General features: G+C 45.2%; 2 protein-coding genes and 1 pseudogene across 2 annotated transcripts in view; 1 reads left to right on the top strand and 2 right to left on the bottom strand.

The window, feature by feature from the left end:
• Positions 1–6,054, bottom strand: part of YOD1 (YOD1 deubiquitinase) — a 7,578-nt gene extending 1,524 nt beyond the window's left edge. Inside the window, exons 1-2 of the mRNA XM_088465580.1 lie at positions 5,619–6,054; positions 1–993 (exon numbers count right to left, since the gene is read on the bottom strand). The exon at positions 1–993 is cut by the window's left edge and continues 1,524 nt beyond it. Of these exons, the coding sequence (XP_088321706.1) occupies positions 299–993; positions 5,619–5,826 (903 nt within the window). The 5' untranslated portion in view covers positions 5,827–6,054 and the 3' untranslated portion in view covers positions 1–298. The remainder of the gene's footprint in view (positions 994–5,618) is intronic.
• Positions 6,055–45,722: 39,668 nt separating this feature from the next.
• Positions 45,723–169,012, bottom strand: LOC148435724 (6-phosphofructo-2-kinase/fructose-2,6-bisphosphatase 2-like). Its single transcript, XM_088465581.1, has 17 exons — positions 168,884–169,012; positions 167,346–167,496; positions 164,487–164,612; positions 148,301–148,397; positions 141,433–141,499; positions 137,783–137,857; positions 135,906–135,962; positions 120,706–120,830; positions 117,521–117,728; positions 114,938–115,084; positions 80,454–80,558; positions 76,806–76,935; positions 76,536–76,598; positions 67,985–68,049; positions 49,104–49,283; positions 46,354–46,376; positions 45,723–46,092 (listed from the first exon to the last, which is right to left on the bottom strand). Exons 2-17 carry the CDS (start codon positions 167,428–167,430, stop codon positions 46,035–46,037), a joined length of 1,611 nt encoding a protein of 536 aa, XP_088321707.1. The 5' UTR covers positions 167,431–167,496; positions 168,884–169,012; the 3' UTR covers positions 45,723–46,034.
• Positions 112,880–112,999, top strand: LOC148435725 (5S ribosomal RNA; annotated as a pseudogene).
• Positions 169,013–288,358: the final 119,346 nt, after the last annotated feature.

Here is a 288,358-nt window from a genome sequence, read left to right as displayed (position 1 = left end):
TATGGAGCATACACACGGTCAGATAGTACTTAAGACTTGGGGCTTAAAACACTGATATTGGCCATTAATAATTTCACTGAATACCGATAAGGCCTAATTGCCAGAGTAGTGAGCGCAAACTACTCGTTACATCATTATAAGTTATCCTGCGATGTTTTAAGAGTTTTAATGCTCCTCTAACATAGGAACAAAAAAGAGAGAACTGGAAAAGCAGTTAATGATTTTGCTTTTCTTTAACCTGGCTTGATGTTTGAGGTAGTTTTCACCAATTCTGTCATGATTCGTTGTCCTTAGAATGTTACACCTCCCCAAAGTTGGTATGTCCCGTTTCCTTAGCATGATCCCTCGCTGCCGACTGGCCAGTTAAACCTTTTTGGCAAACTATACAACGTAGGGCAAACCTGTTGACATCTGTAAACTGCCTTTTCTTCCTGGCATCATCTGCAAGCTCTAGGGCCTGCACCAATGCATCATCATCGGATGTGGAAAAGATGGTCATGGGGGGCATATCCGAATCTGGAAACTGACGTTGTAAAGGGTCATAGTGAATACCATCATAAATCAGCAGAACACGTCTACTGTAGCCAGCATCTTCCCCAAAACGGTCTATCCTCACAGTCTGTGTATCCACAACACAAATCTCACATTGATAAAATTTTGAAAGTATAGAAACTTCTATAGCACCTCCCCATGTGTCCTCTCTACGAATCCAGGCACAATACTCTGCATTGTTTTTACCCAGCACAGCTTCACAGTAACTAGTTGGATCACTAGAAACAATTTCAGCAATAAGATTGCGCATTTCTGGTGCACAGTCTGGGTCATATACACCACCTTCCACTACATAATAGACACTTGTAAAGAGACATGAATTGTCAGCAGGAACTACCCTACGGGCTATTGTTGGCGTTTCTAATATGGTCCGATCATGGATAGTCTTCTTTGAGGAGGATGTAGGCCTACTTTTATCTTCTTCCACAATTAGCGTACCACCTGTTTAAAAGAAAAAAAAAAAAAAGGTAAAAACTATATTCTATTATATGTGACTTTCAAAAATGTAATGGCAACTTTTCTAGACACACAATTAAAACCATCTTAGTTAAGGTACATATTACTGGAATAGTACTATTAAACTAGAAACATTTGCTAAAGAAACAAATATAAAAAAAAAAACATTTTCTACTACGTAGTATTTTGGACCAGTCATTTGCTGGAGGAGAGGGAGGGGGGGTACCTTTTGAACCTGTCGACCTACATCCTTGTCGGCCCTTTGTGTGCCAACCTTTTGACTGTCGACCATTCGGTGTCGACCTACACACGTTGATGTTTTTATTGTCAATCTAATTAACCACACCCTTTGCTGGGTCGCAAGCACAATGTAAAATCTGCAATGCCAGGCTTCATTTTTCTTACGTAGTCACTCCCATTCTGTTTTTTTTTCATTTCATCTATGCCCCCAATTCTTTCTTGCTCGCTCTGTCCCATTTTAAATATCTTGTGTTCTTTGTTCCATACACGCTTTTAGCATCACCCCTGGGTTTTCTTTCCCTGTGTCTCTTTCCACATTTTCCATCATCTACAGATCATGTACCTTTTCATTTGTGCTCTCTTTGTTCAAATTTGTCTAGCTTCTGTTACAATGCTTTTGACTTCTGAGTGGCTTTTGACACCGCACTGGAGCAGAGATATTGGGGTGAGCCATGAGGGGAGGTGGGAGCGAAGATGGTTAATGTTGTTATTGTCCATTGACAGCAGTGAGTGGGAGCTGTATGTGAGGGGCATGCACTCGCCACCACTGCACATGTCCTAGATTTAACTGCTGTCCTGAGATTTCCATCTAAAGAAAAATTCCAGGATCAGACCCTCTCTCACCATAGATACTAATAAGACCCTCATCCACTTACTGGTCATCTCCAGGTTGGACTACTGTAACCTTCTCCTATCTGGCCTCCCTGACTCCCACCTCTCTCCACTCCAATCTTTACCAAATGCTGCTGCCCGGTTCATCTTCCTCTCCAAACGTTCTACATCAGCCTCCCCTCTCCTACAAGGCCTACACTGGCTCCCCTTCCACTTCCGAACCTAGGTCTTCCCACTAAGCTGTTTTAGCGGGGCACCGCGCCCTGCCCAATTTGAAACCAGTAAAATTTTCCCCAGCCCTACCTGCACCCTTCTGAAACAGCCTGCAGGTTGTCGTTCCCACCCGCGGGCCATAGCATCCCACGGTGGGAGGTAAAACTGTGATGTAGCAGTCACTGCCAGTGAGTAGATACTGTGCACATGGCTTCTATTCACAGTTAGGGGAGAGCTTGGGGACAGCCCAGCATGTCTGTAAGTGCTGGGCACGCCCCCAATAGTGACAAAAAGGGGGAGCGTCTTAAGTATACACCCTTTTTCTCATGACCACACTTCCTTTTCGGCCGCGCGCGCCTTCCACACATGCAACAGTACCTTTTTTATAGTCTGCTACCCAGGGCTGGATCTAGAATTAACACTAAGGGATATATTTACTATAGTGCAGGTTATTAGAAGGGGAGATGTTGCCCATACAACCAATCAGATTATAGATATTAACTTCTCGAAGGTGCTAGAGAAATCATAAGTAGAATCTGATTGGTTGCTATGGGCAACATCTCCACTTTTAAAAACCCGCACTTTAGTAAATATACCCCTAAGAACCCAATTCAAGCTTCTCACTCACTTACAAAGCCATCTCCCATTCCTCTACTGTTTTCATCTCTGACCTTATCTCCCATCACACTCTTCGTTCTGCTAATGAATGTCACCTCTCCTGCCAACTGATTACTTACCTCAACGACCACCTCCAAGACCAAGACTTTGCCCGGGCTGCTCCTTACCTCTGGAATTCCCTACCTCTCAGACTCTTCACCGCTCTACAAAACGACAAATGGGTTCTCAAGGCCCACTTCTTTATCAAAGCCATCCATCTCTCATCCTAACCCTCTGTCCCATGTTCACCGTCTATCCCATCTGTGTCATCCATCTATCCCTTCCCTTTAGAATGTAAGCTATCAAAAGCAGGACCCTCTACGCCCATGTGCTTTTCCTTCCCTTAATTATACTACTATCTACTCCCTTTTTCTTAAAACGGCACTTAACCCTTGACTTCGGTCACCCTGGTATTTGAGGAGTGTAATGACCACTGATGCAGCATTGTTTATATACCATGTACTTGTCTTGCACGGTAATACCCCTTTCACACCGCATTCCCGAGTCACACCCGGGATTTTGTACATGGGTTCATCCCGGGTGCGACCCCTTTTAGACTGGCGGCCGACCTGGCTTATTGCTGGGTTGATGACATCACCACCTTCCCAGCAGTATCACGTGGCAAGCCGGTACTTGGAAATAAGATCATCTCCAAGCACCGGCCTTCCTATGCTGCGAAGGAGACATGGGTCCTGTTCACATTGCACTGCAGCAAAGGGCGGTGCCGGGATTTTCCCACAGCTGCAAGGTTTTTCCTATTGAATTGCTGGTGAGAAAATCAGCCATGTTGATTTCAATAAGAATTAACTAGACTTTTTTTTCTTGCTAAAGTGCAAAGGTCAGGAAAATCCCCATTTTATGTAAAAAATGTTGGGACTTTCCTCAGAACCCCTAAAACAACCCCCATGACTAAATAACCAATTGGAAGTTTCCAATTAGCTTAATTAGTCCAATAATTAAACGTAATTCTTACATGTTAAAAAAAATGGCTTCAAATGACCCCATACAAGCCCTACACTTTTTCATTAATTTATGCACCCCAAAGTTAATTTATATGAACAAAACATTTTTTTTTTAAACTGCCAATAAAATTACCCCATAATCGCTTTTTTTTTTACTTTTTTTTTGCATTTTTCGTTTAATTAGTATGTAATTACTTAAAAATAAATTCACAAATCAGCCATTTAATGCATTTTTTAGAACAATGGGGGCGATTCAATTCAGCGCGATGCTGAATAGCCCCGAGAAGTAGTTAATGGAGCTAATTAATTCACCACTCTGTTAGCCTGACCAAAGGATTTCTTCTCGCACCTTCCTGAGGGTGCGAGCAGAAATCAGACTAATGTGCCGGGCGCGATGCTGTTTTTCAGCTTAACGTGGCGCTAACAACATCGCGACCGGGAAAGTCATAAAAAGCCGGTTAGCGCGCCTATACACCCGGCTTAAGGCACGCTAACTAGTATCTTCTGACTAGGTGCTGTACATAGGGGAAACAATTGAATAGCTCTGGGAACTAATTCCCGGCGCTATTCCCGACACTAATTCCCGGCGCTGTTCAATTCAATTGTTTCCAACATATTTTTCTTTGGGACAGTAATAAACATTATTACTGTTGCCCAATATTTTTTTTTTTTTTTTTTTTTCTTCAATTCTTTAAGATACATGATGTTCCCTTATTTTTAAAGTTTCCAGCGGGTTTTTGCAGTAAAAATTAGGTCATGAAAAAATAGTTGCAATTTACCGCAAAACTTGCACACCTAATTGAATTTACCCTTTATACCAGAAATTAAACCCAATTGGCCAGCTTCAGTGGCGCTTGGAGATGACGTCATCTTCAAGCGTCCACTTCAACGCCGAGTCACTGCAGACCAGGCTCCGGTGTGAACGGAGCCGACTCAGGAATATCCTAGGTCGGTGCACAGAAAATTCCAGGTCTGATACGGATTGGAACCCTGTTCCAACCTCTGGGTGAGACACGGAATTTAGGTAGAAAAGCAGTATTAGTTGTAATAGGCAAATTGAATATTAAAATCTAATTTTATGATATTTTAAAAGAAATGTACAGGCATCATTTCCCTAAATCAATGTTCTAATATTATGAATCCTAATACATTATATGAAAGTACATCAAAATATAAATGTACAATTAAGTGAAAAATGATAGTGCATCGTTTGAGCATTAAACAAAATGAAAGGAAAAATGATAAGTTAAAATTAAATATTTGTGGTGTGTACACACACACATAGGAACCGATTCAATTAAGCACGCCAGGAGGGAGCTCACGGAGCTATTAAATTCAACGAACTGTTAGGGAGACTAAAGGATTTATTCTCGCACCCTCCTGAGGATGCGAGAAATCGGACTAAAGTGCAGCCACGTGGCTGGCACGTTAGTCGGAAAATGCCGGTTCTCGCGACTAAACACCCTGCTATAGTCGTGAAAACCGTCATTCTCCAACTTAAGTCCAACTAGTCGAACTTAACAGCACGTTGAATTGAAAAGACTCTGGGAGCTCCCTCCCGGCGGCGCTAACAGTGAGCTTAATTGTATCGGTCCCATAGATAGATGATTTATTCTGTGCAAAGTAGCCAATTTCTCTACTAACTGGCTCTTTAAAGTCTGGGAGCTGCTGTATTGAACACTATGACTAGCAGCTGCCAAAACCAAAAGTGTATTTATTTTAGGTTTGTCCTGTAGTTTGTCCAGATAAAATATGTACAAATGGCAAACTACTATTACTATTAATGGTGCTATGTATTGTAGGCACTTTCTGGACCAATAAAACATCTCATGCAAACATAAGGCCTTCATGCAATTACTATACTGCAGCCTTTATAACATTTAACTCAATGGAGATCATCTCCGGTTACCCCATAGCCTTTCTCACCGGATTTGATGGGAAGGTCCCGCAGAGTGGCATCCCCATTACTCAGATCGAGACTGACAGGGGGATATCCTACCATAACACGCTGCGTGGGCCCGGAGATGCCAGTCACGCCGGCAATATGCTCCTGCAGCTCCCGGACACTGGAAGCGTCTGTCAGGCCCTGAAGTAAGTGGGTGCCCTCTCGGGTTTTACAGCGGAGACGCAGCATAGCGAGTCCTAACAGCAGCAGCAGAATGAACAACGAACAATGACTGACGGTGAGTGGACTATGCTAGATCATCATCCAAGTGAGCGGAAGGACCTCTGATGACGTAACAACCATGTGACCAGGTGTCATCAGAGGAGGAATCAGTGTGATCACTTTAATCGTGATGTCACTGAGCACGTGGCCGCGCTGTACTGCAGCAGCTACATATATTACACGTCACGGTGACGGGTGACAGCAGCAGCAGCCGGTACATACAGACAGCCGGTGCTGAGGGAACATTGGTCCGGGTGACTAATTCATTTTTGTCTTTTTGGTATAAAGACACGATGGTGGCGCCGGGTGATACTGAGGCGAAGCGCAGTCCTGGCGCGTTGTCAGCTCCTCTTTCCTGCCAGTGATGGTAAACGCGTTAATGTCTCTATATTGTGACGACATTGGAGTGTCCACACTGCTCAAAGGCTGCAGCTCCCTCCATCAGCCTTGACTACGGTGCTGTCCTGCCCGGGTGTCTCAGCCCTCTGCCTGTATACTGTAATCCATCCAAATAAACATAACAAGGATACTTTCTAACGTTTATTAGTGTATATGTTTAAGTAGCCAGTTTTCGTTAAAAAGTAGAAACATCGGTTCCAGATCCAATGTTTAGGACTAAACATTGTTTTATGACCAATGTTAAAACCATCGGTACTGGCAATGTTTTCTCTTGATTTCTCTCCCAAAGGGGCCCATTTATAATTGATCGCTTTTGCAATGCGATCAGGGCATGCCAGTAACACGGAAACAGTAAAGGGGGGTATCCACTAGACGATAAAGTTGAACGATAATGACAAAATCGTTCGATAATCGTTCAAACATCGTTTGCAAATCGTGCAGTAATTGTTTCTAACGATGTACGATGCGCGCTCCCGCTGGTCGTTTGATCGTCTCCTCCATCGACTCAACATGCAGGTCAATTTCACTTGATTGCTTACAAATCGTTTACACATCGTTTACACATAGTTCATGCTGAACGATCAAACGATGAACCACTGTCTGCCCACTATAGCTGAAAGCTCTCAATTACAGATTAAAACAACATAGTTTATTGTTAGATCTTTTGCAAATCGTTTGCAGATCTTTTGCAAATCCTTTGCAAATCTTTTGCAAATCCTTTGCAAATTGTTCAGAGTGGAAGATCATATTTCAAGGGAAACTTCAAGGGAAAATCGTTAAGAGGTTGGACAGGGATAAAATCGTCTAGTGGATGCCCCCCATTACAACCCTGATCGCACTGCAAAAAGCAATCTCTTCGGCCGGATGTATCATCCAGGACATGCAGGGACACGGGCTCTGAAAGGAGCCCTGCAATGTCTCCGGAGAGAGGCTGGCCACTATAGGGGGTGGTGCGCATGCGCAGTCCTGTGGACTGCACATCTGCCATACCCGGGGAGGGTTCCGGTGGATCCCTCCGCCGGCTAATAGAGCGCGGTGTAGCCCAGAGGCTACAGCGGCTAACGCCATCTTCAGATGGCGTTAGCTGCAGGAGCCAATATCTGGAATGCACCCGATTCTGGATATTGGTAAATTTGGCAGCAACGCTTCCCCCATAGAAACGGAAAGCCACGGGGGGGAGGGAGGGGGTAGGTTTAGGGTTCCCAGGGGGGGCTTAGGGTTAGGCACTTCGGGAGGTTAGGTTTAGGCTAGGAGACGGGGGGGGTGGGGGGGACTTAGGGTTAGGCACCCCCCGGGTGGGTTAGGTTTAGGCGGCGGGGAAGGGGGGGATTAAGGTTAGGCACTTGGGGTGGAGGTTAGGATTAGGCACCCCTAAGGGAGGGTTAGGGGGTAGAATAGGTTAGTGAGTACTTACCTTTCGACGATCGGGATTTTCACTGCTGCCGGGATGTCGCCGTCGGGATTTGAACCATGCGGCCGGCGGTAAATCATACTGAATCTGTTTTCGGGGATTTTACCTCAAATATATTTTGATAAATTGGCCCTATAGTGTGTACCCTGCTTAAGTCTGCAGTTACCATGACAATATCAGTGCCATATCAACTACAGTCTGTAGCAGCAAACAGACTCTAGCAGTTAAAAGGGGGAAGATGTATGAATAGCTGATATGGGGGAGGAGTGTCAGTGCACAATAAGCTGGGCAATGTATGAACGTTCAGTGGCACTAACCGTTCCGACAGCTGCCCCTGTCGTTGCCCTTCACCACAGTAGGGACAGCACTGTCCCTGCTGCAGTGGCTTTCATTGTGCACGTGAGATTTGCGTTGCTTGCGAGATCCTGTGTGTGCCCATTGGAGCCGGCTGGGAAGGCAGACACAGTGCATCAGCAGTAGGCTGATGCGCTGTGTGCTCAGGCAGGGATCACCAGAGAGGGGAGTTTTCACCCACCCCACTCTGGCAGATAAGATGTTAATAATTCTCTTTGGTAGTGCTTCCTCTTTTGCCTCGGTAAAGCAGGAAGAGTTATAGCAGCACGATGTATGCCGCTATAATACATCTACCCCAGAGTGTCCAGGGCTTGCAATTCAGTAACTACCAGACCACTTGTAATAGAAATCAATACAATTTGCATATTACAGAGTTTGCAGTGATGCCACACCCTCTTAATATCCAGCCAATTGTTTTGCTGCTGCACTTTGTGGGCAGAGGCCCTGATTCAGAGCCGCTCGCTCTGAATCTGGGCATTATTTTTTCTTTTTTTGTGCGGCCTCCTGGCCGCTCGTATAGCTGTGGGTGACCACCCACAGCTATAGCGAGCGGCCAGGATGATGGTCGCGATGGTCAAGACCATCGGGCTTGCGATGAGACCCTTGTGGTAGGATCTCGTGGCCGCAAGCCCTGGCTCTAATAGAGCTGGAAGCTCTCCCACTGACATCACTGGTGATGTCAGTGGGGCCACCCACAAACAGTAGGCGCTCGCTTGGGAACGCTTCCGTTTGTGTAGCCACCCCCCCCCCCCGGCCACATCTACCAAACGGGGCGAGCTGTCAATCACCATCGACAGCTCGCCCACTTTGGTGCGAGACCTAGAGTGCCCGTCGCTAGCCGGGTCTCGCGAAGGCGCACCACGTTGTGCGCATGCCCAGTGGGCAAACATCGACCCGCTTGCGAGCGCTCAGGTCTGAATCAGGCCCAGAGTTACCAGACAGAATTTGGAAACTATTATCATTATCAGTCAGCATTAGGGATGGCCATCGGGTGGGTGTTCATCGATGGGCCCATCTGTGATTACCAGGGGCGTATCTTCCTATTGGCCTGGATGGCCCTCGCCAGGGGCACTGCCTCTACAAAAAAAAAAAAATAATAATCGACTCCTGCTCATCCATCTATGGCAGAGAACCATTGGATCTCTGCCATCGATGACAAAAGTAGTTGACATCAGCCAGCAACCATTGATGTTTTGAAAACATTGATGGTCAATGGCCATCCCTAGTCACTGTGTTTTTAGCTACAAAGGAAATGGAAATGTGTGTTATATGTTAAAGGAAACTCTGCTGTTGTAGGACACAGCAGGCTTAGGCCCGTATTCATTTTGAGTCGAGCCTCGATAATTTAACGCGGCCCAGACTTAACGCTGCCTTCGCCTGCTTTGTAGGCGTTAAAGTATCGTGGGCGTGCCCGTGTATCCCCGTATTCAATTTGAAAGTAGGCAAAAACGGGACCCGGCAATACTTGGATCAGCGTTAAAAAAATTGGAATTTTTGGGAAATAATCTTAGGACCTCCCTAAAGATGTCCAGACATGGGGGATCACTATGGGTACCCCCATTTTTGGCTGCAAAAGAAAGTCGGGTTTTTAAATAGCCGCGCCAGGTGTTTTTTTTTTCCCGACTTTGAAGAAGTGATGCAGAAGAGCACTTAGCTTATTTTTTTAGTTTTTAAAAATGGTCCCATCAAATTTGGGGTACATGAAAATGGGTACTAGCATATTTTTAAGTCCCAAAACGCATTTTTTTTATTTTCTGCAAAAATGCACCTGCCACGGCTATTTGAAACCCCGACTTCCTTCAAGAGTTAAAAATGGGGGTACCCATAGTGATCCCCCATTTCTACACATCTTTAGGGGGGTCCCTAGAATTTTTCCCAAAAATTCCCATTGTGTTGTACCTGTAAAAAAAAAAAAAAGTAAAAATGTAAAAAAAAATGACATAAGGTTCCCCCCCAAAAGCCAAACCAGTCCCAGGCTTGCCAGCCAGTGGTGGTTTCTAAAAATATGGGGAACAAAAAGTGTAGGGTTCCACCGTATTTTAGAAACCAATTCAAGGCTGCAGGGACCAGTTCTGGTTTTAAATATAGGGGTAAAAAAAAAAAAACGTGGGGATCCCCCTATATTTAAGTCCAGCACCAGACCAAACAGACCGGGGTGTAATGCCACAGCCTGGAGACCCAATCACTGGGGCTCCAGGTCCAAAGCATTAGCACCCCAAATCGGTCAGCGCAAGCCGGTGATCTCAGGGGAGTCGGGGACCCCCCCAAAAAGGGTGTCCCCCCCTCTCGAGCACCACAGGCTTACGCTGAAGCCCGGGGCTCTTCCCCATACCCCTGGCTTGGTGGGTATGGAGGTAATGGGGGGGGGGGGGCAAATAATGTAAAACTATTGTGTTTTACAGTGGAACTACAAGTGCCAGCATGCCTGCCATTTTGCACTTGTGGAACAACAAGTGCCAGCAGACATGCGGCACCTGTAACTTCACTGTAAAATAAATAGTTAAAAAAAGACAAAACACACACACCGTGACAGTATAACTTTATTACACACACCTACCCATTCACACATACTTACCCTATACCAGATGTATCTGTCCCCTTGTCCAGTAGGATATCCTTAATACATGGCTCTGCAAAGAAAAATTCATACTCACCTATATCCTGGTGCTGGTCTCCGCAGTAATCCAGGTACAACCTATATCCTGGCGCTGGTCTCCGCAGTAATCCAGGTACTTGGCAAAACAAAAAAACGAGTATACACGACCCACGCAACAGTTATCAGTGTTGTCATGTCACACATACTCATAGCTCCCGAATGCCAGCTGACAGAACATACACAGAGCTGGCAGTCCCGAGAGCCAATCAACAGCTGCGCTGACTGTAGAGTGGCCGCTGATTGGCTCCGGCTACTGACAGTTCCCACGTGGGCGAGTCACACCAGACAGTCCCCCAAAGGTAATCTGTGTCAAAAAAACGTGGCACCCCAAAACCCCAATTCTGCACTTTTTACCGCCTGCCATTCATAGGCGATACTTTACCGCCTATTACATTGCATTGACTTTCCGCCTAGGCAGAAAGTCTTTGAAATTGAATACAGGGTAAAACTAAAACAGGCGATAATGACGTCATCGGCGCTAAATTACCGCGAATCCGAACTTAATGCCTCAAATTGAATACGGCCCTTAGCTGTATATGTGCAAAACAACTGGAGAGATGGGATGAATAGGGGGAAAAGAGAGATACGGGAGGGAGATAGAAGGAAGACAGGTGGGAAGGTAGGGGATACCGAGGAAAACCTCCTGCAACACTGACAATAGCTGGCAACCTGGTGAATGAGAGATCCAAAATACTGGTACAATATAATATTCTTTGCAAATTGATCTACATTTAGTTAGCAATAACTGCTCCCACACTGTGTGCATGGAGCTAAATGCATATTTTCACCTGTATTCAGAGTTGCATGCATCTCAGTGGCCGGACTCCCCCATCCGTATGCTATCACAGTTGTCATCATCATCAGAACACTCTTTCACTAGCCCGATTCTTAGTGAAACTATCCATATGAAATCAGGTGTAATTATGTGTATACACAACTCTGCAGAGCCTGCAGTTCTGTCTTCATTTTCTCTCTGAATTACGCTTATCTGAATATACTCAGTTATAGTCTTTTGTAGGGAAACAACAGAGATGCGTATGCTTGGCTCAGGAGCCTGCGCCATGTGAAAAGATGAAAGATACATTCCGTAATTGGTTTTGCATTCAATTTTTAACTTCTCCCTTGCACACTTTTTTCTGTGCTCATAATGCTAGTGCATGCCAACCCTTGTGTTAGACACATGAAATTGTATGGGTTAAAATAACACATGGAGTCTGGTATTCATAGTCAGTTTTTCATCATATATATACTCAAGTGTCAATCATGCAATTGTATTAATGTGTATTCATCAGTGCATTGAACTTTATTTAAGAAGACATCTACAGTACAGTACTGTGTGACAGAGTGGGTCTCTCCCACATGCTGAGGAAAGGGTTAACCTCTTCACTGTTCTCCCCAGGCTGTTTTCTGCAGGCGCATCGCCCGTCAGAAACAGCCTACCGCCTGGCACTTCCCCCCGCCCCAATGCACCACATTCCCGGTCACCCTCAATGTGTCCTTGTTGCCACGGATGTCACACCGAACTGCAACGACGTTGCGTTCTTCACATTGGAAGCTCCGTGTCCGCCGGCAATAAGAACATGTTAGTGAAGGTTCCAGGTGACTGGACACGGCGTATTGGGGCGGGGGGATGTGCCAGGCAGGGGACACAGCATTTGGTCAGGGGAGAGTGCCGAGCAGGGGATGTGGCATTAGGGCGGGGGGGTAGTTGTCCATCACAGTGCAGGGGCGGTGTCAGGATGGAGGGCAAAGATCCGTCCTGTATAAAAGTTCAGACGGGAACAGTCACCTGAACTGTTTAAAGAGGGCCAGTATCTGTAGAGCTGTATAAAAATTATATTCTGGGTAGCCTGCAAGTGGAGACAGTATCTGGACCTCTAAGAAGAAGATAATTAATATATAAATTGTTATTTCAAGTTTAAATCATTATAAGGTCAGGATTTAAAACATTTTATTATTGCGAAGGCCCCCACCCGGCTACTTCTTGATGCCACCCGGCTGGAAAAAATTTCTTGGGTGAACAGTGCTCTTTTAGCTAGGGAGGAACCACACCCTTACCTCAGTTAAGACCAGCTAAGGTATAAAAATCTGGTAAATTGAGTCAAGGCTCCCATACATCTGAAGGGGGATTGCGCAATCCTGCTATTGGAACGGAAAAGCTGATCTGCTGGTCAGAAATGTCGACCGGCAGCCATCGATGTTCCGCGCTCCATCGCAGGATCGGTGAAATTCTACGTTAAATTTAACTGATCTGCCAATCACGATAATTTTTTGATCGTGATCGGCATATCTGTGAAATTCAACATGTTGGATTTCAGCGATCCTGCAATGCCGGGTTGCAGGATCGCAACATCGCGGCAATCCGTCGCTGATGTATGGAGGCCTTTAGTCAGTAGAAATGTGAGGGAGAGGTTGTACCTTCAGCAGCTCTCTCCATCTACCTTTCCTGTTTATTTATTGGCTCGATCTCAGATCTTGCCCCAGTATAATGCTACTTTATTCATGTCCGGTGACCTGTGATGGAAACAAGAAACAATAATAAATAATTACCCACATTGTTAAAGAAAGCACTGTAGAAATAGGTCTAATTGGGGACGTGGCCTGACAGCCAAGGAGTGTGGATGCACCTTTTTGGAGCTCCTGCATCACGCTCCATTCCCAGCTTCCAGGCGACTGACCCAGCGGGCTGCACAGCATTAATTCACCTGCGGGGCTCTTGTGTACTTTCGGTGACCAAGCGGAGCTGCCGCTGGTGATTGCCGGTGACCGCAACAACTCCCACGCAGTGGGGCCTGGCTGGCTCCAAGCATCCCTGGACTTGCCTGCGGCGCTGATCCGAGCCGCGAGTCACGTGACGCGGACCCGCCGGACGGAGCTACACTGGCCTGAGTTGGTCAGAAGAGGAGGTAGGCGAGTGCCTTATCAATCTCCCCATAGACTCTACTGCTATCCGGTATTCTCCCACATGGGGAGCTGCATCTGCATGTCTCCTAGACTTCAGAGAAGACGGGCGGACCATCTTTATTTTCACTTTTATCCTCTGCAATACTTTCCATAGCAAAGCTGTAAGAGGTGTGAGCTCCCTCTGGTGGTCTTAATGTATATTACATGGCTTGCTGATGCAGTTCTCTATGCCTGATAAATAAATTCTATGTCATCTGTCACCCTGATATCTCAATGGCCTAACACTTTTGTGAGATAAGTGGAACATACGTTCATGTGATACCCTCTTTTATTAATTTATTTTCACATCAAGAGAGATTACGCCGGATTTTACTATGGGCCCGAAAAAAGTTAAAGTATCTAAACCAGTCTCGAAAATAGCTTTTTTCAAACCCTCAACTCAATCTGTTAAAGCTACTGGGATGGAGACGCTGGCTTCCCAGAAAACTAAATTGGCTACTTCATCTATTGCCAGTTCCTCCCCCACTCATACCGATTCTGAACCATGTTCCCCTAAAGATTGTGACTCACGGTTGGCACCATGAAACTACTCCTCTCACAATTTAAAGTAGAGGTTGCGGCGGAATTCTGTGCCACTCTTCAAGCCTGTCAATAGTCAATTGATGATCTCGGTGATCGAACAAATAACCTAGAAAATAAAATGGAGGAGTAAGTCGGGTCTCACAATGACCTCATAGTTCAGCACGAGTCTCTCCAAACTGAAATTACTGCTCTTCGTGAGAAAATCGGAGATTTGGAGGACAGATCAAGACGCATCAATCAATATTTAACTCTGCGGAGTTCCCGAAACGGTTTCCCATAGTAATCTCCACGAATTTATGTTGAATGTATTTCGGAAGCTCCTGCCTGAAGCGCGATCAGATGACCTCCTTATGGATCGTATTCATCGACTCCCAAAAGCCAGAAGTGCTCCGGAGGGTGCATCCAGGGATGTATTAATGCGGATGCATTTCTTTCATATGAAGGAGGCATTATTGAAGGCTGCTAGACCTTCAGAGGAATCTGCAGAGGCTTTGAAAGGCCTTCAATTATTTGGTGCTCTCTCTCAAGCAACATTGGCAAAGAGACGCTCCTTATATCCACTTACTAGTGCCCTCAGGAGAGCTAATATACTTTATCGATGGTGTTTTCCTACCAAACTTCTAGTGTCACGTGATGGTTCCACTGTCATTATTACCAACCTGCATGAAGGGTGGAAAGCCCTCTCTAGGTGGAACATTGCTGGAAATTCTTTTGATTCTTCATCCAATCAAAACCTGCAGAAAGACTCATCTATGGCGGGATTTCAAGCATAAGTACACGTTATAATTTCCTTTATGCTGTATGCTACTACAGTATATATATTCTGAGAAAGTTATGTGAGTATTTTGAATGTCTCAGGTTATTCAGAATAGCAACAATACATCTTCACTGTATTATCTTACTCAATTTTTAGTATATGTTTCACATACAAGTAGGCCAGTTATTTAAATTCTTGTATGCATCTCTGGATAAGTTTTTTCATTTGTTACCAGGTTTTGTATGGTCATGTTCTCCTAGGTGGTTATATTCAGGTACAGTTCATTTATGGGTAGTGTTTTCTGCCCCTTCCCCGTAGATTCGGGGGGGAGGCTGAAGCTACGTGTTATCTTTTTCACATAGTTGCATTACCTGGGTACTTTTGTTTGTAAGTAGAGATATGGTTATATGCTTGGATTATTTATAGTGTTAACTAATTGATTAGTTTAAGGGTGACGGGGATAGGCTACTACCCCCCAATTACAAATTCCTAAGAGTCGTAGTTTTTACATGACTCTTGTTGGCTCCAAGTGGGGTCGTTTATTATTTCTTATACCCTTTTAATGTTTGTTGTTTTTTTTTTCTCTTTTCTTTTTTTATCTATGTTACCCCTTTATGTGTTTGTATTTTCCCCAGCCAGATTTGCAATCCCAGGATTGTTTTTATGATGTTGGTCACTGCACAATATTTTACACCCTGTTTAGATAGATATGGTTAATTTATTATCAATCAATGCGAAGGGATTGAACTCTCCCCAAAAAAGAAACCTAGCACTGCGGTATTTTTATAAGCTTAAAGCCCACATTGTTGCGATTCAGGAGACCCATTTTCAGCAGTCTGCTCCTCCAAGATTTAACAACGCTAGATTCCCTCATTGTTACACAGCTAATGGGCCTCAAAAGAAAGCAGGAGTAGCACTCCTTATTTCCCAACATTGCGCATTCACACTGACTTCAAAATATGCAGACCCACAGGGAAGGTATCTAATTCTAGTGGGAATGCTAGATAATGTTTCATGTTATCTTCCCAATACAGGGCAACTGGCCTTCTGTAGAAAATTTTGTTTGACTTTGCGATAATACTCTAAAGGAGCATTATTACTCCTCGGAGACTTTAATATGGTCCTGGATCCAACCATGGATAGATTCCATTCAACAACTTCCCGTGCACATAGACCACAGGAGTTTTCTAAGAGTTTTCAGCAGGTTTAGTAGAGCATGGGTTATTCAATGCCTGGAGAGCTAAACACCCTACAGTAAGAGATTATTCCTTTTATTCGAATATCCATAGAATGTATTCCCGGATAGACTTGGCCCTATGTGATAGATGGACTTTGTCCTCTATTAGCAGTATCAATATCCTTCCCATGACATGGTCAGACCACTCCCCCCTATTTGTGAAATGGGATACAGGGAATAGGAGAGTAGTCTCAGCCCCATGGAGACTAGGTAATCACCTGTTGACTCAACCGGAGGCTCATAAAGCAGTTCAGGAGGCTTTTTCCCTTTTTCTTAGTACCAATAAGCCGGAAGAGACTTCCATTTTTAACTTTTGGTGCTCATTGAAAGCAGTTACCAGAGGTTCAGCAATTCAAGTCGCGGCTCGGCTTAAGAGAGAATATAAACAGCAGTATGAGAAAGCGGAAGCTGCGGCAGTGCAATTAGAAGAAGCTCATAAAGCAGATCCCTCTAATAAAATACTGTATAAACAACTCCTCAATGCTCGAGAAAGGGTGAATGTCTTCTCACTTAGAGAAGTACAGCGTAATATTGCCAGGTTAAATAAAAAATTCTATGTATTTGGTAATCAAGCAAGTCGATTGTTGGCTTGTAAATTACGAGGATGAAGGGCTAGGGGTCAGATACAGAGAATCTACAATCATCATGGGGCTAAAGTATCGGACCCTATTGAGATAGCTAATGCTTTTGCAACCTATTATGCGCAACTTTATAACCTCAAAGATGACCCCAATACTGCCCAACCAACAGCAGCCCTTATTGAGCAATTCTTGAGTGGGCTTTCTCTCCCGCAATTGTCTTCTGAGGCCTGTCTATCCCTTAGCACCCCTTAGACCCTGGAGGAAATAGATGTAGCCATTAGTAAAATGCAATCAGATAAGGCTCCAGGTCCGGATGGCTATTCTGCCAATTTTTACTAAACATTTAAAGCTGAACTGGCTCCGGTTTTGTTGTCTGTGTTCAGTGAAGCAACGGAATTTAAGCAGTTCCCTGAAGAAAATCTGGAGGCACGCATAATTGCCATACCAAAACCCGGCAAAGACCCTAACGCTGTAGCTAATTACCGACCTATTGCTTTGCTGAACACAGATGTCAAATTGTTTGCCAAATTGATTACTGGTCGCCTATCTCAATTGTTGCCAGTTCTCATTAAACCGGATCAGGTCGGATTTGTGATGCATAGGCAGGCCCCAGACAATATACGTAGAGTTATCAATATTATAGATTATTATGACTACCATAGGGAGCCTTTGTTGATACTATCGCTTGATGGCGAATAGGCATTTGAACGCCTGCACTGGGGTTATCTGATGAAGGTTTTGCACCGTTTCGGTTTCCAGGGAAGAATTTTAGATTCCATTTTGGCCCTATATACTTGCCCTTCTGCGAAGGTATTTGTAAACGGTTGTCTATCAGACAAATTTGACATAACCAATGGCACACGCCAGGGGTGCCCACTTTTGCCACTCATATTTGGGCTTGCCATTGAGCCTTTGGCGGAGATGATCAGAACCCTGAAAACTATACATGGTACCTTGCTCAGAGGCATAAAATAAACTTATTTGCGGATGACATTTTACTGTGTTTACTCCATCCGGAAGAGTCTCTCCCAGCATTGCATGCCATCTTAGATCAATACGCAGCAGTGTCCTATTATAAACTCAACACTGCAAAGACGGAAGCCCTCCCTCTTAACATCCCAACTGTACTTTTGGAGAAATTACAGGAGACTTATAGATATACATGGAAATCTAGGTCCGTCAAATATCTGGGGGTGCATTTAGCTAGAGACCATGATCTTATTGAATGTAATTTTGGGCCCCTCTTGAAAGCTTATGAAACTTTAACAAAAGAATGATATGCTACATGAGGTGTCCTGGCTAGGAAGGATTGCAGCTGCAAAAATGGTGCTGCTCCCGAAACGAATGTATTTATTTCTGACCATTACTAGACCCCTATCCAAATCCATATGTAACAAATTTTACGAAATTCTCACTAAATATATTTGGAAAGGGAATTGACCCAGAATAGCAAGGAATACTCTCTCACTCTCTAAGGAGTCAGGTGGAGTGGCCTTCCCAGACTTGGAGAGCTACCATTCAGCGTGTATACTCAGCCAGGCAAGTGACTGGTTTATAATAGACTCTCCTAAACCCTGGGTAATTATTGAAAGGGAACTTATGCGCCCCTTTCCCCTTCCTGATCTATTTTGGCTGCCCTCTTCTGAAATCTCCTTCAGACCGGGAGTCTGTAAAGCAGTCCAAACTGCAATAGTATGTTGGCATGCCTGTGTTTCCTTAGATGAAGAAATTTCCCTGCCTTCTCCTAATCTATCTCTCTGATCAATAGCCAATTTGATCCCTGATATGCACTTAGGTTCAGGGGCAACGGCGGGCCTCTCTTATTTGGGGAATGTATTCACAAGGGGGGGATTTTGCTTCTTTTGTGTCCCTTCAAACTCAATTTGGTTTAATGAGCAAGGACTTTCAGAAATATTTACAGCTGAGACATTGGTTGCACAGTCACCTCCCTTTCCACTTAAAAAACCCGCCTTCTGACTCCAGTGTGACCTCGGCCCGATAAATATTAAACAGCACATTCTACCACCCGATCCCTGCCATTGCAGGAGCGTTATAAGCCATTTTTTGGCTAACACTCCTGCATCCGGACAGCGTACACAACTATACAACCCAGCTGCCGTTCTCTTGATAATGAAAGAACAGCCTGGCGATTGTATAGGTGTGCACCCAGAGCAAATAACTGTGCATCTTGATAAAACCTGCAGTAGGTGGGGCAGACTTAAAATGTGCAGATACATTTAGCTGTGGGACTGGTGTGTCCAAACTGAAATTTTAATTCCAGTTTAAAAATAAAGCTATCTAGCATTTGTAGGCTACATGCAAAAGCAGGCAGTATTTGCCCACATGCAAAAAAAAAAGGTATGTATTTGCACTCCTTGCATTGCAACATGGTTTGTCCAGGTACAGAGTTACTTGCTCTATCTTACTCTATTCAATACTATCTTACTTTTGAAAAAGCATTTCAGGGAGATTGTGAAAGCAGCACCTATGAGAGTGGACGTGTACATGTAAATGTAAATAAGCCTACTTGTTGATGAAAACACACTGATACTTTTCACAAAATGCATGTAGCTATAGGGATCATTGTGCAATTTTAATGTATACATCTGTTTTTTAATATATATAAGCTTCATAATGGGGGTAGGGTGCAATCAGGGATATTACTACTATTTCAGGGAGTCTCCCTGACAATCAGGGAGAGTTGGCAAGCATGCTCTACTCCCAAAGCTGAATCAGGCCCAGAGAGTGAGAGACAGCCTCCAATGAACCCCTAAGGATGCCGTGATGCAGTCAAAGTAGCGCCGAGGGGGGGAGCGGGTACAAATTACCCGGGCCCGGGCTTGCTGAGGGGCCCAGGTCCAACGCCATCCCCCCTCCCTCACAACAGCCCAGCACACAGCGTGTGCTGAGCAGCAGCCACAGCAATCGCCTATGCCTGCGGTGGGGAGCAATCACACTGATCGCACCCCCCCTGGCTTTGTGCCGGGCTGAGCGCGCCCACTCGCCAGCGCCGCTGAAAATCTTATTTATTTTTTTTTCAAATGGGGCGTGGCCATGACTCCCACAATTAGGCCATGCCCCCTGTTACCCGGGCCCGCCGTGGCTCTTGGAGGGCCTGACAGTAGCCAGGGGATGCATAGCTATCAGGAATTTAATAAAAACAACCATGGGAACACCATGCTGCTGATAATGCTTACGCTAGCTGCAATACAAGGGATTGTGGAGACACTGATGAGATGCAGAGGGCTGTGGTAAGAAGCAGGAGTGAGAAGCAGGGGGCTGTGGTGAAATATAGGATGCTGTGGTGAAATGCAGAGGGCTGTTGTGAGATGCAGGGGGTTGTGGGGGGATGCAAGGGACAGTGGAGACATGGTGTATATTGTTATGAGATGCAGGGGGCTGTGGCGAGCTGAAATGGCTCCCGTGCATCAAATGTTAAAAACTACCACCAGAACAAAAAGTCAAAGGTTAGTAACCATCAGATTCTGATGTCCATCCTTACGCTGAACCTGCAGACGGACTCCAGCCATCACTCCTCTACGTGAAATGCTCCCTCTCCAGCGTGATGTTCAGCGCAGTGGAATTTGCTGCGCTATAAAAAACTGTAAATAAATGTTCCTGCTCTTGCCCTCGGTGAACAGGAGTCACCTCCCATGGAAGTCAGCACTGTTCTCGTACAGGGGCACCATGGTGAGGAAGCCAGCTGGGTAGGGGTGTACATGAAGGCTGCAGAAATATGCACAGGTGCCGGAGCACCTGAAATTGCTCTCGTGAGAAGACGGGGTGGGTCGCTAGTGAGATGATATAGTAAAGAAAACCACATACAGTATGGTGTGATAATGTACAGACAAAATCTATCTATGTAATAAGAATCACAGATATATTAGAGTAGAATTGCCTAAAGTCATTTCTCTTGATGGTCTCTCCTTTATCCAAGATGCCATTAGCTGGATGTCCGTTCTCTGGTGAACCAGACTGGCACTTTTACATGATAATCTGGGACCACAATGATATGTGCATATTGGGCAGCTTGTCCTTTCCAGTCCCAGGCTGTCTAGGTGTCAGTCCTTGCTAGATGTGACAAGCGTGATGAGGCTAGAAAGTGTGAAGTCTCAAGGTAAAGGATATCACTGTAGACAGGCGTTTCTATAATAGGTGTGGGGTCTAAAGGGACCCCGCCCCGCACATCCTTTACCCATATTATCTAAAACTCACCTGTCCGAGGTCCCGCAGTCGGGTGTCAGCGCTGCATAGAACACCGGAAAAGGGCCGCTGAGGCCATTTTTCCGGCAATCTGCGCATGCGCAGTAGACTCTGGGCACACTCTAGTGCCCAGTGTCTACTGATTCTGCTGTGCTGGCCAGCCGCGACAATCGACTGCTGGGGAGAAAGGAGGGGGCACATGGACCCCCTCTTCTCTTAAGATACCCCTGACTGTAGAGCAACATTCATATTTTATATTACACTGTAGTACTGCATACTATATGCAGCAAAACAACAAGGCTCATTGTGCATTGCCAATTGCCTTTCACTTTCATAAATTAGTAGATGCACAGTGGTTGGGGATGTTATCTTTAAACAAATTCAATAAAAGTACATGCCCCTCAATGAGATGCCTCCCCAAACGTACTTTCAATGGATGTTTTGGAAGAGATTTGATAGAGAAAAGGGAATGTTTACTGAATGACTTCCTAGAGAGCCTCTTTAGTGCTACTGAAGCTCCATGTATAAAAATAACTGCACTCTCTTTTCCTTTTGGGTGTGTTTTTTATTCTGAACTTTGGGCCTGATTCAAATCTGCACGCAAATGTCATTGCAGCTGCGGTTTCCCACCGATTGCAATAGGGAAAATATGCTAATTTTAAAAGCTTACCCAAGGATAGCGGCACCCACTGCTGCCTCCTCAATTCCATCCGACAACGTGCAACAGCGTCACCATCGGGAACATTGACGCATCTAGCAGCCACACGGCTCCGAGTAAGTCTGACCTGTCTCAAACACCGCTGCCACAGAGAGTTCTCATACTCGCCCATTAAACTGATTTTAAATGGTCCCAACACGCCTGCATTTGCTTAGCCACCTCTCGTTACCTCACCCAAACGCTGACTGTCACTCACTTTGTGAGCAAATCCTGTGTGAGCGTCAGCGCAAATAAATCGCAGAGCAGGTGCACATATGCACAATGGTTAGCAATCACTCAATCTCTGTAAACTTCTGCATTTCCGTGCAGATCTTAATGAGGCCTTTTGTCTTTTGAAAGTCATGATAGAGATTGATTGGACTGTGCATTCTCATTTTTGTATGCTTTTCATGGTCTTATTTTGTCCTGCCGAGTAAAAAGTGCAAACAAATGGCGCTCAATGAAGCTCCGAATAGGAATATAAATAGATGTTCACCAGTCCAAATGGAAAATGTTCATCATATGATCCCAATGAAAAACCTTCTTTGGTGTTATGATAAGTAAGGGGGGAGAAGCTGGTGCACACTATAAGCACTAAAATGTGTAGTGATCAGAAAGTCTATAATAAACTGCAACAATTAACATGGTTTTAAAAGTAAGGTTTCTTAGTACAAGTTTGGCCAAATATGTTTGCCCACCTACCACGTCACAGTGAACCTTATACAGGTGGGTCCTTAACATCTCTAATACGGTGAAGGGGCTGGGCTGCACATCCTAATATTAAACATGATAATAGGTGCTACCATGCTGAGACCTGTAGTTCTGCAGCAGAAAAGAAAGGGGGGAGAAGCAGGTGCACACTATAAGCATTAAGAATTCTAGTGATAAGTCCCTGTTATTTGCTTCCATGGGTCCACTGGATGAAATGTATTGTCCTCTGAGTAAAAAGATAACATACATCATAGCATAGTCTGTCTGAATTAGGGATGAGCTGATTCGGATTTCCGAAATTGAAGCCAAACCCCCCAATGAGAGCAGGGATCAGAGTCAGGCTCGGGTTTTCCCGCCTGCCTCGGATCTGAAAACGAGGCAAAACGTCATCATCCCGCTGTCGGATTCTCGCGGGCTTTGGATTCTATAAAAAGTCCAGCAATCGCGACCATTTTTCTTTCCGGCTGTGGAGTGTGCACAGGGAGGGAGCTGGGATTTGTGTCTTGGTTGCTGCTGACTGACGCTGACCATAGGTGCTGGCTGGCTACTGTTGTCTAGTGCTGTGCTGCTGTCCGTCAAAGGCTGCTGCCCAAGAAAAAAAAAAAAAACACCTATCACTGTCATCGGTGTAGCTGTCACTGTCATCAGCATAGCTGTCGCCATCACTGTCATAATAAAAACACGTGTCAATGTCATAAAAAAACGCCTCGGTGTCGGTGTCATCGGTGTAGCTTTCGCTGTCATTGGCATAGCTATCACTGTAAAAAAAAACACCTATCATCGGTGTAGCTGTCACGATCAGCGTAGCTGTCGCCAGCACTGTAAAAAAAAAAACACCTGTCACTGTCATCGGTGTAGCGGTCGTTGTCACAGTCATAAAAAAAAAGAAAACACACCTGTGAGTGTCCTTGGTGTAGCTATCGCTGCAAAAAAAAAACCCCACCTGTCACTGTCATCGGTATACAGTCAGGTGCATAAATATTGGGACATTGACAGAATTTTAATATTTTGGCCTCTATTCACCACCACAATGGCTTTGAAATGAAACAAACAAGATGTGCTTTAACTGCAGACTTTCAGATTTAATTTGAGGATAATTACATCCAAATCAGGTGATCAGTGTAGGAATTACAACGGTTTCTATATGTGCCTCTCACTTTTTAAGGGGCCAAAAGTAATGGGACAAACTAAACAATCCTAAGTCTAACTTTCACTTTTTAATACTTTGTTGCAAATCCTTTGCAGGCAATTACAGCCTGAAGTCTGGAACGCATAGACATCACCAGACGCTGGGTTTCATCCCTGGTGATGCTCTGCCAGGCCTCTACTGCAAATGTCTTCAGTTCCTGCTTGTTCTTGGGTCATTTTCCCTTCAGTTTTGTCTTCATCAAGTGAAATGCATGCTCAATCGGATTCAGGTCAGGGGATTGACTTGGCCATTGCATAACATTCCACTTTTTAGCCTTAAAAAACTCTTTGGTTGTTTTTGCAGTATGCTTCGGGTCATTGTCCATCTGCACTGTGAAGCACCGTCCAATGAGTTCTGAAGCATTTGACTGAATATGAGCATATAATATTGCCCGAAACACTTCAGAATTCATTCTGCTGCTTTTGTCAGCAGTCACATCATCAATAAATACAAGGGAACCAGTTCCATTGGCAGCCATACATGCCCACGCCATGACACGACCACCACCATGCTTCACTGATGAGGTGGTATGTTTTGGATCATGAGCAGTTCCTTTCCTTCTCCATACTCTTCTCTTCCCATCACTCTGGTACAAGTTGATCTTTGTCTCATCGGTCCATATGATGTTGTTCCAGAACTGTAATGGCTTTTTTAGATGTTGTTTGGCAAACTCTAATCTGGTCTTCCTGTTTTTGAGGGTCACCAATGGTTTACATCTTGTGGTGAACCCTCTATATTCACTCTTGTGAAGTCTTCTCTTGATTGTTGACTTTGACACATATAAACCTACCTCCTGGAGTGTTCTTGATTTGGCCAACTGTTGTGAAGGGGTTTTTCTTCACCAGGGAAATAATTCTTCTGTCATCCACCACAGTTGTTTTCCGTTGTCTTCGGGTCTTTTGGTGTTGCTGAGCTCTCCGGAGCGTTTTCTTTTTTTAAATTTTTCTTTTTATTAGAATTATTTGACACAGATATACAGTGTTGCATTGTTACAGAATGTTTTAGAACAATTTGAAATTATTACATAACAAAAACAATTTCCCTCTCCTCTCTCCCTCCCAACCTGATGTTTAATAAGCCATTACATACCCTTGGATCAGGTTACTTGACTGTTAAATTATGAATAAATTGCTCCAACTAACATCCAAGTGTGGCGTCGGTTGTGATGCCTGACCGTCTCAACACTGGATGTGAAGAGGTGGCTCCTTCCACCATTTGCACGCCCTATGCAAGTGCTGGAAGGAGCATGCACAGTCCAGTTGCTGATATTCAAATTCAAGATGTCACTGTTGAAGTACAACAGGATGAGGATATTGGTGTAGCTGGCGCAGAGGAGGAAGTTGATGAGGAGGATTCTGATGGTGGTGGTTTGTTTAAATCAAGCACCAAGGGAGACAGTTGTCTGTGGGATGAAAAAGCCCATCACGGTCATGTTTGGGCAGAAAACCAAACATTCCACCTCTTTGGTCTGGAAATATTTGTATCCAAACCCGGACAACTGTCTTGCCATATGTACCGTATGTAAAAGGTGGAATAAGTAGGGGTAGGGACGTTAACCACCTAGGAACATCCTCACTTATACGTCACCTACAGCACGTTCATAAAAAGTTACAGTCATGTTCAGAAACTGTGGCTAAGACCGTAAGGAGTCCAGGGACACTTAAATCCCTTTGTCCTGTTGTCTCCAAGCACCTGCAAACCACACAGTCAACTCCCTCCTTGTCAATTTCCTCCTCAGTCAGGATCAGAAGTAGTCCTGCAGGCCATGTAACTGGCATGACTGACTCTCCTATCCGGGATTCCACTGGAGGATCCTGCATTGCTACGCCTACTGCTGCTGGGAATTGTTCATCATCCCAGAGAGGAAGTTGGAACACCACTACTTCTTTTACTAAGCAATTGACCCTCCAACAGTCCTTAGCGAGGAGGATGAAGTACGACAGCAGTCATTGTGTTTCAAAGCGGATAACTGAGGCCTTGACAGCTATGTTGGTGTTAGACATGCATCTGGTATCCGCCATTAGTGCAGTGGGATTTAGCCAATTGATGGGAGGTAGTGTGTCCCTGGTACCAAATCCCATCTCGATTCCACTTCACTAGGCAGGCGATACCGAGAATGTGCAGATCGTCAGAAAAAGTGTGCTAAAAAATGCAGTTGTACCCAATGTCCACTTAACCATGGACATGTAGACAAATGGAACAGGGCAGACTAAGGACTATATGACTGACAGCCCACTGGGTAGATGTATCGTCTTATGCAGCAACAACAGCAGCGTCACCAGTTTCAGCATCTCAGAAATGCCAGCTCGTTCCAAGGCAGGCTACGTTATGTATCACGGTTTCAGTAAGAGGCACACCGCCGACAACCTCTTAGAGAAACTGAGGGAAATCATCGACCAATGGCTTACCCCACTTAGACTCTCCTGGGGATTTGTTATATCTGACAATGCCACCAAGTTTATACGGGCATTACATCTGGGCAAATTCCAGCACGTTCCATGTTTTGCTCACACAATAAATGTGGTGGTGCAGTATTTTCTGAAAAACGACAGGGGCGTGCAGGAGACGCTTTGGGTGGCCTGAAAAATTTATGCCCACTTTCGCCATTCAGCGACTGTGTGCCAAAGACTGGAGCACCAGAAAACACTTTTGAACCTGCCCTGCCATCACCTGAAGCAAGAGGTTGTGACACAGAGGAACTCAACCCTCTATCTGCTTCAGAGGATGGAGGAGCAGCAAAAGGTCATTCAAGCCTATACATCCACCTATGACATAGGCAAAGGAAGGGGGTATGCAACTGACTCAAGCACAGTGGAGAATGATTTCCGTGTTGTGCAAGGTTCTCCAGTCCTTCAAACTTGCCACACATGAAGTCAGTTCAGACACTGCCAGCTTGAGTCAGGTCATTCCCCTCATCAGGATTCTGCAGAAGCAGGTAGAGAAAGTGAAGGTGCTAAGACAGAGCGATTCCGCTCGGTATGTGGGACTTCTGGATGAAGCCCCTCATTCGCTTTGCCAGGATTCGAGGGTGGTCAATCGGTTGTAATCAGAGCACTACATTTTGCCCACCGTGCTCCATCCTAGGTTTAAAGCCTACGTGATGTCTCTCTTTCCGGCGTACACAAGCCTGCAGAGGTACAAAGACCTGCTGGTGAAAACAGTCAGCAGAGGCGGAACTTGACATGTCAACAGCTCCTTCATTTTCTCCCGCAACTGGGGCTGCCAGGAAACAACTTAGGTATCCTAAGCAACCAGCTGGCAGTGATGCAGGGCAGACAGGACCAAGTTTGGACATCTGATCCGGACTGAAGGACCTGCCAACCATTTCTGACATGTCTACTGTCACTGAATATGGTACTGTCACCATTGACAGAATGGTGGAGGATTGCATCAGTGAAAGCATCCAAGTAGGCATGTCAGACGGTCCGTATCTGTACTGGCAGGAAAAAAAGGCAATTTGTAGGCCCCTGTACAAACTGGCTCTATGTTACCCAAGTTGCCCCCCCCCCCCCATCCAGTGTGTACTCCAACAGTTTTTAGTGCAGACGGGAACCTTGTTAGCGAAAGGCATAGGAGGTTGCTTCCACAAAATGTGGAGATGATGTTCATCAAAATTAATTATCAATTCTTCCAGGAAGACAAGCTTCCAGAAAGTACAGAGGAACCTGTGGTGGTGGATTCCAGCGGGGACGAATTAATACTCTGTGAGGATGAGGACAACACTGAAGAGGGTGAGGAATCGGTGGATGAGGAGGACATCTTGCCTCTGTAGAGCCAGTTTGTGCGGGGACAGATTAATTGCCAGCTTGTTTTGTGGGGGCCCAAACAAACCAATCATTTCAGCCACAGTCGTGTGGCAGACCCTGGCGCTGAAATGATTGGTTTGTTGAAGTGTGCATGTCCTGTTTATACAACATAAGGGTGGGTGGGAGGGCCCAAGGACAATTCCATCTTGCACCTCTTTTTTTTTTTTTCTCTTTGGAGTATGTACTCTTTGGTGCCTAGTTTTTCAAACTGCCATCCTGTCTGCGACTACCGTGCCACGTGTTTGCGCCGCCCACTTGTGTCGCTTAGCATAGTCATCCAACTACCTCGGTGCAACCTTTTTGCTTAAAAACAATAGTGAGTTGTTCAGAATAGACTGGAAATGAATGTTATTGAGGTTAATAATAGCGTAGGAACACTCCTAGATAGGCCACGTGTTTGTGTCGCCCCCCCCCCCCCCCCCCCAAAGTTCTGTGATTTTAGCTGTTTTTGCGCTTTTTTTTCCCCCAAAAAAATACAGATCCACAGCTCAAAACACAGAAGGGTGGTTTGGCAAAACCAATCTAGATCCAAACCCAAAACACGAAAAGTGGCCAGTGCACATCCCTAGTCTGAAGAAATGTTGTTTAAGTCAGTTGTAAGTCAGTGATATGTCCTAAAAGACCAATAATAGGAATAAACTAGATGATGGTAAATAGTATATAGGGATTTCATCTGATTACTAGAACAAAGCTTGTACAGGGTGTTTCACTCGCTATTGGCCCCAAAGTTTCGCTTATAAATTTTATAGTAATTGACTTAATTTCGTGAAATGTGACACAGACATACTTTGGTCTAAGAGAAATATGAGGAAGTCATAGCAAGTGTTGAAAGTGTTCACCTTTAACATCCAGACCAGCTGTTTACGCATGGGCAGAGTGAAGGCCAGCTGTTCACCACCCTAGTCAGCAGCGCAAGCCAAAATTCAAATAGGGGAGCCACACCAACTGCCAGTGAGGAAGGCAGTTGGTGTGGTTCCCCAATTTAAATTTTGGAATGTGCTGCAGCCCCACCTCTGTAAATGCCACTGCTAGACAGTAAGTATTCCTGCTTCTGACAGTGGTGTTGTGTACTGAGGCGTCCACATTCATCATGTCTGTGTGTTATGTGCCGATATGAACCTACGTCTGGACAATAAATACGCATTGTTCAGCTGTGTACCAGTTCATATAGATACGTAACACACAGACACGAGATGGGGTGGTGTCAAATTTCACTAAATTACGTCAATTACTGAAAAAAGTTGTAAGAAAAAAAAAAAAAAACAACTTTTGGGCCAATAGTGAGTGACTATTTAAGCACGTAGCAGTTTCTATTTCCCTCCAGATACAGCATGTAGGGAGTCGATTTACTAAGCTGTGTTAGGAGATAAAGTGAACGGTGTTAAGGTTCCAGCCAATCAGCTCCTAACTGCCATGTCACAGGCTGTTAGAAAAATGCAGTTAGGAGCTGATTGGCTGGTACCTTATCACCATTCACTTTATCTCCTAACACAGCGTAGTAAATAGACCCCTCAAGATGCTAAAATTATGTGTCAGAGCCATATAATCACTGGGCATAGATGGATTTAACACACAGATACAGCCATCAACTTAGTAAAACCCAGGTATAAAGTCTATGGGTCCCCCTGGCATATCGTGGCGGAGTATATAAATGACTCTCTCTCCCACCACTTCCATCGCACTTCAACTGCCACTGCAGTCTTTTTGAAGGATAAGTGGGAGTAAATAATGGAACTACTAAATACTTTTAATGACAAAAGAACCGGCGTCTCCTACCGTTGTCAGACCCTACCGGAAATTGGTAATGATGTTTCGCTCCCAATTGGGACCTGTAATATGTATCTAGCTGTTTAGTACAATAAAGTTAGTATAGTACAACCTGGATGGAATCTGTAATATGTAGCTAGCTGTATAGCAGTAATAAAGTTGAGTGAACCAGGATGGATATGAAATTCCATTACAATGTAACCTAGAGTATTTAAATGACCATACTATAAACATTAAGTATATTTAAAATCCAAGGTGGCTGGTATCAATGTGGAAAGTCCAGAAAAAGGAGTTCCATAAATATAAATAAAAAAGGTATGTACAAAATATAGATGAAAATAGGTACATTACTCTGCCCTAATCTAATAAAAAAATCTGAAATGTACACAAAATATATTCCATGAAAAAAAAATCACCTATAGCTAATCTAAATATTAACTGTTTGCCATGGTGATGATGATGCTTCAAATAGGCACAATATAAAGACCCATATATCTTATAGTTACTGTTTTTTTTTATGTCGTCTTTGTAAAGTAAAATACTACTTAAAAAACTTCTTGATAAAAGCTTACTTTGCAATACATTTAAGCTCAAAATTATAATGCAGACCCTACGCAGTGGTTCCCAAACTGTGCGCCGCGGCACCCTGGGGTGCCTTGGGACACTTGCAGGGGTGACTCAGATTGGTGGCCCAGCACCAAATGAAATTATTTATGGTCAATGTAATGTAAATATGTGCACAAACAGAAGCGCAAAACTGTCCCCAACATATAATTGACCCTAAGGATGACAGGTCAGCACAATTTACTTCACTTTACATTTTTTTCTGAATTTCTCAATAACAAACTTAAACTTAGGGGTGCCGTGAAAACAATGCTGATGCTCTAGGGCGCCATGATTCAAAAAAAGTTTGGGAACCACTGCCCTACAGTATTAAAGTTTTTAAGTTGTATATCCACCTCATTATCTTTTCGGATAATCTAGTGTCCCTATCATTTATCCTCCAATCATCGTTTACTGTGCAAATATCCCAAAATGTCTTAATACCTGCGATTGAGCGGTTATCATGTGTTTTAAAAAAAATGAAGTGGAAAGGAATGGTTCTCATAACCCCTTTTGATATTCTAGACACGCTAAGACCATCAAATGTTTAAGGTTCTAGTGGTTTTGCCCACATAAATTTTATGACATGTACATTGAATCGCATATATGACATATTTTGACATAAATTATTAAATTGCAGAGTGATTGACAGGAAGTGGCGTTTGTGGGAGGTGACAGGGGGGGTGGTCTGGCAAATGCAGGCGTGTCAGTGCATTTCAACGTCGTTGCATGAGCATGCATAAAATTATCCACTGCAATACCATATGCAGCCTGAGGCCTCATAGCGAGCGTCAAAGTAAGCAATTCCTGAGTGAGGTCTGATCTGCCTTAACTAGGTTCGATGTTACAGATTTTTTTCACTATTTTGCCCAAGTATACGGATGTGAGTAAGGGGATGTGGGCGTCCTTATGTTGGGCTGCAATTACAATGCGAATGCAAACAATTTAATATCACCGCTGATATTAGCAACTGCATTGCGTGCATGCAAGCAGAATAGCGAACCATGCTGAATCAGGCCCTATGTCACTACAGTTCCACACAAGATAGACACATAGAGGAGACTTAAATTAGCCGTGGGGTTTACACCAAACCTAATTGAATGGGCTGCCCGATTCAATTAGCTGTGGGAACCCCACACGCTAAGGGCCTGATTCATACGATACAATACGAGGGTATTTCCATGAGGGAAGAGATCCGGGTCTGCAGATTCTATCGGTCGCAATGGTGATCCCTGGCTGCGACCTTGGTCCCAGCGCTTGGATCACAGATGTAGCAAGAGGTGTCTGTTTCCTACAAACACCTCCTGCTGCATTTGAAATGGACTGAATTGAACAATCGTTTGTGTGCGGCTCTACAATTCAGTCCAACTCTGAATCAGACCCTAAGCCTCAGGAGCTACATGGTAATATCGGTGTTAAAATGCAGACGCTGGGGTCTATTCGGCAAGAGTGACGATGTTGTCCAGAATATTATCGGGCAACATCGTCACAAGTTTTTATCAATTATAATTATTTATTGCTGCTATTCAGCAATATTTTGTTCAGGGACAATGGTTGCGGTAACACGCTGTCCCTGCGATGTTATAGAAGGCATTGTTTTCGGGATTCCAAAAAAATACCTTCAGGTTTGTTCTTCTGCACATACTCAGTTATGCGCTCCGGAATAGTCTCCGTCCCTACTTGCGGTGACCGCCGATGGGGTAAGTACATCTCCAGCCTGTCCAAATTGATTGACATTTGTATACAGGCTTTATACTAGCCTGTATACATGTATATTTATGTGCTTTTATATTTAACATTTATATATAAATGTTAAATATAAATTGCACATTGGGCACTGTGTGATACATCTGTCAAGGAGTGCCAGCATCAGTGGCAGTAAAACAGAGGGTGTTTCTGACAAGTATTGTTGCAGACAGCTGACACTTATGCTGGGTACACACTGGCAGATATATTGGCAAATATATCTTGTGTGCCTTGGCCAGTGTGAACGACATTCACCTCATATCGCGATGCCTAATATATCTGCAGATATATTTGGGTATCATGCTGTGTGTATGGGCAGTCAGTCAACCTTGCAGCAGAAGCCATGGGGAGGGGGCAGGACCTGCAGCCAGATGACAGCCATTCAGTGTGTATGAACAACCATCATCTGCAGATATATCTGTTAGGCGTGTACCCCGGCTTTACTGCATAGAGCGCCCTGCATCAGGGAACACAGGCACAAAGTCTTGACCTCACATAATCAGAAGGTCACAGCCTTCTCCCACTGAGCCATGCACTAAGGCAGAGGTTCCCAAATTCAGTCCTCAAGGCACCTTAACAGTCCAGGTTTTAAGGATATCCATGCTTAACAGGTGACTAAATTAGTACCTCAGTCAATTTGATTTAACCACCAGTGATAAAACCTGAACTGGTTGGGAACCTCTGCACTAAGGCATTGGTTCCCAAACTTTTAAGTTATTATATCCTGGAGTATCAGCATAATTTTGAAGGCACCCCTAGTCCAAATGTTTTTTTGAGAAATTCAGCAAAAATCATTAAAATTAAGTAAACTGTGCTTATACTGGTCGCAAGGGATGGACTGGGTTGCACTTCAGTTTGTCCACATATTTTATGAAATGCAAAACCAGTGCCAATCACATTTACAAGCCAAGGCACCCAATTTGGGAACCCCTGCACTAAGGAAATACAGCACTGGTCGGGATGAACATTCTCCATGTTGGTGACATATTGCTTAGTGACCCACTGTGTGACAGAGGCAGGCGGAATCCCATGGACAGGATGGGTATGAAAATATGATTTTTACTCACAGTTAAAATATCTTCCTTGGAGTCCATCTGGGGGATGCCTTACAGCTGGGTTATGTATAGTGGTGGGTGGAGTCTAACATTAGCTAATTGAAAACTGTCTCTCACCACCTATTTAACCCCTACTCTTCCACCATAAAGCAGTCTAATGTTTAACAAAGCTGGAGGAGAGCCACGGAAAGAACTGGGAAACCAAAAACCAATCCTTCAAATGGGCTCTCAAGACCCACTACTTCAAAGCCTTCCATCTCTCATCTTAACTTGCTACATGCTCCCTTGTCTACCCATCTGTGTCACACCTGTTTGTCTGCCCCTCCCCTTTAGAATGTAAGCTTTTACGAGCAGGGCCCTTTACCCTCTTGTGCTTCTCCATACTTTCATCTACTTCTTACTCCCAACTAAGGCACCTAACACTTGGTTGTTTATCTGGGTGTTAAGGTCGCTAATGTAGCAATGTATGGTATCCTTGTCCTCATCCTGTATTGTAATGTACTGTAAGTCACTGGTCAACCTATTTATGTACTTTGTAATGCACTGCGGAACACTGGCACCAAATAAATAAATGATAAAAACCAACAGGTATCTAGTATGAAAAACCAAACAAGGGAGGGTCCTTGACATCCCATAGATGGACTCCAAGGAAGAGTTTTTATGGTGAGTAAAAATCGTATTTACTTTAACATCCATCTGGGGATGATACCTTACATCTAGGTGATATACCAAAGCAAGCCAATTAAAAGAGGGGGGGGGGGGGGGTATCAGGGAAGAACATTGGAATCAACTGCTGCAAGAATTTTCCCCCCAACCTGGCATCCCTTGTGCCGAATGTATGGAAGCAATAACATTTTGTGAAAGTATGTACGGTTGACCAGGTAGCTGCTTTGCGGAGCTGCTCAACCAAGGCACAATGCCATCCATCCCAAGAGGCTCCGACAGCACGAGTTAAGTGAGACAGAATTGAGGCTGGAACAGTCACATTAGACGTCAAATATGCCTGCCTAATGGCAGAGGTGACTTATCGTGAGATTGACCCTTTTGAGGAAAGCCAGCCTCTTTTTGGTGCCTCAAAGATGCAGTACAATCCAGGTAAATACGTAACGCACATACCACATCCAAGGAAGAAGCTTCACTAGTCACTGAATTCTGGCAAAAAGCCAGAAGGACAATATCTTTGTTAATTTGGCAAGTCAATACCACCTTTGGAAGAAAGGGAGGTTTAGTGCGTAACACTACCCTATCCTCATGAAAAATAATAATCGGAACTTTACAGGAAAAAGCCCACTAATTCAGATACCCTTCTGGCCGAGGCAATGGGCAAAAGGAAACAACTTTCAGATGCCTTTTGGAGAGCCTCTAAAAATAAATTCAAGTTCCAAGGAGGAACCGGTGGGACATAAGGAGGCTGTATGCAAAGAACCCCCTGCAAGAAGGTCTGAACTTCAGAATGGTGGCCAGTTTCCTTTAAAACAGGATCGATAAGGCCGAAATTTGGCCCTTAAGAGAGGACAATCTCACACCCTTAACCAACCCCTCTTGCAGAAAAGACAAGAGGCGAGACACTCGGAACTTATCTGGTTTGAACTTGTGTTGTTCACACCAAGAAATCTGGGAAGTAACTGGTTTTTGAGCCAGTATTATGGTTTTCACCACAGACTCTGAAAACCCCTTTGCCCTCAGAATTTTGGCTTCAAGAACCATGCCATCAAAGACAAGCGATGCAAATTGGGGTGACGGCATGGACCCTGAAGCAACAGATCTGGACGCAGCCTATGTAGAACGTCTGCCAACATATTCTGAAAAACTGCGTACCAATGACTGCGTGGCCAATCTGGAGCCACCAGAATGACCGGCCGTGCCACCTGTCGAATCTGCTGAATTAACCTTGGTAACATTACCAGCGGAGGAAAGATGTACCCCAACTGGAACACCCAAGGTGATGTCATGGCATCCACCAGATATTCCTGAGAATCCCGGGGCAGAGATCCGTACCTTGGAAGCTTCTTGTTGAGAAAAGAAGCCATTAGATTTAGGTATAGAGATCCACATCTGGCAACTATTTCTGCAAAACATCTCCTGGTGCAATTCCCATTCTCCTGGGTGCACACTGTGGCGACATAAGAAGTCCGCTTCCCAGTTGTCCAACCATGGAATGTAATCTGCTGAAATAGCCGGAACCCAATTTTCTGCCCATTGAAGGATGTGGGAAACCTTCCTCATTGCTAGCAAACTGTGTGTGCCACCCTGCTTGTTTATGTAAGCAGCTGCTGTGGCATTGTCTGATTGGATTCATACTGGTTAATTCTTTAGATAGCATGGAGCCTGAATTAATGTATATCAAATTGCCGTAGTTTCAGTATATTGCTAGAAAGAGTGGCCTCCTGGACAGACCAAGGCCCTTGTGTCTGTCCAGAACCACCGCCAACCCCAGCCTGTTAGGCTGGTATCTGTGGTGACAATGGTCCAGTCCTTTACTGACAATTGGCAACCTTGTTCAGATTTGCATCCTGCAGCCACCACCGAAGAGACCACCGGGTCTGCAGTGATAATCTGACGGTTTAATCGAGGGTCTGGTTTCACCCATCGATGAAGCAATTGCTTCTGTAGAGGTTGGGCGTGAAATCTGGCAAAAAGAACAGATTCGAATGAAACTGCCATTTTCCCCAATATCTGCATAGCCCTTGGAACAGAGATGAGAAATTTGTAAAATGGTCTTTATTTGGGATTGAAGATCCTGGATCTTTGCCTGCGGAAGAAACACAGACACTGGGTGTCGAAGAGAAGACCCAAAAATACCATCTTCTGAGATGGAATTAAATTTGATTTGGGCAAGTTGATGATCCAGCCGAATCTCTGGAGCATGCCTATTGTAATCTGAAGAGGTTATAGTAATAGAGCTATTGAGGGAGCCCTTAGCAACAAATCGTCCAGATAAGCCAACATATTTATCCCCCTCTACTGAGTAGGGATATCACGTGTGCCATAACCTTTGTAAATAGTCTGGGGCTGGTGGCCAAACTGAATGGCAGGGCCTGAAATGGCAAATACCATTGCCCACTGCAAACCGCAGAAGAGGTTGATGATGACCTTTCCATATAGGAATATGGAGGTAGGCATCCTTGATATCTATGGAGGCCAGCAAATCTTATTCCTCCTTAGAACAAATGACTGACCTTATTGAATCATCTTGAATTTCTCCAAATGAAGATAAGCATTTAATCCCGAGGTTGAGAATGGGTCTGGGTTTGTCTACTAGGAAAAGATTGGAGTAGAACCTCAGGACTTCCAGTAATACTGGAACCGGAATAATTACTCCGGAATCGGAAAGCGCAGAAATTGCCTGCAAGAGAGCCGCCTTTCTGCAACCATCCACAGAGACAGGAGTGGAACATTTTTTTTTTGGAACAGGCCCCCCAAATCCTGGTGACTATTCGACTTTGTTTTACGTGTATTTACAGGAAGGTAAGGACTTTTTCCTCCTGTAGCCCGAGATATAATTTTGGTCAACTCTGGACTAAACAAAGAACTTCCTTCAAAAGGCACTGCCTCTAAAGCATGTTTTGATTCCATGTCTGCCTTTCATGTTTTAAGCCATAGCGAACGCCTGGCAGAAACAGCTAAGGCTGAGATATGAGTATATCTGAATAGTATCTAATAAAGAGTCACCTACATGGGTGACATAGCTTCTGAAATCTGATCAGCTAAGGAGTTAGCTTCAGATTCATCCCCTGATGGATAAATCAGAAGATTACTGGTTTTCAAAGGACTGATGGCCTTTACCACCCAGGCGCTGGCCAGAATTGGCAGCAGCGATACTCCTGACAAGGTGAATAAAGATTTTAGAACAGCCTCATTCTTTCTATCCATAGGATCTTTAAGAGTTACAGACTGGAGTTGTGGGAATAACCATATTCTTGACCAACCTAACAATAGGAGCATCCACCATGGGTGGAACTTCACTATTGTTGGTATCCTCTTCTGAAAAAGGATAAATACCCTTATATTTTTTCAGAATATGACATTTTTAATCATATTTTAACCAGGCTTCTCTTAATATGTCCTCAAAACGAGAAAATTCTAGGAAAACCAAAACATGTTTCTTATTACATTTAAAGAATTAAACTGTACTAGTCTCTGGCATAGCTGCCTCTTGTAACTGCAGAGTTTCTATCAACATAGAAACTCCTGAATCTGACTGGGAATCACCCTCCCAGTTTCAGGTGTGTCCCCCCCAGTCATAATCCAATTCCCCCTTCTTCCTGTGAAGAAGTAGCTGAAGCCTCTTCAAGGAAAGTCTAGAGAGGAATGTGACCGCTTTTTAACGGCTTCTACCCCTACAGATGTGGCCATTTTAGAGACTTCGCCACCTGAGCAAGACATCATCCCATATTTTGGGGCCATCTGGCCCAAAGGAGGGATCAGCCAAATGAGGAGCTTGAGCACAGGGCATCACCATTTTCCTAAAAGTGACATAATTCACCTATGTAGTCTGCCATAGCTCTAGCCAAATCAGGCATCACTGACTATTCAGCTGAACATCCAGATAAGGAAACGCCCCTGTAAACAACCAGCACAGAGCGACCCTTGATCTGTATCTTTTGGCAATTTTTTCTCACATTTTGTACAAATATAAACAGGGACTTGTTTCTTAGAACCCTTTTCTGGCTTATCCATACTGAGAAAGACAGGCAAGTCTACTCCAAACAAATAGCCACCTAAATTCTCATAGAAAAGAAAGAGGTTAATGGAGACTTCTATTCATCCATTTGTTTAAAAACAAGAAACCCCATAACTGCTTAGCTTGTCAGGCTTCTATTCCCCAGAACCTGCCGTGACTTCCAACGGACCTCAGCTGCTGTGGCTTTGCAGCAGCCTGTACTTAAAACAAACTAAATACCTGGGGGAGTGGAGGCGTGGCCAGCAACTGGGTCCTGCTAATTCAGGACACTTGTAATCATAGCCTCCGGCGTCCGTGGCCCAATGATGTCACAGCTGCGAGTCTACTCACTGCTGTCACATAGCCTCTTGCGCTCTCAATGACGTCACCCACCGTGCGCTCAGTGCACCATGCTGCTCTATTGATTCTGGCCATCTGTCTTAATCTCTGGCCTGGAAACTACTTGTGGTCCCACCTGATGAAGTCACTACTGTGCAACCGGGGAATGTGCAGCGGTGTCCTGGAACCAGCAGAGCCCCTCTCTCCTTTAAAAGCAGCAGCATGTTGCAGCTTCTGTAACTGAGGATTGAAGCAGTGTTGTGCTGAACAGCCCATGGAGGTGTGAGACAAACTGGCTCTACTGGAACAGTGAGTAATTACAAGCCTCGGCCAATCTGCTCAAAAGCAGTGTGTCGGGAAGCAGTATATTGGCAACATGATTTTTATACCGACGCCTATCTTAAGTCCCGGGTCAGGCTTCAGACGCCGGGATTTCGATAGCCGGCATACTAACTACATCCCCTTACGGACATGGTGGTGGGAGACATTTACTCATTAGTGGTTATCAGACTCGGACAGCCTCCATCTCTGAATAGCAGACCTATATATTGTAGAAAATTTCAATATCACTGGTAAAAAAATATATACAAAGAACAAGGAGGGGTGCTCCATAGTGCATGAAAGTTTATTAGACAATAAGCGTATGCTAAAAATATGTATACTTGAGCATATGCGTAATATTAAGAATGGTGTCACGAACCATAGTGTCTCAAAACACTTTTAATTTTCATACCACAGGGATTACAGGAATGACACAATTTAGAGGATTGAGATTGTCCCCATAAATAGGAGAGGTGGTGACAGGGAAAAAACATTATTAAAAAGAGAAACTTCTTGGATTCTAACATTAAATACCCTATCACCCTTTGGTTTAAGTGAGGGATATGAGATCACTCCCTTTATTACCTAGAATTGCTGGTTTTGTACATACCCTTTTATTATTCATTCATGTCTTTTTTGGTTTTATTCTCAATATATTTTTTTATTACAACTGGTTTCTTTGTACTATGTATTAACTATAGGGACATTGATGCGGTCTCCCATGTTATATGATGTTTTGATTAAGTAATGTAATGTTTAGTAAGTCCACTTGAAATTGAATGGCTGTTAATGGTACGTAGGAGCGTACTAATGATTATAAGAAGTATTCCATACATGCGCCAAATTGGTGGGCGTGTATTGTTGATGTATGTAAGACAGCCCAGTGATTGGCTGCACACCTGGTTAAGTTTGATGTCCAGCGTCACTGGGGCCATCTGACGAAACACATTAGGGCGTGGCCTCAGTGACGCTACTACACTGCCCGGCTTCCCCTCCAGCCACATCCGTCCCCGTGGCATCGACACGTTCCTGCTTCCTCCGGCGGCTTGGAGCGTGGGGTGTCCCGGATGGTCTCTTGGATGACGGTTGGTGTATGCCTGGGTTTTATTTCATGCCATGTGGTAATCAGCCCACAGAATTTTGCTCTTTGGTATGAGTACATCTGCTACTGCGACTTACCATCTGTGCTAGATTTATTGTCTAAAACTTTCATGCACTATGGAGCGCCCCTCCTTGTTTATAAAAAAAAAAATATTTATAAAAACTCTCTCTGATAGGCACTCAGCATTCAGTAAAAAGCTGATATTTTACTCATAGAATTTCCATAACAAAGTCGACGTTTCGGACCACGGAGGTCCTTTGTCAAAACAGTACAACCATGGCAAAGCTACCACCAAAAGCACCCATAACACACATCAGCTGTAGCCGACTGAAATAGCCTATCTAATTAGAAAAACCACGCCCACCAATAATCCATTAATGGCCAGAAACTGCATCAAAAAAGGATTAAAACTCCTCCTATACTTTACACTCCATAAACGATCTATAATTTATACATAACAGTACTAACCAGTACATCTGTAACATGAATACAAGAACACAAGGTGTATTGGATCCATCTAGACCTCACACGCCAACCGGATGTAGCAAGCGCTCCAGCACATGGAACGCAAACATCCCGGATGGACGTAAACACGGACACACCACCCGGAAGTGTCATGCGCTCCAACACATGGAGCGCACTATATCGGGAAGCGGCGATGACCAACCAACCCAAAGGCGATAATCAGATACAAGTCTCTAATGGAGCACCCCAATTATTCATCTGGATTTATTATTGAGTGCAGTCTTATTGTATTTCTATATATCTCTATATCTATATGAAAATGTTCCACATTTTGATAAATGGATAGCAGCAACTTTGTGATGATGATGGGGAAGAAATAAAGAGATTATGATTAAAGCTTGGTACACATTATTTGATTTATTGTACGATATATTGGATCGGGAGTACACACTATACAATCTGTACATCGTTCAGCACATCATCCCATCTGATGTTCGGCATGGCTGATGGGAAGATGCAATGTAACAACGTAATGTTGTTAAATGCAGCATTTAACTATATATTGCACCTTCATACGGCAGATTGCGCAGTGTGTGTAACCTGCGCTTGATGTATCATCACATCGATTGTCGCATCACTGGGTCGCACCATTGTATGGTGTGTACACAGCTTGAGGCATTGTCGGATAAGAATTGGGTGGCACAAGACATGCTCCTGTGTCACATGTATCTTTTTCCCCATTGTGACAGTAGGAAGGAATGGAAACCTTGATGCTAGCCTGGTAAACCCAGATGTCTACAGTTCAGACCGGTCATAAACTAAAGGTATAACGTAAAGTAAGGTTCAAAAGTCATATTCCATGAAAACATTAGTCAGGTGCAAAGACATCACACAGTCTGCCTAACATGGAAGCTGCGGTTATGTAATCGACCTTCATTTTTTTTTTTTTTTTTTTAATGTTATGTTATTTAAAGCTCTATTGCATCTAAAATGTGTCATGGAAAAATGGGTATTTAAAAAAAAAAAAAAAAAACTAGAGAAATAATTTCAGCTACACATTTTATTTAGATAAATCACATTGCAATGGTCCAAAGATTAATATTTCAGATATGGACATTTGAAAATCCCACTGCTAACCCTTTCAATAGGAGAACACCTCTGGGCATTTTCTATGAATTGAGCACTTTCAGCAAAACTGGAAATTTGGTTCATGCAATTTTCAAGGTGTTATCCATTGTTATAACTAATTTATATCCTCAAACCAAATTGCTAGCTACAATAAAATGCCTCACTGCTGAAAGGGTTAACAAATCAGATCCACGTGTGTGTAAATTTTACAGTTACATTGTTTTGTCTTTTTTTTTTTTTTTTACAGTTTTCACTTGATGTGTTGGGTGGACAGTTTACAATAAAGAAATACAATCTGATTTCAGTTAACAGATATGACAATTTAAAAAAATAACTAACATACTCTGTAAGCAGATGTACAACAGTGATGCCTTAGCAGCTGAGATTCAAGGAGCTGCTTGCTGTCAGCTACTTATGAAAAAACTTAGAAAAAAACAGAGGCCGTATTTTTCCTTAACTTGATCTACAAACCCACACATCAATACAATACCAAGGGCATGGCATGTTAACAGCATGTCACCTACATACAGCAGTAGCAGCCATGTTAGGGATTGCACCAATATTTTAGACTTAAGTCTATACATTTCCTAGTAACCAGTGACATCATAACATACGAGATGTTCACCAGTGAATTGTATGTAGGCAACTATTGATCTTTAAATTACTAGGGAGATGAGCATAACCTACTTCTAAATGCTACAAAACAAAAAACATACACTGACTTTATCGTAGATACATAGAACATTAACAGAATTGATAATGGACTATTGTATTGGACATACTGTTAACTTCCATTTAACATAAAGAAGCTAAAAATCATTGAATCAATATACAGTAGACATACCCTTTCATATTTAAATGTTAGAAGCACGTGCCTCTACTCACTGATAAATGTAACAGACACAGGCTCACTACCATAAAAAACACATGCAGTGTTAAATGGCACTGGTCCCCGTCAAACAATAGGTACACGGGATATGTGCAACTTCTATGTAAAACAGAACAGGAACTCACTTCTTGTTGTATTTAAATAAAATAGGGAATCAAAGTGATTAAACTGTGTAATTGTACTACCCATAAAAAAATATTAAATAAATTAAAACAAAATTTAAAAAAAAAAAAAAAATATTCAAAACATTCACTATGCATAAATTAACAATTTGGATTTGTTACATGATGTTTGAATGCAAAACAAAAAGGTGTTCTACTTAACATTTAAAAATAAATAAATCTAGCCAAAAAAACTCCAGAATGGTTTTCTCAAATAATCAAGGCCACGAATGAACATTAAATTAGACATAATAAAATGTAATACAATACAAGAAAAAAAATTGAGAACTAAAATCCTTTAGACAGTAACTACACTGAAAACTCTGCAATATAGACACACAAAGAAAAAAAATGCAATTAAGTCAGTTGTAACCAGTAGCAGGACCATGAATGGACATGGCCCTTAGGAACCTAACAATCTACATTATTGTAACCAGTAGGGTTTTTGTCATACAAACAGCCATCAGTGTTAAAATTCATGCTAATTAGGTAATCTGTGAAATTACCCAGATTTTTTCATTTAGGAAATACCCCTTGAAGTTATGTGGAGGTTAATAAAAACTTAAAAAAAACAAAAAACAAACAGAAAATCAATGATTACATTACAAATGTAGCAGCTTCAATTGGATGGCTTAAAACAGGGAAAGCCAACCCTGGTCCTCAAGAGCTACCAACAGTGAATGTTTTCCATGTCTCCTCACAGAATCACCAGAGAAATAATTAACTCCATCTGTGGATCTTTTCAAATGTATTAGGGGCATATGTATCAAAGCTTGATGTGAGATAAAATTGTGAGATATACTGTATATCACCAAAAAATCAGCTTCTAAATTACAGGCTGTGTTTAAAAAATGATAGTGAGAAGCCTGACTGGTCGGTGAAATACAGTCAGGTGCATAAATATTGGGACATTGACAGCATTTTCATATTTTGGCCTCTATTCACCACCAAAATGGCTTTGAAATGAAACAAAGAAGATGTGCTTTAACTGTAGAATTTCAGATTTAATTTGAGGGTAATTACATCCAAATCAAGTGAACGGTGTAGGAATTACAACGGTTTCTATATGTGCCTCCCACTTTTTAAGGGGAAAAAAGTAATGGGACTATCAACTCAAAAGCTATTTCATGGACAGGTGTGGGCTATTCCCTCGTTATTTCATTATCAATTAAGCAGGTAAAAAGGTCTAGAGTTGATTCTAGGTGTGACATTTGCATTTGGAATCAGTGACAGCTATTTGGCTCTCATATTGAGAGTCGACAGCAACTATCAGTGAAGAAAGCCATCATTAGGCTGAAAAATCAAAACAAACCCATCAGAGAGATAGCAAAAACATTAGGTGTGGCCAAATCACCTGTTTGGAACATTCTTAAAAAGAAAGAACGCACCGGAGAGCTCAGCAACACCAAAAGACCCGGAAGACCACAGAAAAAAAAAAACTGTGGTTGATGACACAATGATTAATTCCCTGGTGAAGAAAAACCCCTTCACAACAGTTGGCCAAATCAAGAACACTTTCCAGGAGGTAGGTGTATGTGTGTCAAATATGCAAATAGTTGATACCAGCGCTATACAAAGTTGTTGTATTTAAAACTCAGATACAGATGTGTGTTCATTAATATCACATTTAATGCATATGAATAGATAAAAATAATGAAAATAAAAAATCTTAAAAATGCACAACCAAGTGCTATATAGTATATCATACGCAGTCGCTACTAGGGGAACTGATTAGTCCATATGGATGGACACTAGCTGTAGGACAAGATACTTCCGTGTGTATGGTACAGCAAATATTTACCAAGTGGAATGTCAATTTATTCTCAGCCCAGATGAGTTTATCATGTGTCCAAATCCTGTTGGTATTGTCACAGAGTATAGACTGGATCAGATCCACTTGTAGCTGTATATCCTATGGAATAGGTGCGGATGTCCCAACAGCAAACAATGTGTCCAAATGTCCAAGATAGATGAATACAATGGTTCCCCAAAGGTTGTAGCAATTGTGGAGAGGCTTAACGCGTTTCGCTGGTAAATCGATATCCAGCTTCTTTAGTGGTGGATGACAGAATGATTATTTCCCTGGTGAAGAAAAACCCCTTCACAACAGTTGGCCGAATCAAGAACACTCTCCAGGAGGTAGGTGCATATGTGTCAAAGTCAACAATCAAGAGAAGACTTCACAAGAGTGAATATAGAGGGTTCACCACAAGATGTAAACCATTGGTGAGCCACAAAAACAGGAAGACCAGATTAGAGTTTGCCAAACAACATCTAAAAAAGCCATTACAGTTCTGGAACAACATCCTATGGACAGATGAGACAAAGATCAACTTGTACCAGAGTGATGGGAAGAGTATGGAGATGGAAAGGAACTGCTCAGGATCCAAAACATACCACCTCATCAGTGAAGCATGGTGGTGGTAGTGTCATGGCGTGGGCATGTATGGCTGCTAATGGAACTGGTTCCCTTGTATTTATTGATGATGTGACTGCTGACAAAAGCAGCAGAATGAATTCTGAAGTATTTCGGGCAATATTATATGCTCTTATTCAGTCAAATGCTTCAGAACTCATTGGACGGCGCTTCACAGTGCAGATGGACAATGACCCGAAGCATACTGCAAAAGCAGCCAAAGAGTTTTTTAAGGCTAAAAAGTGGAATGTTATGCAATGGCCAAGTCAATCCCCTGACCTGAATCCTATTGAGCATGCATTTCACTTGTTGAAGACAAAACTGAAGGGAAAATGCCCCAAGAACAAGCAGGAACTGAAGACATTTGCAGTAGACGCCTGGCAGAGCACCACCAGGTATGAAACCCAGCGTTTGGTGAGGTCTATGCATTCCAGACTTCAGGCTGTAATTGCCTGCAAAGGATTTGCAACAAAGTATTAAAAAGTGAAAGTTAGATTTAGGATTGTTTAGTTTGTCCCATTACTTTTGGCCCCTTAAAAAGTGGGAGGCACATATAGAAACCGTTGTAATTCCTACACCGTTCACCTGATTGGATGTAATTACCCTCAAATTAAATCTGAAAGTCTGCAGTTAAAGCACATCTTATTTGTTTTATTTCAAAGCCATTGTGGTGGTGAATAGAGGCCAAAATATGAAAATTCTGTTAATGTCCCAATATTTATGCACTTGACTGTATATCTCACATCAAGCTTTGATACATATGCCCCTTAGTGAGTAATGAATACACCTGTGCACCAGCTAGGTGGTCTGGAAAACGTGAACTGTTAGTAGCTCTCAAGGACAGAGGTTGGCTACCCCTGGCTTAAAAGATATATGCCTTAATCAAGAGCCTCACCATGCATTGTCATGAGTGACGCAGTTTCCATTCTGTACAATTGTGGATTACTATTGTGTGGTCTCACAAACAGGGCAGTTCAGCCAGTGGCAGATGTTAAGAGATACACTAAGAACTAAAGCAGGACAAATTATATACATAGAGGAGGATCTTTTAAACCTATCAATGTAGGCATTACATTTTTCGGTTATTTAACACTGTCTGCCTTTATTATCATATTGCTGTTATTTGCCAGAAATAGTTGGGGACTTGCATTTTTAATACTAAGTACAAAGTTTAATATCTCAGCCTTAAGATATTTAGAAGTAATCATTGCATGGCTGGGTATGTATTTTAGTTTGGGACATAGCCGACCCAATATTTGCTTCTATTATATCTTGAAAATACAGTCAGTAGGGTAGTTATGGAGGTCTTTATATAAAAGACAAATAATTAAAAATTTCCCATCAAACTTTTAGTCTATTATGGATAGAGGCAGACTAATTATTTCCAGCATGTACAATACTAAGCTTAATGTACAACTTTGTTTTATTTAGTTTATTTTGGGAATACTTCTTGATAGTCAATAGTGTTCTCAGTTAGTAAATGAACATACTTCAAGAGCAACACTGCCATCATAAACTACAGAAATACAATACATGTTGCTCATTAATCACAATATCCTCTGGGGATTGTGCTGCTGTTGAAAAAAAAAAAATATGCAAAAAAATAAAACTGACCTACTATATTGCTAGGTGAGGGATTAGACAAAGGCACATTTTCTGTCAGGATGAAAAAAATGAATTGCCAAATAAAATGCAATTTTTAAAAAAAACAAACATTAAAATATTATTTTGTACTCTTTATTACACCTATTTTACCACTGGTCCCTTCACAAGAGATGCAGAACAAAACAATTTATCTGGTTGGAGGGATTGCATTTGGCAAAAATGTATTACAAAGCCAATGAGGACACTTGCAGTCTTCTGTAAATTAAGTTAGGGATTTCTTGTGCATTGTCGTTAGTATCACACTTTAAGCTTTTAAAAGGCAGAGGATTGTGCTACATGCCTGTTTTATCATGGAAATATCTGTACCGAGTATGGATCAACTATCTAATTGATGGACCAGAAAAACTTGTTGAGGACTCTGCTGCCATTTAGATCAAAGCAGACAAAGACTGAAAGACATCACAACCATTGGTATCCGCTGCCGCCCTAAGAAAAAGTAAAAAAACAAAAAAAAGAAAAAAAGAAAAGAAAAAAGGAATTCAAATTTGTATTTATTCATTACATTCAGTCTTAATAAAAAGTCTCTTTTTTTTTTAAAAGTTGTAAGGCAATATGAGATGTTCAAAAAGTTGTAGAGTAAGATCACATTAAATAATGCTGAATTACAGTTTACATCAAAAATACAAAAGGAATGAATAGGGGTGGGGTCAATAAATTATTAAAAATAGAAAATCAACTTATACTCACATGCAAGCACTCTCCAAGGAACGCTGTTGGACACAAATAAAATATATTATAGACAGTTCTGAATGTGGAAATGTACACATTTTAAAATTAATCCTAGAAAGAAAGAATTATGAGGCGCAGACTTATAGCCAAATTCAATTAGCCAGGAATTCAGTATTGTGTAATCCCAGGTTACATTAAAGTGCACTTCACATGAAACCAGGCAATTCTATTACAAATGGCAAGTTGCTGGCATTACATCAATGTCGTGTGTTAAGCTGGGTACACACTAGGTCGACGGGTCGGCCATATAGCCGATCCGACGTCTTGACAATTGGTAAGTGTATACACACTTACCACTTTGTCTGTCCGATGTGCCGGGCTTGAGCGCCCGACTAGTTGAGCTGTCAATCACCGCCTGGTTCCGTAGCATGTGTATGGGCGATCATAGAGTCCCCTGTACAAATCAGCAGATCGGATGTCTTAACATCGTTGTTCAGACATATGTGCTGTACACACCCGGCAATGCACTATAGATATATCGCCCATTCGTTTGAGCAGGCGATATATCTATCAGTGTGCATCCAGCTTAGTTCTGCAGTGTGCAACCTAAGCAAAGTATATGAAAGATTGAGCATAATCATTCTGAATCCCCCCCCCCCCCCCAAAAAAAAAAAAACGGGAGAAAGAGGGGGCCACGAGAGCGCGCGCGAGAGAGAAAGAGGGGAGGACAGGAGAGAGAACGCGAGAGCACGACAGAAGAAAGCGATTACGTTGCTTATGGCCACTATTGGAGGCAATGTAATGGTAATGGAGGTTATAATGGTGTACAATGGTTGATTTTTTAAACTTATCCTATAGAGAATTATTTGCTGGGAGACACTTACTGGCTATCACTTTTCTATAATTTTATATTAGAATACATTAAAATGTTTCTATAGTGATTAAGTATGTATATACAAGTTTGTAAAAAGCTAAGATATGAAGACTTGCAAGTTCAAAATCCCCCTTTCCTTCATCAATACAACTCCTCAACCTTCATGTCCATTACATCATTTAACCTGTTCCTTGTACATTTAGAGAAAATAACCTGCCCATATTTTCCTATTAAAAAAACCTCGAAATACATTATTCATTTGGAGTGGGGTCCGAGGGCTACTGCACTGTGTGCTGACATTTACATTGAAATATAAGAAAAAAAAAATTCCCCTGCTCTGGAGATGCAAACTAAAAAAGCTGTGTTACCTCCTATTAAAACCCATGTGTACTTAACACAGCTTTCTAATTGAATAGCAGAAAGTTACTACAGTTTCACCAGCTATGAAAAGTTGGGCGGCTAATTGTATCTGTCCCTATGTGATAATGCAAATAATAAAAATGGAGAATTATCACACAGTGATTTTGCCATTGATCCTACCATGAAAGCGCAGAGTTCTATGGGACACAGTTGGAGGGGGTCAGGTGATAGCCTGATTGGAAAACTGCTCGTGCGCAAGACCAATTCTGTACATGTGCAGAACGAGTCTGCGGTCCCGCAGGCAGTCCGGGAGAAGACTGTCATTGATTGACAGTCTGCTGTAGTTCTAGAATGGGAGGGGGGACCCAAAACAGAGGTGTGTTGCCACTGATGGGAAGGGGGGGGGAGGAGATTTCCAGGTCTTTTACAGCCGATAGATACACAGATGGCCTGATGTTGTGTCCCAGGATGCAGCTCGGATCAGTAATGCATATAGGAGGTATAACGCCTCCTGCTGCATTACCATCTTCGTGCTACCGCAGCTGCTACCATGTTAGCAGCTGCAATAGCTACTCAGTCTGCAGCTGAATCAGGCCCTCCATGCACTACAAACTGGAGGGTTTTCAAGGCTGCACAAGCCCAGCTGCAAGTCATTACCGAAGACAGGAAGAGTTTAAAACTTTTCACCCAATGCCCTGATGCCCAATAGCGGCCAGCAAGTAGGCCCAAATGCGATTAGTGCTAGGAATCGACTGAAGAACTGTGATGGGAAGCATGGCAGGAGGTGGCTGCATTCCAAGGCAGCAGACTGAACTCTCGAGACTTGTGTATTTGTTATATATATGAAAAATAACAGATTTTGGGGTGTAATTAACCTAGGTTCATGTAAAGTTATAGGGTGATGATATTGTGATAAAAACAATAAAAAAAAAAAAATCAAGACTATAACTAAATGCTGTTAGACTGAGCCCTCAATTTCTCCTCAGTTCGCATAATGGGTCAACTTCTTAAGATAACTTTTTATTAAAAATATTTCACTGTGGAATGCAAAGCAGAACCTGGGTTATGGTGCATACATACGGTCAGATTTGCTAGAAGAATGATTTAATCAAAGTTTTGAACGGTTTTATGAACGATGAAAGATTTCTGACAGTATTAAAATGAATTAAATTGTCCAAATCTTACTGCAAACACAGTCGATGTCATATAGTTATCTGACATGCAGCAACATGCATCGTTGGTCGATGCATGCCCCATATGTCAAAGACATGAACGATTTTTACAATAGTTATCGTTCAGATCGTTAACAAAATCTGACCTTGTGTATGCAGCATTATAGTAAAACACAGGCAATTAGGAGAATTGGCATAACACATTTACCAATCTAATGTTTGGAACATTAACCTTCATAAATAAAATTTCAGAGTGCATGCGAGTGACTAACATCTTATTGACTTCTAATACTGTAAACAAGTAGCCTCTTGATTAAGTGAATCATTTGTGAACATATCAATACACAAAAAAGTACACTAACTTGTCTCAAGGGGCGGTCTAACCCATCCGAGGACAGCCTGACCTTTTCCAACCCCACTGGGTTATGTGGTCGGCTCCCAACACTGTAATTTCGTGGCCGTCTGACTGTATCAGAGCTGGACAGAGGAGTAAAGCTGTTTCTTCTAATCCGCATCTGCGTTTGGCTCACATCAAAGGTACCCTGATAGCATTTGAAAATAATGGAATATATTGAAGGACATCATAGGAAATTTTGTTTGTACATCCTCATGGTTGCTACTTATCTGTAGGAGAATGTTAATCACAAGCAAGGTTGCATTATTATAAACAGACATTTAAAAAAAGAATAAGGCAAAAAAACAAGAGATATGGTAAGAACTTCCCTTTGTTATCTCTGTTTCTACGAGGTCCCTAGGGTTCACCTTGCTGACATTGGGGTATAGCTGGATCTGGATCCACGGGCACCACGCAGTTAAAGCTGTTGCTGCTCCAAGGATGCACTGGGTCCATCCTCCTCTATACCCTGTCCCAGCCACAGGCACCTCAGTTGGCAAGTAGCCAAGGCCAGAGGAGGAAAAAACAGAGGAGGAAGACTGGGACACACAAGAACCATACTCACAGAGAGGGAGACTGAAAACCGTTGACCAGCCACATATCGCACTGATGCACCTGGCTTCATATGGGCTAACAAAAAGGTAAGTTCTTACCATATCTCTGGTTTTCTACTTCAGGTTCCATAGGGGGTCCACAGGGTTGACCTTTGGGATGTCCCAAAGCAGTACAACTAAGGACGGGGACGCTCCTGCACTGAAAGGAGAATCCGGCGCCCAAAGGATGCATCCTGAGAGGCGAAGGTGTCAAACGCATAGAACCTTAGAAAAGTCTGTAAGGCGGCCACATGGAAGACCAGGTGGCCGCCTTACACAGCTGAACAGCCAGCAGCCCACGAGGTATCTACAGACCGAGTGGAATGAGCCTTAACAGAGGCCGGAATAGGTAAAGCCTTCTGTGAATAAGCCTCACAAAATAACTAAACGAAGCCAACGGGCCAAAGTTTGTTTGTTGGCAGGCAAACTCCTCTTATGAAAACGAAAGAGGACGAACAAAGAATCAGACTTCCGAATGGAACTAGTCCGCTCCACAAACTTTGAGAGCAGGGACGGACAACATCTAAGGAAGACTCACCAGCCGAGAGATCAGGTGACTGAAATGCCGGCACAACTATTTCCTGATTAATGTGAATCTTAGAAACCACCTTAGGAAGAATACCCGGATGGGTGCGAAGCACTGCCCTGTCCTGGTGAAATATCAGAAAAGAACGGCAAGAAAGCACGCCTAATTCTGACACTTCTGGCCAAAGCAATTGCCAGGGAGAAAAACAGTATTAACTGTCATCCACTTGAGTTCCACCGACTCAAAGAGGTTCAAATGGAGGACCCGAAGCACCACTGCCAAATCCCAAGGAGCCACTGGTAGAACAAAGGGAGGCTGAATCCTGAGAGCACCCTGGAAAAAGGTGCGGACATCAGGCAGAGTAACGATCCTAAGCTGGAACCACACAGAAAGTGCAGACACATGAACTTTCAAAGGAGCGAGGCATAAGCCCAGGTCCAACCCAGACTGAAGGAAAGCCAAAATCCTAGAAACACGAAACGCTTGAGGACCTTATTTTCAATGGTGTGAGTCCAGATATTAAGTATGCCACACTGTGGTAAATCCTGGCGGAAGCAGGCTTGCGCACCTGTAGCATTGTGCTGATGACTGAGCTGGAAAAACCCCGGGGCCTTAAGACGGATGTCTCAAGAGTCACGCCGTCAGAGAGACGACAGACGACCCAGATCCGGGTAAAGGCAGAGCCCTGAGACAACAGGTCCCGACGCTGAGGCAGAAGAAACGGAACATCGATGGAGAGGCCCCGAAGATGGGGGTACCAGGGACGCATGGGCCAAGCCAGAGCCACCAGCAGAAGCGTGCCACCATAGTGTTTGAATTTCCGAAGGACCCGAGGCAGCAGGGATATCGGAGGGAATAGAGACGCCAGCTGAAATGTCCATTTCACTGACAGTATGTCCACCAGGATTGCGCCAGCGTCTCTTGTCCTGGACCCGTACACAGGCATGAGGTCCACCTTCGGCAGTCCCCACCTGTCCATGAGTAGTTGAAATACCTCTGGGTGAAGGAACCATTCCCCGGGATGCACGTCGTGACGGCTGAGGAAGTCAGCTTCCCAGTTCAGAACTCCTGAAATGAAGACTCCCGAGATGGCCGGAAGGTGGCACTCTGCCCAAGATAGGATGCGCGACACCTCAGACATTGCTGCTAGACTGAGAGTTCCCCCTTGACGGTTGATGTACGCTACCGTGGTGGCGTTGTTGGACTGAACTTCTGAACTTGCGCTGCCCTTCCGTGAAGAGCGCGACCGGACAACTGGAAGGCCCTGTACACGGGCCGAAGTTCCATAATATTGATGGGAAGAACCGCTTCCTCCGCCGTACAACGGCCCTGAAGTGAAAGTGGACCAGACACTGCCCCCCAACCACGGAGACTGGCATCTGTCGTGAGCAGTACCCAGTCCAGGATCCAAAAGGGGTGACCCTTGGTGAGATGAGATGTCTGAAGCCACAAAGCCAGCGACAGGCGCACCTCCGGAGACAACACCAGCATCTGAGTCCTGATCCGGTGTGGTAACCCGTTCCATTTGGATAGAATCTGCCCCTGCAGGGGCCTGGAATGAAACTAGGCATATTCCACCATGTCGAATGTCGACACCATGGACCCCAGAACTCATTTCCGCGTGATCAGACACCTGGAAACTCTTCAGACAACTGCTCACTCGTAGATGTAGAGAGGAAATCTTTTCCGGAGTCAGAAAGATCCTTTGCTGACGAGAGTCCAGAAGGGCTCCCAAATGAAACATCTTCTGTGACAGAATGAGGGAGGACTTCTTCCAGTTTGTCAGCCACCCGTGCGCTTACAGACAAGCGATCATCAGGTGCAGATGTTGCAAAAGTACCTCCGGAGAGCCTGCCAGCAATAGGAGGTTGTCCACATACGGCAGAAGCAGTATACCCTGGCTGCGCAGATGGGCAGCCATGACAGCCATAACGTTGGTGAACACCCTTGGAGCCGTGGAAAGACCAAAGGGCAGAGCCTGAAACTGGAAGTGAAGCTGGCGTATAGCAAACCTTAGATACCGCTGGTGTGAAGGGGCTATAGGAACATGGAGGCAGGCGTCCTGGATGTCCAGGGAGACCATATAATCCCCCGGTTCCATAGCCAGAATGATGGAACGCAAAGTTTCCATCCTGAAAGTGGGCACTGTGAGGAACTTGTGCAACGATTCAGGTTGAGACCTATTGGGTTTCGGAACCAGAAATAGAGAAGAGTAGTTACCCGTCCCGCGTTGAGAAAGCGGAACGGGAACAACCCCTGCTTTCAGCAAGGTCTCTATGGCTTCCTGAATCTGCAAGGCCTTTGTCTTGTCCTGAGAAAGACTTGGGCAGAAGAACTGTTGGGGGGGGGGGGGGGGGCTGTGACGGAAGGACAGGGCATACCCCTGAGAGACCACTTCTCGTACCCAAGCATCCATGGTGGTATTGCACCAACACTGGGCGAATTTAAGATGTCGGCCCCCCACTCTGAGATTTACCAGAGAGGTCCGTCCCATCAGGCTGAAGGCTCTTCTTCTGGCTTGGAAGCAGGGCATCTAGTGCTCCAGGCCTGCTTCTTTGGTTTAGGGGCAGCCTTGGTTGACAACTGCCTCGGGAAGGACTGACCCTTGGACTTACCCTGAGTACGAAAGGACCGAAAGGCTGAGGTCCTAGCTTTAGAAGGCGCCACTGCTGATGGCAGAAACGCTGACTTAGACTTCGCCAAGGTAACAATTTTGTCCAGGTCAGGACCGAACAAAATCTCCCCATTAAAGGGTAAGGCCTCCAGGCCCTTCTTGGAATCCGCATCTGCTCTCCAAGAACGAAGCCACAAAGACCGGTGAGCAGAGACCGCTGCCGCCTAAACCCTGGAAGTCAGAAGACTAGCATTCAAAGACGCTTCTCCAATAGAGGAAGCGGCATCCCTCATCTGTCCAACTAAAGCTCTCTGTACCTCCAAAGCTTCCTCAGGAAAAGTATCCTCCAGTACATTGGCCCAGCTTTCAATGGCTTTAGCCACCCAAGAGATGGCCATGGACAGACGGGCCACCGTGGGATCCATTAGGGATGAAATGGACGGCATAGGCAAGGTGGCACTCTTAATTAAGCGAGTAACGTGAGAATCCACGGCAGGCGGGATTTCCCACTATTTGCAATGACTTGCAGGAAACAGATAAACCAGATGCTAAACATTTCTGCGGCTGGAACCTCTTACTAGGAGACTGCCAGGCCTCAGCCATATGATCAGTCAGCTGGTCAGAGAGGAAAAACAGCCGAAGTCACTTTTGCCTGTTTAAAATTTGGATACTTGGACTTAGGGGCCTGGGCATCATCCTCTATATCAAGAATGGACCGCACCAATGCCGGCACATTAATGGAAGATTTCGTCTCCAGTTCCGGGGCATCCGAATCAGAGTCCTCATGCAATTCCCCCTCATCCGAGGACGCCTCAGTCTGACAGCTGCGCAGACTGGGATGATATAAGTGCGTTTTGAAGCTTTGTGAGGCTTCTCAGTACGCAACATGGTTTGAAAGGCCAAAGATGAGGCCACCAAACTTTGGACTGAATTGGAGAACACAGCCACCCAAGGTGGTTGACTCGTTTGCAGGAGACCCTGGAAGGGAATGACTGACTGCAATGGAAGCCAGCACCTGAGAAAACACCGCCCAAGGAGGATCCTGTCCCAAAGTTGGGGGGTTAGAGGGACCAGGTAACTGACGGCATCTCATAAACAGCCCATCCTGTGATAAATCCTCCATATTCACCCCTGCAGCACAGCATCTGCAGGAGAGCAGAGTGGGGGCCGTAGAGCGTTCAACTTCCTCATCAAACATGATAAAATATATATATCCCCAAATATATATAGCAACACAACAGGGAAGCTCAGAATGTACTCTTGGCGCACCCACAATGCCACAAATATGGCACAGTGTAGCACACCACAGTATGTGACCAACCTCACAAATACATGAATTTATATAAGTGAGATCCAAGAAAAGCCTTTCCCCCACACAGCTCTCAGGGCTGTAGGAGAAGGAAAGGGATAGTCAGACTGACAGTAAGGAGAAATAAAGCACAGTCAGCACTAGCAAAAGTCACATACAATGCAGAAAGTTAATACTCACTGCACCTTGTCACTACAATCAACCGCTCAGATTCAGTGTTTGGGAGGGCTATAGCGCTGTGTACACTGACCTTCAGCCGGGGAGAGGTAAACAGGGGTACCGACAGCACACTTCCTGCGAAATCTGCGCTGCCACTGGAGAAAAGATGGCCGCCGGAGACCTCAGAGGAGGAGGAGTGGCCGCAGGAGGAAGCAGCTCAGCGTCACCAGACCTAAGCGGAAAGGTGCGCTGAGCTAAGGGGAGGAGCCGCTAAACAGGGAAGGCTGTCTCCCCTGGCTAGCGATTAACTCCAGGGACGCTGGCTCCCGCTGCCGCATAATACCCTGGTGGTCTAGTGGTCCCGCGGGGTATGCCTCCGGAGAGGTGGAGCCCGCCGCCACTGCTAGCGCCTCCGGTCCGTCCCCAGAGATCGGAGGCATGCGACTGCATTTGTACATGCGGGTCACCGCAAGCAGTGACCCGCGGCTTACCTTGCCCCCGGCGCTCCAGCAGCAGTCGTGGGAGAGCCCGTGCTAGTACAGACTCTGGGGTCCCGCTGAGATCCCCAGATCTGTACAGGCGTTGCGGCGCCAGTGGGGTGTAGGAGCGGCAGCTTGAACGTCCAATGCTGTCGCTCTGAAGAGTCACTAAAAAAAGAAAGTAATAAACTCTAAAAAAGGCAGACTCCGGCCGGGCACCAACTAAAACTGATGTGGCTGTGGCTGGGGCAGGGTATAGAGGAGGATGGACCCAGTGCATCCTGAGAGCAGCAACAGCTTTAACTGGGTGGTGCCTGTGGGTTCCTGATCCAGCTATACCCCAAGGTCAACCCTGTGGACCCCTAGTAGAAAGTGTAAGTTAATTGTGTAAAACTAGAGTGTTATGGATACAATGAGCTAAATAATTCTTGCCACTAGAACAAAGAGGCTCCTTACTACAAGTTTCGTTAGTGGTTGAAAGGAAAGAAAATAAAAATTATGTAAATATGAAACAACAATAGTTAGGAGATCAGAATGCTTACATTTGCTTTTTAATAAATCTTAATTTAAGTATTGCCACCTGCAGCCAACAACTATACTAACAAAGATATGTCCACAATCACCTGCTGAAAGGACAGGGTTTATGTACATAATGCACTGCTCCTTAGGTGTAAGTGACTGAAGGGAGTTAGTCATATTTCTGTGATGTGTGAGGAGGGTTGGGGCCTTCTTAAAGTTGTAGCTGGGAGTGTGTGTGTTGAACAAATATGTGACTGAACAAAAACGGAGAAACAAAGTATTTTCAGCTCTATTTTATCCCTTCAACTCCTACTTGCCTGTGTGAAGTAGAATGCTAACCTATCCTGCATTTCAGTCAAGTGCTGTGAGCATGGGTTCTTGTTGTGAAAGGCACCTCAGGAGCTTCTAGAATGGATATGATAGAGCCCCGAAGTGCAGCCATGGACAAACTAAGGTGAAGCTAGTACCTGGAAGCATGAGAGTACGCTGGTGTGACCTTATCTACAGCAAGTCAAAGCAGAATAGTGAAAGAATTATCGCAGAAACCAAAAAAATCAGAGTTATGGTATAACATGCCTTAAATAACTTTTTTCTTCGAGGTCCATAGGATCCACAGGATCTACTTTGGGGTATATAGTTGGAGTAATCCAGTGCACCAAACAGCTAGTTTTAAAGCTCCCAGCATGCACTGGTCCTCCTCCCTATATACCCTGCCTCCAGCCACAGGCATTCAGTTTGTAAACAAGCCTAACGGCAAGAGACGGAAAAAGTGGAGAAGAAAGTACAATGTACCCAAGAAACTCAAAATACAAAGAGGGAATCAGTGATACAAAAAAGCAAAGAAAAGATCCCAACTGAGGCCAGGTGCGTCAGGGAGGGTGCTCTGTGGACCCAAATGGACCTCAAAGAAAAAGTTATCTAAGGCAGAGGTTTCCAATCACGGTCCTCAAGGCTCCCCAACAGTTCATGTTTTAGAGATATCCATGGTTGAGCACAGGTGACTTAATTAGTACCTCAGTCAATTTGATTTAATCAACTGTGCTTAACCATGGATATCTCTAAAACATGAGCTGTTGGGGAGCCTTGAGGACAGTGTTTCGGAAACTCTGATCTAAAAAGGTATGTTATACCATAACTCTGATTTTCTTCTTCAGGGTCCAAAGGGTCCACAGAATCTACCTTGGGGACGTCTTAAAGCAGTTCCCTTAAGGGTGGGGATGCTCCTGAGCAGAGAGGAGAATCCACCACCCAAAGGAAGCATCCTGGGAGGCAAAAGTATCAAATGCAAAGAATTTAAAAAGGTATGGACGGAAGACCAAGTGGCTGCCTTGCACAGCTGCTCAGCCGAGGCGCCATGTCTAACCGCCCACAACGGTCCGACTGAGTAGACTGTGCTGTCACCTTGTTAGGAACAGGGAGATCAGCCTGTATATAGACTTGAGCAATAGTCATACGCAGCCAGCGAGCCAAAGTCTGTTTGTTAGCTGGTCACCCTAGTTTGTGAAACCCATATAACACAAAGAGCGAATCTCATTTCCTGATGGAGATGGTACGAACGACGTAGATACAAAGGGCTCGAACCACATTCAGGGAAGCTTCACCTGTACACAAGTTTGAAGACTGAAAAGCCGGAACTACAATTTCTTCATTTATATGGAAAGTGGGATACTACCTTCAGAAGGTAACCGGCCTTAGTGCAAAGGACAGCTCTATTTTGATGAAATATCAAATATGGAGAACGACATGACAGTGCTGACAAGAAAAAAGTGTCTTCGCTGTCAACCATTACTCCACTTTCATCCTGTTCTACCACCCCTTTGTCCTACTACCCCACCACTAATCCCTCCTCCTACTCTCCTCTCCCTGTCACTTTACCCCACTGCCAACCACTTATCCCTCCCTGCCTACCTCCTACAGGTTCCCTTTCCAGCTCAGGTGCCAGCACCATCACTAAACTCTATTCATATCGGTCCCCCAAATTAATCTCACCTCCACGTTACAGCAACCCGGATAATCTTATTCACATCTCCCTCACAATCACTCTCTCTCTATCCTGTGCCCTCTGGAATGGCAGGTCAGTCTAATAAACTGGTCCCCACCCATGACCTATTCATCTCCAACTCCTTACATCTCATAGCCTAACCTTCTCCCAAACCACCCGGCCTGGGGGTCGCCATGGTGGTGGTGTTGGGGTCGTTCTATCCGCCAATTACTCCTACCAGCTAATACCCTCTGAACCATCCCTTACATTCCCTACATTTGAAGTTCATGCTATACACCTCTGCCAACCAGTAAACCTCAGAGTAGCTGTCATTTACCATCCTCCTGGCTCTCCCTCCAAATTCCTTGACAACGTCGCTTCCTGGCTCCCTCACTTTCTCTCCTCAGATCTTCCCTCCATTATCCTAGGTGATTTTAATATTCCTATTGACATTCCCACAGAATCCTCTGCCGCTGAACTCCTTACCCTCACCTCTTCATTTGGTCTCACCCAATGGACCTCCTCACCCTCACATGTGAGTGGGCACTCACTTAACCTGGTCTTTACTCTCCATTGTGATATCTGATTACTCCAATTCCCCCTCTCTTTTAACTTATCCCTCTCTCCTTCCGCTCCTTTACCTCCTAAGGCTACCATTACTAAGCGTAACATTGAGGCTATAGACACGGTTGCTTTTTCCTCCCTGCTGGACTCTCTTCTTTCACCTATCCCTTCTCTCTCCTGTCCTGAACAAGCCACTTCCCTGTACAAAGCCTCCCTTACTTCTGCTCTTGACTCTGTTGTTCCGGCAATAACTACTCACCCTCGCAGATCCACACCACAACCCTGACAAATGCACCAGATGCCTACAAAAATGTTCAAGAATTGCCGAGCATCAGTGGAGGAAGTCACGCTCTATGGCTGACTTCCTCCATTTCAAATGTATTCTCTTATCCTACAGTGCTGCCCTGTCCATCTCCAAACAAACATTTCAAGAACCTCATCTCCCTCCCAGTCCTCAAACCCCCGACGTCTCTTTGCCACTTTCAACTCCCTCCTCCTCGCTCTCTGCCCTTGACTTTGCCACCTACTTTACATCCAAAATTGACTCCATACGTGAGGAAATTTTATCCCATCAGACTCTCAGCATTCCTGCCCCTCCATTCCCTGACCACCCCTCCCCTTCTGTCTCTCCAACTCTGACATCCTTCTCCCCTGTTTCTGGTTCTCCCCTCCTTCCACCTCCCCCCTTGATCTTATCCCTTCCTGACTCCTCTGTTACCAGTCTCCCTCTGCCTGTTCCCATTTTGCCCACCTCCTCAATCTCTCCCTATCATCTGGCACTGTCCCTTCTGCATTCAAACATGCCCTTGTCTCCCCCATTCTTAAAAAAAACCTACCCTTGATCCTAACATACTCTCCAACTACCAACCCATCTCTCTCCTCCCTTTTGCCTCCAAACTCCTTGAGCAGATCATCTACAACCACCTTACTGCCTTTCTCTCCTCCCACTCCCTGTTTGACCTATTTCAGTCTGGCTTCCATCCTCTCCACTCCACTGAATCTGCCCTCACGAATGTCAGCAATGACCTCCTTGCTGCCAAATCCAAGGGCCACTACTCTCTGCTTATTCTCCTTGACCTCTCTGCTGCATTTGACACTGTAGACCACCCTATCCTCCTGCAAATCCTTCACTCTTGGTTTACGTGGCATTGCCCTCTCCTGGCTGTCTTCCTACCTCTCTGATCGTTCCTTCTCTGTCTCCTCTCATGACTACTCTTCCCCTCCCCACTTCCATGAACAGTAGGTGTTCCCCAAGGTTCTGTTCTTGGACCTCTCCTTTTCTCCCTATATACACGTCCTCTCTAGGTGAACTCAGTAACTCTTTTGACCTCCAATTTCATCTCTACACTGATGATACTCAAATTTACGATTCCACCCCTGACCTCTCCCCCTCGCTCCTTACCCATATCTCCAACTGTCTCTATCTCTTCATGGATGTCCCAGCGGTTTCTTAAACTTAACATGTCTAAGACTGAGCTGATCATCTTCCCACCCTCTTCCATCACCTCACTTCCCACAATTTCATTATCTATTGATGGCACAACTATCTCCTCTATCCCCAAAATGTGCGGTCTTGGAGTTATCCTAGACTCCTCCCTCTCCTTTAAACTACACATTCAGCACCTCACAATCATGCCGCTTCCACCTAAAAAATCATAGACCCTTCCTCACCCAGGATGCCACTAAAACCCTCATCCACTCACTGATCATCTCCAGATTGGACTACTGTAACCTTCTCCTAGCTGGCCTCCCAGTCTCCCACCTCTCCACTACAGTCGGTCCTCAATGCTGCGGCTCGGCTCATCTTCCTCTCCAGACGTTCTACATCTGCATCCCCTCTCCTTCAAGCCCTACACTGGCTCCCCTTCAGATGCCAATTCAAGGTTCTTACACTCGCCTACAAAGCCCTCACTAAATCCTCCTCCGCATACATTTCTGATCACTCCCTTCACACTCCCTCCTGTCCACTTGGCTCAACAAATGCATGCCGCCTCTCTTGCCAACTGATTACTTCCTCCCACTCCCGCCTCCAAGATTTTGCACGCGCTGCTCCCTACCTTTGGAACTCTCTCCCTATCAGACTCTCCACCTCACTGCATATCTTGAAGCGGGCTCTCAAGACCCACTACTTCATCAAGGCCTTCCAGCTCTCATCCTAACCCACATAATACTCTCTCCTCCCCATCTTTCCCTTTTGTGTCACGCCTGTCTGTCTGCCACTCCCCTTTAGAATGTAAGCTCTCACGGGCAGGGACTTCTTCCCTCATGTGCTTCTCCTTACACTTTCTTCTACTCCTTACTCCTCATAAGGACACCTAACACGTCTCTGCCAACTCCCTGCTGCTTATTGTGACAATGGACCTCATTCAGAGTCGGTCGTTGCGGCCGCACGGTCGTACGCCACCGATGTTAGCTATACTGCGCATACGTAAAGTTCGCAATGCGCGTGCGCAAACTAGCCGGTACGATCAGAAATTTCTCTCTCCTTGAACACAGCCAGGTCGGTAGTTTGAGTGACAGATGGAGGCATTTGTGGGTGGTAACAGGGGAAGGTGCTTGAAAATGGGGGAGTGGAGATCCGAACGCAGGCGTGCCTCATTATGCGAACGGCGTTTTATGGGAGTGCATAATTAACAAAGTAGCGTCATGGCACATGTGACCTGGGAGGTTTTTACACTGACATGATCGTAGAGCTTAAGAGAGGGTATGGTCAACCTTAAGCTCTACGACCAGTTCCGATGGTTCCCGATGGTCTCGATTAATCCTTATATGCCCAAAGATGACGTGCAATGCGTACGAGAAGGGGGTATATTTTTTTGTCTTCCGACCGCTTCCTCCCCTTGGTCGGCCAACTACCGATCCGAACTTAGGGACGCAACTTGCGAGGGAATCATTTGCATATCCGGCCCCTTTTTCCGTACGACCGTGCGGCCGCTTCGACCGACTCTGAATGAGGTCCAATGTCCTTCACTGTAATGTTACTTTTTTTTTGTTCACTTATTAGTTTTATGTACTATGTAAGGCGCTGCAGAACACTTGTGGCGCCATATAAATAAAGGATGATAATAAAATAATTTATAATAAAGTCCACCTTATCCAAAGGTTCAAAGGAGGGAGCTTGCTGCGCCCTGAGAACCAAGGATAAATCACATGGTGCTACCGGAGGGACAAATGGAGGCTGCAGTTGGAGAACCCCTGCAAAAATGTTCTTACATCTGCCAGGGGCACAATTCTGCGCTGGAACAAAACTGACAAAGCAGAAACCTGAACCCTCAAGGTAGCCAGGCGCAGATCTAAGTCTAAGCCAGCCTGCAGAAAAGCAAGTACTCTTGAAAACTTTAGGGTCATATTTTGCTTGGGCACACACGAATATATGAATGCCAAACCCTGTGATAGATGCGGGCTGAAGCAGGTTTCCTTGCCCTCATCATCGTCTGGATCATAAAAGCAGAGAAACGTTTGGCCTTTAAGAAGGAAGTCTCAATAGCCATGCTGTCAAAGCCAGCCGAGGTAAATCCGGATATAGGCAGGGACCCTGCACTAGTAAATCTGGTTGTAGAGGCAGTGGAAGTGGCCTGTCTATGGATAGACATGTCAGATCGGTGAACCAATGTCTCCTGGGGCAGGCAGGAGCTATTGGTATTAACCTGCCAACTTCCTGCTTGAACTTTGACTCTTGGGAGGAGGGATATCGGAGGAAACAGGTATGTCAACCTGAAATTTCACCTCACTGCCACAGCGTCCACGAAGGCAGCTGAGGGGTCCCTCGTTCTGGAGCCGTACCTGGGAACCTTGTGGTTGTGGCGTGACACCATGAGGTCTACGTCTGGTAGCCTCCACTTGTCCACCAGGAGCTGAAATATGTCCGGACGAAGAGCCCATTTTCCAGATTGTATGTCCTGACGACTTAGGATGAATATTGCAGAGATTGCTGGAAGATGGCATTCTGCCCACAGCAGAATGTTCGCCACTTCCCTCATGGCTGCTGGACTGTGTGCCTTCCTGATGATTGATGTAGGCCACTGTGGTCGCGTTGTCGGACTGAATCTGGACAGGCCTGCCGTGAAGAAGGTCCTACGCCAAACTGAGCGCTCTGTGCACTGTACGAAGCTCCAAGATATTCATCAGTAGGTGAATTTCCAGTGGCGTCCACCTTCCCTGAAAAGGTGTGACACCCTGTCACCGCTCCCCATCCTCACAGACTTGCATCTGTGGTGAGGAGCACCCAATCTATGACCCATAACGGACGACCCTCGTCTAAATGAGCCACCAAGTGAGGGAGAGCCGGACCTCTGGCAAAATGCGGATCATTTGAGACTTTTTCCGATGATACGGACCATACCAATGAGACAATCCATTGCTGAAGGGACCTGGAGTGGAACTGCGCATACGCCACCATATCAAATGTGGATACCATGGAGCCCAGCACCTGCATTGCAAGGTGAACTGACACTGTTTGCAGAGTAGACTGCGCACACAAGAGTGTAGTGTCGCAATCTTGTCCTCTGGTAGGAGAATCCTCTGGCCCAGAGAGTCCAGCAGCACCCCCCAAGTGCACCATCCGCTGAGTTGGAGAAAGAGGACTCTTTCCAATTTATTATCCAGCGGTGCTCTTGTAAGACGACAATGGTCATCTGAAGATGACATTGTAACAACTCCTGCGATTGTGCCAATATCAGAAGGTTGTCCAAATATGGCAGTATCCCGACCCCTTGCTGTCTGAGATGAGCAGTCATCACTGCCATTATCTTGATAAATACCCAAGCGGCTGTGGCCTGAAATTGGTAATGTTGCTGATCTACCGCTAATCCTAGAACTCTTTGGTGGAATTGTGCAATTGGAACATGCAGATATGCATCCTGTATGTTCAGGGAGACAAATTCTCCAGGCTCCATTGCCAGCATAAATTGACTGTAGGGTTTCCATGCGGAATTTGGGCACATGGATGAATCTGTTGAGAGATTTCAGATTCAGGATAGGGCTATGTGACCCATTTGAACAACCACCCCATCCCTGTTGCATCACAGGAATAGGGATTATGACTCCTGACCTCAGGAAAGCTCCAATATAATCCCGGAAGGCCGAGGACCTGACCAGGTCTAAAAGGCAGGGTTGTACCAACAAACCTTTGAGGTGGATGCCTCAGGAACGTGATGGCGTAACCTTGAGAAGCCACCTCTTGAAGCCAGGCATCCGTCGTGGTCTGATGCAAAGCCAGAGAAAACTGTAGGAGTTTTGGCCTCTAACCCTGAGTCGTCGTCCCTAGTGGAAGGCCCGCCCTATCCGACAGTGGGCTTACTGTCCGGCTTGGAAGCAGGACTCTTGGTTGACCAGGAGTTCTTGGTCTGCCATCTCCTGTGGGAATTATCCTGTCTAGAGGAGGACTGTCCCTTTGCCCTACCCTGTGGGCAAAAGGACCAAGCTGACGACTGCCTATACTTAGGAGTCGTCGTAGATGGGAACCCCGTAGATTTAGATATCGCCAGAGAAGACACTGTCATCCAGCTCTGGTCCAACAGTACCATTCCCACAAAAGGCAAGGATTCCAGGGATTTCTTGGAACCTGTATCCACCTTCCAGGTTTTTAGCCAAAGGGTTCTTCGAGCTGCCAACCATAGCTGGTCTGGTAATAGGTCCAGATAATGAAAACACTGATTATTTTAAATAGAAAACTTGATAAACTGTCTGTAACCTTCTTCAAAGAGAATGCCGCAGTAATGGGTAACGTAGAGCTCTTGATCAATCTAGTCACATGGAGCATCTACTGATGGAGGAACTTCCCATTTGCTACAGTCACCCTGAGGAAATGGATATCGAGAGGTTAAATTCCTTGTAGTATGGAAATGCTTATTTGGAGTAGACCATGCTTCAGACATGAGATTTGTCAGTTGCTCAGACTGAGGGAAAATCTCTAGCCACCTTCTGACGCCTAAAGACCAGAATCTTAGCTTTAGGCGGCTCCTCCTCCTTATCTATACAGAGAACAGATCTAACCACGCTCACCAGAGAGGGGACATCCACAGAAGATTGATGGTCTTCTTCCACTGCGTAAGACCCAGAATTTGATGAGGATGGTGGGTCAGAATCCTGAGGTAATGTCTGAAGAGAACCTCTTATGCCCCTTCTTTATTTGCATTGGTCTATTCATTCACCTGTACCACCTGCTGAGAGGCTATAGATGGCAGCATACTTTGCTGGTTTGATTCTTATAGAGTGATTCTCACTCTAGTCAAAGATTCATAGGGGACATGTACATAGAAGAACGCAACTGCTGTGGGTATCCCACCGTAGGAGGCAATATCATGGTAGGAGCACGCAATGCTGTGACCTTATTCACCATATGTGACAAATCCTGGTTCTTGTGTAGGTGCAGGTGTACCAGATAGAAAAGGTGGCTGTTTACAACAGGCACTAGCACTACGCAATCAATCTTACACTAAATTCTGTTCAGACAGGCCTGCCAAACAGGATTTACATGACTTGAGAACCAGAGGCTCACCCTTATAACGACCACACATTTGTCATGTCTGAGAGTATAGGTGATAAGGTGTACAGTATGAATGCAATGTGACCCACTTCATATATGAAAAACCCCACACACCTTTTCAGAGGGATGACGAGAAACAGTGATGGATATTACTGACAGTTTGAAAAGACAGTCTATATACAGCAGCTAGCATGAACAAGTCACATACAATGCATAAATACAAACATTGATATTGCAATTTGACTCTGAATCAACTGACCAGCCCCGATGAGGTGGGGATCGGTATGAATGAGGCGTGAATCTGCTAACTAGTGCGTCTACTACCCATCCCCGGTGACAGACGATATGGCCCTGGCCGCCTTAGTGAGTACATGTTACATGAGGCCTTCACCCGCAGCTGCCTCTGGTGCGTCTCCTACACCGGTTGCCTGGACTGCGTCACGCATGATTCCCCTCACGAGGAATCGCATACCTGCCATCTCCGTGAATGAGATCGCAGTCCGGACACAAGCGGCGCCGCTAGCTAAGCCTTGCTGAGGCCCCCCAAAATCCCAAGGGCATATAGCGGTACTGGCGTTTCGGCAGCAGCGGAGGTAGATTGAGTCGCTGTACCTGCGTCCTATTTGGCGATTAGTACCACTCAACTCAGAAGTTAAAAAAAACAGGTTAACCATAAAAGAAAAAGCCTGGGACTGCCTAGGCAGTCCCACTGTTAAAACAGATGCATCTGGATACTTCCCTGCACCAAACAAAAAAAACTAATGCCTGTGGCTGGAGGCGGGGTTTATAGGGAGGAGGACCAGGGTATGCTGGGAGCTTTAAAGCTGTAGCTGTTTGGTGCAATGAATCTCTCCAACTACATACCCCAAGGTAGATTCTGTGGACCCTATGGACCCTGAAGAAGAAAGGCCAGTCGTTTTTTCAATTGAAGCTACTGGCAGATGTACTCTCCAGCACATATTTTGTTACATCTAAAAAATTCACATAAAAGGATTGAATTAGACCAAATTTATTTAAACCAACTGAGATGGAATGGCATCCATGTATTTCATTTTTGTAATTGTATAGTGCTATGGCTTCCTCCTTTCACAGCTACCAGACATGCATGCGCTAAGATGTGAGCCAAATGAACCTGAGATGAGACTCGGCTACAGCTGGGTGGCTGATCAAAGGGTACTGCAAAATAGTAGTTAAGGAAAACACAAAAAAAACCAGCCACTAGACAAACATGGGTTATGTTAATGTAGACGTAAACGCCAGCTATATCCTACAAGCAATGGATTAGATTGAATTCTCAATAAATAACTTGTGTGTAGAGACATGAAATCATTCTGTAATATACCCAGAACCAAATTAATGTTCAAATATCTTCCCAAGAGGTGAGAAAGATGTGGCACCTGAGCCAATACTGTAATGTACCTCACAATAAACGTATTCTGAGAGTCCACCAACTTGTATAGATATAAAAATCCTAACTATACTCATTACTACAAGATTTCAGATTATATTCCCCACTTTACTACACCCATCTTAAACAGGTTTTAAGAAAGCCAGACACTAGAAGTAGAACAGTGGAAATCTTTCCCAATTGGCTTTCTCACATTTTATTAATTAATTCCAATACAGGCTCTACTATTTTCAGCTACAATCACAGCTTATGTCATTTATCAACAGGTAACAGAGCATTTTCACTACAATCAGTAATTATTTTGAACTATTACATTACTATTGTTCGGTTTATCAGCATATTATTGAATATTTACCTACTTCGATTTTTTAGTGTGACCCTGTATAATATCAAATCAGTCATATACAATCTAAAGAGTATATACTGTACTACAGGTTTATAATCTTGCTATTGGAGCATATAAATTATTAAACAAGGTTAACTGTTTAAAGTGTTTTTAATTTGTAGAATATGTTACAACTTTAGTATTAAATCATTATTGCCACACTTATTTAGGTAATTTTTTATTCCTTTTAAGATTTTGCTTTTTAGATTGTTTACTAACTGGGATACCTGGCGTTGCCCGGGTTGAAGACTGGAACCTGAAGTACACCTGCAGCTTTAAAAAAAATATTTTTTTTTATACATTGTCCTTACCTATAACCTGGTTAACTATGCAAATTAGGTGTAAATGACAGTGCAGGCAGGCGCATTCCAGGGTATATCAGGAGCAGACTGACTTACAGAACAGAAATCAGTATAGCTTCCAAAATCATTTGAGGGTCAGAAATCACTGCAGAACAGAGGGGGTGATTCAACTGCGGATGGACATACCAACCAACCAACATGTTAGCAGCTGTGATAGCCATAATATGGTAATGCAGCAGGAGGCAATGCCACCCGCTCCCCGACCAGAAATGGCAGAAAACTGTCAATCAACTGCGTGCGGGATTGCAGACCCGTACTGTACATGTGCAGCATGGGTCAGGCACATGCACAAATTACCAATAATCCGGAATCTGCGTGATCCATGTCACTGCGTCCGCAGCTGAATCACTCCCTGAAATCACTCTGCAGACCAACATTGAAGACCATGTCTAGTAGGGCTACCAACAGATGGGGGGGATGCCAGGACTTTAATCTTGTTCCAGCACAGAAGGGGGCCCATCTGCAGTGGCACTGTGTGGCCGCGATCAATCTCCATATGCTAAACTTTGCCAGGATGAGAGATTGTGGATTGACTAGGCTGACTGCCACAGTCTGAACGCATTGAGTGCAGAGCTGCTCATGAGCCTGCCAGGCTGAGATGAGAGTGTGAGTGCGTGTAGCCAGAACCTGTGCACTGTAAGAATGTCTTAGTTTTAGGGGATTGTGTGACAGTGTGTGGCCTGACAAAATTCAAACCTAGGCAAAAACCTAATCCTGGTCAAACTACACCACCATGCCAAAATTTGGTGGAGCTATGTCCAAATTCTGGCCATGCATAAAGGATAGACACACACTTTCTCGTTTATTATATAGATTTCAGTGTCAGTATTTAAAGTTTAATATTTTATCTACCATTAATATTTCAATGACAGAGGGCCCTATATGGAATTTGTTTTGGAACTTTTACAATCAGTTGCAGTTCAATTATTATTCCGTGACCACCTTCTGACTATAGAATGTACTATTAGCTCATAATATTAAAAATATTTTATTACACCTGTAGTCAGGATTTGATGGTCAATTGATGGTGTGAGACATCTATTATACCCAAATTATTTGGTGCGGTTAAAAACTCCCTTTTGCGTTCAAAGAAATGTAGGCCGTTCTGTAGCAAATGGGGAAGTCCTACCCAGTACTAGAAAGGTACACCTAATAAAGTGGTCACTCAGTGTACATATATTAATTTAAAAAGCAAAACTTATAGCTATATTGTATATCTACATATACATACTGTATGTATATTTGTATGCTGCATGTGGTTTACAATGCATTACCAAAAATACTACTGGATGAGTGAAATTTAAAAAAAACAAAAAAACAAAACAAAAAACTTACTTTTCCTAAAACTTCATACTGTTGATAAATTGAGTGAAATCATCGTAACACTGAATCTCTTGAGTAGCTTTACTGCTCTATCATTGTGATAGTGTGCCCATAAGACAGTTTCAAAGCTTAGAACTTACAGCTGGTTTGTCTCGGTGCGTATCCACAGCATCAACACTTAGCTTGATCATTTCAACTTTACAGCCTTAAAAAAAACAAACAAAAAAAAAAAAACAGCATCATAATGATGTTAAAATGATAACATTACCTGTATAGAAAATCATTACATTAATTAGTTTGTGGAAGCAATCGCCTAACTACGTAGTCTTTATTACCAAATACAATCGAAACAGCTACAGGACATGGCAGGAAGAAAGACCGCTAAGAAGTCATTATTCTGAACACTAGTGCATATGCATACATGACAATCATAAATGCAGAGCCTTAATAAAATGAGCAAATAAACATAGCAGTAAATGAGAATGTAGTCAAAAGGTCGACATTCATGTTTAGTTATGTCGATAGTTAAAATGTCAAGAGGCTCATTTTTTACATTCTCAGAATGACGACACGTGAAATGTCAACATTGTGGGTGGGAAGGAAAGCTAGAGGTGGGAATAGTATCCAGACTATAGATACAGTGCATCTGGAAAGTATTCACAAAGCTTCACTTTTTCCACATTTTGTTATGTTACAGCCTTATTCCAAAATGGAATAAATTAATTTTTATCCTCAAAATTCTACACACAATACCCAATAATGACAATGTATAAAAAGTTTTGAGATTTTTGCAAATTGAATTAAAAAAACAAAAAACAAACAAACCACACACTAAGAAATCACATGTATATAAGTATTCACGGCCTTTGCCATAAAGCACAAAATTGAGCTCAGGTTGAGCTCAGGTGCATCCCGTTTCCACTGATCATCCTTGAGATGTTCCTACAGCTTAATTGGAGACTACCTGTGGTAAATTCAGTTGATTGGACATGATTTTGAAAGTCATACACCTGTCTATATAGTCATACACCTAGAGCCAAATGTAATCGGGTGACAGTTTCGAAAATGTGTGAGTTTAGCTATAAACTCACTTTTTAAACTAGCCCAATGTAATAGAGTCCGAGAACATGCAAACTTGCATGTTTTTAGACTCACAAAATTAACGATTTAAACTCATCCAGATGTTTTCCCATTTTGAAGTTAAAACTTGACCAATGTGAGAGTTTACTGCTAAACGCTCACATTTTCTAAATTCTCACCCTATTACATTTGGCCCCAAATAGGTCGACAGGGATAAAAGGTAGACATGGAGAAAAGGTCGACAGGTACAAATGGTCAATACGAAGATTGTCACACTTTTTGTTAAAGTTAGACACTTACCGACAGTTAGGGTAAGGCACCAGACGGTTGGGGTTAGGCACCAGCAGGGAGGGTTAGGCGCCAAGGTGAGGGTTAGGGTGAAGATTAGGGTTAGAAAAACAAAAAAAGTGTAGACCATTTGTTGACCTTTTACCCAGTCGACTTTCCATGTCGACATTTAGTGTGTAGTCCTTTTGTCCCAATCAACCTATTGCCTTTCTAACATCTGGTGTCTAGACATTGTTGATCTTTTAACGGTCTATTTTTTACACCGCACTCATTGGGCACTAGAGGGAGGGTTAGGATTTAGACGAGAAATACTCATGGGAACACTGCAGCATCGGAGGGCTCACCCGGAATGCGACGGTCACATGACAGCCATACCCTGGAAGCCACAATGAGAGCCACTGTAGCTGCCAGCATGTTAGTGACTGCTGTGCCACTAGGGACGATTTGTTGACAGTTTAACACGTTGACATTTAATCAATGTCCACATGGTGAGTGCCAACGTCGACATTAGGACCATGTCGACATATCATATACAAGCCCCAGATTTATACACAAATCCTAGGCGTTACTTGGCAATTCAACTACACATAATTTAGGCATAAATTGTGTGTATCCATTTATACTATAAGTGTGGTTAGCTGTATATTCTATATTTCCTAACACCATATATATTAAAAATGGATAACTATTCGTATAACATCTAAAAATCCGTATTACCCATAATTCAAACAAGTGCCACTTGATAGCTTTTGCTCATTAAATGTATCCATTGAGATTACTAGGTAAAAAGTTAGACAATTAGACTGCTTAGGACCGTCAACATAACATACCACAGCCCAGTAAATGCATTTAAGTTTAACCAAGCCCAAGTAGAGAGAGGAGGGAGGAAAGTTGACAGAGGAAAAGATCCCCACAACAAGTGAATGAACACGTTACAATAACAGTCGGCAATCAACAGCCAAACATAACAAGAGAACAAGCAAACATCTGCCAATCACCAAAAACAGCAGCGAAAGTAGTGTGTTAAGTGTCCCACAAGGAATCTGAGAAATGAATTTTAATGGAAAGTAAAAAAATCCTGTTTTCTCCTTCTTCCACTGGGGGGCACTGGAGTTGTGCTAGGGACGCCCCAAAACAGTCCTCACGGGAGGGATTGTACTGCAGCTGAATGAAGCACCTTGTGCCCAAAACTGGCCTCCTTAGACAGAAATGTGTAAAAGTTATAGAATTTTACTTAAGAATACACTCTAAACCAGGTGGCAGCCTGACATAGCTGAGCAGCCAAGGCCCCATAATGTGCAGCCCACGAGGCACCACCGAGTGAGTCAAAACTTTAGCTGACAGCGGGTGAACCCAGGTGGTGTAAGCCTGTCTGATAACAGTTTGCTTTGTAGCCTGTCAGCCCAACTTGTGAAAATCATGGATGACAAACAAGATCAGTCTTAAGTCCTCTCTTCCCATACGTCAAAATTACGTGTCCCTTACCTGGTTTAGTCCTTTTCTTCAAAATCCATATAGGACACAGGCTTAGATCATGGGTATAGGGCGAGCAGGAGAAGTCCGGGCACCAAATAGTTAAAATTCTCCCAGCAGCCCCGGCTCCTCCACCCCCTATACCCCGCCCCCATCCAGGCCAGTTAAGTTAGCAAGCACAGAGGAGAAGGAAGACAGAACTACACATACTGGTCCAAACACCCAGAAATGCCAAAAGGAGGACTGGAAGCAGAGTAAAAACCCCTGCCAGCCTGCTGCGTCAGGGTGGGCGGCCTGTGTCAGCTTTGGAATTCGAAGAAAAGGACTTAACCAGGTATGACATAAGTTCTCTTTTCCTGTTCACGAATCATAGGGGACACAGGCTTAGACCATGGGACATCTCAAAGCTATCTTATTACGGGAGGGGACTAGCCGGAGCTGTGCTGAGAACCCCTTCGGCCAAAAGCAGTGACCATGGCAGCAAAGGTGGCAAATTAACAGAACCAGAATAAAAAGCATGAGCGGAGGACCATAAGGCCTCTCTTCAGAAGCTGCCCAGCCGAGGCAACGCAGGTGAACCACCCAAGAAGCACAATCCGGTGAAAAGAATCCGACTGTAAAGACGGAACACAAAGGACCACCATCGCAAAAGGATAACGGAACATCAAACAGAGCCAACTGGCTAAATCCGGTGTGGAATCCAGCCAGTCCCATTTACGAATTTCGTATAGGACTAAAGTAGGGCCTTCCCACTGAAAACTTAATTCTGAACCCCAAAGATCCGGAGGGCTGGCATAATCCAAAGAGGCCTCCTTCATAGAAATGTAGGTGCCTGAGCACAGAAACCAAACAGTCCTGGTGATGAGAAAGAGGGACCACTGAAGGAAGGTAGCCTAGGCAAAAGGACAGCCTGGTCTCAGTGAAAAATAACCCCATGGGGAGGGACAGGACAACATGCCCCAGAGAAACACTCGGTGGGAACAGGAAAGCGGTCATCCATGTAAGCCAACAAATGTCTGCAGAGCCCAAGGGCTCTAAGGACGACAACTGAAGAGCTTGAAGCACCAAAAACAAAGTCCAAGGAACAACACCGTCCAAGAAGGAAAGATCATACATCAAGTATAAGAGCAAACTGCTTCTGAAGAGGACAGAAAGTGTAGGAACCTGCAACTTCCAAGAAGAGACAGAGGGACAAATCCGGCTCCACTAGCTGAAAGGAGAGGATCCAAGAGAGGGAAACCCACTGGATATAAAAATTTCAGAGGGAACCCCAAGCAAAGTAAATCTTCCGAACAGTGACAAAGGCTTGCAGAGGAGACCTTACAGGCATAAAGCATAGTACGGATGACCAACCTGGAGAACCCGGAAGTGCTCAAGACTGAGTCAAGAGCAACAAGACAGGCCAGATTAGGATAGAAGCACGGGCCCCGAGACAGAAGATCTGGCCACAAGGAAGATACAGCAGAGTGTTGATATAAGTTCTGTATACAAAGCTTACCAAGGCCCATAGGAGGCAACCAGGATTGCCATGCCTCCCTCCCACTGCAGCTTGCGGAGGACCCGCGGATCAACGAAATCTGAGGGAAGGCATATGAGAGAAGGAACGGACCAGCAAGACGTCCACCCGAAGGGCTCCAGGTATGGGTAAGTAAAATTAGCTCAACCCGGACTCGAACCCAGGTACCTGGTATACTATATGCTGTCACTTAGCCCTATGAGTCACAGCAACTTCATAACAGTACCATAATAGTATGTGTTCGTGCAAAATGCCACCAAGGCAATGTCTGGCCGCCCCCAGCAAAGAACTAGGATCCAAAAGAAGTGTGGACAAAGCCCCCATTTGCCTGGGTAGATTCTCCTGAGAGCTCTCTTCCCCAACCCGACAGAGCCAGAAGCTGACACACTGTCCAGGTGAGAACTTGACTCACCTTCTTCAATGCGCCGTCACTAGTTTATATAGGCAATGGCAGTCACGTATTCAGATTGAACCTGGATCGGACCAGGCTGCAGGAGCAGCCGAGCCAGACAGAGGTCTCTGAAGATTGTTCGGAGATCTACAAAGTTGATTGGCACCTGGAGGCTGTTCACTCATCCTGGAAGGTTGTTGACATTGGTGGTGAGGACCATGTGGGAAATCCCAAAGGGGGCGGCCCCAGTGTAAGCAGGACGCCTGGACCACCAGAGGAAGAGCTAGACCTCCCAGGAAGGTGGGAGCTATTGGTGGGTACTGTTCCACAGGGAAAATCCTTTAGCCGAAGAGGCAATGAAACTGGGCATGCTCCGCCATGACGAATGTGGAGACAAACAAGCCGAGGATTTGATTGAAAGAAGTCAGGACACTAGTAGTTATGGTCGCCTCTTCAATTTAAGAAGCCGCCCTCTGGTGTTCTCACCTAACGCAGATGAGGCTCTCCTAAAGAGCATCCGTCCAACTACTAATGGCTTTAGCTACATAAGCATAAGTCAGGACAAGATGAGCGATAGCGTCTGCAGAATATAAGACGTTTCTGAGGAAAGATACTTTGTCCTGTCCGATGTATCCCAATTGATGCCATATTTGGACTAGGAAGGGCAGCATTCTTGACTAGGCAGGCCTGAGCTTTCCACGTGACCTACAAAGTTAGCAATTTGTGAGTAAGGTCTGACCTGCCGCAATGCTGTGTGTGGGTTCGATGTCCATCGAAGTGTCCGATGTTTGGGCGGTTTAATGAATGTGAGTGTAGGCAGAGAGCGTGTGTATGTTAGCCGTGCGACGACATTGCGAAAGCAGCATTTGCATGTATGCGCCAAAGACCTGCCTACAGAATTGCACACAAGTTAGCAACTGCGATCCAAGGTGAATCAGGCCCATAGTGTTCCAATGAGCTGAGGAACTTCCAATTACCGGAAAGGAATGCAACACTACTTAAGACTGGGATGCAGCACTATCTAGACTGGTGTGGGAGGGAACCCCTGCTGGGAGAAGACGTTTAACTATTTGGTACCCGGACTCCTCCTACTCACCCTATACCCATGGTCTAAGCCTGTGTCCCCTATGGTTCGTGAAGAAATATAACTGGGAGAACTCAGACTACATCCAAAGAATGCACAGCAAAATCGTTGCGGCGAGGAAGGAAGAGTAACAAGCTATTTTTGTTTCCTCTTAAAAACCTAAATCCTCCGGAGACTGGAGTCCGCATCAGAGATGTTTAGAACCTGGCCCACTGACTTACAGTACACCCTACACCCTGAGCGTCAGTTGTATCATTATCTGGTAAAGCAGATAGATCCAGGTCGCTCATCTTGTCTTGAGATGAGCCATTCGAGTTATATTCTTCCCTAGACTGCAGAATAGCTGGGAGACTCCTCTTCTGAGGAGCATTTCATCTGGTTAATTTCTTTGGAGGAGGAAGGAAGTCAGTCTATCTCTCTGTGGTCTATTCATGGAGCAGAGAAAAGTCCTGTTTTGCTGTAAACAGGGCTTATTTTCTGCTTGGTGCTATTCAGAGTGGGTTACCATGGAGAGGTTCATAACTTCTCCAGCAACACCCCCTCTCCATGGATGAATTGCATCATCATACTTCTGTATTGTGAGTGCAATTCATAGAAGCACGGACAGCTCTGCTTTCAGTTTCGCTTCGCCTACTCCATTCCCCATCCCAGGATGTTGAATAAATTCTTGTTAGAGGAGAAGAGCAGTGAAGATGGCTGTCTCCCTGCCTTCTCCAAGAGTCCCTTCTGTGCCAGCAGCCAAATCAGAGGAGCCCAAGGCATATGCATATGCCGGGTCACCTCCTGACGACTGCCCCAATGCCCCTGCTCTGTCCCTACATCGGCCTGCCGCCAACGCTTTAGTAAATCCCACAGAGACCCGTGCACCCACTGCCGCAGGGCCCCCTCACCCGCAACTAAAGTGACTTGGCATATGCCAGGTCACCTCGCGTACTGACTGCCCGCTGCCCCATTTCCTTACTACCCCCTGCCACCGCTAGGGTGACCCAGCATATGCCAGGTCATCTCCTTATTGCCCAGTGCCCCCGTCCTCTGCATTTACACCCCCTCCCACGCGCTGATGCCGCCTCCTTTACACAGATGCCAGCACACTGAAGATTCAGGGGACAGGAGCCACCAGTGCACAGAGAAGACCGGAATGCAGAACCTGCATTTACCGCATCGTATATCAGGTAAGTCTACATTAATTGCTACTTATCAAAACTAAAGATTGCATCAAACTGATGCGATCTATAGTGATCAGTAACAATTCTTTAACACGGATCTACATGAATAGACCCTTCTCTGTCTGCTCAAAAGCTGTGCAAAAAACAAAAAAAAGACCCCAAAAAAACAACTTGTGCCGCACAAAACCAAACATCTCAATTGAACACCGAAAACCGTGCGCCTGTGAAAACACCGATGTGCAAGGTTTTTTGAAAATCTCATGGGCAATTAAATATGCCCCCATAGTTTTTTTTTTTTATTAATTTTTTTTTTGAGAGAGAAGAAAGCGGCCAGCCTGGTAGACAGCAGTGTTTTGTTAGGTGATTAGTTGTATTTTAGTATACAGTGAATAGGCAGTAAGTATTTTATGCACAGTAGTTTCTAGCAGAGGTAAATATGATGAAGCAAGGAAGAGGGCAAACTATTTTTAAACAAAAGTGTGAAATAGTGTTAGGTTTATTACTCGTTGGCATTGATGTGGTTATGTGTTAACACAGAAATTGTATTGAAATAAAGTCATATTTGAGAACTAGTTAGGTCAAATATTTATAATCAAAGGGTTCTCTAATAGTGGTTTATACAGTCACACCACTTGTATTATTAACCACTTCGCATCAGATGAGACCACAGCAGGCTCGGATTTTGGCGCATCTGAATCTTCCTATAGCAGCCAGTCTCAGGAGGTACCTCCTGCCCCCTCTGCAGCTTTAGAATTTCCCCCAGTGTCTGCTGATCATTGCTGGTAGAGTGATCAGCCAGCCCAGTGACCCGCCCCATCCCCCGGCGGCTGCAGATAGAAGCAGCTGCTGGCGAATGTCAGTTATACATCGATTGTTCACTACCGATGGCTGATAGTTTTGCCATTGATAGAGAGCGAATGATTATCCGCCATCGATGGCAAAGTGGACCGTGAGGTTGTTTGTTTTTACTGCTCCCAGTCCGCTAAGCTCCGCACCCTGGTTTTTATCGGCCCACGGCCAGCCGTGCACCCAGCAGCGGTGACCATCGAGTGGTGCAAACCATCGATGGTATAAATAACCATCTATGGTGGACTATTGATGGTTAACACAGGTGGCACCATCAATGGCGATCACTTTTGGCCATCCCTACCACCCTCTCTGGGATTACAATATACTAGGGATGGCCATTGACCATGGTTAACCGACGATGGTTGATGGCTTTGCAGTCGATGGCAGAGAGCCAATGGTTCCCCACCATTGATTGATGGAGTGGGAGCCGATGGACATTTTTTTTCCCTATGAGGGTACGAGCTTAACCCCACCCCACCCCCACTAAGCCCCGCCTGTTTTTGATGAGCCACGTCCCACCATGCCCCCAGCAGAGGTAGCCATTGAGGGGTGCAAACCATTGATGGTTCACCATAGGATTGTTTCTGTACTATCTATAGTAATCACTGATGGACCCATCGATGTCCAGCCCACCAATGGCCATCTCTACTATGAAATACGATTGTTTTCTAGTGATAACCTTATTCAATAAAAAAAAAAAAACCTGACAATTTCTGAGCGGTTTTTGGAAAGAATATTAGCCAGTCAAGTTGTTAAAGCATCTTGTCTACTTTGATGCATTTTAGGATTTCTTCTTAATTAAAATGTTACAGTATAAATATGTGCATTCCGGTGGAGTACTTACCATACGCCACAGGTGTCAATTTCAGCACTGTATGCAGGGGACAACGAAGGTATGGCAAGTCATCTGAAGTATAGAAAAACATGTGGATTACACAGTAAGGTCGAAAACTGATGAAAAGAAACCTCTCAGTCTATACTAATCAAGAGAATTTAACCACAGGCATAAATGGAATAATAAATTACAATTAAGCTACGTCTAATATAATTTCAGGGAAAGCAACGTGTTCTCATTTAATTTTATCATGTTCTCAAATGCTGGAATGACTTGTACCTGCACTTTTGTCCAGGAAGTATGCCAGAAGACACCTCATGACCGCTTGGTGACAGATGACAAGAATATTTCCCTGGCGCTCCAATTCCATGATGACTGGTTCTAGACGCTGAACTAGATCTTGATAAGACTAGAGAAAAGCATAGCATAATTCCAAATTATAATATTTAAAAGAAATACCTCTTCAAAATTCATATATCTTATAGTGAAATGTGGATGCAGACCACGCATCTGTCTTCAGGTCAGCTCGCCAGACACAGGTACAGTGTTCTCCCCAGGCTGTTTTCTGCTAGCGCATCGCCCGGCAGAAAGAGCCTGCAGCCCAGCACTTTTCCCCGCTGACCCCCGCCATGGAACGCTGGCCTCTAAAGTGACCGGAGGCTAAAAAAGCCTCCGATCACTTCAGAGGCCAGTGTTCCCAGTGCTGCACTGCGCGCCTGTTGGATCTAGTAAGATCGAGCTAGCGGCGAGCGGTAGAGCATCCAGCAAGTAAAGGTAAGTGCTGGGGCTGGGCCGGGGTCAGGACCAGGACCGGCCAGCCTGGGGGCACTGCATAAGGGGCCAGCCTGGGGGCACTGCATAAGGGCAAAGCTAAACTACAGGGGGCAATGCATAAAGGGGAAAACTACAGGGGGTACTGCATAATGGGCACTTTTGACTGAAAGCCAGTGGGGTAGCAGCCTGAGACATGTCGGGCTGGATTGGTCTGGAGATACCACTTTTCCCGGCGCGCGCATAATTGCGAAGGCCCCCACCCGGCTACTTTTGGATGCCACCCAGCTGGAACAAATTTCTGGGGAGAACACTGAGGTAGCATGGGTTGGGTATGAAATACCGGCGGCTGACGCAGAAAGCCCGAAGGACCAGAATCCCGACAGCGACGGCAAGTAACCTAACCCTCTCCCCCCCTCTAACTCTCCCTTAGTGGTGCCTAACCCTATCCTCCCTGGGGGTAGGGGGGGGGGGTGCCTAACCCTAACCTACCCCTGGTGGTGCCTAACCTCCCCCCCCACACAGCCTAAACCTGCCGGGGGGTGCCTAACCCTAATTTCCTCCCGGGTGTCCCTAAACCTAACCTCCTCTTCCCCGGGCTATCGTGCATACTTACCCCTTCGTTCGGGATTCCGGCGGTTGGAATGCAGACGCAGATATCCTGATCCCCTTTGGGATAGCAGCATCTGTATTTTGCCGGGCAGCAGGAATCCGGTGTCTGTATGTCGACGGCTGGCATCCAGTCTGCCAGCATATTCACTACATCCTGGTGGCATGGCCATAGTCATAATCTAGCTTTAATATGCATTATCCCATCTGACAAGAGTCACAATGTCCTGTGCACCTTTGCTAGCGCCGGGTGTCTTTCATCCAATAATGTGTCTTAAGGTGCCTATCCACTAGAAGACAGGCAAAAGACTGCATGATTACGACATTGTAATCGTGCAGTCGTTTGCTCGTTCAGTGTAGGCACATCACAGACTGACAGACGTTCAGTGTAGGCATATCAATCTGCAAATGTTATCGTCAGGTTGTCCAGCATGTTTGACCGATGACAGATGTCTAAACGACCAGCGGGAGCGCACATTGCTGGTCGTTTTAGACATTTTTGCAAACTATTTACAAACGATTCAAATATCGCTCAACTTAAATAGTCTAGTAGACTGACACCTTTAGTCGCAATATGCTGATTTGACATGTGACATTGGCATATTTTGGCCTCTATTCACCACCACAATGGCTTTGAAATGAAACAAACAAGATGTGCTTTAACTGCAGACTTTCAGACTTAATTTGAGGGTAATTACATCCAAATCAGGTGAATGGTGTAGGAATTACAACGGTTTCTATATGTGCCTCCCACTTTTTAAGGGGCCAAAAGTAATGGGACAAACTAAATCCTAAATCTAACTCACTAATTAATACTTTGTTGCAAATTCTTTGCAGGCAATTACAGCCTGAAGTCTGGAACGCATAGACATCACCAGACGCTGGGTTTCATCCCTGGTGATGCTCTGCCAGGCCTCTACTGCAAATATCTTCAGTTCCTGCTTGTTCTTGGGGCATTTTCCCTTCGGTTTTGTCTTCATCAAGTGAAATGTATGCTCAATCGGATTCAGGTCAGGGGATTGACTTGGCCATTGCATAACATTCCACTTTTTAGCCTTAAAAAACTCTTTGGTTGCTTTTGCAGTATGCTTTGGGTCATTGTCCATCTGCACTGTGAAGCGCCGTCCAATGAGTTCTGAAGCATTTGACTGAATAGTAGCATATAATATTGCCCGAAACACTTCAGAATTCATTCTGCTGCTTTTGTCAGCAGTCACATCAATAAATACAAGGAAACCAGTTCCATTGGCAGCCATACATGCCCACGCCATGACACTGCCACCACCATGCTTCACTGATGAGGTGGTATGTTTTGGATAATGAGCAGTAGCTTTCCTTCTCCATACTCTTCTCTTCCCATCACTCTGGTACAAGTTGATCTTTGTCTCATCTGTCCATAGGATGTTGTTCCAGAACTGTAATGGCTTTTTTAGATGTTGTTTGGCAAACTCTAATCTGGTCTTCCTGTTTTTGGGGCTCACCAATGGTTTACATCTTGTGGTGAACACTCTATATTCACTCTTGTGAAGTCTTCTCTTGATTGTTGACTGACACATATACACCTACCTCCTGGAGAGTGTTCTTGATTTGGCCAACTGTTGCGAAGGGGTTTTTCTTCACCAGGGAAATAATTCTTCTGTCATCCACCACAGTTGTTTTACGTGGTCTTCCGGGTCTTTTGGTGTTGCTGAGATCTCCGATGCGTTCTTTCTTTTTAAGAATGTTCCAAACAGTTGATTTGGCCACACCAAATGTTTTTGCTATCTGATGGTTTTTTTTGATTTTTCAGCCTAATGATGGCTTGCTTCCCCGATAGTGACAGCTCTTTGGATCTCATATTGAGAGTCGACAGCAACTGATTCCAAATGCAAATGTTACACCTAGAATCAACTCCAGACCTTTTACCTGCTTAATTGATAATGAAATAACGAGGGAATAGCCCACACCTGTCCATGAAATAGCTTTTGAGTTGATAGTCCCATTACTTTTGGCCCCTTAAAAAGTGGGAGGCAAATATAGAAACCATTGTAATTCCTACACCGTTCACTTGATTTGGATGTAATTACCCTCAAGTTAAATCTGAAAGTCTGCAGTTAAAGCACATCTTGTTTGTTTCATTTCAAAACCATTGTGGTGGTGAAGAGAGGCCAAAATATGTCAATGTCCCAATATTTATGCACCTGACTGTGTGTCGCATATCAAATTAAATCAGCACAATCTCCGGGTACATCCTAATTGCACCACACTATGACTAGGATGCATTTTTCGGGCGAAATAGAGTGGATTCACACGAGACCTGGCGAACCAAGAGGGGTTGTTTGGCACAACTGCAGCAAAGGTGTATGAGGACACTTCCGTAAGTGTTGTGTGTTCTAGGTTTTGGCAGGACACCCAATAACCCTTACCTAATTGCTTGGAGGCTACTGTAAGCGCAAAAAAACATTCTTTGTTGCCTGGTGACCATTGTCGTTTTTTGTAACATGGCACTAAAGAAAAAAAAGTTTGTTTTTTACTGTCCGGGGCATCCAAACAAATACATGTAGTCACCTCTCCTCCGGGATATCGATAAAGATATTTATCCTGATCCCTCATTGAAAACTCTTCTGGATATTTCTCTTCAATCTCTTTATAGGTCATCTCCTCACACACCCCCTGGGTGAAAAAAAAAACAAAAACACAATTTTGTTGTTGGGGAATAAATAAGCAATGAAAGTCACCAAATAAATCTTAACAAATAATCTCGCTATAATTGTTCGAGACCAACAAGCTCAAAAATAGAGTTTTAGGTTTGTCCTCTGTACATTTACCAATTTTTCTATATTTGCCATGTAACTTGTTTTGCTAATTGCATGCATTTATTAAACTGCTAATTTGTGTTCATTGCAGTTTTCATGTATGTTATTTATTTCAGGTGCTGCAGAATCTGTGGTGCCATATAAAATGAGGATGATGATGATAATTATTGCACAAGCAAGTTTATCCCACTTACAAAACCAGGTAGAGAAAAAAAGAAAAGATTATTTTAAGCTTTCCGGTTTCTCTTTGCCCAGATAGTGAGAGACAGCAATAGTGACATTTTGTGTGTTTTGGTCTAGCGTGTGATACTAGTTTGTTTCTTACACAAATAGAAAGACAGAGGTCAGAAGCCCTCAATTGGCTCGCAGGAATGGAGGCTTCCACTCTCACCTCCAGTTACCCCAGGGACACTTAAACCAGCTCTTAAGGTGCCTATCCACTAGACGATTAAAATAAGCGATTGAACGATATCGTCAGGTTTAGCATGTTTGCAGATGATTGATAGTGCCTGCACTGAACAACATATCGTTCAGTGTGGGCACCCTGCAGTGTAGTGAACGACTGAACGATAACTATATTGTTAAGTCTTTTCACTGTCAGGTGAGAGAGAACTTGCCTGTAAAGGCGGGTATCCACTACCCATCGTTTTTTTCGCCACATCATGTAGACTGCATACATACGGGAAAAAGTATTGAACATTTCAACATTTTTCTCAGTAAATAGATTTGTAATGGGGCTATTGTAATAAAACTTTCACCAAATGTCAGCAACAACCCATGCAATCCACACTTGCAAAGCAATCTAACCATAGATGTCCAAAATTTAAAGTTATGTGTAATAATGTGAAATGACACAGGGAAAAAGTATTGAATACGCTTACTGAAATGTATTTAATACTTCGTACAAAAGCCTTTGTTGGTAATGACCGCTTCAAGAAATCTCCTGTATGGAGTAACTAGTCGCATGCATTGCTCAGATGTGAATTTGGCCCATTCTTCCACACAAACAATCTTCAAATATTGAAGGTTCCGTGGGCCTCTTCTATGAACTCCGATCTATAGTTCTTTCCATAGATTTTCAATTGGTTTCAAGTTCGGTGATTGGCTAGGCCATTCTAGCAGCTTTATTTTCTCTTTCTCTGAAACCAATTGAGAGCGTACTTGGCTTTGTGTTTGGGATCATTGTCTTACTGAAATGTCCACCCTCGTTTCATCTTCAGCATCCTGGTAGATGGCAGCAGATTTTTATCAAGAATGTCTCTACATTTTTCCATTCATCCTTCCTTCATTCATATAAATTATGCTGGTACCGTATGCTGAAATACAGTCCCACACCATGATGTTCCCACCTCCAAACTTCACTGTTGGTATGGTGTTTTTGGGTGATGTGCAGTGCCAAACATGGTGTGTATTATGGCATCCAGAGTCCAATTTTGGTCTCATCTGACCAGATTGTATTCTCCCAGTATTTCACAGGCTTGTCCAAATGTTGTGCAGCAAACTTTAAACGAGCTTCAACATGCTTTTTCTTCAGCAATGGAATCTTGCATGGTGAGCGTCATACAGGCCATGGCAGTTGAGTGCATTACTATTTTCTTTGAAACAATTGTACCTGCTAATTCCAGGTCTTATTGAAGATCTCCACAAGTGGTCCTTGGCTCTTTAACTCTGATAATTCTTTTCACTCCTCTGTCACAAATCTTATGAGGAGCACCTGGTCGTGGCCGGTTTATGGTGAAACTATGTTCTTTCCACTTCCGGATTATGGCCCTAACAATGTTCACTGGAACATTCAGAAGTTTAGAAATCCTTCTGTAACCAATGTCATCAGTATGTTTTGCAACAATAAGGTTGCGAAGGTCTTGAGAGAGCTCTTTGCTTTTACCCCTCATGAGAGGTTTGTGGAAGAGCTTGGTAATGATACACCTTTTTATATGCCAGCGTTGGCTAACCTTCACACTCCAGCTGTTGTGGAACTATATATCCCAGCATGCCCTGTCACAGTTTTAGCATGCCCTAATAGCAAAACTGTAGCAGTGCATGCTGGGTTATGTAGTTCCATAACAGCTGGAGTGTCAAGGTTAGCCAACACTGTTATAGGCCATCAGTTGGGACTGAACCATCTTATATTAATTTGCACTGACAAGGGACAGGATTGCTGTCTAATTACCGATAGATTACAGCTGGTGGACTTGACTTTCCATGCCTTTTTGCACCTCCCTTTCTTCATGTGTTCAATACTTTTTCCCTGTTTCATTACACACACACACACACACTGCAAGGTGTTGTTCTAATACCAGTTGTAGCCAGTTTGTGCTACAGTAGCTCTTCTACATATCAATGAGCCTTGGGTGCCCATAGCCCTGTCGCCAGTTCCCCAGTTGTCCTTTTTTGGACCATATTGGTGGGTATTAACCACTACATACCAGGAACAGCCCACTTAACCTGCCGTTTTCCGGGCCTGCAACATAGTATGGACCATAGAAGGTGAAAACCCCTGAGCCTTTAAGAGCTCGGTCTCAAAAGCCAGACCGTTAAAGTCAATCGAGGAAGGTCCTCGTGCTAAAAAGGACCCTGTGGAAGGCGCCACCCTGGACCTACGGCTAGCTCGAGAATGGCGGTGTACCATGACCTGCACGGCCAGTTCGGAGTCGCAAGGATCACTGGAACCTGTTGCTCCTTGATCCGCCGGTGTATCCGAGGTAATATGGGAATTGGAGGAAAAAGATGCGCCAGTCAAAAACACCACGGGATTGTCATGGCATCCACTGCGAATGCCAGTGGATCCCTGGACCTCGCACAAAATCTGGCCACCTGGCAGTTGTGCCAAGACCACTCCCCCAGCAGGAGGGTGTGTCTGCTGAGGAAGTTCGCCTCCCAATTCTCCACTCCTGGAAATAAACACTGCCGAGTGCTGGAACAAAGGTCTCCGCCCAAGTGAGAATATGGGTCGCCTCCGCCATTGCTGCCTCCCTGGTGATTCACACATGCCATCGATGTGCCACTATCAGACTGGATACGCACCGGCCTGCCAGCTAGGATAGACTGGGCTCCCAACAGAGCCAGATAGATGGCACGGAGCTCCAGCGACAAGATATACAAATCTCTGAATTTTTAGGTTACTGTATATTATAGGTCAATAACCAAGAGGATTTTTGGTACTTACCGTTGAATCCTTTTCTCTGAGTCAGGCTGGGGGGACACTGGAACATGGGGGGGGGTTGTAGGTGGGAAGGTGAGGAGCTGGTACTTAACTAACTTTAAACTCAAGCTCCTCCCCTCTGCAACCCCATGACACCAGTACAACTTTAAAAAAGTGCCTGGTAAGGAGAGGCAGTACTCAATGACACCGTCACAGCGAGAAAAAAAGAAGACGAAACTGACGGTCCTTTAGGACTGAACTCGTAAACTAACATGCAACATGACTGAGCGTGAGGGAGGGAACGCAGTGTCCCCCCCAGCCTGACTCAGAGAAAAGGATTCAACAGTAAGTACCAAAAATTAACTTCTTTCTTCTGGGCTGGGGGATACTGGACCATGGGACGTTCAAAAACCGCCCCAGGGGAGGGAACGCTCAGTTTACCTGACCAAAGAACTGTACGCCTCAAAGGAGGCTACACCAGAGGCAAAAACATGAAACCTGTAAAACCGTGCAAACATGTGGACAAAGGACAAGGTAGCTGCGCGACAAACTTTTTCAGCTGGAATAAGCTTACACCTTAGCAAGTGCTGGATGCCCCACATCAGAATAAGCCCTTGAAATCACTGCACGGAGCCATCGTGCAATGGTCTGCTTCGTGGCTAGCCAGCCACGCTTGTGGACGTCGTAGAGGAGAGTCCGTCCAACGCAAGTCTGAAGTTCTGTCTAAGTAAATTCGCAGGGCCCGGACGACATCCAATAGCGACAGGTTGTCCTGGTACCGTGAACATTCTGAAGGTGAGAAAATAGGGAAAACAGTTTCCTGGTCCAGGTAGAAAGATAAAACAACTTTTGGTTGAAAAGGAGGAACTGTTTGGAGAACAGCCCTGTCGTCATGGAAAACAAGAAAAGGTGGCTTGCAAGACAAAGCCCCCAACTCAGAGACCACCGAGCAGAGGCAATGGCCATAAGAAAAAACAAACACTTTCTACATAACGAACCGAAGGTCCACGGAGTCCAATGGCTCAAACGGAGCCTGCTTGAGAGCCGACAGAACCAGGGGCAAATCCCACGGCGCTACAGATAGCTGAAACGGGGGTTGCACTCCCAAGACCCCCTGCAAAAAAGCTCGAACCTCTGGGAGAAGAGCAAGACGCTGCTGAAAATAGATGAACAGAGCCGAAACCCGTACCTTCAAAGACTGAAGACGTAACCCAGCTTCCAAACCACCCTGAAGAAACGCTAACAGCGTAGGAAGGCGGAAATGGGCAGTATGCACTCCTACATCATGTGGTGTGAGCAGTGCGGTCTTCCAAACCCTGTGGTGGTTTTGAGAGGAAACATGCTTCTGAGCCCGTAGCATGGTCCCGATGACTGAAGGGGAAAACCCCTTAGCCTTTAGGAGCTCTGTCTCAACAACCAGGCTGTTAAAACCAAATCGAGGAAGGTCCTCGTGACACAATGGCCCTTGCAGAAGATCTGGTCGCAGTGGAAGATGCCAACCGGGACATGCGGCCAGTTTGAGGACTGCGGTGAACCACGAGCGGCGTGGCCAGTTTGGAGCCACTAGGATGACTGGAACCTGTTGCTCCCTGACTCGACAAAGTACCACCGGGAAAATGGGAATCGGAGGAGAGATGTAGGCCAGACGGAAGTTCCAGAGAACTGTCATGGCATCCACTGCAAAGGCCAAAGGATCTCGGGACCTCGCACAAAATTGAGGGACCATGCAATTGTGGAGAGACGCCATCAGGTCCACCTCCGTAAGTCTCCACTTTCGGACCAACTGCTCGAAGACCTCCGGGTGGAGAGACCGCTCCAATTGCAGGAAGGTAGTCCGGCTCCCAATTCTCCACCCCCGGTAAGAAGACCGCTGATCGTGCCAGGACAAACATCTCCGCCCAAGTGAGAATGCGACTTGCCTCTGCTATGGCAAGCGCGCTTTTGGTTCCGCCCTGGTGGTTTACATACGACACGGTTGTGGTGTTGTCTGATTGAATTCTCACTGGCCGGCCAGCCAGGAGGGACTGGGCTATGCACAGAGCCAGATGTGCTGGAGCTTCGGGCCATCTAATTATCGGGAAAACAGTCTCAGACAATGACCAAAGCCCCTGAAGTCAGAGGTTCTCAGTCACCGCTCCCCAATCCCTGAGACTTGAGTCTGTAGTGACAATGACCCAGTTGGGAGTGACCAGGGACCAGCCCTGGAGAAGGTGATAGGATATCAGCCACCAGTGAAGTGACTGATGAGTGCTGTCTGACAGAAACAGCAACTGAGAGGGGTGGTCGTCCGAACGGCCCGTCCAATTCCGGAGAATCTCCCACTGGAGGATCTGAGAGTGGAAGCAGGCGTACTGGATGGTCTCAAAGGTAGAGACCATTGTACCGAGTAACTTCATGCCCAGCCAGATGGATGGGCGAGGGACAGATAGCACTTTCCTTACTAAGTCCTGGAGGGCCCGGGCTTTGGGCTCAGGCAGGAAGACTCTCTGTAGTGATGTATTGAAGATCACTTCCAGAAACATCAGGCGTTGACAAGGCATGGAGGTGAGACTTCTCAAAGTTCAGTATCCAGCCATGATACCGAAGCTGCTGAACTGAGCGATCCAGGTGGGCCTTTAGTTGAGCAGCCGAATCCGCTTTCACTAGCAAATCGTCCAAGTAGGGCACGATCGTTATGCACTCGGAATGTAGCAGACTCGCCATAGCAGCCATGATATTTGTGAAGACTCGTGGTGCTGTTGCCAATCCGAAAGGCAGGGCCTGGAACTGGTATTGAGCTCGTTCCGGCTGTGAACCTGAGCAGGGAATGATGCCCTGCCCAAATCGGCACGTGGAGATACGCATCTCTGATGTAGAGAGCAGCCAAAAATGTGTTTGCCGACATACACTGGATCACAGATTGGAGTGATTCCATGCAGGAACAATCCACCCACAGTCTGGCATTCAAGACGCGCAGATTTTAAAATTGGCCGATAAGTGCCGTTGGGCTATCGGACCAGGAACAGGAGGGAGCAAAAACCCTGTTTCTGTTGGGACACCGGAAGTGGAACTATAACTCCCTCGGAACAGAGAGCTGATGGCCTGTTCAAGGACACTCTCTTTTCCGGGTCCCAGGGCAATGCCGTGGCGAAGAAACGTTGCAGCGGTGGACCCCTGAGGTAGATTACATAACCTCGGGAGACAACGCCCCTCACCCAGGCATCGGCCCCCGATGTCACCCACTGGTCCCGAAAAAGGAGGCGGCGGCCGCCCACTCCTTTCGGGACTGGGTGGGCCGAGACCACGTCAGGGGCTTCTCAGGCGCCTTAGCCCCCGGGCTCCTGAAAGCACCAGAGAACCGACCTGTGGAGTAGCGCTTCCGCGGGCCGTCTGACCTCTAAGCAGTCCTCCCCCTCGAAAAGAAGAACGGAAAACCCGGAAGTGTGAGCCCCGTTGCTTCTGGAGCACTACAGGAGGGAGAGTGCTCTTTCCACCTGTCTGGGCTATGATGGTATCTAGCTCAGAGCCAAACAAGACCCCTCCGCAAAAAGGGAGAGATTCTAAGGAGCTTTTAGATTCGGCGTCCGCCTCCCAGGGGCGGTGCCAGAGTGCTCTGCGAGCCGCGACTGCCGTAGCTGAGACTCTGGAGGAAACCTGCGCACCATCCTGGACGGCCTCAGACACATTCTACTGCCGCACGAATCTATTCTACAAATTCCAGCAACTCCTCTCTGGGTAAGTCACCGTGAAGGCCTGCAACTAATTTGTCAGCCCACTTCTCCATGGCTCGAGAGACCCATGCAGATTACATCAACGGGCGAATAACTACTCCAGAGCCAATAAAAATGTTCCGAAGGCATCTTTACAACTTTTTGTCCAATGGATCCTTAAAGGAAGCCCCCCCCCCCGGACCGGAAGAGCAGTGTGCTTGGCCAAACGAGCCAACGCCGCATCCATCTTCGGAGGTAGTTCCCACTTGGCGACCTGCTCCGGCGGGAGCGGGTAAAGGGCTGCAAACTTACGAGGAGTGGTGTACTTCTTATGAGAAAGGAGAAAGCAGCCCCTCTACAACGTGCCTTCCTTCCTCAGGCACTTAAATTACACTGGTGTCATGGGGTTGCAGAGGGGAGGAGCTTGAGTTTAAAGTTACAGTTAAGTGCCAGCTCCTCACCTTCCCACCTACAACCCCCACATGATCCAGTGTCCTCCAGCCCAGACTAAATAATTATTTCAACCCTAGTGCTTCAGATCAGTATATCTTTAAATGTCTGTTCAGTGTGTGTGTCTCAGTTTCATGGAGGTACACACATTAGCGTTCCCTTAAAGCAGTGATTCCCAACCTCGGTCCTCAAGGCACACTAACAGTCCTGGTTTTAATGATTTCCATGATTGAGTACAGATGGTTAAATCAAAATAACTGAGGTACTAATTAAGTCACTTCTGCTCAAGTATGGCTATCCCCAACACCTGGACTGTTAGTGTGCCTTGAGGACTGCGGTGGGGTACCCCTGCATTAAAGATTAGTAAGTATTGAGAATAATGAATTGTCATTTGACACTATGGGCCAAATGTAATAGGGTGAGAGTTTAGAAAAAGAGTTTAGCAGTAAACTCACATTGGTCAAATTTTATCTTCAAAATGGGAAATCAACAGAGAGATTTTAAAATCGTGAGTTTTTATAGTCTGAAAAACATGCGAGTTAGCTCTGTTGCGTTCTCGGATTATTACATTGGCAGAGTTTAAAAAGTGTGGAGAAAACTCATTTTCTGAACTCTCACCCTATTACATTTGGCCCAATATGTTTGGCTAATTTGCAACAGACGAAGCCTGGTTTCCCCTCATGGGAATTTTACCATAGCGTTGTTACATTATTACGGTTTACATCAAGGAGTCTGAAAACTCTGTTGCAGAGCTGCAGGTTATTGTTCTAAATTATACACAGGTTCCTATGTTAAGTATTGCAGCTTAGCCTATGTTATAACTAATTTCACTGGATTCAAACTACATGTGAGGAATTACAGACTGCGTTAATTGCAATTAAGTCACTACAGCATATACTCATATCACTGCAACATATATTCAATGTGTATAGGGTATGTTGCTAGCACAAATAATTAGGCAGTCTAACTCCCGCGAGTGGAAACGGGTGTACTGGATGGTCACGAAGGTGGAGACCATTGTGCCCAACAGCTTCATGCACATCCGGATGGACGGGCACAGTCATGACCAAATCCTGGAGGGTGTGGGCTTTCGACTCGGGCAGGAAGACTCGTTGGAGGGGTGTCGAAGATGACTCCCAGGAACATCAGGCGCTGACAAGGTGTGAGGTGAGACTTCCCGACGTTCAGGATCCAGCCGTGATCCTGAAGCTCCCACACTGTGTGGTGCAGATGGGCCTGCAACTGGGAAGCTGAATCTGCTTTTACCAGCAGATTGTCCAAATATGCAACTGAAGTTATCCAGTCCTTGTGCAGCAGGCTCGTCATAACCGCCATGATCTTTGTGAAGACGCGTGGGGCTGTTGCCAGGCCGAAAGGCAGAGCCTGGAACTGATAGTGTGCCGGGCTGACTGCAAACCTGAGGAGAGAATGATGATCTGACCAAATAGGAACGTGGAGGTACGCGTCCCGGACGTAGAGCGAGGCCAAAAGCTAATTGACAGATATTCCCTGGATAACCAAGTGGAGAGCTTCCACGCGGTACCAGTCCACCCAAAGTCTGGAGTTCAAGGCCTGTAGATTCAAGATCGGGCGATAGGTGCCGTTGGTCTTCCGAACATGGAAGAGGTGCGAGTAGAATCCCCATTTCCGTTCGACGCCGTAAATGGAACTCCTCCTCCAACCGCAAGCAAAGAACTGATGAACAGGTCCAATGTCACTTCTTCGTGTCCCGGGGAAGGGCCGTAGTGAAAAAACGTTGCAGCGACGGATCCCTGGAGGTCGATGACACATCCTCGGGAGATGATGCCCTGCACCCAAGCATCAGTCGTCGATGCCACCCGCCGGTCCCTGAACTGGAACAGACGTCCGCCCACCCCCAACTGGACTTGGTGGGCAGAGACCAGTCAGGCACTAGGCTTCTCCAGAGCCTTGACTCCCAAGCGCCTGCAAGTACCCGAGAACCTGCTCCAAGTAATGGAACCCCTACTAGGGAAAAACTGGCCTCGGGCAGACTGACCTCTAATATGTGCCCTTCCTTGAAAGGAGGAGCGAAAAGCACGGGAACTGTGGTGCCTGCTGTCTTTGGGCCATTACAGGCAGGAAAGTGCTTTTTACCCTGGTAGCTTGGGCAATAATTGTGTCTAACTCAGCACCAAACAGAACCCCCCACCAAAGGGGAGAAATTCTAAGTAATGCTTGGAGTCTGCGTCCGCCTCCCAGGCGCAGAGCCAGAGTACCCTTAGAGCCGAGATGCTCGTAGCAGAAACCCTGGATGCTACCTGAGCACCATCCTGGACGGCTTCGCACACATATTAAGCTGCCCCACGAAGCTGTTCTGCCAAATCCTTTAAAGCTTCTCTGGACAAGTCAACCTGAATTCCAGCAACGAGCTTGTCGGCACATATCTCCGTGACCCATGCGGAGGCCAGCAAAGTTCAGACGACCCCAGAGCCAATACAAAAAAAACTTCCAATGGGTCTTTGAAGGACGCTGAACACTGCACTTAGCCAAATGTGTCATTGCTGCATCGACCTTGGGAAGCTGCTCCCACTTGGTGATATGGTCGGAGGAAAAGGGTACAGCGACGTAAACTTGCGAGAAAGAATTTCTTGTCCGGGTCCTTCCAAGAGATCTGAGGAAGCAGGGAAAAAAACAATCCTCTTGCGTCAATGCTTGAACGGGCCCACCACTTATGCATAGGTATCAAAGTCTAGGCAATCCAGCAACTGCCACACCGCAGTAAGAGGTCTTCCACACCTTGGCCCAACGAGAGCTCTGGATTCTCCCCCTCAAGGGAGGACTTCCTCTTCTAGTAGTTCACCTCCTCCTCGGATTCCGAAACATCTAACGTCCCCCTGGAATGAGTAGGACACTTATGCGCCTCGCTCAGCTTAGGATCCTCAAAGAAGCGTCCCATACAAGAGGAAACTTCCTTGAATCCGCAGTGCGCTCCATTGTACGAAGCCAAGGTGGGTCGGGCACTGGATGTGGTACCGCACAGGCGGCCGCTGGCGATGCAGCATATATGGCAGAAACAGACACAGCAGCGTTCCTACCACTGAAGCGTCATAAGCAACACCAAGTCGGAAAGTGACAGACCCATAGCCCGAGCCCAAGATGGCTCTTCTGAGGCGGACGTTGTGCCTCATGACGCCTGTGCGCCACCTGGTGACAGTCTGCACACAGTGCCCCAGAGTCAGACTTTCCACATGGCAATTTCACGTGACACTGGGCACACACAAAAAAAAACACCATAGTAGCATTGTTTGCCCTGATGGCCTTCAGTTTGTCCGCCATCACTGCCAAACGGTCCCACTGAATTTCAGTGGACGCAGTCAGATAGTACAGATAAACAAGTCACTGCACTCCAAAATTCAGACAAAAAAAAAAAACAGACAGACATAGTCAGGTCCATAAATATTGGGACATTGCCAGAATTTTCAGATTTTGGCCTCTATTCACCACCACAATGGTTTTGAAATGAAACAAACAAGATGTGCTTTAACTGCAGACTTTCAGATTTAATTTGAGGGTAATTACATCCAAATCGGGTGAACGGTGTAGGAATTACAACAGTTTCAATATGTGCCTCCCACTTTTTAAGGGGCCAAAAGTAATGGGACTATCAACTCAAAAGTTATTTCATGGACAGGTGTGGGCTATTCCCTCGTTATTTCATTATCAATTAAGCAGGTAAAAGGTCTGGAGTTGATTCTAGGTGTAACATTTGCATTTGGAATCAGTTGCTGTCGACTCTCAATATGAGATCCAAAGAGCTGTCACTATCAGTGAAGAAAGCCATCATTAGGCTGAAAAATCAAAACAAACCCATCAGAGAGATAGCAAAAACATTAGGTGTGGCCAAATCAACTGTTTGGAACATTCTTAAAAAGAAAGAACGCACCGGAGAGCTCAGCAACACCAAAAGACCCGGAAGACCACGGAAAACAACTGTGGTGGATAACAAAAGAATTATTTCCCTGGTGAAGAAAAACCCCTTCACAACAGTTGGCCAAATCAAGAACACTCTCCAGGAGGTAGGTGTATGTGTGTCAAAGTCAAGAGTGAATATAGAGGGTTCACCACAAGATGCAAACCATTGGTGAGCCCCAAAAACAGGAAGACCAGATTAGAGTTTGCCAAACAACATCTAAAAAAGCCATTACAGTTCTGGAACAACATCCTTGGGACAGAGGAGACAAAGATCAACTTGTACCAGAGTGATGGGAAGAGAAGGAAAGGAACTGCTCATGATCCAAAACATACCACCTCATCAGTGAAGCATGGTGGTGGTAGTGTCATGGCGTGGGCATGTATGGTTGCCAATGGAACTGGTTCCCTTGTATTTATTGATGATGTGACTGCTGACAAAAGCAGCAGAATGAATTCTGAAGTATTTCGGGCAATATTATATGCTCATATTCAGTCAAATGCTTCAGAACTCATTGAACAGCGCTTCACAGTGCAAATGGACAATGACCCGAAGCATACTGCAAAAGCAACCAAAGAGTTTTTTAAGGCTAAAAAACAGGATTTTGGTACTTACCGATAAATCCCTTTCTCCGATTCCACAGGGGACACTGGAGGACTTCAAGACAGTGGGGTATAGACGGTGCTGAGTGGAGCTGGCACTTTAAATTTAAATGAAGTGTGACTAGCTCCTCTATACCCCCCCTATAGGCCAGTATTAGAACCGAGCCCGAGGGGAGCAGAGAAAAAAAGATTGACAGAAGAGGAGGCGAAAGTACACATAACTGAAAGGTGAAAACAAAGCAAAATAGAATGAAACAAGAGACGACAAACATGTCTCTAACATTCATAACATCACCCTAGACAACAAACATGTTGCTAACAGGCATAACAGGTGGCAGGAAGAACAGCGCGGGGTGGGCGTCCAGTGTCCCCTGTGGAATTGGAGAAAGGGATTTATCGGTAAGTACCAAAATCCTGTTTTCTCCTTCATCCACTAGGGGACACTGGAGGACTTCAAGACAGTGGGGACGTCCGAGAGCTCCCATCACGGGTGGGAAAAGCGCTGAGAACCCTGCAAAACAGACCGACCATATTGCACTGCAGAAGTCGCAAAGTCAAATCTGTAAAACCGAACAAAAGAATGCAGTCCTGACCAAGTAGCTACCCGGCATAGAGATTCCATAGAAACGTCTCGAGCAGCCGCCCACGAGGCACCCACTGAACGAGTGGAATGTGCGGTAATGGAAGATGGAGGTTCTCTAGACGAGGCCAAATATGCCTGTCGTATGGTCAGACGAATCCATCGAGCCAGTGTCTGTTTGGAAGCTGGCCAACCCGGACGAGCAGCATCATACAAAACAGAGTATCTGTCTTGCGAACGGCTGCCGTCCTCTCTACATATATGCAAAGAGCTCTAATCACATCCAAGGATCTAGAAGAAGGAGAATCCTCTGGAAGAACCGGAACCACAATAGGTTGATTGATGTGGAAGGCCGAAACCACCTTAGGCAGAAAATCCATTCTGGTGCGTAGCTCAGCTCTATCCTCATGAAATACCAAATATGGTGGACGACATGATAAAGCTCCCAGCTCCGACATCCTCCTGGCAGAAGCCAGAGCCAGCAGAAGTATCACCTTCCATGAAAGATACTTCAATTCCACCGACTCCAAAGGTTCGAACAACGAAGACTGCAAGAAAGACAGGACAAAGTCCAAGTCCCAGGGAGCTGTAGGAGGAACAAAGGGTGGTTGTAATCTAACCACACCCTGCAGAAAAGTTTGCACATCCGGTAATAAAGGCCAAAATTTCTTTTGGAAGAAAACAGTGCTGAAATTTGTACTTTCAGAGATCCCAACCGAAAGCCTGCTGAGAGACCTGCTTGCAGAAAAAGCAGAAATCTGGGAAGACTGAACTCCGTAGAAGGCAGAACTCTACGTTCGCACCAGGTTACATATGCCCTCCAAATACGATGGTAATGCTTGGAAGTAACTTCCTTCCTGGCTCTTAGCATCGTAGGAATCACCTTGGAAGGTATCCCTTTACGTCTTACGATGGCCCTTTCAACAACCAGGCCGTCAAACGTAGCTGCTTTAAGTTTGGATAGAGTAAAGGACCCTGAAGGAGCAGATCCTCTCTGAGTGGTAAGGGCCACGGATTGTCTACCAACAGGAGCTGAATGTTGGAGTACCAAGCTCTGCGAGGCCAGTCCGGAGCCATCAGCAGGACCCTGGCCTGTTCCCTCTTGATGCGTTGAAGGATTCGAGGGAGAAGGGGAAATGGAGGAAACAGATAAATGAATTGGAACCGCCATGGTGTTGACAGTGCATCCACAGCCACCGCTTGTGGATCCCTTGTTCGAGAGCAGTAAAGAGGCAGTTGATGGTTCTGCCTGGATGCCATGAGGTCGACCTGCGGAAGACCCCACCGTTGGACCAGCTGCTGAAACACCTGTGGATGTAGAGCCCATTCTCCTGGATGTACATCCTGACGACTGAGGTAATCTGCCTCCCAATTTTCGACACCCGGAATGAAGATTGTCGAAATCGACCTTGCGTAGCTTTCCGCCCAGATCAGAATCCTGCTGACTTCCTTCATGGCCGCACGACTTCTGGTGCCCGACGTCGAAGGACCAACCTCACCATCTCCTGAATGGAAGTTATTTTGTCCTGGGGAAGGAACACCCGTTGAGACACTGTGTCCATGATCATTCCTAAAAACTGCAATCTCTGTCAGTTGCAGATGCGATTTGGGAAAATTCAGGATCCATCCATAACAAATGAGGAGGTTGTGCATCACGGTGATGTCCTCTAATAGTTGATCCTTGGAATTCGCCTTCAGGAGTAGGTCATCCAGGTACGGAATAATAGTGATTCCTCGTTTCCGAAGGAGACTCATCATCACAGCCATAACCTTTGTGAATACCCGTGGGGCTGAAGAGAAGCTGAAGGGCAAGGCCTGAAACTGGGAGATGTGAATCCTGAACTGCGAATCTCAGGAAAGCCTGGTGAAGTGGCCAAATGTGCAGATAGGCGTCCTTGATATCTAGAGATACCATGAACTCGCCCTCCTCCAAGCCTGCAATTACCGACTGAAGAGACTCCATCTTGAATCTGAAGATCTGTAAGTATGGATTGAGAGCATTTAAGTTTAGAATGGGTCTGACCGAACCGTCCGGCTTCGGAACGACAAAAAGACTGGAGTAAAATTCTTTTCCCTTCTGATGACTGGGGACTTGGATTACCACTTTCATGGACAGAAGCCTGTCTATTGCTTTCTGTAAGACCACGCTTCTGTTGTTGGAAACTGGCAAACCTGTGGTAAAACAAGAGATATGGTAAGAACTTACCTTTGTTATCTCTGTTTCTACGAAGTCCATAGGGTCCACAGGGTTGACCTTGGGGGTATAGGTTGGGAACCAAATCCGGGCACCACGCAGTTAAAGCTTTTAGCTCCCAGGATGCACTTGGGTCCACTCTCCCTATAACCCCACCCCCAAGCCAGAGGCACCTCAGTTTGTAAGTAGCCAAAGGCCGGAGGAGGAGAGAAAAAGAGAGAGAAAACTGGAACACTCGATAACCATACTCACAGAAATGGGAGACGGAAAACCGGTGACCAGCCACACAGCCCATTCGAAGCCAGGTGCGTCAGGGCGGGCGCCCTGTGGACCCTATGGACTTCGTAGAAACAGAGATAACAAAGGTAAGTTCTTACCATATCTCTTGTTTTCTACTTCAGGGTCCATAGGGGGTCCACAGGGTTGACCTTGGGGATGTCCCAAAGCAGTTCAACCAAGGGAGGGGACGCTCCTGTGCTGAGAGGAGAATCCGCCGCCAAAAAGGAAGCATCCGGAGAGGCAAAGGAAACCAATGCCTAGAACCTTAAAAAGGTGTGGACAGAAGACCACGTGGCCATCTAGCAAGGCAAAACAGCCAAGGCGCCACAGCGAGCCACCCACGAGGGTTACATGGCCCGAGAAAAAAAAAAAACAAGCATCAACAACAGAAAGGCCTACCCATGGGTAGGCCCCTGAAGAAGACATACAAGGCCGTCCAGCCAACATTTGGCCATAGGCCGGCCATCCTTTCCTGTTAAAACCAGAAATTTCAGACCACCAATAAGGAGTCCGATTTCCGTCAGGAACCTGAACGGATCACATAAATCCACAGAGGCCGGACCACAGTCAATGAGGCCACACCAGCCGAGCGGACTGGGGACTGAATGGCCTCACCATAAGTTCCAGAATAATATGGAACCTAAAAATCACTAAGAAGAAACACAGGGTGAGAGCAACTTACACCCTGACAAGATGCCCTCCAGAAGAGGGAGCCACATGAGAACGCTCCCAATTCCGACACTCACCTTGGTGATATAAACTCCCTGAGAGAAAGAGAGAAAGCCAAAGCAATAGACCATGTAATGGCTATCACAACCAGCGGTTCCATTAACTTTCCCCGGAGTTAATGAAGAACCACTACTAACTCCCAAGGAGTCCCTAGGGAGGACAAATCGAGGCATAATCCAGAAAACACTCCAAAGGATGAACTGGATATCAGAGCGGAGCAATTCCATATCTTAATCATACTGACAGTGTAGAGATCCGCACTGTCAGGAAGGCCAGGCCGAGGGTGAAACCCAAGCCAGCCGGAAGGAATGCCAGAATATCTGGAAATCCTGGACCCCAGAGGATCATATCGACAGGTATAATACCATAAGAATTATGGCTGCCACAGTTTGTGGTAGGTCCCAGCAAAAGCTGATCCATGTGCTCTAATCATTCCAACGATGACAAAGCCAGGGAAGCCGTAAGACCACTGTAGGGACGCAGTCAAAGACAAACTACCCAGGTCCAAGGCAAACCCCAGGACCCTGAGACAACAGGTCTGGGCAGTGAAGCATCAGGAATGGAGTATCGATGGAGAGACTCCGAAAAACCAAGTACCCCTGACATCTGGGGCAATCAGGAGCCACCAGCAGGAAAGCATCGCCGTCTCGATTGAAACACTTCCCTCGAGGAAGAATGGAGACCGGAGAACACAGATACGCAAATTGGAAGAACCACTTCACCGACAAAGAGTCACTGAAGGTTGCTTCAGAATCCACAGAGTTGGACTGTAACACCATAGTGTGATAGAGTCAGAAGGCCATGAGGGTCACCTCAGGAGGACCCCCCCCCTGCTCACCAGGAGATGAAACCTCTCTTGGGGGAAGAGACTAGTCCCCTGGATGCACGTCGTGACGGCTGAGGACTCCAGCTTCCCAATGGAGAGCGCCTGAAATGAACACTGTCGAGATGGTCGGGAGGAGACCCTCAGACAATGTCCGAAGGTATGACATACATGACATTGCCACCCAACGAACAGTATTGCTAAAAAGGAAGCCACTGTTCTGACCCTGTCGGACTGAACTTTTTCAGGTTCACCGGGAAACAAGGGCTATGCCAGTGTGAAGGCCCAAGACAGGCTAAAGTTCCAAGTTAATTGACAGGGTGGAATCGACAGACATCCAACTGCACTGAAATGGATGCGAACCAGACACTGTCCTTAGCAAAGAATACCCTGGACGAGATGGCCATAGTCACCCGAAAAGGGACCGACTTGCCTCCGGGGAGAGCATCATCGTTTGAACAGTGATCAGACAGAAAAAACTTGTTCCATCTGGAGATAAGCCAATTATGGAAAGGCCTGGAATGGAACTAAGCCCATTCCACCCTTCCAAAGGCAGACACTGAATAGTGGACCATGCATCCCAGAGTGTAAAGACATATGTCGACTGCGCAGACATCCATGTACTCCTAATGGAAGAGTGGAGATGCCGTCTTACGCCAGAAGAATTCTCAGTTTCTGAGAATCCAGCAGGGCTCCTAGGTGAAGAATACCCAGAGAGGGATGCAGGGAGGACTTTTTCCCCATTGATTAAACGTCTGCACCCTGAAGAAGCCACAGTCAACCTGACCCGGCTGTAAAGTACCCCGGTGATCCTGCTAAGAGCAGGAGGCCATCAAGGTACAGGAGCATTGGGATATACTGAACAGAAGAACTGTCAGAAAATCCAAAACGCTGGTAAACCCCTGTGGGGCTGAGAGCAGTCCCAACAGGCAGAGCCCGAAAACTCGTAAGTGCTGTGATACAGCAAACCTCAGTCCATGCTGAGGTAAAGGTCTCTGTAAGTACCCGTAGGCACGCGTCCTGTATATCCAGTGATACCATAAAGTCCCCAGGTTCCACACATAGTATGATGGAGCATAGGGATTGCCTCCTGAGCCCAGGTAGCTTTAGGAACTGGTTCAGGGAAATGAGACAGAGAATAGGCCAAAGAGGACCATTCAGCCACCGCACCAGAAAGAAAGCAGAACAACCAGTCCCTCGCTGAGAAAGTGGGGATGGCCCAATTAGCTCCGCTTACCGCAACAACTGTATAGCTTTCTGGATTTGTAAGGCCCTGTTCCGAATAAGGGCCTGAGTACCATCACATGGAAATAGGCCGCCTGAGCAAAGAGAGTGCGTACCCTCCTACCCACGTAGCCGCGGCAACTAGACACTAGTACCGGGCAAACTGCGAAAATCGCCATCTCCCAGTGGTAGGCCTGTCTCGTCAGGCTGACGATATATCCGTAGGTTCAGAAGCAGGATCGGCTGGCAGTCCAGGCCTGCTCGGAACTGGATATGTCGGCCCTTGTAAAGGCCGACAGTCTATGAAGAAACAGACCTTTAGGCTGACCCAGAGGACAAAAAGACTTAATAGTCTGAGGCCCTATAGTGAGCATAGCTGACGGCGGGAAATTTGTACTGCCACTGTCAAGGTCAGGACCCAACAAGATATACCCTATAGATGGTATCTGCACCTCTGCATTCCCAGAGCGCAGCCATAGGGTATTACGGAGGATACCATCGCAGCCGGAACTCAAAGTTAGGAGCTGGTATCCAATATAGGCATGTCCACCTATGACAACTGCATATATTACGTGAGCGACCAAATACATTTGAACCCCAGACGTGTTGGAGGGGAAAAAACATTACAAATGCATCAGCTCAGTATGCAATAGTATTAACCAACCATGCTATAGCCATGGTCGGATGGGTAACAACCCCTGAAAGCGAGTATACTGATTTCAGGCAGAGTTACCACCTACGGATCAGAAGAATCCGACCACGCAGGAATGGGATGCGTAGTAACGTCTGTAATCCGACGAACAACACGCCCATCCACCCCAGGAGGGGCTCATGATCACCCTCAGGGAATTTGGGACAGGAGACCAAACACTGTTGTAATACCTCATATCTGGCAACAGCCAGAGTCCCGCCATGCGATCCACCCGCTAGTCAGCAACAGGGACCCAGAAGGCACGTAATACTGAGGGTGTATGATACAGGTGCAGGTCAACATTCACTCTAACCAGAATGGACCTGCTACCAGCCCTAAAACAGGGATAATAATACTTGAGATAGGCTTCCCCTGGTGTAAGAGGGAAAGAGCCCAAAACAGTATCCAGTTCACGGTAGAGCCAAGTGGGAAGTAACCACAGGGCGTCAACCACGCCAATTTGCGTTTCATAGAAAAACGACATCCACCCAGGGTGGCTGTTGTGGTAATCCCTGCAAGGGGCATGACAGACTATTGTGGCGCCAGGGGGAATTCATATACTCGAAAAACCCCTGTAGGGAGCGGTAGTCTGTGTCACAGGGGAAGAGTGCAAGAAACTGCGAGATACCCTGAGATGGAAAAGGGCAGTATGGTGAAGTAACCCCAAGTGAGGTACAACAATGGGGCCCGCCCGGCGATCCGCAATTAAGAGGATCCCGAGAAAACAAACCGCCCAAGGGGGTCGTGAAAGGGGCCGGCACCCGATGACGCCACATACAGAACCCTTTAAGAGTTAAATCCTCCGCACTAACACCTGCAGCACATGGCTTGCAGGATAGTAAAAATGGGTGCTGTATAACGCTCTATCTCCTGGTCAAACATATCTGACCAAGCCTTGTGATCAAGCAGCGCTATACTGGTCCTGACTGATACTAAAAAGTAGCTGCAGGGACCCATTTTCAGCGTATGCAACACACAGTTCCACTCAAAATATGGCAACGTGCAGCACGCAACAGTATGTGACAAACTTCACAAATATTAACAAGTATATAAATGTGAGTCTCAGAACCACCCCAAGTACAGCTGTATTAGGGCAGATAAGGAAAGGGATAGATATACACTGACAGGTGAGAGAATACAGACAGTCAGCACTAGCATAAGTCACATACAATGCAGATATATACATATATACATAAACATGTCATATAATATACTGCACTATTACACTGCATGCAACTTACCCAGATTCAGTGTCTGGGAAGGCTACAGCGCTGTGTACACTGACCTGATGGTGAGGTACGCAGGGGGACTGGGCTCACTGCCATCTCCGGAGATCTTTGCTGCACCACAGAGAAAATGGCCGCTGGAGACCTCAGAAGAAGCGTGGCCCGCGGAGGAAGCAGCTCAGCGACGCCAGACTATGGGTACTGAAAGGCGCACTGAGCTGAGGGGAGGAGCCGCTGTAACAGGGAAGGCTGTCTCCCCTGGCCGGCTATTAACCCCCGGGACGCCGGCTCCCTGCACCGAACACTAAGTCCCTGGTGGTCTAGTGGACACACGGGGTATGGGGGGCCCGCCGCCACTGCCGGCGCCTCCGGTCTGTCCCCAGAGACCGGAGGCACAGGACCTGCTCCCCGTGGATCCGGCAGCAGTCCTGGGCGCCCGCAGAGTCCGGCTAGTACAGACTCTGGGGTCCCGCTGAGATCCCCAGATCTGTACTGGCGTCTCAGCGCCAGCGGGGTGACGGAGCGGCAGCTTAGACGTCCTATGGACAGTCTGAAGCTGCCGCTCTGAAGAATCCAAAGGAAAAATAAAAAACTCTGTCCTTTAGAAAAAAATAAAGCTTAGGGGCTGCTAATCAGCTCCCCACTGCACTAAACGGTGACCCGATTCCGGCCGGGCACCAACTTAAACTGAGGTGCCTCTGGCTTGGGGGTGGGGTTATAGGGAGAGGGGACCCAAGTGCATCCTGGGAGCTAAAAGCTTGAACTGCGTGGTGCCCGGATTTGGTTCCCAACCTATACCCCCAAGGTCAACCCTGTGGACCCCCTATGGACCCTGAAGTAGAAAAAAACGATTTGGGGGTTGCAGTTGAAAATCTAGCTTGTAGCCCCAAATTATTAGATCTCGGACCCAAGCGTCCGCACAGGTTTCCGTCCAGACCTCGCTGAAGTCCCAAAGACGCGCTCCCACTCTGGGGTCCCCCAGGTGAGAGGGAAGCCCATCATGCACTGGGTTTAGAAGTGGACTTAACTTCCTGTAGACTCGAGCCTCTGCTGGCTGCGGTTCTACCCCGACCTCTGGTACCACGGGACGTTGATGATCCTCTGAAACGACCACGTGAACGACGCGGGGCCCGAAAGGACCGAAATGAAGGTCCTGAGTAAGATCGTCTAGGTGGAGGAGCTGCAGAAGGTAGAAAAGTGGATTTACCTCCAGTAGCCTGAGATATCCATTTATCTAGTTCTGCCCCGAATAGTACATGTCCAGTGAGAGGAAGTGCTTCCACAGCCTTTTTGGATTCCGCGTCAGCCTGCCAAGTTTTGAGCCACAGCGCCTGCCGTGCCGAAATTGCCAGAGCTGAAGTTCTGGAGGCAATAGAACAAACATCCTTAGACGCTTCTCCAAGGTAAACTGCCGCTTCACCTATATGTTCTGCTAATGGAATGAGTTCCTCCATTGGTAGTTGATCTTTCATTCCGTCCGCCAATTGCTTAACCCAAATTTCAATAGCCTTGTTAGTCCAGCAGCTAACGATTGCTGGACGAAGAGTCACCCCTGCAGCGATGTAAATGGACTTAAGAGTGCTCTCCAGTCTCTGATCGGACATGTCCTTTAAAGACGTGACTCCAGGAACAGGGAGCGTAGTCTTTTTTGACAATCGCGATACAGATGAATCTACCATAGGAGGAGTTTCACAAGCCTTTCTATTATCTGCTGGAAAAGGGTAAAAAGATAATAGACGCCGGGACATCTGAAATTTTTTATCTGGATATTCCGAGGCTGTCGTTAGAAGAGAATCCAGCTCTTCCGATATAGGGAAAGCCGTAGCTTGTCTTTGTTTCTTAAGAAAGAAAGAAAGACTGTTTTGCAGGACCTGAGTCCTCTTCCTGTATGTGCAATACCTGTCGTATTGCAGCAATCAAGGCTTCTATTCCCTCTGATACCTGTTCAAGATCAGACTCCAGAGGCTCTTTAGGCGAATCTGGGGCATATTCACCCTCTTCTAATCCGGGCGTATCCTACTCCTCCTCCTCCTCCTCCTCTGGGTCATCCCAATGGAGGACTGAGGGTAACAATCTCTTTTTAGAGACCTGCGGAGCGGACGCCATTGTCATAGCTTTGGAAATCCCCTCCATAGAAACAGCTAGGGGTCTCGCCCATGCTGGTTCCTCTGTAGCAGCTGACCTATAAACCTCTCTTTCTCTGCGAGAAGCCTCCAGTTCAGCCGAGAGAGAGGACATAACAGATGTAACCTGCGTCCAAGACGGTGGTTCTGACATCTCTGCAGATTGCTGATCCGTATAACAACCGTCACACAATCTGGAGGTAGAGGACCGTCCCTGTGTAAATTTTACTCAACACTTTTTGCAGGTAAATAACTTTTGTGAAGCCTTAGACCTGCCAGTCATGCTACATACAGACCCCACACAAAACACAAAGAGGTTAAGTGACAGGGTAAGAAAAACAGAATATACTGGGGTACAGAGAGTTTGGAGACAGTCTCACTTGCCCACAACGGTGCTCCTAGCAGTGCCAGAACGCCAGGCAAAGGATTAATTATTATTAAGCTCCAAATGCTCACTTTACATCAGCCTAAACCCCTGCTGTGATACATACAGGTCCATAGGCTGTCCAGCACTGCCTCTCCCTGTAATGGCCGCCAGCAGTCTGCAGAGAAACGCTGAGGCTGATGGGAGGCAGGAAAAGTCGGAGCTAAGCTCCGCCCCCTTCATTCTAGCGCCGTGTAAACGGGCGCCTGTACCCAGTACATTATTTATATATACTGCCTCTGCAGTATTCTGCTGAGCCGCCTAATGCAGGGACAATACCGGCTACCCTGCTTGTCAGGGAGCCGGAGCGCACAGGAAGCCGCCTCTATTAGCCATAAGCTGGCTTCCCTGCTAATCAGGGAGCCAGCTGAACATAGAGACGCGCTGGCGGCTGAGCTGCCGCCGGCGCGCTCTGTGGGGGGGTCTGAGAAGCCGCCTCTGACCGCTAAGCTGGCTTCCCTGCTTATCAGGGAGCCAGCTGTACTGACAGAGACGCGCTGGCTTTACTGCCGTCTGCGCGCTCTCTGGAATGTGAGCCCGCCTCTGTCAGCCCTAAGCTGGCTGCCCTGCTAATCAGGGAGCCAGCTGTACTTATAAATAACGCGCTGGTTGCTGTGCCACTGGCACGGATCTGACTGTGTGGGGCAGCTAATGTAATAAGCTGGCTGCCCTGCTAATCAGGGAGCCAGCTGTACTCACAGGGAGACGATGAGGAGGCTTCCTGCTGCCAATGCGGCTCTGACTGTGGGGGGTCCGCGATTCACGCAGCGGCATGTGGCCCCCCTGAAGACTGAGGTCTCAGGTGTCGGGGACCCCAGGCGAAGTGCATGCACTTGCGAGTGGGTCGCCTCCGGCAGCGTCCCACGTAGCAGACAGGCAGTTGCAGCTACTGCCCGTCTGTCCTCAGATTCTATTATTAAAAACTATCCTAGCCCTTAGAGTAGAAGTCTTTTTTGTGACCTGCTCCCACTCAGGCACAAACTAATACTGGCCTAAAGGCGGGTATAGAGGGGAGGAGCTAGTCACACTTCATTTAAATTTAAAGTGCCAGCTCCACTCAGCACAGTCTATACCCCACTGTCTTGAAGTCCTCCAGTGTCCCCTAGTGGATGAAGGAGAAAATATGAGATATGGTAAGAACTTACCCTTGTTATCTCTATTTCTACGAAGTCCATAGGGTTCCACAGGATACCTTGGGGTATAGGTGTGACGTCAGTCGCAGGGCACCAAAGAGTTAAGCTTTCAGCCTCCCAGGATGCACTAGGTCCCCCTCCTATACCCCGCCCCCGGGCCAAGGCACCTCAGTTAGTTACCAAGCCATAGGCCGGAGGAGGAGAAGGAAGAGAGAGAACAAAGATCTGGACACATACAAGAATCACATTCTCACCAGAGGGAGACGGAAAACCGGTGACCAGAGCAAAGCCCATCTGCAGCACAGGTGCGACAGGGCGGGAGTCCTGTGGAACCCTATGGACTTCGTAGAAATAGAGATAACAAGGGCAAGTTCTTACCATATCTCATATTTTCTACTTCAGGGTCCATAGGGTATCCACAGGATACCTTGGGGATGTCCCAAAGCAGTATCCTTTAAGGGTGGGGACGCTCCTGTGCAGAAAGGAGAATCCGCCGCCCGAAGGAAGCATCCTGAGAGGCGAAGGTGTCAAACCTGTAATACCTCACGAAGGTATGGACAGAAGACCACGTAGCAGCCTTGCAGATCTGAACTGCCGAGGCACCACGTCGAGCTGCCCACGAAGGACCCACAGACCTAGTGGAATGAGCCTTCAGAGAAGGAGGGACCGGTAGGCCTTCATGAAGATAAGCTTCAGAAATAGCCATACGGATCCAGGCTGCCAAAGTTTGCTTTGAAGCAGGCCAACCCTTTTTACGGAAGCCAAAGAGGACAAACAAAGCGTCCGACTTCCTAAACGAAGAAGTGCGGTCAACATAAGTCCTTAAGGCCCGCACAACATCCAAAGAGGCCTCACCCACGGAAAGACCCGGTGAGTTAAAGGCCGGAACAACTATTTCCTCGTTAATATGAAACTGGGAAACAACTTTGGGAAGAAACTCGGGCCGAGTGCGGAGCACTGCCCTGTTCCCATAAAAAACCAAGAAAGGGGGTCTACAAGAAAGAGCCCCTAACTCAGAAACACGTCTGGCCGAAGCAATGGCCAGAAGGAAAACAGTCTTAGCTGTTAGCCATTTAAGATCCACTGAGCCCAGTGGTTCAAACGGCGGTCCTTGGAGAGCCCTCAGGACCACAGCCAAATCCCAAGGCGCCACAGGTGGAACAAAGGGCGGCTGAATGCGGAGAACACCCTGCATAAAGGTGCGCACATCCGGGATTGTAGCAATCCTACGGTGAAACCAGACAGATAGGGCCGAAACCTGTACCTTCAAAGAAGCAAGGCGAAGCCCATGATCTAGTCCCGCTTGCAGGAAGGCAAGAATCCGAGACAGACGAAACTCCCGCGGTGCATAACCTCTCGGTCGACACCACTGGAAGAACGTATGCCACACGCGATGGTATATCCTCGCGGAAGACGGTTTCCGAGCTCGTAACATGGTACGCACCACAGAGCTGGAAAACCCCCGGGACCTCAGCATGGCCGTCTCAACAGCCACGCCGTCAAAGACAGCCGAGTCAGGTCCGGGTGAAGGCAAGGACCCTGAGACAGAAGGTCCGGTCGTAGCGGCAACCGCAGAGGAATGTCCACGGACAGACCCTGAAGGTCTGAGAACCAGTGCCGTCTGGGCCACGCGGGAGCTATCAACAGGAGCGTCCCTCCTTCCTGTTTGAATTTCCGGATTACCCGTGGAAGAAGGGAGACCGGAGGGAACAGGTATGCGAACCGGAACGTCCACCGGACGGACAGAGCATCCACCAGAGACGCCCCTTCGTCTCTTGTGCGAGACCCGTACACCGGCAACTTGTTGTTGTGCCGGGACGCCATGAGGTCGATTTCTGGAAGACCCCACCTGTCCACCAGTAGTTGAAAAACGTCCGGGTGCAGGGACCATTCCCCCGGATGAACGTCCTGGCGACTTAGAAAGTCCGCCTCCCAATTGAGCACTCCCGGGATGAAGACCGCTGATATGGCCGGAAGATTGCGCTCCGCCCAAACCAGGATCCGAGAGACCTCTACGAGAGCCGCCCGACTGCGAGTTCCTCCTTGCCTGTTTATGTAGGCCACGGTGGTAGCGTTGTCCGACTGGACCTGCACCGGGCGACCCTGGAGAAACCGCTGTGCCTGCTGGAGAGCATTGAAGACCGCACGGAGTTCCAAGATATTTATTGGAAGCTCCGCTTCTGTCGGCGTCCACCTGCCCTGGAACAAGTGTGGACCCGAAACTGCTCCCCAGCCCCGAAGACTGGCGTCCGTTGTCAACAGGACCCAATTTGGAACCCAGAACGGACGTCCCTTGTTGAGGTGGGTCGTCTGTAACCACCACGTAAGGGACAGGCGAACCTCCTGGGTGAGCACAATCGTCTGGGACTTCAGAGACTGAGTCAGCCCGTTCCACTTGGACAGGATCAGGTGCTGCAGAGGTCTGGAGTGAAACTGGGCGTATTCCACCATGTCGAACACCGACACCATGGAGCCCAGTAACCTCATCGCCGAGTGTAAGGACACCCGGCGGCTGTGCAGACAACTGCGCACCCTTGACTGTAAAGCAGAGATCTTGTCCTCCGTCACGAAGATCCTTTGCTGTCCCGAGTCCAATAAGGCTCCAAGATGCAGAATCCTCCAAGACGGGATTAGAGTGGACTTCTGCCAGTTGATTAGCCAGCCGTGCCGTTGCAGCAGTGCAATGGTCAGGTCCAAGTGGCGTAACAGGAGCTCTGGAGATCCTGCCACCAATAACAGGTCGTCCAAATACGGCAACATGCGGACTCCCTGCAGCCGCAGAGAAGCCGCCATGACCGCCATCACCTTGGTGAAAACACGTGGTGCTGTTGCCAGGCCAAAAGGTAACGCCCGAAACTGGAAGTGGTCGCTGCTGATTGCAAACCTGAGGAACTGTTGATGGCGCCAAAGAATAGGGACATGCAGGTAAGCGTCCTGTATGTCCAATGACACCAAGTAGTCCCCAGGTTCCAGCGCCAGAATGATGGACCGTAGGGTCTCCATCCGAAACTTCGGGACCCGCAAAGACTTGTTGAGTGCTTTGAGGTTGAGAATCGGACGATATGACCCATTGGGTTTCTGTACCAAAAATAGATTTGAATAGAAACCCTGGCCCCTCTGGGAGAATGGAACCGCCACTATAACTCCAGCCTGGAGCATAGTGTGCAATACCTTCCGCAGCTCCGTAGCCTTGTTCCGGTCTGATGGGAGACCCGTGGTGAAGAAGCGAGCCGGGGGTCTGTGCCGGAAGGAGAGGGCGTATCCGTGGGAAACCACCTCCAGAACCCAGGTGTCTGTCGTAGTGGTCGACCAACACTGGGCGAACTGTAGCAGGCGGCCTCCCACCCTGGGATCCCCCAAAGGGAGGCCCGGACCGTCAGGCCGCAGGCTTGTCATCTGGCTTGGGGGCCGGACGTCTGGTACTCCATGCCTGCTTCCGGGGCTTGACCGATTTCTTAGGGCCAGCCTGTCGAGGAAACGACTGTGGTTTGGGCCTGCCCTGGGCCCTAGATGACCGAAAGGACGATGGTCCCGAACCAGAAGGAGCAGCGGCCGACGGGAGACAGGCAGATTTGGCTGCCGCCAGCGTGGCCACAATCTTATCCAGATCCGGACCGAAGAGAACTTCTCCGGTAAACGGCAACGCTTCCAGACCTTTCTTGGAATCTGCGTCCGCCTTCCAGGATCGCAGCCACAAGGTGCGACGAGCAGCTACCGCTGCTGAAGAAATTCTAGACACCAGAGTACTAATGTCTAGAGCCGCCTCGTTGATGTAGGTGGCCGAATCACGGAGATTGCCAATCAACTCCGCCTGATCGGCCGGACAGTCGGATTCAAAAGAAGCCTCTAATGAATCCGCCCAGCGCTCCATCGCTCTGGCAACCCAGCAAATGGCCATAGCCGGCCGTGCTGCCCCCCCTGCAAGGGAATAAGCAGACTTCAAGCAGATTTCTACCTTGCGGTCCGTAGCATCCTTAAGGGAGGACATGGATGGCATCGGCAATGTGGCACTACGGACAAGACGGGTCACGTGAGAATCCACCTGTGGAGGGGATTCCCACTTCGCAAAATAATTATCCGCGAACGGATAAGCCACCGCCAGGTGTCTCTGCGGCTGGTATCTTTTGCCAGGTTGTTTCCACGCCTCCTCTAAATGGTCCACCAACTGACCCGAAAGAGGAAAGACTGTGGCATCGCCCTTCACATCTTTGAAAAAGGCATACTTAGATTTAGCCGCTGGGGGAACTTCGTCCTCAATCACCAAGGCTGTGCGGACCGCCCGAATAAGTCCAGGAATATATACTTTGGACTTAGCATCAGCGTCCTTAGTATGGAGAGGTTCCTGATCGTAAGGATCTAGAATCTCCCCATCATCAGACGTCCCTTCGTCATCCTCATAAGGAGCGGACAGAGACGCCACCGGCCTTTTATGAGACCGCATCACAGACTCCCCTTGCAACACATCCGACAAGTGCTGTACAGAACTCGTCAGGGAGTTAACCCACGCTGGCTCCTGAGAACCCGGGAGCGGGGAAATAGGGAGACTGTGGGGTACCACCAATTGTCGTGGGAACCCCTGCATGGGTGACGACACCACAGACTGCTGGGACAAACCCATCGGAGTAAACGCGGGCTGCGGAGCTAACTGGCCCACTAAAGCTGTTAACGCCTGAGCGAAACAAGCCCAGGGCGGCTCCTGTACCGGTGCTGTAACCGTAATAGGCCGCGCCATGGACAAACACTGCCGGCAAAGGCCCTCCGCGCTACCCTCCCCCTCCGCTAACGGTACTTTGCACGTGGTACACTGTAGCCGGAGGGGAAAATCACTTTCAGACATGATAGCACCACGTATGTGACCTCTCTCACCAATTAAGTATTAAATAGGCGAGAGACCACCCTGCAGCACCGCACCGCAAGGGCTTTAGCAGAAAGAACAGGGACAGTAATAAAGCTGACAGTTTAGAGAAGAAAAGATTACAGGCAGCAGCGCTAGCACAGTCACATACAATGCAGAAAAATAACAATTCCTGCACTAACAGCGCTGATCACTCAACTACACAGACACAGGGCCTGGTAGGACACAGCGCTGCATACACAGACCTGACCACAGCGGAGGAGAGGTATGCGGGGGGACCCAGACCACGATGCTTCCGTCCAGCGCTTCCAGCAGCGTTCACCATGCTTTCTGGAGAAGATGGCCGCCGAGGAGCAGAGAGGAGGCTGGCCTGGGGGAGGAGCGCTGCCACAGGACCAGTCGGCAGCATGCAGAGAGGGCTGTGTGCAGCGGGGGAGGCGCCGGCTGTGAGACAGGGAAGGCGCGCTCCCCTGGCATGCATTTAACCCCTGGGACGCCGCAGCGCTACCGCTCTGCTGCGGTCCGCTGTCCCAGGGGGTAGTGGAAGCGCAGGTTGGTCGCCTGGCTCCACGCTGCAGCCAGTCCCCAGGGAGCCCCCTGCCTGGGGACTTAGGACCATGTGATCAGCGGGGACCCACCGCGGGACCCCGCTGCTTACCTCTGTCCCCCTTGAATCCGGCCATGGTCCGGAGCATCTGGGGTCACCGCTAGCTGTGACCCCAGACGCCCACCAGCATCCCCGGATCAGTACCGGCGTTCTGGTACCGGCGGGGTGTAGGGAAGACAGCATGGACGTCAGGACTGACTGTCCATGCTGTTCATCCAGTTGTGCAGCCACAGCTGCATGAAGAATAAGCTTCAGGGGCTCTTCTAGCCCCCACTCCAACAGGTGCACCCGACTCCAGCCGGGCACCAAACTAAACTGAGGTGCCTTGGCCCGGGGGCGGGGTATAGGAGGGGGACCTAGTGCATCCTGGGAGGCTGAAAGCTTAACTCTTTGGTGCCCTGCGACTGACGTCACACCTATACCCCAAGGTATCCTGTGGATACCCTATGGACCCTGAAGTAGAAAGTGGAATGTTATGCAATGGCCAAGTCAATCCCCTGACCTGAATCCGATTGAGCATGCATTTCACTTGATGAAGACAAAACTGAAAGGAAAATGCCCCAAGAACAAGCAGGAACTGAAGACATTTGCAGTAGAGGCCTGGCAGAGCATCACCAGGGATGAAACCCAGCGTCTGGTGATGTCTATGCGTTCCAGACTTCAGGCTGTAATTGCCTGCAAAGAATTTGCAACAAAGTATTAAAAAGTGAAAGTTAGATTTAGGATTGTTTAGTTTGTCCCATTACTTTTGGCCCCTTAAAAAGTGGGAGGCACATATAGAAACCGTTGTAATTCCTACACCGTTCACCTGATTTGGATGTAATTACCCTCAAATTAAATCTGAAAGTCTGCAGTTAAAGCACATCTTGTTTGTTTCATTTCAAAGCCATTGTGGTGGTGAATAGTGGCCAAAATATGAAAATTCTGTCAATGTCCCAATATTTATGGACCTGACTGTATACAGTGTAAATTTTTTTTTATATATATATTTATATATCCCTACCGCCGCCGCTGTAAGCAGCCCTCCCGCCAGCAGCAGCACTCAGCCTGTGTACTGTCAAAGGCAGCGCACAGGCACCTCACTAGAAATTTATAAAAAAAAAAAAAGAAAAAAGGAAGAGCTTACAAAGAAAGCATAGGTTACTCACTACAAGGGGCAGCCCTCCCAAATTGTGCCCCTCTCCTCAGGCACTTTAACTCTAAGTTCCTCCCCTCCGCAACCCCATGACTTCAGTGTAGTTTGAGTTAATTAAGTTGAAACAAAAGAAAGCAGAGATTCAGCACACAACCTATTTAATTATATGTATACCAACCATATTGCATCTTATTAGAACATTGTTTCATAGGTTGTTGGTGGTGGTGCTCCCAAAGCCCAAAACGTAAAACACCAAACAAAAAGAGCAAGAAGGGCTTGTTGCTGAGCCACTCTTGACAAACATTCACATAAAAGTTATATTTTATATGGATTCTATTATGTATGATTAAAATTGGGGGACACCCACACCACAGATGAATATCAGACAAACAAAATAAATTAATACTTGAATAAATTTGCTTATCAGATGATACATTTAACACCTATGGGGAGAATTGCAACCCACACCCCACATGAATATCAGACAAATATATACAAAATATGTAAATTTATTCAAGTATTAATTTATCAGATGATACATTTAAAACGTATGGGGAGAATGGTGAAAATATTAGTAATCCTGGTAACACTCTATAATGGTAATATGCTAATGTTCTTATTCAATAACTGCATGGAAACAAATGATGCTGTGTTGTGTACCACTCTTAACCTACGAGTCTTAACCTACAGCACCTTGTATTCCCATCCGAGTACTAACCAGGCAAAATGCTGCGTAGCTTTCAAGATCAGATGAGACTGGGGCGTATACAGTATGGTATGGCTGTAGATGTAGTATTAGGGCAGGGCTCGACAAATCCCGGGCGCCAGGTCAACTAAGATTTTAGTCCTGGCGACCGGTATTTCCAAGCCCCCCTCTGCGAAGCTCCATTTGTCGGGCGCCCGCTAAAATTTTACCAGTAGGCACCCGACTCCCCGCGCTGCAGCTGAAGCTCCCTCCTGAGCTCCGGCGTCGGGCTTCCCCACGGGCACTATGGAAGAGAAGTCATGACGTCTCTCCCATAGTTCCGAAAAGCGGCAGACGGCAGCGGACGAGGGATCCTTGCCTAAAGTAAGTATTGTTTTTTTTGTGTGTGTGTGTGTGGCATACTTAGAGGGGGCTTAGTACTGGGGGCACTATTGCAGGGGGCTTACTACTGGGGGCACTAATACAGGGGGGTTACAACTGGGGTCACTAATACTGGGAGAACTATTAGAGGGGGCTTAGTACTGGGGGGCACTATTACAAGGGGCTTACTACAGAGGGGCACTATTTCAAAGGGCTTACTACTGGGTGCACTAATACTGGGGGTACTATTAGAGGGGGCACTATTTCAAGGGGCTTACTACTGGGGGCACTATTACAGGGGGCTTACTACTGGGAGCACTATTACAGGGGGCACACTACTGTGGGCACTATTACAAGGGGCTTACTACTAGGTTGAGGGGCACTGAAAGGGCATGTGTGGTGGTCTATACAAGCTTTCATAATTTTGGTAATGGACAATAGTCTGGCTCCTAAACTTTTAAGATGGCGTCTAGATTTTACAAAAGTTTGTCGAGTCCTGTATTAGGGGAATGAAAATGCCCAGGTACACAGACAAAGTAATAATGATTGTAGGACTAGGTCATATGAGGAGTCCACTTTATTCAATAAAACACAGTTCAAAGAAAGTAATGCATAAGCGCACTTTGTTTCACAAAAATCAATCCATAAACATCGGATTTATAATTAACTGTATGTGACACAATCAAAAATCATGCAGATTGTTCTAATATATGACACACTGATAACCATGGCATAAATTATACAATTTCTCTATGTTGGAACCATTCTGCCACTATTCATGTACGTCAGATAATTTACATAGTTCTGCACCCATCAATATCAACAATACTCCCTAACAGGTTTTTGAGCTGGAGAAATCTACCTATGTACAGAATGCACACAATGATGTGTATATTAAAACTCATCTGACATGAAATATGCTGTAATCGATCCGCAAAGTTGTGCTTGCTATAACATTGACACATGGATTAAGCCGTGAAATACGTACTGATCTAGTGTAATTTGATCACTGACTGCATAGAGAAATTGTATAATTTATGCCATGGTTATCAGTGTGTCATATTAGAACAATCTGCATGATTTTTGATGGTCACATTCCGTTAATTACAAATACGATGTTTATGGATTGATAATTTTTGTGAAACAAAGTGCGCTTATGCATTACTTTCTTTGAACTGTGTTTTATTTAATAAAGTGGACTCCTCATATGACCTAGTCCTACAATCATTATTGCTTTGTCTGTGTACCTGGGCATTTGCATTCCCCTAATACTACACCTACAGCCATACCATACTGGATACGCCCCAATCTCGTCTGGTCTTGAAAGCTACGCAGCATTGGGCCTGGTTAGTACTCGGATGGGAGACCACCTGGGAATACCAGGTGCTGTAGGTTAAGACGCGCAGGAGAATTTCTGGGACAGAGTGGTACACAACATAGCATTTGTATCATTTGTTTCCATGCAGTTATTGAATAAGAACATTAGCATCTCACCATTATAGAGTTACCAGGATTACTAATATTTTCACCATTCTCCCCATACGTTTTAAATGTATCATCTGATAAATACTTGAATAAATTTACATATTTTGTTTATATTTGTGTGATATTCATGTGGGGTGTGGGTGCCCCCCAATTTTAATCATACATAATAAAAGTTATATTTTATATGGATTCTATGTGAACGTTTGTGGAGAGTGCCCCAGCAACAAGCCCTTCTTGCTCTCTTTTGTTTGGAGTTTTAAAGTTAATTAAGGGCCAGCTCCTTGCAGTCCAGTGTCCCCCAGCATTGATGAAAGAGAAATTTCCTTTAATCATTTAACTGACAAATATTTTTGTTAGTAATTTAAAATTTATGTGCTATTAACATGTAGCCCAACAGTACACAATTATGATCCAAGGTGGGTGCATTTACAAGTAGCATAAGGGACCACCAGAACAGAGAAGACTGGACTTGGTCTGATGGCTTAAACATCTCTTTGCAAATATATACGAACAGAGATATCTGTATTTTTCTATTCAAGTCTTATTGCTTGTCCTTTACAGAGCGCTGGGGGAACATTTTTCCCTTTTATGGTCTAAATAATTTGTTCTCATAAATTGTATTTTTTTTAATGAATTAAAAGCATATTAGAATCATATGTTTGCTAAAATTACTCCCAGTGGGTGCTGGCACAACCTTGTGGCCATTTTAGCAACATCCCACCAAATCCTTTAGCATTTTTATAGAACATCCCCTCTCCCCTTGTAATGTTGATGGCTCCAGATATTATACCCCCACCTCTGACATATTTGTTTACTTTGACCTCCCTCAGTACTATAACTCCACCTCCCCCTCCCACAAGTGACCTAACCATTACCTAGACCCTTCCACTACATTGATTAAAAATTCCATTATTTGTCCACAACACCCCCCTCCCCCGGCCTATTCCACCTGCCATATACAGTATGCAAAATGCAGCAGAACATGTGACAGGCAACTCAGAGGGAACAGATCACTGAGCAGCAAGCAGCACTTGGAGGGGCTAATAATCATACATCAGCCCGCTCTGAGTGTGCCATGCAGTGATCCAGGGCTCTGAGAGGGGAACTTTAATTCCACTCCAAGAACTTTTACTGTTCTCAGAACCCCGCCAACAGAATGCTGGTTGCAAGGCACACAAACCACATGACGACAGTCACAGCCCACAGATATCACAGCCCAGCTAGTTACTGAAGTAGTAACGATTTCTTCTTGCACACAGGACGGAGTTCTGGAAGCTGGGAGAGCAGCAGAGCCTGCAGTGGCATGGGATTTGACCACAGCAGAACAAGCCCACCCGCCTGCAGGAGCATCCCATGCACTGTGCCAGGCAAGCGGCTAAAAGAACAAGTGTTCTCTTCTAAGAGTAGGAACGTACGCACCTCAGAGTCATCTGACCTGTGTTGTAAATCAAACAGCGTAAAAAGCGTTTTGTTTTGTTTTTTTAAAACCATGACATGGTATATAGGAAGTTGAAAACCAGGCTCTTTACAGTGAATCTATTAAAAAAAATTAAATAAAAAACCACACACACACCCTAATTTCATCTTACCCTATGCTCCATTTCTGTTCTAACATACCGTATGCCAAAAACATTATTTTGCCCCACTGCAAGCTTTAAAACTGTGGTAAATATACCCCTGGTTGTCTAAAATCACTTGAGTGGAGATAGCAACCAGATGCTAGCTATTATCTTATAGAAGGTGCTAGTTAGATGTTAAGTAGAATCCGATTGGTTGCTATGGGCAACATCTCCACTTCTAAAAACTCACTTTAGTAAATATACCCCCCAGTGTCTGTTATAAACTTACAGCATCAATCTCATTAAGAATTTTCCACTGTTCATACGAAACACCGAGAGCCTCTGCTGTTTGAATCGTTCTTTTCAGCTGACTAGTCCAAACTTTGAGGTCCACAATTTCCTGCAGCTCGATAAATTTTCGGAGGGCCTGGGAGAACTATAAAATAAAGACAGAACAAAAGTTAGATTTGTTTGATTTTATTCAACACTAAGAAAATGAACAGATTGTACTAATGTACTGTATGCTTCAGATATATGAAAAAAATATGAGATATGGTAAGAACTTACCTTTGTTATCTCTATTTCTACGAAGTCCATAGGGTTCCACAGGATACCTTGGGGTATAGGTGTGACGTCAGTCATCGGGCACCATAGAGTTAAGCTTTCAGCCTCCCAGGATGCACTAGGGTCCCCCTCCTATACCCTGCCCCCGAGCCAAGGCATCTCAGTTTTGTACAAAGCCATAGGCCGGAGGAGGAGAAGGAAGAGAGAAAAAAGATCTGGATACACACAAGAAGCACATTCTCACCAGAGGGAGACGGAAAAACCGGTGACCAGAGCAAAGCCCATCTGCAGCACAGGTGCGACAGGGCGGGAGTCCTGTGGAACCCTATGGACTTCGTAGAAATAGAGATAACAAAAGGCAAGTTCTTACCATATCATATTTTCTACTTCAGGGTCCATAGGGTATCCACAGGATACCTTGGGGATATCCCAAAGCAGTATCCTTTAAGGGTGGGGACGCTCCTGTGCTGAAAGGAGAATCCGCCGCCCGAAGGAAGCATCCTGAGAGGCGAAGGTGTCAAACCTGTAATACCTCACGAAGGTATGGACAGAGGACCACGTAGCAGCCTTGCAGATCTGGACTGCAGAGGCACCACGTCGAGCTGCCCACGAAGGACCCACAGACCTAGTGGAATGAGCCTTCACAGAAGGAGGAACCGGCAGGCCCTCATGAAGATAAGCTTCAGAAATAGCTATACGGATCCAGGCTGCCAAAGTTTGCTTTGAAGCAGGCCAACCCTTTTTACGGAAGCCATAGAGGACAAACAAGGCGTCCGACTTCCTAAACGAAGAAGTGCGGTCAACATAAGTCCTCAAGGCACGCACAACATCCAACGTGGCCTCACCCACTGAAAGGCCAGGTGAGTTAAAAGCCGGTACAACTATTTCCTCGTTAACATGAAACTGGGAAACAACTTTGGGAAGAAATTCAGGACGAGTGCGTAACACTGCCCTGTTCCCATGAAAAATCAAGAAAGGGGGTCTACAAGAATGAGCCCCTAAATCAGAAACACGTCTGGCCTAAGCTATGGCCAGAAGGAAAACAGTCTTAGCTGTTAGCCATTTAAGATCCACTGAGCCCAGTGGTTCAAACGGCGGTCCTTAGAGAGCCCTCAGGACCACAGTCAAGTCCCAGGTGGAACAAAAGGCGGCTGAATTCGCAGAACGCCCTGCATAAAGGTGCGCACATCAGGGATTGTAGCAATCCTACGGTGAAACCAGACAGACAGGGCCGAAACCTGTACCTTCAAAGAAGCAAGGCGAAGCCCATGGTCTAGTCCCGCTTGTAGGAAGGAGAGTATCCGAGACAGACGAAACTCCCGCGGTGCATAACCTCTCGGTCGACACGTAGTACACTGCAGCCGGAGAGAAAAGTCACTTTCAGACATGATGGTAGAAAGTATGTGACCCCTCTCACCAATTTTTAAAAAGGCGAGAGACCACCCTGCAGCACCGCACCGCAAGGGCTTTAGCAGAAAGAACAGGGACAGTAATAAGGCTGACAGTCAGAAAGGAAAGTACAGGCAGCAGCGCTAGCACAGTCACATACAATGCAAAGAAACTCAATTCCTGCACTAACAGCGCTGATAAATCAACTACACAGACACAGTCTGGTAGGACACAGGGCTGCATACACAGACCTGACCACAGCGGAGGAGAGGTATGCGGGGGGACCCAGACCACGATGCCTCCGTCCAGACTTCCAGCAGCGTTCACCATGCGTACTGAAGATGGCCGCCGGAGGAGCAGAGAGGAGGCTGGCCTGGGGGAGGAGCGCTGCCACAGGGCCAGTCGGCGTGTTGCAGAGAGGGCTGTGTGCAGCGGGGGAGGTGCAGTCTGAGACAGGGAAGGCGCGCTCCCCTGGCATGCATTTAACCCCTGGGACGCCGCAACGCTACCGCTCGCTGTGACCCCAGATGCTTACCAGCATCCCCGGATCGGTACCGGCGTTCTGGTACCGGCGGGGGTGTAGGGAAGACAGCATGGACGTCAAAACTGACTGTCCATGCTGTACTTCCAGATGTGCAGCCACAGCTGCAAAACGAAAACTTCAGGGCTCTTCATGGCCCCCCTCTAACAGGTGCCTCCGACTCCGGCCGGGCACCAAACTAAACTGAGATGCCTTGGCTCGGGGGCGGGGTATAGGAGGGGGACCCTAGTGCATCCTGGGAGGCTGAAAGCTTAACTCTACAGTGCCCGATGACTGACGTCACACCTATACCCCAAGGTATCCTGTGGATACCCTATGGACCCTGAAGTAGAAAAATACATGTACAAAGCATTCACTTTACTGAGCAGATGTACTCACTTGCTTTCCTCCTGCAGAGAGACCCGAATCTCCTCCAATCTTTCCTGCAAGATTACATTCACTTTCTCCATGTCGGCACAGGTAGATTGTACGCGGTTGTACATGAATGTTCATGAGGTAGTAGACAATTTTACTTTGGATGTAATCCTGTACTTTGTTCACCAGGAACCTCTGACCAACATTGATAACTTTTATAAGAGAATGGTCCCTACAGGATAAATCAATGAGTTAACATTACAGAAATGTTACACCAGTCTGCATGACAGAATGTAGTGAGTGAGTTTTAAGGGGGCGGGGGTTACACAGAATGTAAGCTCTCACGAGCAGGGCCCTCCACCGTCTTGTGCTTCTCCTTATTCTACTTTCATCTACTCCTTACCCCCCACACTACGACACCTAACACTTGGTTACTTTGCTCTGTTGCTTATCTGAGTGTTATGGTCACTAATGTAGCAATGTATATTATCCATGTCCTTGTCCTGTATTGTATTGTGCTGTGTTGTAAGTCACTGGACAACCTGTTTGTTTATGTACTTTGTAAGGCGCTGCGGAACACTTGTGGCCCCATATAAAATAATAAATATAACAGTTAATCTTCAACATACACATTTTGATTTGATCAGAGCAGCACTTCAAGAATTCATATACATTGGTCTTAAATACCTTTTACTTGTGGTATTAACAAGAACACAAAACATGTTATCAGCTCTGTCAACAGAACACAGTGAGACAGATGTATTATAGCGGCACGTGGAACGCTTCCTGTTTCGCAGGCGAAGCAGGATGCACTAACGATGAGGAGATGTATTAACATCTCATCTGCCGAGGAAGTGAAAACTCACCCCTCCGGCGATCCCCGCTAAAGCCCACAGCGCATTAGCCTAGTGCTCCCGGCTGTCTCCACTGATCATGCGCAGGATCGCCTACATATTGTTATTTTTAATTTTATTTTTTACGATTCATACTATGGAGAAAACCAGGAAATACCATCGGTGAATTGGAAAGCTATATATTTGCGACCGATTTATACATCTTCAGTGACATTCCACTAGGAACTCTATAGTGAACATCTTTAAGGACCTATTTGTAATATAAGCGCCCTACTCCAAGTTCCAATGATAATTGATTCTGTGACATTTTGGGTGTTGGATGATACTCAGGAGCTTATTGAGGGGAGCAGCTGTCCATTTGCGCAGAGGTGCGATTTGATTTTCACCATGCAATAATGCTTCCAGACTTTAGGATCCTTGTCTGAAGACAGTTTTTTTTTTTTTTTTTAGGTTTCAGTAATTTCAGAGTAATGCAAGAAAAAAAATCTAAGATTTTGGCGTAAAGATTCATGCCATTACATTTAACCAATGATATCCTGACATCGGACCCAGAGACAACAGGTCCTGTCGGAGTTCAAGTCCGCTTCATGGACCCACTGCCATGTTTAATACTTGGCCAGTCTGGTGCCACTAATATTACCAAATATTTTATTTAATATTTTCCTGAGAACTTGAGGAAGCCTGGGTATCGGTGGAAGAATAGTATGTCAAAAGAAATTCCAAGGAACAACGAAAGCATCCATTAGAAGGCTAATTAATCCCAGATTCTGTAACTTGGCCATCTAGTTGTAAACTGTGTCGCCACTAAGTCTATCTCTGGCTGATTCCACCTCATAACTAGACTGCTTCAAGTTCTGGCTGCATAGACCATTCCCATAGAAGAACAGACTGGCAACACAGCAGTCTGCCTTCAAATTCCTCAATTCTGGAATAAACACTTTGGATATTGTCGGAACGTGTTTAGTGACCATCAGGCAGGCATAACCCAGTAGGAAACTGAAGCAGCAAAATACGTTTTACGTGTTGATAATCAGTGTCACACTAATTCTAGACTCGACTCCCAGCGCCTCCACTTTGACTATGGCCTCTGCAGTTGTACCTCCCAGGCATCCTGCCCTGACCAGATATTTCCACAACACGTGTCCCATAGTGGGTCTGCTCCTAAGTGTGACCCTTAACTACCGGATGCTTAAATTCATTTCTCCAGGCCTCCCAGGTTGCGGACTCTTACTAGCCAACCTAGTGCTGAACTACTCATTGATCACTTATTTTAAAACGGAGAAAGGATCTGGAGGGTAGGAGCTTATTTACCCTAGAACAGTTACCCCATTATGTGTGTTAGCTCCTCAACACTCACTACAACCCCACGGTCAAGAGTCCCCCAGATGGAGGACGGAAAATACATTTTAGCTCTTGTGATTTTATAAAAGAAAAGTTTATAGTCTAGGGGTAATCTACATTTCATTAGAGGTGTGCATGTAAGAAATTTGAATTTCAAGTTGTATTTGTTTAACTGGGTGTGGAAGATCATCCGTTTAATATTTGAGGCTTTTTGTAGTTGTAGTGTCATTAAATACTACATTAGGCCTATATACCATTTTTTTTTTTTTTTTTTTAGATATCAGATTCCACATTTCTACATTGGTACTAATGTTTAACTTTATTACTCTTGTACCAGTTTCTTAGCAACTTGCATGGTTTGTGTTAGTTTAGTGTTGTGCTGAAGTTTTATTATTGGAGGAATATATTCATTCTCTAACAGCATGCCAATATAATTACTAGCTTCTAAGTTGTGAAATTCTGGAAGTTTGACACACAGGGCCTGATGCATAGCACTTGCAAGCGGGTCGATGGTCGGCCAGTGCACACGCGCGGCGTGCACAATACGCGTGCGAGGACTTCATTCACTCCAGGGCTCACTACAAAATGGGACAGCTGTCGATGTTGATCGACAGCTCGTCCCATTTTGAAGGCGGGGGGTGGGGGGTGGCTGGACAAACGGAGGCGTTCCCGAAGGAATGCCTGCCATTTGTGGGCAGCCCTACTGACATCATTTGTGATATCAGTATTGATCTTCCTGCTCTATTCGAGCAGGAAGTTCACTCGGGCGTTCGGGAACAGAGACCCTACCACAAGGGTCTTGTCGCAAGCCTGATGGTCGCGACCATCGCCAAGCTGCTCGCAAAAGCTGTGGGTGGTCACCCACAGCTAGGCGAGCGGATTTTTGTTTTTTACAAATCCGCCCTGATTCAGAGCGAGCGCTCGCAAATATCGAGCACCTCTGAATCAGGCCCACAGACCACAAATAGTAATTTAAAGTAACAAATATATATATATATATATTTTTTTTCATACTTGTCATAAGAATCTGGGTCCAGTGGCTCATAGGTAACTTTATAGCACTCAATTCTTTTTAGGAAATCATCCATGACATTCTCCCGGCCTCTTTCAGGATAATCAGGACTAGACACTTTCACTTCCTGAAATGACAGATATTTCATTCTTAAGATGGATACACACCTAACAGATATATCTGCAGATCGACTGAATTGCAGATATATCTGCAGACTGTGCAGAACATATGTTCTGCATACAGCCTGCATGATCAGTCGTGACAGACGTCACAAAGGGGCAGTCATTTACATGTGCCCGCCCAGATGAGCAGTTAATCACCGCTCCTACACACAGCACGATGCCCTAATATATCTGAAGATTTATTGGGCATCGGCTGTGCAGCACAGCCGACGTGATATGTCTGTGAATGATGTTGTTCAGACATACCGTCTGTACACACTGGCCGTTGCACACATTATTTATTAGGGGTTCAATTGAACGGCCAATTTGTTAGCCAGTGTACCCAGCATTACATGTAACATTTTTCTACATCTACTAAATTAGACAGCTTTTATAATTTCCAGCTACATAGTATTGGACTACCTACTAGGGTATTCCATTACCAGAAATGGTAAATTATGCAAAATAGAAGTGAAAATAAGCAAACATAAGACAAAATATGGGAATTTAACTACACCTATATCTACTTGATTTGACCTGAAACAGGTAGTTCCAAGCCTGCTTATACATTTGCATAACCTTTCTACCTATATTCTGTCATTCAAAGCATATTGCCCAATGTAAAATAAATTAAACATAATGAGAAAGTTGAGCAGGCCCAGGGACCCACTCTGGCACTGCCTCAGTCTAACCCAGCGACAAACTCCAATTATTAGCTTTTCTTAGTGCTTACCATCTTAAAAACTGGACTGTTTGACAGGAATATAAAGAGGTATGTTTTTTTGCAATAAGCAAACATCTTCCATGTATCCCATTTACTACCCCCTTATCCCATCCCATAACTAACACCGAAGTCCATAGGGTCCACAGGAGACCTTGGGTATAGGCGATGGCTCTGCCGTCGGGCACCACATAGTTAAAAAATCTGCTCCCAGGATGAATCATGGGCCCCCTCCTATACCCTGCCCCCAGGCCAAGGCACCTTCAGTTACGTAAAAAGCCCATAGCCGGAGGAGAAGAAAGACAGTCTGGAACACACACAGATCACATACTCACTGAAAAGAGACGGAAACTCGGTCCTGTGTACCCTATGGACTTCGTTGAAATAGAGATAATAAAAGGTAAGTTCTTACCATATCTCTTATTTTCAACTGCAGGGTCCATAGGGCTCCACAGGAGACCTTGGAGATGTCCCAAAGCAGTCCCTTCAAGGGTGGGGACGCTCCTGTGCAGAAAGGAGAATACGCAGCCCGAAGGAGGCATCCCGAGAGGCAAGAGGTGTCAAATGCGTAATACCGCACAAACGTTTGGACAGAGGACCATGTGGCCATCTTACAAAGCTGAACAGCCGAGGCGTCACGACGAGCTGTCCACAAAGGACCCACAGACCGAGTGGAATGAGCCTTAACAGATGATGGCACTGGAAGACCTGCATGAGCGTAAGCCTCAGAGATCGCCAAACGGATCCAACGAGCCAAAGTTTGCTTGTTGGCAGGCCAACCCTTTCTCTGGAACCCATAAAGGATGAATAAAGTCAGACTTCATAATGGAGCTGGTACGGTCCACAAATTCTGAGAGCTCGTACCACATCCAGCAAGGTCTCACAAGCCGAGAGGTCTGGTGAATTAAAAGGCCGGCACCACAATTTCCTCATTAATGTGGAAACTGGATACCACCTTTGGAAGGAACCCAGGGAGAGTCCGAAGCACTGCCTTGTCCCTGTGAAAGATCAGAAACGGAGGGCGACACGAGAGAGCCCCCAAATCTGACACCCTTCTGGCTGAAGCAATAGTCAGAAGGAAAACAGTCTTGACTGTAAGCTACTTGAAATCCACTGAGCCCAGTGGTTCAAATGGAGGTCCTTGGAGCACCCTCAGGACCACAGTCAAATCCCAAGGAGCCACCGCTGGAATGAAGGGAGGCTGAATACGAAGAACACCCTGCAATAAAGGTGCGGATATCAGGAAGCGGGGCAATCCTACACTGAAACCACACAGAAAGGGTAGAAACATGCACCTTCAGAGAGGCCAGGTGGAGACCAAGGTCTAAACCCGCCTGCAGGAAAGCCAACACTCTAGACACCCGAAAAACCTTGCACCACGAAGCTAGAAAAACCTTTGGACCTCAGGAGGGATGTCTCAAGAGCCACGCCGTCAAAGACAGACGACCCAGGTCCGGGTAAAGGCAAGGACCTCGGAACAACAGGTCCGGACGTTGAGGCAACAGCCACGGAGTGTCGATGGACAGACACTGAAGATCCAAGAACCTTTGACTACGGGGCCATGCTGGAGCCACGAGTAGAATTGTGCTGCCCTCTTCCTTGAACTTCCGAAGAACTCAAGGAAGTAGGGAGAACGGAGGAAAGAGGTAAGCAAACTGGAATGTCCACTTCACCGATAGAGCGTCCACTAGAAGAGCTGCTGCGTCTCTTGTTCTGGAACCAAACCTCGACAGCTTGCGATTGTGACGAGATGCCATGAGGTCTATTTCTGGAAGACCCCACTTGTCCACCAGGAGCTGAAACACGTCCTGGTGAAGAGACCACTCCCCTGGATGCACGTCGTAACGGCTGAGGAAGTCTGCTTCCCAGTTTAGGACACCTGGTATGAACACCGCTGATATGGCAGGAAGATTGTCCTCCGCTCATGCTAAAATGCGGGACACCTCCGCCAGAGCTGCTCGACTTAAGAGTTTCTCCTTGGCGGTTGATGTAAGCTACCGTCGTGGCATTGTCTGACTGAACCTGCACGGCATTTCCGTGTAGGATGCTTCTGGCTATTTGTAGAGCCTTGAAGACCGCTCGAAGTTCCAGTATGTTTATTGGAAGAGCAGACTGTTCGTCTGTCAATCATCCCTGAAAGAAGCATGGACCTATCACTCCGCCCCAACCCCTGAGACAGGCATCTGTCGTCAGAAGGACCCAGTCCGGAATCCAGAAAGGGCGCCCCTTGGTGAGGCAAGTCGTGTGAAGCAAGCAAGACAGAGACCGACGCACTGCTGAGGAGAGCATTAGCGTCTGCGTCCAAATCCGATGAGATGACCCATCCCACCTGGAGAGGATCAGAGTCTGTAGCAGCCGGGAATGAAACGGAGCATACTCCACCATGTCGAATGTCGACACCATGGAGTCCAGCAACTGCATTGCCGAGTGAACCGATACTCGGCGACTGTGCAAGCACTTGCGTACCCGCATCTGCAATGAGGAGATCTCTCCTCAGTTAGGAAGATCCTCTGCTGTTGAGAATCCAACAGCGCCCCAGATGGAGCATCCTCTGAGGGAACCAGGGAGGGCTTCTTCCAGTTGATTAGCCACCCGTGAGATTGAAGTACTGAAATTGACAATTGGAGGTGGTGGAAGAGTACCTCTGGGGACCTGGCCAGAAGCAAAAGGTCGTCCAGATAAGGCAACAGGCGGACCACTTACAGACGCAGATGGGCCGCCATCACTGCCATTATCTTGGTGAACACCCTCAGTGCCGTAGACAGGCCAAAAGGCAGGGCCTGAAACTGGTAGTGCTGTTGCAGCACAGCGAACCTGAGAAACTTCTGGTGAGCCAAGGCAATTGGGATATCAATCCTGAATATCCAGGGAAACCATAAAGTCCCCAGGTTCCATAGCCAGAATAATAGGGTGCAAAATGGAAACCCTGCGGTCTAAGAAACTTGTTCAGGGACTTTATGTTGAGGCTAGGCCGGTAAGAACCATTTGGTTTCGGAACCAGAAAGAGGTTTGAATAATAACCATTTCCCCTCTGAGGGTCCGGGACCGGCACTATGCCTTCCGATTTCAGCATAGAGTAAATGACCATCTGGATATCAAAGGCCTGCCAAGTCCCGCAGTGAAAAACCGATGAGGCCTGCTGCGGAAGGAGAAGGCGTACCCGCAAGAGACCACTTCTCTTACCCAAGTGTCTGTGGTGGTCTGGCACCAGCACTGGGCGAACTGAAGAAGTCTGCCCCCCACCTTGGGATGCCCCAAGGGGGGCCCGCAGAGTCAGGCTGAGGGCTTATCCTCAGGCATGGCAGCTGGATGTCTGGTGCTCCAAGCTTGCGTCTTAGGTTTGGTAACCTTCTTGGTTCCTGCAGGCCTAGGAAAGGACTGAACCTTAGATTTTCCTTAGTTCCTGAAGGAACTGGGGCTGAAGGGAGACAGGCAGACTTGAACAGATCCGGACCAAATAACACCTTCCCATTAAAGGGTAAACACTCCAGCCCTTTCTTGGACTCCACATCTGCCCTCCACGATCGCAGCCATAGAGAGCGCCATGACGAAATGGCTGCAGCTCAAATCCTGGATGTTAGGAAGCTAACATCTAAAGCAGCCTCATTCACATATTTAGCTGAATCCCTTAGATAACCTAACAGTTCAATCTGTTCACAGGTAGCATCCAGAAGGTAAGGATGACACCAGAGATTTCGCCCAACTTTCCATGGCCCTGGCCACCCAGCAGATGGCCATAGCTGGCCTTGAGGCCCCTTCCGAAAGAGAATAGATAGACTTCAAAACACACCTCCACCTTTCTATCCGTCACATCCTTTAAGGACGACATGGACGGCATAGGCAGTGTCGCACTTTTTACCACGCGTGTAATGTGAGAGTCCACCTGCAGAGAAGCTTCCATTTTGAAAAATACTTTTCTTCAAACGGATAAGCAAAAGTCAACCTCTCTTGAGGCTGAAACAGTTTACCTGGGGATTTCCAAGCTTCCTCCAAATGCTCCACTAACTGATCAGACAGAGGAAAAACTGTAGCAGTACTTTTTACCTCCTTGAAATAAGCATGTTTGGATTTGGCCGCCGGGGCGTCCTCATCCCCTATTTCCATGGCCACACATACCGCACGTATGAGGCCCTGTGCATATATCTTCGACTTCGTATCCCTCTGCGGGGGCTCAGAGACTGATAAGTTGTGTATCTCCCCATTGTCTGACGTCACATAATCATCCTCATAATGCGTGGACTGAGACAACAGAGTCTTCCTTGCAGGGCGCAAAGGAGATTCACCTTGCAACATGTCCATCAGGTTTTGCACCGTAGTGGAGAAAGAAAGAATGAACCCACATAGGCTCTGGCGATGGCGGAGTAGCCACTACCATCTGCCTATGTACACCCTGCACGGGAGATTGGAGCTACTGCCTGCTGCATAAACCCCATAGAAGGGTAAACAGTGGGAGGCGCCAAACGCCCTACCAGGGCATTAATTGCCTGTGCGAAGCATGCCCAGGGAGGCTCCTGCACAGCACTAGTGCCAGCAGACGACTCTGCCAGAGCAGAAGCAGCAGTACACAATCCTACAATAACAACCTCCCATTTCCTCAAGCCTGCCCTGCACCGAGAGCATGACTGCAAGAGAGGAGTATCAATCTGTCCAGACTCACTCCCAGACATATTGACCACAGGTGTATGTGACTCACCACACAGTAATTATACAAATATATTCAAATACTGAAGTGCACTTCCAAACTAACAGTACTGGTACCGAGAGGGCTGTGAGAAGGAAGGTTCAGGGACAGTAAAATGACTGAAAGTTAGAAGAAAAGTACAGGCAGACAGCGCTAGCAAAAGTCATACAATGCAAGAAAAACCTGCACTACAAAAGCACCACCCTCAACTACACAGACCTAAAGTCCAGTAGGAAACAGTGCTACATACTCTGACCTGTGTGGAGGAGAGGTATGCAGGGGGGACCCAGGCTCCGCACACTTTGAGAGACCAACGTCTGTGCTGAATAAAATGGCTGTCGGAGCTCAAGGGAGGCGGGCCTGGGGGAGGAGAGCTGCATGAGCGCGCCAGACCGTTGAGGAAAGGCGCCTAATGCAGCGGGGGAGGAGCCGGCTGTGCTCCTGGAATGCGTTTAACCGCCCCGGACGCAGTCGCCTATTTGAAAGCGCCGGTCCCAACATCCCTGGTGGTCCAGTGGCAGCGCGGCGTGGTGGCGGAACGGCAGCATGGTTGTCCGCTGGACAGTCCGTGCTGACCGCTCATCTCGTTTTCTGGCTGAGCAGCCCCCTTGCAGTGAACAGACTCTGGCCGGGCACCTACGAAAGTGAAGGTGCCTTGGCCTGGGGGCAGGGTATAGGAGGGGGCCATGATGCATCCAGGGAGCAGAGTTTTTAACTATGTGGTGCCCGACAGCAGAGCCATCGCCTATACCCAAGGTCTCCTGTGGAGCCCTATGGACCCTGCAGTTGAAAGGAGTACAGGTTGAATCTCCCATATCCAAAATGCTTGGGACCAGGGGTATTTTGGATAACTGAATACTCCGTATTTTGGAATATTTACATATCACAATGAGATATCTTGGGAATGGGGCCCAAATAACAAGAGATATGGTAAGAACTTACCTTTGTTATCTCTGTTTCTACGAAGTCCATAGGGTCCACAGGGTTGACCTTGGGGTATAGGTTGGGAACCAAATCCGGGCACCACGCAGTTAAAGCTTTTAGCTCCCAGGATGCACTGGGTCCACTCTCCCTATAACCCCACCCCCAAGCCAGAGGCACCTCAGTTTGTAAGTAGCCAAAGGCCGGAGGAGGAGAGAAAAAGAGAGAGAAAACTGGAACACTCAATAACCATACTCACAGAAATGGGAGACGGAAAACCGGTGACCAGCCACACAGCCCATATGAAGCCAGGTGCGTCAGGGCGGGCGCCCTGTGGACCCTATGGACTTCGTAGAAACAGAGATAACAAAGGTAAGTTCTTACCATATCTCTTGTTTTCTACTTCAGGGTCCATAGGGGGTCCACAGGGTTGACCTTGGGGATGTCCCAAAGCAGTTCAACCAAGGGTGGGGACGCTCCTGTGCTGAGAGGAGAATCCGTCGCCAAAAAGGAAGCATCCTGAGAGGCAAAGGAAACCAATGCCTAGAACCTTAAAAAGGTGTGGACAGAAGACCACGTGGCCACCTAGTAAGGCAAAACAGCCGAGGCGCCACAGCGAGCCGCACACGAGGGTCACATGGCCCGAGAAAAAACAAGCATCAACAACAGGAAGGCCTACCCATGGGTAGGCCCCTGAGGAAGACCTACGAGGCCATCCAGCCAACATTTGGTTATAGGCCGGCCATCCTTTCCTGTGAAAACCAGAAATCTCAGACCACCAATAAGGAGTCCGATTTCCGTAAGGAACCTGAACGGATCACATAAATCCAAAGAGGCCAGACCACAGTCAATGAGGCCACACCAGCCGAGAGGACTGGGGACAGAATGGCCGTACCATAAGTTCCAGAATAATATGGAACCTGAAAACCACTAAGAAGAAACACAGGGCGAGAGCAACTCACACCCTGACATGATGCCCTCCAGAAGAGGGAGCCACATGAGAACGCTCCCAATTCAGACACTCTCCTGGTTGATATAAACACCCTGAGAGAAAGAGAGAGCCTAAGCAATAGACCATGTAATGGCTATCACAACCAGCGGTTCCATTGACTGTCCCCGGAGGTAACGAAGAACCACTACTTACTCCCAAGGAGTCCCTAGGGAGGACAAATGGAGGCATAATCAAGAAAACACTCCAAAGGATGAACTGGATACCAGAGTGGAGCAATTCCATATCTTAACCATACTGACAGTGTAGAGATCCTCACTGTCAGGAAGACCAGGCCAAGTGTGAAACCCAAGCCAGCCGGAAGGAATGCCAGAATATCTGGAAATCCTGGACACCGGAGGATTGTATCGACAGGTACAATACCATAAGATTTATGGCTGCCACAGTTTGTGGTAGGTCCCAGCAAAAGCTGATCCATGTGCTCTAATCATTCCAACGATGACAAAGCCAGGGAAGCTGTAAGACCACTGTAAGGACACAGTCAAAGACAAACGACCCAGGTCCAAGGCAAAACCAAGGACCCTGAGACAACAGGTCCGGGCAGTGAAGCATCAGGGATGGAGTATCGATGTAGAGACTCCGAAGATCCAAGTACCCCTGACATCTGGGGCAATCAGGAGCCACCAGCAGGAAAGCATCTCCGTCTCGATTGAAAACACTTCCAAAGACCTCGAGGAAGAAGGGAGACCGGAGAACACAGGTACACAAAGTGGAAGGACCACTTCACCGACAAAGAGTCGCTGAAGGTTGCTTCAGAATCCCCAGAGCTGGACTGTAACACCATAGTGTGATAAAGTCAGAAGGCCATGAGGGTCACCTCAGGGGGGCCCCCCCTGCTCACCAGGAGATGAAACCTCTCTTGGGGAAGAGACTAGTCCCCGGGATGCACGTCGTGACGGCTGAGGACTCCCGCTTCCCAATGGAGAGCTCCTGAAATGAACGCTGCCGAGATGGTCGGGAGGAGACCCTCGGACTATGTCCGAATATGTGACATACCTGTCATTGCCACCCAACGAACAGTGTTGCTAAAAAGGAAGCCACTGTCCTGACCCTGTCGGACTGAACCTTTTCAGGTTCACCGGGAAACAAGAGTTATGCCAGAGTAAGTTAATTGACAGGGTGGAATCGACAGACATCCAACTGCACTGAAAAGGATTCGATCCAGACACTGTCCATAGCAAAGAAAACCCTGGACGAGATGGCCATAGCCACCCGGACAGGGACCGACTTGCCTCCGGAGAGAGCATCATCGTTTGAACAGTTATCCGACAGAAAAAACTCGTTCCATCTGGAGATGAGCCAATTATGGAAAGGCCTGGAATGGAACTGAGCCCATTCCACCATGCATCCCAGAGTGTAAAGACATCTGTCGACTGCGCAGACAACCATGTACTCCTAATGGAAGAGTGGAGATTCCGTCTTACGCCAGAAGAATTCTCAGATTCTGAGAATCCAGCAGGGATCCTAGATGAAGAATACCCAGAGAGGGATGCAGGGAGGACTTTTTCCCCGTTGATTAAACGTCTGCACCCTGAAGAAGCCACAGTCATCCTGACCTGGCCGTAAAGTACCCCGGTGATCCCGCTAAGAGCAGGAGGCCGTCCAGGTACAGGAGCATTGGGATATACTGAACAGAAGAACTGTCAGAAAATCCAAAACGCTGGTAAACCCCTGTGGGGCTGAGGACAGTCCCAACAGGCAGAGCCCGAAAAATTGTAAGTGTTGCTGTGATACAGCAAACCTCAGCCCATGCTGAGGAAAGGTCTCTGTAAGTACCCGTAGGCACGCGTCCTGTATATCCAGTGATACCATAAAGTCCCCAGGTTCCAAACATCGTATGATGGAGCATAGGGATTTCCTCCTGAGCCCAGGTAGCTTTAGGAACTGGTTCAGGGAATTGAGACAGAGAATAGGCCAAAGAGGACCATTCAGCCACCGCACCAGAAAGAAAGCAGAACAACCAGTCCCTCACTGAGATAGTGGGGATGGCCTAATTAGCTCCGCTTACCGCAACAACTGCATAGCTTTCTGGATCTGTAAGGCCCTTGTAAAGAGGCCGCCTGAGCAAAGAGGGCGTACCCTCCTACCCACGTAGCCGCGGCAACTTGACACTAGTACCGGGCGAACTGAGAAAATCGGTATCTCCCAGTTGTAGGCCTGTCCCGTCAGGCTGAAGAGATATCCGTAGGTTCAGAAGCAGGATCGGCTGGCAGTCCAGGCCTGCTCGGTACTGGATATGTCGGCCCTTGTAGATGCCGACAGTCTACGAAGTGGGCATAGCTGAAAGCGGTAAACTTGTCGTTAGTAATACTGCCAATGTTACTACAATCTTGTCAAGGTCAGGACCAAACAATATCAACCCTAAAGATGGTATCTGCACCTCTGCATTCCCAGAGCGCAGCCATAGGGTATTACGGAGGATACAGTCGCAGCCGGAACTCTGAAAGTTAGGAGACTGGTATCCAATATAGGCATTTCCACCTATGACAACTGCATATATTACGTGAGCGACCAAATACATTTGAACCCCCGACGTGTTGGAGGGGAAAAAACGTTACAAATGCATCAACCCAATATGCAATAGTATTAACCAACCATGCTATAGCCATGGTAGGATGGGTAACAACTCCTGAAAGCAAGTATACTGATTTCAGGCAGAGTTACCACCTACGGATCCAAAGAATCCGACCACGCAGGAATGGGAGGCGTAGTAACGTCTGTAATCAGACGAGTAACACGCCCATCCACCCCAGGAGGGGCTCGTGATGACCCTCAGGGAATTTGGGACAGGAGGCCAAACACTGTTGTAACACCTCCTATCTGGCAACAGCCAGAGTCCCGCTATGCGATCCACCCGCTAGTCAGCAACAGGGAACCCGAAGGCACGCAATACTGAGGGTGTATGATACAGGTGCAGGTCAACATTCACTCTAACCAGAATGGACCTGCTACCAGCCCTAAAGCAGGGATAATAATACCTGAAATAGGCTTCCCCCCGTGTAAGAGGGAAAGAGCCCCAAACAGTATCCAGTTCACGGCAGAGCCAACTGGGAAGTAACCACAGGGCGTCAACCACGCCAATTAGCGTTTCGTAGAAAACGACATCCACCCAGGGTGGCTGTTGTGGTAATCCCTGCAAGGGGAATGACAGACTATTGTGGCACCAGGGGGAATTCATATACTGCGAAAAACCCCTGCAGGGAGCGGTAGTCTGTGTCACAGGGGAAGAGTGCAAGAAGCTGCGAGATACCCTGAGATGAAAAGGGCAGTATGGTGAAGTAACCCCAAGTGAGGTACAACAATGGGGCCCGCCCGGCGATCCGCAATTGAGAGGATCCCGAGAAAACAAACCGCCCAAGGGGGTCGTGAAAGAGGCCAGCACCAGATGACGCCACATACAGAGCCCTTTATGAGTCAAATCCTCCGCACTAACACCTGCAGCACATGACTTGCAGGATAGTAAAAATGGGTGCAGTATAACGCTCTATCTCCTGGTCAGACATATCTGACCAATCTTGGTGGAAATATTAAGCAGCGCTATACTGGTCCTGACTGATGCCAAAAATTAGCTGCAGGGACCCATTTTCAGCGTATGCAACACACAGTTCCATCTAAAATATGGCAACGTGCAGCACGCAACAGTATGTGACAAACCACACAAATATTAACAAGTATATAAATGTGAGGTCTCAGAACCACCCTAAGTACAGCTGTATTAGGGCAGATAAAGAAAAGGGATAGATATACACTGACAGGTGAGAGAATAAAGTACAGTCAGCACTAGCACAAGTCACATACAATGCAGATATATACATATATACATAAACATGTCATATAATATACTGCACTATTACACTGCATTCAACTGCCCAGATTCAGTGTCTGGGAAGGCTACAGCGCTGTGTACACTGACCTGATGGTGAGGTACGCAGGGGGACTGGACCAACTGCCATCCTGAGAGATTTCTGCTGCACCACAGAGATAAAATGGCCGCTGGAGACCTCAGAGGAAGCGTGGCCCGCGGAGGAAGCAGCTCAGCGACGCCAGACTATGGATACTGAAAGGCGCGCTGAGCTGAGGGGAGGAGCCGCTGTAACAGGGAAGGCTGCCTCCCCTGGCCGGCTATTAACCCCCGGGACGCCGGCTCCCTGCACCGATCGTTAAGTCCCTGGTGGTCTAGTGGACACACGGGGTATGGGGGGCCCGCCGCCACTGCCGGCGCCTCCGGTCTGTCCCCTGAGACCGGAGGCACAGGACTGCATTTGAAATGCGCGGATCACCGCAAGCGGTGATCCGCGACCTTACCTGCTCCCCGTGGATCCGGCAGCAGTCCTGGGCACCCACAGAGTCCGGCTAGTACAGACTCTGGGGTCCCGCTGAGATCCCCAGATCTGTACTGGCGTCTCAGCGCCAGCGGGGTGACGGAGCAGCAGCTTAGACGTCCTATGGACAGTCCGACGCTGCCGCTCTGAAGAGTCCAAAGTCCATGGAAAAAACTTTGTCCCTAAAAAAATAAAATAAGCTTAGGGGCTGCTAATCAGCTCCCCCTGCGCTAACGGTGACCCGACTCCGGCCGGGCACCAACTGAAACTGAGGTGCCTCTGGCTTGGGGGTGGGGTTATAGGGAGAGTGGACCCAGTGCATCCTGGGAGCTAAAAGCTTTAACTGCGTGGTGCCCGGATTTGGTTCCCAACCTATACCCCAAGGTCAACCCTGTGGACCCCCTATGGACCCTGAAGTAGAAATACACACAGAATACATTTATGTGTTGTATACACCTTATACGCACAGCCTGCAGATAATTGTATAAAATATTTTCAATAATTTTGTGGCTCAAGCAAAGTTTGTGTACAGAACTGAAATTCATTTATGTTTCATATACAGCTTATACACACAGCCTGAAGGTAATTTTATACAATATTTGTAATAATTTGTGCCTTAGACAAAGTTTGTGTACATTGAACCATCAAAAATCAAAGGTTTCATTATCTCGGTCATGCCAAAATAATTCCATTTCGGAATAGTCCTTATTTCGGAATATTTGGATATGGGAGACTCAACCTGTAATAAAAACAAGTGTAATAAGCATGAACTTATTTATGGACTAATGCAGTACATTTGGGGACAATTCTGAGTGCCTAATAGATAATTAATCTCTAGCAATCACCTACATACAGGCCCAGAAACCCAGTTTTTCCTAGCGTTACTGGAACGCTCACTCACTAGAGATGAATTAGGACGGAGGCTACCATCTACAATTGTTGGGCTAAGCGATGAGGTCCAGTTGGCCCCATTGTATACCTCTGCGTTTGATTGGCATTAAGGAAGATTTTTTTGCAAAAAAAACCCCTCAAGTTTCATGTGGTTTATATTGATTTGCTTACGTTGTGGAGGATCTAGATCAGGGGTGGACATAAGCGGCCCTCAAGCTGCTTTAAAACTACACATCCCATCATTACCCTGATATAATTTTGCCATTTGGTCATGCTGAAACTGTCAGGCCATAATGTGATGTGTAGTTCAACAGCAAGTGGAAGGCCGCTTATGCCCACACCTGATCTAGAGTGCTATTTGTTTGAACTTGTTGATGAGTTATTGCCATTCTCAAATTTTTGTGAAATTCACCTTTCATTTAGTTCAATAAACAGAATTAATTTTAACAATGTTAACATCCTAGTTCACTGAATTTATTACGACCATATTTTCTAAATCTACAGATAGGAACACTACTATTATACAATAATTTTCATCATGAGCCTATAAAGGCTGGATTACCATTTTTTTAATTTATCAAGATTCAAAGCATTATAAGTGATCTGGAAGAGATACAGCTTCAGTTAGAGCTCATGATAGTAAAGTTTGTCGAGGGGGGAATATTTGGAATTGGATTTGAACAAAATCAAACATCAGGTTATGAACATTCCACTTCTTAAATGCTAAAAATAAAAAAAATAAAAAAATAAAAAAAAAGGAGAAAAATGTAACATATGATCTTGAAAGCTCTGCTAGTGCTTTGATCAATATAAATGTTAAACAATTGGGGCCCATCAAAGCCACAGAGCCTGGTTTACACCTATTAAAGCACTCGTGGCTTATGCTTCTGTAGGGGACAAAACATCACGATTTAGAGATTAAAAGTGATTTCACTACCTTAAAAACTAAAATGTGAAGGAAGTTTCCAAAGTAACACCAAATGAGGTTGTCTGGATGTCTCACCTGCTGATATTTAATTACAGGGGAAACAACTATCCATTTTTTGGTACAAATGTAAAACAAAACACAACTTTTAATGTCACTTGTAGCACTGAATGAAATATATATCACACATACCCATCATGCCCATGTGGCAAGATCTATGTGGGCAATAGAGCCCCAATTTTTTTTTATTTTTATTTTTTAAGAGCACATCGCGCTCCACAGATCATCCATATGCATGCAGCACACTAGCCCTGCATAGTCTTGTCACTTTAATATATAGGATAATAGAACATCCTTCCAGTCTTAGCACTCTCCTGGTTGCTCTAGCCACATTATTGGCTACTTGGTTGCTCTAGCCACATTATTGGCTACTATACCAAGGTATGCATTCCACTTGTTCCAATAGACTTCAAGAATTTTGTTTAGGTTCACTTTATTTCAGTGACTGTACAGGTATTTGTTTAGTTTGTTTCCAGTATGTATGTGAGGGGCTCAAATCTATGTCAGCTCCCTACAAGTGCAGGAAGCAGCGGGGCATTTTGTGCACATGTGATCATGTTTAAGGAAAGATGATTTTTTTTATATTCTCCCCAAAGAAAGAATCGGTAAAGTAAAGGTTTCCAACTTATCAAGTTTATTATTGACATTTTGCCTTTAGAGTGAAATGGAAAGTTCATGACAACTATGCAATGCGCATCAAGCTCCTTGCCAGCAGAGAGAATAGTAAGAAAAAAAAAAAAAAAAAACGGTGTTCGGAAATGGCAACCGGCAGCCATCAATGGTCGCCAAACCACCTGGGAATAGTTAAAATTCGACATGTTAAAAAATCCCAATTTACTGATCATGATCATACAGATGTGCCCACATACACCTATCCTTCGTGCGCTACAAGTTGTGTTACACATTACACAACACATTAGCACAGTGTGACTCTGTAGAGTCTTTCTGTACAAATTTTTCTGTTAAAATGAGTCTTATTCGCAAAACAAAATAGGATACACAAGCAGCTTATTCTTATTAAAATGATATTCGGCATGCCAATATTCTGTGTGTGACTGGTTATATCTGCATGCAAAATGCTGCGTTACAGTGTCAGTGGCTGAGACAGTGTAACATAACATTTCACATGCAAATATAACCACAGTCACACAGAGAATATAGGAATGCTGCATATCATTTTAATCAGCATAAGCAGTTTGTGCGTCATATTCACATCATTTTGTGAAGAAGATGCATTTTAAAAAAGGGAAAAAGTCACAAAAAGAGGCTCGGCACTACAGAGTCACACCACGGCATGGCGCGACTAGAAGGGCTGTTTAACATACAAGGAGGCTAGATGTATGACGACAACTGTATTTTGATTGCAATCGGCAAATCTGTGAAATCCAACATGTTGCATTTCACAGATGCCCCCAACCCCGGCGTCTGGGGATCGGTGAATTGGCCCAATACATCGCTGATGTATGGGGGCCTTTACTTTGGACTTGTAGTTCTATTACAGTCACACTTACCATGATGTTAGCAGCAATTACTTCCGGGTCATCACATTCAGACTCCACAAAAAATACCTTATTAAAAATGATAAAAAAATTAGATATTAGCAAAATATTTGCAACAATCAGCATAGGCTTATGGTTTGTGGTACAGAATAATATTTTGAATGAGGTTACTGAACTGCAGGTTTTCTACAGAGCAGAGGTATCACAATGATAATAGTGCCTAAAAACTTTGCCTATACTTAAAGTATACACAGTACTCCATTCTCCTAATTGACCCCATAACTAAAAAACAGTGGCATCTGCTATCAGGTGTCAGACATTCATCTCAGCAGTAATGGCTTCAGTCATTTCTCTTTGCAAAAAAAAAAAAAAGCTTGTCTAAAGGCCGACATTCCTATCCACATCTACATTACTGTGTTTATTTCCACAGAATGTATTTCCTCTAAAGATCTATGTTACTAAACAATTACCAAATTAACCAATACTTATATCAATATACCAAGAGGATCTTTAACCGCTTCATGATCAGCGGCATTGCATACCTTAACGTCCTGACAAGAACTCACATTTATGTGGCGTGCCTAGTTTTTTGGAAATAACTACTTAATATATTACCCTGGTTAATTTTATAATTTTGTATTATGAACGGATAAAGCTTTCCTCTCTAAACATAATTTTGAAAATATCTTTATATAATAATTACATTGATAAAACCTAAATTGGGAACACACCATACCCACAATAAGATCAACTTTAGAGCTATACCCCAAAATGAAACTAGTACAATCTTTCTATTATATAGCTGTCAATTAGGTTTTCATATCTAACATAGGGGCCAATTGAATTCATACTTTGTCGATAGCTTCAGGAGCTCCTTCCTGGCGCTATTCAATTCTGCGCGCTGTTAAGCCAGGTACACACTAGATATGTCGCCCAATCCATATCGTCCACATTGGCCAGTGTGTACCAGCTAGGTCGCTGACTGTGCGCGCTCCCAGGCGTTGTCAGCGACATAGCCTGTCGGACCTGCATCCAGATCCGATGGGCGATATCAGCGGAGGCCATGCTGCCGAATGCAGCATGACCCCTGCTGTCACGCAGTCGCTCCCGGAATCGGCAAGTGTACACGCACTTGCTGATGCCGCACAAAACATAGTGCTGGGTACACATAGTTTAGTCCGAGAATGCCGGTTCTCGCGACTAAACACCCTGCTTTAGTCGCGAGAACCGGCATTCTCCAACTTGAGAGTCAGACTAGTTGGATTTAACAGTGCACTGAATTAAATAGCTCAGTGAGCTCCCTCACGGCGCTATCAATAGCTCGTTTATTTGAATCGTCCCCATAGATATTATAAAGGCAAGAAACAAAAGTACATAGTAAAGAAAAAGAAAAAAAGTCTCAATATAAAAAAACTATGCTGTGACTTTACATGGATACAAAAGTCAATGCCAATCCTTAACCCCCTTTCAATACCATAGAAATAACTTGCAAGTTATGCTGGATATACACTATACAATTATCTGTCAGATATCTGACCAATCTGGCTGGTTGGAATGAAAACCTGGTAATGTATGGGAGAAATGACAGTTGATCATATGGTCTTAAACACTGGAAACGGACAAAAATAAATTGTTCAAATTAGTTAAATTCGTGTGTTTTAACCAATTTGTCTGAACGACCAATTTTGTCTCTTTTCCAGTGTTTGTGAGCAAATGGACGATAGTTATTTGCTCCCATACATTACCAGATTTTCATTCCAATCAGCCAGATTGGACAGTTAGATAATTGTATAGTGTATGCCCAGCATAAGTAACTGAATGTGAAAGTACAATCTTAAACCTGGGATAAATTCAGATTGAGGAATTAGACATATACACAGACATATTACCTTAAAGGCATTTTCCTTTGCAAAGTTTAGAAGAAGGTCTCTTCTTTCACGAGTAGTATTTGTGGCATCAAACACCTGTAGCAAGTTACAAAAATCAAAAAAATTTAAAAGCAAAAACTGAAGAAAAAAACAGTTTAGTTTCATTACAAAATACACTCAGTATCCACCTTATTAGGAACACCTGATCACTTGATCTTTCATACAAATATCAGAGTTGGAAAAAATAAATAAAAAAAATGTGATCATTTACAAAAATTATTATTTTTTTTGTTTAAACCAGTCTTTTTTGCATTAATGATTTCATGAAAAAAAAAACCCCCAAAAAACAAACAAACCATTGAATCCCTGCTAATTATATTAATACTGTGATGTATTAGAAACCTTGCTCAACCATGTTTTAAATACTTTCTAATGCCAGGTACACACTAGACCACAGGTTCTCAAACTCGGTCCTCAGGACCCCAAACTGTGCATGTTTTGCAGGTCTCCTCACTAAAGCTGGGCATACACGGCCAGATAAAATGTCAGTCAGACATTTTATCTGGCAGCCTGCCAGCCGCAGATGTCCGCGACATATACTTAGATTTCTCTCAAAGTGTATTAGCCCGACATCTGCGCTCCGCCCCCGGGGAAGGAGACACTTCCCTGTTCCTTCCATGGGAAGGAACACAGGAAATGTCTGTCGGCCGCGCATACACTGCCCGATAGCTTCCCGGTAAATATCACATCGGACGGGCATGCTGGACAATCCGGCATGCCCGACCATACACACACACACACAGTCACCGTGCTGCAAAAGAGCCGGCTCCCGACACTGGAGGAAGAAGACACCACTTCGGAAGGTAAGTAATTAAGGACTACTTAAGCATTGGAAACTTCCAATATCTTAGTCTTCATGGGGGTGCCGCCGGGGTCCCACAGTAAGTCCCGCTGATTTTTCCTAAAACGATTTTAGGAAAAAAAAAAAAATCAAAACTTGCTCTGGAGGCTCGAGAGAAAAAAAAAAAAAAAAATGACGCTGTCATTTCTATAGAACTCACTGCGTCCCTTTTTCAGGCACATTATTGAATAGAAATACCCTGCCTGCAATTGGATATGCCTATTAATCTTTCTTACTTCCAGTCATCTCAGTAGGACTGAAGGTTTTGAATTTAAATAAATTTGAAGGAGATTAAACAAAGAGGCGTTTCGCTGTGTACTGCCTCTTTATTGTATTCGAGTGGTTTACCCTTTAAGATTAAGAATGTTAAGATCCCCATACATCAGCAATTTATTGCAGCAATTGTGCAATTTTCAATCGATTGAAAAAAGGGAGAGATTTTTATACACAATAGATTGCAAATTGCTGCAATCAATTGCTGATGAGTGGGGGGCTTTAGTTGCGGTTCTCCTTTAGGATTGTTAGGGGAGGAGTTTGTAGATGCTAGGCAGATTTAGTACCTCTCTGATCTGGTTCAGCCTGCCACCCTCTATTTCTGTTGTGTGTGAATTTACTGTATTGGTTCAGCTCACTCAAATGAAGAGCACATGCAACAGCGCAGTGCCTGTAATCACAGCACAATAAAAACACCATGATATTTGTTTTATTTTAAAACATGGTTTTAACAAGCGTGGCTTAAACCAGCCAACCCTGACAAATATCTAAATCAGCTATCCATGTGGCAGCAACACAATGCATTAAAACATGCAGGCATGGTCTAGAGCAGTGGTTCTCAAATTCGGTTCTCAGGACCCCACACAGTTCGCATTTTTCAGGTCACCCAGCAGGTACACAGGTGTATTCATTACTCACTGGCACATTTTAAAAGATCCATAGATGGGAGTAAATTATTTCACTAGTGATTCTGTGAGGAGACATGGAAAAAGTGTACTGTTTGGGGTCCGGAGGACAGAGTTTGAGAACCTGTAGTCTAAAGGGAGGTCTGCTCTAGACCACATGTTCTCATTACCTACTTCTCATGTACACCAGCTACACTCTACAACTCCTCCTTGGGCTCGCTGCCCCTGGACTCCTCAGTTGTTTTAGTTTCTTCAGAAACCTAGAATCGTTATCTGCACAAACGCTAATCGGTACAGGTTTAGGCTTATGCAGAATATTTCAATTGCACCCCGTGCATCAGTGGCTGTATTGAGATTTGTAGTGCTATCCATTACTTGTCTGCTGAATGGTACTGTACTGCTTTACCCTGTACTGTCTTATCGTTTTGCCCTTTGTACGGCACTACAGAACACTTGTAGCGAACTATAAATAAAGTGATAATAATATTAGGTGTTCATTCTAGCACCCTATACCTGTCAGAACTCATGCAGTTCCTCTTTACTACCTGGGATGTTGCTCTGCTCTGGTGCTTCTAGCACACTAAGCTGGTGCAACAAACTGCTGAGATACAGACCAGAGTGTGCTAGAAGCACTAGAGCAGAGAGCGACATTCCAAGTCGGAAAGAGGAACTGCACAGGTTGTAACAGGTTCAGGGTGCCAGAATAAACACTAGTAATTATATTATTATTATTATTATTATAATATATCAATATGTGGCCATCCAGCTGCTGTGAAACTACACATTCCAGCATGTGTAGTTCTACAGAAGATGGAGGGGTGCATTTTGAATACCCCAGGTCTAGTTCTTCAGTTGATGTTCAGGCCAATCGCTAGAATGGGAATAAATGTGATCTAAGTGAATTTGACATGATTGTTGGTGACAGAAGATGGTTTGAATCTCTTAAAAACTGCTGATCTCCTAAGACTTCATGCACAACAACCACTTCAGTTTGTAGAGAAAGGAGTACAAATCATAACATTCAGTGAGCGTCAATTCAGGGGACAAAAATGCCTTGTAAAATTAGAGAGGACAGAAGAATGGCCACGCGTTACAACAGTGGCATGCAGAAAGCATCTCTGATGGCACAGCACATTGAATCTTGAAGTGGATGGGCTAAAACAGCAGAGAACCACATCATGTTACACACTCCTGTCAGCTAAGAATGACAACCAAGAGGCTACAGTAGGCAAAGGCTCACCAAAACTGGACAACTGAAAATTAGAAAAATGCTGCTTGACCTGCCAAATTGATTTCTGCTGCAACATTGCTATGGCAGGGTCAAAATTGAGTGTAAGCAACATGAGTCTATCCTGCCTTGAGTCAACAGTTCAGGCTGGCATTGCAATTGTGTAGACAACATTTTCTTTGTATAAGTCAGGCCCATTCATACCAACAGAGTATTTTTTAAAAGCCACAACTAACTGACTGAACTTGTGTATCCCTTTAATGGCAGTCTGCTCATCTTCAGTTGGCTATATCCAACAGGATAATGTGCCAGGTCACAAAGCTAATCATTAAGCAGTTTCCATGAACATGACAATAAGTTCAGTGTACTCCATTCACCTCCACAGTCACCAGATCATATACCAAAGAAGATTTCCTGCATGAATGCGCCGCCAAACAAATCTGCAGCAACTTTGTGATGCTATAATGTCACCACGGACCATCTATAAAAGGAACGTTTCCAGCATCAATTCATGCCATGAAGAACACAGGCTATTCTGGGGGCAAACTGTGGTTCCTGTACTGGAAAGGTGTACCTACAGTAATAAAGAGTCAACTTATTGTATAATAAATTTTAAATACAAGCTGTATATTTTATAGCTTACTGCTATTTGGCCTCCTTCCTCTGTTATATAGAACTTCACATCTTCCAAAGCAATCAAAGCACACTGTCTGCAACAAAAAATTTTGGAGGTTAGAAAAACACCATGTACTGGCCATAAAACATACAACAGGAAGCTACAGAATTCTTATAACTTAGGGGTTGATGTAGCAAGCAGTGACAAGAGTGGAGAAGTGGACCAGCTGAGTAATTGCCCATAGCAACCAATCAGCTTCTACCTATCATTTTATAGAATGTACTTGATAAATGCTACCTCAAAGCTGATTGGTTGCTAAAGGCAACTTCTCCACTGGTTTAATCCTCTACTCTTTACGGCTTGATACTGTACATCAACACCTTAGTTTCTATTAGTATGACAAACCATACATCATGAATCATATTTGTAAAGCAAAAAGTGCAAGGAATACAGGTGGCAATGGAAGGCAGTCGCCTCTGGGCACCAGCCCTGAAGGGGACACACTGACCGCCTGCATTACAGCAGGTCCTGCTTTATGCGCCCCGAATCAAGAATAAGCAGGGAGCTGTGATCTTCTCTCTCCCAGATCTCAGGCAAGGAAACCACACCAATGTACATAAAAGGGGCAGGGTAGAGCCTAGAGTGCATGGCCCCTCCCTACTTTGTTTTTTTTTTGTCCCCTCACACAGGTAGGACGTGCTTCCTCCGCTGTTGCTTTGGTAGCAGCAAATAGCAAGAATGGAAACCCCTGATCAGCAAGAGGTAGTGTTTGTGTGTTGGGAGTTAATTGGGGGGTGGAGTAGGTGTCTGGGTGCTGCTGGGTTGTTGGAAGAGATTGTGGAGAGGGGAGGGGGCTAGTTTGTGATTGGTTCTTTCTGGGGTGTTGGTCATGAAATCAGGGGTGACTGTGCCTGGCTGCTGCCGGCATGTTGGAAGTGTGTGTGTGTGTGTGTGTGTGTGTGTGTGTGTGTGTGTGTGGACAGGGGCGGCAAGTACCCTGACCCTACCCCTCTGTCACCCCACCCCTAACTCTGTTTATCGGCGGCATGCATCCTGTCCGCCGGCATATTAACTACATCCCATGTCTGGGTACTGCTGGGGTGTTGGATGAGAAAGCGTGTGTGAGACTGGGTGCTACTGGGATTTTGATAATTAATGTACTTTGGGGAGGGGTAGGGCGAGAGTGTTGCTGGGAGTGAATGCAAGGGAGGGGGGCACCAACAACTATCTTGCCTAAGGGGTCCTGGTATGAACTTACACCCCTGAAGGAAAACATTCAAGGAATAAGAGGATTTGTTATTGCAGGTAGGAAGTAGGGACCTGCACTTAGGGTGCCTTGAGAAGGAAAAAAAGTAATTTGTTATAACAAAGAATAACAGACAAATATGTAAAATATACTAAAATATTAACAATTTAAACTAAATTGCTATGAATCACTTAACAGTTTTCTCTTAAAAACAAAATGTTTTAAGATATGTACCATAAGAATATATTAATCAACTACTTTCTGTGTGAGCTCACTGAGGATTGACCCCATATTTTGGAATGCTCACTACTATTAGCCGCGATGATCTCGCTGGTGCGAGTCATCGCGCCCATGGCTGCACTCTACGGCAGCCCGGATTCGCTGAATTTTACTTGCAGCCCCATAGGGCTCAGAGCAAAATTCAGCGAATTCGGGCTCAGAGCAGGCCAGAAGGGTGCTGGTCTGTTGCCAGCATTTTAACGTCGTTGCAACAGCAACTTGCACATAATATGATTGACCCCTATGTATTGAAGGCTATTGGATACTTCTGGAGAGTTTGGGTATACGGCCTATTCAGATTTGGGAACAGAGGACCTGATTCAGACCCGCTGGCAAGCGGGTCGATGGTGCCCTAGTGCGCATGCGCACAACGGAGGGAGCTCCATCATGCACATGCGCGAGACCCAGATAGCGACAGCCAACCTGTCGCTCCAGGTCTCGCACCAAAGGGGGCGTGCTGTCGATGTTGAGTGACAGCACGCTCCCTTTGGTGAGCGTGCCGGGGGCGTGGCTGCCAGACGGAGGCGTTCCCATGGGAACGCCTACCGTCTGGGTCCAGCCCCACTGACATCACTAGTGATGTCAGTGGGAGTGATTTTGGCTCTGATAGAGCCAAAATCACTCCAGTTCTTGCTGTCACAGAGACCCTACCGCAGGGTCTCGTCGCAAGTCCGATGGTCTTAACCATCGCGACCATCATCATGGACGCTCGCATAAGCTGTGGGTGGTAACCAACAGCTCTGCGAGCGTCCAGGAGGACGCACCAAAAAAAACAAACAAAAAAAAAAACGCCCTGATTCAGAGCGGGCGCTCGTTCAGAGCGTCCGGCTCTGAATCAGGCCCAGAGTAAGATAGAGCAGGTAACTGTGTACCTGGACAAACCATGTTGCAATGCAAGGGGTCAAACACATTTTTTGCATGTGGAGTAAATATTGGCTGCTGTTGAATGTAGCCCACAACTGCTGTTACACTGCAATTTAGATTTCAGTTTGGACACACCCCTTCCAAATCCAAATCTATCTGCACATCCTACATCTGTCCCACCTGCAGTGCAGCATGGTTTTACCCAGATGCAAAGTTACTTGCCCTTTCTTACAGTCTATTACATAATCTGAATCAGGCCCATAGTCTACTCTCAATAGCTAGCACAGTCTAGCTATGATCTTCTAGAAGGTGCTAGCTAAATGTTAAGTAAAATCTGATTGGTAGCTACGGGCAACAGCTCTTCTAAAAACACACTTCTAATAAAACTCACTTTAGTAAATTTACCCCTTAGAATCAATGCAGGATATAATCCCAATGTCAGCTCCCTGAGACCTTGGATGATGTTGTATCCCTGTCACCAAATACTAGATTGCAAGATCAGTTGGGCAGGGTATTGGGCTGGAAAAAAAAAAAAAAAAAACCATATGCAGGAGACAGTCTCCATTAAGCAGAGAGAATATAAGAGTTTTGGTAATTTCTCAGAGTCCGTCTGGGGGACACTCTTGATTATGGGGATGTAGTGAAGGTTAAGGCGCTAGCACTTGATAGGTTAACTTTTTTTTTTTTTTTAGGGTACACAAGCTCCTCCATTCCAACCCCTTCCTCAGTTTTAACTTACTAAGCCCTAAGGATAGGTTGAAGAAACAAGGGAAGGTTTGCATCCTTCTCCCAGACACAATCCAATAAACGTGGGATCATAGTGACCCCTGGTGAACCAAAAATCTTATTTTCTTCTTCCTCCATCTGGGGGACACTCCTCACCATGGGAATGTACAAAATCTGCCCCTCGGGGAAGGTATGTTCAGCCCTGGCTGAAGTCTATACTTCCCGTCCAAAGGAAGCATTCCTGGACACAAGTCATGAAATAAAAAAAAAATCTGGTTTATGCATAAACCAAGGACCATGTAGCTGCTCTATATACTGTAATTGCTCCAGGGAAGCTCTATGCCATGTTACCCACAAAGTTGCAACTGAACGAGTGGAATGAGCGGAGATCCTAGCTGGGATAAGTCTTTCAGCCCTCTTATATGCATCCTGAATTTTGGCCCCAATATATCAGGCCATAGTCTGCTTGGATGCTGGATACTTCTCATGAAGCGCGAACAGAAATGTGTGTTAAGTAGAGTATTTTTTTTTATCTTATCCTGACTGCTCCCAACATGTTAACACACAGTTGTAGGGAGTTATCCCAGAATCTATGAGTTGACCCGCGTTAGCCGTAGATTTACAGCGCTAGGAATAGAGCTTCAAATTAAATAGCTCTGGGCAAAAAAGTCAGAGGCTACTAACCTTTTCCCTGCACGGTAAATTATCAAGGCTAATTGAATCCAGCCCTAGAACGTTATAAAATATAAAAAAGGAATATCAGTAAATGGCATACCACTGGGACACAATGGGCTCTATAGTGCAGATGATGTCCCAAATATTTTCGATCAACATCGACACGCTAAAATAAAAATAATTTTTTTTATCCCTGCTATTCAGCATGAAACTTTGCAAGGACATACACACACACACGTATAGACCAATTTAAAATATAAAGTCTATGGGGGTCATTCAGACCCACTCGCAAGCGGCAGTACGCTCGCAAGTGGGTCGATGTTCTCCACTGCGCATGCGCACGACGGAGGGAGCTCCGTCGTGCGCATGCGCGAGACCCGGACTGCGACAGCCAAGCTGTCGCTCCGGGTCTCGCACCAAAGGGGGCGTGCTGTCGATGTTGATTGACAGCACGCCCCCTTTGGTGGGCGTGCCGGGGGCGTGCTTGCCAGACGGAGGCGTTCCCATGGGAACGCCTACCGTCTGAAGCCGGCCCCACTGACATCACTAGTGATGTCAGTGGGAGTGATTTTGGCTCTGATAGAGCCAAAATCACTCCAGGGCTTGTGGCAGGGAGACCCAACCGCAGGGTGTCCGTCGCAAGTCCGATGGTCAAGACCATCGCGACCATCTTTTTGGACGCTCGTATATGCTGTGGGTGGTGACCCACAGCTATACGAGCGTCCAGGAGGACGCTCGATTTTAATGGAGGAGGGCCCTGATTCAGAGCGAGCGCTCTGGTCAGAGCATCCGGCTCTGAATCAGGCCCTATGTACACATTTATTTATTTTTAATCAATTGCAGTTTATCACACTGCAGGGAAGTAGACTGGGACAGAGTTTCAAGATCCTGCAGGGACTAATGGCAAAATTTCCTTCTGTCCCTGCAGTTTTCATGATAGTTAAGGATTTACTTATATATAAACACACACAACAACGCCATTCTGAGATAACGTTATATAAATGTATATACAGAAAATAAGTAACATTTGTGCTCTCTGTAAAAATGGATGGGAGACTGGATGAATAAAATCTCTATTTAATATCCAATGAATACACACATATAGACAAACATGATCATAAGCCAATAAATGATGGAATATCTGAGTGACACTAGATAATTGGAATATCAATATTTGTTGTAAGTGGTAAATCCAATAAACAAGGTGTCAACTTGATATATCACAATAAACATGTAAATAAAAAATTGTTGCTAAAAGTGCTGGCGTCCCAGCTGCAATAAGTAAAATGTATTGTATATACGTAGCTTGATCTATAAATGACCATCAGTGGGTTGTATGCGTGGCCACGCTAATAATAAACATACAGTCCCATGGAAATGGATAGTAATGTCAAGAAATTGCCAAATGGGTATAAGGTGAAACTCACGGGATGCGGTGATATCCGCTTGGTGGTAAGTCAAGTGCACTCCTGGAAATGCTCTTCTAATCCTCCAGCCTATGCTATAAACATAAACGGCAGTGGTCGCTGTGTATGCGGCTGGGAGGGCTTGCTGGGCAATAAGTCCTTCTGTGCTTGTAGAGCAGCAGCTCCAGCCGCTAGATGAGACGGCAAGTGGGGTATGCGCTGTGAATCAGCTGGTCAGCAGAACCCGCTGTACAAGTCTTGAAAAAGTCCTAATCCAGTATAGGACGAAAAGCGTTGATCAGAGCCACACAGTGCCTTCCAGGAGATCCAGGATATTTTACAACCCAAAGCCAATTTTATCCAGCTACCACTTTGGGATCAATCCCTACCAAAGACGCAGCCACAGCCATTGGATAATGGCCACAGCAGCTGCTGATCACTCAGCTAGAAGCCAGAGCCGCTTCTATACAGACGTGCTTGGGATAGGAGCCGCTGGAGGACTTATTGTCCAGCAAGCCCTTACCGCCGCTTGTACAGCGGGATCTGCTGACCAGCTGATTCACAGCGCATAACCCACTTGCCGTCTCATCTAGCGGCTGGAGCCGCTGCTCTGCAAGCTGTGTTCAGGTTAGGAGTCACAGAAGGACTTATTGCCCAGCAAGCCCTCCCAGCCGCATACACAGCGGCCACTGCCGTTTATGTTTATAGCATAGGCTGGAGGATTAGAAGAGCATTTCCAGGAGTGCACTTGACTTACCACCAAGCGGATATCACCGCATCCCGTGAGTTTCACCTTATACCCATTTGGCAATTTCTTGACATTACTATCCATTTCCATGGGACTGTATGTTTATTATTAGCGTGGCCACGCATACAACCCACTGATGGTCATTTATAGATCAAGCTACGTATATACAATACATTTTACTTATTGCAGCTGGGACGCCAGCACTTTTAGCAACAATTTTTTATTTACATGTTTATTGTGATATATCAAGTTGACACCTTGTTTATTGGATTTACCACTTACTAGATAATTGGAATATCAATATTTGTTGTGTCACTCAGATATTCCATCATTTATTGGCTTATGATCATGTTTGTCTATATGTGTGTATTCATTGGATATTAAATAGAGATTTTATTCATCCAGTCTCCCATCCATTTTTACAGAGAGCACAAATGTTACTTATTTTCTGTATATACATTTAGTATCAGTATCCACCTTGCATAGTAGCCACAAAGTTTTTTTCACTGCCAGGCATATACATTTTGGTCTTAACTAGATCAAAGATTGCTACTAGCTAGCAGGTGGATGATGAATATTATCTCTGTATTTACCCTGGAGCACCGAATATTGTAGTTTGTCAACTACATATATATCTTAACGTTATATAAAGTAAACTTTTACGAAGTAGTTTAATGTTTTTACGCTTGCTGAATAGCCAAATCACTGTGGAGAGCAATAGCTTGCTCTCTACACAGTACGATACGCATCTTTTCACAGCATAACCCTTTGTTAAACTAAATAGGGACACAATCACCAATTTCATTGCTGAATAGAGCCAATTAGGTTTACGGCAAATATGGCACAAGCACAAACATTCAATGTGATATCACTTATCTATTAAAAGTGTTTGAGAACAAATTTTTTTAAAATGGACCAAAATGAAAATTAAAGTTTTTTAATCCCACATACTTGCGAATTCTCATGGCTTCCGCATTGTCATGCCGAAAAAATTCATAAGACTTGTATGACCTGACCACTTCACGTCGATAGGCCCCTAGATTAAACACTGGAAAATAGTATTTGATTACAGATGAGAATATTACTACCTATTATACAGTACATCAATGTATATGAGAGACACATGTTTAAAATTCTGAAATATAAAAGCACAAAAGGAGTAATACAAGAGTACAAAGCAAGGTTCAATATCAGACCAAACAATATATTATACCTGCACAGATATCACAGATGTGTCCTTATACATCTTTGCTACAGTCACGCTAAAAAGCCCCTCTCAGCACGAGCAGCCTGTCAATCACCCAAAACATTAAGATAATATAAAAAAGGGGCGCTTGTGTTGGTGCTAAATATGAAGGAATTGTAAAAAAATAAGGAAATGGGAAATGTAAAAGACAATAAATTAGACCAAATAAAAACAACAACAACCATAAATAAAAAAATTAAAATAAATTGAAATGAAAAATTAAAATAGAGATAAAAAAATTAAACGTAATAATATAATTAAAATAAGAAAAGTACGCAATATCTGTAAAGGGAAAAGAAGGTTGGTATAAAAAAAGATTTATAGCCTTTATTGTGTATATAGTCGTGCTGGGAAGTACAGGGATTCCCAAAGTAATTGCACGGTCTGTGGCTTCCAACAGACCGTGCAATTACTTTGGGAATAACGTCATCATACTGCACCGCTGAGCAAAAGACCAAGACACTCACGGAGTGAACCTGCTGAGAACAGCAAACAAGACACATACGGAGGGAACCAGTCAGCACACGGTGAATAACGGCATAAAAAGGTAGGTAGATATAGGGACAGTTAGTTAATTCCAAATCTGCGGCTTTACATGCAAGGCCAGTACTGACACCATTGGAACCTCTGTACTTCCCAGCATGGACTATATACATAATAAAAGCAATAAACATTTGTATACTAACTTTTTTTCCCCCTTTACAGGTATTGCATACTTTTCTTATTATAATATTATTGTTTCTTTTTTTTTTATTAAATTTTTACTTTTTCATTCATTTTTTTATTAAGATTATTTTTATTTATTTGGTCTAATTTATAGTCTTTTACATTTCCCATTATTTACCTAATTTTGTACAATTCCTTAATATTTATTTAGCACCAACACAAGCATCCTTTTTTATATTATTATCTTAATACTTTTGTAAGAGGAGTTGCTATTTAATAACAAACCTTTAGCGCGGTGTAATTTTCAACTTCCAAATCACCTAAAAACGTCAGCAGACTGTCAATCACTGACAGTCTGCTGCCGCTCTGCGTGCGAACACGCAGGACCCATACTGCACGTGCAGTACGGGTCTTGCGCTGGCTGGCACAATTAGAGATGTGCGCTAACCATCAAGTTACCGCACATCTCTGAATTAACCTCTATGTCTGGCATTATGAATATGTGATATGTTTTTCAAAGTACAAAGATAACCAGCTTGTAGCATAAATATTTAACACGCTAAACTAATTTTTAAAATAGAGAGTTACCAAAGGTAAGTTTTACCATAACTCTGCATCTTTGAAGTCCATAGGGTCCACAGGGAGGCAATCGAGTGTAGGTGGAATCTTGGAGGACCGGACACAAACAGCAAAGCTTTTCAGTCCCAGGATGCTCCGGTTCTTCCCCCTATACCCTGCCCACAGCCTGATGGCAACTCTGTTTTGTTAACAAGCACATTGTTAACAAGCACAAAGTAGGAGCAGGAGAGGAGAGAAGGAAAACTGGTAACAATGAAGAATCACACTCTCACACAGAGAGGGAAACAAGTGACCAAGAGAGGAAACCCATAGTAGCTAGGAGCATCATGGTGCGTGCCCTGTGGACCCTATGGACTTCAAAGAAAGTTAACAAAAAAAGGCAAGTTTTACAAGAACTCCTTTTCTTCTTCAGGATCCATAGGGCTCCACAGGGAGACAATGGGGATTCCCAAAGCAGTTCAAGGGCGGGAACACTGCTGAGTAAATAGGAGAACCCCACGCCCGAAGGAAGCATCCTGAGAGGTAAATGTATCAAAGGCAAAAAAAACAAAGAAAGGTGTGGACAGACGGCCAGGTGGCCGCACTGCATAACTGTTCAGCTGAGGCGCCACGCCGGGCTGCCCATAAAGCGAGCAGAATGAGCATATACTGTAGTTGGCAGGAAGGCCAGACTGATTGGAAGCCTGTGAGATAGTCATGCAAATCCATCTGGCCAGAGTCTGTTAGCTGGCCATCCCTTCTTGTGGAATCCATATAGGACAAAAGAGGGAGCCAGATTTCCTGATGGAAGTAGTACAGTCCACGTAGATCTTTAGAGCACGGACCACATCCAAAGAGGTCTCACCTGCCGAGAGGTCTGGTGATTGAAAGGCCGGAAGCACAATTTCTTCATTGAGGTGGAAACTAGAGACCACCTTGGGAAGGAAGCCCGGGTGTGTTCTAAGAACTGCCTTGTCCAGATGAAAGGGGAGCGACATGAAAGCGCCCTTAAATCCAAAACCTTATGGGCAGCTGCGATAGTCAGAAGGAACAGTCTTCGCAATGAGCCACTTGACATCCACCGATTCCAGGGGTTCGAATGGAGGTTCTTTAAGTGCTTGGAGCACAACTGCCAAATCCCATGGATCCACGAGGGACATGAGGAGGCTTTATATAAAGGACACCTTGCAGGAAGGTGTGAGCATCTGTAGAGGAACAAGTCTGCGCTGAACCAGATTGAAAGTGCAGGCCTCTGCTTTATCAGAGATGCTAGATGGAGGCCTAGATCCAATCCAGCCTGAAGAAAGGCAAGAATTCTAGACACCATAAAACCTTGGGGGGGTCATAGTTTCTTGGAGCACACAATTGGAAATATGAATGCCATATTCTGTGATAAATCCTGGCGTAAGCCGGTTTACAGACCCTGAGCATGGTCTGGACCAGAGCTGGAAAATCCCTTAGCCGTTAGGAGGGATGTCTCAAGAGCCAAGCCGTTAAAGACAGACGGGCCAGGTTCGGATGTAGACATGGACCCTGAGACAACAGGTCTACTCGTAGAGGAATGTCTATGGAGAGACTCTGAAGATCAGAGTGCCAATGGTGTCTAGGCCAAGCCGAAGCCATCAACAGGACTGTTCCCCCTTCCTGCTTGAATTTCTGAAGAACGCGAGGAAGCAGGGATATTGGGGGAAATAGGTATGCCAAATGGAAGGTCCCATTTCATGGATAATGCCTCCACGAAGGCTGCGTTGGGGTCCCTTGTCCTGGTTCCATATACTGGAAGTTTGTTGTTGTGTCTTGAGGCCATAAGATCCACATTCGACAGACCCCATTTGTCCACCAGGAGCTGAAAGACTTCTGGATGTAGAGACCATTCTCTCGCATTCACGTCGTGATGGCCGAGGAAATCTGCTTCCGAATTGAGAACTTCCCGGATGAATAACACAGAGATGGCATTCGGTTCATGCGAGAATGTCGGGCACTTCTGCCATTGCTGCCCGACTCAGAATGCCTCCTTCATGATTGAGGTAGGCCACTGCTGTGGCGTTGTCGGACTGTATTGTACTGGCCTGCCCTGGAGTATATCCTGAGCCAGAGTGAGAGCTCTGTAGATGGGTTGAAGTTCCAAGACATTGATTGGTAACTTTGCCTCGACTGGATCCGGCAGCCCTGGAAGGAGATGCTGAGATAATAAAGTTATCGAAAGGATTAAATTTTGCACCTAGCTCTAATCCTAATATGTTCACTCTATTCTCTGAGCTTAATAGATATAGAAGATCTTTGTGCAGACAGAGGTAACTCTCTAATAATTCTGAAGATCTTTGTCCAATTCTTTTAGATAGGGATTTAGAATGTCCATCCATATTGGAAGAGTTACAGGGAGAAAATGAGGGGGATTGACCCTCTAAAAAAAAAAAAGTTAAGTCCTGTTTTTGATGTGACCAATTATAAAAGATCTGTTGAACATAAGTAGTTTAGGAAAAAGTCTAACTTCTTTCCTTTAAGTCACAAAAGCTCGGCTATACAAGTCTTTTATAAGAGTACTTTGAAAGATCATCATTTATGTAATGGATTACATGGAAGAGATTTGGGGAAGAATAACCTATCCCTGGAAGAAAGGAGAACACTTAGGTCACATCGGAATGACAGCTCCATTATAATTAAACAAGTCGGCAAAGGCGGAGGAGTTGTCATCCTGAATAGATGCGACTATACAGCCAAATCTTATCGACAACGAAGACACCAAATTTTATAAAATATTACATTATACCAACAGGAACCCTATGATCTATTAAATGAAGCACTTACAAATGGGGTCATCTCTAAAGGCAAATTCACTTTTTTTGTTTCCCAGTCACTGCTATTTTTTATTAATTACCGAAGATTCACAAATCACTTAACACACCACCAGGGCGACCTATTATTTCAGGAATAGATTCACTCACATCTAATTTGTCATTTTACATTGATCACGTTTTGCAAAAGTAGGTTGTCCAGCAGAGATCGCACATTAAAGATACGCTTCACCTATTAGAACTTCTTAAAATAGTTAAATGGCATCCTGGATATGCCTTTTTGACCTTGGATGTCCAGACGTTTTATACAAACATTCCTCACGAGAAAGGTATTGAGGTTATAAAAGAGATATTGACAAAGTATGATGCGATCTCTGCTGGACAATGAGATTTTGTGGTGGCAAGTATTAAATTTATTTTGACTGAATATTTTTCAGTTTGCCTCCACTTATTTTTTTACAGACGCTTGGGACAGCCATGGGCACTAGATTCACCCCGAGCTTTGCCAACCTATACATGGGGGCCTTCAAGGCGGCATATGTGTGGGGCGAATCTGGTGTTCTATGGCCGTTATATAGATGACCTTATTTTTACCTTTATTTGGGATGGGGACACGATGTTAACAAATCGATTCACCGATTATTTGAAACACGAATTATATGAATTTGAAGTTCACTGCTCAATTTAGCACAGCCACTATTCATTTTCTTGACGTGACCCTCTCTGAGTGATAGTTCGATTATTTCCACGGTTTATATTAAACCAGTAGACTGTAGCTCATATCTACATTTTTCAAGTGAATATTATCGCCCATGGGTTAACAACCATTAAGTTAAATGGGAAGAATACGGAGGAACTGTATGAGGGACGAGGATTTTAATCATTATGATAATCTAATGGAAGATCAATTTGTTGAAAAAATTATCCACTTAAAATTATTAAGGAAGCAAGAGAATGTGTCATTAGAAGATATTCACAGTCAAACTTTGTGGATTCAACCATCCCAAAGGATTCGTTAGAAGAGGAGGTTAGTCAGGTCGTAGATCCAGAACTCAGGAAAGTAAAAAAGTTTTAAAAAACATGAGATAGTACTGAGAAACCAGTTTCGCTCCCATTTGTTACCCAATTTAATAATAAATCAAGGAAAATTAAAGCCCATTATAAATACAAACTATTTCATTTTAAAACAGGATCCAATATTCTCAGTTTTTGGAACCCAAGCCAAAAATAGTATTTAAGAAAAACACCAATCTTAAAAATTTACTCGCACCCAGTGCTTTAAAAAGGTAACAAATGAGAGTGAATAACAGAAAACCACATGTTACCTACAAAACCCCTTGGATGTTTTTGCTGTAATCATACAAGATGTTTAACATGTGGATATATGAAAAAATAGAGCAAAAGCAATTACATCCCACATTATAGGAGTTTTCGTAAAACAATTAATTGTGAATCCATTTATATAATTTACGTACAGAGTGGTATTCGATACGTAGGTAGAACGACCCGCTCTCTTAAACAGAGATTTAGGGAACATAGATCAAATATATCCAGCAAACATCCCCATCATAGCGTCCCAAGATATTTTACAGACATTTATTTTATTATTTATTACCAGTTATTTATATAGCACACATATTCCACAGCGCTTTACAGAGAATATTTGGCCATTCACATCAGTCCCTGCCCCAGTGGAGCTTACACTCTATATTCCCTATCACATGTGCACACACATACACACTAGGGTTAATTTGTGTTGGGAGCCAATTAACCCACCAGTATATTTTTGGAGTGTGGGAGGAAACCAGAGTACCCGGAGGAAACCCACGCAAGCATATGGAGAATATACAAACTACGCACAGGTAGGGCCGTTGTGGAAATCAAACCCATGACCGTGCTGTGAGGCAGTAATGCTAACCATTACACCATCTGTGCTGCCCCGACATACATGGTAGTGATCCGAAACATTTGATCCTTTATGGTGTTGAGATGATAGAAGCTACATCAAGAGGCAGGGACAGATCTAAACGTCTCTGCCTGGCAGAGTCAAAATGGATTTTTCATCTTCAGAGTCCTGATGGGCTTAATGAAGCATTGGAATTTACAGATTGGTGAGTCCTTACTCCCACATGTGTGTATGCTGCAGACGATTGTGGCCCGGACAGGTGAGTATGTACTGTCTGGTCAGCTCACCTTTTCGGACTGCGCTCTGTAGTGGCAATTCACTAGAATGGGGGGAGTGGGGGATCATTCATTGGTTCAAACACCTCTTAGACTTAAGCTGGCCACACACTAGACCAACTTGCATCCAACCAGCCAACTTGTTGATTGGTTGGAATGAAAATCTGGTAAGGAATGAAAGCAAATGACAATCAGCAATTTGCTCCCAATCGCCGGAAAATTAACAAAAACAGTAGTTTGAACAAATTGTTTAGATCAACCATTTAACAAACTTGTCTGACGACCATTTTCATCTGTTTTCTGGCATTTAGGAGCAAATTGCTGATCATCAGTTACTCCCATCCCTTACCAGATTTTCATTCCAACCAATCAACAAGTTGGCTGGTTGGATGTAAGTTGGTCTAGTGTGTGGCGGCTTAAGACGATAGGAGCATCAGTAGGTCGAGATGTATTTTTCATCCATTCTCTGCTCTCTGACAAACTCTCCATTTTGTACAGATTTACTTTCACCCAATAATTGGGAGGATAGAGATGGAAATTTAGATGTGTGATAATATTGACATAAGATAATGAAACTTAGAGAAGGGCAAAATTATTAGATATATAAAACAAAAAATAAATAAAAAATAAAATGCGGATAATGGACATATGTATACGCTTGCACTTGTTTTTGGGCTCATCAGTTTTAGAAAATGATAAAGAAATCAGAAAAGACACACACACACACACACACACACACACACACACACACTTTTCCCTTCGTATGCCAGACATTTATCCAATTAATTGGTAACTGTTCTCCGGGACTTTTGTTGCAATAAAAACACATGCAAGAATACAAAATATATTTAGTTTAACATCCATCCAGAATCAATGGTAATTGTTCTCTGGGACTCTTGCTGTAATTAATAAAATAGATCCAAGGATACAATATAATTATACCTTGATATCTTTCTTTCTAGAACCAAGAGATTGTATATCATTATATGCTAGGATGTATACTCTAGTAAGAGATTATAAATTGTGTTTAGACATATGTACAATTGCATGTTTAAATTTTATATGTAGGATTTAATTTTTTAATCTTAAATTAAATTAAATAGATAATCAAGTGCAACCAGCACTGCAATGTGTTATTAATGTTTCCATCTAGGTGGACACATTGAGGTTTGATATGTGACTTTTTGTGGGGCAGCAAATCCCCTAAAATTGCATGCTGCAGGTGCACCTAATTATTGATTCAATCTGATTGTCCAGAGCAGACCTTTTCCTTTCTATGCTGCTGTAGGATAGCAAGCCGAAGATATTGTTGATGAGAAGGAGCTATAAGTACATGTAGGTAAGCATCTTTAATGTCCAGAGACACCATAAAATCCCCAGGCTCCATAGCCAGGATAATAGAGGGTTTCCATACAAAACCTGGGCACCCTGATAAACTTGATCAGAGATTTGAGGTTGAGGATAGGCCGATGAGACCCACTGGGCTTCTCAATCAGGAAAAGGGTAGAATAATAGCCCTCACCTCGTTGTGAGGAGGGGACCGGAATTATTACTGCCAAATTCAGTAAGGACCGAATGGCTTTTTGGCGCAGCAGGGCCTTGCTTGGGTTCGATAGAGGCCCTGTGCAAAATAACTGCTTGGGGAGGGGGGTTGCCTTAGGAAGGCTAGAACATATGCGTAGGAGACCACTTCTCTTATCCAGGTGTCTGATGTGTTTTGATGCCAAAACTGGGCGAATTGAAAGGGGTGGCTCCCGGTCTCCGGAGACTGAGTCAGAGTGAGAGGTCTGTGTCTTCTGCCTCCCCAGATGAAACATCAGAATCAGATAACTGGGTGGACTGGGAAGATAACAGCACATTTAGTAGGTAAAGGCTTTTCCTTTTGTAGCATTTGCTGAAAAACTGGGGTATTAGCCAAACTATGGGCCTGATTCAGAGCCGGACGCAATTAGCGCTCGCTCGTTCAGAAAATAGGGGTGGCTATTCAAATCAACCGTTCGCTCTTTGCGGTCTGTTCATGCCTCTAGGTCTTAACGAGCGAACCAAACTTGCGGTCGTTTTTTGAAAAAATACGCCCCCTGGCCGCTCGCATCCTAAGTCATGTCCGCTATTTATTAGATTAATCGAGTACATCGACCAGGGTATGAACTGCTCGCTATTCTTGTGGTTGTTTTTTCCTACCACAATTTTGCGAGCAGTTCTGACTATAAAATAACCCAGTGACGTGGTCAATGACGCTGCTGTTTTAATTATGCACACCCATAAAACGCCCGTTTTGACCTTTAAGCACGCCTGCGTTCGGATCTCCACTCCCCGTTTTCAAGCACCTTCCCCAGTTACCACCCACATACGCCTACTCCTGTCACTCAAATTATCAGGCATTCGCTATTTTGCGAGCACATGAATTTCGACCGCACTGACTGGTTCGCGCATGCGTATTACGATCCGTACGCATGCGCAGTTGGGCAAACATCGCTCGGAGCGAACGCTTACGAGCAGCTCTGAATCTGGCCCTATGTCCTGAGGTAGAGAGTATGTCTACCCATGGGAGAGGCAAAGGATTTGCAGGGAGTACCTGCTGTGGTCCGCAATCTATGTCAGTACCTGAGAAAAGGCAGCCCAGGGTGGGTCCTGAGGAAGAGACACCGGCGCTGAGGGGCCTAAGTTTGTGCAACAATTTGTACAAAGACCATCCTGAACGAGATCCTCTGGGGCTAAGGCCTCTGAGCAGGACTTACAAGACACCAAATTAGAAGCATCAGCATCAGCCTGCTTGTTATTCTTTCCTCTGCCAGACAGTCACAAGAATAATAAAACATAGTATGATACAGTGCAGTCAACACCCTGCAGTATTTGAAATATAGCAGTGTACTGCAACGTGCGCTATATACAGCCATGGCCAAAAGTTGAGAAAGACCCAGGTATTGGTTTTCACAAAGTTTGCTGCTTCAGTGTTTTTAGACCTTTTTGTCAGATGTTACTATGGTATACAGAAGTAAAATTACAAGCATTCTGACAAACTCCAAGCATTGATTAGGCAAGAATGGGCGGCCATCAGTCAGTATGTAGCCCAAAAGTTGATTGACAGCATGACAAAAGTAAAGCATCCTGAGACCATTCATGTGTGGGGTTGCTTCTCAGCCAAGGGAGTAGGCTAACTCACAATTTTGCCAAAGAACACAGCCATGAATAAAGAATGGTACCAAAACATCTTCCAAGAGCAACTTCTCCCAACCATCCAAGAACAGTTTTGTGACAAACAATGCCTTTTCCAGCATGATGGGGCACCTTGCCATAAGCCAAAAGTGATAACCAAGTGGCTCGGGGAACAAAACATCGAAATTTTGAGTCCATGGCCAGGAAACTCCCCAGACCTTAATCCCATTGAGAACTTGTGGTCAATCCTCAAGAGGCGGATGGACAAACAAAAACCCACAAATTCTGACAAACTCCAAGCATTGATTAGGCAACAATGGGCGGCCATCAGTCAGTATGTGGCCCAGAAGATGATTAACAGCACGACAGGGCGAATTGCAGAGGTCTTGAAAAAGAAGGGTCAACACCGCAAACATTGACTCTTTGCAAAAACACAATGTCATTTTCAATAAAAGCCTTTGACACTTCTGAAATGCTTGTAATTTTACTTCAGTATACCATAGTAACATCGGACAAAAAGGTCTAAAAACACTGAAGCAACAAACTTTGGGAAACCAATACATGTGTCATTCTCAAAACTTTTGGCCATGGCTGTAGTATGTGACAGCCCTCACAAATAGAGATGTGAGGTACAATGAACCCCCTATACCAGGCCTGGCCAACCTGTGGCTCTCCAGCTGTTGTGAAACTACAAGTCCCAGCATGCCCTGCTACAGTTTTGCCATTAGGGAATGCTAAGGCCTGTCCTATACCTTAGCATGTCAGGGTAAATTAGAATAAAGGGAAAAGGTATAAGCTGAAAGTATAGAAAGTAGAGATCAGCGCTAGCACAAGTCACATATAAATGCAGAAAAAAAAACCCAAAAAAACCACACCACACAAATACATACCTAAATATGCAGTTGGCACTACAATCAACTACACAGACCGCATTGGCTGGTAGGATATAGCGCTGTATACCCTGGCCCATGGGAGAGTTACAGGGAGACTAGACCCAGCGTTCCCAGAGACCTGTGATGCAGAAAATGGCTGCCACGCATCTGAGGGGGCGGAGGGTGAGGGAGGAGCAACTCAGGGAATGGCTAGACCGCAGTGGAATGGCACCTGAGCTTGGGGAGGGGCTGCAGGGCGAGCGCCTTCTCACCGTGCTGACATTAACCACCGGGTCCCCTGGCCTCTAAATATACCTCTGCACCAGTATATTAATGCCCCGGTGGTCTAGTGGAGTCGTGGGCGCACAAGTGCCCACATTAGCGCCTCCGCTCCGTCTCCGGAGCAAGCGGGGGTCCGACTTTTCTATCCCCTGGATTCCGGGCTCCAGTCTGGGGAGCTTGCTAGCTGGTCATACCCTATACAATTATCGGGCCGATCTGCCAAATAGCTCATTGCCTCGATAATTGTACGGTGTGTGCAGCAGACCGACGCTAAATATCAATTGGTCAGTTATGCCGGATCGTCCAGCACATCCATCCGATGCAATATTATACAAGTTAAAAGTCGTACGCATTGGGCAGTGTATGCCCAGTCGTTTAGAACACAATAAGGTTTAAAAACACAGTTACAAAGGAGTTTCTACATATAAAGCCTAATTGAAAGTTGCATACTTTGCGTGCTCGGAGAGAAGTGCGCCTCTTCGCCTGTACTCAGAGTTGGCCTCATCTATGCAGCCACAACTTCCCTATTGATCCACTTGTGAAAGTATGAAAGTAACGGTCATTATTATCCACGCGCATTTGCACCAGCTTCTTCATGCAAGAGATCCATCTGAAATCAGACATCTCTGCATACTTATTTAGGTTTGTTGTTTGATGTTTTTTCTGTCCTGACTGGTTTCATCACTTAAGGTGAATATCCACTACACGAGAGTGAAACGACTACAACATTGTAATCGTTCATCCTGTGCAGGGGATAATGTGCCCACACTGAACGTTCAGGGCAGGCACCCTCCCTCATCCCCAAACATGCAAAACCTATGGATATCGACAGGTTGGCCTGCATGTTCAGGCAATGACAAATGCCAGCAACGACCAGCGGGAACACGCATCGCTGGTCGTTGACGCCATTTTACTGACGATTAATGAACAATTGAACAATAATGTCGTACTCGTTCAATCGCTGATTTTTCTCGTCTAGTGGATATGCGCCTTTACGCAGGACATACATCAGAACGATATCATCCCAACCATATAATGTGGTAGTGTGTGGGAACAAACGATAATCTGTATAATAAGTAGATGGACAATGGCAGTGTCCGCCTACTTCTGTCACCTTCGGGATCCCTGTCACCGGTATTGGCTGACAGGCAGGAGAGGATCAGTGCTGCTGCACATCAGTCTCTCTCCAGGGGTGTCTGCCAGTTACTCATGCAGCAGCACCTTCAGTCTCCTCTAGCCAAACAACCCCCCCCTCCCCTTCCCCCATCACCAGGCCCACCCGCTATTGCCCCGGCAGCAGCACTTCAAGTGTCCCCTACCCGCCCTCCCCACCCACGGTCAAAGTGCTCATCCCCAGTGATGGCAGTGCTCATCCCCAGTGATCATTGTCCCTCGCTAGCACCGTGCAACAGTCCCCCCACCGTCCCTGGGCCCTCCTCTCTCTCACTCTCTCGCTCTCTGCCCCCATACAGCAGCCTGCGATGAGTCAGTGAGCAAGAGCCGTGTTGATCTGCAATTTGAACAGCATATGTTATTTTAAGTCCCATATGCTCTGCTATATAATAGTATAGCTATATAATGGCCACCGCATCATATCTGTAATGAGCCGTGAGCCCACCCCCCCTTTCCAATGCTGCAGAGATGGGGCGTGAGTTCATCTGCGGTCGGGTGGAGGAGCCAAGCGGCTGCCAAACATCGGTAGCAGGCGAGGGGGCGGCTGGGGTCAGAAGGGGAATGAATGAGCAGAGTAAATTATCCAATGGGTCAACTCCATCTCCTACCGTACTGCCTGACACTCCGTGTGCCAGTGTAGTGCCCGACACCCTCTCCCTGACTCATTGTGTGTCCACATAGCACCTAACACTGTCCTGTCACCCTGTGCACCCATATAGTAACTTACGCCCCCTTCCTCTGTCACCAATATATTTTCTAGCCCATATAGTACCTTACATCCTGTCCTTGTGCACAAAGAGTACTTTACACCCTGTGCATCCATATAATGCTGATACGGCCTTAAGTCACCTGGGAACATGAACATTAGTGGTTAAGAAATTAACCCCCACCACTCTAGACCTGACCAATCACCATACCTACTGCATTTACCAACTGTAACCAATCCAATAACTCATACAAAAAGCTCTGGTTTTTCCAATATTAGCATTTTGCTATATATTGTCCCATTACTATTATTGCACCTTAATATATTATTGCCAGTTTTACATATTGCTCAGTTTGACCTCAATAGATAAAATTTTTATCCCATACTCAAAGTGTGTATTCAATCATTTAATACCACCTTTTACTACTAAGTGGTACACTCACATTATCTATCCAATTACCCACAGTGAGCACTGGGGTCACTATGCACTCATTCACTTTTAGATCTGAAGTTTAATTAAACATTGGTATGTCATTGTTAGGATATTTCTAAATTACTGTACTATTTCTCCCGGAAAGGTTTTACAAGCATGCGGCAAACATTTCAATAAAGTGTCAATCACTAGGATTACTTCTAGTTAACATTGCGCGCATGAACGCTTTCATCTGTAAATTTATATATGTCCTAATATAAACACATTCCAAAATGGCAAAAAAGGTAAACAGGACACTTTGTAAGATTACATTAAAGTAGCAGTATTTAAAAGTTTACTTATGCAACAATTCACCGTATTAAAAAAATAAAGATAATCACTTTGACGTAAAATATTGTTCAATTTAAACGTTTTTAAACTGTTCCATTGCAAAGCAACAGGTATGGTCAGAGACAAAATTGTGCAAACCAAGAAGAATGGTGTGAATAGGGAAGTTGTCCTGACAGAAATTACTGCAAAAATGACTAAACAGACCAACGCAGATTTGCAAATGATGCTCAAGATACAGAATTGTAAATTTAAACCTTTTCCCAGCATGCCTAAAGCTGGGTACACACTTATCGATATACTGTTCGTTCTAACGTCAAACGATATATCAATAGTGCATCGACAGGTGTGTATAACCGATATTTCTGTGAACGACGTTGTTCACAGACATATCAGGTCGGTACTGCAGCACAGCTGATGCGGATATATCGCTATCTGCATGTGTGTACAGGTAACCTGCCATCTGACCCATATACAGTCAGCCTGGCTGCAGGAACCGATGGCAATGACGGCATGTTGGGAGGCGGATTAGTAAGATCATTTGTGCAGAACACTTACCAAATCGGTGGAATGGTCGACCCATCGGGCGGGCGGTCAATCCATCGCTTTAGGTGCGTATCCAGCATAAGATTTAAAAATTGAACATAAATAAAAATCCAGTGGAACACACTATTACTAGATCTTATTTAATTTAAAAGGTATGCAGCAGAACTGGTTCTAATGAAGTTGCTGAGGTCACATAATTACTATACAAAAGTATAATGAAGGACAGTACAGAGAACACACCCATTCAGTGAATGCAAATTAAGTCAGATAAGATTGTGGATAGTTTTCTTCCCTATAAACAATTCACTTAAAAGAAAAAAGCCTTAAAGGGGATAATGACTTTAGCCACACCCTCCACTTTTTGGTAGACCATCTATAGCACAGGTTCTCAAACTTGGTCCTCAGTACCAAACAGTTCATGTTTTCCAGGTCTCCTCACAGAATCAATAGTGATACAATATTCTCCACCTGTAGATCTTTTAAAACATGTCAGTGAGTAACGAATACACCTGTAGACCTGCTGGGTGACCTGGAAAACATGAACTGGGTGTGGTCCTGAGGACAGACTTTGAGAACCTCTGATCTATAGTAAAGGATTTTCTGCTGTAAACCTTGATGCAGAATACTAAAAACACCCTGGAGAAGTGTAGCAAACACCGCAGTATTCTGCATCCTAGTTTCATGCATACAATTCAGCTGGCACTGTAAAGCAAACAATAAAGCTGGCCACACACGTAAAGATTTTCTGTCCAACCATCCAACTAGTTGATTGGTTGGAATGAAAATCTGGGAAGGTATGAAAGGAAATTACAATCAGGAATTTGCTCCCAAACGCAGGAAAAAGGACGAAAACTGAACAAATTGTTTAGATCAAACATTTAACAAACTTGACTGACGACTATTTTCATCTGTTTTCTGGCATTTAGGAGCAAATTGCTGATCATCAGTTACTCCCATACATTACCAGATTTTCATTCCAACCAATCAACTAGTTGGATGGTTGGACAGAAAATCTTTACGTGTGTATGCAGCTTTAGGTATGAAAGCAAATGACAATCAGCAATTTGCTCCCAAACACCGGAAAATGGACAAAAACTGTTTGAACAAATAGGTTCGATCAAACATTTGAACTTCTCTGAACGACCATTTTCATCTGTTTTCTGACATTTAGGAGCAAATTGCTGAACATTTATTCCCATACATTGCCAGATTTTCATTCCAACCAATCAACTAGTTGGACAGATAATCTTTAGATGTGTGGCCAGCTTAAGGCAATGGTGTAGAAACCTGGCTAATTGTTAGAACAACTAAACGAGTTATTTAGAACAGATATGAACTTGCCTGCTGTTCTTCCATTGTTTAGGAGTGGGATGGGGGTGGGGAATAAAAAAAAATAAAAATAAAAAAAAGGGATAAAGTAATGTATAGTCAAGGGTACTTGAAAAGGTCGGATAAGAGAAGCAAAGAAAAAAAAAAAAACCTTCCATTGGTTGCAGGTTTAAAAGACCCAACTATACTACATAAAGCCTACTGCCATATAGAAAGTTTTCTGCCCAATAATTAGTTTTCCAACAAGATATCCTTTTAAATATTTTATTGTCATTACCCAAGTGTAACTATAAAGATAAACAATGCACTGCACACAGCAAATGTCTATTCAGGCTCTTAATGATTTAGAAACTTAAAGCTTCAAAAGTGTCACTCAATATTTATCTAACTCAACGTCTAAACTCACCTTGAGCTATGCGTCAGTTTTCCGACATGCAGAAATGGTCATTAGATAGAAAAGAGATATAAATAAAGCATCTGTATCAGCTTTCCCTTACACCATTTTGCCCAGTAGAAACAAGAATCCCAACATATGGTCCGCAGATAAACCTCATTATGCATGGGTAAATGTATTACAAATATACTGAATATTATAAATATTGTGAAGCTATAAAGTCTTTTAGAAGATAGAGAGAATGATAGAAAGGATAGAGAGATATATATGGAGGAAGTGTTGGGGTAGAGTGAGGGGAGGGGGGACATGTGGAGAGAAGAGAGTGGGGTGGAGATAGAGAGAAAATAAAAAGCAGGCAACAGTGGGCATTGCAGCTAGTATCACATATAGAGAACTATTTGGTTCCAACATTCACTTTAATATAGTCCTTGAAAGTAAAGAAAGTTGCTGCAATGATTGCTTACAGGACATACCTTTTGTAGGAACTCCAATCCAGTTGAGGTATCGTGTTAACTTCTTGGACATGTATGTCTTGCCTCTGGCAGGTAGCCCAGTCATTACAATCAGTGTCGGAGAGTTTGTCATGTATGAAGCCCAAGCTGCACAGTGAATATAAATGCCAACTTTAGCATTTAAACTTTTTTTTTTTTTTTTTTTTTTTAGAACACCCTTATAATTTAAATATAAAATCAAACAAGTTAGCAATCCGATTAGGAGCAACGTTCTCGACCCAACGAGAAAGTGTGGCTGTATGTCGCACTTACGGTACCTCCAGACTCTCACATTTCTGTTCTCATCCCCATAGGGTTGTGAGCAAAAATGTGCAAACCCGTGGTGAGTTGGGGCCGTGAAATGGCATGCCGTTGCTTCTATGCCGTTCCAACTGCAATTCGCCCCCTTCACTCTTACTTGGATTGAATTCATAATATTGTAAAATTATAAACAAATGACATGTTACAGTACATACAAAGGGGGAAAAAAAAAAAAAAAGGGAATATGACAATATAACCAAGTATTACTCGCAGTACTAGTTGTATAACCATTATTGACAATAACCTGACATTGGGCTAAATTAAATTCAGGGCGATGGTGAATGGCCGTGGGAGGGAGCTCCTCCAGCTATTCAATTCAACGCACTGTTTGGGCGGCAAAAGGATTTCTTCTCGCACCCCCCTGGAGATGCGAAGAGAAATCCGACAAAAGTGGTGGCTGCGCAGCTGTTTGACAGCTTAGCCCGGCACTTTAGTCAGACAATGACGGTTACCGCGCCTTAACACCCAGGTTAATGTCCCGATAACCGACATTATCAGACTAAACCCATTTCCGACGATAACAGCGCGCTGAATTGAATAGCTGCGTGAGCTCCCTCCCGCAGCTATTCAACATCGCACTGAATTGAATTCGGCCCATAGTGCCAATCATTTGCCATTTATACAAATATATGAATATCCATAAGACCTATTCATAGGCCAACTTATATGAATCAACTTTATACTGTAGGTGATTCTATATGTTCAGTAATTGCTTAACATGTTCAATATTTTTTATGAAAGTTTCATTAATTTGGATAGAAAAACAAAAACTGCTCATTTCAAATGCCAGCAATTATTAACTACATGTGACATTATCCCTCTAGAATTCCTTGGAAACCTCTAACAACTCAAGTATTAAAAGGAGTCACTGAGGGTTAATTAAGACCTAGGTGCTTCCATTTGAGGTCATAAATGAAGCGCTAAATAGCCAGACCAAACACAGCCTTTGTTACACAAGGCACATTAATTTGCAGAGCAACATGGTTGTGATTGCCGAGAAGCTTTGCATAAGCAGGAATCACGTGGAGTGACGACTTTCCTACTGAAGCCTGGAGAGGATGCACCAATAAGCCCAATTTTACCGAAATTAGATTTTTTTTTTGCAGAGCAAGATTACCATCATGATATAGGGAGAGAGAAAATGCACATTTTTTATTGGATGTACAACCATTTCCACTCTGCAAAGAAGAGCAGTTTTCCGCCAGATTCAGAGCTGGCGATCATTGGTCTCATCCAATAGTTTGGATGGAACCCATTCTATGCCTCTATATCGCACTAAGGTGCAAAAACAAAAAGGTATTTCAGTGCACGAGGCACGCTTTGTAAATTACCTCTAATGTCTAACTTAAGCTGGGTACACACTAGGCAATGTGTGTACCCAGCGACAGCACGATGCGATGCAACAAAACATCGGCCCATTCACACACACTGCAAGATGCGGTGTAAGACAGCGAGATGTGTATTCCATGCTGTATTTAGCAGCATGAGACGATGCGATGAACGACTCGCGGGCATAAGCACTATACGATCCACACGATATATCGTTCCCATCCACAATGGAATAATAGTGGAATAATAGATCATGCAAGGGATCGCATAGTGTGTACCCAGCTTTACACACTTGACATATAAAAGCTTATTGCTAAGTAGTTACTGTAGTTCTGGGGCAAGTTTGAACATTACTAGGTCACATTTAATATAAAAATTCTGGGATTGCAATTTTTTTTTTACAGCCACAAAAACAGGTGGTGTGAATATATGTATAAAGCAATGGAGAGCACACTAGTGATAATAACCAGTGAGGAAATAGGGCAAAGTCTCTGTGTGAGGTTTGCATGTTTTCCTCCAATATTCCAAAAACATATTGATAGGTTAATTGGGTTCTATAAAAATAAAACCCTATTGTGTATGCAAGTCCATGTTGTAGGATAGAGATATATAGAGATAGAGATACCAGTTCAAACAGGTGCCATTAATACAGGTAACGAGTGGAAGATAGAGGAGTTCCCTAAAGAAGAAGTAACAGGTCTGTGAAAGCCAGAATTCTTGCTGGGTGTTTAAAAATCATACAATGTGATTTCATGAATTTTTTGTTCTGATTCTGTCTCTCACAGTTAAAGTGTACCTATGATAGAAATTACAGACCTCTCTCATCTTTTAAAGTGCAACAACTTGCACAATCGGTGGCTGTCCAAAGACTTTTTGCCTGTGTGTGTGTGGAGGGAGAGAGATAGATACACACACACACACACACACACACACACACACTAGGTGCCACTAGTTCAAGGACTAATGTGAATGAAAATTTATCAACATGGCAGTTGTCCCAGGGTTTAAGAAATCTCAGATTTCTCCATGGAATGACTTCTCAAATATGGAGAAGCATTAATGACCCCTTTTTTCCAGCAAAAACAGGGGTATTATAACTTGATAAATGTAGCCGAAAAATATTCTGTATAAAGTGCTGAGTAATAAATGTGCTCTTTATAAAGAACTGTAAATAAATTGAAAAATACTTACAGCATTTTTTCTCTGTATTCCTTCCTGCCACTTTGCCTCCACCATTGTTGAACTGTCCTGGGTCCTGATTTTTCACTTCAGACATGACAGGAAATTAAAACTACTTAGTTTATGGAAGAGTTTAATTTCATAGAATAAGTAGTTCCACATACTGCAGAGAAAACAAAAATGTAAAGGATCTTCGTTTTCAGAACAAACACTTATGAAGGTTATAAAACAGGCTTCACACCAGATCAGTCTGGAATATTCAAGCCCTAGAAGGCTGTAACCAATTCAATTCACATCTGAAGCAACGTAAACTCAGTCATGAGCACAGCCCTCCCTACCCTTTGTTTCTTAATGTCTGCATTTAGTTTTAGTTGTCCATCTTGAATGTCTCCGCTTTACCCACAGTTGATGTGGTCTGTGGCACCTTAAAAAAAACAATAACCATATAAAAAAAATAAAAAAAAAAATAATTAAATTCCACTTAAAAAAAAAATCTTGCTCGGCAATCCTTAAAGTCTATTCAGTAAGTGCCAGAATAGGCCACAAATTGAATTGAAGTTAGGTAGAAGTTTGTGCTTAGTAAACTAATTAAGAATGAAATTACTTTGAAGGCATTGAATGGCCCATCATGGCCCACCATGTAATAAATTGATAGGGGTCAATCCACTTAGGCATGAGTTTGCAAAAGCAAGTTTGTTTCATGAACCTCGCAAACAACGCACACACCCAAGAAATGAGAGATCCAATTAGAAAGGACTATCGGCGCTACTCTAACCAAGGGTGTGCAATTTTTCTATAACATGCGACTTGGGAGAAGAGCATGAAAAAGTGAGAAAACCATTCTGAAGTGACAACTTTGTTAGCAGAATCACACAGAAGGCTGTTAGTGGGCATAAAGAAAGTGTTGGAGGTATTTAAACTGTGTGAAATGGGCGATTTAAACATTTGATTAATTAAAAATAAATAAAATAAATTGGTATGTTGATTTTGGGGTAATTTGAGGCAATGTTTTAATACCAAAAAGTACATCTATTATTGGGCCAATTAAACTACTTGTACGCACAAAAAAAACACCACAATTTTCCTCTGAAAAAAATGTGAGTTTATAATTGGATTGCAACTGCAACTCGTAGTGCAAGTATGCCATGAGACCTGCACAAGACAGCTCGCCTCCATAATATAGATATATCAATCCACGATTCTCAAGACAGCTGTGCTGTTGAAATGCTACTACAGAGAAATTATATATATATATATACACACACATATACGAACATACACACACCCACACACGTAAATTCGTAATATCACTACCAACTTATTACCAGATCAATGTATATATGGCAGCATGCTATATAGTTAAAATGTCACTACTCCTAAAATTTAACTATAAGAAAGCTGGTAAGAAAGACATCAAGTAGAAATACAATATACAGAAATAGCAGTTTTATAGAAGGTTAGAGCATTCTCTGTACATCAACCATGGATCAGTGTACATGCAGAAATCAGTAGCCACGCCAAGATGAATCCACACAGTAAGGAGCACTTACCGACTCTCTCCCCACCTCGCCTCCTATTGCCCCCTGCGGTGCCTGCCTCGGTCACCTCGCTGACTTTGCGACGCGTCTCGGTCAAACGGCAGCAGGTGACCCAGGTAGGGGCCTTCAGTAAATGTACCTCCGACGTCATCATGAGTCATCACATCACGTGACCAGAGTTAGACCATGTGACCGCAATATATAAGTCACAGGGTCCTTCTGCAGCTGCAGCGCGGTTAGTATGTTCTTCGCGCGTTTAGCCAGACTGCATCATCCATGGGTCCATTCGCGCATAGAAGAATCTGTTGGTAACAGGCTGCTGGGAGGGCAGGTCAGGCAGATGCTGGGGTAGACTGGGGTACATGTGTGTAACAGTCTGCTTGCGGCCGGGGTACGAAGTTGATAGGCATGTTGGGTAACAGGCTGCTGGAGAGATCATGTCAGGGAGATCCTGCATGCCCCATGTGGGGATACCAAACTGTTGGGACAGGCCAGGGAGATGCTAGGGGCAGACAGGGCAGGGTGCATGTGTGTAACAGTCTGCAGCTTCATGTAAGGGAGATGCCGCTGGGGGCAACTGGCACGAGGGAGGGGGAGGGGCAGGTTGCATTGGGCACACAGAAAGCATGTGGGGAAGTAGTTTCCGGGGGTCTGATGGAGATGCTAGAGGGTATTTGGTGCACACAGGAGGTCATATGGGGAAGTAGGCTGCTGAGGTGCATGTCAGGGAGATGTTGGGCACAGTTGGATTAACAGGGGAAGCTAGCTGCTAGTGATGGGGTAGGTATAGGAGGGTGTGGTATAAGAGACGATAGACAATGTCTAGATTGACCCCAGATGTTAGACAGTTAATAGATTGACAGGTACAAATGGTCGACACATGATTTTTTTTTTTTCATAAATACCATTCGGCCCCTGCTGCGGGCACGGTGGCTCGCTTTGCTCGCCACATGGGTTTATTCCCCCTCCATGCCCACTTGGGTGGTAGGGAATGACATTGGACACTGGCTCATCTTAAGTGTCTAACCTAAAAAAAATAAAAAATCATGAATCATGTATTGACCTTTTGACCGTGTCGACCTTTTGTACCTGTCGATCTATTGACAGTCTAACATCTGGGGTCGATCTAGACATTGTCTAACTAATTACTGTCTATCTACAATCCGGCACCCGGTATAGGAAATGCTAGGGGCAGTTGGGCACACGGGGATTGGGGGGTAAGAAGTTGATAGGCATGTGGGTAAGTAGTGTGATTGGGCAGGTCAGGAAGATGCTGGTGGCAATTGGGCACAGAGGAGGCCATGTGGTGAAGCATGCTTCTGGGAAGGGGAGATACTGGGGAAGTAGGCGCGTACAGGAGGCCGTGCGGGGAAGCAGGGTGGTGGGGCAGGTCGTGGAGACAATGGGAGAAATTGGGCACACAGAGGGAGCTTGTGAGGAAGCAGGCTGCTGGTGATGAGGTGGGTCACAGAGATGCTGGGGGCAATTGGGCTTACAAAGGGCTGAACTAGGGATGTATAGCTGAAGCCCACTATCAAATGATGACTGGGCTTCGGTAAGTAACTAAAGAATTCAATGATAAAAACTATTTATATGATATGGGCAGAAAACCTACATAATTACATATACTGTCTGTCAGGTCACTGTATATGTGGCAGCGATGCTGCCGTGTGTGGTTGTGCTGCAATGACTGGACGGCGGGTCTTGCTCCCAGCTAGCATGCCCCAGCACAGGTGGGGAGGCTGCTCATTGCTGAAGTGAGTCCAGTCACCATGTTACAGCCAGCTGAGCCAGGCAGTGAGGAGGGATAGACCATGCAACTGCTGCTGTGTCACAGCTAACACTGAGTGCAGCACCCAGGGCTCAGAGGATGGAGCGAGGACATCAACAACACAGAGTTTAGGAACATATAACATCCTATACTGTAAAGCAGTGGGCCCCCCTATGCAGTGCCCCCAGTAGTGGTTCCTCCTATGCAGTGCCCCCAGTAGTGGTTCCTCCTATGCAGTGCCCCCAGTAGTAGACCCCCTTATACAGTGACGTTTATATAGTGCCCCCAGTAGTAGTCTCCCCACCCCATGTAGTTCCCCCCCTGATGCATTGCCCCCAGTAGTAGTACCCCCCCCCCCCAAATGCAGTGCAGACAAAGACACATACGTAAGAAAAAGAATAATAAAACACCTGAATTCCCATTCCGGGTACTGCTCCCACTACCGTCCGCTCCTCCATCCTCCTGGGCTGGCCCACTCTGCATTATAGGAGAGACGTCTCTCCCATAACCCACTGCGGGAGCCGGATGATGGAGCTCATGAGTGAGCTCCAGCCCAGCTACTGCAGTGGGTGCAGTAGCCACTGAGAGTCTGGCTCTCATTAGCTGGCTGCAAAAGCAAACACACTGCTGACGGTGTGCTTGTTTCTGTGTGTAGTGCAGACTGCACTCCAGTAACCATCGGGCCACGGGGAACGGCTGTTTACACTAGACTAATCAATGGGACCTGCTCAGTGACGCTAGCGTACAGTGCAGGCTGCATGTGAGTACCTGCATTGCATTTTATAGATATGTAGCAGCACTGGGAGTGATCACGTTGTGCGTTTTATCAGTCACACTGCATGGATAAAGGGGCGGGGGTACAATCGATCATACAGAAAGCATGGCGTCCCCTTACTATAGTACTCAGCCAGCCATATACCCTCATATTCTTGTACTCTGAGCCCTCATTTACATGGATACAGATGATGAGCACACCCTTGAAAATGCTACTTATCCCCCCTGGCCTGTTCTGTATGCTGTGTGAGTGACTGCTGCTACTGCATGGCAAGAGCTTTCACTGGTTGTTTGAGACTGTGAGAGCCAATCAGAGCTAGCAATATGCCAAGCTGCCTAGCAGCAGTCTAGAGAGAGGGGAGGGAGAGAGGGACTGAGGGTCTTGTCTCTGAGGCAGTGAGATACAGCCTCCATTGAACCCAGTATGATCCATGAAGAATTTCTGATGCAGAGACACTGGAGCTCATTCAGACCCGCTCGCTAAGATGCACACTGTCACTGCTGCTGATGGTATGCAGTGTGTGTGTATGCATCGCAGTGCGAGTGCGCATACCTTAGCGAAAGTTCACAATGCGTTTGCTCGCTGCGCATAGACAGCTCAGCAGAGGGAGTGACAGAAGAAGACGTAGGTGGTAACGGGCTATCCATTAAAAATGGGGGAGTGGATTTGGAAATGCAGGCGTGCCTGAGCATCTCAACGGCTTTATAGAGGTGTGCATAATTAAAAGACAGCATCATGGTACATGTCACTTGGCTTGTTTTTACACTGAAGTGCTCGCAGTGCTTGCGGAAGGGTCAACCTCAAACGCTGCGATAGCATCCGATGCACCGATGGTTGCATACACTTCCTGGACATGACGCGCACAAGTGGGCGTCTTAAAACAGGCTGGTGGGTGTCTGCATACACTATGTGATTGCTCTCTAAGAAATACTGGTAGTGCTAATGCATTGCTGTGCGATAGCACTGCCTACGCAATTTGCATACACATTGTGCAAGCAGCTCTGAATCAGGCCCACAGCTCACAGCAGCCAGGGGAGTCATAACTATTAGGACTTATAGAAAACAGCCCACCATCAGAACACCATTTAGTGATGACCATTCGATGGCAGCAAGCATCGAAATGCCGCCATTGAATGGTAAAACGCTACTATCGCAAAAAAACCCATTGATGATCGGCAAACATTGCCCGTCGATGTCCATCCCTAGAGGGCAATGATGTGCAGTGAGGTAAATGACTGGGGAAGCACTGGCTAGTATCAGAGCCAGATATACAGATCCATATATGAACCCGAGGGTTCATGTGGGTATTATACAAAGGTGCAGCAGTATATAGTGCGGGGAATTTTGAGAGTTTTGATCAGGGATGTGGGAAAAAGGTACATGGGAGGCAGTGCCTCACCTGCCATACACTCTTTGGAGTTTTGACTATAAAAATGATTAGAATAATGCAAAGAAGATATTTATAATATTACCTTTAAATTTTTCCTATAATTTTTATAGTCAAAACTCTGGAGTATACTTAAGTATGACAAGAAAGGCTCTGCCTTACCTGACTGCACATCACTGCTAGAGAGAGCAAGTGGGGAAGCAGGCTGCTGGTGATGGGACAGGTCAGAGAGATGCTGGGGGGCAATGTCTGGAAGCAGGCTGCTGGGCAGTCATGTCAGGGAGACGCTGAAGACAATTAGTGCACACAGGAGGCCATGTGGGGAAGCTGACTCCGGGAGGGGGGCACATAATGTAGACGCAGGGTGGCAATTGGTGCACATAGGAGGCCATGTGGGGAAGCAGGCAGATACTTTTTGTAGCCTAACCCTCCCTGTTAGTGTTTAAACCTAAGTCTCCCCCCCCCCCTTTAAACCAAACACTCCCCGCCTAACAGCTTACCTCGTTGGGGCCGTCTTGTTGGATTCCAGCTTCGGGATTAAGATAGGCTTCTGTATTTTGACGCCTATCTTAAGTCCTGTGTTGGACTTCCAGCATCGGGATTTAGATCGGCGGCGTCCCGGCCACAGGTCTGCTAACTACATCCTTTGTAAACCTCTGCTATCAACAGCTTGACTTTTTCTTGGAAGCACAGTGGTTGGTCTATGCTACTAGCCATAGAAAAAGTGCAACGGGGCTAGTGTAGCTAGAAAAAACAAAAGCATCCAGCGGCCTCATTCCATCTGTACAATTGTTAATTTGTTTCAATAGTATTTAAAAATGTTTAGCCTCAGTGTTTGTTTATGTTGCAAGTAAATGTGAAGAAAAGGTTTTTTTTTTTCTTTTTTGCCTAGTTGAATAAGTGAAAAAAGAGAAAAGAAATATCTATGTACTGTGCATGTGTGTATATATATATACTTGTGTCGTGTGTGTGTATGTATATATATATATATATATATAATGCACACAAAATCATAGGCGGCACTCGGAGACTAGTGAAGTACGTGAAACCCTCAACCGAGGTACTTTATTCAGTCGACGTTTTGGGGTCTTCCGCCCCTTCCTCAGGACAACAAGAAGGGGCGGAAGACCCCGAAACGTCGACTGAATAAAGTCCCTCGGTTGAGGGTTTCACGTACTTCACTAGTCTCCGAGTGCCGCCTATGATTTTGTGTTCATTGGGGGTGCTGTCCCCCTGGAGGGCAACGGAGCAAGGTGGGACTGCTAGTTCGGATACACAGAGTGAGCGAGTGCCGGAGCATCGTTTCTCTATATATAAATATATATATATATTATCCCAAATTCCCTTCTGGACACATTTTGTCTGCAATTATCTCTGTGTGAGAGAATAGGAATTCAGAATTCATTGTTCCTGTTCCTGCCCAGCAAGTTACTACAGAAAGAGTACCCCTTGGAAAACCTTGGAAGTGTTGTCGTTTTGGGTTAATCTGACCATTGAAAGTACCACCTGGACATCAGATAAGCTTTTAATTGTTTAATTTTTGGTACGCACATTACCTATTTGAGCACAAGTTTATTTTATCTTAAAATACTACACTATTTGGTGCACGTCTCATTATTTTTCAGCACTTTGTTCTCCGATTGCCACACGGTCAATTGAGAAACTGCAGCCACCTGTTATTTCAAGGAAGTGTTCCTCACGACGTATCTTCACCATTATATTTTATGACTCTACACAAGGAATTTGAAATTTGTATGCTAGTGTTCACTTTTTGTTTATTTATACATATATAACATGCCCATATATAAAGGCTGCGTGTAAAAATCTGCAATTCTCCCAGTGTTCTACCTAGATTTTTTCTCCAGCCGGGTCGCATCAAAAAGTAGCCGGGTGGGGGCCTCGTAATTATGCGCGCGCCTGGAAAAGTTATCTCCTTTACCAATCCAGCCTGACAGGTCTCAGGCTGCTCCCCTACGGGCTCTAAGTCAAAAGTGCCATAATGCAGTGCCCCCTGTATTTGTGCCCTTTATACAGTGCCCCCTGTAGTTTTCCCCTTTATGCATTGCCCGTTGTAGTTTAGCTTTGCCCTTATGCAGTGCCCCCAGGCTGAAGTAGTGCCCACAGACTGGCTCCTTGTGCAGTACTCCCAGGCTTAAATAGTGTCCCTTATGCAGTGCCCACAGGCTGGCCCTTTAGGCAGGGCCCCCAGTAGCAGCCCCCTTTATACAGTGCCCCCAGTAGCAGCCCCCATTATACAGTGCCCCCAGTAGCAGCCCCATTATACAGTGCCCCCAGTAGCAGCCCCCCTATACAGTGCCCCCAGTGGCAGCCCCCTTTGTACAGTAACGCATACTCACAAAAGAAAAAATAGACAACTTACCTGCTCCAACCGACGACCACCGCTGCTCCCTGCCCACTCTGCACTATGGGAGAGAAGTCATGACGTCTCTCCCATCAACCGCTGTGGGGGGGAGCCGGAATGGGAGCTCATGAGTGAGCTTCAGCCGGCTCCCTCCGTGGCCGCAGCAGCCAACCACAGTCTGTATGACTCATTGGCTGGCTGCGCTGCTATGATAAACACAGCTGCCGCTGGCGGCTGTGTGTTTGTTTCAGTGTAGGACAGACCGCTACTCACTTCGGTCTTCCCTACACTTGTTGGACACTAGCGGCAAAGCACCGGCTGCACCGCCGATGTTACAGTGCCGGGCGGTGGGGGATTTTTACCGGGCAGACCGCCCCACAAATAAAGCGTGGGGAGAACACTGTCTCCCATAGAGAATTCCGGAGGGGGGGGGCATGGTGATTAAGGAGCTATACCTCAAAAGCTATTTGAGGTACTGAGCTGAAATTTGACACGGCAGGTAGAATTGTAGCTCGGTGCTGCATGCCAAATTTCAGGGCATAAACAAAAAAATTTAGGACTTTGGAGTAATCTAAAGTTCCAACTGTCAAATTTCTACTTCAGGGTCCATAGGGTATCCACAGGATACCTTGGGGTATAGGTGATGTCAGGCATCGAGCACCATAGAGTTAAGTTTTCAGCCTCCCAGGATGCACTAGGGTCCCCCTCCTATACCCCGCCCCCGAGCCAAGGCCTGCCGGAGTCGGATGCACCTGTTTAGAGGGGGGCTAGAATTGGCCCCTGAAGTTTTCTACAATGCAGCTGTGGCTGCTCATCTGGATGCACAGCATGGACACTCAGTACTGACGTCCATGCTGTCTTCCCTACACCCCCGCCAGTACCAGAATGCCGGTACTGATCCGGGGATGCTGGTAGACATCTGGGGTCACAGCTAGCGGTGACCCCAAATGTTTGGGACCATGGCCGGATTCAAGGGGGCAGCAGGTAAGCAGCGGTGGGTCCCTGCTGAGCACATGGTCCAGAGTCCCCAGGCAGGGGGCTCCCTGGGGACTGGCTGCAGTGTGGAGCCATGTTTCAGAACTGCGCTTCCACTACCCCCCTGGGACAGCGGACCGCAGCTGAGCGGTAGCGCTGTGGCGTCCCAGGGGTTAATTGCATGCCAGGGGAGCGAGCCTTCCCTGTAACAGCCGGCGCCTCCCCCACTGCTCACAGCCCTCTCCGCTCTGCTGACTGGCCCTGTGGCAGCGCTCCTCCCCCAGGCCGGCAACCTCTCTGCTCCTCGGTGGCCATCTTTTGCTGGAAGCATGGTGAGCGCTGCTGGACGCTGAAGATCGGTGGCATCGTGGTCTGGATCCCCGGCATACCTCTCCGTTGGTTCAGGTCTGTGTATGCAGCGCTGTGTCCTACCAGGCTCTGTGTCTGCGTAGATGAGGATCAGCGCTGATAGTGCAGGAATTGATTTCTTTGCATTGTATGTGACTTCTGCCGGCTATGGCCATTTGTTGGGTTGCCAGAGCTATGGAGCGCTGGGCAGATACTTTAGAGGCGTCTTTCGATTCCGACTGTTCGGCTGAACAGACCGAGTTGATCGGCAATTTCAGGGATTCGGCCACTTACATTCATGAAGCGGCTTTAGATATCAGTACCCTGACCTCACGGATTTCTTCGGCTGCAGTGGCGGCTCGTCGCACTTTATGGTTGCGATCTTGGAAGGCGGACGCTGATTCCAAAAAGGGCCTGGAACCCTTGCCTTTTTTTTTTTAAATTGAGTAAATTTTTATTGGTTTATAGAAATACATTAACAAATAACCAAACAAAATAAATAAAAAAAAAATATATAATAAAATAAATAATAATAATAACATATATATATATGTACACATACATACACACACACACATATATATACATACACACATATACATATATATATATATATACACACACATAAATACATAATCAAATAACAGTTTCTGGAATATAAAACCTAGATCTACAAACTGCATCCCAGATCCATTGCTTATAAAAAATATAATATTAATGTGTATACCAAAACAATAAACATAGAGAAGATATATATATACATACATACACATACACATTTCCTGCGGCTGCAGGGAGTCCACATGTTTACTTGGACGACCTACTGTTGGTAGCAGGATCTCCGGAGCTCCTTCTACACCATTTGGATCTGACGATTGCAGTACTGCAACGGCACGGCTGTTTGATAAACTGGCAAAAGTCCACCCTGATCCCGTCTCAGAGGATTCTGCACCTCGGAGCCTTGTTGGACTCCAGACAGCAGAGGATCTTCGTGACGGTGGTAAAGATCTCTGCCTTGCAGTTGAGGGTGCGCAGTTGTCTGCAGAGTCGCCGATCACTTCCAGTTCTGGGCGTTACGTTTTGGCCTGGCGACAGCACCACGAGTGTTCACCAAGGTCATGGCGGCTTACCTGCGGCTGCAGGGAGTCTGCATGTTGCCGTACCTAGACGACCTTCTGTTGGTGGCAGGATCTCCAGAGCTCCTTCTACGCCACTTGGACCTGACGATTGCAGTACTGCAACGTCACGGCTGGTTAATAAACTCGCAAAAGTCCACCCTGATCCCGTCTCAGAGGATTCTGCACCTCGGAGCCTTATTGGACTCCAGACAGCTGAGGATCTTTGTGATGGGGGAAAAGATCTCTGCCTTACAGTTGAGGTTGCGCAGTTGTCTGCAGAGTCGCCGGGTGTCTCTTCACTCGGCAATGAGGTTACTGGGGTCCATGGTGTCCGTATTCGACATGGTGGAATATGTCCAGTTTCACTCCAGACCTCTGCAGCAATTGATCCTGTCTAAATGGCATGGACTGCCTCAGAGTCTCAAATCCCAGACGATGGTGCTCACTCCGGAGGTTCGCCTGTCCCTTGCCTGGTGGTTGCAGACGACCAATCTCAACAAGGGTCATCCGTTTTGGGTGGCGAACTGGGTCCTATTGACAACGGACGCCAGTCTTCGGGGCTGGGGAGCGGTCATGGGTCCACACTTGTTCCAGGGCAGATGGACTCAGGCGGAAATGGAGCTTCCGATAAACATCTTGGAACTCATCGCTGTTTTCAATGCTCTCCAGCAGGCCCATCGGGTTCTCCGGGGTCATCCCGTGCAGGTCCAGTCGGACAACGTCACCGCCGTGGCCTACATAAATCGGCAAGGAGGAACCCGAAGTCGGGCGGCACTCGTAGAGGTGTCCCGCATCCTGATCTGGGCAGAGCGCAATCTCCCGGCAATATCAGCGGTATTCATCCCGGGAGTCCTCAACTGGGAGGCCGACTTTCTCAGTCGCCAGGACGTTCATCCGGGGGAATGGTCTCTGCACCAGGACGTCTTTCAACTTCTGGTGGACAGGTGGGGTCTTCCAGAGATTGACCTCATGGCATCACGGCACAACAAGTTGCCGGTGTACAGGTCTCGCACAAGAGACGAAAAGGCGTCTCTGGTGGATGCTCTGTCCGTCCAGTGGACGTTCCGGTTTGCTTATCTCTTTCCTCCGTTTTCCCTTCCACGGGTAATCCGGAAATTCAAACAGGAAGGAGGGACGCTCCTGTTGATAGCTCCCGCATGGCCCAGACGGCACTGGTTCTCAGACCTTCAGGGTAACAAAGGTAAGTTCTTACCATATCTCATTTTTTCTGACATTCTCAATTAGGACCAATTTTTGCTGTATTCTATGGGGTTTTGTTTGGGAAGGCATAACTCAGGGTAGGGGGCGAATTTAGACTTTGGGTTTGTTTTATTAGGTAGCTATTGTGCCAGGGTAGGGCATTTTGGGGTTCAGGTAATTTAGAAAGGTACAGCTTTTAAACTATTACTTCAAGAATGCGCCATTGTATAGATAGATAGGACTTTTCAACTTGTGCAGCCGCAGTAGGAGCCTCCAGCAGGTGTAATCACTGTGGCTCCACTTGGCTGTACCAAGATGGCCGTCGTTTGCGGGGTCCTGGGGGAAAGCAGCCGTCGTTTGCTGCGGCCGGGATGCAGGTGAGAAGGGGTAGGTGTTAGCTGACAGGATATCCCAGGTAACCCCCTCCCCAGTAGTGGATTCGTATGCAGTGCCCCCAGTAGTAGTCCCCCCTATGCAGTGCCCCCAGTAGTAGTCCTCACTATGCATTGACCCTAGTAGTGGCCACCCCCCATACAGTGTCCCCAGTAGCGGCCACCCCACCTATGCAGTGCCCCCAGTAGTGGTTCCCCCTATGTAGTGCCCATGGTAGTAGTCCACCCAGTAGTAGCCCCCCCTATACAGTGCCCCCAGTAGTAGTATCCCCTATAATTTGCCCCTAGTAGTGCCCCCCCTGTACAGTGCCCCAGTAGCAGTCCTTCCCCCTATGCAGTGCCCCCTGTAGCGGTCACCCCCCCTATGCAGTGCTGCTGTAGCGGTCACCTCCCCCCTATGCAGCGCCCTCTGTAGTGGTCACCCCCTATGCAGTGGCCCCAGTAGTAGCACCCCCTATATTTTGCCCCTAGTAGCGCCCCCCCTGTACAGTGACCTAGCAGCTGTCACCCCCCTTATGCAGTGCCCGCTGTAGCAGTTACCTCCACCCTATGCAGTGCCCCCTGTAGCAGTCACCCCCCCTATGCAGTGCCCGCTATAGCGGTCACCCCCCTATGCAGTGGACCCAGTAGTAGAACCCCCTAATTTTGCCCCTAGTAACGCTCCCCCCACCCCTGTACAGTGCCCCAGTAGCAGTCACCTCCCTATGCAGTGCCCGCTGTAGCGGTCACCCCCCTATGCAGCGCCCCCTGTAGCGGTCGTACCACCTATGCAGTGCCCCTACACACACACAAAAAAACCCACAGCTTACCTGAATCCCTGCTCCTGTAGCGACCGCCGCAGTCCGCTCAGAGTCCCAGCCCGCTCTTCTCCTGCACTATGAGAGAGACGTCATGATGACTCTCCCATCACCTGTTGCGATGGGAGCCGGAAGGCGGAGCTCATGAGTGAGCTCCAGCCGGCTCACTCCGTGGAAGCTGCAGCCAATGAGAGTGTGTCTAACTCTCATTGGCTGCTATAACAAACAGCCCCCGCTGGCGGCTGTGTGTTTGTAAAAACTGTAGTGTGGACCGCTCGCTGCAAATCTGGTCGCTAAGCAGCCAAATCTGGTCGCCATGGCACCCTGGTTTTGTCGAGCCCTGATTTAGACTTACCCTCAAATCCCTCTAAATAGCCATGTTAAGCTCTCCTTGACTTTGCAATTTAGCTGTGCCAAAAACTAATCCTAGGGCCTGATTCAATATGGATTGCAGCTGCGATTGCGCACGCAGACCCGCTGCGAAAATATGCTAATCTCTGCAATCGCAAAACCAGCATAGAGACGCCCACTACCGCTTTCACACATCCGTAATACCTTGTAGTTCTGCGAATACATCGAGTAACATTGGCCCCTCGCGCACAATTACAACAGGTCTGACCTTACTCAGAAATTGCTAACCTCGTCGCACACAGTACTCAAGCTGCATATGCTGCCGCAGTGGCTAACTTACGCATGCCCATGCAACGACGTTCAAATGGACAGGCATGCCGACGTTTCTCCTGCCACTCCCCCGTCACCACCCTCAAACGCTGACCTCCCGTCCCTTGATCTGCGATCGCAGTGTATCAGTGTAGGTGATCACAATGGCAACTCTCGCACTGCGGTGGATGCGTGATACGCACCATCAGCCTATCTGTGTGCGCTGTTGCAATTGCGATCCGTGATGAATCAGGTCCTTAGAAAGCTATATGCGAAATTAAGGAAAAATATGCACAATGTACTTGTTTTTATACTCCAGCAGACTCACCGGGACTTGGCAACAAAAAGAAACGAGCACTGTGGACACCTTGGTCATGTAGATATATATGTGATAACGTGCTGTTGACTGACAGCCACGTGGGTTACAGCCAGTCATTGGACGCTTACTGTAGAGCGGCATCTGATTGGCTGGCGGGCCTGGCAAATTACCGAAAACACCTGGGACATCATTCAGAGCTGCTCGCAAAATGCGAGCGCTCGCTCTGAATGAGGGTGGCCGCTTTTCTTTTGAAAGGCGGTCTCTTGGCCGCTAGCTAAGCTGTGGGTTACCACCCACAGCTTTAGCGATTGACTAGGTGATGATCGAGACCATCGGGGCTTGCGACGAGACCCTTGTGGTAGGGTCTCGTCTACCGCAAACCCCAGGCAGCTTCCTGCTCTGTCACTGGTGATGTCAGTAGGGCCGCCTACAAACAGGCGTTCCTTTAGAAACGCCTCTATTTGTCTGGCCACACCCCCACCACACCTACAAAATGGGGACGAGCTGTTGATCTACAGCCGTCCCTTTTGTAGCGAGCCCCTGAGTGAGAGAATTTCTACATCAGCGTCCATAGGGTATCCACAGGATACCTTGGGGTAAAGGTGATGACGTCAGGCATCGGGCACCATAGAGTTAAGTTTTCAGCCTCCCAGGATGCACTAGGGTTCCCCTCCTATACCCCGCCCCCGAGCCAAGGCATCTCAGTTTCGTTGGTGCCCGGCTCGGAGTCGGAGCACCTGTTTAGAAGGGGGCTAAGGATAGCTCCTGAAGTTTTCTTCAAGGCAGCTGTGGCTGCACATCTGGAAGTACAGCATGGACTGTCACTACTGACGTCCATGCTGTCTCCACTACACCCCACCGGTACCAGAACGCCGGTACTCATCCAGGGATGCTGGTAAGCATCTGGGGTCAAGGCTAGCGGTGACCCCAGATGTTTTGGAACATGGGCGGATTCAAGGGGCAGCGGGGGTCCCGCGGTGGGTCCCTCCTGAGCATATGGTCCACAGTCCCCAGACGGGGCTCCCTGGGGACTGGCTGCAGCGTGGAGCCAGGTGACAGACCGCAGCTGAGCGGCAAGCGCTGCGGCGTCCCAGGGGTTAATTGTATGACTGGGGAGCATGCCTTCCCTGTACACAGCTGGTGCCTCCCCCCGCTGCACACAGCCCTCTGCGCTGCCGATTCACCCTGTGGCAGCACTCCTCCCCCAGGCCGGCCTCCTCTCTGCTCCTCGGTGGCCATCTTTGTATGGTGAACGCTGCTGGAGCTGCTGACGGTGGCATCGCAGTCTGGGTCCCCCGGCATACCTCTCCTCCGTTCAAACAGGTCTGTGTATGCAGCGCTGTGTCCTACCAGGCTCTGTGTCTGCGTAGTTGAGGAACAGCGCTGATAGTGCAGGGATTAATTTCTGCGTTGTATGCGACTTCTGCTAGCGTCTGCTGCCTGTACTTTCACTTTCTACTGTCAGCCATTTTACTGTCCCTGCTTTTCCTCTGCTAAAGCCCTTGCGGTGCGGTGATTGCAGGGTAGTTCTCCCACTATACTAACGAGTATCAGTGAGAGGGGTCACATACTTGCCATCATGTCTGAGAGTGAATTTCCTCTCCAGCTTATGTGTACTACATGCAAGGTACCAATAGCGGAGTTGAAGGGTAACGCGGAGGGGCTATGTCGGCAGTGTTATTTATTGGCGCGGCCAATTACTGTCACCGCTCCGGTACAGGAACCTCCCTGGGCTTGTTTCGCTAAAGCGCTTACAACCCTAGTGGGCCAGTTAGCTCTGCCACCTGCGTTTTCCCAGATGGGATTGTCCCAGCAGTCAGTGGTGTCACCTATGCAGGGGTTCCCGAGACAACTGATGGTACCCCACAGTCTCCCTATTTCCCCTCCCCAGGTTTCACAGGAGCCTGCGTGGGTTCATTCACTGACAAATTCGGTACAGCATTTGTCGGACAAGTTACAAGGGGAGTCTGGTTGCGGCCTGTGGCGTCACTGTCTGCTCCTTATGAGGATGACGACGTGAAGTTCGATGATGGTGAGATTCTGGATCTATTTGACTAAGAACCTCTCCGTACTAAAGAGTCGGACGCTAAGTCCAAGGTTTATATTCCTGGCCTTATTCGGGCAGTCCGCACGGCTTTAGTTATTGAGGATGACGATCCTCCGGTGTCCAAGTCCAAATATGCCTTTTTTAAGGATATTAAGGGTGACGCCACAGTGTTTCCTCTTTTGGGTCAGTTAGTAGACCATTTAGAGGAGGCGTGGAAACACCATGGTAAACGGTATCGGCCTCAGAGGCGCTTAGCTGTGGCTTATGCGTTTGCGGACAATTATTTTTCTAAGTGGGAATCCCCTCCGCAAGTGGATTCACATGTGACACGCCTAGTCCGAAGTGCCACATTGCCCATGCCCTCCCTTGAAGGATGCTACAGACCGCAAGGTGGAGATCTGCCTAAAGTCCATTTATTCCCTCACGGGAGGGGGGGCATCCAGACCGGCTATGTCCGTATGTTGGGTAGCCAGAGCTATGGAGCGCTGGGCTGATAGTTTGGAGGCATCTTTGGATTCCGACTGTTCGGCTGAACAGGCCGAGTTGGTAGGCAATCTCCGGGATTCGGCCACTTACATCAATGAAGCGGCCTTGGATATCAGTATCCTCACATCTTGGATTTCTTCGGCAGCTGTTGCTGCTCGTCGCACCATATGGTTGCGATCTTGGAAGGTGGACGCTGATTCCAAAAAGGGCTTAGAAGCTTTGCCTTTTAATGGAGAAGTCCTATTTGGTCCGGATCTGGACAAAATTGTAGCCACACTGGCAGCAGGCAAATCTGCATGTCTCCCGTCTGCTACGGTCCCCTCAAGTTCGGGTACATCGGCCTTACAGGGCCCAGGGTAGGCCTAAAGCACAGTCTTTTCCCCGACAGGCTGGGCCCAAGAAATTGGCCAAGCCCAGGAAACAGACCTGGAGTACCAGACGTCCGGCCCCTAAGTCAGATGACAAACCTGTGGCCTGATGGTCTGGGCCTCCCTTTGGGGGATCCCAAAGTGGGAGGCCGCCTGCTGCTGTTAACCCAGTGTTGGTCGGTAACCACGACAGACAGTTGGGTTCACGAGGTGGTTTCTCACGGGTATGCCCTCTCCTTCCGGCACAGGCCCCCATCCCGGTTCTTCACCTCTTCACCACGGGCCGTCCATTAGACCGGAACAAAGCCTTGGAACTGTGGAAGGTTTTGCACACTATGCTCCAGGCTGGAGTTATAGTGCCTGTTCCATTCTCCCAGAGGGGCCAGGGTTTCTATTCCAATCTATTTTTGGTGCAGAAACCCAATGGGTCATACCGTCCGATTCTCAACCTCAAGGCCCTCAACAAGTCCTTGCGGGTGCCGCGGTTTTGGATGGAGACCCTACGGTCCATCATTCTGGCGCTGGAACCTGGGGATTAGATGGTGTCATTGGACATAGAGGACGCTTACCTGCATGTACCTATTCTTTTACGCCATCAACAGTTCCTCAGGTTTGCAATCCACAACGATCACTTCCAGTTCCGGGCGTTACGTTTTGGCCTGGCGACAGCACCACGAGTGTTCACCAAGGTCATGGCGGCTTACCTGCGGCTGCAGGGAGTCTGCATGTTGCCGTACCTAGACGACCTTCTGTTGGTGGCAGGATCTCCAGAGCTCCTTCTACGCCACTTGGACCTGACGATTGCAGTACTGCAACGTCACGGCTGGTTGGTTAATAAACTCGCAAAAGTCCACCCTGATCCCGTCTCAGAGGATTCTGCACCTCGGAGCCTTATTGGACTCCAGACAGCTGAGGATCTTTGTGACGGGGGAAAAGATCTCTGCCTTACAGTTGAGGTTGCGCAGTTATCTGCAGAGTCGCCGAGTGTCTCTGCACTCAGCAATGAGGTTACTGGGCTCCATGGTGTCCGTATTCGACATGGTGGAATATGCCCAGTTTCACTCCAGACCTCTGCAGCAATTGATCCTGTCCAAATGGAATGGACTGCCTCAGAGTCTCAAATCCCAGACGATGGTGCTCACTCCGGAGGTTCGCCTGTCTCTAGCCTGGTGGTTGCAGACGACCCACCTCAACAAGGGTCGTCCATTTTGGGTGGCGAACTGGGTCCTGTTAACAACGGACCCAGGTCAGGTGATCCAACCCCATCCAGTCAGCAGCGCTCTCCAGTGACTCCAGCCAATCACCATCAGGCCCATCGGGTATAAGAGCCCTTCCCTGACTCTGTCTCATTACCAGTACAATAGTGCTCTTGCTCTAGCCAGACCTATGCTTCTGAGCCTGCTGGTTCCAGTTCATCTGTGACTCTGTTCCTGTGTACTCCAGCTGGGAGTACTCCTGCCCAATCCAGCACACTCCATCCCAGAGTTCTATTCCAAGTGCTCACCCAATCCAGCACACTCCATCCCAGAGTTCTATTGAAAGTGCTTTCCCAATCCTGCATACTTCATTCAGGAGATATATTCTACTCTGCTACAGTATTCAACTCATCTACAAGTTCTACAGTATTTAACCCTGCAATTCTCCACAGTAGCCCCTGAACCTCAGAGACTTTTTTGTTTGTTTTAAGTATCTGCAGTTGTGCATCTCTGCACCAAGGACTTTATTTACCATCACTCAGTTAGTCCTCTTTCATCTGTATGTTAAAGAATTACATTAAACCATCTAAATTCAAACTCCCTTCTGGTCCAGGTGTCTCTGTCAATCAACCCAGCTCGGGTTCACCCCTTCCAATTTTCCAGCCTGTGACATATAGATTGCCATCATAACACTTCAGTTCAGTGATGACAATATAAGAACCCTGACATACATAAACACACAGGTCTGAAAGCCAATTCCACCTTTAACCCTAGTCATATGAAAGGGTGCTTTGTACAAACCTTTGAGAAGGCAGTACTCAAAGACATTAAAAAACTAGATCTGGAAAAAGTAACCCACGACAGAATTTAACCAAGGAGGAACAAAGGGCTCTTATAGAATTGCAACAAGATAAAGACATAGTAATTAAACCTGCAGACAAAGGGGGAGGCATAGTTGTCCTAAATAGATCCGATTACATCGAGGAATCATATAGGATACTTAATGATATACACACATACTCAAAACTCAAAAAAGACCCCACCAAAGATTATCAAAAAGAACTTCAGAAATTATTAATGAAAGGAAAATAGAAGGGATTTTAGATAAACAAGAGTACAATTTTTTGAATCCAACAAATCCAGTGATCCCAGTTTTTTATCAAACACCTAAGATTCATAAGAACATTTCCAAACCCCCAGGAAGGCCCTTAACATCAGGGATTGATTCACTTACTTCACCACTATCTCAATACATAGATTTTTTTTCTTCAGGATCATGTGAAAAGGCAAAAGTCATATGTGACAGACACTACATAAGTCCTCAACATAATTAAAGATATCACATGGAAAGACAATTTTTGGCTCATCACCAGCGACGTGACGTCACTTTATATTGTCATTAACCATTAGTAGGGTATAGATAGTGTAAAATACTTCTTAGAACAAGATCCAGAACTCACCAATACACAGACCACATTTATACTGGAGGCAATTGAGTTCATCCTTACACATAGGATAATAAAAAAGTGAAGTACATGTATAATAAACAAGCAGTGAAGGGTTGTGCAGTCCAAGAATCTTTCCCATAAATGTAATATTATTGGTATAATGTTTTAGATTTCTTTTATTTGCAGTTAAGCAATGTAATGTGCTTCTCCTGAAACTCAAACATTTTCCCCTCTCCCCTGATACTGTAAGACAAAGGAATTCCAGAATGGAATAGTTTTGGCATGGCCCTCTGGCTAATGAAGATCCGGCTGCATACAAAAAGAAGAAAGAACTGACCTATCCATCATCGAGTATATACAGATTCCTGTCTGTACCCAATGATTTTATTCCCTAAGGACTAATTGAATGTGACCTTATAAATTGTACTGCATTGACTGTTGGAAGTTAGTGCATTCAGAATTGAAGCCTTGTGTTGTGCCAACCGCGCATGCGCAGTGTAAGGGGCAGTACTCTATTTCTTTGTGCAAATAAATCTTTTGGACTTTGGAACTCCAAGTAAGCTGAGCAGACTTCACAATTATTTATCTTTAATACTGCATTGGGGCTCATTCACATTTGTATGTTAGTCAGTATTATGACACGCCTCTCACATGTACTGTAGCAGTACATGTCCACTTTAACTCTCTGCTCATACTATACTGTAGGTGTTGCTTCCTCAATCTCACTGAAATGCTTTTTTACACCTTAAGGTACAGTAGTGTTCATTCTGACACCCGTGGCTTAATCAGTCACTGTATGTGGACATAACTGTATTGTTTTTTTTGAAAGGCAAAATTGTAGATGTGATGAATTGATACAGCGACTGTATTTTTTTTTATATAATTAAATTTTTTATTACACTATGCCCTCCTCAATGACTAGGCGCAGGGTACTACAGTAGAATGAAAACTATAGTATAAGGGCTCTACTCGTGTATCTTGTGTCTAAAGACATTATAGTCATGTGTGGCATACTGTACTATACCGTGTATGAATGCACTGCTAATGTGTGACATAATATCTGTAAGGGTACTAGTAATGTGTAACATAATGTCTGTAAGGCTGCTGTAAATTACTGTACTGTACAATACAGTGGGGGGTTTTTAACAGGAATTCAGCTGCGGCAAAGGGAGGACCGACAGGTCCAGATCTCCTTGCAGAGATGCTGCAACCGCCTAACAGGTAATTTCTGTACAGTATTTCAGTATACTGCATTTGTTTCTGGTGTTATGTGGTCTGGTAAAGATTTGTACTGTACAGTAGGGGTTTATGTGTTTCCAAACCATTTAGAGGGAAACTGATGGTACAATGTTAATTTTCCACAGTCTGGACACCGCCACTACTGCTACAGGGAGAGGAGGAGTAGCCTGTCAGCCCTCAAGGAGTCAGTCAGTATTCTTGTACTGTATAATACTTCTCTTAATTTTAAGAATGTCCCCTCCCCCATACTAAAGTAAACACAAGAGAGGCCATACTGGTAGTTTTTTCCATTCTAGGCCAATGTGTTAATTTTTTTTTTAAATGCGGAATTCACTGAGCAGTTAACTGTACTGTACAGTGAGAACAGTTCAGTTTTTAGGGCTGGTTTCTCAGGCTGGGCAAGCAATCACACAGGGCTCGTGAGGCCATGGCTACTTTCTGCTGCAGACAGTATTCATTGAGGGCGAGCCATGCAATCACAAGCAGTCCCTGCCTTTTAACTCACTTGAAGTCATCATGTTGTACTCTACAAATTTGGCCACATTGCTTCCAAGGACTGTCCAGTAACTATAATACAGTGCTGTTCTAGTTGCATAAGCCAAGATTTTTTTATTGTACTGTTTTACTGTATGTTTCACTTCTCGTACGTGCACTGTGTACACTCTTTCAGTAGACAGTGTTTGTTTTTGGTGTTCCCATATCCAGAAATGCGCATCGGCACCTGAGACCGCTGGGTCACAAGGACGAACATGTCCTAAGAGAGTTGTAAAAAATATATATGTTCTAAACAACATTTACTTGTCCGCCACATGATTGTCCTAATGCACAGATACAATCCCAAAATTCAGCTGCAGCAGAGTGGTGATAACCGGCACCACGTGTATCAATATTAGAGATCTGGTTCAGCAGGCTAACAGCATCTGTGCTTTAAGCTATATAATTACTGCACGGCAACGCGATAACCAAGTGCTACAGCCATCTGCCTGAAAAGATTGTTCTAACCTTTACACAGGGATTACATTTTGAAAAAAATAATGCATCATGTTAAACAGACATAATCACCTGATATTAGGTGAACGGCGTTCAGCAACTGACATATATATCATCAGCTCACTGCCTGGTGAATCATTTCTGGGGAGAAAAAAAACCCTTATACAGTCTGTTTAAGAATAGCTATTATGTATCAAATACACAGAAACATTCTGACTCACTGACAACAGTGAAACAAATGTTGCAAGTGATTCACTACCTTGATAATTCGGTCTGCATGTGTTAATAATAAACCTCAAACACTGGTATTGATTAAGCAGACAAATCCATTCAGATGGCACAACTCCAAATGATTATTTGGCATATTAATAAGTGACCCAAAGGTATAATCAGGATTTTGAAACACTTATTTCCTACTGTTTACACTGTATCATTTATATATATATATATATATATATATATTCTTTTTTCTTATAATATAAAAAGATTTTAAAAGGAATAATAAAGGTTTTTTTATTAATTAAGATGCAATTAAATAACAAAATATAAAAATTCTAAAAACAAACAAAAAATTTAAAAAATATGTATTGGTGGAGCCTTGCTTTTTCTATATTCACCCTAGAGTGCACCCGACAGTCTAATTTTTTTTTCTTTTTTATAAAATTAGTGTACTTTTGTGTGAGCAGGGTAGCACCATTCCCACCAATTGTCTCCTTCATTGATGAAAGGATGATTTTTGTTGATAATTGGAATTGAAATAGGGGAATAAGAGATTATTGGATATGTTAATATTAAAGAGGATCAGTGCAGATTTTTCTATTTCCTAGATTTAAAAAAATACCTGTATATTACGTAAGTCCCCTCAGTTTCTACAATGCTGTAATGTATAGGATGTCCATTCTTTTGTTACACGAATCACACAAATACAGTAGTAGATGTATAAACAAAAAAATGTAACTACTGTACAGTACTAACAGTATACTATACATATTGTACATGTTGTACATTTTTTTTGCTTCAAACATTAAGTACTGTATGACTACCTACCCCATGCAATATATTATTGTGGTATTTATAAAAATTTGAATCTTAGCCACATTTCTACATACAGGGTAAAAAAAACACAATAGTCCCCCCCATGACTAAACCCACACATTGCCACTGGCAGGGTTAAAAATAAGTAATCAGAGAAGGGTGGAACCTGACTCCAAGGGGTAAATTTACTAAGATTCGAGATGGTCCCAATTTTCAAAGTGATTTATCTCGATGGAACTCGCCAAAATTCGGGTGATTTAATTCCTTTTATTTTACCAAATTTACCAAGAGGCGATTTGAGGCTAAACGAGTTGGCCGATGGTGAAGCAGAACGCGATATCTCTCCCATGTAACTCATTTTGCAGGAAATTACTCACCCGAGATTGCAGTGTTTTCTTTCTGCAAATCTCTCCCGAGCTAGCAGCCAGCACATATCAGTGAGATATGTACTTGCTGCTTGTGTGTTAAGCCTTGTAAAAATTAGAAAATAGTTTTTTTTTTTTTTAAATTATGTGACGTCCCCCCCCACACAAAACACTAACCAGCCTCGGGCTTGCCAGCCTGTCCTGGTTCTTAACATTACAGGGAAAAATATGTGTAGGTATCCACTGTAATGTAAGAACCAGCACAAGGCAGCAGGGACAGAGCTGGTTTTAAATATATGGAGAAAAAAAAATGACGTGAGGTCCTCTGTATATTTAAAACCAGCCCTGTACCCTTTCTAATGGGGGACTGATGCCACAGCCAGGGGTGCCCTTTCACCAGGCGCCGCAGCATCAGCCCTGACTGTTAGTCAGGCCAGGGATCCCTGGGGAGTTGGTGACCCCCCCCAATAAAGGGGTCATCCTCTCCAGGGCACCCCTGGCCTAGGCAGATAGCCCGGTGCTATCCCTGCCACACCTGGTTGGTGGGTTGATAGTGTAAGGTGTAGTGTAAAAATTTAGATTTTTCATCATTGTCTTTACAGTGGAACTACAGGTCCCAGCAAGCCTTCCCCGCATGCTGGTACTTGGAGAACCACAAGTACCAGCATGTGGGGCATTCAGGACCCACTGGTACCTGTAGTTCACCTGTAAATAAATGGTTAAACACACAACACACCGTGAAAATAAAGCTTTATTGCATCCTTAAACACACTTACACATACTCACCTGTTTCCAGATGTTCATGTCCCCATGTCAACGTAAAGTATCCCATCAAATTACCTAAAAAAAAAGATCCAATACTCACCTTTATGTCCCTCAATGTTCTCCGCAGAAATCCAATACGTGGGCCGGATACAGTGTAGCAACATACTTCTGCATGGTGTTACACTGCGCTTATGTCAGCTTGTGGGAAAGAGTTCACTTCAATCCCGGGCTGCTGGCCAATCAGTGGTGGCTAACATTAGCGCCCGCTCATTGGCTGGGACCCACGTGGGCTTAGCCAATGAGCGGCTCTTCCACGTGGGTTCCAGCCAATGAGCGGCCGCTAATGTTAGCTGCCGCTGATTGGCCAATGGCACGGGACTGAAGTGAACTCTTTCCCACGAGCTGACATAAGCGCAGTGTAACACCATGCAGAAGTATGTTGTTACACTGTATCCGGCCCATGTATTGGATTTCTGCGGAGAACATCGAAGGACATAAAGGTGAGTATTGGATCTTTTTTTACAGGTAATTCCATGGGATACTTTACGTTGACAATGGGACACGAACATCTGGAAACAGTGTAAGTGTGTTTATGGATGCAATAAAGCTTTATTTTCACGGTGTGTTGTGTGTTTTATTAACCATTTCTTTACAGGTGAAATACAGGTACCAGTGGGCCCTTAATGCCTCGCATGCTGGTACTTGTGGTTCTCCAAGTACCAGCATGTGGGGGAGGCTTGCTGGGACCTGTAGTTCCACTGTAAAGACTGATGAAAAATCAAATTTTTACACTATCAACCCACCACCCAGGGGTGGCAGGGATAGCACTGGGCTATCAACCTAGGCCAGGGGTGCCCTGGAGAGGGTAACCCCTTTATTGGGGGGGTCCCCAACTCCCCAGGGATCCCTGGCCTGGGCTGACTAATGGTCAGGGCTGATGCTGCAGCTGGGGGCCCAGTGAAAGGGCACCCCTGGCTGTGGCATCAGACCCCCACTAGAAAGGGTCCAGGGCTGGTTTTAAATATATGGGGGACCTCACATCATTTTTTTTCTCCGTATATTTAAAAACCAGCTCTGTCCCTGCTGCCTTGTGCTGGTTCGTACATTACAGTGGGTACCTACACATTTTCTTACCTGTAATGTTAAGAACCAGGCTGGCAAGCCCGGGGCTGGTTAGTGTTTTTTTTTTTTGGGGGGGGGGACCTCACATCATTTATTTTAAATGAATGCTATTTTAACCATTTACAGAAAGAAGCATGCACAAATCACAATGATTTGTGTATGTTTTTGACCATCTCGCAGCTCAGGAGGTTGAGAGTTTGAAAAGTGATTTTGACAGAGAGTTTGCTCCTATCTCACCCAAGCTTGTCATTCCGATTTTTGGTAAATTTGAGAGATGTATGTTTTAGGTGAAAAGTACTTCTGATTTGGCCCGATGGTGATTTGATTCGAGATTGCTATCTCACCCGAGTTTTATGAGTGAGATGAGAGAAATCTCTCTCTAACTTACCAGACTTTAGCTTTAGTAAATTTGCAAGCAGGAAAAAAAATCAATAAATCACCCGAGACCTATCTCGATTCTTAGTAAATTTACCCCCAAGAGTGATGGGATGACTAAGAGAAGTACTGTACCAGAGACAGTGGCGTAAGTTCATCCCAGAAGCCAGGAAGCAAGTTATAATTTGGTGCCCCCCCCGTCATAGTCACTGACACTGTAATGTAGCAATTTGCACGCAGACGGGCTACAGTTAGAAGAAGGCAGCATCTGATGGTCTGACATGGAGCTCTCCACTAGTGTATGGTGGCTTCTCAGGTGCCAGGAAGGGGTGCCATGTATTGGGCGGCCGTGGAAGGTACACTCCGGGTACATAGTTACAACCCTAAGTGGGGTGAATATGTTGTGGACAATGGAGGAGGTGCCCCTTAAGAGCTGGAGCCCGGCGGCAGGTGCCTCCATTGTCTCCCATAGTTCTGCCCCTGACCAGAGAGCCACTGAGAGAACCCAGAGAGGACAAGAGAGAGTGTGTCAGGAGATGAAGTTGGCAATATACAGTACTGTAGGGAGCAGTGCAGTCTTTAAAGTACAGGATGTACAGTAGAGAAGAGGAAAGAGATAGGCTTTCTTAAAACTAACAAGAGTAATACATTATACTGTACAGTATGATGCACAATACTGTACTTATTGCTACTGGAGGGCCACCTGAGGGTGGTCACATCGCTGCACTATGGGAAAAAAACACTAATGTAAGTTTGATTCCAAACAGATTTGAAAATAAAAACTCTTACAGTACAAGAGAGTGACAGGTAAAATAACCACACAATACCCACCCCCATGAAAAGAAACACACATTTCCACCATCAGCGTAAAAAAAAACACACTAGCCCTATCACTGAGTTTTTTCTCACAATACTGTAAATGCAATACAAGATAATTTTTGGATTGGTAATACTTTACAGTTGTCACGACCCTGGCTAGTTTTTCACATTTTGACTTGAGACTTACCCCTGTCAACTGTCCCATGGATCTGTATGTGTAATTCGCCTGGGAGATGTGTTCTGGTCATGCTGGCTGCAACACTTCTGTGTATGCATTTGGACTGTGCTCTCCTTTCTACATTGATTATTCACATGGGTCCTTTCTTGTCTGTGAACACTGCTATTCTTGATTGGAATCACAGGTGTAGTTCTGACTCTCAGTACTGCAGATATGTTTGCTACCTCTGCATGTTGTGTCCTCCACCACTCAGAATGCTACTGCCAGGCCACCTGACTGTATCCACCAATTCCTGCGAGACCCAGGGTATAAAATCCTCCTCTGATACCACTCTGGGCCTGAACATCTCATTACTCCCTGTGGTGTACAGATTGTGCTACTGTATATCTGTCTCTCTGTGTATAAGTGTATCCCAGGCTCCTGCTGGCAGCAACCCCTGGTGCATCCGGTAATCCTGCTGGTTCCCAGACCAGTTTATCCAGTAATCCTGCTGGCAGCAATACCTGGCATATCTAGAAATCCTGCTGGTTCCCAGACCAGTTTATCTAGTAATCCTGCTGGCAGCAATATCTGGGGCATCCAGAAATCCTGCTGGTTCCCAGACCAGTTCATCTAGTAATCCTGCTGGCAGCAATACCTGGCACATCCGGAAATCCTGCTGATTCCCAGACCAGTTCATCTAGTAATCTTGCTAATAGCTATACCTGGCATATCCAGAAATTGTGCTGGTTCCCAGACCAGTTCATTCAGCAATCCTGCTAATAGCTATACCTGGCACATCTGGAAATCCTGCTGGTTCCCAGACCAGTTCAATCAGTAATTCTGCTAATAGCTATACCTGGTGCATCTGGAAATCCTACTGGCTCACGGTCCAGTTCCTCCAAGTTATCTACTGGTTCTCAGTCCAATTCTGCAAGCCCACCTCCTGGTACCCCGTCCAGCTCAGCAAGCCTTCCCGCCGGTCCCAGTGTGGTTCCTCAAAGTTTTCTACTGGTTCCACTCCAGCGTTACAAGTTTCCTGTACGTGTCATTTATCATAAAAGGCAGTTTTCACTGCCATACAATTCATATGCAAATAGAGCTATTTACATCATCCATGGTTCCAGTCAAGCAAGTCTCCGCTGAACCTAGTTCAACTCCTGAGTCAGGTAACTCTCAAGCACCAATTGTGACAACAGTACACTGCATAAAGGTTGCCATCCCTCAATACAGAAGTACAGTAGAAAAAAGAATAGAAGAACTGTACTGTACATTGTTAGAACACAATGTTCAGTTCACTACTGTAGATTACTTACTTGACTGAGGCATGGTGGAGGGCCCTGCTGTGTCATCCTCAGAGTCCAGCATAAATACTGGAAGGTCAGTGTGTAAAAGAATAAAAAAAAGTTAATGTAAATTTTTTAAATAAATACAGAAAAAGTAAACTAGTGTTTCTGTAACATTACTAATCAATACCATTGTCTGCCTCCTTCTCCTACTCCTCCTCCCCATGGGGCATTTCTGGGCCTGTGATAAAAATAACCAATGTAAGATTGCCTCAAATTATTTTAAAAATACAAACTGTACTGGAAAATAAGCATGGACTGTACAATTATAATATTAGTGTTGTTGTTGTTGTTATTATTATTATTACACTTTATTTATAAAGCACCACAAGTGGTCTGCAGTACCATACTGTAGTACAGTATACAGCAACAGTATGACACTACAGGATAAACAGAACATTAATTTACAGTTCATTACAATAACCAAAACATAAGTAAAGCACAAGCGCAAAAATACTGTACTGTAGCTTAACAATTCTCCGTACACATTGATTCGGATTGGCCCATAGGGGTACAGGGAAATCCCTCCCGTCTAGCGATCAGGTTTTAGACTGGGCACTTGTATTATACAGTACAGCATGTTACAATATTAAAACATTTGAAAGGCGGAGAAGTAAAAAAGGAAGAAAATTACTGTCACATTGCCTGCAATGGTGCTGGCAAGTTTGGGGTTGCATACTGTGTAAAAGATAAATGGCAGAAAATGTTGCTTATAAAAACCCCCCTGTAGTATATTTGTGTACATTACAAGTCTTTACAAAACCCTAAAACTACAGTACTGTATATACTGTCATAGACAAACAAAGGGGGGGGGGGTCCGGTTTCCTAGAAACGCACCTCCACAGCCCTCACCATCACCCCTATAGAAATAGTAATACAGTATAATAGAATGTGACTAGTGTAGGGAGCAGTGCAGTTTTTTATAATACAGGAGGTACTGTACTTATGCTGCATGTTCTTCTCACTATCACAAAATAAATAATCAGCGCCACCAGTGGACCTTTGAATAAATACACCTGAGCACCAACTAGGAAATCTGGAAAACATGCACTGTTAGGGGTGCACTGATATACAGTCAGGTGCATAAATATTGGGACATTGACAGAATTTTCATATTTTGGCCTCTATTCACAACCACAATGGCTTTAAAATGAAACAAACAAGATGTGCTTTAACTGCAGACTTTCAGATTTAATTTGAGGGTAATTACATCCAAATCAGGTGAACGGTGTAGGAATTACAACGGTTTCTATATGTGCTTTCCACTTTTTAAGGGGCCAAAAGTAATGGGATTATCAACTCAAAAGCTATTTCATGGACAGGTGTGGGCTATTCCCTCATTATTTCATTATCAATTAAGCAGGTAAAATGTCTGGAGTTGATTTTAGGTGTGACATTTGCATTTGGAATCAGTTGCTGTCGACTCTCAATATGAGAGCTAAAGAGCTGTCACTATCAGTGAAGCAAGCCATCATTAGGCTGAAAAATCAAAAAAACCCATCAGAGAGATAGCAAAAACATTAGGTGTGGCCAAATCAACTGTTTGGAACATTCTTAAAAAGAAAGAATGCACCGGAGAGCTCAGCAACACCAAAAGACCCGGAAGACCACGGAAAACAACTGTGGTGGATGACAGAAGAATTATTTCCCCGGTGAAGAAAAACCCCTTCACAACAGTTGGCCAAATCAAGAACAGGAGGTAGGTGTATATGTGTCAAAGTCAACAATCAAGAGAAGACTTCACAAGAGTGAATATAGAGGGTTCACCACAAGATGTAAATCATTGGTGAGCCCCAAAACAGGAAGACCAGATTAGAGTTTGCCAAACAACATCTAAAAAAGCCATTACAGTTCTGGAACAACATCCTATGGACAGATGAGACAAAGATCAACTTGTACCAGAGTGATGGGAAGAGAAGAGTATGGAGAAGGAAAGGAACTGCTCATGATCCAAAATATACCACCTCATCAGTGATGCATGGTGGTGGTAGTGTCATGGCGTGGGCATGTATGGCAGCCAGTGGAACTGGTTCCATTGTATTTATTGATGATGTGACTGCTGACAAAAGCAGCAGAATGAATTCTGAAGTGTTTCAGGCAATATTATATGCTCATATACAGTCAAATGCTTCAGAACTCATTGGACGGCGCTTCACAGTGCAGATGGACAATGACCCGAAGCATACTGCAAAAGCAACCAAAGGCTAAAAGGTGGAATGTTATGCAATAGCCAAGTCAATCCCCTGACCTGAATCCGATTGAGCATGCATTTCACTTGATGAAGACAAAACTGAAGGGAAAATGCCCCAAGAACAAGCAGGAACTGAAGACATTTGCAGTAGAGGTCTGGCAGAGCATCACCAGGGATGAAACCCAGCGTCTGGTGATGTCTATGCGTTCCAGACTTCAGGCTGTAATTGCCTGCAAAGGATTTGCAACAAAGTATTAAAAAGTGAAAGTTAGATTTAGGATTGTTTAGTTTGTCCCATTACTTTTGGCCCCTTAAAAAGTGGGAGGCACATATAGAAACCGTTGTAATTCCTACACCGTTCACCTGATTTGGATGTAATTACCCTCAAATTAAATCTGAAAGTCTGCAGTTAAAGCACATCTTGTTTGTTTCATTTCAAAGCCATTGTGGTGGTGAATAGAGGCCAAAATATGAAAATTCTGTCAATGTCCCAATATTTATGCACCTGACTGTAGACCATCAATTGGGTTAATAGGGTACCGGAGGTACAGTTGAGTAGAGGAGAGAGGTACAGTAGGCATTCTTTAAAAGAACAGAAGAATAATACAGTATCAGGGGAAGATTGGCCGTTAAAGTCACCAGTAAGTTTCCCAGGAGGCCGACATGATCTGGGGCCGAATGCCCCCAGTAGTGTATTCTTTCTAACTGGCACTGGCAGCCTGCTGGCACCTGTCAGAGGCCCATAGCTTGGAGGAGCTCTCATCTCACGAGACGGAGCTCCTCCATTCACAAGTTTCCCTCCTTAACCCACCCAGACAGAACTGCTCAGCGTCAGCACCACACAGTGAGAGACACATGCAGCGGAGCTCACTGCACTGTTTCCCCCCCTCCCCACCCAGGTTTCCTTCTTCTAGTCTCTCTCCACAGAGGTCCTTTCTCTAGGATCTAGCAGCAACCCTCTCCTTTCTCCACTCACAGCTCTGCTCTCTGTCCTTACAGCTCCAACCAATCCTGCAACCGCGGCACCCCCCGCCCACACACAGGCTTGCTTCTTCTGCTTTCTCCTCACAGCTCCAACCCCTCCTCCATCCACAGCACAGAGCCAACCCCTCATCCGTGGCTCTCCCCCTCAACCACTCAGGTTCCTCTCTTCTGCTCTATCTCCCCTCACAGCTCCAAACACTCCCGTATCCGCAGCTCTCCTGACTCCCCCCCCCCCCACACAAAGGTTTCCCTCTCCTGCTCTCTCTCCCCTCACAGCTCCAAACCCCACCCCATCCGTGGAACCCCCAATCCCTCCATTTCCCATTCCAGTTCAACTGCAGCAGAAAATGAACCCTGACCTTCCAGACACCGACACAGCCTTGTCCTGGGAGGAAGCTACAGCACCAGTGTATCCTGTTCCTCCACATTGAAGGTAAGTCACTTACTGTACTGTACATGTTAGACTTATGACTTATTAATTATATGTAGTATGATTAATAAATCATTAAATGTACTCTTCATTTCTACATTTATTAGAAATGAAGAGTACTGGAGGTCACGTAGTCATCATGTTGACATTTAGAATGTCAACACCATAATGTCGACATTCAGGATGTCAACATGTTCATAATGTCAACATTCACAATGTCAACATTGCCGCGAATGTCGACAGCCAGAATGTTTACACATGAATTTACGGTTAGGATTAGGCTGAGGTTAGGTTTAGGCTGCCATTAGGGTAAGGCTGCGGTTATGGTGGGGTTAGGATTTGCCTGCAGTTACGGTTAGGCTGTAGCTAGGGTAGGTTTAGGATGAGGCTGCAGATAGGGTTAGACTGCGGTTAAGGTGGGGTTAGAATTTGCCTGCAGTTAGGGTTAGGCTGCAGTGAGGGTGGGGTTAGGATTAGATTGCAGTTAGGGTTATGCTGTAGTTAGGGTGGGGTTAGGATTTGCCTGCAGTTAGGGTTAGGCTGTACAGTGAGGGTGGGGTTAGGATTAGGCTGCAGTTAGGGTTATGCTGTAGTTAGGGTGGGGTTAGGATTTGCCTGCAGTTAGGGTTAGGCTGTACAGTGAGGGTGGGGTTAGGATTAGGCTGCAGTTAGGGTTATGCTGTAGTTAGGGTGGGGTTTGGATTTGCCTGCAGTTAAGGTTAGGCTGTATAGTGAGGGTAGGATTAGGCTGCCGTTAGGGTTATGCTGTAGGTAGGCTGGGGTTAGGCTTTGCCTGCAGTTAGGGTTAGTCTGTATAGTGAGGGTGGGGTTAGGATTAGGCTGCAGTTAGGGGTTATGCTTGTTATGGTTCCTGGAGTGAATCGATGGTATAATGTAGAGCCAACTACTGACAGCCTTGAGGGCTGGAATGTATAGTACTAGTCATGGCCAAGGATAAAGGATTTGGTTGCAGCCATTGGGCTGGCGATGCTGCCTTGGGGCTGGTTGTTTGGACTAGTTATGCTGAGGGCAAGAGGTGTGATGCAGCCTGTGGGCTGTAGGAGCAGCCTTGATGGTGGGTTGTGGTCTTTATAGTCGTGGCCAAGGGACTGGTGATGCAAAGCAGCCTTTGGGCTGTTGGAGCAGCCATGGGGGCTGATTGTGGCCTTTATAGTTGTGGCCAAAGGACTAATGGTGTGAAGCGGCCTTTGAGCTGTTGCAGCATCCTTGAGGGCTGATAGTGACCTGGGGCCCCAGGACCATTGCAGCCTTTGGGGTGATAAGACTCAGGTGAGGTATGCAACAATAACGTGGGGATGCTACCAGTGCCACCGAGATGACACTGGAGACTGTGTGCTTAATAGCACACCTGGAACGCAGAGTGGATACCAATTCCGCCGGGATGACACTGGTGACGGTGTGCTAAATTGCGCCACTGGAATGCAGAGCTGCTACCAGCGCCGCCGGGATGACACTGGCAACAGTGTGCTAGGCTGCGCACCTGGAACGCTAAACTGCGACTGGTCCTGTCGTGTTGACACAAGCCACCGAATGGTGACAGATGCTTCTGGGGTAGGAAGTGCTCCATGCTGCCCAGATGGTACAAGCAGCACATGTGGATGAGATGCAGGTGAAGCCGCCTGAATGGAATAAATGGCACACATGAAACATAGCTAGATTGACTCAGGAGCTCGACTGACATGCAGGAGACAGGAACCAGAAGTATGGAAAACTTCTATCACCGGCATGGAATGAAGGACTGGCTGCAACTTAACAGATACAGGGCCTAATCAAAGCAAGCCCTGCAAAATCTCCCTAATGACAGACTCCTGCACCTGGCCTGTAAACACAGAAAAGAGAATCAATTAATGTGCAGCTGACACTGCATAGAGTCAGGCAGTAATTACTGAACACATGAGATCAGCACACAGACAGACAGGAATAAATGCAGTGTCTCAATAGCAACTGAAATGCCCTGCTAACCGCAGATCCTAATAATGCTGTAGTTAGGGTAGGGTTAGGATTTGCCTGCAGTTAGGGTTATGCTGTAGTTAGGTTAGGATTAGGCTGCAGTTAGGGTTAGGCTGAAGTTAGGGTGGGGTTAGGATTAGGCTATGGGTAGGGTTAGACTGCAGTTAGGGTTAGTCTGTAGTTAGGTTAGGATTAGGCTGTGGTTTGGGTAAGGCTGCAGTTAGGGTTAGCCTTGTGTTAGGTTAGGATTAGGCTGCATTAAGGGTAGGGTTAGAATTAGGCTGCGGTTAGGGTATGGTTAAGATTAGGTTAAGGTTAGGCTGCAGTTAGGGTAGGCTTAGCATAAAACTGCAGTTAGGGTTAGGCTGTAGTAAGATAAGGCTGTGATTAAGGTAAGGCTGTAGTGAGGGTAATGTTAGAATTAGGATGTAGTTAGGGTAGGGTTAGACTGCAGTCAGGGTTAGTATATAGTAAGGTTTGGGTTAGGCTGTAGTGAGGGTAGGGTTAGAATTAGGCTAAATTTAGGGTTAGGCTGTAGTTAGGGATTGATAGGATTAGGCTGCAGTAAGGGTTAGACTGTAGTGAGTATTGCGTTAGGGTTAGGCTGTGGTAAGGGTAAGACTGTAGTGAGGATTGGATTAGGATTAGGCTGTAGTTAGGGTTCGGATAAGGTTAGGCTGCTGTTAGGGTTGGCTGCAGTTAGGGTTAGGCTTCATTTTAATGTTATGGTGCAATTAGTGTGCGTGATATGGTGCATTTTATTTGAGGGTTATGGTTATTATAAAATTGTCAACATCCGAAAGCATGAACAGGTGCGGCACTGCAGATAGAGGTGTATCTCTAGATGCATTGGGGTCAGACTAGCATGTGTTATAGCATGTGGAGGTATGTGGTGTGGTCAGAGTGGCATGTGGTGTGGTCAGAGTCGTGTGTTGTGGTATGTGGAAGCAGGTGGGATGGTCAGAGGAGTAAGTGTATTGGATGCAGGTGGGGTGGTTTGAGTTACATCGGAGACACGTGAGGAGGTCCAACTAGTATGTGTTCTCACTGCTCTGCCATCCTCTTTTTAAGGTGTGTGGATAGGGACACTTTGGTGTTGGCTCCGCCTACAGTTGATTTGATGCCGCCTACGTGACGCCACTTTGACAAATTGTTCCAGGGCCACTTTTAGTTCCCAATCCACCCCTCTATAGTATACTATACAGTTTGATGCTGCCGGAGGGCTGCCGTGTCCGGTTGCTCCTTAGCCACCTGGGGGTGATCATGTTGCTGCACTGTGAAAAAAACACTGTAAAGTAAGTTTAATTCCTTTTAAGCAGCCACTAAGCCTGGAAATTTCCAAATTTGACTCCTAAGGGCTGAAATGTTTCCTACCCTTGTGCAATACAGTATCTGAATTCAAAATGACCTACTGTACTGTAGGAACATGAAATTGAGAGACTATGGTACTGTATAGTATATCTCAAGTATAAAAAAGTATACAGCACAGTACTTACTGTCTTGGAGAGGGGGCTGGCTGTAGCCTCATCCTCTATAGCTACCACTGCTGGCACCACTGGTGTGGTGGTGGAGATCCTGCAGGGTAAAAAAAAACAACACAAGGCAACAGTGAAAATCTTTCCCACATTAAAATAAAAAAATGTTTGATACAGATGATACAGTATACCCTACAGTATTAGGGCTACTTTATTTTATCAGTTTCGATAATAGACATTCTTAACAGGAAGAGAAGTACAGTAGAGTAGTAGAAAGCAGTATAAAGTACTGTTTAGTACAGTACTTACAGGGCAGTTTTACACACTTAGGCCCTCATTCAGAGCCGTTCGCTATTTGCGTTCGTTCGTTCAAAAACAAGGGGTGGCTATTCAAATGATCCGTTCGCACATTGCAGTCTGTTCACACCTCTAAGTCTGAACGAGCGAGCAAAACATACGCTCGTTTATTTGTTAAAAACGCCCCCTGGCCGCTCGCACCATACGTCATGTCCGCTATTTATTAGATTAATCGAGTACATCGAACAGGATATGAACTGCTCGCTATTCTTGTGGTTGGTTTTTTCAACCGCTATTTTGCGAGCAGTTCTGAGTTAAAAAAAAACAAGTGACGTGGTCAATGACGCTGCTGGATTAATTATGCACACCCATAAAACGCCCGTTTTGACCTTTAAGCACGCCTGTGTTCTGATCTCCACTCCCCGTTTTCAAGCACCTTCCCCTGTTACCACCCACATACGCCTCTTTCTGTCACTCAAAATAGCAGGCACTCGCTATATTGCGTACAAACGATTTTCAGCCGCACTGACTGGTTCGCGCATGCGTACTAAAAACCGTACGCATGCGCAGATGTGCGAACATTGCTCGGAACGAGCGTACTGCCACTAGCGAGTGGCTCTGAATGAGGGCCCTTGTCTCCTAATTCTGTAATCACAGAAGGGTGTAACAGCACTGCAACAGTTAGCAGTAGTGTGTCAGGAGATGAGGTTGGCAATATACACTATACTGTAGGGAGCAGTGCAGTCTTTAGAGTACTGGAGGTACAGTAGAGTAAAGGAGAGAGATAGGCATTCTTAAAAAGAACAAAAGAGTAATGCAGTATACTGTACAGTATGATGCACAGTACTGTAGTTACTGGCTGCTGGAGGGCTGCCGGGGGCTGGTTGCTGTTGTGGCTCCTTAGCCACCTCACGGTGATACCATTGCTGCACTGTGGAAAAAAAACACTATCGTAGATTTACAGTAACTCCAAAAGTTTGTGAAACATACAGTAAAACACAGCGACAGGGTAAAAGTAAAAAAAAAACAATAGCCACCCCACCGCCCATTAAAAAACCCAAACATTTCCACCACCAGGGTAAAAAAAACCATCAAAGGCCCCCCAACCCTAACCCCCAAGTGTTCGATTACAGACCAGTCCATACTGTAAGTGTGCTGTAGGATGGGGGAGGGGAGAGAAGTACTTCACTGTACAGTACAAAATTAAGAAAAGTACAGTGCAAAACACAATGTTCTGTAAGTACATTACTTACAACCGCTGGGGCCTTCCTGCGGATCCTCGTGAGAAGGTTGATGTAAGCGCCGCATCTGTCGGTAAAATCAAATCCAATTATTGTATTGTACTGTACAGCACTGTTTATCCATAAGATACTTGTAATAACCATAGAGCAGTAGTATTTTTGCTACAGTATTTTGCTACAGCACAGTATAGTTTGTATGTACACAAAACTCCCACACAATAGTCCCCCCATGGGAAAGAAACAGTCAGTTAAAAAAAACAAAGTATAATCAGCCCATACTATTTTTTTTTGCCAACAACAGGGTATTAAAAAAATTAATAGACTACTGTAGCCCTCAACAAAAACCAACAAAAAATATTTAAAAAACAATATACTTTACAGTATTAGAACAGTAGTGTACAAAGTAGGATTTTTTAACCTAGTCGCATTACATTGCGTCTATGGGAAAGCTACCATTATATGCGACCCTAACCTGACTTGGTTGCATGTGACACAAATGCAAATACAGTACATAAATACTGTATATAATTAAACAGTAGTATATTGTACACTACTGTGCCTCTATGCAGCTTTGCCTGGCACTTCTGCAGCCTCTCCTAAACTCTTCTCACAAGGTCACTCCACCTCCTTTGTAAGGATCTTATGGTCCTATCCCTACCCAACTGGGTGAGGATATTGCGGTGGGTCCTAGCATAGGCCCTCCGCTTCTCATCGTTATTAGTGAGGAGACTGTCTCTATGCTTTACCAGAATGAGGAGCTCAGCCTTACTGTATCTTCCCATCCTGGCAATCATGTTGAGAGTGAAGTCAGAATGTCACCAACATTGGGACACCACTGCGGAGCTGACAGTTTGACAGCGTCTTCACACCAGGTGTATAAGTACATGATCATGATCTCTCTTTATGAAAAATTTCCCAAGCATCATACAGACTCCCCTGTAATGTTTATAATACAATGTACCGATTTTACTTATTTTACTTAATAAGGTACAACATAATATACTCTATGCAGTTAATCACACCTTATTAATACATGCTTTTTAATAAGATATGAAAACAAAAAGGCTGCTGCATCAGAAACACACTTACCTATATTTAGAGAGAAAGGGAAGGTCTTATTGCTCTCTTGGCCTAGGGCCATTCAATAAGTGAGGCCTTCTGCAAATACTGTAGCACAAAAACTTTGTTGTACAGTAAACTGTTTTTTACAAACTGAAAAAATGGAAATATGAGCAATCGCCACTGTACAACACCGCTGAACGTTTACAAAATGTGCACTCTTTTTGGTGAGAAGCTCTATGGTCCAGAGCGCCATACTGTACTGTATGCAGATCAGGACACAGGATTTGCCAATGGCCACTACATGATGCTGACTAGAAAAAGTAAACAAAAATGATTATTGTAAGTACTGTAGGTCAAACATACAGTAGTGTATAGTAAATTAATAAGCCATTCACTGTTATTGTTTTACAGTATACAGTATGAATCTACTACAGTATATACATTACTGCAGTTTTTTTCCAGTAAGTCTTTACTCAACAACTGTATTACACTATGACATTAGCATGCATTGAAACTGTAAATAATTTACATTTACAGTATACTGTACAGTAGTTATAATAGAACCACCTACAGAGTGTTGTTACAGAGTGCCAAACAGTACTGTGGGGTCTATTTACTAAGTAGTGTTAGGAGACAGAGTGAAAAGTGATAAGGTGCCAGCCAATCAGCTCCCAACTGTCATTTTTCAAACACAGCCTGTGAGATGGCAGTTAGGAGCGGATTGGCCGGCATCTTATCACTTTCTTATCACTGTTCACTCTGCTAACACTGCTTAGTAAATAGACCCCTGTATAACAAGCTTACGTTTTTCAATGCAGCTACTGGATAACTGCCAACAATTCCACTTCCTTCTCCAGCCCAACAAACTGTCCACTTTAGCACTCAGTATGGGTGTTCCAAAGTTCAGTGCATGGTGGGAAAAAATTAAAAAACTATTTGTTATAAGTGCAATATGCTACGGTTCACAACATTTGCTCAGCTACTTTATGTACAGTAAAGTACTATCAAGTTTTGTGTAGGCTACTGGGCATACAGTCAGGATGCCGGCTCTGATATCCTGACCAGATGAAGATACAGATGCTGGCACCCCACAGGTAAGTATTCGGGTTAGTGTTATTTTTAGTCTTGGGATGGTGGGTGTAGGTTTAAGGACCTCCTGGGCTAGGATAGGCTTAGGTACTCAGGGGGAGTGTTAGGCACTTACTGGAGGTTTAGGGTTAGGCACTAAAAGGGATGGTTAGGATAAGGTACCAGGAGGGAGGTTCAGGGTTAGACACCAAGGGGAGGGTTAGGATGGACATTAGGATTAGACAAAAAAAAAATTCAACCATTTTTGTGTTGACCATCTTTGTGTCGACTGTCGAAGCCGGATAATTGGCTGAGACAGGATCGGTTTAAAATTAGATCAGGGCGACGCCATTTGCGAATGGGAACGAAATGCCATTTTGCAACTGGCTGCCCAGCGCCATTTTAGAGAATCACGCCATTATAAGTTCATACAGCGATGCTATTATTTAGCATTATTCCCACGCAATAGGAAGAAGTTAAAAGTCCTCACCATACAAATACAGACAGTCACTAAAACATATAAAATGATTATCCCTGCAAAACACGTACCATGGTGTACTCCACAAAACACATAGTCGCACAGCGCTAAGTAGCATCTTTTCCCAATTCCCCAATACTTACACACTGCACACTAACACAAAAGGTTCCTTAACATTAAAGTGTAATATTCAAGGTTTATTCAGTAATGATTAATGTTGTGAAATAAAGGTTATTTGATATCTAAGGTTTAGGACATGATAAGCAGACCGTGTTTGGTGTTGTATTGATCCACTGTGTCTCAACAGATTTCCGGTATCATCAGTGAGAAGATCGCAACATGCGTATGCAAATTATGGACTATAGAGAATTAGAACATTAAAATGTACTTTGTAATGTTATCAGTTTAGATTAGCATGCAGCGGGAAAAAGGACACAATGGGCTGTTGGAGGCTGACTTGTGTCCATACGAATTGACCTATGAACTATCTTGTAACAGAAGCACCATGAAGGAGAACCAATGGAATCATGCCAATCTGTTCTATTGTATTGTCTATCCCTGTAAGTGTATATATGTGCGCTCTCTGACCCCAGTCAAGAGTCTTGTTGCTGTGCTGTTGATGGAGGTTTCTATTGCTGATGCCAGTATCTGGGCCCTGAGTGCGTGCGTATGTAACAACTGTACCTTGGGTCTGTATGATTTACTTGCGCTAATTGTATTTAGATCACAGAATGTAACCATCTGTTTTTATATTGAATAATATCATTTTGTGCTTTGGAACCACACTCAAAGTCTGAAAGCATTTATTTCTTGTGCCACTCATAACGCTGAATAGCGACAATTTTAGAAGGTATAGGAAGGAATATTGTTTAGAAGGTATAGGCAGGAATCGATTGTTAGAAGGTATAGACAGGCAGGAATTGATAGTTGGGGGCTTGCAGTGTGAAATCACGCTACCGGTCACTAGGTAACACTCGGTAGCGATCTCTCAGCAAAAGAGTGGAGGCGCCATAGCAGGAGAACGCATTGTCCCTTCGAAATCTGCTACCACTTTGTTGCTGAGAGTCTGCTACCTGTTATTGTGGCTTTAGGAGCCCTGATTAAGAATCCAGGGACGAGGGAGGAAAAAGTTTGTTTTCCTTCATCGATAGTTTTTTGTGTGTTAAAAAGGGGAAGTCGCATTATTGTGTATGCGACTAGTCACACAATAGTGTATACCTACTTCCGGTATTGCTGCCACGTTCAAAGCCGTTGAGAATGCATTGATAGATAGCATTGTTGTAAGCATCTTGATCAGTGTTGCCATAGTCTGGGAAAACATGTATTTTTCTACGCAGGAATAGAGTGTGTAACAGTGAGTATTTGTTGGTAGGGGTAACATGTTCTCTAGTTAAGGGTATCGTAGGACCCTTAAGTATTAGGTGCAAGGGTTGGCCTAGTAGCACGGTAGTAGATACCGTTCTAAGTTCTAACACATAAGCAGGTGTATTTGTTGTCTTTGTTGTAGGTTCGGCACTCAGTGTGATTACAGTATTCAGTGATCAGTTAGGGTTATTTGAGCATTGTAATTTAACTGCACAGTTTTGGCTAAATTGTGATTGTGAACTGGGTAGAGGGTGAACAAAATCACTGAAAAGGGTAGGTGTTATTGGAATGCCTACATGCTAGTAGTTGAAAGGTAGTCAAAAAGGGGATAGGTGAGTGGAGGCATCTACACTTTCTTCCATAAGTGAGTGGAGGCATCTAGACTATCCTTCCATAGGTGTGTGGGCGCATCCAGTTAATATCGTCTGCAGGTAAGTGAAAGTATCTTGACTGTCTTTCACCAGTTTAAATCTCCATCGAAAAGCTTAGGGTTCTCCCAGAATGGGGGCCAAGCAAACGGTATTGATGTTAGATGATATGCTGCTGTTGGAAGCACCGCTTGGGTCAGCAAGGCATATTATGCATACTAGGTACGGTGCTTATGCAACTAGGTACTGTGATGTATGGTTTAAAATGAGGATGAGGAGTGTTAGACCTTTCCCCAGAATTGGTAGCTTTGATAAAGAAGTATTGAACAATGTCCGAGATAGCATCTGTTTGGTGCGTTCTCGAATGAAAAAGGTAAAATATAACGAGTGTTTAAAGTTATGGCAGCATGAGGGGGATGCATGACTTAAAGATGTGCACGTGATGCAAACTAGCGCCACGAGCACGTTACAGGGGAGTGCACCCGCAGCGCTATGCGGATGGGGGTGTATGTACAGTTGTTGTAAAAACCCATAAAAATGTAACAAGTAACTTGTACCCTCTCTTGAGTAATCACAAAGAAAATGTTTATGATGCGGATGATGAACCTGTTGTTATGTCTGCCATATCCCATGCTGAACACATGTTAGATGCTCCATCACAACAAGCACAAGTGGTGCCGCCATCTTCATCAGTGATAGTACAGGAAGTGTTAACATCCACTGCACCCATAGAGGAATTTGTTAACCCTATATGTAGCAGTAATAGACTACATCCCCAGCCAGGTAACAAGGTTAAAAGTAGCAGTGCGGCCGGTCTGCATCCCATTCGGACAATAACTGTTCCAATTGGGAATGTGGATGCGAATGGTGTAGTGCCCACAAGGGAGGTAGCAATGCATTGTCCTTGGACAAGAGCGGAGCTAAATTCCATAATGAATGATTTCCCTGATCCTAAAAAGGAATTAGCCAAATGCCAAAGATATTTAAAGAATTTGGGTAGTGCTCACAAGCCAACCAATAAAGATTGGCGAGTGGTGTTAAGGGCTTATCTTCCACACAATACCAACGTGAAAAAGTTTATCATGGATTGTGTATTGGATGGAGATGTTCCCATAACAGTTGAAAGTAATCAAGGTAACATTACCCACATAATAACTCAATTAGGTGTATATTTTCCAGTAGTAGTTAACTGGAGCAAAATTTTCACCATAAAACAAAAAGAGAGTGAAGCTGCAGAGGATTATTGTAACCGAGCTCTGCAGGCTATCACCAAGTACACTGGGTTAGAGAATAGTAACAATAGCACTCATCACAGGGGAATGATCATCACTGTACTTATGGATGGTCTAAAAGAGAACCTAAAGACCCGAGTTCAGACCTCACTACCTGGCTGGAGGGGAGTCACTGTAGACACCCTCATAGAATCCGCTATTGAACATGATAAGAACATCCTTAAAAAGAGAGAGACTCAGAGCGAGAAGCTAATGGCTGTTTGTATTCAAGCTCTAGAAGGAATGACTGTAACATCACAGCCAGCAGACACACATGCACCTGCACAGCTACACATCCTCACCAATCCTGCATCACCACAAACACAGCCCTACCCCACTTATTACACACAGCCACAAAACCCACACTATCCACAACCACCATATTACCCTCAATCTTTCCCTACCGCTCAACCTACACAACAACCCTTTCAACCACCCCACTCACGAAGGTGCTTCAACTGCAACCAAGTGGGACACATAAGTAGGAACTGTAAGGTGAAGAAGGTAGGACCCCCTAACCAGGTAGTACCTGGATATCCTCATAAGGGATATACACAGAGTACATGGAATTTCCAGCAGTCATCAGCTCCAATTGTAGCCGTAAATGCTATATTGGAGGGTGAGAGTCAACGCTAGGGGTCAGGTCATACCTGTAGTCTACAGATAGTCAGGTTAACGGGAAGTACTAGGGAAGAACCGGTCATGATGGTTGATGTAGCTGGTACTGAATATCCTTTTCTTGTAGACACAGGGGCAACCAGGTCAGTGATAAAATCTCCCTCTAACTTAAAGGTGGCCAGCGAGACCGTACCAACAATGGGTGTAATGGGTAAAGTGCAACATTATCCTTTAACAAAATCCACAGAGGTCACTATCGGGCCATTACATACCAGGCATTCTTTCCTCCTGGCAGCAGTGGCTCCTACTAATCTACTGGGAAGGGATTTGTTATGTAAGATGGGATGCATCATATATTGTACCCCTGATGGTATATTTCTAGATATCCCAGAGAGAGTTGCATACAAGGTGAGGGATATGTTGGACACTCCCCAAAGGATAATGTATCACTCTACTGGTTCAGGTAAAAATCCATCTCAGGTAGATCAAATGTTATCCCAAATTCCAGATTTGCTTTGGACCAAGGATGGACAGGACACTGGATTAAAGGCAAACGTAAGTCCCGTCACGGTAAATCTAAAAAGTGGTAGGCAAGCTCCAAAAATTCCCCAGTACCCATTAAAACAGGAGGTAGAGTTAGGGGTTTTTCCCATAATTGAGCGATTGTTATAGCAGGGAATTTTAGTTCATACAGCAAGTGTAGCCAACAGTCCCATCTTTCCTGTACAATACTTTAGAGGGGTTAATAAAGTGCCAATTTCCCGTAGTGCCAAATCCAGCTGTCATTCTTATGCAGATCCCGCCAAATGCAACCCATTTCACTGTCATTGACCTCTGTTCTGCTTTCTTCTCTGTACCTCTTCATCCTGACTGTCAGTACCTATTTGCCTTTACAAACAGAGATGTACAATACACATGGACACGATTGCCCCAGGGTTTCATAGACAGCCCCAGTATCTTCTCCCAGGCCTCACACGACTGTTTACAATCTTTTCAACCTGCCAATGGATCTGTTCTAATACAATATGTGGACGATTTATTGTTATGTTCTGATTCGTTTATGTCATGTGTGACACAGTTAGGTTAGGGGGTCCCTCTCCTGGGTAGAGGACTCCTTCCTTACACACACACACACATAAAGAAAACATAAACATAAAACCTAGCCCTGTCGGGGCACTAACTTCACAGGTAGTTCCCTCACTACCAGAACCTGGCAGGGCCTAATACCCTCGCCAGCAACAAAGGCACAGTACAACACTCACAGTTAGGTTTTCAAGTGTCTCTGAGCAAACTCCCTGTCTGCTCTCCCAGGTGAGACAATCAGCCCTCAACACACTAGGCTTATATTGGCCACCCTCAGGTGGGAACCCAATCAAGCCTGTTACCAGGCTGCGAGAACCAAAACCTGGAGTGGCCGTGGGTGGAGCCCTCCCTCTCCTCTCACCCACAACCCCCAGGTCCCAAACCGGCTTTTCAAAAAGCCGAGACTCAAGCCTGCTACACTGCAGACTTTCTCCTGGAGGTTTAAAACACATAAGACAGGAATCTGGGACAAATGTACCTGCCACAGACCACTTTACCAATGATCCTATCACATATCCCCCCCCTTTGTTTCGACCTGTGGGGCGGAACAACTGAAGCCCCCAAACAATGAACGCGTGACAACGCGTCAGCATTGGCCAGCTGGCTTCCTGGCCTGTGTTCCACTGAAAATTTAAAAGTTTGTAACGCCAAGAACCATCTCGTAATTCTCGCATTACTGTCTTTATTTTCGGACATCCACTTCAAAGGGGCATGGTCAGTGATCAATTTGAACTTTCTTCCAACCAAGTAGTACCTGAGAGCCTCTAACGCCCACTTTATGGCCAACGCCTCCTTCTCCACTGTGGCATAGTTTCTCTCATGTACATTCAACTTTCTGCTTAGATAGAAAATAGGGTGTTCCTCACCCTCCTTGTTCTGGGACAGGACCGCTCCTATACCTACTTCTGATGCATCGGTTTGTACTATGAATTCCCTTTCAAAATTAGGAGTCATCAGGACTGGTTGGGAACACAATGCTACTTTCAACTCCTGAAAAGCTTTCTCTGCCTCAGGACTCCATTCTACCATGACTTTTTGTTTGCCTTTTTGTTTGCCTTTGGTCAGGTCAGTCAGTGGGACTGCCATGGTGGCAAAGTTGGGTATAAACCTCCTGTAGTACCCCGTAATTCCCAAGAAGGCTCTCACCTGCTTCTTATTCAGAGGCCGTGGCCAGTTTTGTATGGCATCAACTTTATTGAGCTGAGGCTTTATCAGGCCTCTGCCAATGGTGTATCCCAGATATTTTACTTCCTCCATGCCTAGACAACACTTTTTTGGGTTGGCTGTCAAACCTGCCTTATAGATGGAGTCCAAAACTGCTTGTACCCTGGGTAAGTGAGACTGCCATTCAGGACTATGAATGACCACGTCATCCAGATAAGCAGCCGCATACCATCTATGGGGCCTTAGAATCCTGTCCATCATTCTTTGGTGCCCCATGTAGCCTGAAGGGCAACATTTTGTACTGAAACAAGCCCTCTGGCACTGAAAAAGCTGTCTTTTGTTTGGCGCTCTCGGTTAACGGTACTTGCCAATACCCTTTGGTTAAGTCAAGAGTGGTTAAATACCTTGCCGTCCCTAGTCTCTCAATCAATTCATCCACTCTTGGCATCGGGTAGGCATTGAATTTTGAAACACTGTTCAACTTTCGGAAGTCATTGCAGAAACGCATACTCCCGTCGGGCTTTGGAATCAACACAATGGGACTTGACCATTCACTATGTGATTCTTCAATAACCCCTAACTCTAGCATATTTTTAATTTCTTTCGACACCGATTCTCTTTGTGCTTCTGGCAACCTATAGGGCTTTAGATTAACTTTAACCCCTGGGTTAGTGATGATGTCATGTTTAATGACCGAGATTTTCCCAGGTACGTCAGAGAACAGCACCCTATTTCTGATCAGAAACTCCTTGACCTCTTGTTGTTGAATTGCCGACAGGGTTTTTGCCACTGTCACTTCGGGAACTAAGGGCCCTGGATTTACTGGAGGGGCTCGGACGGCCAACAGTGCCGTTCTATCTTTCCAGGGCTTTAACAGATTTATATGGTATATCTGTTCCGGCTTTCTTTTCCCCGGCTGGTAAACTTTGTAATTGACCTGCCCCACTCTTTCTAAGATTTCAAAGGGCCCTTGCCATTTAGCCAAAAGTTTATTTTCCACAATGGGATCCAATACTAACACTCTGTCCCCAGGAGCAAAGCTGCGTAACCGAGCATTGCGGTTGTATACCCTCTGCTGTGCCTGTTGAGTCTGTTCCAGGTGCTCTCTCACTATCGGCACTACCGCAGCAATTCTCTCCTGCATTTGAGAAACATACTCTATCACGGTTTTGTAAGGACTAGACTGCCCCTCCCATGTCTCTTTGGCAATGTCTAGTAACCCCCTTGGGTGTCTCCCATACAACAAGTCGAAGGGTGAAAACCCGGTGGAGGACTGGGGAACTTCTCTTATGGCCAACAATAAATACGGCAATAAGTAATCCCAATCCCTACCATCCTTGTTGACCACTTTCCTAAGCATGTGTTTTAACGTCTTGTTAAACCTCTCGACCAGCCCATCGGTTTGGGGGTGATAAACCGAAGTTCTTAACTGTTCAATTTTGAACAGGCGACATAACTCTTTCATGACTTTTGACATAAACGGTGTACCCTGGTCAGATAGTATCTCCTTGGGTATACCCAGCCTGCTAAAGACATGAACTAGCTCTCTGGCAATGGTCTTGGTTGACGTATTGCACAATGGGATTGCTTCCGGGTACCTGGTAGCGTAATCCATTATGACCAGAATATACTGGTGTCCCCTGGCAGACTTCATTAAGGGTCCAACCAAATCCATCGCTATTCTTTCAAACGGCACCTCTATAATAGGCAATGGAACTAGTGGACCCTTAAAATGTGGCCTGGGAGCATGATACTGACACTCAGGGCAGGATGCGCAAAAGTCAGACACCTGTTTATGAAGCCCGGGCCAGAAAAACCTCTGCATTATTCGCTCAGTGGTTTTCTCTACCCCTAGATGGCCTGCCGTTATATGACCATGGGCCAGATCCAACACTGTTCTTCTGTAGGCTTTGGGAACTATTAGTTGTTCCACAATATCTTCCCCCTTCTTAGTCACCTGATATAACAAATCCTGACACATTGCCATGTGGGGATAGGACAAAGTACTATCAGGGTCTATGGGTTTACCATCAGCTACTTTTACATTCTCCCTGGCTTTTACCAAAGTAGGGTCATTCAACTGCTCCACGGCAAAGACCTCTCTTCTGACCTCTAAATCAGGCAGACGATCACTTGGCCCAACAACACTTCCCACCTCAATGGGAGGCACATCAGTTGGTGGGCCACCGTCACATTCCACATTCTCTAATTCGCCAACCATAGTAGAAAAAGGGAATAGCTCTGACTCAGAAGAAACTCCCTCCTCCACTACATCGACAACCTTCTCAAATGGATCGGGGTTGTTCACCTCTGGGACAAAATGGCTTTCCCACAACTTCCAGAAGTGAGCAAAGTCTCTCCCCAATATTGCATCGTACACCAGACCATGCACCAAACCCACAGAAACTATAGCAGAGCCACATGGAGTCTCGATGTTCACCTCGGCCGTAACATAATATCGAGTATCCCCATGTATGCAGGTCACACCAACAGTTTTCTCTGTATGCCTCAAGGGGTTCACCAGCTCAGCTTTTATAAGTGTCACCAAGCTACCAGAGTCTAACAGTGCCTCTACTCAGTTGCCATCTACAGTGAGTACACACATGTGCTTATCAGTCTCAGCCTGCCGGTCAGCCGTACAGGCTGTCTGTGCAAAGAAAGACCCCCTGCGGTAGACATGAGCAGTATCACATTGCATAGGTTCAGTTGTAAGTGAACAATTAGCGGCAATATGGCCAAAGCCACCACATCGGAAACACTGAGTCATATTAATGTCTAGTCGTTTACGGGGCAAGAACCTTCCTGACCTGGCAGGCCTGTCTCCAGGTTCTACACCCTCAGTCTTGGGTACTTTCCACCTCCCAGCACCCTTCTCCCCTGGAACAGTCTTACCAGTGTCTGTGGGAGTTCGCCGGTGCACCATCGGGGCTCGGTGGGGCATACTCATCAGCTCCTCAGCCGCCACGTACCTCTCCACCAGCTCGACCAACTGGTCCGCGGACTTAGGGTCTGCATGGCTCACCCACTTGCGCAGAGTCACAGGTAATGATCGCAGGTACCGGTCCATCATGACCCTTTCCACGATCTGTGGTCCCGTCAGCGTCTCGGGCTGTAGCCATTTTGAGGACAGATGGACGAGGTCATGCATCTGTGAACGTGGAGGCTTGTCCCTATGGAACTCCCAGCAGTGGACCCGTTGGGCACGAACAAAGGTGGTGACTCCCAAGCGAGTTAGGATCTCCTGTTTTAGTTTTTTATAGTCCTTGGCATCAGCCAGGCATAAGTCGAAATATGCTTTTTGTGGCTCCCCAGACAAAAATGTGCCACCAGACTTGCCCATTGCTCCTGGGGCCAACTCTCCCTTTCGGCCGTTCTTTCAAATGCGGCGAGATAGGCCTCCACATCATCGCCCGAAGTCATCTTTTGGAGGAAGTGACTGGCTCGTACGGAGAGAGTGGTGGTGGGAGGACCAGTATTAACATCTCTGGGCCGGGCGACCAGGTGCTGTACCACCTCTCTTATGGCCTGGCTGTTTTCCGCTAAGGCCTGGCAGGTTTCCTCAATGGCGACCTGTTGAAGTCTATTAGTCTCCTGCTGAGCTCTGGTAGATTCCTGCTGAGCTCTGGTAGATTCCTGCTGAGCTGCTGTAACTTGGAGCAAGGCCTTAATCATGTCCTCCATTTTGTCCTGGGGTGTAGGTTGGAAGCTGAACCTTGCCTCTCTGAGCATTGGCTGACGCCTCCTCTATGGGACTCCAAGGACACAGTGTTATTTCCACACTCACAAATTGGGTGTCTGTCCCTTTAATTTTTAAACGGAAAGTTTTCCTCTTGCTGCAACTTCAGTGTGTGTGGTTGCCCGCATTCTCCACCATATTGTGACACAGTTAGGTTAGGGGGTCCCTCTCCTGGGTAGAGGACTCCTTCCTTACACACACACAGCAGCAGGGAAGCAGCACACCAGTCTGGATGCAAGTACAAGCTGGTCGGCGCCAGTCTTTATTGTACAATGTCAGAAATAACATAAAGAAAACATAAACATAAAACCTAGCCCTGTCGGGGCACTAACTTCACAGGTAGTTCCCTCACTACCAGAACCTGGCAGGGCCTAATACCCTCGCCAGCAACAAAGGCACAGTACAACACTCACAGTTAGGTTTTCAAGTGTCTCTGAGAAAACTCCCTGTCTGCTCTCCCAGGTGAGACAATCAGCCCTCAACACACTAGGCTTATATTGGCCACCCTCAGGTGGGAACCCAATCAAGCCGGTTACCAGGCTGTGAGAACCAAAACCTGGAGTGGCCGTGGGTGGAGCCCTCCCTCTCCTCTCACCCACAACCCCCAGGTCCCAAACCGGCTTTTCAAAAAGCCGAGACTCAAGCCTGCTACACTGCAGACTTTCTCCTGGAGGTTTAAAACACATAAGACCGGAATCTGGGACAAATGTACCTGCCACAGACCACTTTACCAATGATCCTATCACACATGTTTAAATGATACTAAACTGTTATTACTTCATCTCTCACAAACAGGACACAAGGTTGCTAAGGACAAACTACAGCAATGCCAGTCCAGAGTTAAATACTTGGGACACTGCCTAACCAAGGGGTTGCGACATCTCACAAATGATAGAATCCAAGCCATACAGAACATGACACTGCCACAGAATCAACAGCAAATTTGTACCTTCTTGGGAATGTGTGGATACTGCAGATCGTGGATCCCAGGTTTTTCTATTTTGGCCTTGCCATTACAGGACTTAGTTTCTTCCTCAGAGCCTGATTGTGTCATACACACAGAGGAATCAGAGCAGGCTTTCCTTAATCTTAAGGATAGTCTGACAAAAGCACCTGGATTGGGAATACCTGATTATGAAAAACCTTTTGATTTGTATTGTACGGAAGCTGAGGGTTGTGCAGCAGGTGTCCTCACACAAAAACATGGTGATGCCAGTAGGCCCGAAGCATACTACAATGTACAATTGGACACTTTGGCAAGATCACTCCCAATGTGTTTAAGAAGTATAGCAGCAACTGCTCTATTTGTCAGTAAGAGTGAGGATGTGGTATTAGGCCATGATATGATTGTCTATACTCCCCATGATGTATCTGTTTTGCTAAACTCTGCCCAAACCAGACATGTCTCCTCAGCTAGGTTCACAAAATGGGAACTGGCCTTAATAGCACCTGCAAACATCACCATCAAAAGGTGCAGTACGTTAAATCCAGCTGCATATTTTCCATATGTGCAGCATGATGCACAAAGGGTGGAGAGAGGTGAGCCGCTGGTGACAGGTGATTTCTGCAGGTATATTGATGCACATGATTGTATGGAATATCTGAATCAAACCTTTACTGCCAGACCTGACATATGGGACACACCTTTAGAAAATGTAGATGTGACATTTTACATGGATGGGAGTTGTCATAGACAAACTGACACTGGAGAGCTATGTACAGGTTATGCTGTGGTAAATGACGAAGACATCAATGACGAAGACATCATAGAAGCCGAACCTTTAGGCCCACCACACTCGGCCCAAGTGGCGGAACTGGTGGCACTAAAGAGAGCGTGTGAATTAGCGGAAGGAAAATCTGCTAATATCTACACTGACTCTAAGTACACCTTCGTGGTATTACACGATTACGGTGCCCTATGGTGTCTGAGAAAGTGTATCACAGCAGCAGGCACACCAATAGCACATTCCAGACATATAAAAGGACTACTAACAGCAATCCAATTGCCAAAGGTAGTGGCAGTAATAAAATGTAAAGCCCATACATGTGAGGATGATCCGGTGTCGCTGGGCAACAACAGGGCAGATGAAGCTGCAAAATGGTCAGCAGGGTTAAAAATGAATGTACCAACTGAACAAATTATGACTTTTCAAACAATTGACATGCTGAAATTAATTGAGATGCAAAATTTGTGTTCCATTCAGGAAAAGGCAGTCTGGAAGTCCAAGGGATGTGGGCAAGAGTCCTATGGACTCTGGAGAGATGGACAAGGTAAGCCAGTGGCTCCCAAGGCATACTACCCAAGCCTGGCTGAGGCAGCGCACTGTCTGACTCATTTTGGAAAGCAAGGTATGTGCACGTTGTTGAGAGCATACTGGTACGCACCGGGTTTTTCTTCGCAAGCGGAAAAGAGAGCAATGTCCTGTCTCACCTGCTTGAGGAAAAAGATTGGGAAAACGATCCCTACCAAACCATCTCACATTCCTCCGACTGACGGACCTTTCCAGGTAATACAAATTGATTTAATCCAATTACCACCCAGCAGGAATCTCAAATATGTATTAGTATGCACGGATGTGTTTTCTAATTGGGTTGAGGCATACCCAGCTGCCACTAATACTGCTGTGTTTACTGCCAAGCAAATTGTTCAAGAGTTTGTATGCAGATATTGTATCCCTAAAATTATTGAGAGTGATAGGGGTACCTATTTCACAGGTGATGTTTTCCAAAATATGTGTAAACTGATGGGTATTAATAGTCGACTTCATACCCCCTACCGACCGCAAGCCAGTGCCAAGGTGGAGAGGATGAACGGTACTATTAAAAATAAACTAAGTAAGATCATGGCAGAAACTGGACTAGGATGGCCAGAAGCAGTACCGTTGGTCCTACATAGCATAAGGACCACGCATAGACCCCCTCTAAATCTGTCCCCTTTTGAAATACTGTTTGGTAGACAACCTCATTTGATTATAAAACCGCAGGAAGATTTGAAAGGTAACAACGAGGTAACTGTAAGGTATCTTATATCAATTAGTAAACAGTTATAATAGCAACAGCAGAAACTGAAATTGTTGTCCCATGATATGTCTGAAACAAACTGTCATAATGTTGAACCTGGATAATATGTTATGATCAGAAATTTCTTGCATTCAGGTTGTTTGACTGATCAGTGGGAAGGTCTGTATCAGGTGTTGCTGACGAGTACAACCTCATTGAAGGTGGTGGAGAGAGATACCTGGGTCCATTCCACTCACTGTAAGAAGGTCAACCAAACGGTGGAGAAACAAGGCGGAGACGAGGCAGATAACATGGACCTGTCGATCGCAAGCTTGTTCCGGGAGAGTTAAAAGGTTGCAGTGAGATATCTGAACTAAAGAAATTTGCAGGTCCTTGCTACGGCAATGGACTGGTCTGCTGTGTTCATTTTGGTATTTCTTCCAGAGTTTCCATCATCCTGGTTTGTTCGGGGATTTCTGTTTTCTTGACGGGGGACCGATAGAAGCGATGGGAGCTAATGGTAGCATTGATGGGGTGGAGTCGAGAGGAGGAGTGCTATGCCAATCAGGGGAGTCTTTGACCAATCTTAGTACAGTAATTGTTAAGAGATCTGCTATTTTGTATACTCGGAGACAGTGTGAAGGTCTATCGTCTGAGGTTTATTGTATGTGTGAGTTCTGTGGGTCCATAATTGATGAGAGATGCATCCAACGATGTCAACCCAAGTATAATCAGTATTGGGGTGGGTATCCTTTAGAGGATTATCACACCATGGTGGGCAAAATTTTAAACCAAACCGACATTGGGTGTGCTCTCACGTGCCCCAAGGACAGCATAATGTAGGATGAATGCCATTCCCATTAAATGCCTCTGAAATTTTAGAATCACAAAGAGGGCATGCACTAGATGGAAAATTTCTTAAATCAAAACCCCCTCATTTTAAACTCCACCAGTACCAAGTAGATAAATCACTTTTATGTTTTAACATCACCAACTCCAATGAACCAGGAAGTTGGGAGGTGACTGGGAATAATCAGATGATGACCTTCTCACTAAGAGCTGATCGTGAGCCTATGAATTATGAATTGTTACGCACAATTAGGTCAAATGGAAGACACTTCCGGTATAAATATACACTAAGGCCCTGATTCAGAGCCGGACGCTCTGACCAGAGGGCTCGCTCTGAATCAGGGCCGTCCTATTTAAATTTGGAGCTGCCTTTTGGATGCTCGCATAGCTGTGGGTTACCACCCACAGCTTATGCGAGCGTCCATGATGATGGTCGTGATAGTCAAGACCATCGCGACCATCGGGCTTGCGACGAGACCCTGCGGTAGGGTCTCGTTGCCGCAAGCCCTGGAGTGATTTTGGCTCTATCAGAGCCAAAATCACTCCCACTGACATCACTAATGATGTCAGTGGGGCCGGACCCAGACGGTAGGCGTTCCCATGGGAACAGCTCCATCTGGCAGCCACGCCCCTGGCACGCCCACCAAAGGGAGCGTGCTGTCAATCACCATTGACAGCACGCCCCTTTTGGTGCGAGACGCGGAGCGACAGCTTGGTAGTCGCTATGCGGGTCTCGTGCATGTGCACGATGGAGCTCCCTCCGTTGTGCGCATGCGCATTTGGGTACCATCGACCTGCTTGCGAGCGTCCTGCACTCGCGAGCGGGTCTGAATGAGACCCTAAGTTCCACCAAAGAAATGATTGGTAGGGTACCAGAAGGGTATTGTGCCAAGATATTACAACAAGAAGGTTGTATGAGTCAAATGGGAGATCCTGAAGTAGGATCACTTGCTAGGGAAATGTGTGGGTTATTGATGTTCACTATTCCTTATGTTCTCCCCGATGATGTATATTATATATGTGGAAGGAAAGCGTATAAGTGGCTTTCTCCGAGTTCCATAGTTTTTTGTTATTTGGGAAGAGTAGTTCCTGAAGTTATGACCCTTACACATGGTGAAATGTTTGGTATTCATAAAAACACCATCACCATATCTTCACACACAGTATGAACACAGAGACAAAAGAAATAAGATACCTGGTGACGTGCATAAAGCCACACAGTTAATTAGTGAGACAACTGACTTTCAAGTTTTGGTAGCATTGGATTCCACCAGGATCACTCGGGGTACACTAAATTTTAGATATATCCAAGATCTTGCTAAATTAATAGATAATATCACTGAGATGTATGATGACACATTCAGGTATACAGGTAGGGAGTTGCAAGCTTACAAGAAAGGACTCGTACAACATAGACTAGTGTTACATTATTTAACAGATGTCACTGGAGGGTATTGCGTAACTTTGGCCACCCAATTTGGAGTAAAATGTTGCACTTACATTACAAACGATACCAGCGATCCCAAGGAGGTAATAGACCGGAAGATGGATGAAATTCTGCAGTTAAAATGGGAATTTCAGAAGAACCATAATGCTTCAGTGGCTGAAGTAGAGGAAGGGGTTTCATGGTTGAACCCAGTGAGATGGTTCTCAGGTCTAGGAGAGTGGGTCCAGGAAATGATTGTGAGCATAGGTAAACTCCTGATCCTCATATTTGTTGTCATCATAGTAATTGGCCTATGTGTCAGGTGTTTTCCTGCTGTGTTGAAATGTGGAAAATGTAAAGATAAGGTAAACCGAAAGAATGAAATTATGATGCGGTCAGTAGTAACAATATGAATACTGAGGTAAATGTAGAACTGTATTACAACCCTGAACTAGAAGGTACCATCATATGATGTATAAAATTTAGACATGCATAAAAATGTGTTATTAAAATGTTATTTTAAATAATGTAAGTCCCTATTCCCCCTCAAGACTTCCTTTATAGGATTGGTGCATCCCCACATCTTTCCCATGATCTTCCAAGATCAGCTGAGTGCGTATAAGGGTAGTTTTATGTCCCCTCCTAGAGACACATTATTGATGGATTAAGAACCACCTTGTGCCATCCCATAAATTAACATTAAATAATATGTCATAATGTAAGCCTAAAGTAATTTTAAAATAAGAGTATGTGTAATTAAATTAAAGCATGTTGTTTGCTATCAAAGGGTGGACTGTCGAACCTGGATAATTGGCTCAGAAAAGATCGGTTTAAAATTAGATCGGGCAACGCCATTTTGCAAATGGCAACGAGATGCCATTTTGCGACTGGCCACCCAGCGCCATTTTAGAGAATCACGTCATTATAAGTACATACAGCGATGCTCTTATTTAGCGTCATGCGATTCCCACGCAATAGAAAGAAGTTAAAAGTCCTCACCATACAAATACAGACAGTCACTAAAACATATAAAATGATTAACCCTGCAAAACACGTACCATAGTGTACTACACAAAACACATAGTCGCACAGCGCTAACTAGCATCTTTTCCCAATTCCCCAATGCTTACACACTGCACACTTACATGAAAGGTTTCTTAACATTAAAGTGTAATATTCAAGGTTTATTCAGTAATGGTTAATGTTGTGAAATAAAGGTTATTTGATATCTAAGGTTTAGAACATGATAAGCAGTCCGTGTTTGGTGTTGTATTGATCCACTGTGTCTCAACAGATTTCCGGTATCATCAGTGAGAAGATCGCAACATGCGTCTGCAAATTATGGACTATAGAGAGTTAGAACATTAAAATGTACTCTGTAATGTTATCAGCTTAGATTAGCTTGCAGCGGGAAAAAGGACACAAATGGCTGTTGGAGGCTGACATGTGTCCATACGAATTGACCTATGAACTATACTGTAACAGAAGTGCCATGAAGGAGAACCAATGGAATCATGCCAATCTGTTCTATTATATTGCCTATCCCTGTAAGTGTATATATGTGCGCTCTCTGACCCCAGTCGAGAGTCTTCTTGCTGTGCTGTTGACGGAGGTTTCTATTGCTGATGCCGGTTTCTGGGCCCAGAGCACGTGCGTATGTAACAACTGTACCTTGGGTCTGTATGATTTACTTGCGCTAATTGTACTTAAATCACAGCATATAACCATCTGTTTTTATATTGAATAATATAATTTTGTGCTTTGGTACTGCACTCAAAGTCTGAAAGCATTTATTTCTTGTGCGACTCATAACGCTGAATAGTGACAATTTTAGAAGGTATAGGAAGGAATATTGTTTAGAAGGTATAGGCAGGAATCAATTGTTAGAAGCTATAGACAGGCAGGAATCGATACGACCTTTAGTCCCTTTCAGCCTATTGACTAACATCTGGTGTCTACGGTATTTACACATTGCCTACCTTTTTACTGTACTGCAGATCTTTCAGTCTATACCCTGTCACCACCTGGGGGGGGGAGTTTACCATTAGGCACCACTGGGGGAGGGTTGGGGGGAGGTCAGGGGGAGGATTTCAATATTTACTGGACCCTGTTGGTATTTGGAATATCATGGTGCTGCTGTCGGTCTTTAGACCACTGGCATCCCATCAGCTGGGAATACAGTACATACTGATTCTGGCTACTGTAGCTAACATGGAATTTAATGTTAGGGGTTCTGAGGGCAGACACAAAATACAAACAATTCTAATGTGCTGACCTGAAGCTGCAGGTGTGTGGGGTTGTAAGGCCCACTAAAGGTAATAGATGCTAACAAATGAAACTAGAATAATAAAAAATTCACAATGATAAATAACACTGATGGACAATAAATTTTAACATTTAAAACACAAAATGTTTATTACATAAAAGTGTATATACACTACTCTTGGTGAGCAAAAAATAATGCTCAAAAAATGTTATAGGGCTGTTAGTAATAAATGGCATGAAATAATCCACTTAAATCCAATGCCTTTGGAGATAGGACTTGCTCTCGTTCTCAAAGAGAACGAGAGCAATTCCGGGGAGTACTGTACAGTATATGAATTCTGAGGAGTACTGTACAGTATATGGCAGGGAACAGCAGTGTCCAACTCCACTGTAGCTGAGGTCTACCTGGGTGAAATCGGGTACATCAGCTGCAGTAGTGCTGCATATAAGACTTATCTACTATACAGTAAAGTGTTAAAATTAATTGCTGACTTGTATTGTACAGTAAGTGTTACACATTGAATAACAGTAATGAACACAATTGATGACAGAGGTTACAGACTGAATAACAATAACGAAAACATTACAGTACTGTAATTGTTGATCTTGAGAAACACATTGGTACAGTACAGTATGCATGTTAACATTACTTTCATTCAATCTGTGACACTTATACTGTAGTAAAATTTTACAGTTTACACGGTAATCAAATTATAATATCCACCGCAGTATAACACTCTACCTTTTGCAATGTTAAGAAAGATCAGGAACTCATGATGGTGACTGGAAAAACAAAACAAAAATGATTACTGTACGTTAGACAACATACAGTAAAATATGTATAGTATTACTTTTATATAAATCTTTATGTACAGTATTGTAGTGTTTTCATTAAGGCTTTATTTATCTGTAAGTATACAGTATTTGACTATGACATTAGCATGCAGTGAAATAAAAATAAATTACTTTTATACAGCATTTAGGTTAAAACCACCTACTGTATAACAGTGGTTATCAAACTTGGACCTTAGGACCCCAAACAGTTCACGTTTTCCAGGTCACCTAGAGTACTGTAACAGGAGCACAGGTGTATTCACTAGTCACTCATACAGTACATTTTAAAAGATCCACAGGTGAAGCTACTGTAGTTACAGTATTTCACTTTTGATTCTGTAAGGAAACCTGGAAAACCTGCACTATTTGGGGTCCTAAACACTGAGTTTGAGAACATACAGTATACAGTCTTGTCACAGAGTGCCAAAATCTGTAACAAAACTAATAATAAAGTATCACACCTTTATCAGAATACACAGTATGGTTGTTCAAAGGTTGCGTGCATGGTGGGAGAAAGAAAGTATGTTGTTACAACTACACTACAGTACACTGCTGTTCACAACATTTCCTCTGCTGACAACATACTATACGAACAGTATTGTATGTCAGTCTTTCATACTGTACTCGGTCCTCAGGACCCCTAGCATGAAATTAAATGTTAAGTGTTCTGAGGACAGAATACTGTATAAAATACTGTCATACAGTACTGTACAAATTAATACTGTAGCTGACTTGCATTATAAATATGATTGAAAAACAGTAATGTTAACATACTGTACAGTATTACTGTACATCCAGTATTTAATAACAGTAAAGCAAACTTTAATTGATGACAGATGTTATACTGTAGATTTAATACTTTAACAGTAATGTAAATATTACAGTACTGTAATTGATGATTTTGAGAGACACTTTTCTATGCATTTTAACATTACTATTATTCAATCTGTAAGACTTACTGTGCAATATAAATTTTTATACAGTAAGCACGTTTATTATACAGTATTACCCACCACAGTACAATACTCTACCTTTTTTCATGATGACTTAAGACAGAAATTTTGATCCTTTTTCACATCACCGCACCTTCAAGTCTCAAGTCGTCTTTGTTGCTTGATAATCTGTACTTGGTGGGCGTGTGACTGTCCTCCATGTGTGTTTTCTTGGCAAGCGCAGCACCCCATTCAATGTGTCCTTTATGCGGTTCATTTCCTCTTTTCCAATCCTGTATCTTGCTCGACATCTTGAGAAGATATCTTCTTTTAAATTGTTTGGGACTGGTATTTTCTTTCGACTGCCATCAAAGTTCACACACTTGGCCCAATTATGGTAAAGGTCGTAGAGCACATGTTCATGCAAGATTAATTGGGCATAACGATGCATCCTACCATTGCATGCTTTGTAAAAGTCATTGTCCATCTCAGTGGTGTTTACAGTTTATGGTATATCTTGCAAGGGTGTCCCAAATACAGTCTATGGTGCTGGGGTGCTTGACATGACAGGTGTTCCTGGTGAAAGTATAGGTAAGCTTGCATTGTTACTTCTCATTGCTTCAGCTGACAGTTCAGGCAATACGATGCAAAACGTATACTCTCCAAATGAGGCAGGTTGGATGATGGAACTGGTGTAATGTCCAAAAGTGGTGTGATTCCACTGTAGTGTCCGAGTCTAGCAAATTGAATGATGGTGCAGTCCCCAAGTTGTAATCCTCAGGGTCAATTTCATCAGGCGTGACCATTTCCAGATCATACTGTACTGCCTAGTCACATAGGCAAACGCAGGGGGGGTTACCATCTGCCTGGAAACCCCCCTCCCCAGCACACACCATGACCACAACAGAAATAGTAATATAATAGAATGTTACTAGCGCTGCATGTTATTCTCAGTATCACAAATGAAATGATTAGCACCACCTGTGGATCTTTTAAAATGTGTCAGCTAGTAATAAATATACCTATTAGGACATGTGGAAAACATGCACTGTTAGGGGTGCACTGCTATAGACCATCAATAGGGTTAATTATTAATACTGTACAATAATACACTATCCAGTACATAAGGAGACCAATATGTACATATATGTCCAGGGCAGTGCTAGGTTCTTCTGCCGCTCCCAGACTCCCGGACTTGCTCCAATGCTCTGGAATGAAGAAAAACATTCTGCTCAGACAGGATGGACCTACTGCCACATCTAATGGCTTACTATGATCACTGGTACTGTATATGCTGGAATTATGCAACACAATATACTTTGTATGTAACATATTAAATCTGGATAAGTACTAATTCTGCCCTCTTTATGGACTGGCCACACTTGCTCTAAAATCAAGCATTTGGAAACCCCCCTCTAGAAATCCTGCATTTGCAACTGTGGTCACGTTCCTGGTAGGCTGGACAGTGGCCTCTTGCCATTCTTCTTTAGTTTGCTGGATGGCTTCTTTCATTGCTTCTGCAATTGTGTCCTTCAATCTTTCTTTCATAGAGACAATTTTTGCCTCCAGATGACACATTTTTCCCATGAGGTCTCTCACCATCTGAGGATAGCTACATGTGCATGCATTCTGATCTTCAAATGCCAGTTTTCGATGGGTTAGTGAATGGGATGCATCTTTCACGAGTGTTTACTCCAGAGGCTCCAAGGTGTCCAGTTCTTCATTCAGTGAATTTGGTGCATCGATCACTGAGCTTTCCTCCTGGGTCTCCACATTCATTGGTTGCTCCATTTCATTATCTCCTTCCTCCTAAAGCAAAGCCAGACACTTTTCCTTTGCATGTTTCCTTGCCTTGAAAGGTTTCCTTCTCTGCTTTCTTCTTGGAAGGTTTTCTTGTAGGTTTATGTGGCACTAGTACACTCAGGGTCTGATTCAGACCTGGACGCTAGATGCGTAAGCTCATTCTCAGAGTATGCAAATTCAGCTAAGTGCTGGCAAGGCAGGTGAACGCATAGCAAGGCATAAGCATGCCCACTATGTCTTGGCGTGTAATTGCCCTGTGAATGCAGATGCCCACCAGCCTGTCTTAAGATGCCCTCTTGCACACGTCATCTCCAGGAAGTGTATGCAACCATTGGTACATCGTGTACCATTGGATGCATTCGCAAGGCTTGAGGTTGACTATACCCTACCGCAAGCACTGCAAGCACTTCAGTGTAAAATTCAGCCTGGTGACGTGTACGATGATGCTCTGTCTTAATTATGCACGCCTCTGAAATGGCATTGGAATGCTCAGGCACACCTGCATTCGTACCTCCACTTCCCCGTTTCTAATGGCCTGCCCCTGTTACCACCCACAAATGGCTTCTCCTGTCACTCATTCAGCTGTGCTGTCTATGCTTGGTGAGCGTACACTTCCCAATAGCTCAGACTAGTTTGCGCATGTGCACTGTGTTGCATATGCATACGCACATTGCAAACCATCGCCAGCTATGAGCGAACGGTTCTTAGCGTCCGAGTCTGAATCGGGCCCTCAGCCTCTTGCTCAATGGAAGTGGGCGAGATGAGGCACCGGTGTAAAAATCTCTACTCCATTTTCACTGTTCAGTGCACTCTGAAATACACAAGTATAAGACATTGTAAATATTAAGAGAAATAGTGGAAATATAAATTTTTCATATTATAGCACTGTAAACAATTACAGTACTCATATGTACTGTACTTTCAAGCATGTGCTGCTACTCTATACAACTACAGTCAGGGCCGGACTGGGACTAAAAATAGGCCCTGGCATTTTAAAGCACACAGGCCCACCTCGGTGTCAGCATCTGGCTCCTGGTATAGACTCATCCCCTTACTTATCCTGACTCCTCCCACATCTTAGTCTATGCGCTTACACATATAATTAATATTAGAACATAAAAGTGTACATCATTCTCTGTATTAAAATACACACAAAAGAGCACATACTGCAGGAGATGTAAACATGTGCCATATTTAAACATTTGGTATTTGGTTCATAGGCAAATGCAGGGGGGGGTTCCATCTGCCTGGAAACCCCCCTCTCCAGCACACACATGACCACAGTAGAAATAGTAATATAATAGAATTTTACTAGTGCTGCTTGTTCTCAGTATCACAAATTAAATTATTAGCACCACCTGTGGATCTTTTAACATGCATCAACAAGTAATAAATAACCTGTGCACCAACTAGGAAATCTGGAAAACATGCACTATTAGGGATGCACTGCTATAGAGCCCAATATGTACATATCTGTCCAGGGCAGTGCTAGGTTCTTCTGCTTATCCTCCAGGCTCCCGCACCTGCTGCAATGGTCTGGAATGGTGCCCACATCTAATATAAACACATCCAGCTCAGAAAGGATGGCCCTACTGCCGCATCTAATGGCTTATTGTGATTGCTGGTCCTGTGTATGCTAGAATTATGATGCACAATACACTTTGTATGACGCATATTAAAGCTGGTTAAGTACTAATTCTGCCCTCTTCATGGACTGGCCACACTCACTCTAAAATTAAGCATTTGAAAACCCCCCTCTAGAAATCCTGCGTTTGCCACTGTAGTTGGTTCTGTTAGGTAAAGCTGGTACTCCATTGGTGTAGGTCATGCACAAAGTAAAGGTAAGGCATTTTCCCAACTGACCGAGGCCTCAAGGCCTAGCCTAGCAGTTGTAGAGGATTAGATAGTTCACTGAAGGAATTTTTTAGGACAGGGGTGCTGAGCACAGAGGAGGACACGTCTGTGCACACCAAAGCAGAGCTGTTAGTACACATTTTGATGCTCTGTGGACATAAAGAGCATTGGTAATACTAGCATTTGTTACACATAGGCCTATAGTTTTCATGTCAATAAACTACACATTATCTCCAGCATCACAACATATACGAGAACCACATTCAATATGAAATGCAGACAACACCCAGTATTTCAAACTGAATATATTCAAGGGCTTCACAAAAGAATCCGGTAGGGTGAGCGCCGTAGACGCGTGTAAAAAAAAACAGTTGTATGTTCGCTGGGAAGGGGTGTGAGCACACAATAGTACCCCCAATTCAAATGATTCCACATTACACTGCAGAGTAGTGCCCCTCATTCAAGTTACACACAGTAATGCCCCTTAGACCCAGTGATTGCTCTAAATGGAAAAAAGTTTGGGTCCCTGGGACCACTCACTTTAAAAAATTGGGGTCCTACTCCACAGTGTCTGGATCTTATAACAATTTATGCCTCACTGCCTGTAACACGTAAAAAAGCACAAAACAGCAGAAGGGGTGCAGACATGAGGAGAAAAAGGGGGCACAGGTGGGAGGGCAGAGTGCACAGGAGAGCAGAAGGGGTATAGATATGAGGAGAGAGGACTAGGGGGCACAGGTGGGAGGGCAGAGTACACGGGAGAGCTGAAGGGGTACAGACATGGGGAGAGGGGAACGGGGCACAGGTGGGAGTGCAGAGTACATGGGAGAGCTAAAGGGGTATAGACATGGGGAGAGGGGAACAGGGGTCACAGAGGTGGGAGGGCAGAGTACACAGGAGAACAGAAGGGGTACAGACATGGGGAGAGGGGAATGGGGGGCACAGAGGTGGGAGGGCAGAACATGTACAGACATGGGGAGAGGGGAACAGGGGGAGAGGAGAACAGGGGGCACAGAGGTGGGAGGGTAGAGTACACGGGAAAGCAGAACATGTACAGACATGTACATGTACAGACATGTACAGACATGGGGAGATGTACAGACATGGGGAGAGGGGAACAGGGGGTACCGAGGTGGGAGGGCAAAGTACACGGGAGAGCAGAACATGTACAGACATGGGGAGAGGGGAATAGGGAGCACAGAGGTGGGAGGGCAGAGTACACAGGAGAGCAGAAAGGGGTACAGTAGTTTGCCCCACTATTATTATAATAGGACACAAGTTATACAGGGCACTAGTGGGTGATGCAGCTGTATTTCCTCCTGTGCTATTATAAATATAAGTACCATTTACCACTACCAGTAAAAATGATACTGCCTACACAGCAGTCACACGGAGGAATAATTACATCAGCGTCCTTCTACTGAAGGGGATCTATCCACTACCACCAGGGTAATATAGGAGGAACCATGATCCGGCTTCCATACAACGGGAGCAGCACGGGCATCAAATGGAACGCACAGCTGGCGACGATTGAATCATGAGACGCCGCCAGCGGTGATTGATTGGTAAATGCTGTCGGCAGTGATTGGTCAAGGTGCCGCATGCTGTGATTGGCTGCTGCGCCCGCTGTGTGTGCGCTGCAGAGGCCAATCACCGCCGGCAGCATCTCCTAGACAATCACAGCGGGCAGTGATTGGCTGCTCTGTGGCAAGCACACGAGTGAGGAACCCACTCATTTTGTTTCCCTCCCTACCTGTATTGCATAAAAATGCACTATAGCACATATTTTGCAATCACCAACACCTCATTAATGTCTCACACAGTAATGCCCATTACATCATAGTATGCCCCACATAGTAATGCCCCTTACACATTATGCCACACACAGTAATGCTCCTTACACCATGTTATGCCCCACGCAGTAATGCCCCTTACACATTTTGCAACACACAGTAATGCCCCTTACACATTATGCTACACTAATGTCAAGGCAACACCAACCTTTAAACTTCTCAATGGTGGATGTATTCCTGCTCATTGTCAGGGATTTTATGGGCAGCATGCCCCCTTCCTGTTTCGTGCCCGCTGTCGCCACTGTTTGCACATGCAGCCTTTTACTTTATATTATGTATAGAAGGGATGTAGTTACCAGACCGGTGGACAACATGCCACCAGTCTGAATCCCGACAGTGGCAGCCAGTCATGGAATTTAAATAGGCGTCAAAATACTGACGCCGGAATACAGACAAGACGTCAGCCCAAACTAGGTAAGCCAGGGGCATGTTAGCTGTTAGCCATGGGAGGTGGGAAGGTAGGGGGGGGCAATGAGTGTTAGGTCTAGGTAGCATAGCAGGATTAGCGTTAGGTATTGGTGGGGAGGGTTAGGGTTAGACAGAAGGGGGAGGGTTAGGTTTAGGTACAAAGGGTGGAGGGTTAGGTCTAGGCATGAAGGGGGGAGGGTTAGGTCTAGGCACAAAGGGGGGGAGGGTTAGGTTTAGGCACTAATGGGGTGGGTTAGGGGGTAAATGGGGGAGGGTAAGTATGAAAAGCTCAGTTTTTAACAAACAAAAAAAGTTAGTCAAAGTGAGAAAAATATGGGAAACAATATGTGTATATATAGTTCATATTAGCTGTAATGTGTCCAAGACACAGAAAACAACACTCAGAGAGGGCTGTTGCATCAATCCAATAGAACATGTTGTGGATATATAAATAAGCATATAGTACAGTACCTTATCTTATCCTAAGTTCCATCAGCAGCTGCCTTATGCTCAGTGACTTTACAAGCATCCTCCTCTATCCTGCCCAGTCACCAGCAGCTTGTAGAATCCCAGCCATATAGACAGGGCCGGCCCTGGCTGAAATTTTTTTGGTAAGCAAATATATTTTTTAGTGTCCCCAGGCATATTATTGCGCGTGCCCAAACAAATTAAGGGGCCATGGTCTCATGGAAAAAACCAATACCATTAGACATACCCCTTTCTCATCACTCTGTGAACAGTCCTTTCCATTCCATATGCACCTTAATGCAGTCCTCCCAGTAGTGCCCCTTATACAGTACCCCTAGTATGCAATGCCCCCAGTAGTGATCCCCCTTATACAGTGCCCCCAGTAATTGTCCCCTCTGTGCAGTGCCCCTTGTGTCCCAGGAGTGGTCCCCCTTATACAGTCACCCAGTAGTGCCCCTTATATAGTGCCCCCAGTAGTAGTCCCCCCTATACAGTGCCCCCAGTAGTGGTCCCCCCTATGCAGTACTCCTTATACAGTGCCCCCTGTAGTGGTCCTCCCTATTTAGTGCCCCCAGTAGTGGTCCCCCCTATGGAGTGCCCCTTGTGCCCCAGGAGAGGTCCCCCTTATGCAGGCCTCCAGTAGTGCTCCCAGTAGTGATCCCACTATGCAGTGCCCCTTATACAGTACCCCCAGTAATGGTCCCCCCTGTGCAGTACCCCTTGTGCCCCTAGTAGTAAGCCCTTTATATAGTGCCCCAAGTAGTAGTCCCTCCTAATTAGTGCCCCCAGTCGTAGTATCCCCTTATATAGTGCCCACAGTAGAAGTTTTGTAGTCCCCCCATGCAGTACTCCCGGTATTGCCCTTTATATAGAGCCCCCAGTAGTGGTGCAGTGACCCCAGTGGTAGTGCCCCCTATGCAGTGCCCCCAGTAGTGGTCCTAATAGTAGTCCCCTACTTTTGAAGTGCCTCTAGTACTAGTCTCCCCCTTGTAGTCCCCCTAGTAGTCCCCCCCTTGTAGTACCCCTAGTAGTAGTCCCCCTTGTAGCGCCCCTAGTAGTAGTCCCCCCCATGTAGTGCCCCAGTAGTAGTCCCCTCCTTGTAGTGCACCTAGTAGTAGTACCCCCACAGTAGAGCCACCCCCGATGCAGTGCCCCCCCAGTAGACACAATTTAAAAAAACAAAACACTTACAGTACCTGAATGGTAGGGGAGTCAGCATGCAGGTCTTGCCCGAGCTTTTGCTGTACTTGCTGCTCCCTGTTACTAGAGGTACAGCTGGTCCTCTAGCGTCTGGCAGCAGAACAATTTCAATAGTACTGTATCCATGTAGATGGACAGACCGGCCCATGCAGCCATCGGCCCTTCTGGCATTTGCCAGAAGTGCCCGATGGTCAGTCCGGTCCTGACTACAGTAATACCTCTTTCACACAGAAAAGCAAATTTGCCAGTAAAGCACTTTTACTATACTGTACCTGGTAATTTGCTGATAAACACGGAGATTTTTCCTGTGTGATAGGGTCACCCTGAGATTTCGACCTTACTTTTTACCAGGGTCAGAGACCTGGTCAATTCGACCTGGGTCGACCCTTTCACACAGAATAAATGCTTGTGTTGATCTGCAAATCACTGGGTAATAGCGCAACTGTATACCCAATAATTTGATTGTGTGAAAAGGGGGTACAAAGTAGGGGTGAGCGGGTTCGGATTTCTGAAATCCGAACCCCCCCGAGCCCCCCCGATCCGAGTCCGATCCGAATCAGGCTCGACTTTTCCCGCCTGACTCGGATCTGAAATCGAGGCAAAACGTCATCATCCCGCCTTCTGAGTCTCGCGGGTTTTGGATCCTATATAAGGTACCCACGTCGGCGCCATTTTCTCACTCGGCTGTGGACAGTGAAGAGGGAGGGTGGGAGTTAGGGCTGTGTAGTGTAGTGTAGTGTAGTGCTGCTGTTGTCCACTACTTCAAAGTCCATAGGGGCTGGCTGTGTAGTGCTGTGCTGCTGTTGTTAATAGGGGCTGTGTCCACTACTTCAAAGTCCATAGGGGCTGGCTGGACTGTGTTGTGCAGTCAGTTCTCCATAGGGGCTGTGTCCACTCCAAAATCCTGTGCAGTGTCCCAGTCCTAAAGAGGTGCTGTAGTGTTGTCCAGGGGGTGCTCTGTCCATCAGGGGTGCTCCCCCCAAGTGCTAAAAAAATAATATATTTTCTGTGTTTGTGAATTGTGTGCGCAGTAGCCGCACGTGCATCAACAAAGTAGTGCCAAGCGTGCGCCTGTGTCATAAGTAAAGGGCCGGCTGGCTTGACCGTTAAAGGGTGCTGTAACCCCCGAAAGTACACTCCAGTCCAAACCAAAAAAAAATTATTTTCTGTGTTTGTGAATTGTGTGCGCAGTAGCCGCACGTGCATCAACAAAGTAGTGCCAAGCGTGCGCCTGTGTCATAAGTAAAGGGCCGGCTGGCTTGACCGTTAAGGGTGCTGTAACCCCCGAAAGTACACTCCAGTCCAAACCAAAAAAAAAATTATTTTCTGTGTTTGTGCATTGTGTGCGCAGTAGCCGCACGTGCATCAACAAAGCAGTGCCAAGCGTGCGCCTGTGTCATAAGTAAAGGGCCGGCTGGCTTGACCGTTAAGGGTGCTGTAACCCCCGAAAGTACACTCCAGTCCAAACCAAAAAAAAAATTATTTTCTGTGTTTGTGAATTGTGTGCGCAGTAGCCGCACGTGCATCAACAAAGTAGTGCCAAGCGTGCGCCTGTGTCATAAGTAAAGGGCCGGCTGGCTTGACCGTTAAGGGTGCTGTAACCCCCGAAAGTACACTCCAGTCCAAACCAAAAAAAAAATTATTTTCTGTGTTTGTGAATTGTGTGCGCAGTAGCCGCACGTGCATCAACAAAGTAGTGCCAAGTGTGCGCCTGTGTCATAAGTAAAGGGCCGGCTGGCTTGACGGTTAAAGGGTGCTGTAACCCCCAAAGTACACTCCAGTCCAAACCAAAAAAAAAATTATTTTCTGTGTTTGTGAATTGTGTGCGCAGTAGCCGCATGTGCATCAACAAAGTAGTGCCAAGCGTGCGCCTGTGTCATAAGTAAAGGGCCAGCTGGCTTGACCGTTAAAGGGTGCTGTAACCCCCAAAGTACACTCCAGTCCAAACCAAAAAAAAATTTATTTTCTGTGTTTGTGAATTGTGTGCGCAGTAGCCGCACGTGCATCAACAAAGTAGTGCCAAGCGTGCGCCTGTGTCATAAGTAAAGGGCCGGCTGGCTTGACCGTTAAAGGGTGCTGTAACCCCCGAAAGTACACTCCAGTCCAAACCAAAAAAAAAATTATTTTCTGTGTTTGTGAATTGTGTGCGCAGTAGCCGCAAGTGCATCAACAAAGTAGTGCCAAGTGTGCGCCTGTGTCATAAGTAAAGGGCCGGCTGGCTTGACCGTTAAAGGGTGCTGTAACCCCCGAAAGTACACTCCAGTCCAAACCAAAAAAAAAATTATTTTCTGTGTTTGTGAATTGTGTGCGCAGTAGCCGCACGTGCATCAACAAAGTAGTGCCAAGCGTGCGCCTGTGTCATAAGTAAAGGGCCGGCTGGCTTGACCGTTAAAGGGTTCTGTAACCCCCAAAGTACACTCCAAACCAAAAAAATATATATTTTCTGTGTTTGTGACTTGTGTGCACTGTGGCTGCACGTGCATCAACAAAGGAGCAGCGCCAAGCGTGCGCCTGTGTCCCATAAGTAAAGAGCCGGCTGGCTCATTTCTTAAAGGGTGGTGTAACCCACAAAGTGCACTACTCTCCAGCAAAAATAAAAAAATATTTTCTGTGTTTGTGTGCGCTTTAGCCGCACGTATATATATCAATATAACATAAATGGAGGACCAAACTTTCTCTGATAAAAATAAAATAGGGAAAGATCAAGAACCACTTCCTACTAGTGCTGTTGCTGCTGCTGGGAGTTGTTCATCATCCCAGAGAGGAAGTAGGAACATCACTACTTTTACTAAACAATTGACCCTCCAACAGTCCCTAGCGATGAGGATGAAGTACGACAGCAGTCATCCTGAAGCAAAACGTATAACTGAGGCCTTGACTGCTATGTTGGTGTTAGACATGCGTCCGGTATCCGACATTAGTGCAGTGGGATTTAGACAATTGATGGAGGTAGTGTGTCCTCGGTTCCAAATCCCGTCTAGATTCCACCTGCATCCTCAAAGCAGCAGCGACAAGCGTGCGTCTGTCTGTTAAAGGGTGGTGACACCCTCAAAGTGTGCTACACAAACAATAAAAATATTCTTCTTTTTTTTTCGGTCTTTGTGAAATGTGTGGGCTGTAGCCGCACCTGCATCCTTAAAGCAGCAGCGACAAGCGTGCGTCTGTCTGTTAAAGGGTGGTGTAACTCTCAAAGTGCTCCAAAAAATAAAAAACTATTTTTTTTATGTGTTTGTGACTTGTGTGCGATGTAGCCACACTTGCATCCTCAAAGCAGCAGCGACAAGCGTGCGTCTGTCTGTTAAAGGGTGGTGACACCCTCAAAGTGTACTCCACAAGCAATAAAAATATTCTTCTTCTTTTTTCTGTCTTTGTGAATTGTGTGGGCTGTAGCCGCACCTGCATCCTTAAAGCAGCAGCGACAAGCGTGCGTCTGTCTGTTAAAGGGTGGTGTAACTCACGAAGTGCTCCAAAAAATAAAAAACTATTTTTTTAATGTGTTTGTGACTTGTGTGCGATGTAGCCGCACATGCATCCTCAAAGCAGCAGTGACAAGCGTGCGTCTGTCTGTTAAAGGGTGGTGACACCCTCAAAGTGTGCTACACAAACAACAAAAATATTCTTCTTTTTTTTTCGGTCTTTGTGAATTGTGTGGGCTGTAGCCGCACCTGCATCCTTAAAGCAGCAGCGACAAGCGTGCATCTGTCTGTTAAAGGGTGGTGTAACTCACGAAGTGCTCCAAAAAATAAAAAACTATTTTTTTAATGTGTTTGTGACTTGTGTGCGATGTAGCCGCACTTGCATCCTCAAAGCAGCAGCGACAAGCGTGCGTCTGTCTGTTAAAGGGTGGTGACACCCTCAAAGTGTGCTACACAAACAATAAAAATATTCTTCTTTTTTCTGTCTTTGTGAATTGTGTGGGCTGTAGCCGCACCTGCATCCTTAAAGCAGCAGCGACAAGCGTGCGTCTGTCTGTTAAAGGGTGGTGACACCCTCAAAGTGTGCTACACAAACAATTAAAATATTGTTCTTTTTTCTGTCTGTGAATTGTGTGGGCTGTAGCCGCACCTGCATCCTTAAAGCAGCTGTGACAAGCGTGCGTCTGTCTGTTAAAGGGTGGTGACACCCTCAAAGTGTGCTACACAAACAATTAAAATATTGTTCTTTTTTTTTCGGTCTTTGTGAAATGTGTGGGCTGTAGCCGCACCTGCATCCTTAAAGCAGCAGCGACAAGCGTGCGTCTGTCTGTTAAAGGGTGGTGACACCCTCAAAGTGTGCTACACAAACAATAAAAATATTCTTCTTCTTTTATCTGTCTATGTGAATTGTGTGGGCTGTAGCCGCACCTGCATCCTTAAAGCAGCAGCGACAAGCGTGCGTCTGTCTGTTAAAGGGTGGTGACACCCTCAAAGTGTTCTACACAAACAATTAAAATATTGTTCTTTTTTTTCGGTCTTTGTGAAATGTGTGGGCTGTAGCCGCACCTGCATCCTTAAAGCAGCAGCGACAAGCGTGCGTCTGTCTGTTAAAGGGTGGTGTAACTCTCAAAGTGCTCCAAAAAATAAAAAACTATTTTTTTTATGTGTTTGTGACTTGTGTGCGATGTAGCCGCACTTGCATCCTCAAAGCAGCAGCGACAAGCGTGCGTCTGTCTGTTAAAGGGTGGTGACACCCTCAAAGTGTGCTACACAAACAATAAAAATATTCTTCTTTTTTCTGTCTTTGTGAATTGTGTGGGCTGTAGCCGCACCTGCATCCTTAAAGCAGCAGCGACAAGCGTGCGTCTGTCTGTTAAAGGGTGGTGACACCCTCAAAGTGTGCTACACAAACAATTAAAATATTGTTCTTTTTTTTCGGTCTTTGTGAAATGTGTGGGCTGTAGCCGCACCTGCATCCTTAAAGCAGCAGCGACAAGCGTGCGTCTGTCTGTTAAAGGGTGGTGACACCCTCAAAGTGTGCTACACAAAGAATAAAAATATTCTTCTTCTTTTTTCTGTCTTTGTGAATTGTGTGGGCTGTAGCCGCACTTGCATCCTCAAAGCAGCAGCGACAAGCATGCGTCTGTCTGTTAGAGGGTGGTGTAACCCTCAAAGTGTGCTCCACAAACAATAAAAATATTCTTTTTTTTTTTCTGTCTTTGTGAATTGTGTGGGCTGTAGCCGCACTTGAATCCTCAAAGCAGCAGCGACAAGCGTGCGACTGTCTGTTAAAGGATTACATCGGTGACAGCATTCAAGTAGGCATGTCAGACAGTCCGTACCTGTACTGGCAGGAAAAAGAAGCAATTTGGAGGTCCCTGTACAAACTGGCTCTATTTTACCTGAGTTGCCCCCCCTCCAGTGTGTACTCCGAAAGAGTGTTTAGTGCAGCCGGGAACCTTGTTAGCGAAAGGCGTAGGAGGTTGCTTCCACAAAATGTGGAGAAGATGATGTTCATAAAATGAATGATCAACTCTTCCAGGGAGACCAGCCTCCAGAACGTACAGAGGGACCTGTGGTTCCAGCAGGGACGAATTAATACTCTGTGAGGATGAGGATGTACATAACACTGAAGAGGGTGAGGAATCTGTGGATGAGGAGGATGAGGACGACTTCTTGCCTCCGTAGAGCCAGTTTGTGCAGGGACAGATTAATTGCCAGCTTGTTTTGTGGGGGCCCAAACGAACCAATCATTTCAGCCACAGTTGTGTGGCAGACCCTGGCGCTGAAATGATTGGTTTGTTAAAGTGTGCATGTCCTGTTTATACAACATAAGGGTGGGTGGGAGGGCCCAAGGACAATTCCATCTTGCACCTCTTTTTTTTCTTTGCATTATGTACAGTTTGGGGCCTAGTTTTTCAATGCCATCCTGTCTGCCACTGCAGTTTCACGCCTAGATGGGTCACGTGTTTGTGCCGCCCACTCGTGTCGCTTAGCATAGTCATCCAGCTACCTCGGTGCAACCTTTTGGACATAAAAACACTATTGTGAGGTGTGAGGTATTCAGAATAGACTGGAAATGAGTGGAAATTAAGGTTATTGAGGTTAATAATAGCATAGGAGCAGAAAAACCTACAAATTCTGTGATTTTAGCTGTTTTTATGCTTTTTTTCAAAAAAATACAGATCCAAAACACAAAACCCAGAACCCAAAACACGGAAGGGTGGTTTTGGCAAAACCAATCCAGATCCAAAACACAAAGAAAGATCCAGATCCAAAACCAAAACACAAAACACGAAAAGTGGCCGGTGCACACCCCTAGTACAAAGTGGGACCATCAAATAAACCTGTGCTTCAAATGCAGGATAAAAACAGGGTTTTTTTTTACTATTTTCTGTGTGAAAGGGGCAGGGCTATTTTTCAGCAACTCAGTTCCTGTACCACTCATTAAGTACAGTATGACAGGCCAAAATTTATTTTTCATAAGATACTGTAAGTTTTAGTTTAAAGGCTGAGTACCTTTTTTCTAAACATATATTCATTATTATATACGTATATATATATATACATATATATATATATATATATATTATATATATATAGTACTGTATATGCAGTATATTGTATATACTGTATAATAGTTTTTTCTATAGCTCCACCCCCAGTAGCTCCACCCACAATTTCTGATCCTATTTTTCAAGGAAAATAGCCCAGGAAAGCGGTATTACTGTAGTTACAGTATACAGTACTTAATATTCCAACATGACCCATTCCAGTAAATATTAAAAGCTCTATTCGTGGACATCCTTCTTAATTTATGAATGCCATCACCTGTGTTGAGCAAGTTACAGTAATTGACAATAAAGGTGTTTTACCACAGGTGACAGCAATCATAAATTAAAAGAGAAGTCCAGAGCATTTTGTCCCTCCTGGCTCATTTTCGGAAACATACAGGGCAGGTAGGTCTACCCCTACACCACATACTGTATGCAATTGGGTACAAAAACAATGTCATACAGGGCATGTAAAGTGAGGCTTATCTATTTTAACTAGAAATGTGCGCCGACCCCGTGTTTTGGTTTTAGTTTTGAATCTGTATCTCCCCTGGTTTTGGATCTGGATTGGTTTTGCCAATACCGGCCCACCGTGTTTTGTGTCGTGGTTTTGGTTTGGGATATGGGTTTTTTCTTAAAAAATCATAAAAACAGCTAAAATCACATACAATGGGCCTGTTTTTGTTCCTACAGTATTATTAACCTCAATAACATATATTTCCACTCATTTCCAGTCAATTTTGATCATCTCACAGCTCACAATATTGATTTTTTTTCATCTAGTCAAGGGCCAAATGGTTGCATCCAGCTAGCTGGCTGTCACAATTCCTAGGCGGAATCAAAACTGAGTGAAAAATAGAGTTGAGGACTGTGCAAAGATGATGAAGAATTGATAGTTCATAATTGATGAAGTCACTGACTGAAGTAAGAATTGATAGTTGATAGTTAGCGCAGCCACTGGCTGAAGTAAAAATTGACAGTTGATAGTTGGCATAGCCACTGGCTGAAGTAAGAATTGACAGTTGATGGTTGGCGCAGCCACTGGCTGAAGTAAGAATTGTTGATAGTTGATAATTGGTGCAGCCACTGGCTGAAGTAAGAATAGTTGATAATTGATAATTGGTGCAGCCACTGGCTGAAGTAAGAATAGCTGATACTTGATAATTGGTGCAGCCACTGGCTAAACTAAGAATTGATAGTTGATAGTTGGCACAGCCACTGGCTGAAGTAAGAATTAATAGTTGATAGTTAATTGTTGATGCAGCCTCTGGACTGAGTAGTAGTGGAATACAGAGCTATGATTAGAAACCAGTCCTGCAACAGCCTTGTGGGCTGGAACTCTTGGCAAGTTGCAGCTGTTACAGCCTTGAGGGCTGGTGAGGAGTGACGACAGGTGGCCTTTGGGGCATGAATCAGGCTGCGGCCTTTGGGCCATGTAGCAGCCTTGAGGGCTGAGAACTCTTGGTGGGATTTGGCCTTTGTGCCATGTAGCAGCCTTGAGGGCTGAGAACCCTTGGCTGAAGGTCACTGTTGTGTGACTTGTGCCAGCTGGTTGATACAAGCAGCAGTTGGTTTAGAATTTTCTTTAAAAAAAAATGAAAGGGGCATGCAGGAGATGCTATCTGTGGCCATTACAATTTCTGGACATTCATAAACCATAACATTAAAAATGTTAGACAGCATTGCCCCAAACAGCACACTATGGGAAAGAAAAAGGTGCAAGATGGAATTGTCCTTGGGCCCTCCCACCCACCCTTATGTTGTATATATGAAACAGGACATTCACAGTTTAACAAACCAATCACTTCAGCCACGGGGACTGCCACTTGTGGCTGAAATGATTGGTTTGTTTGGACCCCCTACAAAACAAGCTGCCAATGCGCAGTGGACATTGGTGGCAATGATCCTATACACAAACTGGCTTTACAACATAAGTAAGATCAGATGTCGTCATCGTCATCCCCACCAATGTGTAGATCCTCTTCTTCACACAATATTAATTTGTCCCCGCTGGAATCCACCAGTACAGACGCTTCTGTAGTTTTTTTAACTTAATTGCTGGTAAAGGTCTTCCTCGTGCAATTTGTAATTAATTTTGATGAATATCATCTTTTCCACATTCTTGGGAAGTAATCTCCTATGCCGGTCACTGACAAGTTTCCTGGCTGCGCTGAAAACTCTTTCAGAGTACACACTGGAGGGTGGGCAACTTAAGTACAGCAAAGCCAGTTTGTGTAAGGGACTCCAAATTGCCTCTTTTTCCTGCCAGTAATGAAACGGACTGTCTGACATGCCTATTTGGATGCTATCCCTAAAATAATCATCCACCATTCTCTGAATGGTGACCGTATCAGACAAAGTCACGGTAGACATATCACCCATTGGAGGCAGTTCTTTTAGACCCAACCAAATGTAATTACTTTTTGCTGACTGATCTGCATCACCACCAGCAGTGGGTCTCTTAGGAAAATGTAGTTTTTTCCTGGCAGCTGCAGAAACTGAAGGAGGAGATGATGCCGCGTCATGTGCCGCTTGAGCTGACAATTTTTTCACCAACAGCTCTTTGCATCTTTTCAGCTTTATGTCCATTGGAAATAAATACACAAGGTATGACTTAAACCTAGGATCAAATATGGTCACCAAAATATAGTGATCTGATTTCAAGAGATTGACGACTCTTGGATCCTGGCAAAGCGAATGAAGGGCTTGATCAACCAGTCTGACATACTTATCGGAATCACTCCATTTCAGCTCCTCCTTCAGTTTCTCCAGCTGCTTTTGCAAAAGTCTGATTATGGCAATGACCTGACTCAAGCTGGCAGTGTCTGAACTAATGTCAGCAGCCCCTTGATAAATGACATAGGCAGCACCCCTGCACAGCTACATTGCTGATAAGTGTGGCTAAGTGGCACACGCACAATTTTTTTTTTTTAAATGTGTTTTTGTACTTGGGAAAGCACCCCGCAATGAGGCATCAGCCCCTTGATAAATGACACAGGCAGCACTCCTGTGCAGTTGCATTGCTAAAAAGTGTGGCTCACGCGCCCACACAGAAAGAAAAAGCTTTTTTCTTTTTTTTGCCTTTGGAGGGGAGAGCACCCCTGAACGAGGAACCAGCCCCTAGATAAACAACATAGGAAGCACTCCTGCACAGCTACACTGCTGATAATTGTGGGTAAGGCATGCACACACACTGGGGGTGAAGAGCGCTACTGATGGACAGAGCACCCCCTGGACAACACAGCAGCACCCCTTATGGGCTGCAGTGACATAGGAGCCACTGAAGCCACCCTCTTCTGTCTGCAGCACAGCTCCTAGTATAGAGTAACACAGCCCTTATGGACAACAGGCACAGCACAGCCCAGCACAGCAGCCAGCACTAGAATATGGACTAGTGGACAACAGCCAGCCATCCCCTATGACAAGTGACAACAGCCAGCCAGCCCCTATGCAGCATGGACATTAAGCAGCCAGCCCCTGACAAGTGACAACAGCAACAGCACAGCACAGCGATCAAAGCCCCCTACTTCCTCTTCACACTCCACAGCCGGAATGTAAATGGCGGCGATCGCTGGACCTTGTACAGAATCCAAAATCCACGAGAATCTGACAGCGGGATGATGATGTTTTGCCTGGTTTTGAGATCCGAGTCAGGCAGAAATACCTGAGCCGACTCGGAACTTGGCTCGGATCGCTAAGTTCGGGTGGGTTCGGATCTCTGAGATCCGAACCCGTCTTCTCTACTGTACATCTATATTTACTATCTTTAGACCCTTATTTATTCTAGAAATATAACAGACGTTCCTTAAACGCTGCGATATAAGTGCTGTCATATTACATTATTTGATTATTTATATCCTTATAGAACTTACCCCTCATGAAAGACAAATTGTTTCTAAATTAAGTTTGGTTATATCAGTTCATAGTGGAGTCTGTTTAACATTTAAGTGATTCGCTTTCTTAAATGGGTAGATCATATTCCTGACAGACGAGGGATGGAAGCTGCTGGCTGAGTGATCAAGAGGCTTGGCAGTGGTGAAGCTTACCTGACTGACGACATGAGTAAATATAAACATCACGTGATTTATCTGCCTGTTGCAGGCTGTAAAACACAAGGAGCTGGGGCCACGATGATGCGACTGCACGGCCACTCCACATGCCCCATCCCCTTTTGCCACGACACGCCCCGCACTGTGAAAGACAAATCCCTCCTGGAAGGAGCTAAAAGCTGGTAAGTATGCCTCATTCATTCACTTACTGTATGTGCAGGAATTTCTAGGTGCTGGACACAGGGACTCAGACCCCAAATCTCAAAAACTGTGCTTCCTTTGCTTGTAGATGATATATCATGTGAGATTTCAATAAAATTGGACATAATGTAAATTATTATCTTTTATTGGCCGGGATGTACTAAATTGCAAAATGCCGGGTTTTACCACATTTTCCATAGGTATCATTGCCTGGCCGGCGGGGCTCAGATGCGGAGGGTAATGCCAGCTTTTGCTGGCGTTACCCTATAGAAGCCTTTGGGCTTCTACTGCATCGCACTGGTATGAGGGATCCTATCGGATCCCTCCCAGCATTCCCCGTGGCTGGCGCGTCACTCTGCCCATGCACAGATGGACTCCGAGGTCATAAACCCGGAAGTCCACAGTGTAGCGCTGACTGCAAAGGACAGCTCTTATCGGAAGAGCTGTCCTGTTGTACTGATCGCATGTGTTAGTACATATGCGATCAGTAACAATGCGATGTCTGGCGGGATGTACCGCGCAGTGTTAGTTGTACGTATATAAGTTTGTTTACTAGACTCTGGGGTTTATGTATCAAGCAGTATAAAGTGTGGAGAAGTGAACCAGTGAAGAAGTTGCCCATAGCAACCAATCAGCTCCTACCTATTATTTTATAGACTGTACTTGATAAATGCTACTGTACTTCAAAGCTGATTAGTTGTTATGAGCCACTTCTCCACTGATTCACTTCCACAAACTTTTCACTGCTTGATACATAAACCCCTCTGTCCCCTACAGTCTAGTCAATACTATACACTAATGTTTCCCAAACTTGGGGCCCCATTTAACAATGCTGCATAATCCCTTTATCACTCATCATCCTTTCTGAATTTAACAAACAGCTGTAACCTAAGATTAATGCTGTTTATCACTACATCAGTTGGCGAGAGCAATGCGGTCCAGACTGGCCTTCACACATGCTTATGACAGAGTAGCCTGTCGCTGACAGCTATAGGCTGCCGGCAGCTGAGGGGAGGACCCTGCCGATGAGAAGGGCATTGCTTGACCTTGCTGGTGATGTAAGTAATGATAAATACTAATGACATTCATTTGTATCACTGCAATATTAAACGAAATTTGCCACTGGTATGTAGGTTCGTTGTTAAATGGGGCCCTTGGTCTTTACGAAACCCTAACAGTGCATGTTTTACAGATCTCCTCAGTATCATATTTAAAATAATTAGCACCAGATGGGGCAGATTGGAGGAGAATGGGGCAGGCTAAAGACCTCTATACACCTGCAATCAGAAAATCACAACTGAACGATTGAAGATTTGTAGCCCAATTTTAGGATTTCCCAATCTAACAATTTGTACCCAAACATTACTGTCTTTTTCAGTGATTTACAGATCATTTCAAAATCTGCCAATCTTGAAAGGCTCATCAGTTTACTAGTAATGGTCAGCATCAGTGGCAAACGCAGGATTTCTAGAAGGGGATTTCCAAATGCCTGATTTTAGAGTGAGTGTGGCCAGTCCATGAAGAGGGTAGAATAGCACTTATCCAGCTTTAATATGTGTCCTACAAAGTGTATTGTGTGTTGCATAATTCCAGCATATACAGGACCAGCGATCACAGTAAGCTCTTAGATACGGCAGAAGGTCCATCCTTTCTGAGCAGAATGTTTTTTTTCAGATGTGGGCATTGGAGCAAGTCCGCGAGCTTGGGGGAGCCTCAGAAGAAACTAGCACTGCCCTGGACAAATATGTACATATTGGGCTCTATAGCAGCACATCCCTAACAGTGAATGTTTTCCAGATATCCTATTTGGTGCATAGGTTATTTATTACTGGCTTCTACATGTTAGAAGATCCACAGGTAGTGCAAATTATTTCACTTGTGATACTGAAAAGAACATGCAGCTGTAGTAAAATTCTATTCTATTACTATTTTTATTGCGGTCATGGTGTGGGCTGGGGAGGGGGGTTTCCAGGCAGACGGAAACCCCCCCTGCGTTTGCCTATGCGCATATTGGCTTATTGTCACCATACACTAGAAAGCTACAGCCCAGATTGATCAGATAACTCCAACATGTTGGACAATCTGATTTGACGATTGCGATCTCTTTTTAATTGCAATCATCAATTGGGGAAGCACATACATTAGCGATGTATTGGGACAATCATCGCCAAATGCCCCAATCAATCACAGATGTATGAGGGCCTTTACTGTAAGTATATAATGAAAGAACAACTACTATACCTACTGTAATCAATGACAATATTTAGCACAGACATGAGATTAGAACTATGGGTCAAGAAACAAACATGGTCTTATATACAAACAAATATGAAATGGGGCATATGAATCTATATGGGTATTTTAACTACATAAATACATATTGGCTATGTGGATATTTAAGGTGCTGAGGGGTCTATTTACTAAGTTGTGTTAGGAGATAAAGTGAATGGAGGTAAGGTACCAGCCAATCAGCTCCTAACTGCCTTCTGACAGTTAGTAGCTGTTTGGCTGGTATCATATCTCCGTTCACTTTATCTCCTAACACAGCTCAGTAAATAGACCCCATAGTGACATTTGAGGCTATATGGAGGCTATAAAGTATACTTAGTAGCATGTGAGACTACATGGAGGTATACTGGCAATACTGTTGTATATGAGGCTACTTGGTGGTACACTGGCTATGTGGGTTGTGTAAGGCTGTTTTGAAGCATATTGGCTAATCAGAGGTCAGTGGTACCCCTTTTCCACCAAAATTCAGGGTCCGACCTGGGTTGTCGGACATGGTTCCAACCCAGGTCAGACCCCATTTACACTGAACCTGGATCTGCCCTGCTAAACTTGTGAGGTCATGAAAAGTGGGAGGTGACTGTTCCACAACCACCAATCAGCTCATTTTAAGCATGACTGAGGTCGAATTACACTTCAACATTACCCGGGTACATCCTGGGGTTCGACCCTGATAGCTCATTTGACCTGGGTTATTTTTCAGGGACCCTTTTCCACTGAGCCGTGACCCGGGTAGACCCAGCAATAACCCGGGTTATTGCAGCAGTGGAAAAGGGGTATTAGTCTATATTGGACCATTTGAGGATCAGTTGCTTCTTTATTTCTATTACCAGAGTGTACATGTTAAATATTTCGTTTTCCTGTATATAATTTCAATTGTTTTGTTAAATATCATTGTGAAACATTTTTCCAGTTCAACTTGCATATCATGGGTGTGGATCATTAGGTCTACATTGTCTAGATAGACAATGTTTAGGTAGGCAATAGATAGACAGGGACTGAAGGTCGACAGGGTCTGAAGGTCGACAGGCAATAGGTCGACTGGGACTGAAGGTCAACAGGCAGTAGGATGACAGGAACTGAAGGTCAACAGGGTTTGAAGGTCAACACACTAAAGGTCAATTAGTAACAAGGTCGACATGTACTGATGGTCGACAGGGTCATTAGGTTGACATTCATAGTCAACATGCAAATAGTTGACACTTTTTTTTGTTAGGGTTAGGGCTAGTGTCAGGGTTAGGCACTTACTCTGACGGTTAGGGTTAGGCACTTACTCTGACGGTTAGGGTTAGGCACTTACCCCAATGGTTAGGGTTAGGCACTTACTCCGATGGTTAACGTTAGGCACTTACCCCGATGGTTAGGGTTAGGCACTTACCCCGATGGTTAGAGTTAGGCACGTACTGTGACGGTTAGGCACTTACTGGAGGGTTAGGTTTAGGCACTTACCCCGACAGTTAGGGTTAGGCACTTACTCCAACAGTTAGGGTTAGGCACTTACTCCAACGGTTAGGGTTAGGCACTTGGAGGAAGGATTATGGTTAGGCACCAAGAGGAGGATTAGGGTTAGGATTAGTGTAAAGATTAGGGCTAAAAAAACTGAAAAAAACTTGTGTCAACCATTTGCATGTCGACCATATGAGTGTCGACCTAATGACCCTGTCGACTTTCAGTACACGTCGGCCTTGTTACTAGTTGACCTGTGATACCCTTGAAAGTGTATTGGCCAGTTCATAGGAGTACATGTTAATGGACATATAGAATGCATTGTCTTTTAATGTAAAAGCATGCCAGTCATATATAAACATGTATGTGCTGTTTGATAGGTATATAAATATATATATATATATATATATATATACAGTGCCTATAGACAAAACATGTCCAGTTGATGTGTATATGGACTGCCCCCCTCATGGAGAAACAGTGGAACCCGCTGCCCACTCTGGACACAGGGATCCAGTGGGCACGCAGCCAGGAGCGGGACATTGCTGCTGCAGCAGAGGGGAAACCTTCTCCCTCTGAACTTATCAGGGGGCCAGAGGAGAGAGCGGCATGTGTGGTTGGTGGGAAGAGGTCCCCGCACGCGACAGCAGATATATAAGGGATCCGCGGAGGCTGCTGGGAGAAGGGTGCCTGAGGTAAGCCAACCATGAGGAAAGTGCTGCGCTTACTGGAGAGCGGGACTTACCGATGCCGCTGTGTGGATCCATTGCAGCCGGAAAGTGTCAGCCGGGATACAGACAGCCAGAGAGCTGTGAGGACACTACCGGCAGGAAGCTGTACAGGCGGGAGCCGCCCAGAGACCTCCCCTGGAGCTGATGACTGACAGTCGAGGGCCAGCCTGCAGGAGGGACCACTGTCCAGATCCTCTAGGGTGCTGAATCTGCTAAGCTGATCCACAGGAGAGGTCTGTACATAAAACCAGAACCACCCAGCATTACTACTTCAGTCATAAGCTGTCAGTTATATAGAACCAATAGCTTTCCCTCTAGGGCCAATCCTCACTGCAATATAACTGTTAGGGCCGGGGGTCCTGTATCTTCTGTTGAGGAGACTGAAATCTAAGAGCAACTACTATAAGAGAACAGGATAGCTTTTTCCCCATCACAGACTACTTCAGTGAATATAGTCAAACAACTTGTCGCTGCGGGAAGGTACTATTACTACATATAACCATTTACTAAACAGGAAAGATATATTAAAGCTGCATTATAGCAATAAAAAATACTACAGAACTCAGTACTTTATATTGATGTCTGAAGTTTCATCAGACACCAGTTTGAGACAAAGATAATTAGCATCAGCTGTTGACCACTAAAGAAATCCTCAAACTCGGGGTTGCAACATACAAGTCCATTGAGAACATTGGCCCTCATTCAGACCCACTCGCAAGCGGGCGCACGTACGTTAGGCGTACGTACAAAAATATTTAAATTCAAGGGCTCGCTCGTATTTTCGTTCGCATCTAAAAATCCTCCCCAAACTCAGACGACCCCTCCTCTAACTAACGAGCGTGCAAAATAGCGAGCGTACATCCCCGAAATGGCTTGAAGGGAACGCATGCACAAGTATAAACCGGAAGTGGCCATGTCAGATGTCGATTACCTGCTCCTTTATTCTGCCTACCTCCATCAATCGTATCATGCCAATCAATGTATCAATTAGCTTAATTGTTTTTTTTTTTTCAACACAATGCAAGAAACTTTACTCTTGTCCGTGTTTGTGTTTACCCGCAGAATACGTACGGCTTAAACATTCGCTTTTATAGTTCAAAAAACATGTTAGCCACAATGAAACAATTGTTCTATTGCTGTGGATCCCCGCATATTTCCCGGGGTTCATTTCTTTATTTAAATTTGCTTACGCATGTCACTGCATCAAGCCTATCATAACTCTCCAGAGATTTCTGGCCCTGTCGAACACATGACTCATACACTAACCAATAAAATTGCTCCTGTTAATTTCCAAGATACATTAGCCAATCAGAAATTTTTTGCACACTTTATCAAAAATGATTTTTAAGAAAAACACCATTGCCATCATGAGAGCCTCCGCATTCACCAGGCGCGAGCTGCTGGTGCTAACGGAGGTGATGGATCGGCGTATCACCAGCCAGCCTCCACCCATCACCAACCAGCAGAAGCGTTCCGCGTATGCGGAGGCACGGGCCCGCCTGCGCTCCTTCGGCTCACGCCGCAACATCGGCCAGCTGGAGCGCAGGTGGTCTGACCTGCAACGGCGAACGCCCCGCTTGCTGGCATGCTTTCGCATGCAGATAGTGGAAAGTAAGTGTTATGTATTGTGGTTTTCATGTTTGTCTTTCTGGGGCAAACTGCGTGTGCATGTTTTCATGTCTGTCCTATTTTTTCATTCTCATATCTGCGTGTGCATGTTTTCATGTCTGTCCTATTTATTAATTCTCCTCATATCTGCATGGCCATGTTTTCCCTCTATTTCTGATATATTCATTCTACTCATATTTGCATGTTTTTTGTTGGTGGTGGGTGATTTTAAAATGTTATTTGGCCAGGATTTGGCCAGAAACTAACCACAATTTGTTTGACATCTTTTAGGGGGACAGCCAAGACTACGCCGTCACCGTCCGGCCAGACGGCGTTCCCGCCCACTGTCACCAACCCCCAGCCAACACTCCATCCCAAATAATTCCCCTATTCCCCCCTCCTCCCAAGCCTTCCAAGACCCTCTCCCGGAACTGTCAGGCCTCCTTCCCCTCCGTCCCCCTTCCCCCTCTCCTCCAACCACCCCTCTTCCAATTACCCCCTCCCCGGAGTCCGTGATAAACCCGCCCCGTTCTTTGGGGAATGAAGGCTCCTCCGAGGATGAAGATGGAGGGACTTCCGGATCTGCCGTTTTGGCTACCGGTATGTTTTTCTTTCGTGTTTTTTGTAACCACAAACTGTTTGTATGTAATCATGTGTCGTTCCTTTATTCGTGATTTTTGGGTTGTTTTTTGGTGATTTAGCAGTTTGCCTTTACCTCTTCCTGCTGATTTCAACATACACATATCACACCTGTGGGTATTTCGACATAGGCCTTGTAATTTTTGCAGCACCCCTTTTTTATAAATTTTGGGTTTTGGAGTGATTTCGTTGTGTTTTTGTTTTTTTAATGTGGATTCCCTATTGTTTTATTAATCCACACACTTTTCTCACCCACAGAGGAACAGAGGCGTCGGCAAGAGGTCGAAGAATGTGTGGCACACATGCGCCAAAATGTAATTGGGGTGCTTGTGGCCCTTGACCGGCTGTCTGGCATCCTTCGGCAGTAGTTTTTTTTTTTTTTTATCTTTTTCAAAATAAATTGTTTATTTCTAATATACGTTCTGCCTCATTCGTTTTTTCAAAACGAAAGATAGTTAACCCTGACATAAGTAGACTGTTCCTGCAAGGTTTTGCATTTTTTTAAAATTAGATTGGGTTTTGTATTTGTATGTAAAACACCCTCAAGAAACACATAACAGTAACAATGTCATTTCCCTTTTTGTGTGTAGTGTCAATTAGATATTTCTACATTTTACAGGTTCCTAGTTGGTGGGCAAGCTGCTTAGGTGAATCTTACAAAGCCAAATGATTGGACAGGCTTCCTTTTGGTGTGGGTTGGGAACCTGAAAACATATTTCATTTTTGCTCAACTGGCGTCAGTACTGGATTACCCCTTAGTCAAATGTAAGGTGTGTTAACCTGGTTAAACTTGCTGGTAACGTCCAAAAAAAGGAAGAACATTTAACTCTCCAAACATTTATTCACAACATAACTGAGAAATCAAAGTGGTCACTCACAAAAAAAACACACAGTGATAATCTCAAATACAACACATACCAATAAAAAAAAAACCAAAATCAACAAATCAAGAACTGGTTGAGGAAGGACCATGCCAAAATGATTCCACAAACATGGCGTTGCGATATGGGTTCCAGAATATATTCCCAAAATGACCAGATCCAGGTTTGGTAAGGGTAGCATGAACAAACCGAAGATGGTGAAAAAAAGAAAACAAAATTAGATGTTCGCAAACAAACACAAACACATTAGGTATAAACACTGTTTTGTTAAAACTTACCTAAAAAATCTGGCCACCACATCATCGCGTATGGCCCCCCCACATACTGACCTCCGACCAACCTCGGGGGGGCCATCCTCAGGTAAGGCATCCTCTGGCTGCATTGGGACACCACTCCTTATGGCGATGTTGTGAAATATCCCACACAGGACCACAATTTTCGACACCATATCCGGCAAATACATGAGCTCGCCACCAGAGCGGTGGAGGCATCGGAATCGGCCTTTTAAAAGGCCGATACAGCGCTCCACCTCTTGCCTGGTGGCTGTAAGTGCGGAATTAAATGCACTTTGTGGGCCTGGTGTGGGAGCCAAATAAGGAGTGAGCAGCCAGGACATGCAAGGATATCCACTGTCTCCTATGGAAAATAATTGACAACATCAGGGACACTGTGTATCAAGCTTAACATTGTTATGTACTAAAGGTCTCCACTTACCCAGAAGCCACGCATCACCAGCTTGTAGGTTGGTTAATTTGTGCCATATCCCTGATTGCCGGATGACGAAGGAGTCATGTGCACTTCCGGGTAATTTAGCATTCAGGGACAGGATCACATACCACCATTACATTCAGGGAGTGATAGTGTTTCCTGTTTCGAAATATGGCCTCCAGCCGTGCTGGAGGCTGAAGTGGTATGTGAGTACCATCCACAACCCCTATGATGTGTGGGAAGCCAGCTATTTGGTAAAAATTGGCCTTGGCCACACTAAGGGCACCCATATCCAAAGGCATTTGAATAAAATGATGGAGGTGCTTGAAAAGTGCCTCCATCACTGCCCTCAGGATCCGGGAAAAGGAGGATTGGGAGATGCCCGCCACTATTCCCACCGTTGTTTGAAACGATCCTGAGGCACAGAAATGTAACACCGCCATAAATTGCGTAAGTGGTGGTATTGCTGTTGGACTGTCAATTTGCCGCTCAAGATCACTTTCTATTAATGAGAGAGTGTCTATGATGATTTTGGGAGGTAGACGGTAGCGTCTTAAAACCTCATCATCGGGCATTCCAAAAAAGGTGACACGTGTTCGAAATATCTGGGGCCTTGCATGCCTACGATGCCTACGCCTGGGACGAGATTGAGGTTGGTCGGCTTCCGGGAGCATGGCCAGAACAATCCACCCCAGATCAACCTGAAATTCAAAGATTTCAAAGTAAGGCTTTTGACCCACCCCAAAACTATATTAAAACAACTTAGCTTGATGATACCATCCATTGCTGCTTACATGCCGGGGTATTGTCATGATACGTCCAAACTGAAAATAAACACCAAAATTATTTGACACATTTCACTCTGTGCATTTTTGTTTATAAATTTTGTGCTAGACCAAAGTTAAAATATGCCAAACACCCATTTAGCAAAACAGCAAAGCGACATTTAACACAGTACATCAAAATGGGTCGAAATGTTCGCACCAAAAGCGAAAGAGAAACCACCAAAAAGTTAGAATGATTATTAAGCAGTTAAAAATGCACAAATTAGTTCGCTAATACAAGTCACAAGAGTAACTACTAAAAATGCGCTAATTAGTTCGCTAATACAAGTCACAAGAGTAACTACTAAAAATGCGCTAATTAGTTCGCTAATACAAGTCACAAGAGTAACTACTAAAAATGCACTAATTAGTTCGCTATTACAAGTCACAAGAGTAACTACTAAAAATGCGCTAATTAGTTCGCTAATACAAGTCACAAGAGTAACTACTAAAAATGCACTCATTAGTTCGCTAATACAAGTCACAAGAGTAACTACTAAAAATGCACTAATTAGTTCGCTAATACAAGTCACAAGAGTAACTACTAAAAATGCACTAATTAGTTAGCAAATACAAGATAAAAAATGGACTTACCAAGAGCAAATATATAAGAGTCAAAATCAAAAAGTCTTTTTGTTCGAAAATAATCAAAATCTAAAATAGAAGAAATTATGGATCCAAAAATTACAAAAAATAAGAAACACAATGAAACAACAATTGAACAAAAGTTAGACTTCACAAAACTTACCAAATCAAGAAACGAGGTCCCAAAAATATAAACCAACAAAGATAACGGAAAATAAAAACGCAAATCTAACCAACAAACGAATCTCCAACCGCCAACTCCTTTCTACGCAATCAATAAACTCCAGCCAAGATAACCTCCAACAATCCAAAAACACCACCTCGACTTGAGACACACCAAGCCATAAATAGTGTTTCGTTTCCCGCACAAATTAAGGAGGGATCATAGGGCCGCACAATCAATGATGCGGCCGCAAAATAAGGACGCATGTATAAATACGTCACGAAAACACATTCAAATTCTGGTGTATTTCTTGTTTGGACCTCTGACATGGCGACAGACCAGGGAAAAAATGCCCAAGAGTCAGGCGGTAAGTCTTTCATGCATTTTGGATCAATGATTAATTTGAAACATAAGATTAGGCAAGTTGTGATTTTGTGAATTCTGTAAATTTACACAAATAGGTGAGGAGGATGACATGGAAGAGGCTGCTGGGCCCAGTATTCCGGCCAAAGCGGCCAAAAAAAGAAGGCAGCCACATTTCACAAGAAAGGAGATGGAGGTTTTGATCCAGAAGTGTGTGGACATCCTGCCACAGGCAGACAGGAATATGAGTCTAAGCCAGAAGTGGAGAATGTGGGAAGAGGTAGCCGTTGCTGTCAATAGGGTGGGTGATTATGTCCGTCTAGCCCGGGATGTCAAACGGCGGTAAGTAAACCCTTGCCCCCCCTATAAACAAACCCCATTTTAAACCAAAGGATAATGGCTTCCATTTTTCCCCACAGATGGGCTGACTTCAAATATCGCCTAAAACAAAAACTCGCGGACAGGGCTAGGCATGCAAGGGGGACAGGTGGGGGTCCCACCCCTGTGTCATTGGAGTTGATGGATTTAGAAGAGCTGGCACAGGGGTGTGTGCAGCCTGTGGAGGTGTTTGGCGTGTCCAACATGGATACGGACATGCCAGACTTTGCGGCTCCTCATGTTGTCCCAGGTAAATCTTTGGATGTCATCAACTCTGAAAAGTTATTGTGCCAATATGTAGATTGTAATGTGAGGCTTTTCTCTTTTTTCCTAACAGAGACACAGGCGGATGAGTCTGCTCCAGAGGGGAGCCTTGGCCGCCGAATTTCTGCTGGCTCTGCAGGGGAGGAACCAGTACATCCGGCTGAGGACCCTGCAGAAGCCAGTCCAGGGCAATCCCCCTCGCAGGCAGTGGCCCTCCTCACAGAACTCAATTTCAAATCGGATTCCCATACGGAGATTCTGCAGAGGATGGACGCCAGTCTGCTACGGGTGGCTGAGGCCCTGGAGCAAAATGCTGCGGCCAACGTGACCATTGGTCAGGCCCTGGCGGAAAATACCAGGGCCAACATCCGCATCGCCAATGCCCTGGAGCAGCTCGTTCGCCAGCACATGGTGGAGCCGACCTCCCTTCCTGCCGGAACATCAGGATCCTCCACCTCTGGCACAACATCAGCCTATCCTCCAAATGTGCCTAGCCCTGTGCCTAGTCCAGAGGCCACAACATCTGCCTCTGGACAGGCCAGCCCGATGACATCCCGGACCCGGTCTGGCGCCCTCCCTCCCCCATCCAAACGGGTGAAAAAACGGTGACAGCAATGGTGACTTTTCCCACAATCCTTCTGTGCTTGGCTCATATTCCTTTCTGGGCCAAACTTCCCTCTCCTTTCTTGTGAAATGTTTTTATTTTTTTGTTGTATGTTTATGTCAACAGTTATGTTGGGCCAATTTGTTTGAGTTTGGAACATATCTTTGGGCAAAAAAGATGTCCCCAAAATTTTAAAATTAAGTTTTTTTGTTTGAGCAATAAATTGGAAATTACAAAATGACATTGGATTGTGAAATTATTGTACAAATGGGTTACATTTAATCCTGGGCCAAAAGGCAAAAACTCGCCCCCCCCCCCAAAAAAAGGACTCTTTAAGGAACGTTTAAAAATTCATATAATTAGGCAAATTCAAGAGGCACAAATAAAATGGTGCGAAACTGAAAACATGATGACATTATTGTTACAATAGGCCCTAACCACCAAATTGCTGCCCAAATAAACCCCCATAAATGTACGCAAATTGATTGTGTCATCCTGACATTAGCAGCTCTGAGTTCCACCTGCGTACGGTTTTGTGCTATCCCAAAAAACTGATTTCAAAACACATACCAAGCCGGTTCTCAATCCAACACTAATTGCTTTTCTGCCCTCCCGCGATTAATCGCAACAACATCGTGGAGTCCCGGGACGGAGGAGAAGGCCATCGCCAATGTGGTCGAGTAATCCAGACCCTAAGCTGTGCGAGCATTTGGAAGGGAAAGAGGATCATCCAGTGACGTAGGAGTCGGTCCGTACACATTTTACGCTCGCATCTGCTAATGTATGTACGCCCCAAAAACGCCTCGCCACGCCTGCGTTTTCCTATCTCCACCCTCGTCAACACCCTAAAACGCCCTGTTCTGTCAATCACATTTGACATGTCACTTCCTGTACGCTATTTTAGGAACGAGTCCAAAAAAACTTGCAATCTGCAGTACGCACATGCGCAGTGTTACACCGACGCATGCGCGGTTAGTCAACATCGGAACGCAATGAGCGTACTGCTGTTAACGAGCGGCTCTGAATGAGGGCCATTGTTTCTTCAGTAATAGGATATTGTGAGCAACCTACTTAGCTTCTAATGTGCACCAACGTAACGGGTCACTGGCCAAAGGTTAAGTGACTTAAGGGACATTCTGAGACTTATATATTAATTCAACCTGGTATGAGATTAGAGTCATTATAATTGTTGCATATAGAAGCATTAAGATATTTCGTTAACCATTATTTAACAGCTCAAGAAAGAAGCGTTCCTGATCAATAAAGCTTTGGCGAATGTATGTGTGAACTGTTGTTATCACTATTGTTGTATTTGTAACACAGGGCCTGATTCAGACCCGGACGCAAGTGGCCATTCGCTCGTCCGCCGTACGAGCGAAAAAATTTACATTTAAGCGCTCGCTCGTATGTTCGCTCGTAGCTAACCTTCCGCCCCATATTCTCCCAAACCCTCCTCTAGCTAGTGAGCGTTCAAAATAGCGAGCGTCCGTCTCCTCTTTGGTTGCATTGAGCGCTCGCACAAGTCAATTCCGGAAGTGGCCCTGTCATTTTTCGATTGCCTGCTATTTCATTCTGCAAACATACTTGAATTGATTAATGGCAATCACTATATTAATTACCTTAATTGTTATTCACATGTTTGCAATCCTGTTTTTTTTTTTCAATGTCAATAAACTTTATTCTTGTTATTGTGTGTCATTTCATCCGCAGAATACGTACGGTTTGACCAAGGGTATGGTTTTTCGAAATTAATAGTTTTTTAGAATGCTGCTATTGTTTTGCTTTTAATTTTTATAGGCAGATTTTAATACTTTAATTTGGATATGTAAATTAGCTTACGCATGTCACTGCATCAAGCCTATCATAACTCACATTATATTTGTGAGGGTGTAGGTCACATGACTCATACAATAACCAATAAAATTGTTCCTGTTAATTTACAAAGTACATTAGCCAATCAAATTTTTTCTAGGACCTTTATTAAAACTGTTTTGTGTAAAAAAAATCATTGCCATCATGAGAGCCGCAGCTTTTTGTCACCGTGAGCTCCTGGTCCTCACTGAGATGATGGACCGGAGAATTACAGAGTATCTGCACCCCATCACCAACCTCTGCAAGCGGCTGGCCTACGCGGAGGTGCTCCGCCGCCTGCGTTCCATAGGCTATCGCCGAAATATATCGGCCAGCTGAAACGCAGGTGGTCGGATCTGAGGCGCAGATCCCCACGCCTGCTGGCCCGTTTACGTCTCCAGATAGTGGAAAGTAAGTGTTTCCGTGTATGCTTTTTTTTTTCTCATACCTGTGTGTGCATGTTTACAGTATAGCCCTGTTTGTTTATTTTGAACATACTTGCGTGTGCATGTTTACAGTATAGCCCTGTTTGTTTATTTTGGACATACCTGCGTGTGCATGTTTACAGTATAGCCCTGTTTGTTTATTTTGAACATACTTGCGTGCGCTTATTTACAGTATAGCCCTGTTTGTTTATTTTGGACATAGCTGCATGTGCATGCTTACAGTATAGCCCTGTTTGTTTATTTTGAACATACTTGCATGTGCATGTTTACAGTATAGCCCTGTTTGTTTATTTTGGACATACCTGCGTGTGCATGTTTACAGTATAGCCCTGTTTGTTTATTTTGAAAATACTTGCGTGTGCATGTTTACAGTATAGCCCTGTTTGTTTATTTTGAACATACCTGCGTGTGCATGTTTACAGTATAGCCCTGATTTTGTTAATTTTTTTTTGGTTAAATTCGAAATACTAAAAGGCAATTTGTAATTACAAATGTTTTTCTCCATCATTTAGGGGCAGAGCGGAGACTCACATGTAGCAGACGTGTGTCTCGTCCCCTATCCCCCACTCCCACCCAAACATCCTCTGCCCACTCTTCCCCAAATTCCCCCTCCACCCCAGACCTTGCCGACTGTCAGTCCCCTCCCTCTCCTCACATTAACATCCCTCCAACTTCCCCCTTCCCTCAAACCCCCCCTCTCTTTTCCTCACCCTCCACTTCATCCCACATTACCCCTCCTCCTTCCCTGAGCCACTGGCCCACCTCTGATGAAGAGGAATTCGGGGCTCCAGGCCCAGTCAGCAATGTTCCCGGTATGTTTACATTTTAAACTATGATTTTTTGTTATGTTTGTTTTATTTTGGTTGATGTTGTCCTTTTGCCTGTGCATTTCAAAATAGTAAAGTAGTTCCAATGTTTTGTAAAAATATCTTTGTGAAACAATGTCAAGGATGTTTTCCCCTTACACATATGACACATGTCCAAACACTCACACTTGTGTCTTTCTTGTTTACGCTACCAACAAATGTCGTAGTTTGGCTTAGTTTTTTATTTGGTATTTTTTTAGGTTTTTTGTTCTTCTTTTTGGGTCCTTATTTGATTTAAATCTTATCTTTTTGCATTCCTTTTGTTTTGGACATGTTTTGGTAACTGATGTATTTTTTTGGTATAGTCTGAATTTTTGCTTGGTTGTTAAAATCTAAATGAAGGTGTCATTTTAGTAATCCTCACATTTTTTTAACCCACAGACGACCAGAGGCGTAACGAGGCAATTGCTGCTGGATTAGTGGATATACGGGGCCATGTAATTGCCATGCTGGTGGCATTGGACCATCTTTTGGTGATCCTGCGCCACTAATATTTTTACAAGCCCCAAAAAATAAACCCTAAAAATAAAGTTTATTTTGATTTATTTAAGTCTCATTCCTTGTCTGTAAATCTTAGATTGTTGAACCTTACATAAGTCTACTATTTGTCCCTGAGTTTTTAAGTAATGTACATTTGTTTGTAGAAAGCTCAAGTAAGTATGTAAGCTTGCACATTAAACACATAACAATACCAATAGGCTTGTAGAATTAACCTCAAAAAGAGATTAATTTTTTTGGGGGGTAATGTAAAAATTAAAGCTACCTGCTTAGGCCTAGAATGCACAGCATACTGATTAACCATAATACCTTTGGGGTTTGTTTTGAGCACCAAAGCAGGGTACTAAAGTTTACAAATTAAGAAATTACAGTATTAGGCATTAAGCAACTTTGCATTTTTTGAAACAGGTTACACTTGGTTGTAATTTATGATGGAAATGGTTGGGTAACGCTAAAACATTTTTTAATGCACACAAATAATAAACACCAAGTGAATTGACACAATAAATTCAAACATTGAAAACACACACAAAAGTCCAAACAACACCAAAACCACCCAAAAAACAAAATCAGGAACTGTTTGAAGAAGTAGCATGCCAACATGAATCCACAAATGAGGAGAAGAAATATTGTTCCTGAAGTTATATCCAATGTGTCCACATAAAGTCATTTGTGTTGATCAGGTAGTATGCATGGATTTTTATGGTCATTTTAGGGAATAAAAAAAAAAAAAGTTAAAAGTGTTCATTAAAATATTACATGTCTACATTGTGTCAATTAAATAAATTTGTTGAAATAATTACCTAAAAAATCTTGCAACAACTTCATCGCGTATGGTCCCCCCACATACTGACCTCCGACCAACCTCGTGGGGGCTGTCCTCAGGCAAGTGATCCTCTGGCTGCATTGGGACACCACTCCTTATGGCGATATTGTGAAATATCCCACACAGGACCACAATTTTTGAAACCATAGCCGGTAAATACATGAGGTCGCCACCAGAGCGGTGGAGGCATCTGAATCGGCCTTTTAAAAGGCCGATACAGTGCTCCACCACCTGCCTGGTGACTGTAAGTGTGGAATTATACTGACTTTGTGGCCCTGGTATGGGAACCAAATAAGAAGTGAGCAGCCAGGGCGTGCAAGGGTAACCACTGTCTCCTGTGAAAATATAAAAAACAACATCAGGATCATTGTGTACCAAGCTTTGCATTGGTTTCAACAGAAGGTGTCAACTTACCCAGAAGCCATGCATCACCAGCTTGTAGGTTGTTTAATTTGTGCCAAATCCCTGATTGGCGGATGACGAAGGAATCATGTGCACTGCCTGGGAATTTGGCATTCAGGGACAGGATCTGGAGGGAGGCATCACATACCACCATTACATTCATCGAGTGAAAGTGCTTTCGGTTCCTAAATATAGCCTCCAGCCTTGCTGGAGGCTGAAGTGGTATGTGAGTGCCATCCACAACCCCTATGATGTGTCTGAAGCCAGCAATTTGGTAAAAATTAGCCTTCACCACATTAAGGGAACCCATATCCAATGGCATTTTAATAAAATGATGGAGGTGTTTAAAAAGTGCCTCCATCACTGCCCTCAGGATCCTTGAAAAGGAGGATTGGGATATTCCTGCCACTATTCCAATGGTGGTTTGAAAGGATCCTGAGGCACAAAAATGTAACACCGACATTAATTGCGTAAGTGGTGGTATTGCTGTAGGACTGTCAATTTGCCGTTCAAGATCACTCTCTATTAATGAGAGAGTGTCTATGATGATTTGTGGCGGAAGACAGTATCGCCTTAACACCTCATCATCTGGCATTCCAAAAAGGGTGACACGTGTTCTATATATCTGGGGCCTTGCACACCTACGAGGCCTACGCCTAGGACGAAGTTGAGGTTGGTTGGGTTCTGGAACCATGGCCAATATAATACGACCAACATCAACCTGAAATGTTAAGCCAGGTAGTTATTGTTTTAGACAAATGTGTTATGAAAATTATACTTATCTTTTCAAAGAAAACCAAAGATTCTTATAGGCCTGGGTCTTGTCATGTGAAAAGCAACCTACATTTCAAAAGTAGAAAATATTTTTAAGATTAATTTAATAAACTAATTAAGCCAAATATAGTTGTCGAAAATTTAGAGAAGGGAGCACACATTAGTTCGCAAATTAGTATGCTACATTTAGAGTTAAGACATGATTTTACACTGAAAAAAACAAACATTAGTTCGCAAAATAGTACGCTACATTTAGAGTTAAGATATGATTTTACACTGAAAAAAAACACACATTAGTTCGCAAATTAGTACGCTACATTTAGAGTTAAGACATGATTTTACACTGAAAAAAAAACAGTTCGCAAAATAGTATGCTACATTTAGAGTTAAGACATGATTTTACACTGAAAAAAAAACACATTAGTTCACAAATTAGTACGCTACATTTAGAGTTAAGACATGATTTTACACTGAAAAAACACACATTACTTAGCGAAACATATGCTAAGACCAACACATCGAATTTGTTAATTCATAAAACCAAAAACACTTACCAAAAACAGACAAATATCCCAAAGTTAGAAAAGGTCACTTGGTCACTGCCAAAATAACTGTTAAAAAAAAAAAATAATTTTAAAAATGGAAACTATTTACTAATAGGGGAATTTTTGAAATACTTACTCAAAAATATAAATAAAAATAGAAAAAAAAAAACGCAAAAATGCTAACGTAAACAAACAAAGTACTAAAAAACCCAAACTGATCAAAAATACAAACTACTCCTTCAAGAAACCACAAACCACGAACAAACCACTACACCGAAAAACCTCCAAAAATGCAACCTCGAATGGAGTCACACCAAGCCATAAATAGGCTTTATTTTCCCGCTCAAATTAAGGATGAACAATAGGAGCGCACAAGGAATGATGCGGCCGAATAATGCTGACGCATGTATAAAAACTTCACTGAAGGCCAAAATCGGTCTGCTACATTGAGAAAAGACAATGAGTACAGAGCAGCAAAGTACTAGCCAAGAGGCACCATGTAATTATTTTCTAAATTATGTGGAAATGCTTATGTTTAACATTACATTTTGGAACATTTAACTTTTAAAATTTTTCAACCTTTTAAAAAAAAGGTGTGGAGGATGCCATGGAAGAGGCTGCTGGGCCTAGTAGGCAAACTAGGGCCAAAAAAAAGACAGCCACAATGCACAAGGAAGGAGATGGAGGTTTTGGTGCAAATGTGCAACGACAACCTGGCACAGGCACCAAGGAATATGGGTGCAACCCAGAGATGGAAACTGTGGGACGACATAGCCAGTGCTGTCAATGGGGTGGGTGAGTTTGAACGTTTAACCCAGGAGGTCAAACGCCGGTACGTAAAAACTACATTTGAATAAGAAATGGTTACAGGGCCAAATACTGCAGTAATAATGCCAACTTTTTAACCAACAGATGGAGCGACTTCAAATATCGGCTTAAACAAAAAATGGCTGATAGGGCTAGGCATGCAGGGGGAACAGGTGGGGGTCCCACCCCTGTGTCACTTGAGCTCACGGATTTGGAGGAGCTGGCCCAGGGGTGTGTGCAGGATGAGGAGGTGTTTGGCGTGTCGAACATGGATACCGACATACCAAACTTTGCGGCTCCTCATGTTGCCCCAGGTAAATGTTGTAATGTTAACAACTCAGAAATATGTTTTGTAAAATATCTCATTTGAATTTGAATCTTTTCTTTTTTTTACACAGAGACACAGGCGGTTGAGTCTGCTCCAGAGGAGAGCTTTGGCCGCAGAATTTCTTCTGGCTCTGCAGGGGAGGAAGCAGTAGATCCGGCTGGGGACCCTGTGGCAGACAGTCCAGGGTATTCCCCCTCGCAGGCAGTGGCCCTCCTCACTGATCTCAATGTTAAAACAGATCAGCACACCGAGATTCTGCTGAGGATGGACGCCAATCTGCTACGGGTGGCGGACGCCCTGGAGCAAAATACTGCGGCCAACGTGAGAATTGCAAATGCCCTGGCGGAAAATACTGGGGCAAACGTAAGAATTGCAAATGCCCTGGAGCAGCTCGTTCACCAGCACATGTTGGAGCCGGCCTCCCTTCCTGCCGGAACATCAGGACCCTCCACCTCTGGCACAACAACACCCATCCCTCCAAATGTGCCTAGCCCTATGCCTAGTCCAGAGGCAACAACATCTGCCTCTGGCCAGGCCAGCCGAAGGAGCTCCCGGGCCTGTTCCGGCTCCCTCCAACCCCCAGCCAAAAGGCCTAAAAGGCGATGACAGCACTGGCTAATTACCCCACAATCCATCTCTGTGTTTGCCCCATATTCCTTCATAACAGCAACCTTCCTCTCCTTTCTTGTGAATTGTATTTTTTTTATTTTTTAAAGTTCAAATGCCACTTATTTTGTGTGTGTGTGGGCCAAATAATTTTTTATTTTTTTATCCTTATTAAAAATATGTTTATGGCAAATAAAAAAAAAAAAAATGGACACAATCATTTAATAAAATTATGAAAAAAATCTGCAAATTTCTATTGATGATTTATTCCAAAACGGAATAAAAGGTAATCCCTCAAACAAACTTAGAAACAATACAATGGAAATAGAAACATTTAATTTTGTAAAACAAAACAAGGGTTAAAAACAATTTATGAGTTTGAATTAACACTTAGCAAAAAACAAAAGGATGATTGGTTTCTTGTCCTCCAAAAAAATAAGCAAATAAACAAACATGCATACAATATTGTTTCCCTAAAAAAGAAACACTTACAAATATTTTAAAAGCCCCACAAAAAATAAAAATTGTTAGCTAATTGATTGTATGACCCAGAAATTAGAAGCTGAGTAGTTCACCTGCGTTCGGATTTTAGCTACTAAAAAAGGTCTATTTCCTAAACACCTTACAAGCACATTTGCAATTAAAAGATGATTGTTTTTGTGGCCTCAATTGATAAATCGCTACACCATCGATGAGCCCAGGGAAGTACGAAGAGACCATCGTCATTGTGGTAGACTATACCAGACCACAAGCTGAGCGAGCAGTCTTAAAGGAAATTGGATGAGACAGTGACGTATCACTTGTTCCGTTCACATTTGGCGCTCGCATAAGATAATTTATGTACGCCCAATCACATTTGACATGTCACTTCCTGTTCGCTGTGTCTACGATCGACTGAAAAATAACCGCAATCAGACGTACGCACATGCACACTGTTACAACGACGCATGCGTGGTTGTACAACATCGACTGACTACGAAAGAGCGGCCGCTTACGAGCGGCTCTGAATCAGGCCCACAGTCATAAGCCGAAAAGTTAATTGCTTACATTTATTGCTTTTCTATGCAATTTATTGCAACTAAATAAACTAATCTTAGCGAATCTAGTATTTCTCCATTGTCTACCTAAACATTGTCTATCTAGACAATGTAGACCTAATGACCGGATACCCATCTCATCATGTCAAGAGAATAATAGCCTCTACTAATTCTCAAGTAAAATAATTTAGGATAATACCAGCATTAAGCACTAGAGGTCAGTAAAAACAACAAGTTTTTCTAGACTGCAGTGAACAAGTGTTTCTGGAATGTTAATTTGTTTTTTTTCCCAAGTATTTTTATGCACAGTTTGTACAAATTCCTGTGAGAACAGATATAACTTTCTCTGTCATTTTGAAAGCTGATTTTATTTTGTTTTGTAGAAAAGGTACTAATACAATAAATCACGAAAACACTAAATAATTCTTCTGTGGCAAAAGGAAACAGCACTATGGCCCTCATTCAGAGCCGCACGCAAGCGGGCGCACGTACGTTAGGCGTACGTACAAAAATATTTAAATTCAATGGCTCGCTCGTATTTTCGTTCGCATCTAAAATTCCTCCCTAAACTCTGACGACCCCTCCTCTAACTAACGAGCGTACGAAATAGCGAGCGTACATCCCCGAAATGGCTTGAAAGGAATGCACGCACAAGTATAAACAGGAAGTGGCCTTGTCAGATGTCGATTACCTGCTCCTTTATTCTGCCTACCTCCATCAATCGTATCATGCCAATCAATGTATCAATTAGCTTAATTGTTTGTTTTTTTTCAACACAATGCAAGAAACTTTACTCTTGTCTGTGTTTGTGTTTACCCGCAGAATACGTACGGATGAAACATTCGCTTTTATTGTTTAAAAAACATGTGAACCACAATTAAACACATAACAGTAACAATGTAATTTCCCTTTTTGGGTGTAGTGTCAATTTCAGATTTCTACATTTTCCAGGTTCCTACTTGGTGCGCAAGCTGCTTAGGCCAATCTTACAAATCCCAAGGTTGGGCCAGGCTTCCTTTTGGTGTGGATTGGAAAGCTGAAAACATATTTCAGTTTTGCTCAACTGGCGTCAGTACTGGTTTACCCCTTAGTCAAATGTAACTTGTGTTAACCTGGTTACACTTGCTGTTAACGTCCCAAAAAAGGAAGACCATTTCACTCTTCAAACATTTATTCACCACATAACAGAGAAAACAAAGTGGTCACTCCCAAAAAAAATACACAGTGATAAATTCAAATACAACACATACCAAGAAAAAAATAAATAAAAGCACAAAATCAAGAACTGGTTGACGAAGGACCATGCCAACATGATTCCACAAACATGGTGTTGCGATATGGGTTCCAGAATATATGCCCAAAAGGACCAGATCCAGGTTTGGTAAGGGTAGCAGGAAGTAGTGAGCGTTGGAGTGCCAAAGATTATGTGAACAAACAGAAGATGGTGAGAAAATTAAAAATAAATTAGATGTTTGCCAAAAAAAACAAACACATTAGGTATAAACACTGGAGTTTTGAACAAACTTACCTAAAAAATCTGGCCACCACATCATCGCGTATGGCCCCCCCACATACTGACCTTCGACCAACCTCGGGGGGGCCATCCTCAGGTAAGGCATCCTCTGGCTGCATTGGGACACCACTCCTTATGGCAATGTTGTGAAATATCCCACACAGGACCACAATTTTAGACACCATATCCGGCACATACATGAGCTCGCCACCAGAGCGGTGGAGGCATCTGAATCGGCCTTTTAAAAGGCCGATACAGCGCTCCACCACTTGCCTGGTGGCTGTAAGTGCGGAATTATACGCACTTTGTGGCCCTGGTGTGGGAGCCAAATAAGGAGTGAGCAGCCAGGACATGCAAGGGTATCCACTGTCTCCTGTGAACAAAAATAGACCACATCAGGAACACTGTGTATCAAGCTTAACATTGTTATGTACTAAAGGTCTCCACTTACCCAGAAGCCACGCATCACCAGCTTGTAGGTTGGTTAATTTCTGCCATATCCCTGATTGCCGGATGACGAAGGAGTCATGTGCACTTCCTGGTAATTTAGCATTCAGGGACAGGATCTGGAGGGAGGCATCACATACCACCATTACATTCAGGGAGTGATAGTGTTTCCTGTTTCTAAATATTGCCTCCAGCCATGCTGGAGGCTGAAGTGGTATGTGAGTACCATCCACAACCCCTATGATGTGTGGGAAGCCAGCTATTTGGTAAAAATTGGCCTTGGCCACACTAAGGGCACCCATATCCAAAGGCATTTGAATAAAATGATGGAGGTGCTTGAAAAGTGCCTCCATCACTGCCCTCAGGATCCGGGAAAAGGAGGATTGGGAGATGCCCGCCACTATTCCCACCGTTGTTTGAAACGATCCTGAGGCACAAAAATGTAACACCGCCATAAATTGCGTCAGTGGTGGTATTGCTGTTGGACTGTCAATTTGCCGCTCAAGATCACTTTCTATTAATGAGAGAGTGTCTATGATGATTTTGGGAGGTAGACGGTAGCGTCTTAAAACCTCATCATCGGGCATTCCAAAAAGGGTGACACGTGTTCGAAATATCTGGGGCCTTGCATGCCTACGATGCCTACGCCTGGGACGAGTTTGAGGTTGGTCGTCTTCCGGGAGCAGGGCCAGAACAATTCGCCCCAGATCTACCTGAAATTCAAAGTTTACAATGTAAGGCTTTTGACCCACCCCAAAAGTAAGAAAAAACAACTTAGCTTTCTGATACCATCCATAGCTGCTTACATGCCGGGGTATTGTCATGATACGTATAAACTGTAAAAAAGGCAACAATGAGACTTCAAAAATTTAGAGGGTGTTTTTTTTGTTTAAAAATTGTTGCAAGCCAACACAGAAAATAGCGGAAAAACACATTTGGCCATCGATGAAAACTACATTGCACAACGTACGTCAAATAGGGTTCAAATGGACCCAAAAAATGGAAAAGGGAAAAGCAAAACTGGATTATATGATGAATAAGCCGTCAAAAATGCGGTAAATTATTCGCAAATGCAAGTCACTACACCAACAGTCAAAAATGCGGTAAATTATTCGCAAATGCAAGTCACTACACCAACAGTCAAAAATGCGGTAAATTATTCGCAAATGCAAGTCACTACACCAACAGTCAAAAATGCGGTAAATTATTCGCAAATGCAAGTCACTACACCAACAGTCAAAAATGCGGTAAATTATTCGCAAATGCAAGTCACTACACCAACAGTCAAAAATGCCGTAATTCATTCGCAAATGCAAGACAAAAAATGGACTTACCCAACTCGAATATATAAGATGTCCTCAAAAAACTTCTTTGGGTCCGAAAACAAAAAAAAACTAAAAAAGATGAAATGAGTGTTAAACAAATTAACTAACCACAAAACAGAAGAATACACCAATTGGCCACAAATTTGAATGCACAAAACTTACCAAATCAGGAAAGGATGTTGAAAAAATGAAAAAAATGCGAACGGAAAAACCAAAGAAATGTAGCAAAAACAAACAAAAAAACAACTCTCCAAAATCCTCCAAATGCAACCAACCAACCAAATCCAAACCACTTAACCGACAACACTCCAACAACCCCACCTCGAATCCACACACACCAAGCCATAAATAGTGTTTATTTTCCCGCACAAATTAAGGATGAATCATAGGGACGCACAATCAATGATGCGGCCGCAAACTAACGACGCATGTATAAATACGTCACGAAATCACATAGAATTTCTGGATGATTTCATGCTGGAAGCAGAGACATGGCTTCAAACCAGGGAAACAATGGTCAAAATTGCGGCGGTAAGGCCTTCATGCATTTTGTGTCAATGAGTATTTTAAAACATAATATTGTGCAAGTTGTGAAGTGGCTAAATCTGCATATTTACCCAAATAGGTGAGGAGGATGACATGGAAGAGACTGCTGGCCCCAGTCAACCCGCCAAAGCTGCAAAAAAAAAAAGGCAGCCACATTTCACAAGCAAGGAGATGGAGGTTTTGATCCAGAAGTGCGTTGACATCCTGCCCCAGGCAGCCAGGAATATGAGCCAAAGCCAGAAGTGGAGAATGTGGGAGGAGGTCGCCGTTGCTGTCAATAGGGTGGGTGATTATGTCCGTCTAGCCCGGGATGTCAAACGGCGGTAAGTAAACACTTTCCCATCCTATAAACAAACCCCATTGTAAAAAAAAGGATAATGGTTCCAAATTCATTCCACAGATGGGCAGACTTCAAATATCGTCTAAAACAAAAACTTGCCGACAGGGCTAGGCATGCAAGGGGGACAGGTGGGGGTCCCACCCCTGTGTCATTGGAGTTGACAGACTTAGAAGAGATGGCACAGGGGTGTGTGCAGGCTGTGGAGGTGTTTGGCGTGTCCAACATGGATACGGACATGCCAGACTTTGCGGCTCCTCATGTTGGCCAAGGTAAGTCTTGTGATGTCACCAACTCAGAAATGCTATTGTGCCAATATGTAGATTCTAATGTGAGTCTTTTCTCCAATTTCCTAACAGAGACAGAGGCGGATGAGTCTGCTCCAGAGGGGAGCCTTGGCCGCAGAATTTCTGCTGACTCTGCAGGGGAGGAACCAGTACATCCGGCTGAGGACCCTGCAGAAGCCAGTCCAGGGCGTGCCCCCTCGCAGGCAGTGGGCCTCCTCACAGAACTCAATTTTAAATCGGATTGCCATACGGAGATTCTGCAGAGGATGGACGCCAGTCTGATACGGGTGGCTGAGGCCCTGGAGCAAAATGCTGCGGCCAACGTGACCATTGCTCAGGCCCTGGCGGAAAATACCAGGGCCAACATCCGCATCGCCGATGCCCTGGAGCAGCTCGTTCGCCAGCACATGGTGGAGCCGACCTACCTTCCTGCCGGAACATCCAGATCCTCTACCTCTGGCACAACATCAGGCAATCCTCCAAATGTGCCTAGCCCTGTGCCTAGTCCAGAGGCCACAACATCTGCCTCTGGACAGGCCAGCCCGATGGCATCCCGGACCCGGTCTGGCGCCCACCCTCACCCAGCCAAACGGGCGAGAAAACGGTGACAGCAATGGCGACTTTTCCCACTTTCCTTCTGTGCTTGGCTCATATTCCTTTCTGGTCAAAACTTCCCTCTCCTTTCTTGTGAAATGTTTTTAAATTTTGTATTTACGCTTATGTTAGTAGTTATGTTTTTTTTTTTTTTTGATCAAATATCTTGGCCACAAAAAAAGGCAATACAATATTATGCCAATTTGTTTGTGTGTAAACAATAAATTAAAAACAAAACACTGACATTGTATTGTGACATTATTGTACAAATGGGTTACATTTAATCCTGGCCTTAAACGCAAAAACTGACCCTCTTTTTTTAAAAAAAAGGCCTCTTTAAGGAACGTTTAAAAAAACACATAGCGATGCAAATTCCACAGTAAACCAAAAAAAAGGGGAGCTAATTAAAAGATGATGACATTATTGTTACAATAGGCCATAACCACCAAATTGTGGCCAAAATAAAAGCCCAAAAATGTACGCTAATTGATTATGTAATCATGACATTAGCAGCTCTGATTTCCACCTGCGTACGCTTTTGTGCTATCCCAATAAACTGCTTTCCAAACACATACCAAGCCGGATTTCAATCCAACACTAATTACTTTACTGACCAGCCACGATTAATCGCTGCACCATCGTGGAGTCCCGGGACGGAGGAGAAGGCCATCGCCAATGTGGTCGAGTAATCCTGACCCTAAGCTGTGCGAGCATTTTGAAGGGAAAGCGGATGTTTCAGTGACGTATGAGACGGTCCGAACACATTTGACGTTCGCATCTGCTAATGTATGTACGCCCCAAAAACGCCTCGCCACGCCTGCGTTTTTTCATCTCCACCCCCGTCAACACCCAAAAACGCCCTGTTCTGTCAATCACATTTGACATGTCACTTCCTGTACGCTATTTTAGGAACGAGAGAAAAAAAGCTCGCAATCTGCCGTACGCACATGCGCGGTGTAACACCGACGCATGCGCGGTTAGTCAACATCGGAACGCAACGAGCGTACTGTTGTTAACGTGCGGCTCTGAATGAGGGCCAATGTCTGTCTGTTATTACCCAGTTTTGTTCTATTAATGTTTCCAATTGTGAAGCACAATGGAATATGTTGCGCTATATTATAAGAAACTGATAATAAATAAATAGAAGGAAATAGGTTAGTAATATTATTAACAAATAATAATAATGCTGCCTTACAATAGCCACATACATTTCCCCATAGTCAGCTACAAGCCTCTACCGTATGTACCAACTGTTTCCACATCTCCTAGAATGTAAGCTCTTTTTGGTAGTGCATATTTACCTTTGCTTTTTGTCATTGTATGTTATTTTGTTTGTGAAATGATTCCCACTACAGTACTATGTGTTATATGTCAGCCATTATAAATAAAATAAAATTATAATAATAATAATAATAATAATAATAATAATAATAATAATAATGTTACCTGTAGCTGCAAGTATAATTAAATAGAATTATTTGTGGTGGTTTAGTGCAAAATATACATCCACACATGCTGTACTTAGTTCTTTGCATGCAAGGTCTCCCATTTTCCTTGACTCTCATTCTCCTGCTTACAAAGAAAGCATTGTGCATATCAAGCAGACATAAATGTGAACAAGATGTTGCTGAGCCTTACAGGATACAGAAAAGGTCATTAACAAACCACAGAATATGCAGAAGCGCGGCACTTGTCATTATATTCCAATGCACCAAATTGCTTTACACATAGCAAGGAGTGCTGTCAGATTTCTGTGCCCGTAAGTATACATAACCTTTAGTGAGTGTGGATGTCTGGTTAGAAATGTACATGGTGGAAAGAGTAATAACATTGCTTCCAGGTCCAGCAACATTCTTCCTTAAGAACACCTCTAATCAGATCTCCAACAATCAGTGGTGTAATGTGGGGGGGGGGATTGACCGGGGCATGTGCCCTGGGTGCTGTCGGACCCAGCGGCACGGGTGTGGGGGGGGGGCAGTGGGGGTCCGTGGTACTACACATTAAAATAAACATGCCGGCGGCAGGCAGACTTTTATTGGCTGCTGCACCCAGGGCCGGTGCTGGGCTAGAGCTCACTCATGAGCTCCGCCTTACAGCTCCCACACTAGGTGAAGGTACAGATGTCATGATGTCTCTCCCATAGTGCTTAGCGGGACTACATATTGTGCACTACTGGGGGCACTATATAAGGGGCACTATATATTGGGCAATACTGGGGCACTATATAAAGGGCACTGTATAAGGGGCACAGTATATTGGGCACTGCATAAGGGGCACTATATAAGGTGCACTACTGAGGGCACTGTATAAGGGGCACAGTATATAGGGCACTGCATAAGGGGCACTATATAAGGGCCACTATAAATTGGACACTGCATAAGGGTACTGTATAAGGAGCACTAATGAAGGCACTGTATATAGGGCACTGAAGAAGGGGTACTATGCAAGGGCCATTTTTGGGGGCACTGTATAAGGGACACTGCTGGGTGTATTATATTAGAGGCACTACTGGGGGGCACTGCATAAGGGGTACTACTGTGGGCACTGTATAAGGGGCACTATATATTGCACATGACTGGGGGCACTGCATAAGGGGCACTGCATAAAGGGCACTACTGGGGGCACTGCATAATGTGCACTATTATTGGCACTGCATAAGGGGCACTACTGGGGGCACTGCATAAGGGGCACTACAGGAGCACTGCATAATGGGCACTATGAGGGGCATTGTATAATGGGCACTACTGGGAGCACTGCATAAGGGGCACTACTGGGGACACTGCATAAGGGGCACTATATATTGGGCACTAATGGGGTCACTGTATGAGGGACAATAATGGGGGCACTGCATAAGGGCCACTACTGGGGGAACATAATAAGGGGCACTATATATTGGGCACTACAGTTGGCACTGCATAGGGAGCACTACTGAGGGGCACTGCATAAGAGGCACTACTGGAGTACTTTATTAGGGGCAATGCATAAGGGGAATTAATGTGAGAACTACTGGGGACACTATATATTGAGCACTACAGGGGAACTGCATAAGGGGCACTAATGGGGGCACTGCATAAGGGGCACTACAGAGGGCACTGCATAAGGGGCACTATGTATTGGGCACTACAGTTGGCTCTGCATAAGGGGAATTAATGGGAGAACTACTGGGGACACTATATATTGAGCACTACAGGGGCACTGCATAAGGGGCACTAATGGGGACACTGCTAAGGGGCACTACAGAGGGCACTGCATAAGGGGCACTATGTATTGGGCACTACAGTTGGCACTGCATAAGGGGCACTACTGGGAGCAGTGCATAAAGGGCACTACTGGGGGCACTGTATAAGGGGGAACTGCATAAGGGGCACTATATATTGGGCACTACTAGAGGGGGCACAGCATAAGGGGCACTACTGGGCACTGCATAAGGGGCACTATATATTGGGCACTACAGTTGGCACTGCATAAGGAGCACTACAGGGGCAGTGCCTAAGGGGCACTACTGGGGGCACTGCATAAGGGGCATTAATGGGGATACTTTATAAGGGGCACTGCAAAAGGGGCACTAATGGGGGCACTGCATAAGAGGCACTAATGAGGGAACTGCATAAGGGGCACTATTTATTGAGCACTACAGTTGGCACTGCATAAGGGGCACTACTGGGGGCACTGTATAAAAGGCACTACTAGGGGCTGGGGCACTGCAAAAGGGACACTGCAGATGGGGCACTACAAGGGGTACTGCATAATGGGTGCTCTATAATGGACACTACTGGTGGCACTGCATAAGGGGCACAACCGGGGATACTTTATAAAGGGCACTGAATAAGGGGCACTGCATAAGGGGCACTAAAGGGGGTATTTTATAATGGGCACTGCATGAGGGGAACTAATGGGGACACTATATATTGGGCACTAATGGGGGCACTGCATAAGGGGCACTAATTGACCACTACAGTTGGCACTGCATAAGGGGCACTGCATAAGGGGCACTACTGGGGGCACTGTATAAAAGGCACTACTAGGGGCTGGGGCACTGCATAAGGGACACTGCAGATGGGGCACTACAGGGGGCACTGCATAACGGGTGTTCTATAATGGGCACTACTGGTGGTACTGCATAAGGTGCACTGCTGGGGATACTTTATAAAGGGCACTGCATAAGGGGCACTGCATAAGGGGCACTAAAGGGGGTATTTTATAATGGGCACTGCAGGAGGGGAACTAATGGGGACACTATATATTGGGCACTAATGGGGGCACTGCATAAGGGGCACTAATTGGGGGCACTGCATAAGGGGCACTACTGGGGCACTGCATAAGGGGCACTAATGGGGGTATTTTATAAGGGGCACTGCATGAGGGGAACTAATGGGGACACTATATATTGGGCACTAATGGGGGCACTGCTTAAGGGGCACTAATTGGGGGCACTGCATAAGTGGCACTAATGGGAGCACTGCAAAAGGGGCACTAATGGGGGCACTGTAAAAGGGGCACTACAGGGGGCACTGCATAAGGGGCACTACTGAGGGAACTGCATAAGGGGCACTATTTATTGAGCACTACAGTTGGCACTGCATAAGGGGCACTGCATAAGGGGCACTACTGGGGGCACTGTATAAAAGGCACTACTAGGGGCTGGGGCACTGCATAAGGGACACTGCAGATGGGGCACTACAGGGGGCACTGCATAATGGGTGCTCTATAATGGGCACTACTGGTGGCACTGCATAAGGGGCAGAACCGGGGGGCACTGCATAAGGTGCACTACTGGGGATACTTTATAAAGGGCACTGCATAAGGGGCACTAAAGGGGGTATTTTATAAGTGGCACTGCATGAGGGGAAGTAATGGGGACACTATATATTGGGCACTAATGGGGGCACTGCATAAGGGGCACTAATGGGAGCACTGCATAAGGAGCACTACTGGGGGAACTGCATAAGGGGCACTATTTATTGAGCACTACAGATGACACTGCATAAGGGGCACTGCATAAGGGGCACTACTGGGGGCACTGTATAACAGCCACTACTAGGGGCTGGGGCACTGCATAAGGGGCACTGCATATGGGGCACTACAAGGGGCACTGCATAATGGGTGCTGTATAATGGGCACTACTGGAGGCACTGCATAAGGGGCACTACTGGGGGCACTGTATAAGGTGCACTGCATAAGGGGCACAACTGGGGGCACTGCATAAGGGGCACTACTAGGGACACTGTATTATGGGCACTACTGGGGGCACTGCATAAGGGGCACTGATGGGGCACTACTGGGGGCACTATATATTGGGCACTATGGGGGTCACTGCATAAGGGGCACTACTGGGGGCACTGCATAAGGGGCACTACAGGGGCACTGTATAAGGGGCACTTATAGGGCACTGCATAAGGGGCACTACTGGGGCACTGTATAAGAGGCACGGCATAAGGGGCACTAATGGGGGCACTACTAAGGGAACTATATATTGGCACTAAAGGGGGTACTGTATAAGGGGCACTATATATATTGGGCACTACAGGGGTCACTGCATAAGGTGCATGCACTACTGGGGGTCACAACATAAGGGGCACTACTAGGGGCACTGTATAAGAAACACTAATGGGGGCACTACAGGGGCACTACTAGGGGCACTGTATAAGGGGCACTTCTGGGGTCACAGCATAAGGGGCACTACTGGGGCACTGTATAAGGGGCACTGAATAAGGAGCACTACTGAGGAAACTAAATATTGGCACTACAGGGGGCACTGCATAAGGGGCACTACTGGGGGCACTGCATAAGGGGCACTATTGGGGAACTGTATAAGGAGCACTATTGGGGGCACTACATAAGAGGCACCACATAAGGGGCACTAATGGGGAAAATACAACAGGGGGCATTGCATAAGGGGCACTACTACTGGGGGTACTGCATAAGGGGCACTACTACTGGGGAGACTGCATAATGTGCACTACATCAGGGGGCATTGCATAAGGGGTACTACTACTGGGGTACTGCACAAGGGGCACAACTACAGGGGGCATCACATAAGGGGCACTTCTATTGGGGACATTGCATGAGGGACACTACTACTAGGGGCTTTGTATAAGAGGCATTGCCACATAAAGGGCACTACTGCTGGTGACATTAATGTGCATATGGAATGAAAAGGAATGTTCCCAAAGTGAGGAGAAATGGTGGTGTGTCATGCTGACATGCCCTCATTTTTAAGTGGCCATGCCCCTTGTGGCATGTGGCTTTGCCCACTTTTCTTGCATGTGCACCTAGTGGGGGGGGGCTTAATTTTTCATCTTGCCCTGGGCTCCAAATACCCTAGATACGCCACTGTCTACAATACTACTTTTTAACCTAACCTATGTTTTTAATTAATCTTAACAATGAAAGGATATTGACAGGTGACAAGTGTGCTGAGAGGGGAGTGTGAGGAGTAAACTGATTACCCAGGCCTGGGTTCATCTTGGGGACCTGGAGAGGGCCCAGGCCAACTATGATGCACGCTACCATGAAGCATAATGTTTTAGGTCAAAATTTAAATCAGTGGGTGTGGCTACTATCCTATGTTTGGAAACTCCTTCTCTAGCACCCTGGCATGGCGTTTTTCTCGGTGGCCCTGTATATACCAAGTGTCTGTGTGTTTGAAATTCAAAATGTAAATAGAAATTAGTTTTCAGCTTCAAAGTGTACCTAGAAGATGTAAAAGTTCTTCTATTAAAATATGTAAAAATTATAAGAAAAGCCTTGGTTTCCCCCTCCTCGGAATGTAAAAAACAAAAGAATATCTTGTTTTTGTGTACAGGTGCAAAACTAGGAGCCTCAACTCCAAGCAGCCTCCAGTTTTGCCCAGTTTCCCATATAAGAGCATGCCAACATAAACCATTCAGGGCCTTACTCGGATGTGGATGCAGATGTTTGCGCAGTTGAGCAATTATTTGCTACTAAGCATGCGAAAAATGTCCTGAATACCTCAATAGCGCACGCGTTCATCTGAATGTGCGGAGAACATGCTGTTATATAGAGGATCGCTGGCATTAGAACTGGCAGCGCAATACCATAGGCATTCCTGGGAGGAGGTCTGAAGTGAACGCAAAAAAGTCTGTCTCATGGGCGTATTATGGGGATGTCATGGGCGTGTCAGTGACCACAACTGTGTTCCCAAATGCAGGGCCGCAGTCACAGAGGCAATGTTTATAGCAATTTCAGAAGGAGACACTGTGACAGCCATAGGCTGCTGCAAGGGTCGATGATGGACACAAACGTGTGCCAATGATGGAGTGTTCAGTACCACAGATGGAGTTACACTCATTGAAAGTGGGAGTCTCAGAGCTTGCACCATCCAGCGCATGGTAGTGCATAAAGAGAAGGCTGAAACTAGCATTTGCATATTACTGCTGCGACTCTGCAAAAAATAGCGTCCATCTCTGCAAGAATCTGCCAAAGTGTGCAGAATATCTGTTTGACTATAAGTGGAAGCCTATCCCACCCAGTGGGTATCCATCTGCAGATGCAACTGGACTTGCACCAGCCCCCTGATAGGTCCAAAAGATCTGACAGAAAGAGACATCCTATCTCCATCTGAATGCTACAGTCATGCATGGAAGTTGGATTACCCACCCATGACTCTCCTACACAATGGCGGTGTTCCTTGCGATCACAAATCGCTGCCTAGTAACCATCCAGAATCGCTCATTTCGCAGAAAGTGTGGTTCATCGATAGACAGATCAATCAATTCCATTAGCGATCTTCGTCAGTGTAATTCTAATTCGGCGCATGCGCAGTCACCGATTTCTGTGTTTCAGGCACTGTATGTGCATAATGCTGACATTTGCAAGATCTGTCCGACTCAGAATCAGGCCCTTTATAATCATGTCTGTATAAGGCTATGAACAGTAAATACATGACATAACAGTGACAGGGGAAAATAGTCTGGGGTCAATTCAATTAGGAGCGAGTTTGCGAAAGCGAATTTGCATCATGAAGCTCACCTACTGTACATCACGAAAATATGTGCAGCCGAGGAATGCGAGATACAATTAGAAATGTCAATTTGCAGGAATCCTGGTGAGGTTCTATGAATTTTCTACAAAAAGCGATTGACAGAAGAGCATGAATAAGTGGGGAATCATCCTGATCCCCAAAACAATGACAACATAGATAGCAGCAAGATATAGAAGGCTGTTAGTGGCCATTAGGAAAGTACTGGAGGTTCTTAAATGGTGTCAAATGGCTGAGCTTTGCATATTTTTATTAATGGTGGAAAATTAAAGCAAGCAAGTGTTTTTTTTTTAGTATATTAAAGTCTTCTCATGATTCTGATGTACAGAATACTGGGGCAGATGTATGAAGCTGTGGAAAGTGATAAAGTGCAGAGTGATAAACGACCAACCAATCAGCTCACAACTGTCATGTTACAGGCTGTGTTTGAAAAATGACAGGTGGGAGCGGATTGGTTGGTCATTTATCACTCTGCACTTTATCACTTTCCACAGCTTCATACATCTGCCCCAATGTATGTAACATGTTTTTTCATAGTTTTTTTACAAGCTTGTAAAAAGTTGGATAAATAGTTTTTTAGCTCCCATCTGCAAGTTCTAAAACCCCTCCCCATCAATACAACACCTCCACATACTGTACCTACCTCAATTAGAAAGAGCAAACATAAACCACAAAGAAAACATAATTAGTCAATAACAAATATCACAGTACATCAAAATAGCAAAAAATATAATGAGCACAGTTTATTAGACACAATAAAATACTGGCAGTGCAAAATTTGCAGACTTCACTCATAATAATTTAAAAATAAATTGTGTGATGCATGTGGTCAAATACAACCCCCTCTCCACAGGTGGTCTACAGTATGTCTCCCCAGCAGGCACAACCCCAGAACTCATGCCAAACCTGGATTCATACAGATGTGTCCTCATCTAGCCTCAATACCCCACACAGCACGACTTGCCTGGCCTGGGTAAGCGGCAAAGTCCAGTGAAACTCTGCTAGCGCTGGAAGTCCTTTTTTGCAGAAAATGCAAATAAGTCGCACTGTGATGTGCCTAGTTCGCATAAGCAGACTGTGCTGATTAATTTGATATGCAACACTTTTATATCTGTGTGCTCCAGAGTCTCTGTGTATGAAGCACAACGGAACTTGGAATGAAAAAAGCTGCGGCTGCTACATTGTAGCACTTTGTGCAGATTCAGAGACTTAGTAACACACAGATATACACAGATATACAAGAGTTGCATATAAAATGAATCAGCACAGTCTGCTGGTGCGTACTAGTCGCATCACAAAGACACCTGGCACTAGCAGAGTCTCACGGAGATCTGGCACGCCGAGAGAGGCTTTTTAGCACGACTGCAGCAAAGATGTGTAAAGACATATCTGTACAAGTAGGGCCAGATTTTATGATTCTTGCCCAAAGCTTTCCTACAAGTATACAGATGCCATTTGAGATTCATAGTATCATTCACCAGGTTTTGCCACGTAAAAAAATCATGAGGGTCTACTGCAAGCCAAATTTTGTCTACAATCACTTTAGCTAGTGTCACCAGCTTAAAACATATCAGATTATATATCAGAACCGGAAAGGAATTTTTCAGGGAAATGACAGAGACATATCATAGAGTCTAAGGGAAGCAAAACAGTCGCAGATACAGTCCCCAAGTTTACTCCAATATTGTTGCTCTTCCCAGCATTTCCAATGAGGCACCAGGGGCTCCACACCTATGACATTTCGAATTACTGTAGGTCTAAGACCCAAATTGAATAGTCCCACAGGTGTGTACCATATAAAAATGTATTTGTTGATACCGGAGACAGGCAGTGGCATCTCTGTACTACCACCCACCTGCATAAGTGGCACTAATGGGAGCACTGCAAAAGGGGCACTAATGGGGGCACTGTAAAAGGGGCACTACAGGGGGCACTGCATAAGGGGCACTACTGAGGGAACTGCATAAGGGGCACTATTTATTGAGCACTACAGTTGGCACTGCATAAGGGGCACTGCATAAGGGGCACTACTGGGGGCACTGTATAAAAGGCACTACTAGGGGCTGGGGCACTGCATAAGGGACACTGCAGATGGGGCACTACAGGGGGCACTGCATAATGGGTGCTCTATAATGGGCACTACTGGTGGCACTGCATAAGGGGCAGAACCGGGGGGCACTGCATAAGGTGCACTACTGGGGATACTTTATAAAGGGCACTGCATAAGGGGCACTAAAGGGGGTATTTTATAAGTGGCACTGCATGAGGGGAAGTAATGGGGACACTATATATTGGGCACTAATGGGGGCACTGCATAAGGGGCACTAATGGGAGCACTGCATAAGGAGCACTACTGGGGGAACTGCATAAGGGGCACTATTTATTGAGCACTACAGATGACACTGCATAAGGGGCACTACTGGGGGCACTGTATAACAGCCACTACTAGGGGCTGGGGCACTGCATAAGGGGCACTGCATATGGGGCACTACAAGGGGCACTGCATAATGGGTGCTGTATAATGGGCACTACTGGAGGCACTGCATAAGGGGCACTACTGGGGGCACTGTATAAGGTGCACTGCATAAGGGGCACAACTGGGGGCACTGCATAAGGGGCACTACTAGGGACACTGTATTATGGGCACTACTGGGGGCACTGCATAAGGGGCACTGATGGGGCACTACTGGGGGCACTATATATTGGGCACTATGGGGGTCACTGCATAAGGGGCACTACTGGGGGCACTGCATAAGGGGCACTACAGGGGCACTGTATAAGGGGCACTTATAGGGCACTGCATAAGGGGCACTACTGGGGCACTGTATAAGAGGCACTGCATAAGGGGCACTAATGGGGGCACTACTAAGGGAACTATATATTGGCACTAAAGGGGGTACTGTATAAGGGGCACTATATATATTGGGCACTACAGGGGTCACTGCATAAGGTGCATGCACTACTGGGGCTCACAACATAAGGGGCACTACTAGGGGCACTGTATAAGAAACACTAATGGGGGCACTACAGGGGCACTACTAGGGGCACTGTATAAGGGGCACTTCTGGGGTCACAGCATAAGGGGCACTACTGGGGCACTGTATAAGGGGCACTGAATAAGGAGCACTACTGAGGAAACTAAATATTGGCACTACAGGGGGCACTGCATAAGGGGCACTACTGGGGGCACTGCATAAGGGGCACTATTGGGGAACTGTATAAGGAGCACTATTGGGGGCACTACATAAGAGGCACCACATAAGGGGCACTAATGGGGAAAATACAACAGGGGGCATTGCATAAGGGGCACTACTACTGGGGGTACTGCATAAGGGGCACTACTACTGGGGAGACTGCATAATGTGCACTACATCAGGGGGCATTGCATAAGGGGTACTACTACTGGGGTACTGCACAAGGGGCACAACTACAGGGGGCATCACATAAGGGGCACTTCTATTGGGGACATTGCATGAGGGACACTACTACTAGGGGCTTTGTATAAGAGGCATTGCCACATAAAGGGCACTACTGCTGGTGACATTAATGTGCATATGGAATGAAAAGGAATGTTCCCAAAGTGAGGAGAAATGGTGGTGTGTCATGCTGACATGCCCTCATTTTTAAGTGGCCATGCCCCTTGTGGCATGTGGCTTTGCCCACTTTTCTTGCATGTGCACCTAGTGGGGGGGGGCTTAATTTTTCATCTTGCCCTGGGCTCCAAATACCCTAGATACGCCACTGTCTACAATACTACTTTTTAACCTAACCTATGTTTTTAATTAATCTTAACAATGAAAGGATATTGACAGGTGACAAGTGTGCTGAGAGGGGAGTGTGAGGAGTAAACTGATTACCCAGGCCTGGGTTCATCTTGGGGACCTGGAGAGGGCCCAGGCCAACTATGATGCACGCTACCATGAAGCATAATGTTTTAGGTCAAAATTTAAATCAGTGGGTGTGGCTACTATCCTATGTTTGGAAACTCCTTCTCAAGCACCCTGGCATGGCGTTTTTCTCGGTGGCCCTGTATATACCAAGTGTCTGTGTGTTTGAAATTCAAAATGTAAATAGAAATTAGTTTTCAGCTTCAAAGTGTACCTAGAAGATGTAAAAGTTCTTCTATTAAAATATGTAAAAATTATAAGAAAAGCCTTGGTTTCCCCCTCCTCGGAATGTAAAAAACAAAAGAATATCTTGTTTTTGTGTACAGGTGCAAAACTAGGAGCCTCAACTCCAAGCAGCCTCCAGTTTTGCCCAGTTTCCCATATAAGAGCATGCCAACATAAACCATTCAGGGCCTTACTCGGATGTGGATGCAGATGTTTGCGCAGTTGAGCAATTATTTGCTACTAAGCATGCGAAAAATGTCCTGAATACCTCAATAGCGCACGCGTTCATCTGAATGTGCGGAGAACATGCTGTTATATAGAGGATCGCTGGCATTAGAACTGGCAGCGCAATACCATAGGCATTCCTGGGAGGAGGTCTGAAGTGAACGCAAAAAAGTCTGTCTCATGGGCGTATTATGGGGATGTCATGGGCGTGTCAGTGACCACAACTGTGTTCCCAAATGCAGGGCCGCAGTCACAGAGGCAATGTTTATAGCAATTTCAGAAGGAGACACTGTGACAGCCATAGGCTGCTGCAAGGGTCGATGATGGACACAAACGTGTGCCAATGATGGAGTGTTCAGTACCACAGATGGAGTTACACTCATTGAAAGTGGGAGTCTCAGAGCTTGCACCATCCAGCGCATGGTAGTGCATAAAGAGAAGGCTGAAACTAGCATTTGCATATTACTGCTGCGACTCTGCAAAAAATAGCGTCCATCTCTGCAAGAATCTGCCAAAGTGTGCAGAATATCTGTTTGACTATAAGTGGAAGCCTATCCCACCCAGTGGGTATCCATCTGCAGATGCAACTGGACTTGCACCAGCCCCCTGATAGGTCCAAAAGATCTGACAGAAAGAGACATCCTATCTCCATCTGAATGCTACAGTCATGCATGGAAGTTGGATTACCCACCCATGACTCTCCTACACAATGGCGGTGTTCCTTGCGATCACAAATCGCTGCCTAGTAACCATCCAGAATCGCTCATTTCGCAGAAAGTGTGGTTCATCGATAGACAGATCAATCAATTCCATTAGCGATCTTCGTCAGTGTAATTCTAATTCGGCGCATGCGCAGTCACCGATTTCTGTGTTTCAGGCACTGTATGTGCATAATGCTGACATTTGCAAGATCTGTCCGACTCAGAATCAGGCCCTTTATAATCATGTCTGTATAAGGCTATGAACAGTAAATACATGACATAACAGTGACAGGGGAAAATAGTCTGGGGTCAATTCAATTAGGAGCGAGTTTGCGAAAGCGAATTTGCATCATGAAGCTCACCTACTGTACATCACGAAAATATGTGCAGCCGAGGAATGCGAGATACAATTAGAAATGTCAATTTGCAGGAATCCTGGTGAGGTTCTATGAATTTTCTACAAAAAGCGATTGACAGAAGAGCATGAATAAGTGGGGAATCATCCTGATCCCCAAAACAATGACAACATAGATAGCAGCAAGATATAGAAGGCTGTTAGTGGCCATTAGGAAAGTACTGGAGGTTCTTAAATGGTGTCAAATGGCTGAGCTTTGCATATTTTTATTAATGGTGGAAAATTAAAGCAAGCAAGTGTTTTTTTTTTAGTATATTAAAGTCTTCTCATGATTCTGATGTACAGAATACTGGGGCAGATGTATGAAGCTGTGGAAAGTGATAAAGTGCAGAGTGATAAACGACCAACCAATCAGCTCACAACTGTCATGTTACAGGCTGTGTTTGAAAAATGACAGGTGGGAGCGGATTGGTTGGTCATTTATCACTCTGCACTTTATCACTTTCCACAGCTTCATACATCTGCCCCAATGTATGTAACATGTTTTTTCATAGTTTTTTTTACAAGTTTGTAAAAAGTTGGATAAATAGTTTTTTAGCTCCCATCTGCAAGTTCTAAAACCCCTCCCCATCAATACAACACCTCCACATACTGTACCTACCTCAATTAGAAAGAGCAAACATAAACCACAAAGAAAACATAATTAGTCAATAACAAATATCACAGTACATCAAAATAGCAAAAAATATAATGAGCACAGTTTATTAGACACAATAAAATACTGGCAGTGCAAAATTTGCAGACTTCACTCATAATAATTTAAAAATAAATTGTGTGATGCATGTGGTCAAATACAACCCCCTCTCCACAGGTGGTCTACAGTATGTCTCCCCAGCAGGCACAACCCCAGAACTCATGCCAAACCTGGATTCATACAGATGTGTCCTCATCTAGCCTCAATACCCCACACAGCACGACTTGCCTGGCCTGGGTAAGCGGCAAAGTCCAGTGAAACTCTGCTAGCGCTGGAAGTCCTTTTTTGCAGAAAATGCAAATAAGTCGCACTGTGATGTGCCTAGTTCGCATAAGCAGACTGTGCTGATTAATTTGATATGCAACACTTTTATATCTGTGTGCTCCAGAGTCTCTGTGTATGAAGCACAACGGAACTTGGAATGAAAAAAGCTGCGGCTGCTACATTGTAGCACTTTGTGCAGATTCAGAGACTTAGTAACACACAGATATACACAGATATACAAGAGTTGCATATAAAATGAATCAGCACAGTCTGCTGGTGCGTACTAGTCGCATCACAAAGACACCTGGCACTAGCAGAGTCTCACGGAGATCTGGCACGCCGAGAGAGGCTTTTTAGCACGACTGCAGCAAAGATGTGTAAAGACATATCTGTACAAGTAGGGCCAGATTTTATGATTCTTGCCCAAAGCTTTCCTACAAGTATACAGATGCCATTTGAGATTCATAGTATCATTCACCAGGTTTTGCCACGTAAAAAAATCATGAGGGTCTACTGCAAGCCAAATTTTGTCTACAATCACTTTAGCTAGTGTCACCAGCTTAAAACATATCAGATTATATATCAGAACCGGAAAGGAATTTTTCAGGGAAATGACAGAGACATATCATAGAGTCTAAGGGAAGCAAAACAGTCGCAGATACAGTCCCCAAGTTTACTCCAATATTGTTGCTCTTCCCAGCATTTCCAATGAGGCACCAGGGGCTCCACACCTATGACATTTCGAATTACTGTAGGTCTAAGACCCAAATTGAATAGTCCCACAGGTGTGTACCATATAAAAATGTATTTGTTGATACCGGAGACAGGCAGTGGCATCTCTGTACTACCACCCACCTGCATAAGTGGCACTAATGGGAGCACTGCAAAAGGGGCACTAATGGGGGCACTGTAAAAGGGGCACTACAGGGGGCACTGCATAAGGGGCACTACTGAGGGAACTGCATAAGGGGCACTATTTATTGAGCACTACAGTTGGCACTGCATAAGGGGCACTGCATAAGGGGCACTACTGGGGGCACTGTATAAAAGGCACTACTAGGGGCTGGGGCACTGCATAAGGGACACTGCAGATGGGGCACTACAGGGGGCACTGCATAATGGGTGCTCTATAATGGGCACTACTGGTGGCACTGCATAAGGGGCAGAACCGGGGGGCACTGCATAAGGTGCACTACTGGGGATACTTTATAAAGGGCACTGCATAAGGGGCACTAAAGGGGGTATTTTATAAGTGGCACTGCATGAGGGGAAGTAATGGGGACACTATATATTGGGCACTAATGGGGGCACTGCATAAGGGGCACTAATGGGAGCACTGCATAAGGAGCACTACTGGGGGAACTGCATAAGGGGCACTATTTATTGAGCACTACAGATGACACTGCATAAGGGGCACTGCATAAGGGGCACTACTGGGGGCACTGTATAACAGCCACTACTAGGGGCTGGGGCACTGCATAAGGGGCACTGCATATGGGGCACTACAAGGGGCACTGCATAATGGGTGCTGTATAATGGGCACTACTGGAGGCACTGCATAAGGGGCACTACTGGGGGCACTGTATAAGGTGCACTGCATAAGGGGCACAACTGGGGGCACTGCATAAGGGGCACTACTAGGGACACTGTATTATGGGCACTACTGGGGGCACTGCATAAGGGGCACTGATGGGGCACTACTGGGGGCACTATATATTGGGCACTATGGGGGTCACTGCATAAGGGGCACTACTGGGGGCACTGCATAAGGGGCACTACAGGGGCACTGTATAAGGGGCACTTATAGGGCACTGCATAAGGGGCACTACTGGGGCACTGTATAAGAGGCACTGCATAAGGGGCACTAATGGGGGCACTACTAAGGGAACTATATATTGGCACTAAAGGGGGTACTGTATAAGGGGCACTATATATATTGGGCACTACAGGGGTCACTGCATAAGGTGCATGCACTACTGGGGGTCACAACATAAGGGGCACTACTAGGGGCACTGTATAAGAAACACTAATGGGGGCACTACAGGGGCACTACTAGGGGCACTGTATAAGGGGCACTTCTGGGGTCACAGCATAAGGGGCACTACTGGGGCACTGTATAAGGGGCACTGAATAAGGAGCACTACTGAGGAAACTAAATATTGGCACTACAGGGGGCACTGCATAAGGGGCACTACTGGGGGCACTGCATAAGGGGCACTATTGGGGAACTGTATAAGGAGCACTATTGGGGGCACTACATAAGAGGCACCACATAAGGGGCACTAATGGGGAAAATACAACAGGGGGCATTGCATAAGGGGCACTACTACTGGGGGTACTGCATAAGGGGCACTACTACTGGGGAGACTGCATAATGTGCACTACATCAGGGGGCATTGCATAAGGGGTACTACTACTGGGGTACTGCACAAGGGGCACAACTACAGGGGGCATCACATAAGGGGCACTTCTATTGGGGACATTGCATGAGGGACACTACTACTAGGGGCTTTGTATAAGAGGCATTGCCACATAAAGGGCACTACTGCTGGTGACATTAATGTGCATATGGAATGAAAAGGAATGTTCCCAAAGTGAGGAGAAATGGTGGTGTGTCATGCTGACATGCCCTCATTTTTAAGTGGCCATGCCCCTTGTGGCATGTGGCTTTGCCCACTTTTCTTGCATGTGCACCTAGTGGGGGGGGGGCTTAATTTTTCATCTTGCCCTGGGCTCCAAATACCCTAGATACGCCACTGTCTACAATACTACTTTTTAACCTAACCTATGTTTTTAATTAATCTTAACAATGAAAGGATATTGACAGGTGACAAGTGTGCTGAGAGGGGAGTGTGAGGAGTAAACTGATTACCCAGGCCTGGGTTCATCTTGGGGACCTGGAGAGGGCCCAGGCCAACTATGATGCACGCTACCATGAAGCATAATGTTTTAGGTCAAAATTTAAATCAGTGGGTGTGGCTACTATCCTATGTTTGGAAACTCCTTCTCTAGCACCCTGGCATGGCGTTTTTCTCGGTGGCCCTGTATATACCAAGTGTCTGTGTGTTTGAAATTCAAAATGTAAATAGAAATTAGTTTTCAGCTTCAAAGTGTACCTAGAAGATGTAAAAGTTCTTCTATTAAAATATGTAAAAATTATAAGAAAAGCCTTGGTTTCCCCCTCCTCGGAATGTAAAAAACAAAAGAATATCTTGTTTTTGTGTACAGGTGCAAAACTAGGAGCCTCAACTCCAAGCAGCCTCCAGTTTTGCCCAGTTTCCCATATAAGAGCATGCCAACATAAACCATTCAGGGCCTTACTCGGATGTGGATGCAGATGTTTGCGCAGTTGAGCAATTATTTGCTACTAAGCATGCGAAAAATGTCCTGAATACCTCAATAGCGCACGCGTTCATCTGAATGTGCGGAGAACATGCTGTTATATAGAGGATCGCTGGCATTAGAACTGGCAGCGCAATACCATAGGCATTCCTGGGAGGAGGTCTGAAGTGAACGCAAAAAAGTCTGTCTCATGGGCGTATTATGGGGATGTCATGGGCGTGTCAGTGACCACAACTGTGTTCCCAAATGCAGGGCCGCAGTCACAGAGGCAATGTTTATAGCAATTTCAGAAGGAGACACTGTGACAGCCATAGGCTGCTGCAAGGGTCGATGATGGACACAAACGTGTGCCAATGATGGAGTGTTCAGTACCACAGATGGAGTTACACTCATTGAAAGTGGGAGTCTCAGAGCTTGCACCATCCAGCGCATGGTAGTGCATAAAGAGAAGGCTGAAACTAGCATTTGCATATTACTGCTGCGACTCTGCAAAAAATAGCGTCCATCTCTGCAAGAATCTGCCAAAGTGTGCAGAATATCTGTTTGACTATAAGTGGAAGCCTATCCCACCCAGTGGGTATCCATCTGCAGATGCAACTGGACTTGCACCAGCCCCCTGATAGGTCCAAAAGATCTGACAGAAAGAGACATCCTATCTCCATCTGAATGCTACAGTCATGCATGGAAGTTGGATTACCCACCCATGACTCTCCTACACAATGGCGGTGTTCCTTGCGATCACAAATCGCTGCCTAGTAACCATCCAGAATCGCTCATTTCGCAGAAAGTGTGGTTCATCGATAGACAGATCAATCAATTCCATTAGCGATCTTCGTCAGTGTAATTCTAATTCGGCGCATGCGCAGTCACCGATTTCTGTGTTTCAGGCACTGTATGTGCATAATGCTGACATTTGCAAGATCTGTCCGACTCAGAATCAGGCCCTTTATAATCATGTCTGTATAAGGCTATGAACAGTAAATACATGACATAACAGTGACAGGGGAAAATAGTCTGGGGTCAATTCAATTAGGAGCGAGTTTGCGAAAGCGAATTTGCATCATGAAGCTCACCTACTGTACATCACGAAAATATGTGCAGCCGAGGAATGCGAGATACAATTAGAAATGTCAATTTGCAGGAATCCTGGTGAGGTTCTATGAATTTTCTACAAAAAGCGATTGACAGAAGAGCATGAATAAGTGGGGAATCATCCTGATCCCCAAAACAATGACAACATAGATAGCAGCAAGATATAGAAGGCTGTTAGTGGCCATTAGGAAAGTACTGGAGGTTCTTAAATGGTGTCAAATGGCTGAGCTTTGCATATTTTTATTAATGGTGGAAAATTAAAGCAAGCAAGTGTTTTTTTTTTAGTATATTAAAGTCTTCTCATGATTCTGATGTACAGAATACTGGGGCAGATGTATGAAGCTGTGGAAAGTGATAAAGTGCAGAGTGATAAACGACCAACCAATCAGCTCACAACTGTCATGTTACAGGCTGTGTTTGAAAAATGACAGGTGGGAGCGGATTGGTTGGTCATTTATCACTCTGCACTTTATCACTTTCCACAGCTTCATACATCTGCCCCAATGTATGTAACATGTTTTTTCATAGTTTTTTTTACAAGTTTGTAAAAAGTTGGATAAATAGTTTTTTAGCTCCCATCTGCAAGTTCTAAAACCCCTCCCCATCAATACAACACCTCCACATACTGTACCTACCTCAATTAGAAAGAGCAAACATAAACCACAAAGAAAACATAATTAGTCAATAACAAATATCACAGTACATCAAAATAGCAAAAAATATAATGAGCACAGTTTATTAGACACAATAAAATACTGGCAGTGCAAAATTTGCAGACTTCACTCATAATAATTTAAAAATAAATTGTGTGATGCATGTGGTCAAATACAACCCCCTCTCCACAGGTGGT

Source organism: Taudactylus pleione, unplaced genomic scaffold, assembly GCF_031769625.1.
Source record: "Taudactylus pleione unplaced genomic scaffold, aTauple2 ptg002010l, whole genome shotgun sequence".
NCBI classification, from domain to species: Eukaryota; Metazoa; Chordata; class Amphibia; order Anura; family Myobatrachidae; genus Taudactylus; species Taudactylus pleione.
This window is presented reverse-complemented; position numbering and strand designations above follow the sequence as displayed.

What these genes read in the sequence shown, in the direction of transcription:
- LOC148435724 (XM_088465581.1), bottom strand. Translation starts at nt 167,430, where the DNA reads ATGTCTGAAGTGAAAAATCAGGACCCAGGACAGTTCAACAATGGTGGA. An exon ending in GAAGCCATGAGAATTCGCAA is followed by an intron (nt 141,500 to 148,300) that starts GTATGTGGGATT and finishes TTTTTGTTGCAG; the next exon opens with ACAGTGTGCTTTGATTGCTT. An exon ending in TAGACCGCCCCTTGAGACAA is followed by an intron (nt 46,377 to 49,103) that starts GTTAGTGTACTT and finishes TGTGTCCAACAG; the next exon opens with CGTTCCTTGGAGAGTGCTTG.